At 36.4% G+C, this 288,358-nt stretch overlaps 3 protein-coding genes and 1 non-coding gene across 7 annotated transcripts; all 4 read left to right on the top strand.

Annotated features, from left to right (window-relative positions):
• The first annotated feature begins 1,049 nt into the window (after positions 1-1,049).
• On the top strand, positions 1,050-145,550 carry LOC150102560 (uncharacterized). Of its 4 annotated transcripts, XM_090399234.1 has the most exons (7): positions 1,200-1,431; positions 1,896-2,068; positions 35,053-35,256; positions 68,037-68,115; positions 103,617-103,746; positions 123,672-123,730; positions 144,244-145,550. In XM_090399234.1, exons 3-7 carry the CDS (start codon positions 35,138-35,140, stop codon positions 144,559-144,561), a joined length of 705 nt encoding a protein of 234 aa, XP_090255360.1. In that variant the 5' UTR covers positions 1,200-1,431; positions 1,896-2,068; positions 35,053-35,137; the 3' UTR covers positions 144,562-145,550. The 4 variants fall into 4 exon arrangements, with proteins under 4 accessions (XP_090255363.1, XP_090255360.1, XP_090255362.1 ...); XM_090399237.1 differs by lacking the exons at positions 1,200-1,431; positions 1,896-2,068 and adding an exon at positions 1,050-1,189 and having other exon boundaries at positions 35,162-35,256; XM_090399236.1 differs by lacking the exon at positions 1,896-2,068 and having other exon boundaries at positions 35,162-35,256.
• On the top strand, positions 96,218-96,310 carry TRNAY-GUA (transfer RNA tyrosine (anticodon GUA)). Its single transcript has 2 exons — positions 96,218-96,254; positions 96,275-96,310. It is a non-coding gene; the product is annotated as a tRNA-Tyr (tRNA).
• Positions 145,551-208,212: 62,662 nt separating the features above from the next.
• LOC150102562 (cyclic nucleotide-gated channel alpha-2-like) lies at positions 208,213-227,020 on the top strand. The gene is made up of 6 exons (XM_090398705.1): positions 208,213-208,307; positions 212,312-212,376; positions 212,566-212,644; positions 218,894-219,012; positions 222,849-222,941; positions 227,017-227,020. The coding sequence occupies exons 3-6, from the start codon at positions 212,597-212,599 to the stop codon at positions 227,018-227,020; spliced, it is 264 nt and encodes an 87-aa protein (XP_090254831.1). The 5' UTR covers positions 208,213-208,307; positions 212,312-212,376; positions 212,566-212,596.
• Positions 227,021-229,802: 2,782 nt separating this feature from the next.
• Positions 229,803-248,535, top strand: LOC150102563 (uncharacterized). Its single transcript, XM_090399499.1, has 10 exons — positions 229,803-229,871; positions 233,210-233,318; positions 236,014-236,051; positions 239,002-239,111; positions 240,331-240,400; positions 242,914-242,969; positions 243,609-243,703; positions 245,255-245,313; positions 245,408-245,443; positions 247,928-248,535. Exons 1-10 carry the CDS (start codon positions 229,809-229,811, stop codon positions 248,492-248,494), a joined length of 1,203 nt encoding a protein of 400 aa, XP_090255625.1. The 5' UTR covers positions 229,803-229,808; the 3' UTR covers positions 248,495-248,535.
• Positions 248,536-288,358: the final 39,823 nt, after the last annotated feature.

Raw genomic sequence — 288,358 nt, forward strand, 5'->3', positions numbered from 1 at the left:
CTAACTAATGAATCACATGTCCCTTCACACAGAAACTATGCTGTGTAGACCCAAGCAAACCATATGTTGCACTGGAAACACAGTCTAGTTAAAAACTGTTGTCCGATTTTTTAATTTCATTGAATAAGTGTTTATTTTATTGCATTTGAAATTCTCGATTTCATTATGACAGGTCATAAAGGCTAACTTCAAATAAAATTCTACCATGCATTGAAACATGATATATAATGCCTGTGTGAGTTCGCCTGTCAACTCAAACGCAAACAATCAACAATAAAATTCAACCAAGGTTTGAAACTTTGTGTGAGTTGCGCCCGCCAGTAATGAGAAGTTTTGGCGAAAATAATTAAACTAATAAATATATATTGAATGTTGTCATGATGGTTTCAGATGTTATGGAATTCGGTTGAAAAGAATTAGCATTACACCTCAACAGTTGTCGGTTGCCTTTGTCTTTGGGTTGCGCGGTCTTTTGTTAATACCGCACCAATCAAATGCACGTCTTCAAAGCTGCTGTCTCGTGTAAAACAAAATTTAACTCGCACGTATTGTGACAGTTAAAAAAAAAAAGGTTGAATAATTTATAAGCGAATAAAAGGATATCACTTGTAAATCGTTGATGTGCCAGCAAAATTCTCAGACGTGCCACCTCTGGCACGCATGCCATAGGTTCGCCATCTAGGATGTACGCTAATTATTCGGACAACAAGATCGGCTGATTACTCACTAGCTACTTAAAAACTTTGCGGGTAGCCAAAATGCTTTATCAAACACATCATTTACAATTTTTAAATAAATCTTCTATGGACGATTTTAGGAAAGTCGATCATTCAACTCAGAGTCTGATTATATTTTTTAGGATAAGAGAAAATTCTGTAGATCTCGAGCAGATTCTAAATACAGCTTCTCTCAGATTTCTAAATACATCTACAGCATGACTTGCAATACTGATTATTCTTCCAGTTTTTCCAAAATCCGCAATTTACAAAAGCAGGCATACTATAGACTCTAGGATGATTTAACGTGATCGAGAGGTTATTTTAGTGAACAGAAACGCTAATTTTTACGAAGTAGTGAATGAAGTTTGAATATTATATCATTTGAGAAAACGTGAAATATTTTGAGATGAAGGGATACAATTTTATCCTCTTTCTATTACTTTGGAACTTGTCTTTTACGAGTTAAATAGGTATGCCGAGAGTGCCGTTAATTTCCTGGAGCATTCCTGCAAGACACGCGGTGATGTATTGTGTTAGACCTAGTGCCTCATCAATCCCAAGTATACTTCATATACCTCCTGCTGACTCACCATCACTCCCTTCTCCACTATATATCCTATCTAATTAACTTCCCACGATGTGTCGCATTCATGAAGACAAAGTGCTCTGATAAACTGCTCATTGAATATTTCAACTATATCCTTTGCAGCCGGTACCAATCTACCATTGTTACTACTTAAACCATCTTCCTATATTCATTCTTTCTTCTACTTGCCTCATATCGAAATAAGTCAATATGATTTTTCTTGGTTTGATTAGCTAATTTCTGCTCAAACTGCATTTTGCTGTCTCTACTAAGTTAGTTGTGCATACCTTCCCACCTTGCCCTTTGCTTGCAAAAGATTATTATCAACCTTTATTTAATTATGTATTTAATGAATGAAAACAATGTTGAGCGTGTCTCTCCTTCGTTTTTGCTGTATTATTTTTAGCGCACTATTCTCCATCCTCTATTTTACTATATAGTATTCTGTATGTGTTGTTTATAATTCGCTTTGTGATATTAATATAATACATACTATATTTAAAATCTTTTAAGTATCCAGCAGTTATTTATTGCTGAAATCCAAACCTATGGCCAGTTCAGCATTCTTAAAGTGCGAATTAATTTCTTAGATTGCTTGGCCTATACTTAAAATGAATCAGGGAACGTAGTGTAACCACTGGAACTTTAAAGGAAGTGGCGGGCTTTTTGATGTCATGATATGAACATACGATTGTGTATACTGCACTAATTTGCAAGAAAGGGTGGTTGCCTATTTTTCAGCAGTTTCTCATTTTCTAACGAGGTTAGTGAGGAATCTGATTTTACTGAATTAGCTTATGTATGTATGTATGTGTATGTATATATGTTTCATGCATCGGCCCCCAAGGCGGCAAAATTTAAAATTTAAAAAAAAGAAAAAAATATATATATATATATTATATATATATATGTAAAAAAGTTTTTACCTTGGGTATATATTATGTTAAAGATACCAAGCAATTTTATAAGCTAGGTTCTAAACCTAGCTTACTCTCATCCTGAGATTTTTATTTAATGAGGTCAAAGCACCTTATGGCAACTTGTTTAGGTAAAATATTTTTAAGTTCTATATTACTTCACCCTTGGCCTTTTTTAGGTCTGGCTCCCACTGACAAGACCTCAATAAAGGTCAAAACTGGTGTGGATAGTGACCATTACCCTAATGCATAGCATCATACATTTCCACAAGGAAATGTGCTTTGCATTAGGGGAAAAGTCTAAGGAAAGTGATCAGAGCTTACTCCACCTTTACAACGAGTTGCCTAGTGATGCACTCCATGCAGCCGCGAACTTGACTTACTTGTCTGTTTGCTTACTTTGGAAAAAGGATTAAAAGCCTAGCTTATAAAATTGCTTGGTATCTTTAATATATATATATACACATACACATACACACACACACACACACACACACACACACACCAGGCCTGTTTTATCATTAGGCAAATCTAGGCAATTCCTAGGAGCGCTAAGATTTGTGTACGTGTGCTTGTGTGAGTATGACAAAATATATATATATATATATATATATAGAGACAATGTATAGGGGTGCCTAAATTTTCTTTGCCTAGGGGCATCAGATACTCTCAGACTGGCCCTGATATACACTACCATGAGTTGCCTCAGACTTGCATTACATGGAGGCACAAACTTGACTTACTCATTTGTTTGCTCACTTGGGAAATAGGATTAAAAACCAAGTTTATATATAAAATTACTTGGTATCTTGAATATATATATACGCACGCACACATGCCAAATGCAAACTAACTGTGTTTGTTTGCATTTGGTTTGCAAACAAACGCATTCGATTTCAACATCTCCACACACACACACACACACACACATATATATATTTATTTATTTACTGAATTAGTATATGCATGTGTGTGTGTGTATTATTATTATTATTATGTCACGTCCCCAGGGAGTCCAAAGACTCATCGAGGGAGAGTGTGCCAACAGCATGAAATGATTGTCCCCTTCCAACTACTAACCGCGCTCAAACTTGCTTAACTTTTTGCATGAGCCATTAGTAGCAGAGGCTCTACCAATCGACTAACCTTTGCTAGCAATATATACACACATGCATTCGATTTAAACATCCCCCCATATATATATGCACAGTTAGTTTGCATTAGGGACACCCTCATTACCGATTTACGTATTTCACGTGATAAAGAAGTACTATGTGATATCAGTATCATGTGCAACTATTGTAAATGGGCACATCTATCCTCGGTATGTAATCAGAATTTGCTAGTAATGGGGAAACATGGCAACATAAGCCAATATGACTGTGGACAGATAGTTGGGTGCCCCGGAGGGCAGGTGCCAATTATTTCAGAAACAGCTGCACTTGTTAATTTATGCCATACTACTATATCAAGGGTGTGCCAGGACTGGATTAACCATGAACAGACATCTAGCAGAAGAGCTAACATTTGGTCAGCCACACGTGGCTGATCCTAGAGATGAGCATCGTGTGTCATGACTTATCTTGGCAACAACTTGCACCAGTCACACACCTTGTCATTGGGCTCATACAACTACAGAGCGGTTGGAGGAACATGACAATGAATTCACCACATGGAACAGAACATTTTTTCGATTTAATTTGCTCCTCTATGAGTCTGGGACTCCCTAAAGTATCAAGTAATAATAATGATGATAAAGTTAATATTATAAAATGGAAATTAGAAATATTTTAATTATAAATATTTCCACACTTTTTTGAAATATTCATAACTAGAACAAGAAATAAATTTAGATGTGAGTAACTGGGTGGAAAATTTCTCTTAAAGAGTGTACATTTTTCATATACATCTTCACTTCTGCAAAATTATTATTAACAGACCTCCATGCCTTGGCTCCCAAACCCCCCTGATTGTAATCCAACTGAACATGTGTGGGATATGCTAGAATGGGGGTGTGAGAATTGCTGATCCTCCTCCATGGAGTGAGCATGAACTGATGGAGTTGCTGCAGTGGACATGGGTCGAGTTATGCATGAAGGATTTTTGATGCCTTGTGGAATCTATTTTGAGGCATCTGTGAGCTGTGATTGCACAGAGAGATGGGCCAATGCATTATTAGGTGGATATTTTTAATGCAAAGCTAACCCAATATATGTGGTGTGTGTATATATTGTTCAGGCAATTTCATGGAGTTGGAGGTCATTGTATTATTCCATTAATATAATTGGTGTCGTGTTAAGGGAATGTTCCAGGGAGTTAACAACAGCGTTAACTTCCTTTTTAACATGAGTCTTAGATTGGTCCATGCTCCAGAGGAGTGCAAAGATGGCAAAATTGTCATCATCATGAGCAAATTCTTGTCATGTACTCTCAAGGGGTTTATAGGATATGATAGTATTACATGAAAAACTTCACTAACTTCATCACTAACTTCCTATCTACAATTTTCCTCCAAATCAATCTGTTACCTGTCAAGACTCCAACATTATCAGATTTTATATTTCTGTCTTCTGAGGCACTTTTTACTATATCAATCCACCTATATCTTGGTCTTCCTCTGGGTCTTTTTCTTGCCAACCTGGCAGAAAACACTTGTTTTGCTATATAGGCCAATCTGCTTGTCTGGAGTTGTAGTCAAGGTGTTGATGCTAGTGAGGACAAGGATTCAGAACTGAGTTGACAGCAGTAGAATTCTCTTTAATGGAAAGCATGGATTTCATAAAGGAAGATCGTGTTTTAGCGATTTGCTGACTTATTATAACAAGCTGACAAATACATTGAACAAGGGGGGGGGATGCACATACAGTCTTCTTTTTCTTTCCAAGTCTGGAACACCAATCATATTGGTGTTCCAGAAAACAGCAGCTTGTATCGCCTTGTCATTGACCATCAGGATGTCATTCGTGGAGCACACATCGATTAGATTTGGGCAACATAAAAAATGTTCATCAGTTTGGATGTCTCTGCAGTCACAGCTGTCATCATCTGCATAACCCCATTTCATCAGGTTACTTCTGCATCTGGACACTCCCACTTTAAGATGGTTCACAGTCCTCCAGGTGCTGTAGGGTAGGTGATATCCCTTGGTTAACTCTTCCTTAATTATGGAGGCTTCTTGAAGTTGAACCGATTCCCTCCATAGAACAAGACTTCGCTCCTCAGGTTTATGGATCAGTGGTTTAGTTCTTTGCATAAAACTATGTCTTGATTTGAGTCGAGAAGCCGTGATGATATGGCCATACATTGGATGTCTTTCGTCTGTCATCTGCTTTTTTCTCTCCATCTCACCGGCCACTTGATGCATTATGCCTGCTAAGGGATACAGCTTGTTTACTAGGGTTGGTCTTAAGCATCCAGTTATGATCCTAATGGTATCATTTAAAGCCGCATCCACATGTTTCGCATTTCTAATGCCTCCCACACTGGGGCAGCGTACTCCCCTGCAGCAAAACACAATGCCAAAGCCATCAAGTGAAGTACCTCTGGTTGAGCTCCCCACGTTGTGCCAGTCATTTTTCTTATGATGTTATTTCTTGCATAGATTTTTCCTTTAGTTCCTGGCAGTGTACCTGATACGACAAGGTATGATCCAGCTTAACTCCAAGATATTTGGGATTGCTGCAGTGTTCGAGGTGTTTTCCTCTCCAGATAATGTTTAACTGGCCTTTTGCTTCCCTCTTGCGCAGATGGAAAGTGCAAACCTGAGTTTTGTTTATTATTATTATAACATATATTATATTATTATGTTATTATATTATACGTTAACTACAATATATTATTATAGTAACATTATTATAGAATGTGAGCAAGTTGCTAAAACATGACCTTCCCTTAGTAAATTCATGCTGTTCATTGAGAAAGTAGAGATTTTCTGTCCACTTATTTCTGAATGCGAGTCCTAAGCAACTTTATCAAAATCTTCACCACCACTCCTGAGATGCTGATTGGTTAATAGTTGGATACACTGGTCTCTGCACTGCCCTTTTGCAATGGGATTATCATATATTCTTTCCACTCCTGGAGAATCTTCCCTCTTCTGAGGCTCAAATTATGTATCCTGGTCAAAGAAATAGCCAGTTCAGTTGAACACTCTTTTACCATCTGTGCTAATATTCCATCAGTCCCTGTTGCTGAATTCTTATTCAGTTTGTGGAACATCTCTAACACCTCCTTCTCATACACCTGAGTTTCTTCGTTCACTGAAGAGGTAGCAGCGATTGCAAGGTTGCACACACTGGTTGATCACTTTTAACAAAAGTGAGCACTTGTTTGTTGAACTTCTGCATATGTCACCTGCATTCAGTAAAGTTAGTCTTTCAGTTTCATTCTTTCTTTTACAGCAGTATAATGATAGAATTCTTTTGTGTTCTTTAGCTTGCAGAGAGTGTTTCTTTTCATACTCAGACTTAATTTTCTGTCAACAGTTGTGACTCTTCTGGCCTGCTGCAAATCTCTCTCATCAAGCAAATTTCTTGCTTGATGAGATTTCCCATCCATTTCACTTCTATGCTATTTTATTCTTTGAACTCTAGGTACTCATTCTGATTTTGCATCAATGTATTTTTTAACATGTTCACTGCCACGCTAGTTCAGCATAGTTTGTTCCTGTACGCCAAGCAATTTCACTTCTTCAAGGTCAGTATGAGTAATCTCGTTGCCGGCGGTAATCGACATACAAGTATACTCGTAGTTGGCTTGTGTGGAGCATATACCATTTACGAGTATACACAGTTTTGCTGCTAGCTCCACATGCCAAGCATTTTCACTTCTTCAAGGTCAGTATGGGTAATCTCGTTGCCGGCGGTAGGCGTCATACGAGTATACTCGTAGCTGGCTTGTGGGACTCATATACCAACTACGAGTATACTCGTAGTTGGCAGCGAACGTGTTAAACACTGCCCATGTCAATATCCTTCCATCCAACAACTGATACCATGGTGCAGAATCCAGCATACTCCTCAGTGGGTCATAAACTTTGCTACTTCTCAAGTGAGTACTACATGGTGCCTGTCACCAACCAGAGGCAGAAGAGTCACATCTTTAGCTGAAATCTCCTCTGACATTACAATGAGATCTAACACTATATGACCTCCAGTTCCTTCTGCCACATGCTAATTGATGGAGTTGTCTCATAACAGCTTCATCCATTCAGTTGCATTCTTCTCATCAGATTTTACTGCTATCCAGTCAAAATTTGGATAATTAAAATCCCCAATTATGATTACTCTTTTAGTACCCTTCATCTTTATTTGGCAGTGCATTTCTTCATCAGTAGCAACCGATCCACTTAGTCTATAACAACACCTCACTATGTATTTGATCTTGTTAATCTCCAACTCACATCAGATGCCTTCAAATTCACTGCCAGATGAAAAACTATTACTAGTATTGCAGTCAGAGGTCTCAGCACTAACTGGATTCAACTCATTCAATATCATTAGTAGTATGCCCCCCCCCCCTCTCCTATCCTGTCGTTCCTTTCTAAAAATACTTTATCCTTTACACTCGATAACAGCTGTCTCACTAATTGCCTACAGTCTGAGGTCCCATCCTATTGACCAAAGCAACAAACTCCCCATTTGTTTCTGATACTCCTAGCATTCGTATGCATACATAATAAGCTTCCTACATGTATTTTTGTATACTCTTGTCTGTAGTCTATGTGACACATTTGGACACCTTGCATATATCTCTGTTCTTATCTAGTGTCTTATTTATGCAGGCATCTTTTCACATACTGGATGGATCTGAACCAGACAAACCGAAAATTGAATTCGTTCTCTCCTCATAATCAAAACCATGATAATACCATAATAAATTTAGTTTAATCCTTTATCAAAGTGTGAGCAAACAAAGTTTGTGCCTGAAAGTATCTTCAGGACTGGGGTAAAGTGGTACAACACTGGGCAACTTGTTGCAAAGGTGTAGCAAGCTAACATCACTCCTATCTCAGTATCTCCCATAATGCAAAACACATCTCCTTGCGGATATGGCTAATGTTATGCATTAAGGGAAGGGCCACTACCCAGACTAGTTTCGACCTTTGTTGAGGTCTCTTCAGTGGGAACCAGGCCCAAGTGGAGATACCAGGCAGAAGCATTAGCAAGGTCATCTCTACCTATAGGAGTTGCCAAACGGTGTGCCACCTTTTTAATAAATTACTCTGGATTTAGAGAAAGATATTGAAAGTTTATTTTTCACTTGGTTAGACTATAATAAATTTAGTTTATAATCCTTTAAACTAAATTTATTATAGTCGCAAACTTTGTTTGCTCACACTTGGATAAAGGATTAAACTAAATTTATTATAGTCTAACCAAGTAAAAAAGAAACTTTCAACATGATAATACCCATTCCCCTTATTAGCACGGTTACGAGGGTGTTCTGAAAAGTTCTTGGCCTCAACCATAGATGGCAACACTATCGGCAAGATTTTTTTTTTTTTTTCTAAATTGGCACATCTGTCATAAGCATCCATGCGAAATTGCAACTCATTCTATCAAGTAGTTTGTTTTATATAGCTGTTTGAAGCAAAAGTGCTGTCTGTATCCCTTGAAATGGATAAAATTGAGTATTGTGCAGTTATAAAAATTCTTTGTAAAAGAAGGTTTAAAACCAAACGAAATTCATTCAAAGTTCCTAAAAGTTTATGGGCTGCCGAATTTAAACATGTCCGTACCAGCCTTGAAGATGATCCGCGTGAAGGACATCGAAAAAGTGCAACAACACCAGAAATTACTGATCAAGTGCATGATATGGTATTGGATGACCAGCGAGTGACAGTGCGTGAAATTGCCGAGACTATAGGCATTTCAAAAGAACGTGTAGAATATATTTTTGCATGAAGAATTGAATATTAAAAAACTTTGTGCAAGATGGGTGCTGCGCTTTCTCACAGCAGATCAAAAATGCATTCTCATAAAATTCTCTGAACAGTGCTTGGAGCGTTTAAACAAGAATAAAACTGATTTTGTGCATCGATTTATTACTATGGATGAGACGTGGATTCACCATTACACACCGGATTCCAAATAGCAGTCAACACAATGAACCGAAGCCGGTTGTTCAGTGCCAAAAAAGAACAAAGTTGGTTCCATCAGCAGGAAAGGTTATGGCATCAGTGTTTTGGAATGCTAAAGGCATTTTGTTTATTAATTTTCTTGAAAAGGGTAAAACAATAACCTGGGAATATTATTTCGATCTTTTAACCATACTAGATGAAAAAATTCCTGAGAAAAGACCCGGTTTGCAGAAGAAAAAAAATCATCTTTCATCAGGACAATGCACCTGCCCACAAAGGTGTTTGGCAATGGGAAAAATTAAGGGATCTGCACTATGAATTGTTGGAACATCAACTCTACTTCCCAGATTTGGCTCCCTCTGACTTCTGTCTCTTTTCCAAACTAAAACTCTTCCTTGCTGGTCAGCATTTTTCTTCGAATCAAGAGGTGATTGCAGCTGTAGAGGGATATTTTGCAGATCTTAATGAGAACCACTACAGGGGCAGAATAATGGTGCTGGAGCAGCACTAGAATAAATGTATTAATTTTAAGGGAGATTATGTTAAAAAATAAAAGTAATTTGAAATTACAAATTTGTTTTTTCATTGTTAGAACTTTTCAGACCACCCTCGTACGTAACATTGTTGCTGTTACACAGAGATTCTCACCATTCCTCCCATCATAATTCGAGTGAATGGGAATGGGGATGCCAGTTCAATGTTGCAAAATGTAAAGTTTTAAAATTTGGAAAACAAACATGCGATGTAGAATTTATGAATGTTGGAGATATTGTTGGAGGTGGAGGAAATAAGAGATCTCGGGATGATAGTGGATATGGATCTAAAATTTAGAGCACACATTGCCAAAATTGTGAGGACAACACAGCAAATTATGGAAATGATATGGAGGACAGTAACTTATAGAAGTAAAGAGATTCTTGTTCCATTGTGTAAGACTGATTAGGCGACACATGGACTACTGCACAGATTTGATCACTTGGTTTTCAAAAACGATGAAGAAATGTTGGAAAGGGTCCAGAGGCAACTAACTAAGGTGGCTTCTGATCTCTGGAATGTTGAATATGAGGAAAGGTTGAGAACATGCAATTTCCAGAGTCTAGTAGATAGGAAGAGGGGTGATATGATAGAGACCTACAAGTTAGTAAGGGATTGTTATAGGATCTGTGTTAAAGATTTTACAGAAATTTTCTGTAAAACCTATTACTGTGTTATAGGTTTTACAGAAAACAGTGTGAGATCAGGGGAGAACCAGAGGTCATCCTTGGAAGTCGTATAACGGAGGGCCTGAGCAGGGGAGTGAGATGTATGTTTTTTCTGCATGCAGAGTTGGGAATGATTGGAATGCCTTGCCTGAAAGGGTGGTGTCTGCAGAGAATTTGAGTGTTTTTAAGGCACAGTATAATGAGCTGTGTGTGGGATAGAAGGATCTGATAGATATGTCTTTGACTCCATGGGGTCTTAGGGTAATAATAATAATAATTTAGTTTCCTGACTCTCTCTGTTATGTCTCATACCAATTAATAATTTTTGAAGACTTCTGATATCAAACACATTCAAGCATAGGCCATCCATCTTATACAAATCTAATCTTCCCTCAAACTCGCTCCACACATCCAAAAGTATTTCCTAGTATTTCTTTTAAAGTTTGACATCTCAGGTTTTATTTTTAGTTCTGAATTGTTTTGAAACTGAACTAATTTCTTAGTAAATCTGGTTTTATTTCATATCAGTATGAAATAGGAATGTGATTGTGGTGCAAGAAGCTCATAAGGCTTATTATTGAAGTCTTCGTTCAAAGATATTGGTTCATTAACAAATTAATTATATTCAGTCTCTAAAGTTTAGAATTTATTAGCATTGAGTTCTCTTCAAATAAGTTGTAATATCCTAGAAGAAATCTGAGATCCTGTCAGTTGCATGCTTATCAGTGAAAACAGCTGAGAAAACCTTTTACGTCATATAAGTATTTTAGCATATCCTCCTTATGCATCATCATCATATTAAAATACATATCATCATGCTCAGTTTCAACTTCTTCCAGAAATTTTTGAATCTGGAAGAAGTTCAAGTTGTTTTTAGGTTTTTGAAACATCAATATGTTTCAAGGATCATGATATTTAGAAAACTTGCATGCTGTGTATTGTACATTACCTTATCCCAACACAGAATCCCATGGCTATAATCCCCCCCCCCCCCGCTTAGTTGATAAAGGTGATGTAGATATCCTGATTTAAGGATAATTGTTGTAGTTTAATGTATGTGCATTTTGGGTTGAAAAGGTTACATGTGGTATATCATATTGAGGAAGGTGGATTGCTGGAAATTGGTGAGGCTAGGGACTTAAGAATAATGGTGGACAAAGAATTGAAATATAGAGGACACAATGCAGAAGTTGATAACTTAGCTTGAAAAACACGCTAACAAGTAAAGATAGGTAAATTATTATCCCTCTTTATAAGGCTGTGATCGGTTGCATCTTGACTACTGTGCACAGATTTAGTCACCTTTATTTTTTGGGGATCAGGAAGTGGTAGAGAGGATTTAAAGACAAGTAACTAAGCCGATGATAGGTCTATGGGATGCTCCCTCTGAGGACAGGTTAAAGGTGTGTGGGTTACAGAGTTTGGTTGATAGATAGAAAAAAGGTGACATGATAGAAACTTATAAGATATTAACCATGCTACCGGCCAAGACGTCTGTACAAGACAATGTTATCATGGATGCAAAGTGCACATTAAAATTGTAATACCATTGATATTACATTGAAATATATGATGGATACGAAGCACACGAGGATGTGTATTTGATCCATAATGGCTGGTAAGGTGGTTAAAGGGATTTTATAAAATTGACGCAAAGGAAATTTTTCAATATATGTCTCAAGTCAGAGAACTAGTGGTCCTCCATGGAAGTTGTGTGAGTGTAGCTAATATGGGTGTGCAGACTAGATTTTTTGCATGGATTGCCAGAATTAGTTGCAAGTTCTGTGAGGTCGAATGAATTTAAGGAGAGGTATTATTATTATTATTATTATATGCGCACTTCCATGCAGTCCAAAGACTCATCGCAGGAAGTCCAATCTATCCACGCAATCTATCATACCTTACCTTAAACGCATTAACAGACAAAGCACTCACAACTGACTCTGGCCACTTATTCCACTCATTCACTACTCTCTAAGCAAAAAGTCTAGTCCTCACACCCCTACTAACCACACCTTTATTCAACTTCCAAGGATGACCCCTTGTTCTCGTTTCTATAGCCAAGTGCTGAAACATTTATCCTGTAAAATCCTTTAAGCAACTTAAATGTTTCTGTCATATCCTCTCTTTTTCTCCTATCAACCAACTTCTGCAATCCACACATTTTCAATCTATCTACATAGGGAACATTCCACAGGCCACTTGCGTCTGAATCCTCTCCACCACCTCCTCATCCCCAAGAAAGTCAGGAAACCAGACTTGAACACAGTAATCCAAATGTAGGTGTATCAAGGCCTTATAAAGAGGAATTACAACTTCCTTATCTCTGCCTGTTAATGTGTTCTTCACTAACCAAGTAATCTTTTGGGCTACCTTAGCAATATGCCCTCTAAACTTTAACTCTCTGTCTACCACCGCACCCCTAAATCTCTATTTCATCTCTTTCCTGGAGTGCATTGCCATCAATGTGATACATTGCTTGTAATCTATATATCTCAAAATGTATAACTTTACATTTCTCAACATTAATCTGATACCCATTAACGTTTGCCCATACTGACAGCCTGTTTAAATTGTCCTGCAAGCTCTTGCACATCACCTTGATTAACTATTACTCTTCATTTTGCATCATCAGCAAACAACTGAATATTTCCTTTCAGGTTATTTCCTATATCATTTATGTACAAATTAAACAGCAATGGTCATGACCTTGTGGCACACCACTAGTCACCTGTTTTCGTCTTGATTCTGCCACTCCATATACCACTTTTTCATATTTGTCCAGCAGGCACCCTTTTATCCACTTAACCAGTGTCATATCCATCCCTATTTGTTCTAATTTATGTAACAGTGTTCCATGTGGTATTCTGTCAAATGCTTTTGCAAAATCATTGTGTAACCATTTCCTTTATCCCACTTTCTATTATGGTGGAGACTGGTGAAAATTTTAAGTGGGGGGTCTGCATATATAAAATAAAAAAAAAAATTATTTTTTTCCAAATCAGTAACCAATTTATTAATAAATAAATTTACATATTAAAAAATTGCTTTATTAAATATATTTCACCCTCACCACGAACACACACCAATAATAAAAGTTTCGTATCTCACAGAAATAACACATGCATGTATACAGTTTATCTGTAGCAACACTTAAATGAGCAGTGTCGGATTCACTTGTTATGTGCAGTGACAAGTGCAAATGAATATCGGTGAGTCTAGCTACAATTGGCCGAATGCGATAATTCTGACACTGCATTAGATCGCAGTACATTTGTTTCGTGTAATGATAATTGAAAAAATATAATTCTTTTCATATTTTCAACAGTGACACTCATCATAATTCAGCCTTGTATCTATAATAAATAAATAAATCATTATATGTTATTTTAACAGAATAACATAAGATTTACAAAAAATAGTTCACCCTCACCACGAATATGCACCAATAATAAAAGTTTCCTATTTTAGACTTTATTTTGGACTTTTACAACCATGCCTGAGATACTGATTGGTTTGTAATTTGCTACTCTAGTCTTAGAATCTTCTTTATGCAAAGGAATAATTTTGCCCTCTTTCCACTCCCTTGGAACTCTACCAGAGACTTAAAGAACTCTACATGAGCTGAGACTTAAAGCTGCATTTACACTGAGATTCTGTAATATCCTAAGAACATCCAATTCATCCACCTCTGTTCCCACATTAGTGTCTATCACATAGCTTAAAGCAGTAACCTCACTAGGAAGATATATGCTTGCAAAGTGGTTACTCAGTAACTTCTATCTCCTCGTGTCCATCACTCATCAAGGTTAATCTTCCATAGTCATTCTTCCTCTTACTTGTCACATAACGAAAAAACCGTTTGGGATTTCTTTTGGCCTGCTTGGCTTAATTCTTCTCATAATCTGATTTTGCCTTTCTTGCCTGAATCTTGTACTGTTCATGAGTTTGCTGGTCACTTTCTCTTTATATACCCTCCACAGCATTTTCTTCTTCTGAACACACTTCTTCTTTTACACGCTTCGTGTGTAAAATATTTAGTTTGGGTCTACCACCATGAGTCTCTGGACTCCATGCAGATACTGTATAATAATAATAATATTTCCATATTTATTTTTTCGTGATCACTAAAAATTGTACCAAACAGTCAAAATGCTTTACTTGTTCGTTCTATTGGTTTTCTATTCATAATGCAGCAATGTTTTCCTGCCTTTCATAGTCTTTATCTGTTTGTTGTTGATTTTTTTCATCATGTTAATTACAATAATCATTTAATTTAGTTAAGGAATCCAGCAGACTTGTACTGGATTTATTTAAGAATATGCATAACATCACCTGCATGAAGTACAGAGCTAAGTTGAATATCTTTAGTTTTGATATGAGGTGCAATGTCACTTTCCTTCATAATGCAATTTATTTATATGCAGATGATGAATAACAGTGGAGATAATGTGCACTGTACCCCTGTCTTACATTTAATTTTACATCAAATAATCTTCCTCTATCTCCCTCAGTTCTAATTACTGACCAGCACATCAAATATAGGCAATGTATTGCTCAGTATAATATTCCATTTAAACCCTATAATTGTAGTGTTTTGAATAGCATTTCTTTTGGCATCTTGTTATATTCCTTTTCCAGATCTTGGAAATTTATGTACACAACCTTGTTTTATTCCCACGAATTCTCATTTGTTTATCTTAAAGTGAATATCTGAACCTGATAACCTCTCTCTCTTTGGTCTGAACCCAGCATGTTCTTTTCTAGATTTCTTCTACACAATTTTTCTTATCTCTTTTCAAGTAGGCTTGCATAAATCTTACTGGAATACCCAATAAGTAAATTTTTGTGTAAATCTCATCTTCAGTTTTATTTTCTTTTTTATTAGGGAACTATGAGAGCTGTACTCCAAACATGTAGAATTTTATTTTCTGACCTTACTTCTGTTTAATTCTGTGCCGCTACTGTACAACATTTATACCTCAATATTTGGAATATCATCTACTCCAACTGCCCTTCCACATTTCAGGCTTTGATGGCTTTTTTCACCTGAAGGATTGATACATATGCCTTTTTTTTTTTTTTAGTGTGACATCCACCCACAAAAGGCTTTTAGTAAACCTATAGCAAACCATGGCCCATTTGTTCATTTGTTCCATTGGTGAACTAAGGATTTTTTTTTTCTGTTTTTATTTTATATGTATATATATGTTTTTACTTATTTCTTTATGTAGTCCAGAACCTTGCTTTAGAGATCATAGAACTTTTTCAAGCCATTTCAGGCTTTCAATAAGCAGAGCAATGATCTCAGATTTGGTGATAAAGTTCATTTATCACTCAAGACAATCAGAAACTACAATGAGATGGTGAAATTCAAACCCCTATACCATTGGTTGGAGAGCAGATATGCTAACCGCTTGGCCAACCCTGGCTGTCACCGCTTGTAATTTTAACAGTGTTGGAAGTTTTTTTTTTTCCCACTTGGTTAGATTATAATAAATTTAGTTTAATCCTTTTATCCAAGTGTAAGCAAACAATTATTATTATTATAATTTTAACAATCTTTCAAGGTAATTACTCCAAACATCTAGGATATCCTTATCTTTAGTAACAGTACTCTTCCTTCTATTTCTAAGTTGTTTTTTTTTCAATAGCCTTCAGGGAATTTTGCTTCTTTCCTGATATTTATCATTATTATTATTATTAAACAAGACTTCATGGAGTCAAAGACTCATCTAGGAGGTCCTTTTATCTCACACACATCTCACCATACCGGGTCTTAAACACATTCAAACTCCCTGCAGACACCACACTCTCAGGCAAGGCATTCCAATCATTCGCAACTCTGCACGAAAAAAACCTGCCTCTCACTCCCCTACTCACACCTTCTTTATACAGTTTCCAGGGATGACCTCTGGATCTCCGACTATTCTCTGTAGAACTTCTCCACCATTGATCCTATAACAACCCCTTACCAACTTGTAGGTGTCTATCATATCTCCCCTCTTCCTTCTCTCCACTAGACTCTGCAAATTACATCTTTTCAATCTTTCCTCATACTCGACATTCCAGAGGTCAGAAACTACCTTAGTCAGTCGCCTTTGGACCCTTTCCAACATCTCTTCATCCTTCTGAAAACCAGGTGACCAAATCTGGGCACAATAGTCCATGTGTGGCCTAATCAAAGCCTTATACAATGGAACAAGAATCTCCCTACTTCTACATGTCAGTGTCCTCCTCATCATTCCCAGAAGTCTTTGTGTTGTCTTCACAATTTTGGCGATGTGTCCCCTAAATTTTAGATCCTTATCCACTATCACTCCCAGATCTCTTATTTCCTCTACTTCCAACAATATATTCTCACCAAGCATAAATTCTGCATCCCATCTTTGTTTTCCAAATTTTAAAACCTTACATTTTGCAACATTGAACTCGCATCCCCATTTGCTTGCCCAATCACTCAATTTATTCAAGTCTTCTTGCAAGGCCACAACATCTTCACTACTCTTTATGGTTCGTCCCAACTTTGCATCATCTGCAAACAACTGAATATCACCATCCAAATCTTCGCCAATATCATTAATATACAAGTTAAATAGTAATGCCCCTAAAACAGATCCCTGAGGCACTCCACTAGTGACTTTCCTTTTCCTGGATATTGCACCCCCATACACAACTTGTTGATACCTATCAGATAGCCAGTCTCCAATCCAATGCACTAATCTAATATCCAACCTCATCTGCTCTAGTTTGACTGTCAACTTATCATGAGGTACGCTATCAAAAGCTTTTGCAAAATCCAAGTATATTACTGTGTATCCTTCTCCTCTGTCCAAGGAAGCAGTCACTTTATTGTAATAAGTAAGTAGATTACTAAAACACGACCTCCCTTTAGCAAATCCATGCTGTCCCTCAAAGATTATACCATTGTTGTCAACCCAACTCTGGATCCTAGTTCTCACAAGCTTCTCCAACAACTTAACCACAACACCTGACACACAGATAGGCCTATAGTTTGATGCTTGAGTTCGATCACCTCCTTTATGAAGTGGCACAATCTTGCCCTCCTTCCACTCTTTAGGGACTTGACCAAGTGCAAGACTCGTATTAAAAAAATATGTCAAGGCAGGTGTCGACTCTCTGGCACATTCCTTCAGAATACGCGGTGATATATTATCAAGTCCCACAGCCTTATTTACATCTAGTTTACTCAACTCCCCAAACACCTCTTGCTCACTTACAGTCAGTCTCTCCTCCCCATCATCAACTGCTCTTAATCTCTCCATGAAGTCACAATCACAAGATTGAAAGATCTTTATGAACTGCTCATTAAGTATCTCCACCACACATTCTGCAACAGCTGTCTTTATACCATTTCCTCCAATCAATGTCATCCTTCCATAATCATTCTTTCTTTTGCTGGCTACATATCGAAAGAACTCCCTAGGATTCTTTTTAGCTTCATTAGCTAACTGCTGTTCATACCTCTCTTTAGCTACTCTCACCAACCAAGTCACCCTCCTTGCCTGGTCTTTGTAGACCTCATGAAATTGGTTACTTCCACTTCTCTTATGCTGCCTCCACAATGCCCTTTTTCTCTGTATTGCATGCTTAATCTCTTTATTCATCCATCTCACACCTACCTTATTTAACCTTCTCACCCGTGGTATACATTTAGACATTGCATCCACTAAATATTTTTTGAAAATCCCCCAAGCTGCATTGATCTCTTTTCCAGCTAACTCCTCATTCCATGCTACACCTGCAAGCTGTCTCATGAGCTCTTCATAATCACCCCCCTTGTAGTTCCACATATACCCTTTTTTCACAGGGGTCCTTGCACTGCTGGCAACCACCCAAGTAATCACCTCATGGTCACTTTCACCAATTGGTGGATGATTTGATACCTCATTGATAATTACATCCTCCGATGAGATGACCAAATCCAAGACCCTTAATCCTCTTGTGCCCTATGTTACATACTGTCTGAGGGAGTTATCCCTCAAAAACTCAAGAAACTCATTTTCTTTACTTCCAGTTGCTATCTCATCATTCCAGTCTATATTGCCATAATTAAAATCACCCATAATGATCACCCTTTTCTTATTTGCTTGGCTTATTTGACTATACATTTCACTATCACCACCATCCACATTACCAGGTCTATAACAACATCCCACCAAGTATTTGATTCTATTCACCTCTATCTCACACCATACTGCCTCAAAACCACTGGTCCCATTTCCCTCTTGCATCTCTACCTTATATGGACATAACTCTTTCTCTATCATCAATAGCACTTCCCCTCCCTTTTTACCCCTTCTATCCTCACGAAACACATCATACCTTTCCATCTCTATTCCTGTCAGGATGTCATCCTCATCTAACCATGTCTCACTTATTCCGACAATCTCTGGGTGCACAGACGCAATTAGTGCAACCATTTCATCCGCCTTGTTCCTTATACTTCTAGCATTGGTATACAAACACAACAACGCATTTCTCGATCTACAGCTAGTTCCACTGATACTACTCACTCGATGTGATCTCTCCATGCTGGACTGGGGCCATTTCCCTTTCTGCTTCTTCATTTTAGAACCCTTTGCAATTCCATCTGTTTCCTTTTGATCCCTGATCATCCCATTACTTTCCTGCCTACACATGCTCTCACCTCCTCTTGGAGCATCCACCTTTCTCACGCTGTGTATCCCTGTCCACCCTGAGCCTCCCCGTTTCCCTGCTCCTCTTGCACACCCATTCTCTTATTTTCTATACTCATACCACTCACTTCCCCATTCATTTCCACTCCTTCAATCTCTCCTGTCTTACTCTCCTGCTCTTCCACATCACTCCCCTCTCGATCTGATTCATTCTCTCTATTCACTTCTCCACTTTCCAGCAGCAGTCTCTCCAAGCGACTCACACCATAACCACTCAAATGCAGTCCATCGCTCCCATACAGCTCACTTCGTCCCTCAAACTCATTCCACACATTAACAAACTGTACTCCCATCTCCTCACACATTTCAGCCAGAATATCATTCATAATCCTTGCTCTCTGCCTCATTTCACCACAATCATACCTAGGCAACACACTGACCACCTTTCCTGTCACACTATTCTCCTTTATCTTTCCAAGCAGTCTCCTGACATTCATTTTGACATGTTCTTTGTTCTCTCTCAAATCATTTGTACCAATTAATACAATTAACTCTTTTGCTCGTTCCCGCCTCATATTCAATGCCTCAATCACTCTACTCATTTTACCACCTGGAAAACATACCTTGTGCATTTTATCCTCTAGCACACCTTTAATAATGGAGTCTCCATACAACGCCACTCGCTCATCTTTTGTTAACTCTTTCATGCCATCATGATTTATTTTAATAGTTTTGACCTGAATTCTCTTAATTTCAATCCGCATCCATTTCATTTCTTGCTTCATCCAATCCAGTTCACCTTCCGAATCATCTGTAATCTTACTGAAGTCTTCCCATGTCCTTTGTTTAGCTGCTCTTACACCCAGTTTTGCTTTCTTACACTTTTCTATGTATTCTCTTAGAGCACATGCTGACTCGTTTTCTAGGAAATTTTGATATACTTTCTCTTTACCACAATTGCCTAACTTTTTTTGAGTGCACCGTATAGAGTTTTTGCTTCTGTCCTTGCAGACTGTTTTATGACATGCCAATTTCTGATGAAATGGTGGAATCAATGCTTTTATTCCAGTGTGCCACTAGGTCTACAATATTTGATTCTTCCTTTCAAGCCACTTCATGTTCTTGAATAATATTTGAGTCTACAGTTCCCCTCTTACATATTTTTCTGTTCTAAGTGATATTCAGTTTTATCCTGCTCAGAATTAAATGATGATCACTTCTTGTTTGACATTATTATTATTATTATTATTGTATGGGTTATGGCAAATGATGGAAAAGTTTCGAGAGAAACAACGGGATCTACATCTGGCATTTATTGATCTGGAGAAAGCATACGATAGAGTGCCAAGGCAAGAAGTGTGGAGGTCTCTGAGGGAGAAGAAGGTTCCAGAGAAATATGTCAGGTTGGTGTGGGAGATGTACAGAAATGTGAAGACAAGTGTTCGGACCTGTCTGGGACAGACAGAAAGTTTTCAAGTAACAGTTGGCTTGCATCAAGGGTCAGCATTAAGTCCGTTTCTGTTTAATATTGTGATGGAGGTGGTGACGGAGGAGGCGAGAGAAGATGCACCTTGGACAATGTTGTATGCAAATGACATCTTGCTGTGTGCAGAGTCAAGAGAAGAAGCGGGAACTAAACTGGAGAAGATGGAGAAAAGTACTGGAAGAGAGAGGTATGAGACTGATCAGAAGTAAGACAAAGTATATGTGTTGCACAGTGGGCGGCGGCCAGGAGACAGATCTGGAGCTGAAGGAAATGTCATCAGGAAGGTGAGGGACTTTAGATACTTAGGTTCAACAGTGGAAGAAGATGGAGGAGCTGAGAAGGAAGTGGGATGCAGGATACAAGTGGGTTGGAGGAACTGGAGGGAGATGGCTGGAGTGTTATGCGATAAGAGGGTGCTGATCAATCTGAAAGGCAAAATCTATAGGACAGTAGTGAGGCCAGCTATACGTATGCTATAGAAACTGTGGCCCTGAGGAAAAATAACATCAGCAGGATGGAAGTAGCAGAGATGAGAATGCTTAGGTGGATGTGCGACGTGACCAGAAAGGATCGTCTGAGAAATGATTATGTGAGGGGAACAGTGAAAGTTACGAACTTAGGAGCGAAGATACAGGAGGCAAGGTTGAGATGGTTTGGTCATGTGATGAGGAGGGAGGACGAATATGTGGGAAGAAGGGTCATGCAGATGGATGTGCATGGAAGGAGGAAGCATGGATGGCCAAAGAAGAGATGGAGGGAACTGGTAGAAGAGGACTTGAGGATGAAGAACTTGGATGTGGTGACAGCCCAAGACAGGAGGATGTGGAGGAGACTCATCATCAACAGTGACACCACTTAAGTGGGAGAAGCTGCAGAAGAAGAAGAAGAAGATTATTGTATGGGCACCTTGTAGTCCGATGACTCATTGCAGCAGAACCAAACTATCCACACAATCTATCATACCTCTCGTTGAACTTATATTAACAGACAAAGCACGCACAACTGACTCTGGCAACCCACTCCGCTCATTCACAACTCTCCAAGTAAAAAATCTAGTCCTCACACCTCTACTAACCACACTTTTATTCAACTTCCAAGGATTACCCCTTGTGGCCCCTTGGTGACCACTTGGTCCTTCCAACCAAGTGGTGAAACCTGCATCAATCCTAGAAAACCCTTTAAGCAACTTAAATGTTTCTATTATATCTACTCTTTTTCTTCTATCAACCAACTTCTGCAATCCATACATCCTCATCCTATCTTCATAGAGAACATTCCACAGACCACTCACCATCTTGGTCACTTTCGTCTGAATCTTCTCCACTGCTTCCACATCCCCAAGAAACCCTGGAGATTAGACTTGAGCACAGTAATCCAGATGTGGACGTATCACAGCCTTATAAAGAGGAATAATAACTTCCTTATCTCTTCTTGTTAATGTGTTCTTCAATAGCCAAGTAATCTTATGGGGACTACTTTAGCAGTATGCCCCCTAAACTTTAACTCTCTGTCTATCACCACCTCTAAATCTCTAGCTTCATCTATTTCCTGGAGTACAGCACCATCAATGTGATACGTAACTTATAATCTATTTGTCCCGAAATGCAAGACAGCTATGTTCTCCCAGGACCTTTTGAATTGGCAAACTGCCTAGCAGGTTTTACTGACTGCCCTGCTAATTAATGTTGCGAGTTGACATGGCTAAATAATGAGCAAGAATGGAAAAATAATTTAAGACATTTTTTAATTAGTAGTGATCAGAAATCTAACTGGAGAGTCTCAATACTTGTGAAACCAGCTCAATTTCTTGCATTGCAATCCAGTCTCAAGAGCTTTGAATATTCATTTTGATGCACACCAATCCTTATGTGGAAGAAGACAAAAATTGAGATCTCAAATACAACAGTATCAGTTGCAAAGAAGATCTTTTACGAAAGAGACGTAATTTTGATGTTTGAAAGAAATAAATTGTGAAAATTGAGCAAATTTGAATCGAAAGCAAAAATCGATGTTAAAAATTTATATTTATTTTTCTTAATAATGGTTTTTGTCCGAAAATCGTGAGTCAAGTATTTAATATTTTATTTTGTAAAAGAAAATAGGCCTGCGCATCAAATACAGTTGTGATCTCGAAACTCTCGAGGACTATGACATCAGTCTCAAGTGATGCCAATTCCCATTCCTAGTAATTAATACTTATAAATAGTACAATTGCGACATAACACACATTATGTGTCTCAGGTATTACTGTCAGTGCACAATTCAGTGATTTGTTCTGATTAATTTAATAACAATGATATTTTGTATTTATTAAATTACCCCATAATGAGTAAAAAGTCAAGTCAGAAAACCACATTAAGTTATTTTAACAAAAATGAAACTGATAAGCATAGTAGCAAAGACACCAAACCAATAACAGAATCGTCGATTTCTGCAGAGTCTCTTTCAAATGTAAAACATGCATCTAAACACTGCTTATTGGGTATTAAGAGTGAGTGGTTTAAAAAATTCCATTGGTTAGTTGTGAAAGATAATGGAATGATGTGTTCCACATGTATGAAATATGGAAGTCATGATCAATGTACAATCAATGTGAGGCTTCTGAGATTCTTTGTGATTATTATTCTAGAAATGAAAGTCCTGCAGTTTTAAACTATGAAAGTACTAAACTATAATGGGCAGTTGCATCAAAAATGATTAATGGACAGTCATACAAAAATATAGATCTAAGACAAATACTGTTGAAATTAGCAACAACATCAGAGCTCAAAGAGTTCCAAATTTAGCAAAACTAGCTGCTGTTGGACTGGCCAATCTGTGAGCACAGCTGAATGTGAAAGGGGTTTCTCTTCATTAAAAAAGGATAAAAACCTGTATGAGGAATCGCATTGGACCAGATCCAACAGATTTTAATTACGAAAAAGCTGCTGACAACTGGACTTCAAGAAGAAGAAAAAAATTAATGTATAGAATTTTAAGCTGTGAGCATTACAAGGTTTTCATTACTTAATGAGAAAATATAAAAAATCCTAGTTTTGTTTGTTATAGTTACTATATAAAATATTATCCTTGTTTGAAATAATTTCTAATAAAATTACTATTTTAATTTGTTATGAAAAAGGATCTTTCTTAACCCATTCAAAATTTTTGTATGCCCAGCTAATGCTTCATTCCAACCGGTGGTAAAAATATATGGGGAGAACACTGGACAGTATTTAAATCATCCTGCAAGCTCTCCACATTGCCTTGATTAACTATTACTCTACCTAATTTTGCATCATCATCATCAGCAAACAACTGAATATTTCCTTTCAAGTTATTTCCAGTATCATTTATGTACAAATTAAACAGCAATGGTTCGAGCACCGAATCTTGGGGCACACTTTTAGTCACCTGTTTTTGCCTCGATTCTGCTCCTCCATATACCGCTTTTTGATATCTGTCCAGCAAGCACCCTTTTATCCACTTAACCAGTGTGATATCCATCTCCATTTGTTCTGATTTGTATAACAGAGTTTCATGTGGTATTCTGTCAAATAGCTTTGCAAAAATACCAGCAGAATCACTGTATAGTCTTTTCCTTTATCCAATTCTTGTGTTACTGTATTATAAAAAGCTAGTAAATTACTAAGGCATGACCAACCCTTCACAAAGCCATGTTAGACCCTCATACAGTATCATATTTCTATCTATCCATTCTTGAATTCTGTTTCTGTCCAATTTTTACAGTACTTTTACCACCACACCTGAGATCCTGATTGGTGTATAATTTGCTACTGCAGTCTTAGAACCTCCCTTTTGCTTTTTATTTTGCTTTCTTTCCACTTACCGTATTTGCTGGCTTATAAGATGCACTTTTTTTCTTTGAAAGTAGGTCTGAAAAACAGGTGCGTCTTATATGCCTATACTCAGTTTTTTATTACTTTCATTTCTGGAAATTTTCTCTGTTCTGAGTTACACGATTTCTTTTTGCTTCCTTGCGGTGTGTGAGAGCATTCCAGTTACGTAGAGTTCAGTAGATGCGCATGCTCTGTCATCGACCATCACAACGGTGTTCCTGTACGTTTCAACTTTCCAATTGTTGTTGTGGTTTTTGTGAACAGTGATAAATTTCTTCTGTTAAATTTTCTCAAAATTTCTTGGTAAATTATGACTGAAAAACGTCGGCATTGCTACAATAATGCATACAAGCTACGTGTGATTGCTGTGCTAAAGAACATGGAAACAGGGCTGCAGAGAGGCATTTCGGGCCACCTTCAACTGAGAAAATGATAAGAACTTGGTGGAATCAGGAATAGGATCTAAAAAATCTTTTTTTCTTAAAAAATTTGCATAAAAAAGGGGGGGTGTTTTATAGGCCAGTGCATCTTATACTCAGCAAATATGGTACTTATAATTCTACCAGAGCTGAGACTTAAATTAAAGAACCTAATCAGAGGCATTGCCAGTTCCCTTGTGCATTCTCGCAAAACCAGAACTGATATTCCATCTAATCGCACAGTTGTATTTACATTGAGATTCTGCAATATCCTAAGAACCTTCAATTTATCCACCTCTGTTTCCACATTAGTTTTTTTAAAATAGCAACCTCACTAGGATGATATACCCTTGCAAAGTGGTCACTCAGTAACTTGACTATTTTATCTGCTTCTGTCACCTCATGATCATCACTCATTAAAATTAATCTTCCATAATCATTCTTCCTCTTACTTGTCACATAACAAAAGAACTCTCTGGGATTTCCTTTGGCCTGCTTGGCTAGATTCTTTTCATAATCTGATTTTGCCTTCATTGCCATGCCTCATCTTTTCTTGCCTGAGCCTTGTACTGTTTTTGTACTTGTCACTTTTCTCTTTATTAACCCTCCACAGCATTTTCTTCTTCTGTAGCTCGTGCTTAATGATATTACTCATCCATCTAACTCCTACCTGATTAACCCTCCTTACCTTAGGTATACAATTTAATATTGTTTCTTCTAGATGACCCTTAACTATCTCTCATGCACTACTGACATCCTTATCCTACAGTGCTTTATGCCATGGTACAAATTTAAACTTCTTCCTGGGTTTGTCATAATCATTGCCTTATAGTTTCACATATTTCTTCTTGGCAGAATATTCCTCATGTTGTACAATCTCCCAAGTCAAGACTGAATGATCACTTTCACCAATCAGAGGCAATGTGGTGACATTGGTTATTGATAGCTCTTCTGATCCTCTGACCAGGTCCAATACCCCCCCCTCCCCTCCCTAGTCCTCTCCATTATATGTTGCCTCAAGTAATTATCTCTCAGTAGGTGTATAAATTCCATTTCCTTCTTGGCATGTGATCTTTCTTCCTTCCAGTCTATCTCTCTATAGTTGTCCCCCCCCCCCCCATAATAATCACTTGATCTATACTCATTGTACTAATTTGTCGATGCAAGTCTTCCAGGGAACTCCCTAGCCTATAGCAACAACCAACTGTATATTTTGTCTTACTGGCCTTAATCTCGTACCAGACTGCTTCAAATGAACAACCACCCTCCCACCTATCTCCTATTCTTTTTGGCTGCAATTTGTCTGCAGTCATCAGCAGTGCTCCCCCCATTCCTGTCTTCTCTATCTTCCCTGAAAATGCTAAACCCTTCACATTTTATTCCTATAACTGTGTTGTCTGCTCTTAGTCAAGTCTCATTAATGCATATAACTTATAATGCCAAAAACTCCTCCCTCTTGTTCCTGATACTTCTGGCATTAATATATGGAAACTTCAGCATCCCTTTAGGTCCCCACCCACATTTACTTCATGAATTGACTACCCTATTCGATATTTTTGCTTGAGAGACTAGATTTTGTGATCATTCTCACACTTAACTTGTCTCATGGGGTGCCTTCACACAGACTCACCTGCTTCCACCCTAATTGCTTAAGTTTTCCTGAATTTGCGTTTCAGCATGCTCGTTGAACAAATCTCTCTCTCTCTCTCTAGACACCTAACTCCAAAATCATTTAGATTTAGTCCATCAGCATTGTACAAATTCTTCTTTCCCTCAAATACAGACCACAGATCTGCAAATCCTACATCATTCTTTCTGCACAACCTTTGTATGCTCATTAACTAGCAACGCCCTCTTCCTCAGTTCATCTCTATCATAGCGTGCTTGGTAGGAGTAAGTCTCCTACTACGCACCTTCTCGCTCTTCAGTTTTGCCTCTTCTAACAACTCCTTTACATTGCCCCTCATAGAATACTTCTCACTTCTCAAATCATTTGTGCCAACCTAGACAACAATCAATTCCTTCAACTTACCTTTTTGCATCTGAATTGTGTGACTAATATCGTGAATTTTTGCTCCAGGGAAACATGATTTTGTCACACTATCATGTTTATTAATTACTATTAACTACTGTCCTGATCATTGTGTCTCTGTAAATAATTTTCTCTTTAACTTGTTTTTCTTTTTGTTCACTCGTTCTTTATTACCACTTAATAATCTTGTGTTATGCAACTTATAATTGGAGACTTTAATGCTAAGGTTGGAAATGATAATACTAATAAATAAACTGTTATGGGAAAGTATGCAGAAGGAGAAATAAATGAAAATGGAGAGTTTCTTATAGACGTTTGTATGTTCAATTAGCTTGTAATAGGAGGGAGTCTCTTCCAACATAAAAAAAATACACAAGTGGACATGGATAGCACCAGATAGAAAGACAAAGAATCAACTAGACCATGTACTTATATCAAGGAATTGGAGGAAATCACTCCTGGATGTCAGAGTTAAAAGAGGAGTAGAAGTATATTCAGATCACTTTCTGCTAACAGCTACCATAAAAGTAAAAATATTTAAAAATAAACAAACAGTGCACAATAGGAAGAGGTTTAGAATTGAAAAACTTAAAATCAAAGAGATTAGAAATAAATTTATAACAACTCTACAGGATAAATAGGATAAACTCGAAAAAAGAGAAGGAGATAACATAGAGAGAAAATGGACTAAGATTAAAGACATACTAATGAGCACATCAGAAAAGATATTGGGATTTCGAACTAATACAGACAAGGAATGGATATCAGAAAACACCAAATTAAAAATAAAAGAGAGAGATAGAATAAAAGAGAAACTGTTACAGATTGGTGAAAATGTTGAACAAGAACAAGCAGAAAGATATAGAGCAATTTACAAAGAAATAAAAAGAAATGCAAGAAATGATAAAAGAAAATACATAGAGAATCTAGCACAAGAGGCTGAGGATGCTGCATATATAAATGATACTAGAAAGTTGTATGATATTACAAGGAAATTAAGTGGAAAAAGAAACAAATGAATAGTTCCTATATACAATAAAGAAGGAAAACTATTATTAAATGATAAAGAACAGATAAATAGATGGGTGGAATTCTTCTCAGAGAAATTTCAAGAAATGACTGATGGTGACCAGATCCTAGAATTAAATGAACAAAATGCATCATTAGATATAAATTTGAATGAAATAACAAAAATAGAAATTACAAAAGCAATAACTCAGATCAAAACAGGTAAAGCACCAGAAGCAGACAACATACCAGTCGATATACTAAAAGCAAATCCTAAACTTATAGCAGAGATATTATATCCCTTACTAAATGAGATATGGCAGAAAGAAGAGTGGCCTAAGGAATGGAATAACGGATTACTGGTTAAATTACCCAAAAAAGGGAACCTATCTGAATGCAAAAATTGGAGAGGTATAACATTGCTGAGTGTTATAAGTAAAATACTAGCAAGGATAATACTAGAAAGAATCAAAATAGAAATAGAAAAACAACTAAGACCAGAACAGGCAGGATTTAGAGCCAGTAGTTCATGCACCGACTACATTGCTACTTTACGAATTATCATAGAATGATCATTGGAATGGCAGGCAAGCTTATATTTAAATTTTATCGATTTTGAACAAGCTTTTGACAGTATAAACAGATCTTCCCTATGGAAATTACTTAGAAATTATGGACTCCCAGAAAAAAAAAAAAGAATAATTTAAAAAATGAATGAAAATTTTGAAATTAAAGTAATCCATGGAAATACCCTCTCAGAACCATTTAAAACATAGACAGGAGTATGGCAAGTTTGTATACTCTCCCCTACTATGTTTTTAATTGTTGAAAGTTTATTTTTCACTTGGTTAGAGTATAATAAATTTAGTTTAATCCTTTATCCAAGTGTGAGCAAACAAAGTTTGCGCCTGAAAGTATCTTCAGGACTGGGGTAAGGTGGTACCTACTACCACCTTACCCCAGTCTTGGATAAAGCACGTAACTTGGATAAAGGATGTGATCAAGTGTGAGCAAACTTTGTTTGCTCACACTTGGATAAAGGATTAAACTAAATTTATTATACTCTAACCAAGTGAAAAATAAACTTTCAACATCTTTCTCTAAATCCAGAGTAATTTATTAAAAAAGGGTGGCACACCATTTGGCAACTCCTATAGGTAAAGATGACCTGCTAATGCTTCTGCCTGGTATTTCCACTTGGGCCTGGCTCCCACTGAAGAGACCTCAATAAAGGTCGAAACTAGTCTGGGTTGTGGCCCTTCCCATAACATTAGACATATCCGCAAGGAGATGTGTTTTGCATTATGGGAGATACTGAGATAGGAGTGTTGGCAGCTTGCTCCACCTTTGCAAGGAGTGCCTTGGTGTTGTACCACCTTACCCCAGTCCTGAAGATGCTTTCACGCGCAAACTTTGTTTGCTCACACTTGGATAAAGGATTAAACTAAATTTATTATGTTTTTAATTGTTGTAGACTGATATAGAATGATGAGAAAAGTATCTCATGGAAATACAGGCCTACAATGGTTACTTCAAAACCAACTCCACGATCTAGATTTTGCAGATGATATCTGCTTACTTTCACTTGAAGCACCAACATATAGAACAAAAGACAACAACGCTTGTAGAGACAATTAACAAAGTTGGTTTTAGGATAAATAAAAATAAAACAACGTTGATGAAAATAAATGCAAAACAAAATAAACAAATAACAATAGAAGAAATACAGCTTAAAGAAGTAGAACAATTCATATATCTTGGTTCAATAGTATCAATAAAAGGAGAAACTACTGAAGATATAAATAGAAGGAAACAGCTGACTTATTCAACTTTCAACCAACTTGGAAATATCTGGAAAAACAAGAATTTGTCTATGAAAACTAAAATGAGAATATTTAACTCAAATGTAAAGACAATACTAATGTATGGATCAGAAACTTGGATGTTAAACAAAAATATAGTTAACAGTGCCCAGGTCTTCCTAAACAAGTGTTTAAGAATGATACTGGGAATATATTGGCCAAAACAAATATCAAATGAAGAACTATGGCAGAGAACAAACCAGAAACCTATGTTGCAACAGATATGTGAAAGGAAATTATTATTATTATTATTGTTGTTATTCAGGCCTCCATGGAGTCAAAAGACTCATCGTGGGAGATCCTTCCTAAGAAACACAAAGTCTATCGAGACTTATCAAGGGGAAGTCCCCTTCTCCCCCTGAGAAACACAAAGTCTATCATACCACTCCTTAAACTCATTGACCATTCTTGCTCTCACCACTCCATCAGGCAATGCATTCCATGGTTCAACCACGCCTCCATGCAAAGAAACCACTCCTCACCCTCCTTTTCACATTTCTCTTTCATAACTTCCAGGGACCCTTGTCATGACTCCTTCCTACTGTTCAACCAAGTGAAAGAACTCCCCAGTGTCAACCCTGTAACCACCTCTCAACAGTTTAAAAGTCTCAATCATATCACCCCCTCCTCCTTCTGTCCACCAAACTCTGCAGTCCACATTCGCTCAGCCGATCCTCATAACTAACATGGTACAGTCCTGAAACCATCTTTGTTATCCGCCTTTGTACCCTTTCCACAGTTAATTTATCCCCTTCAAATCCTGGCGACCAAATCTGAGAACAATAGTCTAAGTCTGTGATCAGTGTGGTCCGATCACAGACTTATACAACAGAATGATAACTCTTTTATCTCTGCAAGTCAGTGTCCTTCTCATTATTGCAGCAATCCTGTATTACCTTCACCACCTTTGCAATATGTCTGCTAAATTTCAGGTTTCTATCAATCATCAACCCCAGATCTCTTGTCTCCCCTACTTCCTCCAGTATAACTCCTCCCATAGAGTATGCAGCATCCCATCAATGTTTCCCAAACCTCAAGACCTTACATTTTGCTGCATTAAACTGATACCCCATTCATTTGCCCATCTATCTAGCATATTCAAATCCTCTTGCAGGGCTACCACATCTGCACTATTACTAATAATCCTTCCCAGCTTCGCATCATCTGCAAACAACTGAATATCCCCTTGCAATGTCATTGATATAAAGGTTAAACAATATAGGTCCTAGTACTTAGCCCTGTGGGACCCCACTTGTAACCCTCTGCCTCCTTGAAACTGCTCCACCATACACAACTCTCTGATACCTAGCAGACAGCCAATCCTGAATCCAGTTGACTAATCTGACATCCAGACCCATTTGCTGCAACTTAAATATCAGCTTATCATATGGCACCCTGTCAAATGCTTTTGCTAAGTCTAGGAAAATGGCATTATATGCCTTTCCCTCATCTAATGCTCTTGTAACTTTATTATAAAAGGCTAGCATATTGCTAAAACAAGAGCACCCCCTTCACAAATCCATGTTGACTCTCACGGATAACACCACCCTCATCTGCCCAATGCTGTATACGGTCCCTCACTACTTTCTCCAAGATCTTAACAACTACTGATAACACACAAACTGGCCTATAATTAGACACTTCCAGTCTGCTACTGCCCTTATGCAATGGCACTATCTTACCTTCCTTCCATTCCATGGGCACCTTTCCCCCACCCAGACTTTCATTGAAAAGTCAGGTCAAAGGCACTGTCAGTTCCCTAGCACATTCTCTCAAAACTCGTGATGAAATACCATCCAGTCCCACAGCTTTACTGACATCCAGAGTACTCAGTATTTGAAACACACTCTCCTCCTGCACCTCTAAACCTTGAACCTGCTCTATCCCTCTAGTATTCAAATTGACTCCTCCAGGATGAAATACTCCAATAAAGTGCTCATGGAACAATTGCACTATCCCTCTGCACCAGTCACTCTATTCCCATTTTTATCTCACAATGTCATTCTTCCACAGTCATTTCTCCTCTTACTGGCAGCATAGCTAAAAAAATTCCCTAGGATTTTCTTTGGATCTTAGGGCCAATTTCATCTCATCAGTTTTGACTTCCTTACCATACTAGTCACTCTTCTGGCCTGTGTCTTATATTCTTCATGCATCTTCTCTTCACCTGTCTCCTTATATCTCTTTCATGGCCTCTTTTTCGCATGCAATTCCTGCTTAATATTGTTTGTCATCCACTTTACTCCAAATTGTGTCCTCTTCTTCACTCGTGATATACAACTTACCATTGCTGCTAACAAATATTCTTTCACAATTTCCCACGCACTAATGATATCCCGGCATTCCAATTCCTCCCTCCATGAAATGGAGATGGTTGGGGCATGTGTTGAGGAAATAAGATAAAATAATAGTAAAACAGTCTATAGATTGGAACCCACAGGGTAAAAGAAGACGAGGAAGGCCAAGAGAAACATGGAAAAGAACAGTACTAAAAGAAATAACAAATATTAATAAAAACTGGACCCAAATAAAAGCAGAAGCAAAAAACAGAGTCTGGGCAGTGAAGGAAATAGTGGTGGAAGACCTATGCTCCCAGGTGGAGTGAAGAGGATTAAGTTAAGTTAATAATCTTGTGTTCTGATCCAGCATGAAGATACCCCTATCAACAACAGTATAGTGAGACTTATTTCTTGTGTCTTCTCTCCATATGAATTTGTGCATGTTCTTTATTTTGGAATATAGTGTTAGTGATGACCAGTTTGTGTCCTGAACAGAACATACAGCTGATGCTTGTAATTATTTTTAGCTTTTCTCTCTGTCTCTCTTCTAAATTTTCTGAAACACATTTTTGTATATCTGGTATTCATTTTTCTACTCTGCTTTTTAGATTTCCAACAAGGATCACTTTTTCCTTTATGTTTGTCAGCTGTCTTCTTTAATGATTTGAAAAATTCTGTAATAGAAGCTTCTGTGGGACCATAGTATAGAAAAGTCTTAATTTCCAGTTCCCCATTTTGATGTTTGCTTACATCACTCTGTTGAAATTGCTTGCCATTCATGAGGTTTTATTTTTATGTCGAGTGCTATATCTACTCTTTCATTTCCCTGATTACTGTCTGTTATTTAGAAGAATGTTATCTTTTTTTTTTTTTTTTTTTTTTTTGTCTTCTTTGTTTTGGTAATACTAGTTATCAGCATGGAACTTCTCTGATTCCTCTGCCAGTTCCATCTCTTTTCCATTGATATTTCTTATACTGATGGTGTCTATCTTGAGTTCTGCTCAAGATACCAATGGATTTTATAATTTATTTAGGATGTGAACTACAGGTATAAAATTTTGGTGATTCACATAATCTATATTGTATGTTGTCTTACTTCAGTCAAGAAATTATTTGACTTTCAGGAATGTATGTGTGTGTGTGTTTGTTTTATGAATTATTTATGCATAAGTACCATATATTTCCATCATAAAATTACAGACCATCTTCAGTGGCAAAGAACAGTTGATACAAGGTAGAATGCAAATGGTTTATTTGAAATAGAGTGAGCCATGTTATGTTATATTTCCAGTAACTTTTTGTTCTTACTGAGGAAAAGGTTAATCATAACAGTATTGAAAAAAAAAAAAAAAAAATTAATGATGCGTTATCTAATCAGACTTTCACATATTTTTGATAATGATAGGCAGTCATTCTGATTCAGGTTTGGGTGGTGAAGCAAGGCTTCAGCACTCTCCTTAAATAAATGTTCAAATTTATACTGACAGCGATGTAGTAGGTGTGTTTCGGACCAAAGAATGTTGTGGTCTGTGTCAACTCTATGTTGAGTCAATCCAGATTTATCAGATTTCCTGTGGAAAATATATGATTGATGTCATCTTGTCATCTCTTTTCTATTGAGTGTCCAGTGTGTCCGATGTAGTATGGATGCTGGTCACAAGGAACTTGGTATACACCTGGGAGAGATCGGAGAGCATTTCTCTTTTGAAGAGGGGAAATAAGTTGAGAGTTTATTGATGGGTATAAAAGTAGCTACTGAATCATATTTCTTTAGAATTCTGGAAATCGGTTCTGAAACGCCAGAATTGTATGGGATTGGAACTTGGTGTACTGTTTCCTTGTTGTTTAGATTAGGCTTGTAGGAGTCAAATAGATGTTGTGTAGTCCTTTCTGAGAAGCCATTTAATTTCATATATTGTTTGATATTTGAGAGTTCTTCCTGTAATTGATGAAGAGTCAAACAATTAGTCTTAGCTCGTCGAATTAGATTTTATGATTCTGTCTTTTGAGAAGGATGGTGTGTAGATCATTCAAGAATATAGCATCCAGTGAAAGCAGGCGTTTGATAAACAGATGTGGTTAAATCACCTGGTGGTGAATGGATGAGAAGAACGTGTAGAAAAGATAATTTGTTGTCTTTTTCAATTTCCATAGTGAATTTCATATGATGATGTAAAGTATTAATAGTAGCTAAAAATGTTAGTCGAGTTTCTTTGTGAGGCCACACAGCAAAAATGTTGCCAGTATATCAAAATGAAGGTTGAGGATGTATGGATGAAAAGAGAATGACTTCTAGATGTTCTAAGTAAAAGTAGGCTAGAGCAAGAGAGAGAGAGAGAGGACTTCCCATGGTTGTTCCTTCTGCTAGGTTGTAGAATTTGTACTCTTATTTCCTCCTCTTCAAAAGATAAAAGCTCTCTCCGATGTTTATATCAAGTTCTTTGGGACTGCCGTCTATACTACTTTGAACAAACTGAATGCTAAATAGAAAAGAGATTACAAGAGCATCCATCATATATTTTCCACAGGAAATCTGATAAATGTGGATTGGCTCAACACAAAGTAGACATAGACCACAAAACTCTTTGGTCTGAAACATGCCTACTACATCACTGTTAATCCAAATTAGAATGTTTATTCAAGGAGAGTGATGAAGCTTTGCTGAACTGCCCGAACTTGAATTGGAATGACTGCCTATCGTTATTAAAAATATGGGAAAGTCTGATTAGAATAATGTATCATTATTATTATTTTTTTTAATACTGTGATGATTAACCTTTTCCTCAGTTAGAACATAATGTTATTAGAAATATAACATTACGTGGTGCACTCTATTTCAAATAAATCCATTGTTTGCATTCTACATTGTATCAACTGTTTTTTGCCACTGAAGATGATCTGTAATGTTCAGACTGAAACATATGACCTTATAATAAATTATTACCTTTACCTTGGTTTACAGGTAAATAATTCATAAAACTATGGCACAAGTTTCTCTAAAAGAAAGAAATCTAAACTTTTAATTCTGCTTTCTTTTTACAATAACTATGATTATGTGCTATATTATACAGAATCAAAATGCATATAAATCCACAGAACAGACTCTAATGATGGCAGCACCTAAAAACTTGCTGAAGCTGAAATTAAAGCATCGTGATAAAGAAAGGTACATAAATTAATAACAGAATTATACTAAAGTTGTCTTAAAGTTTTCTAATAACACTAATATTATTTATTAATATAAATATGATGTAATATATATTATAATGCCTAGGTATGATAATGACGACCTGAGCAGAAGAGCAGTAATATTGAATGGCATAATAGCGAGAATGTGTGACAAGAGAGGACTGGTATATGTGGATGCTTGGAGTGCGTTTGAGGAAAGAGAGGAATTGTATGCGAGAGACCACTTACATTTGAATGAGGAAGGACGTAGGCATCAGGAGCAATTGCTGTTCTGAACGAGTCAGTGTGTCCCAGGGAGGATGATAGCAGGGGTAGCCTCTTGTGGGAATGGATACTTGGGAGAAGGGAGACGACATCAGGTAACACTGAGCCCAGTGGAGTCTAGAGGAGATAATGCTGAGTATAAAAACAATGGCATTTAATGGCATTTGTATGCTTTACACTAATGCCAGGAGTATCTGGAATAAGGGAGAGGAATTGGTGGCGCATTTAGCATCAGCATGGCTAAAACTTATTGGGATCACTGAGACGTGGTTGACAGAAGAGGATATAATAACAGGAATAGAAGTCGCTGGGTACAGCATTTTTCGACAGGATTGGAGGGGATTGCGTGGTGGTGGTGGGGTACTGCTTATGATAAGTGACGACCTATGTCCTCTAAGAGTGGAGGCTTTGGAAGGCAGTGAGACAAATGATTTTGAGAGCATATGGTGTGAGGTAAAGGTGGGCAAGATAGGATATTTTGTGGGGTGTTGCTACAGACCCAGGAGCACAGAGGATGTGGACCAGGAGATGTTTAGACAGTTAAGTTTGGCAAGTGCAAGAAGAATGATTGTTATGGGAGATTTTAACTACAGTAGTATAAATTGGAGAGAGGAAGATGCATGTAGCAATAGGGGAATGGAATTTCTAGAATTCTTGAGGGACAAATGTCTTAGGCAACATGTAACAGAGGGAACAAGCGGTTCAAGAGTTTTGGATTTGATTATAGCATCAGAAGAGTTGATAATAACTAAGATGACATATCTCTCTCACCAGTTATCAGTTGGAGAGAGTGACCATATGGTTTTGACTTGGAAATATGAAAAGACATGCAGTAATATCAAAGAGACGGGAACTTATGTGGAATTATAAAGCAGGTGATTATAATAGTCTTAGATGTCAACTTGGGGAAGTTTCATGGAGGGAGGAATTGGAAGGCCGGGATATCATTGGTGCGTGGGAAATTGTGAAAGAATATTTGTTAGCAGCAAGGGTAAGTTGTATACCACGAGTGAAGAAGAGGACATAATTTGGAGTAAAGTGGATGACAAACAATATTAAACAGGAATTTCATGCGAAAAAGAGGCTATGGAAGAGATATAAGGAGACAGGTGAAGAGAAGATGCATAAAGAATATAAGACACAGGCCAGAAGAGTGACTAGTGTGGTAAGGAAAGCGAAACTGGAATATGAGAGGAGATTGGCCCTAAGATCCAAAGAAAATCCTAGGGAATTTTTTAGCTATGTGACCAGTAAGAGGAGAAATGACTGTGGAAGAATGATATTGTGGGATAAAAATGGGAATAGAGTGACTGATGCAGAGGACATAGTGGAATTGTTCAATTAACACTTTATTGGAGTATTTCATCCTAGAGGAGTCAGTTTTAATGCTAGAGGGTTAGCTCAGGTTTGAGGTTTAGAGGTACAGGAGGAGAGTGTGTTTCAGATACTGAGTACTCTGGATGTCAGTAAAGCTGTGGGACTGGATGGTATTTCACCACGAGTTTTGAGAGAATGTGCTAGATAACTGACAGTGCCTTTGACCTGGCTTTTCAATGAAAGTCTGGCTGGGCGAAAGGTGCCCAGGGAATGGAAGGAAGGTAAGATAGTGCCATTGCATAAGGGCAGTAGCAGACTGGAAGTGTCTAATTATAGGCCAGTTTGTGTGTTATCAGTAGGTGTTAAGATCTTGGAGAAAGTAGTGAGGGACCGTATACAGCATTGGGCAAATGAGGGTGGTGTTATCCGTGAGAGTCAACATGGATTTGTGAAAGGGTGCTCTTGTTTTAGCAATATGCGAGCCTTTTATAATAAAATTACAATAACATTAGATGAGGGAAAGGCATATACTGCAATTTTCTTTGACTTAGCGAAGGCATTTGACAGGGTGCCACAAGATAAGCTGATATTTAAGTTGCAGCAAATGGGTCTGGATGTCAGATTGGTCAACTGGATTTAGGATTGGCTGTCTGATAGGTATCAGAGAGTTGTGTATGGTGGAGCAGTTTCAAGGCGGTAGAGGGTTACAAGTGGGGTCCCACAGGGCTAAGTACTAGGACCTATATTGTTTAACCTTTATATCAATGACATTGCAAGAGTATATTCAGTTGTTTGCAGATGATGCGAAGCTGGGAAGGATTATTAGTAATAGTGCAGATGTGGTAGCCCTGCAAGAGGATTTGAATAAGCTAGATAGATGGGCAAATGAATGGGGTGTCAGTTTAATGCAGCAAAATGTAAGGTCTTGAGGTTTGGGAAACATCGATGGGATGCTACATACTCTATGGGAGGAGTTATACTGGAGGAAGTATGGGAGACAAGAGATCTGGGGTTGGTGATTGATAGAAACCTGAAATTTAGGGGAAATATTGCAAAGGTGGTGAAGGTAATAGAGGATTGCTGCAATTATGAGTAGGACACTGACCTGCAGAGATAAAAGGGTTATCATTCCGTTATATAAGTCTCTGATCAGACCACACTTAGACTATTGTTCTCAGATTTGGTCCCCAGGATTTGAAGGGGATAAATTAACTGTGGAAAGGGTACAAAGACAGATGACAAAGATGGTTTCAGGACTGTACAATTTTAGTTATGAGGATCGGCTGAGGAAATGTGGACTGCAGAGTTTGGTGGATAGAAGAAGGAGAGGTGATATGATTGAGACTTTTAAACTGTTGAGAGGTGGTTACATGGTTGACACTGGGGAGTTCTTTCGCTTGGTTTAACTGTGGGAAGGAGTGATGACAAGAGGCCATCCCTGGAAGTTACGAAAGGAAACTGTGAGCAAGAGGGTGAGGAGTGGTTTCTTTGCATGGAGGGTGGCTGAACCGTGGAATGAATTGTCTGATGGAGTGGTGAGAGCGAGAACAGTCAATGAGTTTAAGGAGTGGTATGATAGACTTTGTGTTTCTTAGGGGGGACCTCCCCTCGATGAGTCTTGACAGACTTTATGTTCTTAGGAAGGACCTCCCACGATGAGGCTTTTGACTCCAAGGCCTGAATAATAATAATAATAATAATAATAATAATAATAATGTTTATATTTATATATTTTTTAATTTGTAAATTATTATAATAAATATTAATATTAATTAAAGTTTGATATTGATAATTTGCAAACATATTATTTTATGTTATATTATTTTACTGATTATATAAATTTATAGTATATGGTGAATCTTGTTTTTCTAATTGGTTATTGTCAAATTTTAATAGAGATTTTACATGATAAACTTGTTTTCAGGTTGAAGAAATTGGAATGTTTGGTTAGTTTGCAAGGTAGTTTGTGGTAATCTCTGACTGGGGGAGGGGAGGGGTGCTCCCATCTTCCCCTTTGTGTTAGGCTCAGTGGCCTCTCTTGGCTAGGGCAGTTAATTCAATCAGCATTAGGTGCTATGTCTATAAAATGTGTCTGTGTGTTCTTCTGGCTGGTTGTTTTATGGGATGAAAAACCCATGTTTCTGGGAGGAAAATATCCTGCCACCTCTGGAACTGGCTAACTCATATTCACAGGAAAAGCCCTGATAAAGGATTCTTTGTGTCCTCAACAGGACCCCAAGAATCCTTTGTCCTCTTTTCCAAACCCAGGTCTTTTCAGCCAAAGGGCATCAATACTTAGTGGAAGTACTTCATAGATCAATTTTAGGCCTGTATTTTTTATTTTATATATTTGATGACATGGTTTGTTAAGCAGTCATGTTCACACATAGGACCTACAGCACCATATTATAATATTGCCACATGTTTTTATTGAATATTGTATATTATAAAAATGCTTATAATAATTTACAATTTTTTAAATTAAATTTAAAAAAAAATTAGGCTGCATTGCAAGTTCATCTCTAACCCAGCTTTGAGAGTTTACCATGGAACAGAGGTTGTCATACGTGTAAACAACACAAAATGCAAATTTCTCAAATCAATGACTAATTGTACATACATTATTTAGAATTATCATCTTCTCTATCTACTAACATTTGGAACAGTTTGGACAGACTTGCTTTTGAAAATTCCGAATATACATTTCCACAGTCAGCAAAGAAAGAATGGAGAGCAGAAAGTTTTTTCACTTGGTTATAACTTAAACTTAACAAGAAATTATATTCTTGTTTAATCCTTTAGCCAAATGTAAGCAAATAAAGTTTACACGACAATCATCATGACTAGGCTACTGGTATATAGAAGCTAATTACTTCATATTGATTGCCTTAGTATCCCACTATGCAAGCACACATCCTTTTGGACATGCATAATGCTATGCATTATGGGAAGGGCCACCACCCATACCGGTTTCAACCTTTATTGGGGTTTCATCAGTGGGAGCCAGACCCAGAAGATATACCAAGGTTGAAGTAATGCAGAAGTCAAATATTTTGCATGAAAAGGTGTATCATCTTATTAATAAGGTGAGTGGAGAAGAACCTGATTGCAGAGAACAAACTCAATGAACATTTTCTTCATAACAAAGTAGTCACTAATATATCCTTATGCACAGTATCCAAGTCTGAACTCAACATTTTGTCATGATGTTTTAATTTTGCATTGTCACCAAGTAGTATTCCCAAGAGAAATATCATGGCCAGTGTCAAGAAAGGACTTAAGAGAGCTCCAAGAGATGTAGCAGACTTTATTTGTACAAAAAGAGCTTCCATACCTCAGCTGAATCTTCCAGACAGAAATACTTCCAAAATGGAACAGTTAACTCTACAAAATATTAGGGAAGATGAAAACATTGTACAGTATGGCACAAATAACAGTACTGAATAATGACAACAATTTATGTTATGGACTTATTAACAGAGAAATCTATTTTTACACGATGATATATACATCCACAACTATCTGTAGAATCTTGGTCAAATACGACGATAGATGATGTGCTTGAAATGGACACCTTGTCTTTCAAGACAGGTTTTGTAGTGCATGCGAAGGTTCTCTGTCATCTTTGAAAACAAGGGTTATTTTATCCTACAGTTCATCAAGGTTTGAAGGTAGGTCATAGTGGAATACCCATTCCTTCAACATACCCCAAACAAAGGTATCAAGTGATGTGAGATCAGGAGAATGTTTTGGGAATTCTGTGAACCTCAAAATGAGCATCTTGGGAAAGTGGTCTGATAAATAGGCTCTAGACCACATGATGTGTGACAGGTTACTCCATCCTATCGGAATACTTGTGCACGAAATGGAATGTTTTTTTTATTAGGCCAGAAACTGCACACCATGCAGTGACCTCACTTTGAGGAGTTTCTCTTGGACAAATTCAGGTCTCAAGAAACCAAAAAACCTATAGATATGTCTGTTTACATGACCACTTAGATGGAAATGCACTTCATCTGAGAACCAGACATCATGGAAGAAGGATAGATCTTCATAAACATTGGCCAGCATGCACAGTATTCCCACTATGCAGCATAATCCATTGCTGTTAAACATTAATGACGTACGAAATGGGGGTTAAGTATTTATGGCTGTAGATCCTTGTGTTCACGTGGCTGGTTTGCCTGCTTGTGGGATGAAAAACCCCAGATAAACTGGGGAGGGAAAACCCTGCTGTCAACGCCCAAGACCGGCTAACTTGGCTATGGCTAAGATAGATCTTTAAGCTCCTCACGTCGGTGATGGGAATCGAACCCATGACACTCCTTCCCCAGGCATATGGTTGCGAAGCGCAAAGCCACTAAGCTAACCATGTGGACATGAAATGAATGAAACCACCTGCACCTGAATGACATATGAAAAGGCACTCAGCTCCTTAAGGATCTCTCTGTCATGATCGCTTCCATATCCCAAGTCATAACACTGTTCAGCATTGACTGCTTTTCGGAGACTGTAACACTTGCTCCAGTACACACCTGTGATTCTCATGTGTGTTAACAGTTCTTGGTCTCCCTGAATGCCTTTTGCAGCAGATAAAGGCAATGATGACACTATTTCTTGGGGTATGCTTATGGAAACAGTGAACAAACTGTTCACAAACATGTCATATGCTTGGACCATTTGGTCTTCCAACTTCGTATGAACAAAAATTATGCTCAACAATAAACGTCTTTTCTTCCATCAAAACTATTGCTACAGCTAAATGTAATGGCATAGACTCTACACGTGCTCTTCTGTTAATATGCATGCCGTCGAATGGCATATCTCATAGTACGTGTACTGAAAGGGGTGTCCAAGTTCAGTACTGTTTTTTTTTTTTTTTTTTTTTTTTTTGCACCATACCCTAGTTTTTAAAAACAGATAAGGGCAATACAGTTATCAATCATGAATGCAACAAAACATGAAAAAAGAATTCAAATTCTACTAAATGACATATACCTTTATAATAAAAACAACAACTTAACTTTAACCTGAAAGGATAATGCTCACTTGCCTTTGAATTCTTGTTTTTTATTCTGGTTATTGTCGTTAACTTGTTTATATAGGAGATTCGTGGTCTGCCTCTTGGCTTCTTCCTTCCTGTCCCCTTCATTATTTCTGTAACCAGTCTTCCATGCCTCAGGTGGTGTACAGTTAGGGTTTTTCTTCTCTTATTGATGTGGTTCATTAGTAACCACTCTTCTTGAAACATATTTAGGACCTCTTCGTTAGTCTTTCTTTCTATCCAGCTAATTCTCATCATCCTTCTCCAGCACCAAAGTTCAAATGCTTCCAACTTTTTGGTGTGAAGTCCAAGCCTCACAAATGCAATGCTGTATTCCATATGTATCTTTTCACCAGTCTCTTTTTTAGTTGAAGGCTGAGTCCTTTATTAATAAAAATGTTTATTCTATTGTAGCTTATTTTTGCTTTTATATGTGATTGGCATCTTCTGTGATGGGTATTTAAAGGAAGTTACCTGTTGTATGGGGTTGTTATTGTTTCTTTTCATGGGATTCCCTTTACTTGTGATTAGTAGTTTACATTTCTTGTAATTACTTTTTAGGTTGTACTGTGTGAAAATTTATTCCATCTTTGTCAGGGTGGATTTCAGTTTGTCTTCATTGTCAGCAATAACTGCTATATCATCAGTAAATCATAGTAAGTTAATTCCAATTCCATTTATATTAATTCCTGTTTCTGTTAATTTGTTTATTGCTTCTTCAGTGTAGAGATTAAACAGTATTGGAGAAAGAAAACATCCTTGTCCGTACACCTTTACTACTTATCCTTGCTGTTTCTGTTTTGCCGTTTATTGTTTCTGTTTGGGCTTCTTGATGCTTATAATGAATAAATATGAGATTTATCTCTCCAATCTGCCTTTATTGTTTTTAAGATTTGGAACATTTGGTTCCAGTCAAGACTATCAAAGGCTTTCTCCAGGTCAAGGAAAACTATCACAGTATTTTTATTCTTCTCAAATCCTCATTCTGTAATTGTTCTAAGAGCTAGGTTGCATGCCTTGTCCCTTGTTGTTTCCTGAAGAACTGATCATTGCTGATATATTCTTCAGCCTTATTTGTTAATCTTTTTGTATAACTTTTTAGTAATATTTTTGAAGAGTGTGTGATATCAAGCTTATTATTCGATGATTTTTACACTGGTCTGTATTATTTATTTTAGGAATGGGAATAACAGAGCATTGTATAAAGTCTTTGGGAATGGTTCTGGTTTCATGTATATCTTTTATGAACTTGAAAAAGTATGATTTAGTAATATTTCCTGAATATTTTATTAATTCCAAGGGAATGTTATCAACATCCGGTGCCTGTTAGAAGACAGTTCATTTAGTGTCCATTCAAATTCATCTTGTAATATGGTTGGGACCAATTTCTTCTGCATCAAGTCTTGTTTATCTTCTATGTTGTCTAGATCTTTTCCTTTATAGAGTTCTAATTACTTCTTCAATCTTTCAGAAATTTCTCCCTTATCTATGAATGCTCCCATGTTTATTTTTAATGACTGTGCTTCTTCTTCATTCCTTTGATGGCTCATTCCTTTTAATATATTATATGCTTTATCGATTCTTCCAGTCTTGGTTAAATCTTCTATTTCTTTGCACATCTCACTCTATACCATTCTTCTTTTTCTTCTCTGCATTTTTTAACTCCTGTGCAGTCATTGGATGGTTTGATGGTTTTGTTCTTATAATTGGTCAACTTACCTTCTGTGTTTATCTTTCTGCTTTTTTCCCATTTAATGCTTTCATCAGTCTTCTGTTTATAGATTCTTTTGTTTTTCTCTATTTTCAGGTTATCCATGTTTCATTTGGGCCAATTTTTGTCCTAATTCGTTCTTTGATTCTAACAGCGTTTTGAATTTTAAACTACATTTCAATAAAACGAAATTGTTATCACTGTCTTCATCAGCTCTGGAGGAACTTTTTCATGATTTTACTTGATTTTTATATCTATATTTCCATTACTATGACATATTTCCATGACATCCATTATGTTTTGCTTATACTGTCAGGCTCTTTAAATCATTCTGCAAATGCTCTAATCACCTTGATTGACTACTACCTTACCAAACTTTGCATCATCATCAGCAGCATACAACTGAATATCTCCCTTCAAATTATTTCCTATATCATTTATGTACAAATTACACAGCAGTAGTCCAAGCACAGAACTTTGCAGCACACCATTAGTCATCTGCTTTTTCCTGGATTCTAATGGTATGCTGCAAAGTTCTGTGCTTGGACTACTGCTGTGTAATTTGTACATAAATGATATAGGAAATAATTTGAAGGGAGATATTCAGTTGTATGCTGCTGATGATGATGCAAAGTTCGGTAAGGTAGTAGTCAATCAAGGTGATTAGAGCATTTGCAGAATGATTTAAAGAGCCTGACAGTATAAGCAAAACATAATGGATGTCATGGAAATATGTCATAGTAATGGAAATATAAATATAAAAATCAAGTAAAATCATGAAAAAGTTCCTCCAGAGCTGATGAAGACAGTGATAACAATTTCGTTTTATTGAAATGTAGTTTAAAATTCAAAAAGCTGTTAGAATCAAATTATATGTTGCTTTTTGGTTTCTGTTTATCAGCTGCCCCTATATCACCAATTTGATAACCTTTTCCCATTTGTTCCATGTCCATATCCAAATACCACATGGAGTTTGTGTAACATAGCTCCATGTGGTATCCTGTCAAATGCCTTTTCAAAATCCAGCATCAACATTGTGTAATTGTCCCCTTTATCCAACTCATCTGTCATTCTGTTATAAAAAGTTAGTAAATTTCTAAGGCATGACTGACCATTCATAAAAGTTATGCTGCCCCCTCTTAGAGTATCATATCCTTACCTATTCATTCTTGAATTCTTTGTTTGACCAACTTTTCCCATACTTTTACCACAGACTTAGATCCCCTTTTTTCCCCCTCTTTCTACTCCTTTGGAACTTTGCCAGAGCCGAGATTTAATCAATCTATCAGACTGAACATTTTGTTTTCACAACAAATTCCTACAAACAGTAAATGTTCCTTAGAGTCAGTTATTTATCAGGCCTTTTCTCAGAATATAAAACTTCTCAACTTCCATGGGACTATGCAGTGTTTCCTTATTTAGCATGTATTGTTCCAATCATCTTCACTGTTACACTGTATTTAAATATTCTTAACCTAGGCAAATTAATTACAAGACATACAGATCATCAGTTCATTACCAGAGAAAACACAATTTTCTTTATCACTTTATAAACACTGTATCAAAGTAGACCTCTTCATTACATCCACTTTACAGTTTCAGATTTCACTAATTCCATCACTTGCTTCAATAAAATAATATCACTGGTGTCCTTGAGACAGAAGACAAAACTTTTCAATTAGCATTTCTTCATACGCTGAGACAGATCATCTACTTAATATCTCCTTTTATTTACTGTTCACTTGTTGACAGTTTAAGATTCCCTTTTTTGGAATCCTCTACTAATATATTCCAACTGTCAAGTTTTCCAAAAACTTCCTAAAATAAAATTCTCTGGCCTGCATTTTCAAAATTCTATTCTCTCTTCTTGTTTTCTTCCATTACTTCAGTACTATGAAGATTTGCAAATAATCTGATTTTGTCTTTCTTACAATGCTAGTCATGAGCTTGCTGATCACCTTTCTCCTTATGTTCACAGTGCATGGGGGATAGTCAAGGGGGTATCTGGAGGAAGAAATATTATCCTGTATACCCAAGGTCAGGAGGGTAAATTGAGTAGGATTTAGATGGATGAGTAGCATTATTAAGCATGATCTGCAAAAAAAAAAAAGAAAGAAAATATTGTGGAGAGTATAGAAGGAGAAAGGCGATCAGCAAGCTCATGACCAGCATGGTAAGAAAGACAAAATCAGATTTATTTGAAGAAATTAGCATACTAAAGGAAATCCCAAAGAGTTCTTTTATTATGTGGCAAGTAGGAGAAAGAATTCCCTCATAATTATTACTCATCTTGTTCTCATTGTACTAATCTGTTGACGCGTCTTCTACATTATCTCAGGCCTAGAGCAGTAACCAGTTTTATATTTTGTCTTATGGCCTCGACCTCACACCAAATTGGCTCAATAGAAACACCATCTGCTTGACTGACTCCTGTTCTTGTTGGCTGCAATTCATCAGCAGTACCTCCCCCCCCCCCATCCTGTCTGTTCTGTCTCTCTGAATACTAAATCCATCACATTCTATCCCTGTAATTATGTCATCTGCTGTTAGCCAAGTCTCACTGATGCATATAACTTTTGGTGAGATTGCACTTACCAATGCCAAAAATTCCTTCACTTATTCCTGATACTTTTGGCATTAGTAAATAGAAACAGTAGCATCCCCTCAGTTCCCCCCCCCCTCCCCAACCACCTTTACATCTTGAATTGACTACCCATTCAATGTATTGTTTGCTTGAATGAGTAGATTCTGCATTTTTTGTTTGTTCTCTCTCTCTCTCTCTCTCACACACACACACACACACTTGCCTGCATCTACCCTAATTTCTTTAGTTTTCTTGACTTTGTGCTTCCACACTTTTAGTGGACAAATTTCTCTAGATACATAACCCCAAATCCATTCAGGTGGAGTCTATCAGCCTTACACAAATGTTATATAAATATGATTAAAGAGAAATGGTTAATTGGCCTGAAGACATCAAAAACATCTCATAACAAGATATCCAGTTGTTCCAAGAATTTATGGAGCTCCAAAACTGCACAAGCAAGGCATACCACTGAGACTCATTGTGGATGCTCTTCAACTCCCTTGTTAGCCAGGAGGTCTGTTGCAGGCGGTCTACTCTCACATGTACAGCTCATCATACCTTGACTTAAATGAATTCACTATCTCTGCACCCACTACACTTTCAGGCAATGCATTTCAATCACCCATCACTCTCCACGCAAAAAATCTACTCCTCACCATCCTGCTCATAATCTCCTTCTACAACTTCCAGGGATGGCCTCTTATTCTCCCCCCCCCCCATCTTCAGGCATTCTGTGAAAAATCTCATCCATATTAATCTGGTAATTACTCCTTACCAACTTATGCACCATGTTGACAAAAGTATTTGGACACCTAGTTGTGGTAAAAAAAAAGGGGGGGTTAATAACCGAGTGGGACCACCTTTGGCCTGAATGACAGCATCTACCTTCGAGGCATGCTTTCAATTTCTGATAACGTCACAACAGGAATATTTTTCCATTCTTCATGCAAAGCTGCCCCCATTACCAATGCTGTGATGACCACTGTAGTCTGAAATGAATTCGGTGTTCTAATTCATCCAAAGATATTTGATGGGGTTTAAGACTCATGTTAAAAAGGAAGTTAAAGCTGTTGTAACTTCCTGGAACATTCCCTCAAGACACGTGATGATAAACTAAACATTATATTTCAATCACAAGGATGGAATACTTTAATGACCTGTTCATTTAACACCTCTACTATATCCTTCTCAGTGTTGATCATTCTCTCATTATCACTGACCAACATCATCCTCCCATCATCATTCTACTGGCTACATATCAAAAAAACTCCCTAGGATTTCTTTTAGCCTCATTTGTTAACTGCTGCTCATACTCAATTTTGCTACCCTTACTAAGTGAGTCACCTTCCTTGCTTGCCCTTTGTACTCCTCATGTAACTGATTATTGCCATTCATCTTGTGCTGCCTCCACAATGCCTTTTTCTCCAAGACTGCATGCTTCACTTCTTCAGTCATCCATTTTATGCCTATCTTATTTAATTTCCTGACCTTTGATATACACTCAGCTGCATTGATTTCCTTCCCATTTTATACCTCATTCCATGATATCACTGCAAGCCACCTCCTGAGTTTATCATAATCATCTGCCTTATAGTTCCACATATAACTCTTTCTCATGAAAGTCCTGATATGGCTGGCCACTACCCAAGTGATTACTTAATGGTCACTTTCGCCAACTGGAGAAAGATTCGACACTTCATTTACAATAATATCTTTTGATAGCTAATCAAATTCAAGACCCTCGATCCATTTGCATCCTCTGTTATGTACTGCTTAAGAAAGTTTTTCCTCAAAAACTCAAAAAATTCATTCTCTTGGGTTCCAGACACTGTGTCTTCATTCCAGTCTATATTGCCATAATTGAAACTGTCTATAATGATCACTCTTTTCTTATTAGCGAGACCAATCTTTCTAAAAATTTCTTTCTCACTGCCTTCGGCATTACCAGGTCTATAGCAACACCCTACTGAGCATTTCATCCTCTCCACCTCCATTTCACACCATACTGCTTGGTACATAGTACAACATGGTACACTTCATTGAACATACAAAAGATCTTACAGTAGAGCCAGCTGATTCTCTTGAAAGTCTTGACATCAATTAATTTGTTCACTGATGTGCCCAGAGTAGTAACTATACATTTACTTCAAACTCTGTTTCCACTGGATACCGTGGAACTTTTTAAGCATTGTATCAACAGCATCTTCTTTAAATTTCAAGAAGGATTTTGTGAACAACTGGAAGGGATTCTTCTTTGTCTTTGTTGCTAGCAGACTTCTTCGTGGAGTGGTTTGATAAAAATCCTTAGAGCACTATGGAACATGGCATATGTTATGTTGATGATATCGTCATCATTTGGTCAGGCTCTACTATCCAGCCACAATAATTTTTCTCATTCCTAAACAATTTTCACCCAAGGATCAATTTCACTTTTGAATTAAAAAGAATGAGATCATTACTATTTTTAGACATGTTCGTAGAGGATATTGGAGCAAATCAAATTGAGTTACTCAGTATATAGGAAGCCAGCTCATAACAGACAATACTTGTATGCCATATCTCATCATCTGGCACAAAAAAATCTACCATTATATGAAATTTTAGAGATAGAGGCATATAAAGTCTGCAGCACAATAAAAAAGAGAAACCAAAAGTTTGATTACCTCAATTCCATCCTACCAAAGGATGGCTACAGCAGAATGTTGGTGTGCAAAATCATGTGTTAACCCCTCAGACAACCAGTTGAACATGACAAATTTTCATAGGAGCAGTAATTTTTCCTTACATTCAGTTTGTCACAGACAAAATTTCAAAGTTAACAGAGTATCACTTGCCTTCTACCCCCCCAGTAAGATTTCTAATCATTTTTGGCTTCCAAAACCATGCCATCCACCACTTAAAAAATCTGTTGTTTACAAGATCACCTGTACCACTGGTTTGTGTTACATAGGACAGACAGGTCATCAAGATATGTATGTCCGAACATTTCAAAGACGTGAAGAGGAGAGAAAACACAAATCAGAATTGGCATACACTTTCTACTGAACAGCATTCAAAGGGTCAGCATAAATGATAAAATATCCACAACAGCGCAACAAGAAACAAGGCATGATATTACATCAAGTATGGTCTTCTCTCATAAAGAGAGAAGACCATACTTGATACACACAAAGGCAGTGACATGCATAATGCCACCAACCATCAAGTATTTACAAGCACAAGTACGCTTTCAATTGTTGGTTGTTTTGCAACTTAATTTTTTATTTTATTCACTATATCTCCTGATGATGGGAAATACAGTTTATTCACAAAATTAGTTAAGTGTCTGCATAAACATTTTTTACGAAGTTCTTCTGTGTCGTTTAATACTGACATTACATTTTTGTCGTGTCTGCGTACCGCAGATACCTTCATAATGAGAAAACTTGAGATTCAAAGTAAATAATGGCATTAGCATCTGACTTGATTCTGCATCACATTGTCAATGAAGATTCTGATTATGGTCCCCTTTATTCCCCAGACATTAACTTGAAATTCAGTTTGTTGTATAAGGTAACCAAAAAGTTTCATGTGGTTTTTCACAATAAAAAATTAAACAACTGCAGAAAGTTTCATAAAATGTTTTATTCATTAAAATATGCACCTTCATAATCTACAACTCTTTCCCAACAAGATACAGGTTTTCAAATTCTGCTTTTATAAAACGTTTTGTCTTTAGAAGTAATAAACCTAGCAACCTCCACTTCAATCTCTATTTTAATGCAGAACTGTCTATTTTGCACATGATTGTCTAATGCCAAAAAAAGGTGATAACCACTTGGAGAAATATCAGAAGAATACGGAGAATGCCTGCAGCGAGAACTGACTCCAATCCACCACACACAAAGTATAGTTTTCTGGGGATGAAACACAGTGACTTTGAAGTGTGTGTAGTAGTGGATCATTTGGTGACAACCAATAATAAGTTTGCTTCCTGTTAGAGTACAAGATCCATTTTTCATCACATAGGAGCAAGTAATCCAAAAACCGCTCATTTTTATGATGTGAAAGAAGTGAAGAACAAATTTATATAACTTTTGAAGTTTCTTGTCATCTGATAATCTATGTGGGACTCATTTGCTTAGCTTCCATGATTTTCCCACTTGATGCAAGTTTAAACAAATTGTTTCACCACTCATGTTAAACATTTGTGAACGTTCTTGACATGTTAATGTGGGATTATTTTCAACAGCGGCATGTAATTCTTTATTATGAATAATGGAGGGTCTTCCATTCCTGAACATGGTGCATCTTCAAGTGATTCATCACCAGAAATGGATTTTTTTAAAAATTATTTCTGCGTAGTATGTTCTGCTACTGCATCTTTTCCAAATGCCACATGTATCTTATGGGATGCTTCTGAAGCCTTTGAACTGAGTTTAAATTCATAAAGCAAACAAGCCCAAATTACACCAGATTCAACTGACATTTTAAAAGGGTTCAAAGTAGCAGAAAAAGAGTACACACCAAGTTAGAGTACACCGATTGACTGATATGTATCTGTGCCTTATGATGCAAATAAAAAATTGTGCTCTGCAAACCACTACAAAATAAGACGACACGTCATTGCAGCGAACTCTACCAAAAACCACACAAACTTTTTTGATTATCTGATAGACACCTCTGTATCATAATGTTAAAATATTCAGTACCAAATTAAAGTAATTTCTAGTATTACTAGAATTTTATTATACAGCAGCAGAGAAATTAGTCATTAATTTGACTAATTTCTCATCCGTAGTGTGCTTCTTTGAGAATAAACATAATGAATTCAAACAAAGGGTTATGTGTAGGCTCATGAGTGTATAATGACATCAGAAGGCTTCTATGGCTGTTGTTCCTATTGAAATAATTTCTGATGTCACTGGAAATTAATTACACTTCCTTTACTTACTTTGATTTATTGTATAGTGACATTATGACATAAGGGATGTATTGGTAGAGGTGCATGAGACATGGTCTCTCCTATCCAGCAGAAAGACTCACCGTCTCATTATATATCATGTTTTCACAAATGAGGCAATCACAGCCAAGTCATGGTAGTATGTCAGTTTTATCATGTTAGAGGAAATTTCAATATAATATATGCAGGTCCAGCATCTGTAAGATGGCATTAGTCATAGTACATCTTGGCTATGTGCTATGTGTAGTGCCTTTTAAATATCTTATCTAATAGATAAGACATTTAAATTGCTTTCAGGTCTCCAAAGAAAATGCTGGATTTAAAGGGGCTGAAGACATGGATACAGATATGGTTATGAATAAGGACACAAAATGGAGACATGATGTTCTAATTAGTATTAATGCCTTGAATATTCAAGTTATAGGTCAGATATGAACTGGATGAACTATTAAGTGAAAAGAACACGCAATATCTGAAAGTAAGAGAAAGTTGAGGGGCTCAAAACCTAATGAATGATTATATACAATTTTATAATGGTGTAAGTAGTAGTGAATGTGCAAAAGCTGGAGTAACATTGATGGTACAAAGACCCCTGAAAAAAAAAAAAAGGAAAGAAAGAAAGTAGTTAATTATATCATGGAAATGTCAAAATAATACAATTAGGATTAAATTTCAATGAGAGTATCTAACTGTCATTGGAATATATGCTCTAATGGAAAACAGTGAAGAAAATAATTAAAGCTTTTAGTCCCTCCTGCAAGAAATAATGAACAAAGAAAATAAGTCTGACTATCTAGTGGTGATGAGAGACTTAAATGTTAGTCATCAGTATGAATGGTGAGAAAGCAGTTAATACTGGTCCTTGGTAAATGTGGCGGTCGAGTTTAGCTAGTCTAGAAAACGTGTTTTTAAAGTTAAATATAGTGTGGCTTTTTGTCACAAATTGTGCTGCAATTGTGCATCGGTTAGAAACAAGTGTCCTTCAGTGGTATTATTGTTTAGAACTGTGTTGTATATATTGTGTTTTCACTGCCGTTAGTTTCACTATATCAACGTGTAAAGATAGCGTCCAACAAGAAACGTACGTCAGCGGCGCGCAGGACTTCTACTACTACACGAAAGGCTGGCTCAGCGTTAGATTTTTCGCAATGGATGCGTTGCGGAAACTGCTACATGTATGCACCGAAAAATGTGAAGGATCTGTGGTCGGTCTGGCAAAATGAGAAGAACGAAAATGTCGACGTATGTGAGAAGTGTCGGGATAGGCTGGAGCGTTTAGGAATGGAAGCTGACATCGGGACCGTAGCGGAAGAACTTCGGCGGGAGTTTATGAAAATGAAAAATGACCTTCATCTTCTTCATGAGGAAGTGGAAGTGATCGGTAAGGAGATACTGGAAGTTAAAGCTGAGTTTAATGTGTTAAACAGAGAAATTAGGACTATAGAGATTACTTTAGCTGAAGTAACTAGAACAGGATTACATATGGGTGAGTCTTTGGTGAATGATTTAGTAATAAATAGTATGGGAGTGATTGGGAGTCAACATAATAAAACCACAAGTGGCCTAGAAGAAATGAGATGTAGTGAGAGTGGGGGGGTAAGTAATAGAGAGTTGAGTAATGAAGCTGGGAGAGTCATGCTGAATAGTGTAGAGAATGAGTCCATGAGTGTGGACTTGAATGAAGTTAAGAGTGGTAAAATATATGGTGATTCTATGATTAAGGGTATGGAGAGTGGTATGCATGAGGAGTGCTTGGCTGATGGGACAATAGAAAGAGTGGCTTTAGCAATAAAGAGAGGGCATGAAGCAGACAAGATGATAGTTATGGTGGGTACGAATGACCTGAGAGGTAGTATAAATCGGGTAGGAAAAGATTTAAGAACATTATTAGATATTGTGAAGAGGAAAAGTGTCAATGGGAGAATAGTGTGTGTGTGCTGCCTCGTTTTGACAATTACGAGTTAGGTAGACGAGCAATGATAATGAATGATATGATTGCAAGAATGTGCAGAAAAAGAGGTCTGGAGTTTGTTGATGTTTGGAGTGTGTTTGAAGGAAAAAGGCAGTTGTATGCTAGAGATGGACTGCATCTTAACATGGAAGGACATAAGCGATCGAAGAAGTTATTGTTTTCTGAACAGGTTGAAGTTATTGGGCAGGGAAACTAATATTGAAAAGGTTGAGTGTAAGAGAGAGAAACTTTAGCACTGATTGTGTATCTATTGATCCTTATAGGCAGAATAAATTGCAGAAGAGAGGGGATAAAAATCGGCATAGGACTACGGTAGTTAGTGACTTATATTTCAGTTCTAAAGCTGGTACAAGATCTAGAGGGAATCTGCAATTTTTGTATACCAATGCTAGAAGCATTCGAAATAAGAGAGAAGAATTTTTGGCATTAGTCAGTGAAATCTCACCAAAAGTTGTAGGCATTAGTGAAACTTGGCTGTCAGCAGAAGATGTGGTCACTGGAATTGAATGTGATGGGTACAGTATTTTCAGGGAGGATAGAGAAGATAGAACAGGAGGAGGAGTACTGTTGATGATAGCTGATGTGTTGCAGCCAAAGCAAGTAGTATATCATGATGATACACATGTGAATGAGAGTTCATTTGAGGCAGTCTGGTGTGAAATAGTGACCAATGCAACCAAATATACAGTTGGATGCTGCTATAGGCCAGGGAGTACGGGGGGAGATATTGAATTCATGCATCAGCAACTTAGCGCAATGAGTGAAGGCTTAGTGATTATTATGGGGGATTTTAATTATGGTGATATCAATTGGAAGGAGGAAATATCACGTAGCAAAAAGGAAATGGAGTTCATACATCTTTTACGAGATAATTACTTGAAACAGCACGTAACTGAAGGGACACGTGGTGTGAGAGTGTTGGACCTGGTTATTGGTTCAGAGGTTATATGCATAAGTAAGGTGTCCTCGTTACCTCCAGTTGGTGAAAGCGATCATGTGGTATTGACTTGGGAGGTTGCAAAATCTGTGGATTTTTCTATTAAGAAGGGGTATGTACGGAACTACAGGTTAGGCAATTATAACAAGCTTCGGAGTGAGCTTGCAGCCATCCCATGGCAGAACATATTGCAAGGGAAAGATGTTAGCAGTGCTTGGGATAAAATCAGCAGGTATCTGAGGAAAGCAATATCAGATTGTGTCCCCATGGTCAGGAGGTCAAACAAGGCAGGCATTAGATGGATGAGCAGTAGTATCAAGCTTGAACTGCAAAAAAAGAAAATGTTATGGAGAATTTACAAGGAGAAAGGCGATCAGGACACCCATGAGCAGTACAAGGCTCAAGCTAGGAAGGTTACCAGCATGGTAAGAAAAGCTAAATCAGATTATGAGAAGACCTTAGCCAAAGAGATCAAGGGTAATCCCAAAGAGTTCTTCCGCTATGTGGCAAGTAAGAGGAAGAACGACTTCGGAAGGATAACCTTAGTGGGTGCTGATGGTATTGAGGTGACAAAATCAGATGTAATAGTCGAGTTACTGAGTGATCACTTTTCAAAAGTCTATCACCCAAGTGAGGATATCTCTATACCTATAGCAATACCTAATGTGAGAATTGAAGCTAAAAAATCAGAGGTATTAAATATATTGCAAAACTTAAATGCAAACACTGCGGTAGGCTTAGATGGAATATCAGCTCGGGTGTTGCGTGAATGTGCAAATGAATTGTCAACCCCTCTTACCTGGATATTTAATTCAAGTTTGAACTCTGGTATGGTCCCTAAGGAGTGGAAGTTAGGCAAAGTGGTTCCTTTGCATAAGGGTGGCTCTAAAACTGTGGTATTGAATTACAGACCAATCACCATCTCAGGAGTAGTGGTAAAAGTATTGGAAAAGTTGGTTAAAGACAAAATTCAAGAATGGGTGGATCAGGATATGATACTCTATAGAGGCCAACATGGTTTTGTTAAAGGTAGATCCTGCCTTAGCAATCTATTAACTATTCATAATAGAATAACATCCGAGTTGGACAAAGGAACTGGCTACACAGTGGTACTTCTGGATTTTGCTAAGGCTTTTGACAGGATACCCCATAGAACACTGTTACGCAAATTAGAGCAGATGGGAATGGATATTAAATTGGTGATATGGATAGGAGAATGGCTCAGGGAGAGATACCATAAGGTGGTGTATGGAGGAGCCGAGTCCAGAATGAGGCAGGTGACCAGTGGTGTGCCTCAGGGCTCTGTGCTTGGGCCAATGTTGTTTAATTTGTATATAAATGATATAGGAAACGGCTTAAAGGGAGATATTCAGTTGTTTGCTGATGATGCAAAGTTGTGTAGTGCAATAAAAAATCAAGCTGATGTTGAAAGTTTGCAGGAGGATTTAAATAAGCTGGTAAAATGGGCAAAAGAAAATGGATGTCAGTTCAATGTGGAAAAGTGTAAAATCATGCATTTTGGGATTAAAAGATTACCAGTTATGTACTACATCGATGGAAAGGTACTCCAAGAGATTGATGAGGCTAGGGACTTAGGGGTATTGGTAGATAGGGAGATGAAGTTCAGAGGACACATTGCTAAGGTGTCCAAGATTGCACATAGGATTACTTGGTTGTTGAGGAACACACTGACATCCAGAGATAAAGAGGTTATTATTCCCCTTTATAAAGCATTGATACTTCCACATTTGGATTACTGTGCTCAGGTCTGGTCACCTGGATTCCTTGGAGATGAGGAGGCTGTGGAGAGGGTTCAGAGAAGAGTGACCAAGTTGGTGAGTGATATAAAAAATGCTCCCTACATTGATAGATTGAGAGCTTGTGGATTGCAGAGATTGGTTGATAGGCGAAGAAGAGGGGGATATGATAGAAACATTCAAATTACTAAAAGGTTTTTATAGGATTGATGCAGGGGAAATGTTTCAGCTGTGTGATAGTGATGGAAGAACAAGAGGTCATCTCTGGAAATTAAAGAAGAGTGTGGTTAACAAAGGTGTCAGAACAAGGTTTTTTGCCTGGCGGGTGGTGAATGAGTGGAATTCATTGCCTGACTTAGTTGTGAGCTCTTCGTCTGTAAATGAATTCAAGAAGAGATATGACAGATATTGTTTTGCTAGTTTGGGTCTCCCGCGATGAGTCTACTGACTCCATGGAGATACCCGTAATAATAATAATACAAATGGAAGAAGACTAATCGATTATGTAGTTTTCAGTAATTTTAAAGTTACAAGCACATTCTTCCCACACAAAGATTGTCGCAAATTCACTTGGATGGCAAGTAGACATTGATCAGTAATAGGTTACATAAGCCCTTGATGTACATGGATTTGTGTTATGCAGAAACATAGTATGTTGTTACAGTACTTTGACGTATGACTAGAAACACCACCTGTCAAGTGCACACTTTGAGCATGGTAGATGGCTTTCCTAGTAAACTGTTACATCTGATGTGTCAACACCATTTTGTTTGTTTCTATCTTGAATGCAAATTACTTCTTGTTAGTAAACCTCGTTGTAAACAAAATCTGAAAAATATGACGACGTAATTAGATACATTTTGGAAATCACCAGAACTAAATTAGAATAAAATTTAGTAAAAAACAACTTTATGGAATTGTAGCAGTCATACAAAGTAATTGAGCCAAAGTTTTAATGGAGCTTTAGACCAGAGAAACAAACATGACGTTTCAGAGGAAGAACGGAAGTTGAACCACCAAAATAATCTGAGATTAAGTAGATGATAAACTGTCTGGCTTTAAAGGTCTAGGATCCAGACACAGAACAGTTTGTGAAAGTGTTGGAAGCAACATGCAACAACATTATGATGTTGCATGTAGTAAACTGATTTACATTAAGGGATGGGGGCGAAGAGCTATAGTAGTGCAGATATCATTTAGACAAGTACTTCAATTTGCCATCGGCATCTAAGAGTCTGACAACATATTAAATTGTTAGTGTGTAGATGTGTGCTCTTAATGAAGGTGGAGTACTGCATGTATTAGCTTTCATGCTTCTTGCTTTCTGGAGTACTGCATGTATTAGCTTTCTTGCTAATAATAGTTTACAGCTATTATTATTATCATTATTGTTTGGTAACCTTCTTGGAGTCAACAAACTCATCATGATAGGCCCACAGCCAGCAACATGTCTATCAGAATGAGCTTTGAAGTTATTTACACTACCTGCACTCAGGCAGTGCATTCCACTCAACAACTCTCCACATAAAAAATCTACTCCTCACTCCCTTCTTCACCACATCTCTGTACAACTTCCAGGGATGGCCTCTTGTTCTTAAAATTTTAGCATCCACTCTTTTTATAATTTCTTCTGTATTAATCTGATAGAATCCCTTAACTAAATTGAAGGTCTCTATCATATCCCCTCTTTTCCTCCAACCTCTGTAATCGACATTCTCTCAAACACTCTTCATAACCAACACTCCAGAGTCTTGATATCACTTTGGTTATTCGTCTTTGTACGAATAAATAAAGTGATATCACTTTATCTAAAGTGAACTTTGGTTATTCATCTTTGGACGAATAACTAAAGTGATATCCATTGTTTTCTAGAAAGTGTTTTGTCTCTAGTGTTTTCACATCACAATGAAAACTAGGTGACCAAATGTCAGTACAATAGTTAATGTGATCTGACCAATGCCTTTTATAGATGCACCGCCACATCCTCATCCCTACATATCAATATACTTTTTATCATAGCAGCAATACGATCTGCAGTCTTTGCAACACATGCAGTGTGCCCTTGGGACTTCAGTCCACTGTCCTCCATTACTCCAAGATCCTGAATCTCATCCACTTCCTGAAGTATAGCTCCACGAAGATAGTAAGTAGTCTTATATTTCTGTATCCCAAAGAGTAACATCTTGCATTTATTAACATTACAACTGCAACCCCACTCTTTTATCCAAGCTAAAAGTCTATTCAAATTTTCCTGTAGAGAATTAACATCAGCACTACTCCTAATAATTCTACCTAACTTTGCATCATCTGCAAACATTTGAAGATCCCCAATCAATATATATGAAATCTCATTAACAAACAAGTTAAACAGTAGGGACCCAAGAACACTGTGGCACACCACTGGTCACCTTTGTTTGCTGAGACACAGCTCCATGATACATAACTTCCTGGTATCGTTCAGAGAGTTAATCTCTGATCCATCTAACCAATATACTATTTATTCCTTTCCTTTGCAGCTTGTACACCAACTTATCATGTGGTAATCTATTGAATGCTTTTGTCAAGTCCAAGAATATCACTGTATATGATCCTCCCTTATCCAACACATCCATCACCTTATCATAAAACATAAGCAGACTGCTAAAACATGACCTGCCCTTTGCAAACCTATGCTGACCATTATAGAAAATCTTATGTTCATCAACCCAATCCTGTATTCTGTTTCTAACCAATTTTTCCAACACTTTCACAACTGCAGATGTATAGACCGGTCAATAATTTGAAACTTCTTTTCTTGAACCATGCTTGTGGAGAGGTATTATTTTGCCTTCTTTCCACTTCTTAGGAAACTTACCCACTGCAATAGTCTCATTAAATAACCAGAACAAGGGCATGGCTAACTCTTTTGCACATTCTTTAAAAACATGTGTTGATATATCATCCATATTCACATCCTTATTAACATCTAGCCTGAGCAACACTTCATACACCTCCAATTCTTTCACTTTTAATTCTCCTAATTCTTGCCTCCCTTCTATATGTTGCACAGCATCATTCATACCACTATGATATACACTGATGAAGTGTTTGTTAAATAATTCCACTATATCATTTGGTATGGTTACTCTGCTACCATAACTATCTACCAACATCAACCTGCCATAATTATTTTTCCTCTTGCTTTCTACATGGCAGAAAAATTCCCTTGGATTAGCTTTGACCTGACTGGCCAATCTCCTCTCATATTCTACTTTTTTTTTTTATTTTTTAAATCAGCTTTGTCACTTTTCTGGCTTGCACTCTATATTCTTCATGCATCTGTTCACTGCAGCCTGTCTTGTACTTCCTCCATAACAAATTCTTTTGTAACACTGCTTGCTTGATTTCACCGTTCATCTATCTCACTCCTACTATGTTTATTCGCTTTACTTTTGGTATGCAGTTTTGCATTGCTTGTGTTAGATACTGCCTTATCATTTCCCATGCACTGTCAACATCTTTTCTACACTTTCACCAACCCAATGTATTGATGCTAGTTGATTACGGAGCTTCTAATAATCACCCACCTTATAGTTCCACATATAGACCTTCTTGATAACAACTTTTTCCTGTTCGACTACCTTCAAACCAATACCTCATGATCAGCACCAGCGCCTAGTATTTTTCTCGTGTGTGCGATTAATGTTTGCCGCCTTTCCAAAAAAAGTTTTTTTTTTGAATAAAGTGTGAATAAAACGAACAGGAAATGAAAAACAAATGAAAACTGCTTTACAGTATAATGTTACGTACAGATTAGTCCTGCTTATACAAATTTTTTTTTACACGGAACTCAACAATTAATATAAGTTGATTTATGATACATCAAAAAATAAAGAACTATTTTAGGTATATTTTCGTAAATTTTAATTAAAAATTACAGTGATATAATCGGGCCCAGGATAGAATTTCAGAATTTATTTGTTCATTTCCGGGAAGATCTGAAAGGGCCCGAACAGAAGACGATGTACATTCATAATTATATGTACCATTCGTTGTTCATTTAAACTCTTATCTCATATTTTTTGACATCTTTTGGGTGCCTTTTCTTCTGCTGTGCCTGTGTATATTGCACACTTCGCACATGCCACCAGCTGGGCCTTCTCATGATCACTTTGACCAACAGATGGCAGTGTTGGTATCTCATTCACAACCACATCCTGTGAGGATATCACCAAATCTAACACCGATAAACCTTGTGTTGCTTCCATCACATGCTGCTTTAGCTAGTTATCCTGCAGAAACTCAACAAATTCACTTTCTTTGTTACTATACACTATCTCTTCTTTCCAATCCACATTCCTATATCCTACATTTCAAGTCCTGACAGTATATCATCCAAGTTTCACTTATGCCAATTATCTTTGGGCATGTTGATTCGGTCAGTGCTATAAACTCAGGCCCTTTATTTCTGATACTCCATACATTAGTATACAAGTATAACAGTTCTCTACTCTTTGAGGCCATCCCATGAACACAATCGCTCTTTACTTTCTCTGTTATAGTGCACTTCTCTCTTTGTTCTGATCATCCCCGTTTCCCTGATCCTGACTCTGATTTTCATTTATACTCTTATGATCCCCCACCATTTTGCACTGCATCACCTTGCTCTGTTATAATCAATTCCTCACCTTTAGTATCCATCTCTTCTCGTCCTTCCACAACCTACTTCTCAATCTCTGACTCCTAGTGGTACTAATTTTGTATGGACCCTGTTCACTCTTATTAAACAACAATCACTCCAAATGACCAACATCAAACCCATTCAAATGCATTCCATCAGCTTTGAACCATTCTTACTTCCCTTCAAATTCATTCCACACGTTCACAAATTGAACATATTCCATCTGGCACAATTCAGTCATTTTGTCTTTCAGTATCATTGCTCCCCTTCTCATTTCACTATTTCATATCTGAGCAACAAACTAATCACTCTTCCAATGACACTATTATTCTTCACTTCCTGCAACAACTTCTTCAAATCCCTTTCCACATTCTTTGTTTCACTATTTAAGTCGTTTGTGCCCATTGTACCACCTGTAAAATGTCTTGTGCCCTTCATCTTTTATCACACTTTTAATGATTGAGTTACCATATAAAGCAACCCTATCATCCTTAGATATTTGCTTCTTCTTATTAAATTTCTTGTTATTTACACCAGTTATGATCTTCTTTAATGTTTTTGTATTTAGGTACTCAATAGGATCCATCTATCAGTGGCTTTAAGAGGCACTTAAGCACCCATGGCCTTCCAGGTATCTTTGTATTTCCTAACCATAATATGAGGATAAAACGTTTACCCTATGCCTCTAAGTATTCATGTCTGTAAATTGCGTATATTCTGCTGGCTGGTTTATCTTTTTTGAGGGACAAATAATTTAAGTTTCTGAGAAAAACCCTCTACTTCCATATGAGACCAGCTAGCTCATCTTTAGTGGAAAGAAACCAGATAAAAGTTCCTCACATCATTGACGGGAATTGAACCCACTTCTTTCCAACCAAAGGGCTTCGTCTATACTGACTGAGCTATGGAGGCTCACTCAATAGGATACTGAATAAAATTTAATTTTCTCTAAGTTTTCTTTTCTTAAGAGTAGAACCTTTTAGCTCTGATGTCAAAAATATATAGTTTAAAATGATTGTAAGTCGAATATATCATATTCGACATTATTATTATTATTATGTGACACCTCCAGGGAGTCCAAAGACTCGTCGAGGGAGAGTGTGCCAATAGCATCGAACGATTGAACTCCTTCCAACTACTAACTGCGCTCAAACTTGCTTAACTTTTTGCATGAGCCATTAGTAGCAGAGGCTCTATCAATCGACTAATCTTAATGTTGGAAACATTTCTAAAAAAATTATTGAGCAAATGAAGGACTTCCTGTAATAGTAAATAATGAATTAGCAAAATATTTTAGAAACTACTTCCTGTCACTCTTACCAATTCAGTTTAATTCTTAACATTATTTCTTTATTCTTTCATTATTCATTACCAATTCATTATTGTTAAATATTGTATTTTTTAATTGTTAAGAATAATGAAAGCAAAAATTAAAGAAGTGGATTATTTCAGTCAGTTTCTTAAATGATCTCAGTATTATTATTATTACGCGACACTCCAGGGAGTCCAAAGACTTGTTTCCAAAGTTTCCTCGTTTCTACTCTACAACTCTATCTCTGCCAATCAATCCACCAAACTAACGAACCTCAATTACACCAACCATCTACCGCCCGCCATCATGACTAATATTTTCACAGACAATCACAAACATCCATGCCCATTGCGGGATTTGAACCTGCAGCCTTTTAGCTGGAGCCGAAAGATTATAAAGTGACATTTTCAACAGAGTTAATAAGTTAATAGAAAGTATACAAATCATTGAATCATCTGAAGAAGAATGGGTAAACGATGAGTCTTGATAGACTTGTGTTTCCTAGAAAGGATCTCCTGCGATGAGTCTTTTGACTCCTTGAAGGTCTAAATAATAATAATAATAATAATAATAATAATAATTTGTGAAATATTAAAACAACAGCATTTGAAAGCTTAGTTAAAATGAAGGGATGTCACCATTTGTATGCTGTCTTTTTGTTTTGTCTTCCCAGGAGGATATTTCTGGGATTATAAATGATAAAAGAAATGCTTTCAAGTATCTATCAACCAAATCAGTTGAAGATAAAATTGAATATAATAGAAAGACAGAGAAAGCTGGAATAACTTCATATTTAATTTAGAGAGATTCAGTCCAGTAAGTCATGAAACTTGAACAGTTTGAACCAAGAGAAATGTAAGAATCAGTGTGACTGATAAAACTACATGACCATAGTATTTTCAGGATTTATGGTTACTTACTATGAAAGAGTTACAAATATGAGGTGATATCCAAAAGTTCGGGGATTTTGACTATGAAAAAAAATTACTTACCCTAATTCTTAGTTTTTACCATCTAATTCAAAATAGTCCTCTTGGGCAATCTGAGCAGTTTTTCTATGATTCCATGAATTCTTGGAAGTCCTGAAGTGTGATTGTTGAGCACCTCCTGCAGTTCTGCCTGGATCTCCTCAATAGGTGTCAAAATGGATGCTCCTCAGCCAGAATTTCATCTTGGGGAACAGCAGGGCCATCGCCAGATTAGATCGCACCCTGAAGCAAACAGTTAAATATTGCCCCTGTGATGGATTGTAAGACAAAAATATAAGAAAATCTCCAATTGATATTTTGTTTTTATCACAAGAGAAACATTAATTACATAACGATTACATATAGTTGCTAGACCACCAATCTTTCTTGGGTCATTGCTGTTCTCAAATAATTTTTAATCAGATTAAGCTTTTCCAAGCTTAATCTGATTAAAAAACTTCTTTCCACACTTGCTACGCTAACAATTCCTGTTAGCGAACTGACGGTGCCTACTACAATATGGCTGAATGAGTGCCTTTATTAAGTTGCGCCATGAGGCAGGCTGCTCTATTCTACACCCAGTCGACAGTACTGGGGAACAGGGAAAAGTCTGTGAACTCCATGCAAACAGCAATGCGATGTTCTTTCTGATTGTTGCTCAGTTATCTCAGCATAAATTTTATAGCAATGCATCTCATGTTCAAAACATTTCAACAAAATCCATTGAACGGTCCCATACAACAACTTTATCAACTCACAAACATCATGGATAGTTTGCCTACAATCTGCAAACATAGCCTCAGACATATTTTGTAATGTTTTCTAGTGTTGCTAATCAACAGACATTTGCCCATCCTTGAAGCGTTTGTATCAGAAAAAGTTTTGATTCAGCTCATAGCATTATCATCAAACACTTCCTTAAATATTCATTGCGTTTCTGCATTTTTTTTTTTTTGTGGTTGAAGCAAAGTTTAATGCAGATTATTTGCTCCTTAAAATTTGCCATTTCAGTTGGAGAAAAAAAATCGCCAAACCATTAAAACACGTAACTCAAGAATGTAGCCTCTCAGCTTGTCAGCTGTTGGCATACTAATTTACAGAGGGTACTGCTCACCCCCCTTGTAGCAGGGAAAGTCATACTACAGCACTCTGTTCAAATTCCTCAAAATTTTGGGTAGCACCCTCTTACCACTATTCAAATATAATCTGATAGACCACGTTTCTATACAGGAATTGAACGATATATTAAATAACTTGAAAAACAGTAAATTATCTGGAGAAAATGCTGTTAACATGGAACTGTTCAGTAAGGAACTGTATGTGTAACAGACTCTTAAACCAAGACCAACAGATTTCCTGAATACGAGCCATGTTGCTTTATCTACACAACAACTGTCCTATGAAACCCCCTTTAATAACTTACATGCTTCTATCATGTCTCCTCTTTTTCACCTATTAGCCAGTATTTGAAACCCACAGACTGTCATTATATTCTCACTGGGAGCATTCCACAGACCTTTTCTCCACAAATTCCACAATCTTTGTCACTCGCTTCTGAATCCTCCCTACAACTTCTTCATCCCCTTGGAATTAAGATATTCAGTGGTACAGTACTCCAGATGTGGCCTTATTAAAGCCTTATATAGAGGGACAATTCTCTCTCTCTCTCTCTCTACTTGTTGCTGTGTTCTTCAACAACCACATAATCTGTTTTGATTACCTTTGCAATATTCCTGCCCTCTAAACTTCAACTCACTGTCCAAAATCACCCCCCAGGTCCCAGGCCTCATTAATTTCCTGCAGTTTTGTTTCATCAGTATAGTACATGGCTTTTCATCTCTTCCCAAAGTGAAGAGATGACACTTTGCTACATAAACTGGTAGCCATTTATTTACCTTGGCCCATACTTCTAGTCTATTTGTCTTCCTGCAGGATCTCTATATCACCTTCATTTACCATTGCTCCTCCTAGTTTAGTATCATCAGTATCAGTAAACAACTGAATGTTTCCTGACAAATCATTTCTTGTATCATTGACTTTCTTCTCCACTCTATGAGGTCTTGATTAGGCCACATATGGACTTCTGCACACAGAGTTGGTCACATGGTTTTCAAAAGGATGAAGAGATATTTGAAACGGTCTAGAGGCAACTGACTGAGGTGGTCTCTGGAATGTTGAATATGAAGAAAGATTGATAAAATGCAAATTGCAGTCTGGTGGTATAGGAGGAGAGAAAGATATGATAGAGATATGGTAAGGAATTTTTATCAGATTAATGAAGAATAGGCTTTCATAGAATGGTAGGATAATAAGAGGTCATTCCTGGAAGTTGTATAAGGAATGTATGAGCAAGGGAGTGAGAAGCAGGTTTTTGCATGAAGAGTAACGAATGATTGGAACATTGCCTGAGAGTGTGGGAACTGCAGAGAATGTGAATGTATTTAGGGCATGATGAGCTGTGTATGTATGTGACAGAGGGACTTCCCACGAGGAGTCTTTGACTCCATGGAGGTGTGATAATAATAATGATAATTATTATTATTTTTAAATAATCCAGAAACTTCTCTAGAGATGTGTGTGTGTGTGTGTGTGTAGAGGCTTATACAATCCATTAAACCTCCAACATGATTTCTAAAGATGAACTTTTTCAAGCCACTCAGACCTCCCATAAGCAGAGTGGTGGTCTCACACTGGGAAATGAAATTCATCTCACACCTAAAGGCATTCAAAAGTATCTGCAATGGCAGAATTCAAACTACAACCTGTTGTTTAGGGAACAAGTCCTAACCACTCAGTCAACCAGGCTATCACATTTAATGTATGTTTGGACTATTAAAAGCAGACATTGAAAGATGTCCATAACTTACTTTAAAAGTGTTACAACATCAAACAAAGTACTAAATTATAAAAGAATGTATCCTTTTTAATAAACATCATGATCAAATTCCTGATATGCACTATCAAGGAGTGTATAGGATATTACAATAGTACTACACAAAAAGTTAGATCATTACTAACTTCCTATTAACAATTTTCCTCCAATTTATCTGTTATCTGTTAAGACTCTACTATTATCAGGTCTTGTATTTCTGTCTTCCAAGGCTCATCTCATTGTATCAGTCTATCTAGACCTTGGTCTTCCTCTGGGTCTTTTCCCTGCCATTCTGGCACAAAACACTTTTGATGACCTTTCCTCTCCTATTCTGTTTAAGCTACCAATAATTTCCTTACTGACTTGTAAGGAAATTATGGTTCCACTTGAGATTAGCTGACACAGTTCTGAATGAACATCAAGTTCTTTCCTAATATCCTTATTTTAAATATGATATTGCTATTCATGCCATCTATTCACTTTCTAATCTTTCTCAGAACTCTCATATCCATGATTTCCGGTCTTGGATCTAGTGCTTTATTTTTAACTCAGCTCTTAGATCCATAAGTTAAAATTATTTGAACACTGTTTTCTGTACAGCAAGTGTAGTGTTTTGACTAATTTCTCTGTTATTCTATATAAATTTATTCAGTTGACTTCTATTAGTTTGATATCTCATGCAAGCAAAATTTTATTGAAGATCATGCTAAGTAGGATTGAGGGCAAAGTTGAGGCAGAGATGCCCGAGGAACAAGCAGGTTTTAGGAAAGGTAAGGACACCAGAGATCAGATCCTTTGCCTTAGACAGATCATAGAAAAATATAAAGAATTCAGACTCCCTCTGGTAATGTATTTCTTAGACTACTATAAAGCTTTTGACTGTGTTGAACATGTGAAACTGTGGGAAGTAATGAAAAGAATGGGTTTTCCTCAACACACTGTCAGGTTGATAGCCAACTTGTATAAGGAGCAAGAAGCCACGGTTAGAACAGGTGTTGGATTGACTGACTTGCTTCAAGTTGGAAAAGGAGTTATGCTAGGATGTTTACTTTCTCCTCACATGTTTAGTGTATATGCAGAGGATATCATGCGTGAAGCATTGGATGAGTTCAGGACAGGAATTATGATAGGAGGTAGACTGATCAGTAATCTGAGGTATGCTGATGATACAGTACTCCTTTGTAATGACATGGAAGAACTAGGACTAATTCTTGACAGAGTTAACAAGATCAGTAATAACAGAGGACTTCAACTCAATCCTAGCAAGACAAAGATTATGGTTCTCAAAGGAAATACAAATAGAGAAGCTCTTGAGAAACAAGTGTACCTTAATGGAGAAAGAATTGAGGAAGTCAGCAAGTTTGAGCACCTGGGATCCATTATTAATGTGAAGAATTGCTGTTCAGAAGACGTCAGAAAAAGGTTAGGAATGGCTAAAACAACAGTCAGAGACCTGTCTAAAATCTGGAAGGATGGATTTATCTCCATGGGAACAAAGTTGAGGATTTTGGATGCAGTTGTTTTTCCAACAGCGACTTGGAACCTGAAGAAGTCAGATAAGAAAGGGATATCTGCTTCTGAGATGTAGTGTTACAGAAGGCTGTTGAGGATATCATATACTGAAAGGCGTACAAATGAATGGGTGTTAGAAAAAGATCAGTAGAACTTTAAGGCTCCTTAAGGATATTGACAGAAGAAAGTTAAAATATTTTGGACACACAGAGAGAATGGAACGTGGACTTCTCAGAACAGTAATAGAAGGTAAAGTTCCTGGAAAAAGAGGCAGGGGTAGACCATCAATGAGATGGATGGATGGATGGCATGTGTGGAGTGACCGAACTTCAGAGAGGTGAGGCCGTCAGGAAAGCAAACAACAGGACTGGCGAGGCCTGGTGTGGCACATCACCGAGCATCAGAGTGACCATACGGCATCTGTAGATGCCCAGGAACATAGTAGTAGCAGTTGACGTCCTATTTTAATGATATTGTAATACCATTAAAATAAGTTATGAATAACGTCCGATAGCTAAGCCCGCCAACAAGTTTGAAAGCAATAAATTCCATGACACTATAGATTTAAACAGTTTTCAGAATGAATTAAATTCTGAAATCCTGTTGCACAGACATGAAACACACAGACTTGGGTAATTTGTCCCTAGATAATTACAGTTTACTTTACTTTTGTCAAACAAAGTATAATATTCATTAAGATAATGACCTTCTATACATCACATTTTCTATATGCCATTAGTGTACAGATCAAGGTATATGTCTTTTGTGGTTTAGTTGACGTGTGAAATATCTATATATGGAACTTACTGTCACTATGAATACATGAGTACATGCCTTTTACTTTTTATCTTTCTACAAAAAAAAAATAAATAATAATAAACTTTTTATTATTATTATTACAGGATTCGCCACCAGAACATAAATGAAACAATTGATCAGTTGTGTCGACTTGTACCAGGAGAAAGCAAAAAAGAAACAAAGGTAAGATTTTTTTTTATTTTTCTTGATAATTTTAATTACCTTAATGGGCAAGATAAGTGTTTATTCCAGATGGATGAATATGAATAATAATATTATTATTATTACAGGCAACTCTAATGAGTCCTTAGACTCATTGAGGGAGGTCCTAAACATCATGTCAAGAACTATCCAACATTTGTGCAGTATCTATCACACTTTGCTTTGAATTCATTCACAGTCATGACAACCACAACAGACTCTGGCAACCTATTTCACTCATTCGCTACTCTCCAAGCAAAAAACCTAGTTCTAACACCCTTGCTAACTACACTCTTACTCAGTTTCCATGGATAGCTTCTAGTTCTCCAACCACCACATCTGTTCCTCTGAACAGATGTGGTGGTTGGAGAAAAATTTCCTCTGAATTATTGTCATAAAAAACCCCTCAGTAATTTGTATGTCTCAATCATATAATCCCTTTTCCACCTATCAACCAGTTTCTGTTGATATGTGGACCTACAAATCTTCAACCTGTTTTCATAAGGTTCATTCCATAGACCTGCTACCATCTTGGTCACTCGCCTCTGGATCCTTTCTGCCTCCTCCTCATCACCAAGAAACCCTGGTGCTCAGATCTGTGCACAGTAGTCAAGATGGAGTCTTATCAAGGCTCGATAAAGAGGAACAATAACCTGCTTGTCAAAATATTCTTCAGTAACCAAGTGACTGATGAACTGCTTTAGCCACTTTTGTTATGTGCTCCCTAAACTTTAACTCGCTATTGGCTTCATCAATTTCCTGGAGTACAGTTTTCCCCAATGTGGTATTATACAGCTGGGAATCTTTTCACCCCAAAATGCATAACCTTACACTTTGTCACATTAAACTGACATCCATTCTCTGCCCAGTCTGCCAATCTATCCAAATCAACCTGCAAAATTTTGACATCTGTAGTAGCTATTGCTCTACCCAACTTTGCATCATCAGCAAATAGTTCCTGAACAGTTCCTGTCAGATCCTTCCTATATCGTTAATGAACAAATTAAACAGTAGCGGTTCAAGAACAGAACCCTGCGGTGTGCCACTAGTCACAGGCCTTCTTTTTGAATCTACTCCTGAATAAACTATTTTCTGATATCTCTCCATCAACCACCCTCCTACCCCATGTGCTGCAGTTTATTGATTAGAATTCCATGTGGTATCCTGTCAGAGGCCTTTGCAAAGTCCAGCAGTATCACTGTAAACCCATTACCTTTATCCAACTGAGCTGTCACTGTATTATAAAATGTGAGCAAGTTACATGACCTACCCTTCACCAAACCATGCTGCTCCCCCATACAGTATCCCACATTCCAGCTGTTAGATCCTGAATGAAGGAATCTTGCAAAGAAATCATTCATTCAGAATCTAACATACTAAACTACACAGACAAAGAGAAATACCTGCACATCAGCTGAAATTAAAGTGAAACTTCTTCACATATGTATAAAATTGCATTAATTTTATGTACCATGTATTTAATCTATTGTAATCATATTAAGATCAAATTAGAGAATGTCTTAAAAGAGAAATAATTTAACTTATTTTAAGCCTCACTTAAGCTGTATAGAATGACTGTGAGTTACCAGATAGATATTGAGTAACAATTCATAGAAGGTATAAAACTACACATGTCCAGCGTAATGCCCGCGGCAATAGCTTACGCAGAAGGTACGTCGACGCGAATTCCGTGAATACAAGAGCATAACAGCAAAGGGGAGAGAGCAAGGGATGAACCCAAGGGGAGAAAAGATATAGGTCATGTGCAAAAGAGGACTCCGAAAAAGGGGGCACTCAAACGAAGAATATAAGGGGATGAGTGCCATATCGGCACCCTCTTGTCTTTTCGTTTTCCTGGTTCAGAAGTTAGCCAGTGGTTCAAGTGAGGGGGAATGAAGCGTCAGTGCTATGATGTCGGACAGCGAGTTTTCCTGAGAATGCTGTAGGATTCCACGCAGAGCTGAAGGTGAGATTTCTAGCCCTAGCAGAATCGAGCCCTTGCAGAGAAGTTCCATCGAGAGGAATAGAGATGTTTCCCAAGACGCAAAAATCGAGTCCGTGATCGGCAGTAATTATGATGATAGCGTAGCCCCTATGCTGGCATAAGGACTGCCAATAAACAAAAGGTAGCCAGATGTACACGTGGTGCTGAAAGACGTCGGGAAAAGTTCGGTAAAGTAGAAATACTCTATTTTGTGTTTAGAACTCCTTAGAAGAGAGAAAATTAATTGTGAATGAAAATTATGAACATTATTCTAAAGATCTTTGTGGACAGACCCTAATTAGATAGTTAAACCTTTTTCTTTTGGAACAAGAAGAATTGTTTGGGAGAGATCTTTTGTGTTGTATGTGATTGATTTAACATAACGAGATTAGGATTGTAGATTTATAGTAACTGAATAACATTAGAGTGTTTGTTATACTATCTTATGAATTGCTTGCGGGAAGGAATGTTAGCTTAATACCATATCAATGAATCCCAATCGTCATCTATCCCAATTGTCAGTTACTGTATTTTGCATGCTTTATAACCTTTGATTTAATTTAGAGTATGTTAATCTCTTAACTCGAGCTTCCTTATTTAGCATTGAAACTAAAATTGAATGTACGAATTTCTTTAGTGTATTTTGCTTTGATATTCCAATAAACATGTTTTATTTACCTAAATCTGAGTCTAAACCTGATTCCGATTCCGATTTACCACTTATAAAAATAGAACCTATTTTGGCAGGAAGGAATTAGAATGTGTATATAATTATAGATTTAGGTCACGATTGTGCAAGAATGCCTCAGAGGCTAGTATTGTCTCCCTGAGCAAGGATCTTCTCTGCTATAGGATACTGGCTGGCACAGCATAATATAAATTTGCCAGTACACGAAGTGGAAACAATCCTAGGTGTAAGTATATTAGGCCCAATATCTGAAGAAGTAAATTAGCGATTGAATGATAGAATAGGAAGATATAAATCAGTAAAATATAGAGAAAGCAACGACATAACACAACCTTCATGTTTGAAGAAAAGGGATCAATAACCATTTTTCTTGTTTGAAGATTGAAGTAATGACATATTAAACTAGAAATCAAAAATATATTTTTAGGAATTATAAGATCTTAGTACATCACAAAAAAATTAAAACAACTTTTAAAAAATTGTAAATGTTATAAAAAGTAGCAAATTCTGGATTTCTTTTTGGGTTATCCAAATTTGTTAATAATGTGCAACATGAATAGTTTTGTGGGCATACTTAAAAGGTAAACCAGTTAATTTTTGGAGCTGTGCTAGACTGTAGTTATTTCTGATGCTTGAATGAAGTGAAACTTCAGTTAAGCACTAACCAGTAATGTTTAAATTATACAACCAATTAAAATTGCTTTTAAAAAATTATTTGTGTGTGTGTGTGTGTGTGTGTGTGTGTGTGTGTGTGTGTGTGTGTGTGTGTGTGTGTGTGTGTGTGTGTGTACACTGTGGTCCATAACTTTTAGGACAAAAATTATAAAAAAAACCAAAAACATGAGAATAAGATAAAATATAATTGTTATTTGAAATACAATCCATTGGTGTCTATACAGGCTTTAGCACAGAGTGCTGCTGAAAATTCTGCTTGTTCAGTTGTTTTTAATTCATCAGTTACAGCTTTTTGGATGGTTAGACATCTGCCAGTTGGTGTTCTTTCAGCTTCCTTTTCAACTTGGTGAACAGAAAATAGCCTGGAGCAGATAAATATGCTGAGTAAAGGGCTGATAAAGAGGGGGGGGGGGTCAAAAAGTCATGCAGCTTTGTGAGCACAGCACATGCATTATCATGTAACAGAAAAGAAATGTGGCAGGACAAATGTGTTGGATGCATTTTGGGAAATGATCCATAATTTCTTTATAAAATTCCACATTTGCTGTTTGCCCCTCCAATATGAATTCTTTGTGCATCAAGATCAACATCATTGTGTTGCATGACATTTGGAATCTCAATTTCTTTGGTCTGGGAGATGGCTCACCAACTTATTCAGAACTTAGAACTTTGTCACTTTGTTTTCCAACTCTCATCTTCCTTAATGATTTTGTCAAAGAAATTTTTGTCTGCATCATCGGCCATCACAATAATGTCCTGACAGGATGAGACTCAATCTTCCTTTTGCTCAACTGTCAAGGCATATGGAACGTGCACACAACTTCCTTTTCTTCAATCAGAATGCAAAGAAAAATAACACTCTTAGGGACGTTTGAAGCTTCCACTATCATCTGTGATGTGATTTGGCACTTTCACTGAGTTCACCAACTCAGTGAAAGTGGCAGTGTTTTCCTGAGTTCAAGTTGATGTGAGATGGCCACTTCGCTCATCATCTTCTATCCGTCACGAAATCATGAATACCACCTGAAGACATTAGATTGGTTCAGAGCTCTCATTTCCATACTTGTTTTTTGTACTATTTTTAAAGTTTCTGTAGAAGAAAGACCCACTTTAAAACAAAATTAAATCTTGATTCTCTGTTCACTTTTCATAACCTTGATGCAAAAAAGAAAAAGCACTTTACACTACACATCATAACTTGCATACTACTGAACGCAAACTAATCTCACTCTCTGGGGATGTAGACGTTAGTTGGTATTACTTAGCATGTTCGCAAATAGATCACTCCATTACTGTACATGCAACCAATCAAGTCCTAAAACTTCTAGACCACCCACCCACACACACAAAATGGTTTCCATAAATTAAGGAACAAAGAGAAAAATTGTGATCACTTGGAGAAGGGAACATCTGTAAGTCAGGTACATTATGTGAATAGTTACACTGAATCTGGTTTTCATATACAGGTTAGTGGTGCTATCAGCAGTATATGCAAATGAGCTATAGCATAAAAGTGGGCGTTTTTAAGTGCTTCTCTATTTTGTGTCTAGAGTGAGAACAAAAGAATGGCTGCAAAACATCGTTTAACTGATGAATTCAGTTAGTGAGCCATCAGAAGACTAGAGGCCAGCCAAAGTCAGGCAGAGGTAGCCAGATGGTTGCATGTTAGTCATTCTGTGGTTCACAGACTATAGAACCAATTCCAACAGTCACAAAAAAACATCCTGGAGATACAATGAAGGAAGGCTATGGGCTACAACTGTAATAGGTGACCAGTATTCGATTATCTGCTTGCCCAAACAGGAATGTTATCCTGAATTGGCTATGATCTGACCTCTATTAGGCTATAGAAACATTGGTATCTGCTTCCACTATGCACAAAAGTCTTCATGAAAGTGCTTTGTATAGTCTGCATGCTCCTATCCCCCACACTACAGGAGAAAACATTTGATATGAACCAGGCTCCATATCAACTGGATTCCAGACCAATTGAGATCTGTATTGTTTACATATGAGTTCTGCTTTGCTCTACAAAGTGATACTAAGCATGCTCTCATCTGGAGAGAACCAGGAACACTCATCCCTCTAATATTCATGAAAGGGACACTTATGGTAGAGTAATGTAGTGTGATGGTTTGAGGAGACATCTTGTTGGGTGGATGCACTGATTTGTATGTGCTTCCTAGTGGAAAGATGAATGCTGCAATGTATAGAGAAGAGGTCCTGGATCCTTTGTTCTTCCATATGCAGGTGTGATAGGTGAAACGTTCCTCCTACAAGACAGTGCTTTTTCTCATCAAGCAAATCATGTGGACCAATATCTTTAAGTAATGACTATCATACATATTGACTGGTCAGCCACATTGCTTGACCTTAATCCTATCGAACATGTCTGGGATCCTGTAAGTTACTGCTTCAGTCCCCTCCCCCAAAACTTTGAGGGACTTAGGAGAGCTTTTCAGGAGCAGTGGTTGTTATTACCAACTGAGCTCCTGGATGCAATTTATTTATTTATTTCGTATCTGAACACAAGTAGTGCAGTAGTAAGTGGTACAACATTATTTACAACAAATTAGGATATATTACAAATGAGAACAGTTAAATTTGATAGGCGAATTATTATTATTATTATTATTATTCAGGCCTCAAAGGAGTCAAAAGACTCTTCGAGGGAGGTCCTTCCTAAGACATAAAGTCTGTCAAGACTCATCGAGGGGAGGTCCCCCCCCTGAGAAACACAAAGTCTATCATACCACTCTTTAAACTCACTGACCGTTCTCGCTCCCACCACTCCATCAGGCAATTCATTCCACGGTTCAGCCACCCTCCATGCAAAGAAACCACTCCTCACCCTCTTGCTCACAGTTTCCTTTCATAACTTCCAGGGATGGCCTCTTGTCATCACTCCTTCCCACAGTTAAACCAAGCGAAAGAACTCCCCAGTGTCAACCCTGTAACCACCTCTCAACAGTTTAAAAGTCTCAATCATATCACCTCTCCTTCTTCTATCCACCAAACTCTGCAGTCCACATTTCCTCAGCCGATCCTCATAACTAAAATTGTACAGTCCTGAAACCATCTTTGTCATCTGTCTTTGTACCCTTTCCACAGTTAATTTATCCCCTTCAAATCCTGGGGACCAAATCTGAGAACAATAGTCTAAGTGTGGTCTGATCAGAGACTTATATAACGGAATGATAACCCTTTTATCTCTGCAGGTCAGTGTCCTTCTCATAATAGCAGCAATCCTCTGTGTTACCTTCACCACCTTTGCAATATGTCCCCTAAACTTCAGGTTTCTATCAATCATCAACCCCAGATCTCTTGTCTCCCCTACTTCCTCCAGTATAACTCCTCCCATAGAGTATGCAGCATCCCATCGATGTTTCCCAAACCTCAAGACCTTACATTTTGCTGCATTGTACACGGAATAATAAGTAAAATATGAAGAAAAAGAAACTATACATAAGTTATATACACAGTTATTACCCTGGATGCAATTATAAACTATACGAAACATCATTGTGAGTACTATATTGCTGTGAGGGGTGACTACATTCTTCATTGAAGCACTTTGACATTCTCATTTTGACATCTTGTTTTTGACCATTATCTAAATGTCCCTATCATCATCATTAAATTCCTGTTATGTACCCTCAAGGGATGTATAGGATATTATGGTAGTATTACATGAAAAAGTTTTCCCATTACTAACTGCTGATCAACAATTTTCCTCCAAATCAATCTCCTATCTGTCAAGACAATATTATCAGATCTTATATTTCTGTCTTCTAAGGCACTTTTTAATGTATCAGTTCACCTCTGGTCTTTTTTGGTCTTCTTCTGGGTCATTTTTCTGCCAACTTGGAATACTTGTTTTACTGATCTTTCCTCTCCCATTCTGTTTAAGTGTCCATACCATCTGTCTGAGAGTAGCTCTGCTAACATATTCTGAATGCTAATAATGTCAAGTTCTTTCCGAATATCCTTATTTTTAATGTTACCGGCATTGATGCCATCTATTCATTCCACTAATCTTTCTCAGAACTCGCATATCAGAGGTTGCCAGTCTTTGATCAAGTGTGTTATTTCTAAACCCAGCTCTCAGATCCATAAGTTAAAATGTGGTATGAAAACACTGTCTTGTATACAGCTAATTTTGTGTTTTGACTAATTACTTTCTTATTCCATTTCATCTGACTTCCTACCATACCACCTTTACCAGTTCTATTGTCTATTTCCATATTTAATTTGTTATCTTCACTAAAAATTTTGTCAAAATAGTTTAAATGTTTTACTTGCTTATATATAAGTTCACCATTCAGGATACAGTTGATGTTTTCAATGTTACAGCCTATTTTCATTGTCTTTGTCTTTTTATTTCTGATTTTCATACCAAATTTGTTACAACAGTTATCTATTTTAGTCAGGTAATCTTTTACACTTGTACTGGATTTATTCAGAAGTATGACATCATCTGTGTAAAGAGCTAAGATTAAAATCACCAATTTTGATATGAGATTTAATACTAGTTGCATTCATAATGTGATCCATACAAATAATGAATAACTGCACTGATAATGTGCTCTCTTGTTGCACACCTGATTTAACATCATACCATCTTACTCTACCTCCTTCAATTCTAACTGCTGACTTACAGCTTAAATAGAGACTATGTATTGCTCAATATAATTTCCCTTTTACACCTAGAACTGTAGCATTTTAAAGAGCTTTCCTCTGGGCACCTTGTCATATGCCAGATCTACAAAACTTAAATACAAATTCTTGTTATATTCCCAAGATTTCTGAACTGTATGTTTAAAGTGAAAATCTGATTTTAGCAACTTCTGTTTGGCTTGAATCCAGCTTGTTCTTCACCAAGCTTCCCTTCCCTTCGTAGCCATTTCTCAAGTATATTTGTATAAATCTTACCAGGAACACTCAGTAGGGAAATACCTCTTAATTCTCACATTCAGTTTTATTTCCCTTTTTTTTAAAAGAGGGTATGATAAGAGCTCTACCACAATCATCCAGAATTCGACCCTCTGACCAGGCCTTCTGAATTACAGTGCAGCCACGGTAAAACTTTTATACCTCTATATTTGAGCATTTCTGGTCAAATTTCATCTACCCCAGCTGCCTTTCCACATTTCAGGATTTTGATGGTTTTTCTAATTTAAGTATGGATATGTATTTCTGACTGCATTCGTGTTGGTAGTTTTCTACCACCGTGTTAACACTGCTTGCTTCATTTACCAATCTTTCAAAGTGATTACTCCAGACATCTAGAATATCTTTATCTTCAGTTTTCATGACACCATTATCATCTCTGATTCCTTTTACAATACTCTTTCCTCAGTTCTCAGCTTTTTCAATAGCTTCCAGAATATTTTGCCACCTTCCTGATATTTATTTTCTATATTCTTAACCAAAGTCTTCCCATCACTTTTGTTTAGCTAGTTTTATGCACTGCTTTTCTTTCTTACATTTTTCTCTGTATTCTATAAGAGCACACGGTGACTTGCATGCTAGGAACTTTCAATATGCTTCTTTTCCTTGACTGCCTCTTTAACTTCCTGAGTCCACCACAGAGTTCTCATTTTTCTTTCCTTACAGACAACCTTACTACATGCCTTTTTGGCTGAATCAATCATTGCTTTCCCTCACGATTTGTTACTGATTCTCTAAGGTTTGATTCTTGTTTTCAAACTCTTTCATTTTTTCCTGGATGATGTTTGTGTATTTGAGTGACAGTTCACTTCTGAAAGCTGCTCAACTTTGATTTGTTTTAACACTTTCTTACACACACTTCTTTTCAATATGAGATTCAATTTTATCCTGCTCAATACTAAAATTAACCACTTCCTATTTCAGATCCCTTATACCCTTCTGTCTTGAACCAGGGAAAACATTGGTATTAACTATAACCTAGTCAATGAAACTTTTCTTATTTCTTGCATCTTCTCTCCATGTGTATTCATGCACATTTTTATGTCGGAACATTGTGTTAAAATAACTAGTCTTTGTCCTGAACAGAAATCCAGCAGTCACTTACTGTTATTATTAGCTTTGCTCTTTTCTCCAAATTTTCCCCAAACATTTCTATATGTCTAATAATCATTTTCTACCCTACTGTTTAGATTTCCAACAAGGATTAACTTTTTCATTCTGGCAGCTGCTTTTCTAATGTCTTGAAAAATTCTTCCATTTCTTCTTTTGTGCCTATGTAGGACTATAGGCACAAATTGTCCAGTTCCCTATTCTCATATTTTCCCATATCACTCTATTTGATGTTGCCTGCCATTCAAGAAGATTATCCTTGTATTTAGTGTTGATTAGCTATTCCTTCTTTTCCCTGATTGTTATTGTTTCAATGTAACATTTTGTATTTTGCTTAGAAAGATCTCACCTGTTTTTATCTTCTTTGTTTCAGTCATTCTTATTATGTTGATCTGGTCCAACTCTACTGCTAGTTCCATTTCTTTGCCTGCCATTCAAGAAGATTATCCTCTTATTTAGTTTTGAATACTATAGCTACTCCTTCTTTTCCCTGATTGCTATTGCTTCAATATATAATATTTTGTATTTGTTGTTTAGTACGATCTCACCTGTTTTTTGCCTTCTTTGTTTCAGTCGTGCCTATTATGTTGATCTGGTACTTATTCATTTCTTCTGCCAGTTCCATTTCTTTTCCATTGATGCTTTTTATATTGCTTAAGGGTCAAAGCTGTATAACTCGAAGGAGATCTTCACATAGCCTTTTAAGGATGCAGAGAACCATCCTGTGCTTCTGACCTAATGTCCAGTCCTTGCATTCTCATGGTGAACTCTGAATAATGAATGAACAAGGATGGGCTGGCAATCTGGGATTTAGCTAACCAAACTGTATTCTTATTTGCTTAAACCACAGTGTAAAATTATGGTACTGTAAAAAATCTCACAAATATTTCGCTTGTTATGTTAAATTTTTTACAGTGTTATATATACTGAGTGAAAATTTCATTGGTAAGAAATATGTTTTTGTTATATGATAAGATAATCTAAAAGTATATATGTAATTTCTTTGCATTTTCAGTACATTTGCATACCAGAACTGCCATGTGGCAGTTCTAGTATACATGTGGTTAAAGTGGTAGCATAATAAAGGAGCCTTAGATGTAATGAAATAGTAAACAACATATGCTAAGCAAGTTTACTTTTGCATGGAGTTTCTATGCCAAACATGTGCAATAGCTGTACTAACAACAGTCATGTTGCCACTGGAGTTTCGCTTTGAATCTTAGTAACAGACATGCATGTTAGTTGTTTTTTTTAAAAAAAAACAGCTGTCTCTAGGTAATGAGAATGCTACCCAGCAAAGAGTAGGAGCTGAAAAGGTCTAATAAACTACCAAGTTAGTTATCTTATCTCGGAAAAAGTTTTTATAAGTATCTTTAACTACTCTCCAAGGATAGAGAACTGCAAAATTAATAACTGAAGGGGAGTATAATGTATCAAGCCTTTGTGTATGAATAGCAAGTGATATATGTTCCAAGAAGCAATATGGAATCTGGTCAATTCCAACTGTACTTCTTATTAGAAGTACAGTTGGAACTGCTCAATTAAATGTATTCCTATAAATTAAGGATGCCAAGAAATTATATTCTTGGTTTAATCCTTTATTCAAGTGTAAGCAAACAAAGTTTGTGCATTAAGTAACTTCATGACTGGGCAACTCGTACATAGAGACTAATGACTTCACATCACTTGCCTTAGTATCCTATAATGCAAAGCACATATCCTTAAAAACATATATAATGGCATGCAGACCGGTTTCAACCTTTATCCTGGTCTCATCAGTGGGAGCCAGGCACATGATACCAAGGTTTGAAGTAATGCAGAAGTCATATTTTCATATATGAGTAGCCAAAAGGTATCTCACACCTTATTATTAAAATACTCTGGGTTAGAGATAGATGTTGAAAGTTTTTCCACTTTGTTATACTATAAATTAAAGATGCCAAGAAATTATATTCTTGGTTTAATCCTTTATCCAACTGTAAGCAAAAAACATATGCATATAAAGTAACTTCACAACTTGGCAACTTGTAAGTAGAGGCTAATGACTTCACATTACTTGTCTTAGTATCCCTAAGTAGTACTTAGAAAAGTACTTAATTAAAGAAATTAAGTATTTTTCTATAAGGAATGTTAAATGTACTTAGAGAGGATATAGTGAAGTACTAAGAATTTGTATCAGTTATATATATATATATATATATATATATAACAGATACAAATATACATAAATAACACACACACACACACACACACACACACACACACACACACACACACACACACACACACACACACACACACACACACACACACATATATATATATATATTTATTTATTTATTTACAGTAAATATTTTGTTATTTTTTATAATTGGGCTTCTTTCTTTGAATATACACAACATGTTGAACCTTGAAGTCAATGCACCATCACGGATATGAATCTGAAACATTCTAAACAAGTAAAATAAAATCACATATAAATATATTGTTATATTATACTCCACGATGACTTTAATATATAGGCTAGATATTAGTGGGGAATAACATAGATGGAGCAACCAAGCTCGTGCCAGCTGGGGCATCGCCTGGCACGAACAAGGCCCCCATTGTTTTCATCAGGGAAGAACCAGTATGAACAGTGAAAAGTCAGCTGCTAAAACAAACCCCAGAATACATTCCAACTCAACATCAGCATGTTACTGAATTAAACAATTTATTTAGAGTTTTTGTGGGTGTTTCTTTCACATCTCATACCATACTGCTTTTTGCCAAATTGCATAAAAATTTATATACAGTTTTTGAGTTATCGTGATTTTTCTTTGTTCCTTATAATTGATTTACTGGGCAAATGTCTACATATTCATCATCATCATTCATACCTTCTAGAATTAAGATCTCTATTTTGCTTCGCTTTTCTGTTTTTCAGGCATATATAGTAGATAACATGTTCAACTCTTTCTATAGCAAACTTGTAGAGACCAAAGGAATAGTTTGCTATAAATCCTTTGTGCACATAGAATTTTGGTTGGAGCTTTTCAGGAGTTTGAATTGACACTTTGCTATAGTTAGAGTTGACTTGAAAATTATATTTTCAAGATACTCTCTCTCTCTCTCTCTGTGTGTATTTGTATTTCAGCTTGACAAAATGTATTTGAATAAATCATATTTGGTGAAGAAGAAATGTGTAATTATTATTATTATCTGAGATCTCCAATGAGTCAAGAACTCGTCGAGAGAGGCTATAAATCATCCAAACCAGCTGTCATACCTTCTCTTAAATTCATTCACATTGGATGCACTCACTACCCCTAAAGGCAAAGTATTTCACTCACTCACTCTTAGCTGCGAACAAACTTAACTTCAGGGGAGAATATTCTGGTGTGCGGTGCTCATACGAAATATCAGTATCACGGATATTATACTTTTGCATTTATTCCTGTTAAAGACACCCCTAATTGTTTCCTGGATTTGCATGATTCCTAAAAATAAACACAATATACCAATACTTTATGAAGAGGGCACTTTTCGATGTATCAACTTCACATCACATTCGCATTAATAGCACAAGTGTGAGGTCACAAATACATACACCTTTGAACCCTTTGAAAAGATGTAAAGACGGTGCAGCGGATCAAATTCTTAGCATTCTAGTAGTTTTAAACCATTCAGAAGTTGAGGCTGAGTGAGCTCTGAGACAATAGCACCTAGAAGCTGTGATTGGTTATTGTGTCAACCAATCCAATTGAATGTCATTTGTCATTAGTTGCTGTTTTTGTTTTCTGAGTTTCATCTGTTTTGCATGCATGAAGTGTGAACTGATGTGGTAGGCAAGTTTTTACGAGGGTTGTTTGAAAAGCTTGGTAAATTTCCAATAGACGGCACGTATCATCTTTTTCATGACCCCTGGCAAACTTTTAGCTTATATGCGATGCATAGTTCTCATTTGGCAAACATTTAAAATGACCATGTTCTCATTTTTCATAAAAATGGAGAAAAATGAGTGCAATGATAAAACACTTTTATTTGAAGAAGTGGATTGCTGCACAGATCAAAGTCAAGTTAGATGCAGTTCATGGGGACTCTGCACCATCATTAAAGACTATATATTTTTGGATAAATGAGTTTAAATGTGGTCGTAAATCCATCGAAGATGAAGCGCACTCCAGACACACAACTGAGGTCACTACGAAGGAAATGATTGACAAAATCCATGGTATCGTTATGGAAGACCGCTGAGTGAAAGTGCCTGAGATTGTAAGCATCTCAACTGAACAGGTGTATAATATCCTGCACAAAAAATTGCACCTGAAAAAGCTGTGTGCGTGATTGTTGACTGTCGATCAAAAACACATGCAAAAAGACATTTCAGTGCAGTGTTTGGCGATGTGTAATTGCAGTTTGCAGGATTTTCTGCATCGATTTGTGGCTGTATACGAAACTTGGATCCACCACTACACACCTGAGTACAGCAGTCAAAACAGTGGACAATGCCTCGTGAAAGAGCACTGAAAAAAAGCGAAGACCATTTTGTCAACTGGGAAGGTGATGGCCACTGTTTTATGGAATTCCCAAGGAATTATCATAATAGACTATTTGGAAAAGGGTAAGACAATAACAGGAGTCTATTATGTGTCATTGTTGGACCGTTTAAAAGAATAACTGAAGTAAAAACGGCCAAAATTGGCACATCAAAAAAGTTCTCTTTCATCAAGACAATGCATCGTCCTACACATTGGCCGTCACAGTGGCAAATTGCACGAATTGCGGTTCGAATTGGTTCAACATCCACTGTATTCACTGGATTTGACCCTGTGTGACTTCTTCTTGTTCCCAAACTTAAAAATTTGGCTCAGTGGGAAAAAATTTTCTTCGAACGAGAATGTCATCAAGGCAATCAATGACTATTTTGCACAATTTGAAAAATCCTTCTTTTTAGGTGGGATGAAAAAATTGGAAACTTGCTGGACTAAATGTGTAGACCTTGATGGAGACTATGTTGAGGAATAAAGGTGATTTTTTCTAAAAAAAAATGTGTTTAACTTATTTTTTTAACCAAACTTTTCAAACAACCCTTGTATATATAATACAGTGGTATCTCGCTAATCCGAACTAATAAAAACCGCGTTCGTTCAGATTAGCAAAAAGTTCGGATTAGCGAATTTCCCCCCAAAGAGACAACAATAACTAGCGTTTAAGACAAAAATAATGAGATTCTAATGGTACATCAACTTAATTCTGTAAATAAATAAAGTATCTGATAGAAAAAAAGCTACTATACTGTAATGTAAAACTTAAAAAATAATTCAGTACACAAGTTTATTTTAGTAAAAAATTTAGTTGGTATGTACCTGTATTGTTGAGGATTGAAAATTGCATAGTTCAGTACATAATTGGCTTAATTGGGGTAAAAAAAATATCACTTCCTTGTACACAACACAAAAAAAGTTTTTTATTTCTTTGTATAAAAGTCACTGATTTTCTTTAACTTCTTGGAACTAAACTTTTCAAATGCGTCTTCTCGGAGCTGCATTAGCAATAAAATTTTGTGGAATGGCGTATCATTCTGCTTAGCTCATTCTATACGCATATTAAAACTGTCAACTGCCTCTTGATGTTTTACTTTTTTTTTCATCGAGTTCTTTATCGTCATCATCATCTTCTAATTCATTCTGTAGCATCTGATTTGATTTCAAATTCGCTTTTGGGTTCTACCTGTAATCCACTCCGTAATATCCGTTTGTGAAATTTCAACATCTGGATTTATATTTTTAACCAAATTATGCACGTTTTGAATTTCCTCTTTTTGTGTATCACCGTAGTTATAGTGTATTATAATAATAAAAAATAAATAATAATAGTCAAAATAATACTTATTAAATAAAAATAATAGCACACAAAATAATACGTAATAAATAAAACTTTTTTTTTCTTTCAAAGCACAGTTCGGATTACTGGAGGGTTCGGACTAAGGAGGTTCGGATTAGCGAGATACTACTGTATAGAGAAGTTTTTAATGTATAATTTTCCATAAATTTATAACTTTTTACTCATATTTGCAATGGGAAACAGTGTTGATGATCTGCTGAATGTCCTGTTTTCTGCCAGAACTTTTGTTGATTATATGACTGTACTCAAAGGAAGTAAGCCTCGTCCTCCTCTTTCAAATTTACAGAATATGCATAGAGATGTAAAAACTGAGTATATGAGCACTTCTCTATTTCACAATACAGTACAGTAGAATGGTTAACTGGATGTGAAGTGCAGTCAAGACTTTTTTTGTTGGCCTTGTTTATTATTCTCCAGAGAGAAAGGCATTTGGAATAAGCATGGGTATTCTGACCTTAACCATTTAACAGCAGCAGTGCAAAAACATGAGCACTCCCAATCACATGTTCAATCATTTTTAAATCTCAAGATGTTTGGAAAACTAAGAATTGACACTCTGACATACAAAAATTGAAGTTACCTGTCATAATGAACAGGCAAAGAAAAATAGAGACATTTAAAAAAAAATTAATTGATGCTGTATGCTATTTGGTTAAGCAAGGGGCTTCCTTTGAGGGGTGATGATGAGTCTGAAGATTCAGCTAATTAAGGAAATTATCTAGAATTTTTAAATGTGCTCCGTGAGTATGATCCTTTTTTAGACAATCATTTAAAGAATTCGATGTATTTCAAGGAACTTCTTCCATAGTACAAAACGATATTATTAGCGCATGTCAGGAATTTGTGATGATATCTGATGTGGTTAAAGATGCTATAAAAAAAGAAATTGCTGCTGCTACATTTGTGGCCATTATTCTGGATGAAACATCTGATGTTATGTCAAAATTGCAGCTATCAACTGTTTTCCGTTTTGTCTATAATGGGCAAACACACAAAAGGTTCATTGGATTTACACACATAAGTGATGATAGAACATCTCATGGTCTTTTTAAGGTGCTTAAGGGTCAAAGCTGTATAACTGAGAGGAGACCTCCACATAGCCTTTAAAGGAATGCAGAGAACCGACCAGGGCTTCTGACCTAATGTCCAATCCTCACCTTCTCGTGGTGCACCCTGTTGGGTATCTATTTGGATACTGAACGAACGAGGATGGGCTGGCAATTTGGGATTTAGCCGACCAAATTGTATTCTTATTGGTTAAACCAAATTATAAAATGATGGTACAACATGACAAAATTTCATGCTGGCTGGGGCGTCGCCCGGTAAAACAAGGCCCCCGTTGTTTTCGCCAGGGAACCAGGGCGAACAGCGAAAAGTCAGCTACTGGAACAAATCTGAAAACAAACCCCAACTCAACATCACCATAGTTAAAGATCGGTATTATCAACATAAGAAGCCTGAATGGCAAAGAAATGGAGCAAGCTGAGGAATTAGATAAGTACCAGATCGACATAATAGGGGTGACTGAAACAAAAAAGACAAAAACTGGTGAGATCTTTCTGAGCAATAAATATAAAATGTTATATTCAGGCAATGACAATCAAGGAAAAGAAGGAGTAGCCATAGTATTCATCACAAAATATGAGGCTAATCTTCTTGAATGGCAGCCAGTTTCAAGTAGAGTAATGTGGGCAAATATGAGAATGGGAAACTGGACAGTGAGACTTATTTGTGCCTATGGTCCCACAGAAGGTTCTACTAAGGTAGAAGTGGAGGAATTTTTTGAGGATTTAGAAAAAGCAACTGACACAATGAAAAAGGAAAAGTTGGTCTTTGTGGGGGTTCTAAATAGCAGAGTAGGAAATGATTGTGAGACATACAAAAATATTTTGGGAAAATTTGGAATAAAGAGCAAAGCTAATAATAATGGCAAATATCTGTTGGATTTCTGCTCAGGACATGGACTGGTTATTACTAACACCATGTTCCAACATAAAAATGTGCACAAATTCACTTGGAGAGAAGAGGCAAGGAATAAGAAAAGTCTCATTGACTATGTTATTGTTGATAATGATGTTTTCTCCCTGGTGCAGAACACCAGAGTGTACAGAGGATTGAAATTGGAAGTGATCACTATTTAGTTTTGAGCAGGATAAAATTGAATTTCATATTGAAAAGAATAACATGTAAGAAAGTTTTAAAGCAAATAAAAGTTGAGCAGCTCTCAGATGGGAACTGTAGACTAAAATACACAAAGATTATTGAAGAAAAAATGAAAGAGTTTGAGAACAGGAATCAAACCTTGGAGATTCAGTGGCAAACTCTGAAGAAAACATTCATTGATTCTGCCAGAGAGGCATGTGGTGAGGTTATCTGCAAGGATAAAAAAATCAGAACTCCCTGGTGGACACAGGAAGTTAAAGAGGCAGTGAAGGAAAAGAAGAAAGCATATCAAACGTTCCTGTCAAATAAGTCAGCTTGTGCTCTTAGAGAATACAGAGACAAATGCAAGAATGCTAAACACTGTGTAAAACTAGCTAAACAAAAGTCATGGGAGGAGTTTGGCAAGAATATAGAAAATAAATATCAAGAAGGTGGCAAAATATTCTGGAGGTTGTTGAAGAAGCTTAAGAATGGAGGAAAGAGTGCTGTAAAAGGAGTTAGAGATGATAAAGGTGACATGAAAATGAGAGAAAAAGATATCCTTGAAGTATGGAGTAATTACTTTGAAAAACTGCTAAATGAAACAAGCAGTGATGACAGCACAATGGTAAAAAACACTGACCGGGCATGCAGTCAGGAATACATATCCATACTTGAAGTAGAAAAAGCCATCAAAGGCCTGAAATGTGGAAAGACAGCAGGGGTAGATGATATTCGACCAGAAATGCTGAAGTATGGTGGTATAAGAGTCTTAGAGTGGCTGCACTGCATAGTTCAGAAAGCCTGAACAGAGGGACGAATTCCCGATGATTGGAGTAGAGCTCTCATAGTACCCATATATAAAAAGGGAAATAAAACTGAATGTGAGAATTACAGAGGTATTTCCCTACTGAGTGTTCCTGGGAAGATCTATGCAAGTATACTTGAGAAATGGTCGAGAAGAATTGTGGAAGAAAAGCTTGGTGAAGAACAAGCGGGATTCAGGCCAAATAGAGACTGTCACAATCAGATCTTCATTTTACGACAAATAGTCAAGAAAGCATGGGAATATAACAAAGATCTGTATTTAAGTTTTGTCGAATTGGAAAAGGCATATGACAAGATGCCAAGAGAGAAGCTATTCAATACACTACAGTTATATGCTCAATGGGGCATTATATCAGGCAATACTTAGTCTATATTTGAGTTGTAAGTCAGTAGTTAGAATTGAAGGAAGTACAGGAAGATGGTTTAATGTTAAATCTGGTGTGAGACAAGGATGTACATTATCCCCTCTGTTATTCATTATCTATATGGATCACATTATGAAGGAAAGTGGTATTAAACATGATATCAAAATTGGAGATGTTAATGTCAGCTCTTTGCTTTATGCAGACGATGTTATACTTCTAAATAAATCCACTACAAGTCTGCAAGATTCACTGACTAAATTTAATAACTGTTGTGATAGATATGGTATGAAGGTCAGCAATAAAAAGACAAATACAATGAAAATAGGCAGAATCATTGAAAATGTCAACTGTGTTGTGAGTGGAGAACCTGCGGAACAAGTAAAACATTTCGGCTACTTAGGCACGATTTTTAGTGAAGATGGTAAATTAAATATAGAAATAGACAACAGAATCAGCAAAGCTGGTATGGTAGGAAGTCAACTGAATAAATTCATTTGGAATAAGAGAGATATTAGTCGGAACACTAAATTAGCTGTATACAAGACAGTGTTCAAACCAGTTTTAACTTATGGATCTGAGAGCTGGGTAAGAAGTAAAACACTTGACCAAAGACTAGAGACTGCAGATATGAGAGTCCTGAGAAAGATTATAGGCGTGAACAGAAGGCATCAATGGCAATATCATATTAAAAATTAGGATATTAATAAAGAACTTGACATTGTCAACACCCAGGAATGCGTTAGCAGAGCTAATCTCAGGTGGTATGGTCACTTAAACAGAATGGGCGAGGAAAGATTAGCAAAACAAGTGTTCTCTGCCAGGTTGGCAGCAAAACGACCCAGAGGAAGACCAAGATGTAGGTGGATTGATACGGTACAAAGTGCCTTAGACGATAGAAATATAAGATCTGATAATGTCGGAGTTTTGACAAGTAACAGACTGATTTGGAGGAAAATTGTAGATAGGAAGTTAGTAATGATGTAATTTTTTTCATGTAGTACTGTCATATCCTGTACACCCCTTGAGGGTACATGGCAGGAATTTGATGATGATGATGACGGTCTTTTCAAACATGTTGTAAACAGAGTTCAGGAATTTCATATCAAGGAAAAGTTAGTCAGCCAAATTTATGATGGTGCCCATGTAATGAGTGGCCATATTAATGGCTTGCAGAGGAAAATTATCAAGGCATATCCTTTAGCAGTATTTACACATTGTTGTGCCTACATTTTGAATTTAGTTCTGAAGCAAAGCCTTTTCGAATATCACTATCAGTGCACTGCCGTCATATTTTTCTTAATCATTGAAAAGAATAAATGCTTTGCAAGATTTTGTTGCTAAAAAATGACAGGAACATGGATTTGATGATATTTGGGTTCCTGTATCTAAGGAGAAGCATACAGTTGATGAGTCAAGACCTAAGAGACGAAGAGGACCAAGAGAGATGGAGAAGAGCATGTGCCTTCAATTGTACCAGGGAATAGTCGATTGCATGAAGATACTCTTCACTTTTGAAACTTGAATATTTTCAACTTCTTTGTAGTGAAAGATATGGTCAGTTATGCGAAGACATTTCCTGATGGTATTTTAGAAAACTTAAAAGGATTTCTATGGCCCAGTTTTTGACTACATTCGCTTGAAAAATGAACTGAAAGTACTATTTTCTTCTGATGAATTTGCCAGGAAACCAGTGCATCACCTATTAAAATTCATGCAAGAAAATCAACTTCAGGTTTCATTCAAAAAAATTTATAAGTTAGTAGAACTTGTAATGTCAATTCCGTGCTCTACTGCTACAGTCGAGCGTTCTTTGTCAACTATGAAGAAATACATACATGTTATAGAGAAACACAAACACAGGAAAGGCTGTGCACCATAAGATGTTGAAAAGACATTGATGATGGAACAGAAAGAAAAACCTTCATTTTAATATTTGCTAACACAATTCTTAAAGATAAACAGAAGATTGGATCTTGTGTATAAATAAAGTAAGTAAAACAAGTTATTTCAGCCTTTCTTTGATGCAGTCTGGAAAAATGATAATTTCCCAAGTGATTACTTTTTCCGATTTCTGTGTGAATAATCTTTTCAAGGCCTTATAAAGAGCAAAATGAGTTCCTTATCCTTAGATGTCAAAGTTTGCTTCAACATTGCAATTATCCTTGGAGTTGTATTTGCAACTTTTGTGTATGTGACCTTTGAACTTCTAATTCCTATCCATCATTACACCAAGATCCTTAGCCTCATCAATTTCTGGTAGCATAACCCTGCTAATATAATATGCCGCTGGAAATCTCATCATGCCAAAGTGCATAACTTTATACTTATTAACATTAAACTGCTAGCCATTTTCGTTTGTCCACATTTCCAGCCTATTCAGATTATTTTGTAAGTGCTGGATTAGTAGCATCCCTGATTGCCCTGCCACTATCTGTACATCATCGGCAAACATTTGCACATATCTTATTAGACCCTTCCTAATGTCATTAATGTATAGATTGAACAACACTGGCTCAAGGGCTGAATCCTGAGGTACACCACTAGTCACCTTGAATCTGACAGATTTACACTCACTGTGTACCACTTTTTGATATCTGTCTGTCAACCATTTACTGATCCAAGTCAAGAGTTTATATTCCAATCCCATATATTCCAGTTTATGCAACAGCCTTTCTGTGGTATCCTATCAAATGCCTTAGCAAAATCCAATATTATCATAATGTATCAATTCCCTTTATCCAACTCTAACATTGTTATAAAATATGAGCAAATTGCTAAAACATGACCTTCCTTTAGTAAATTCAGCCTTGCAGAGTATAGCTTGTTTGTCTATCCATTTCTGTATGAGATTTTTTACCAACTTCTCAAAAATCTTCACTACAGAGATACTGATAGGTCGGTAGTTAGCACATCTAGTGTTTTCACCATCCTTGTGCAATGGAACTATCATACATTCCTGTGGTATTATTCCTGAGCTGAGACTCAAGTTATACAAACATGTGAAAAGCCTAACCAATTCGGCTGAACATTTCTTTAGCGAACATACTGATATTCCATCTATCCTTATTGACAAATTCTTATCGAGGTTATATGCAACAGCTCTTCAACCTCATTTTCATGCACCTTTAACTCTTCATCCAATGTAGCAATAGCACTGTTTACATACACCTGGTTGATATATCTTAGCAAAGTAAGCACTCATCAATTGAACAATCTCATTAGCTTCTGACACTAGAGTACCATCTGCATTCAATAAAATTATTCTTCTACATTCATTCTTTCTCTTGCTTGCAGCATAATGATAAAATTCTTTTGGAATCACCTTTAACTTGCATAGCCAAATTCTTTTCATACTCCGATTTAGCTTTCCACACAATACTCATTACTTTTCTGGCCTGAGCTTTATATATTTTGTAACTCCTCTCACTCTTATTCTCATGATATTCTCTCCACATCTTCTTGTGGATCTCTTGCTTAACAAGGCTACATCCATTTCACTCTCAACCTATTTATTATTTGAATACTAGGGATACATTCAAATTCCACCTTATTTAAACACTTTTTCAAAGATTCCCATGCATTGCTGACATTTTTTCTCATTCAGTAACTGATACCATGGGACCTATTTGGCTTTGCTGTAGAACTTTCTCTTTTCTCACCCCAGATATACTCAAAAGGTTCAAATCCAAAGAATATTTTTCCATCCCTTTGCCAGATATATAACCCTCAAACCATTCATATCTGTATCACATTTGCATACCATAGCTAAACTTTCACACAAATTTTTCCCATTCCTCCCATAATGATCTAGTTTCCCTGACTCTCTGCATTAGGTCTCATATCAGTAAGTAATTTTTCCAGGCTCCTGATGCCAAATGAATTCAGGTGCAGGCCATCGCTCTTATACAGGGAAACCTTGCTTAATGCAAATTCAGTATGCGTGATAATCAGTTAGCATGATTGAGTGAAATGATACTATTTCCCACTTTAAGTGAGTGATTAATCAGTTAACTCGATTTTTTCATGTTACGCAAAATTTTACGTTTGTCACCAATCTATAGTGAGTGAAAAACCTAGAAGTCATTAAGAGACATTAAAGTGGTGCCAGACCTGGGATACAGTGAGTCTACAGTTTGGACTATATTAAATAACAGCAAAGAACAAAGAAAGTTGCTACTTGTACTTTAAGCTTGATAAAATAGAAGTCATTTAACGATCGAGATGGAGCATCTTCTATCACTCTGAATTGAGGATTATAACCAAAAAAGAATACCTCTTAGTACAGGGATTATTCAGGCAAAAGCTCTCAATATTTTTACCTCATTGAAAGAGACCAAATTTCAAGAGGAATGTGAAAGCTTTACTGTGAGTTTAGGATGGTTTCACTGTTTTAAAAATTAACTGGACTGCATAACGGGAGAATCTGCTAGTGCTGATAACGATTCTGTGGCCAAGTTTCCTGAAGAACTGCAAAAGATAATTCAGGAGGGTGATTATAACGATCGTCAAATATTCAACATCGATGAAACTGGTCTCTTTTGGAAGCATATGCCAACAAAAACTTTTCTAGCTAAAACTGAATCATCTCAACCAGGATACAAAGTATCTAAAAATCATCTTTTATTTTTATTTTTACCCTTTTATTAGGAGGCACTGTAGGCTTTAAACTCAAGCCTATGTTAGTTTATCGTGCGCAAAATCCAAAATCTAACATTTTTGAAGAAATCAGCACAATTGGAAAAGAACTTGGATTTAACGAACTGGATAATGAAGATGTGAGAAACTTGCTCGATTCCCATTCAGAACAGTTAAGCGAGAATGATCTCCTTCAACTAGAAGAGCAGCATTCATATGAAGAAGATAAGAAGTGCGAACAAGAAGAGATTGTTACGACTTAGAAGCTAACAGCAAAACAACTTGAGCTAGTTTTCAATCACATTGAGCATGCTAAGGAAATTTTGTTTGATACTGATCCTGATATGGAACAAAGCTTTGAAGTCAGCTGAAATCTTGATAAAGCGATTGCCAGCTGTCGCAAATTGCACGACAAGATGAGCACGTTTCAAACATCTTTACTTAACCTTTTTTGGTAAAAAAGTGGCTCAATCAAATGTTTAGACATTGCAATTGATTTTTATTAACTGTGATGATTTTATCCTCTAATATAGCTTATACTGTATTTTTTTTCCCCAAACTTATGCTAATTGATGGATGAATTATAATTATTGCTGTTGTTTATTGTATTTAGCATGCATTGATGGATTAATTAATCACGTTAAGCAAGGTGCCATCAAACACACTCCACACATTTAAAAACTGCATTCCATTTCTTCTACACAGCCTATGCATGGAATCATTTGCTATCATTGTCCCCCCCCCCTTAACTCAGTACTGTCATATCCAGGTAGCAAACCTACAATTTTTACTCTCTCACATTTCTTTCTTGCTTCTTCCAACAGACATTTCATATCCTCTCTCATACTATATTTGTCACCACTTAAATTATTAGTTCCTAGCAGAACTACCATCTCTTTTACTTTTCTTTTCTGTGTGTCATATCTTTAATTTTCACCCGCAGGAAACTAAGAGTAGCGACTCTCTCGGCAAGTGCAAATTTTAAGATTGGATCACCATACCATCTCTTTTTTTTTCTTAGATTTTAATTGACTTACCTTGTTATTTTTAATATTATGATTACCAAGTTCAGTGCTTGCTTTCCTGCTTCTTCTTGTTCTGATCCTTTTTCTTATCCTAAGTTTCATCAAATGTTTTTCCACTTTTTCTAATTCTCTAGTTGATTTTTTAATAATTTCTTTTAAATCTTGAGCGTAGTAAAAACTAATAATATTTCTACAATTATGTTATTAAATGCTGTGGTACAATAAATACTCAAAAAAAAAAAAAAACCACAATAATATACTAAAAATATCTCAATAAATCTAAGAAAACATTAAGTAAATCAACAAAAACCACCAATCTTGCAGGAACTTCCTTCCTAACAGCATGTCTTTTCATCAGATAGCCTCGAACCCCAAAATTACCAATACACTGCATCTGTGTTCAGTGTATGTGTGAATACATACAATCCTATTTAACATTTCTCAATCATTGCTAGCCAGGTTGACTGAGTGCTCTTCACTCAATAAGCCATCAGTTTGAATCTCACTGTCAGCATGGATGTTTGTGAGTTGTCTTTTGGTTGTAGATGGATTTCATTTACCTCATGTGAGACATTATGTGGTTTATTGAATGTCTAAAGTGGCTTGTAAAACTTCTGTGTTTTGTTCGTAGAACAGTTTCCAGATTATTTAACCTTTAGCCCATCCATAGGTTAAATAATCTGGACCACCCATCCTCCAGACTCCACTGGGCCCAGTGGAGTCTGGAGGGGATAATGCTGGGTATAGAAACAATGGCATTTTTATGCTTTATACCAATGAAAGCCAGTAAGTTTACAGGCTTTCATGGTAGGATTCATATGAAGCCTACCTTTTGTGTGTACTTATCTTACTTTCTTGTATAATGAGCTGTGGAGTGTTTATAACTAATGGGGGGGAATGAGAAGTTCTGATAAACACATAGAACAAAAATGATATTTTCTGATGAGACTTTTTTCTCAGAGGATTTCAAATGATGCAGCAGTGTGGTAACAAATGTATAACACTTTGTAGGGAATATGTAGAATAATGTGTAAGTTATGATTTTTCCTCAATTCCTTCATGAAGATTATCAGAACTTTTCAGTCCCCTCCCCCATATGTGTATATCACAGTAAAAATTATCATGCAGATATTTCATCTTACATATCATAAGACATCATCAGTGCAAACAGCAAACAACAGTAAGGAATTTTGAATAAAGAAATAGAGCACGTGCAAGAGGAGAGAATGGGAACAGTAGAAGAGAGGAAATGAGAGAGAGTTGTATGAATGATAGAACAGTTGAGAATAGGATAAGTGGAAGAGAGGGAATGAAGGTCAGATATAAGAATGATAGAAGAGGAAAGAATGGAAACAGCAGGAGAGAGAGAGAATGAAAGGAATGCAAGGGAACACAGGGACTAGAGATAGAGTGATGTCATGAAGGCAGGTAAGTAGGGGAGCACAGAGAGAAACTGTTACAAGAGAGAGAGTGAGGGATGCATGTGAGCAATCGAGGAATACGGTGGTAAGAGGTGTAATGTATGAGCACTCAGTGATCCATGGTGTTCAAGATAGGATGATTGAGGAGTGTTTGCCAAGAGGAACGATAGAAAGTGTAGCTATGACAATTAAGAGAGATGAAAGGGTGAATGAGATGATTGTGATGGTGGGAACAAATGACTTGAGTGGTGGTGTAAATAGGGCAGCGAGAGATATGAGATTCTTGCTTGAGGCTGTACGAAAGAAGACAGAGAGGAAAGATAGTGTGTGTGTTGCCTAGGTATGATAATGTCGAGCTGAGCAGCAGAGCGGTGATATTGAATGGCATAATAGCGAGAATGTGTCAGAAGAGAGGATTCGAATATGTGGATGCTTGGAGTGTGTTTGAGAGCAGAGAGGAATTGTATGCAAGAGACCGCTTGCATTTGAATGAGGAAGGACGTAGGCATCTGGAGAGATTGCTGTTCTTAATGAGTCAGTGTGGACGGTAGCAGGGGTGGCTTCTTGTGGGAATGGGTACTTCGGAGAAGGGGGGACGACATCAGGTAACGCTGGGCCCAGTGGAGTCTGGAGGGGATAATGCTGGGTATAGAAACAGTGGCATTTATATGCTTTATACTAATGCCAGGAGTATCCGGAATAAGGGAGAGGAATTGGTGGCGCAGATCGCATCAACGTGGCCAAAAATTATTGGGATCACTGAGACGTGGTTGACAGAAGAGGATATAATAACAGGAATAGAAGTCGCTGGATACAGCATTTTTCGGCAGGATAGGAGAGGAAAGCATGGTGGTGGGGTACTGCTTATGATAAGTGACGACCTATGTCCTCTAAGAGTGGAGGCTTTGGAAGGCAGTGAGACAAATGATTTTGAGAGCATATGATGTGAGGTAAAGGTGGGCAAGACAGGATATTTAGTGGAGTGTTGCTACAGACCCAGGAGCACAGAGTATGGGGACCAGGAGATGTTTAGACAGTTAAGTTTGGCAAGTGCAAGAAGAATGATTATTATGGGAGATTTTATCTACAGTAGTATAAATTGGAGAGAGGAAGATGCATGTAGCAATAGGGGAATGGAATTTCTAGAATTCTTGAGGGACAAATATCTTAGGCAACATGTAACAGAGGGAACAAGAGGTTCAAGAGTTTTGGATTTGGTTATAGCATCAGAAGAGTTGATAATAACTGAGATGACATCTCTCTCCCACCAGTTATCAGTTGGAGAGAGTGACCATATGGTTTTGACTTTGAAAATGAATAGACATGCGGGAGTATCAAAGAGACAGGAACTTATGTGGAATTATAAAGCAGGTGATTATAATAGTCTTAGACGTCAACTTGGGGAAGTTTCATGGAGGGAGGAATTGGAAGGCCGGGATATCATTAGTGCATGGGAAATTGTGAAAGAATATTTGTTAGTAGCAATGGTAAGTTGTATACCACGAGTGAAGAAGAGGACATAATTTGGAGTAAAGTGGATGACAAATAATAATAAGCAGAAATTGCATGCGTAAAAGAGGCTATGGAAGAGATATAAGGAAACAGGTGAAGAGAAGATGCATGAAGAATATAAGACACAGGCCAGAAAAGTGACTAGTATGGTAAGGAAGGTGAAACTGATAAGATGAGATTGGCCCTAAGATCCAAAGAAAATCCTAGGGAATTTTTTTAGCTATGTGGCCAGTAGGAGGAGAAATGACTGTGGAAGAATGACATTGTGGGATAAAAATGGGAATAGAGTGACTGATGCAGAGGAATAGTGGAATTGTTCAATTAACACTTTATTGGAGTATTTCATCCTAGAGGAGTCAGTTTTAATGCTAGAGGGTTAGCTCAGGTTTGAGGTTTAGAGGTACAGGAGGAGAGTGTGTTTCAGATACTTAGTACTCTGGATGTCAGTAAAGCTTTGGGACTGGATGGTATTTCACCACGAGTTTTGAGAGAATGTGCTAGGGAACTGACAGTGCCTTTGACCTGGCTTTTCAATGAAAGTCTGACTGGGCGAATGGAAGGAAGGTAAGATAGTGCCATTGCATAAGGGCAGTAGCAGACTGGAAGTGTCTAATTATAGGCCAGTTTGTGTGTTATCAGTAGGTGTTAAGATCTTGGAGAAAGTAGTGAGGGACTGTATGCAGCATTGGGCAGATGAGGGTGGTGTTATCCCTGAGAGTCAACATGGATTTGTGAAGGGGGTGCTCTTGTTTTAGCAATATGCTAGCATAATAAAATTACAAGAACATTAGATGAAGGAAAGGCATATACTGCAATTTTCTTAGACTTAGCGAAGGCATTTGACAGGGTGCCACATGATATTTCCGGCGGTAGCTCAGTTGGCAGAGCGGTGGACTGTAGAGGTCATACAAAATATAGCAATCCATAGGTCGGTGGTTCAAATCCGCCTCGCCGGAAGTTTTTAAGACGAGTAGTATGATAGGAGAGAATGAGAAAATAATGGTTGATAGTGTGGAAGGTGTGAGTGACTGTGGAAGTTTAGGAGATGGTTTTGTTTGGGAGAGTGAATTTAGATTAAGAGTGACTGACCTGCAGAGGGAGATAGATGAGTTGAAAGAGGAGGTGGAATGTCTAGTGAATGAGAGCAGAAGTATGAAAGATAAGATTAGGAGAATGGAAGAGATGAATGCAAGGCGAATCAGAGTAGGAGAGAGAGAGAGAATTTAAGGAGTATGAGTGAGAGGTATGGGGGTGCTAGAAGAGGAGAGATTGGAAACAGTAGAAGAGAGGGAGTGAGAGAGAGGTATGGGAATGCTAGCAGACGAGAGGATGGAAACAGTAGGAGAGACGGAATGAGAGAGAGATATGGAAGTGCTAGAAGAGGAGAGAATGGAAACGGTAGGAGAGATGGAATGAGAGAGAGGTATGGGAATGCTAGAAGACGAGCGGATGGAAACAGTAGTAGGAGAGACAGAATGAGAGAGGGATATGGAAGTGCTAGAAGTGGAGAAAATGGAAACAGTAGGAGAGAGGGAATGAGAGAGATGTATGGGAGTGCTAGAAGAGGAGAGAATGGAAACAGTAGAAGAGAGAGGTATGGGAATGAAAGAAGAGGAGAGAGTGGAAACAATAGGAGCGATGGAATGGTAAGAGGTATAATGTATGGTGACTCAATGATCCGTGGTGTTCAGGATAGGATGCGTGAGGAGTGTTTGCCAGGAGGAACAATAGAAAGGGTGGCTATGGCAATTAAGAGAAGTGAAAGGGTGGATGAGATGATTGTGATGGTAGGAACGAATGACTTGAGTGGTAATGTAAGTCGGGCAGCGAGAGATATGAGATTTTTGCTTGAGACTGTACGGAAGAAGACAGAGAGAGGAAAAATAGTGTGCGTGTTGCCTAGGTATGATAATGATGAGCTGAGCAGAAGAGCGGTGATATTGAATGGCATAATAGCGAGAATGTGTGACAAGAGAGGACTGGTATATGTGGATGCTTGGAGTGCGTTTGAGGAAAGAGAGGAGTTGTTTGCAAGAGACCGTTTACATTTGAATGAGGAAGGACGTAGGCATCTGGAGAGATTGCTGTTCTGAACGAGTCAGTGTGTCCCAGGGAGGATGATAGCAGGGGTGGCCTCTTGTGGGAATGGATACTTGGGAGAAGGGAGACAATGTCAGGTAAGACTGAGCCCAGTGGAGTCTAGAAGGGATAATGCTGGGTATAGAAACAATGGCATTTATATGCTGTATACTAATGCCAGGAGTATCCGGAATAAGGGAGAGGAATTGGTGGCGCAGATAGCATCAGCCTGGCCAAAAATTATTGCGATCACTGAGACGTGGTTGACAGAAGGGGATATAAAAACAGGAATAGAAGTCGCTGGGTATAGCATTTTTCGCCAGGATAGGAGGGGAAAGCGTGGTGGTGGGGTGCTGCTTATGATAAGTGATGACCTATGTCCTCTAAGAGTGGAGAATTTGGAAGGTAGTGAGACAAATGATTTTGAGAGCATATGGTGTGAGGTAGAGGTAGGCAAGACAGGATATTTAGTGGGGTGTTGCTACAGACCCAGGAGCACAGAGGATGGGGACCAGGAGATGTTTAGACAGCTAAGTTTGGCAAGTGCAAGAAGAATGATTGTTATGGGAGATTTTAACTTCAGTAGTATAAATTGTGGAGAGGAAGATGCATGTAACAATAGGGGAATGGAATTTCTAGAATTCTTGAGGGACAAATGTCTTAGGCAACATGTAACAGAGGGAACAAGAGGTTCAAAAATTTTGGATTTGGTTATAGCATCAGAAGAGTTGATAATAACTGAGTTGACGTCTCTCCCACCAGTTGGAGAGAGTGACCATATGGTTTTGATTTGGAAAATGAATAGACATGCAGGAGTATCAAAGAGACGGGAACTTATGTGGAATTATAAGGCAGGTGATTATAATAGTCTTAGACGTCAACTTCGGGAAGTTTCATGGAGGGAGGAATTGGAAGGCCGGGATATCACCAGTGCGTGGGAAATTGTGAAAGAATATTTGTTATCAGCAATGGTAAGTTGTATACCACGAGTGAAGAAGAGGGCGCAATTTGGAGTAAAGTGGATAACAAACAATATTAAACAGGAATTGCATGCGAAAAAGAGGCTATGGAAGAGATATAAGGAGACAGGTGAAGAGATGCATGAGGAATATAAGACACAGGCCAGAAGAGTGACTCGTGTGGTAAGGAAAGCGAAACTGGAATATGAGAGGAGATTGGCCCTAAGATCCAAAGAAAATCCTAGGGAATTTTTTAGCTATGTGGCCAGTAGGAGGAGAAATGACTGTGGAAGAATGATATTGTGGGATAAAAATGGGAATAGAGTGACTGATGCAGAGGACATAGTGGAATTGTTCAATGAACACTTTATTGGAGTATTTCATCCTAGAGGAGTCAGTTTTAATGCTAGAGGGATAGGACTGGTACGAGGTCTGGAGGTACAGGAGGAGAGTGTGTTTCAGATACTGAGTACTCTGGATGTCAGTAAAGCTGTGGGACTGGATGGTATTTCGCCACGAGTTTTGAGAGAATGTCTAGGGAATTGACAATACCTTTAACGTGGCTTTTCAATGAAAGTCTGGCTTTGGCAAAGGTGCCCAGGGAATGGAAGGAAGGTAAGATAGTGCCATTGCATAAGGGTGGTAACAGACTGGAAGTATCTAATTATAGGCCAGTTTGTGTGTTATCAGTAGTTGTTAAGATCTTGGAGAAAGTAGTGAGGGACCGTGTACAGCATTGGGCAGATGAGGGTAATGTTATCTGTGAGAATCAACATGGATTTGTGAAAGGACGCTCTTGTTTTAGCAATATGCTAGCCTTTTATAATAAAGTTACAAGAGCATTAGATGAGGGAAAGGCATATACTGCAATTTTCTTAGACTTGGCGAAAGCATTTGACAGGGTGCCACATGATAAGCTGATATTTAAGTTGCAGCACATGGGTCTGGATGTCAGATTGGTCAACTGGATTCAAGATTGGCTGTCTGATAGGTATCAGAGAGTTGTGTATGGTGGAGCAGTTTCCAGGAGGCAGAGGGTTACAAGTGGGGTCCCACAGGGCTCAGTACTAGGACCTATATTGTTTAACCTTTATATCAATGACATAGCCAGTGGATTGCAGGGGGATATTCAGTTGTTTGCGGATGATGCGAAGCTTGGAAGGATTATTAGTAATAGTGCAGATGTGGTAGCCCTGCAAGAGGATTTAAATAAGCTAGATAGATGGGCAAATGAATGGGGGTGTCAGTTTAATGCAGCAAAATGTAAGGTCTTGAGGTTTGGGAAACATCGATGGGATGCTGCATACTCTATGGGAGGAGTTATACTGGAGGAAGTAGGGGAGACAAGAGATCTGGGGTTCATGATTGATAGAAACCTGAAGTTTAGGGGACATATTGCAAAGGTGGTGAAGGTAACACAGAGGATTGCTGCTATTATGAGAAGGACACTGACCTGCAGAGATAAGAGGGTTATCATTCCGTTGTATAAGTCTCTGATCAGACCACACTTGGACTATTGTTCTCAGATTTGGTCCCCAGGATTTGAAGGGGATAAATTAACTGTGGAAAGGATACAAAGACGGATGACAAAGATGGTTTCAGGACTGTACAAGGATAGTTATGAGGATCGGCTGAGAGAATGTGGACTGCAGAGTTTGGTGGATAGAAGAAGGAGAGGTGATATGATTGAGACTTTTAAACTGTTGAGAGGTGGTTACAGGGTTGACACTGGGGAGTTCTTTCGCTTGGTTGATCAGCGGGAAGGAGTGATGACAAGAGGCCATCCCTGGAAGTTACGAAAGGAAACTGTGAGCAAGAGGGTAAGGAGTGGTTTCTTTGTGTGGAGGGTGGTTGAGCCGTGGAATGCATTGCCTGATGGAGTGGTGGGAGCGAGAACGGTCAGTGGGTTTAAGGAGTGGTATGATAAACTTTGTGTTTCTCAGGGGGGGACCTCCCCTCGATGAGTCTTGACAGACTTTATGTCTTAGAAAGGACCTCCCTCGATGAGTCTTTTGACTCCTTGGAGGCCTGAATAATAATAATAATAATAATAATAAGCTGATATTTAAGTTGCAGCAAATGGGTCTGGATGTCAGATTGGTCAACTGGATTCAAGATTGGCTGTCTGCTAGGTATCAGAGAGTTGTGTATGGTGGAGCAGTTTCAAGGAGGCAGAGGGTTACAAGTGGGTTCCACAGGGCTCAGTACTGGGACCTATATTGTTTAACCTTTATATCAATGACATTGTCTGTGGATTGCAAGGGGATATTTGGTTGTTTGCGGATGATGTGAAGCTGGGAAAGGTTATTAGTAATAGTGCAGATGTGGTAGCCCTGCAAGAGGATTTGAATAAGCTAGATAGATGAGCAAATGAATGGGAGGGTGTCAGTTTAATGCAGCAAAATGTAAGGTCTTAAGGTTTGGGACACATCAATGGGACGCTTCATACTCTGTTGGAGGAGTTGCTGCAGGAAGTAGGGGGAGACAAAAGATATGGGGTTGATGATTGATAGAAACCTGAAATTTAGGGGACTTACTGCAAAGGTGGTCAAGGTAACACAGAGGATTGCTGCAATGATGAGAAGGACACTGACCTGCAGAGATAAAATGGTTATCATTCTGTTGTATATGACTCTGATCAGACCACATTTAGACTATTATTCTTAGATCTGGTCCTCAGGATTTGAAGGGGATAAATTAACTGTGGAAAGGGTATAAAGGCGGATAACAAAGATGGTGTCAGGACTGTTCAATGTTATGAGCATCAGCTGAGGGAGTATGGACTGCAGAGGTTGGTGGATAGAAGAAGGAAGGGTGATATGTTTAAGACTTTTAAACTGTTGAGAGGTGGTTACAGGGCTGACACTGGGGAGTTCTTTCGCTTGGTTGAACAGCAGGAAGGAGTCATGACAAGGGGCCATCCCTGGAAGTTATGAAAGAGAAATGTGAGAAAGAGGGTGAGGAGTGGTTTCTTTGCATGGAGGGTGGTTGAACCATGGAATGGATTGCCTGATGGAGTGGTGAGAGCGAGAACGGTCAATGCATTTAAGGAGTGGTATGATAGAATTTGTGTTTCCTAGGAGGGACCTCCCACGATGAAGCTTTTGACTCCATGGAGGCGTGAATAATAATAATAATCATTTTATTGGAATTTCTCTATGTATACAGTCGCATGTTAATGGGTTAAAATCATTGGGTTGAAAATGAATTAAAATAGATTAGTTAACAATAAAATATAAGAGATTTCATTATTTAATACAGGTGAGGATGACAATTTCCCATGCTTTTGGAATAGTAAGACAGTCATTACAATTAAGGTTAGGTTGATGAAGTAATGCTTCAGCACTTTCTTTATATAAACATTCATGTTTATATATGGATGTATGTAGTATCTTGGTATTTTCCCAGTGGATCCTGTGGCTAATGTTTTCAGTTCCATATTGTGGCATGTCATATTTGTGAGATTTAATAAGCTGAATGTGGTCTTGATTGTCCATAATAAGACATTACACAAACACGGTACTTTGTATATACGAGGTAGCATTATTGATGAGAGTTTGTCTTTTGGAGAAGGTAGCAAGTTAGGAATTTGTTTGATGGGTTTATGGGTAGTGATGAGTTTATTATTTTTTCGTAATTTTTGCCACCTGTTCAGAGGTGCCTTTAATATATGATATTGGAGTTCTGTGGGCTTCTTGTTTGGGTTGATGTATAAGAGAAACATTAATTATTTTTTTGAGTTATTTATCTTTGATAGTTTCTTTGATTTTATGTATCTTTGATAGTTTCCAGTTCTTGTTTTAGAGATTCTTCAAAATAATGTATTACATTTTGTAAAATAATATTTGGTTTACAGATCAAGTATTGATAAAATTTATTAACTCTACCAACTAGTTTCACCACACTTTAACTGTTGGCATCTTCAGGGCACTGATATATAGGCTTAAAACAATCTCACAATTATGAGTAACTGTAAAATTGACAAGAATAATTACAAATAAAATAGCATCGAACGTGAGTGAAACACATACTTGAACGGCTATCCAAAAAGACTAGTCAATAAAATCCTTTTGTCTGAACCACCCCAAAGAGAACAAGAAGATATTCAATATATAAAAACTATTGAAATTCCGTATGTAAGTGGCATCTCCAACAAACCTGCCAGCCTCCTCAAACCACACAAAATGAGAGTAACATTCCAACCAATAGAAACTATTCGTAAACTACTAAGATCTCCAAAAGATAACCATCCTTTCTATAAATATGCTGGTGTTTATAATATTCCATGCTCATGTGGCTCAAGTTGCATCGGACAGACTTCAAGAAGCCTCAAAATCAGGCAAAAGGAGCACATTGGCTACGTAAAAAAAAAAACAGACAGGACATTTCTGGCCTATCGTCTCATTTCTCTACAACTAACCATGTCATCGAGTGGAACAAAAGCTGTTCCTCTTACATAGAGGAAAACTACCAATCAAGAATTTTCAAAGAAGCAGCCACAGTCGCTCGTTCTACTGTTAACCTTAACAGAAATCAAGGTTTTATACTCCCAGAAATATGGAAAACCCTAATTAAATCTCTAAAAATACAAGAAATGAACTTCAACACAAACTACAGGAACAGCTAGCTAACCTTGTACACGCGATACGTGTTTCACTGACGTTCGATGCTATTTTATTTGTAATTATTCTTGTTAGTTTTACAGTTACTCATAATTATGAGATTGTTTTAAGCCTATATGTCAGTGCCCTGAAGATGCCAACGGTAAAGTGTGGGAAACTAGTTGGTATAGTTAATAAATTTTTTCAATACTTGATCTGTAAACCAAATATTATTTTACTAATTCATATGATCAAGAAAATAAACCTTCATTATGTATTACATTTTATTACATTTTTACAAATTGGCCATGAGAACACTCAATTTATAGACAGAAAATACTGTGGTGGTTGTTGGTGGTAGGTGGCATTAAAGGTAGTAGTGTATTTGGGAATTAAGTACTAGAGGAGATAGAGAGATGTGTGTTGTGTAGTGTAGTGTAGAGTAGAGTAGAGTAGAGTGGAGTACAGTGCCTTCCTGCAATGAGTCTTTAGACTTCTTGAAGGTGTCACATAATAATCATAATAATAAATAAAAGTTAACATTAGTAGTTTTTAGAAGAAGACTCCACTTTCTGCTTCACTGGAAAAATATGCATTAATGTAGAATTATTATTTTTTTTAAGGTTTGGAAACTTCAGCGTGTAATAAAATACTGCTCATTTCTTGAGTCATTGGTAAATCAACTTTCTGAAAATCATCATGAAATGCCTATAACAACCAATAAGCTCTTGAATAACACATTCCCTGTATGTGGTAAGTTTAATTAAATTTTTGTTAACTATATATAATTATGAGCTAGAGAAGGAATGAGTATACTTTTTTTTTGTGTGTGTGTATGCATTCAGTTATATTTTTCAAAGGAGAGGCAAGGTTTTTGTTTTGTGCACCAGAATAATTGCAACTCAAACCAGTTTTTAACATTCCTGTTATCTGATTTTACAAATGAGAAATGCTTGATCACAATAACCTAAAATAATTATTTTTTTATTATAAAGTTATTCCTCCTAGATGTTTCCTTTTTTTTTTTTTTTTTTATCAATGGTTACATCATTTTAGAAAATTTACTAAAGTAATTGCTCTAGATATCCATACACTTATCACAATATAGATTGTGACAAATCTCTGGATTGCTTCCTATGAGAATAGATTCAAAGGTTTATGGGTGATTTAATTTTTGTAATCCATGGATAGGAGAAAAAGAGAGGAGATGATAGAACATATAAGTTATTAAAAGGGTTTTGTAGGATTGACAGCTAAGACTTTTTTTAATACATGGCAGGAAAGGACAGAATTGTTATTATTATTCAGACCTCCATGGAGTGAAAAGACTCATGGAAGGCTGTGGTCCCTCCTAGGAAACACAAAGTCAATCATACCACTTCTTGAGCTCATTGACTGTTCTCACTCTCACCACTCTATCAGGCAATGCATTCCACAGTTCAACCACCCTCCATGCAAAGAAACCACTCCTCACCCTCTTGCTCACAGCTTCCTTTTGTAACCTCCAGGGATGGCCCCCTGTCATCACTCCTTCCTACTGTTCAGCCAAGCGAAAGAACTCCCCACCTCTCAACAGTTTAAAAGTCTCAATCATATCACCTCTCCTTCTTCTATCTGCCAAACTCTGCAGTTCACATTCCCTTAGCCGATCCTCATAACTAACATTGTACAGTTCTGAAACCATCTTTGTTATCAGCCTCTGTACCCCTTTCCACAGTTAATTTATCCCCTTCAAATCCTGGGGACCAAATTTGAGAACAATAGTCTAAGTGTGGTCTGATCTTGGTCTTATACAATGGAATGATAACTCTTTTATCTCTGCAGGTCAATATCCTTCTCAGTATTGCAGCAATCCTCTGTGTTACCTTCACTACCTTTGCAATATGCCCCTTGAATTTTAGGTTTCTATCAATCATCAACCCCATATCTCTTGTCTCCCCTACTTCCTGCAGTACAACTCCTCCAATAGAATATGAAGCGTCCCATTGATGTGTCCCAAACTTCAAGACCTTACATTTTGCTGCATTAAACCAACACCCCCATTAATTTGCCATCTTTCTAGTTTATTTTCAAATCCTCTTGCAGGACTATCACATCTGCACTATTACTAATAACCTTTCCCAGCTTCACATCATCTGCAAACAACTGAATATCCTACTGCAATCCACTGACAGTGTCATTGATATAAAGGTTAAACAATATAGGTCCCAATACTGAGCCCTGTGGAACCCCACTTGTAACCTTCTGCCTCCTTGAAACTTCCCCACAATACACAACTCTCTGATACCTATTGGACAGCCAATCCTGAATCCAGTTGACCGACATCCAAACCCATGTGCTGTAACTTAAATATCAGCTTATCATGTGGCACCCTGTTAAATGCCGTTGCTAAATCCAAGAAAATGGCAGTGTTGGATTCTGAATGAAGAGAAATTAAAGTTATTTGTATTTCTTTCAGAATCCAACATGATCTTCCATAACATAAGCAAGACCTGTAAATATTGTTTGTCTGTTGTTTAAACTGCATTACTCATATAATTGCTCTGTATTTTGTCAGTTATTAATTAATTATATAATTTTAGGATATGTAATAATAATAATAATGAAAGGACTCTGTAGTAAATTATTTATTTTATTACTTTATTCCTTCAATAATATTATAAGAAATTGTATATATGTAACTTTATGTGAACTGTAATATATGTTTTTTGTTTTTTTTTTGTTATTGTGAATAAAGGCGAAGGTAAATTTAAGTAACTATAATATTTTTTTTTATTAATTTTCAATACCAGTATGTAAAGGTATAATGTTATGCAATATTTCTGTTTTTATTTTATTTTGTTTTGTTTGTTACTATGGAGACGGGCTGGAAATAGCTAGCGTGTGCATGGATTGCGAGATATGGTATTCGACTGCCGAGAAGGAATTGACATAAGAGAGCATGAGAAAGAATTTTGGGTTTGAAAGAAAGTGAAGGTATATAAGCGAAAAGCAAGAGTATACAAGGGATCAGTAGACCAGAAGCATTCACGATAGTGTGGTGAAGAAAGAGGGGGAGGGAAGGCACTCAGGACAGCGTGGAGAAGCAGAGAGCACTCATGGTAGCACAGAGTAAAGTAAGAGGCTGTAGTAATAGGAATTAGGTGCTGTAATTAGATTAAAAAGGAAATAACTTATTAGCAGCACAGAGTAACTGTAATGATAGGAATTAAGTGCTATAATTAGATTACGAAGGATCAGGATGTAAATTGGCAACTCAGAATATTGATATGGAATTCTAAAGTTATGACGAATTCCAGAGCTTTTAAGGAAGATTAGTGAAAAGCTGATTTTATTGCAAAGTAGTAGATGAGGAACAAGTGAATTTTCTAGTGAAAGTGTGTCTACATTTGTGATGCACAGAGATTAATGATTAGGTTAGTTTAAAGAAGATTACTTTTGAAATGTGTAGCTCCAGTGTGATAGTTAACTAAAGTTTTAAGTGTGCCTCAGTGAATAACATGAGCAAAGGATTTATCTGGTAAGAACTGTCCAATTTTATATTACTTCACTGCAGAGATATATGTGTAATTCCACTCTTATTCCCCACGTTAACTATAATGTTTTTTGCTGAAATCAGCCGGAGTATGAAGTATGAAAGTATATACTCATGAAGCAGTTGTTGCCACCATTAATGTATTGAGACTTTACTGACTGTGTGATAATAGTAAAATTTGTTACTAAGAGATTTTGTGATATTGAACTCTATTAAAAGTTATTTTAATATTGTGAAAGCTATAAATTTGATAGCAGAATGCCCATAGACTGAATTTGTAAGATGTTATGATCAATTAAGCTAAGACATTTATATTATCTTGTTCTCAGAATTGAGTTTATATGTATAATATATTACCCAGAATTAAATGTTTTGTTTTGATGATTTTAAAATTGTGTTTGCCTGAATCTCCTTTACTGCACCGTCCATGAAATTATCGGACCTAGCGGGAGCTTCAAATTAAGAGATAAACTCGGTCTACGTAAGAAATATTATTGATATAAAATTAGTTGATGTTTGGTTTCACTACATTTCATTAGACTAATCTAAATATAGAGTGGCGCAGTCTAAAAATATAAATTTCTCTATATTTAAATTAGTAATCAACCAGCAACTTATCCGCCATCTTGTTTCAACTCTGTTGAAACAAGATGTCAGATCAAAAACAAGGAAGTACGATCCAACAACAGTATATGCCTTTCCCTCATCAACTGCTCATCAACATAACTTTATTATAAAAGGCTAGCATATTACTAATACAAGAGTGCCCCCCTTAACAAATCCATGTTGATTCTCACAGATAACATTATCCTCATCTGCCCAGTGCTGTATACGGTCCCTTACTAATTTCTCCAAGATCTTAACAGCTACTGATGACACACAAACTGGCCTATAATTAGACACTTCCAGTCTGCTACCACCCTTATGCAATGGCACTATCTTACCTTCCTTCCATTCCCTTGGCACCTTTCCCATAGCCAGACTTTCATTGAAAAGCCAGGTCAAAGGAGCTGTCAGTTCTTTAGCACATTCTCTCAAAACTCGGTGAAATACCATCCAGTCCCACAGCTTTACTGACATCCAGAGTACTCAGTATTTTGAACACACTCTTCTCCTGCACGTCTAAACCTTAAACCTGCCCTTTCTCTCTAGTATTAAAATTTACTCCTCCAGGATGAAATACTCCAATAAAGTATATACTACTCTGATCAAAATAAGGGGATCATTCTTTGAAATTATATAAGAGTGTGATTAGCAAAGTTATTAGTACTAGTTTTTTTTTTTTCTTTGAGGGTGGTGAATGGGTGGAATTATTGCCAGAGGACATTAGGAGTATTTGCCAGTGAATGAATTAAAAGAAGAATTATGAAGGTATGGTGTAATAGTTAAAAGCCTCATCTTCAAAATTTCCCTTGTATTTATACTGTACAATTTCTTTGACAACAAGTTTGTTTCTGTCTTATATTCTCTCTTCCATCTTCTGTTTCTCATACTTTGAAGGCCATATTTCTTCACTGTCTTATAAAATATTCCACAGTGGTGAGTAACCAGGTATAATCCTGGTCACCACTGAATATTTTCTATTGTCACCTCATCCTCATAGAAACCAAATGATCATATCTGAACTGTATTCCACATGTGGTCTTATCAAAATCTGGTAAAGTAGAAAATAATTCCCTCATTTCTACAAGATAATATTCTCTTTAATGTTGCAGTTTGATGTGATATCTTAACTGCCTTAGCAGTGTTGCTCTAAACTTCAATTCATTATTCGCCATCAACTGAAATCTCTAACTTCATCAGCCACTTGCAGCAAATTCTTATTAATGTAATACTCAGTCTGTCCATAATGCCTTCATTCCAAAATTCATAACTTAGCACTCGGCTATATTAAACTGATATCATTAACATTTGCCTATAGAATCAGTCTAAGTCATTCTGTTAGGATTCTATCTTAGATATGTTCCAGCCCAACTTCACATCATCATTATATAATTAATATTGTCCTCCAGACTATCCCCAGTGTCATTAATATATATTTAAAGAACAGCAGCATAAGTATAGAACTCTGTGATACATTGCTAGTCAACTGTCTTTTCTTAGACTCTTTGACCTCCAAACATCACTTTGTGATACCTCACTCAGCCTCTCTCCTATCCATGTCACTAGTTTATTTTGCCCCATCCTCTTAAGTTTGTCTAATAACCTCTGATATTGAAATCCTGTCAAATACCTTGGAAATCCAGAAGTATCACGGTAAATCTATTCCCATTATCCAGCTCTGCTGTCACTGTTGTAAAATGTGATAGGATTTGCTAAACAAGACTCACCTTTAATTCACCCATGTTGTCCAAAATACCAACGTGCTATCTAACCACATTTGGATGCAGTTTCTGACCAGCCTTTCCAATACCTTAATGACTGCTCCACAAATACAGACGGGTCTGTGTAAATGCTTGCATCAGTTGTAGTGCTTCTTTCTTATGTAATGAAATTATCTTGCTTTCCTTCCACTCATTATAAATCATGTTGTGTGGAGACTCGAACAACAGATTATTGGTATTGCTAATTCTCTTGCATTCTTATTACCTGTACTGATATCCTATTCCAGGGGTGGGCAACCTTTTTAAATGTGCATGCCAAATTCATGACACCTAAAAAAATTTTTGAGGTGCCAACCGATTTTTGCGGAACACATTATTATTTGTTGTCTTTTAAGTATTGGGAGAACCTTTTCAGATAATCAAAAATCACACTAGAGCAGTAAAATCAAAGAATATTGTAAGAGTAATTATTGTAAGTCATGTAAGTTTGAATTAATGTAAAAATTAGTGATGGAATTTTTACTTGAGATTCCTTCTACCCTGTTGATAGTGTGGATATTTTTTATTTGCCTTTAAGTGTAATTCTAGTTGCCATATCCACACAGTTTTTAAGATCAGCAAAAGAGTAAACAATAATTCTGAATATTTTGTTTTTGTTTTTTTTCTAAAGATCAATCAGACAAGTTTTTCCAATATGTTACAGTACACAATCTCATAATCGTTTTACTTGACTAAAGCACCATAAAAGAAAATAAAATTAAACACTTTTTTTATTAATTGTTAATCCCTTACGAGTAATGCATAAAAATTACATCTAATCTAATCACTCCTTTTCAATGTTTTCCAAGTCAACTCTGAGGTCAACAAATTTCTGCCTCCAAATTGAGCTACTTTGAAAATCAATCAACTGCATTTCAAAATCATCCATATTTATCCACAAAAAACATTTGCAAGTTTAATTCTTCCAATTTCATATTGTCTGGAAACTTTTAATGAATTTTGCAGTCTCTTCAAATTCTCTGAACTTAACAAATCTTAGAGAGAACTGTTCAACAGTTGACACAGTGACATTTAAAAATAGCTTTTGAAGACATTGGTTGTCTGTTTTATCATCCTTTTAGAGATCATTAATGTATTTCTTTAGGTTTTGGAAAATATCTAAATCTCTCACTCTCCATCCCTCTTAAAATTCCTAGTTTCATTTCAAATGCCTTTATGTGATGAAACATAACATGAAGAGTCTTACCAGAGCCTGTAGGTTAAGATTCAAGTCATTTAAATGTTTGCAAAAATCTGCAAAAAAAAATCAGTTTACAAATCCACACGATGTCATACATAAAGACAACAAATGTCTTTATAAGGCATTTGTTGATTAGTCAAAAAGTGATTTATCTCATCCAGGCATTCAACAAATCGTTTCAGAACAAGATCTTGATTAAGCCAATGAACATTGTTGTACATTACTAGTCCTTTGTACATGAATCTACCTCATTCAATAGATTCTGAAATTGTCTTTTATTGAAAGCATGTGCTAATTAACAACCTTGGTTACTGTTTGCATCACTTCTTGAAGTTCCTTTAGGTTAAGATGTTATATATGTATTTATTTATTTATATAAATTAAGTGGATATTAAATCCAACATTATTTCAAAGCCGAACGCAGAAACTATTTCGTGCAAAAATTGACCAGAGAGCTTGTGGGAATACACTGTCGCCATATTACGAGTTGCCCTAGCCGAACCTAATAGGAAAAGCACGAACGCTAAAACCTCGTGTATATTGCCTTCTTTTGGTCCATTTTGATAGGTTTCACTAGTCTGACAGCTGTTTCAAACTCATTGGTTTTCATCAGAGACTAGGCAAAAACCTAGTCTGATATCATTAACATTTGAGAGCAAAAACTCTCAGTACTAGAGAACTCGAAGCGTCGAAGAGGTGTATTTGCCATAAGTGAACTCTTGGTCAGTGCATAAAGTATTTACTAAAATAAAGAGCCAAAGGCTTCATTTCGGCAATGCAAAATTATATAAATTAAGTGGGTATTAAATCCAACATCATTTCAAAGCTGAATGCAGAAACTATAAAAGTTTCGTGCGAAAATTGACCAGAGAGCTTGCGGGAATACACCGCCACCATACTACAAATTGCCCTGGCCTAGTCTCTGATGAAAACCAATGAGTTCGAAACAGCTGTCAGACTAGTAAAACCTATAAAAATGGACCAATAAAAGGCAATATATGGGTGCTTTTAGCATTCGTGCTTTTCCTATTAGGTTCGGCTAGGGCAACTCGTAGCATGTCGGTGTTGTATTCCTGCAGGCTCTCTGGTCAATTTCTGCATGCAACTTTTATAGGTTTCTGCATTTGGCTTTGAAATGATGTTGGATTTAATATACACTTGATTTATATAATTTTGCATCGCCAAAATGAAGCCTTTGGCTCTTTATTTTAATAAATACTTTATGCACCTACCAAGAGTTCACTTACAGAAAATACACCCCTCTCTGACACTTCAAGTTCCCTAGTACTGAGAGTTTTTGCTCTCTTAGGTTTCTGCCTAGCCTCTGACGAAAATCAATGAGTTTGAAACAGCTGTCAGACTAGTGAAACCTATCAAAATGGACCAAAAGAAGGCAATATACGGGCGCTTTTAGCATTCGTGCTTTTCCTATTAGGTTCAGCTAGGGCAACTTGTACTATGGCAGCGGTGTATTCTACAAGCTCTCTGGTCATTTTTCGCAAGAAACTTTTATAGTTTCTGCATTCGGTTTTGAAATGATGTTGGATTTAATATCCACTTAATTTATATAATTTTGCATCACTGAAATGAAGCCTTTGGCTCTTTATTTTAGTAAATTCATTCATTTATTTATTTTTTTAAGGTGAGCCTTGGGTTGTGTGCCGGAAAAAAGTTATTGTGTCATGTTTGACACGCATGCCAGGGGTTCCCCACCCCTGTCCTATTCAATCCCTGTTGTGTTTACATCTCTTGCAGTCTAGTTCTACCTTCTTCCACAGAACTAATGGATCTTTCTGGAATCTGTACATTATCTTAATTGATTATTAACTACTCAGCTATTACCTGTAAATTTGACACTTTCTTACCATCTGGAATTAAAATGATCCTTCCATGTCCATTCTTCCTTTTTACTTTTCACACAGCAGGAAAAAAATTCCCTCATTTCACAATCTGATTTTTGCTTTCTCACCATGACTGTCATTCTTTTGGCCTGTTCTTTATACTGCTCATGTACCTGCTTATCACATTTACCCTAATATTGGTTCCATAACATTTTCATTTTATGTAACTGTTGCTTTGAAGTTTCATTTATCCATTTAATTCTCCTGTGATTTATTCACCTAACTATTAGAATGTTAGCAGTTACAGCTTCCTTCAGACACCCCCCCCCCCCCCCCAGACCACTTCCCACACTGCTGGCTCCCCTACTATGCAGTTTCTCATATTGTAACACAGATACAAGTTGTCTTTTCAGTTTATCATATTCACCTCCCTCTCAGTTTAAACAAAAACCTCCATATGATTTGCCACCACTGAAGGTTTGATTACCTTTTGGAAGCATGCCTACCTGAATTACATACAAACAAATTTGTGAGTATATCATATTTAATATTTTTGCACTATGAGCTCTGTCCATCCTGATAGAAAATATGAAGGTAATATTTGAAGGCATTTGTTCTTGTTCTCCATAGTTTTCTGAGTAATGACATGGGATTTGACAAATATAAATTTATTGCAAGTTTTTCCAGTTGGTTATACCATAAATTAAAGATACCGAGAATATAATTCCTTGATTTAATCCTTTAGGATTAAACCAAAAAATACTTCATGAACAAATGTTGAAAGTTTATTTTTCACTTGGTTAGAGTATAATAAATTTAGTTTAATCCTTTATCCAAGTGTGAGCAAACAAAGTTTGCGTGAAAGTATCTTCAGGACTGGGGTACCTTACCCCAGTCCTGAAGATACTTTCTTTCGCAAACTTTGTTTGCTCACACTTGGATAAAGGATTAAACTAAATTTATTATACTTCACGAACAAAGTTTTTTCGTGAAGTATCTTCACGACTTGGGCAACTCATATATAGATGCCAATGACTTCACATCACTCGCCTTAATATCCCATAATGTAAAGCACATATCCTTACGGACATGTATAATGCTATGCATTATGGAAAGGATCACTACCAGACCGGTTTCACTGTATAAGTGAAGAAAAGGCTCCAAAACCTCAGGCAATCCCCCAGATAACTCTAAACTCAGCAAGTGTAAGCGACCCGAAGGATCATTTTAATATCATTTTTAAGACCTTTAAGACTTTCACAAACATCCATGCCCATTGTGGGATTTGAGCATACAATCTGTTATGCAGAGCATGGGAATGGTCCACAGTATATACATAGCATATTTTGTACACTCGTTTTTTGAGAAGCGGTTACAGTAGTTTTGGCAGTCAAAGTATAGATGTAATCTTGTGTAGGAGACTGAGAATAAATTTAATATGATTTGAGAAGTCCTGTCTGTATCTTTTTTAATATATGGAAGGGGGGGGGGAGAGATCATATTCTTATAATTGTATTCTTGCATACTGATCCTGAATCATAGTCATTGTTAATTATGTTCTTTGTGTTTCAGTTCATATTTTCTCTTTTTTAGCATTTCCTAAGATGACATAAACTTAGTGCTTGAGATAATGTCCAATTTTTGGAAAGGTGATGCTATAATGTGGCATACAGTGTCTGTTTTTATCCTCTAAGGCCCCGTATTTGATTTTCACTCTAACTGGAGATTGTTACTAAAATATATGCAACAGATCCACTTCTAATTTAGGAGTAAAGCATGTCTTTGGATATATGCCATTAAGGTACTCTACAAATGCATATTCCTTTCAATTGTACCACTAGTAATGTATCATCAGACGTATCTTGATTTGATGGCTGGACCTTCTAAGGCATTGATCCATTAGGGTAGGAGTGAAAAGTCTCTTGCTAAATCCCATCTTTTTATTCATAAATTATTTTTGAAAATGGAAAATGTTAACATCATGTATGGTGAAATGAAATCTTAAAAGTAAAGTTATAATCTCATATGTGGAGGTGACTGGTAATCAAACACATCCAGATTATTTCTAAATGACTTAAGGAATTGAACAACGTAGATCCGAATATTACGTCCCATAGTGGATGGCATTGATTCCCCCACATACAAATTAGCTAAACATTTGACATTTGGCCAAAGCGCTCGCACACTATACTGGCAACACACCATCACACATAAAAAAACTCGGCCCACTTCAAAAGCCAGCATAGAAAACCTTACACTCCAACATACTGACATAATGGTCAGCTTTGACGTCTCCTCCTTATTCGCAAATGTCCCACTCAAGGAAACTTTAGAGCTAATCCAAGCTAAATTTTCTCCCGATATCTCAGCCCTATTTCAGTTCACAATGAACTCAGGCTATTTCGTTTGGTAGGGAAAATTCTACAAACAAATAGAGGAGACAGCCATGGGTTCACCACTCTCCCCACCCTTGGCCAATTTATTTATGGAGACCTTTGAAGAAAAAGCCTTAGCCTCTGCCCCACAAAAACCAACCATATGGCTTCGCTACGTTGATGATGTGTTCGCTATTTGGCCACATGGCTCTGCAACACTCCTCTCCTTCTTAACGCACTTAAACAACCAACACTCCAGAATCAAGTTCACCCTGGAAAAAGAGGAAAACAACAGCCTCCCTTTCCTAGACACACTAGTCACCCGCAAGTCTGATGGAACCTTGGTTTTCTCAGTTTATAGAAAACCCACCCATACAGGCAGATACATTCACCAACAATCCCACCACCCCCCTCACAACAATATGGAGTGGTGAAAACACTATACAACAGGGCTAAACTAATCTGTTCTAATGATATGGCCCTAAACACTGAACTAAATCACATCCTCAACACTTTCTCAGCCAATGGCTCCCCCCCCCCCAAAAAAAAATCCAAAAAATATTCAAACCTACAAACCACAGCCCCCCCCCCCTCCACAACAAAGATTACTCTAAATCCATCACCATTCCCTACATCTGAGGCACCTTGGAAAAAATTATTCACCCAAAATTTTAAAAAACATGACCTCACCTCCTGTTACAGGCCTTACAGAAAATTGGCATCCCCTATCCGCTCTACCAAAGACAAACCACTTCCCGTAGACCTACCTGGTGTATACCAGGTCCCTTGCAGTTGTAAACTGTCTTACTTTGGCCAAACAGGCAGGACAGCGAATATCAGAATTTCTGAACACAAGTACTACATCTGGTTTCACAAGTACAGTCATTCTGGTCTTGTAGACCATGCTCTGTATACACGCCACAGAATACGGTGGAAGAAAGCTACAGTAATGCACTGTAGCAAATACAAATTCGAAAGACTATTTATGGAATCAGCCTCATCCCTAAGAAACTCTCCAAACCTCAACAAATTTGGTTGTATGCAACTGCCCCAAATTTGGGAGGTATACATCAGCAGACCTTCAGCCCAACGGCCAAGAACACTACTTAGCCTGCTAGAGGGCAACATCAGGACTTCTAGGAGAACAATAGCTTCATCTCTTCATTCTCAGTTATTGTGTTGTAGTGCCTGCGTGCACATGCCTTTTTGTAAGCTCCTTTTAAAAATGGCAACATGACGTTGCCAAAATATCGGAAATATTTATTAAAGTGTAATTTAATTTATATTCGGATCTACGTTGTTCAATTCCTTAAGTGATTTAGAAATGCATAACCAACGTATAAGCCTGTCTATGAGAATCAACATCTAGATTAGTGATGAGATCCACATCTTCCAAACTCATATCTTTGGTTTTCTAATGAATCACAAATTATTTATATTCAGTCATCTCTTGCTATAGCAAACACCATTATAACAGACTACTTGAAAATCCCATCAAAAGACCCATAGGCACAATGCTTATTCTAAAGTATTTCACTCTAGCATATTTATAAGATTGCAGGAATAGTTTGTTGTTATAAATTTGGGGGTGGGGGAAACTGCTGCTAATGGGCTTTAGTAGACGCAAGAAATTCATTGATTAGAATATTTATCTACAGTGCCGCGCCATGGGTAAGAGGCGCCTTTTGTTCAAAATTATATTTCAATGCCTTCATAAAATATAATTTGTAAAGTGAAATTAAATTAATTTCAAGAAATTTTTATTTAGTATATAAATACAAGATATATGCACGTGTACATAAATATACATATCAAAAAAAAAAATTTTTTTTTTTTTCAATTATCACAAAAAAAATCACAATACAATTCAAACCTGCTTTGATGCACCACTCATGAAGCTGTATGTCAAAGCAAAGTGGCTAATCGGTTGTTGAGTTTAATTTTTTATTGCCTTACTGTTTATTTTAAGTCATGCAATCTATGTAGTAAAGTTTCACTTCATGAATAAGAGCATTGTATAAAAATTTACTATAATTACAGGAGGGGCACCATTACTTATAATGGTGCCCCTCCTGATCAGGGGCCTATCAGACCATGCACTCCAAACATACCATAAAATTGACTGGAAAGGCACCAAGTCCCTACATCACACCAAAACCTGGTTTGAGAGAAAATTCAAAGAAGCCTGTGAAATGCTAAAACACTATCCAAACCTGAAAAAAAAAAATGGTGGATTAATCATTCAAAGAATGTGAAGGACACATCTGCAACCCTTATAGCAACCAGAACAAGCCCAGAAGAAAATCTCAACAAGAGAGGACTTTAGAAATGTTTAATGTAGTCCTGTTTTTAATTAATTTATTTTAATTTTATTTTAATTTTTTATTTATTTTTTTATATTTATGTTTTTTAAATTTAATTTTTTTAATCCATTTATATTTTTTTAAAATTTAATATTATTAATTTAGTTTTTCCACAAGAGGTTAGGTTAAGTAAAAGATTAATAAGCAATTAGATTCATTTTACCTCTGTAAAGTGCAGTGACATGTAGCTTGTATCTTATACATATGTATTTTTCTGGTGATGACTGATGATGACCTCATGACCTGATTTCCTGATGATGTTGAAACGTCGAATGTTATTTTCCTAATACTAAGTAAAGCGATTATTTTAAGACGTGTGTTGTGTCTCCATAATTTCTTAACTATGAAAGTTGTAGAAAGTTGTTTTGCTTGGTTGTAAAATAAATTATACTGAACAAGAAATTATATTCTTATTTTAATTCTTTACCCAAGCATAAGCAAAGTTTGCATGTTAGGTATATTCACAACTAAGTTACTTCTTAGTTGTGAATGGGGGGGGGGGGATGTTATTGGTGACAGCCAATGAACTGCAACCAAAGAGAGTAGAAGTTCCTCTCTATCGAGTCTTGATAAGACCCCATCTAGACTACTGTGCTCAGATTTGGTCACCTAGGTTTCTTCTTGATGGGGAGGAGGTGGAGAGGATCCAGAGGCGAGTGACCAAGATGATAGCAGGTCTGTGGAATGAACCGTATGAGAACAGGTTGAGGATTTGTGGGTTGCAAAAATTGGTTGATAGGCGGAGGAGGGGAGATATGATTGAGACATTCAAATTACTGAAGGGTTTCTATAAAATTAATTCAGAAGATATTTTTGAGAACAGGGCTGGTTGTGGGAGGACTAGGGGACATCCATGGAAACTGGGCAAAAGTGTGGTTAGTAAAGGTGTTAGAGCTGGGTTCTTTACTTTTAGAGTAGTGAATGAGTGGAATGCGCTCCCTGAGTCTGTAGTGGATGCTGTGACAGTGAATGAGTTCAAGGCGAGGTATGATAGATACTGTACGAATGTCAAATAGTTGTGATGAATATGATTTGGGGCCTCCCTCGATGAGTCTAATGACTCCCTGGAGTTGCCCGTAATAATAGTAAGTTCAACTACAGGCGAGTGAAAATATATTTGAGGCTATCTGGTGTGTGATTGAGGTCAACAGAACAGAATATACAATTGGATGCTGCTATAGACCAGGGAATGGAAAAGATAATGGAGATAGTATGCATCAGCAAATAGACTCAGTGAGTCTATTATGGGAAGGGTCACTACCCAGACTAGTTTCAACCTTTATTGAGGTCTGGTCTCATCAGTGGGAGGCAGACCCAGAAGTGATGCCAAGGTTGAAGTAATGCAGAAGTCATATTTCCATATACAAGTAGCCAAAAGTTTCTCACACTTTATTACTAAAATACTCTGGATTAGAGATAGATGTTGCAAGATTTTCCACTTGGTTATACTATAAATTAAAGATACCAAGAAATTATATTCTTGATTTAATCCTTTATCCAAGTGTAAGGATTAAACCAAGAATATAATTTCTTGGCATCTTTAATTTATGACATTTTTACTTCTGGCCAAGCTCTATACACTCTGACAGATGTTATCAGATTTGGACAAATTGCATGACATTTTTAAATTTTTACAAAGAATTAATTTATTCAAACACATTCGATTTGAAATTTATTTATATGTGTATACCGCATTGTAGATACTAAACCTTGTACATAGATTTTATTTATTCATTATCTTCTTATAACTGTTTATTAACACCATGTAGAGAACTATTTATTCGCACTTGGTGTGCGAAGACTGGAAAAAGTGTTGCTGAATGAAGTGAAAATGGATGTGCAGAACCAGGGAAACTAGAACAACCAAGGATGGGGGGGGGGGATATGCAGACATCAGTGAGACAGTTGAGTGTAAAAATGTATATAATGTACCTGAGCCAGCACTAAGGACAAAAAATGGAAATGGGACATTTAGAATAACGCATCAAGATAGGGGTGGGACAAAGGGATCACTGCATTTCATGTATACTAATGCCAGGAGTATTAGGAATAAGAAGGAAGAATTTTTGGCCTTGATTGGCTCTTCCTGGCCACAGGTTATTGGCATTAGTGAAACATGGCTGACGAAAGATGATATAGTTAGTGGGATAGAATGTGTAGGTTATAGTGTGTTCAGGAGGGACAGAGAGAATAAAATGGGGAGAGGGGTGTTATTGATGATAGCTGATGAACTGCAGCCAAGGAGAATTGAAGTTGTATTGCAGGATAGTGAAAGGAGCTCATTTGAGGCTATTTGGTGTGAGATTGAGACTGGCAGAATAAAATATACAGTTGGGTGCTGCTATAGACCAGGTGATGGAATAGATGGTGGAGATAGTATGCATAAACAAATTGATGAAATGAGTGGAAGGAGGGTAATTATTATGGGGGATTTCAACTATGGTAACATTGATTGGAAGGAGGAGAGGACACATGTAAGGAAGGAAATGGATTTTATTCAATTATTAAGGGATAACTATCTGCGACAGCATGTAATGGAAAATACTAGGGGTCAGAGAGTGTTTGACCTAGTAATTGCATCTGAGAATTTGGCTGTAAAGAATATGACCACATTGCCACCAGTTGGTGAGAGTGATCATAGGGTCTTGACTTGGGAGATGGCTAAAGGTGTGGAATTTACAATTAAGACAGGGCACATGTGGAATTATCGGGCTGGTAAGTATGACGAGCTTAGGGGTTTGATTAGTTCAGTGCCATGGCATGTAAAACTGCAAGGGCTAGATGTTGATAGTGCATCGGAGGCAGTTAAGAAGTGTTTGCATGAGGCAGTGGCTGACTGTATACCTAGAGTCCAAATAATAAATCAAGTAAGGGTTAAATGGATGAATAACACCATTAAGCTTGAACTGCAAAAAAAAGAAACAACTATGGAGGGAATTTAAGGAGAAAGCTGACTGGCATGGCACATGAACAGTATAAAGCGCAGGCCAGAAGGGTAATAACGAGTGTGGTAAGAAAAGCAAAAACAGATTATGAAATAACATTAGCCATGCAGGCTAAAGAGAATCCCAAACAGTTTTTTCGATATGTTGCAAGTAAAAGAAAAAATGTAAATGGCAAAATGATTTTAAAGAATGCCGATGGTAGGGAGGTAACCGAATCAGTTGATATAGTTGAATTACTGAGCGAGCACTTTGCAAGAATATATCATCCAGGTGGTGACATTGCAGGAATGAATGAACCAATAGATTATACCTAAATTGTGGTGAATGAAGTTGAGGTGAGTAGTCTATTACAAAACCTCGATGTCAATACATCTGTGGGATTGGATGGTATACCAGCTCGTGTCATACTTGAAGCAGCTAAAGAATTGTCAGTGCCCTTGACCATTTTGTTTAATTTGAGTCTCGCGTCTGGGTTAGTCCCGAGGGGTGGAAAGAAGGGAAAATAGTTCCACTGCATAAAGGAGATTCCAAGACTGCTGTTGTAAATTACCGACCGATTAGTATATCAGGAATCGTTGTCAAGGTCTTGGAGAAATTAGTCAATAGAAAAATACAGGATTGGATAGATGAAAATGGGATACTGTATGGGGGACAACATGGTTTTGTGAAGTGTAGATCATGCCTCAGTAACTTGCTCACGTTTTATAACACAGTGACAGCTGAACTGGATGAGAATAATGGGTTTACAGTGATTCTACTGGACCTTGCTAAGGCCTTTGACAGGATACCACATGGAATTCTAATCAGTAAACTGCAGCATATGGGAATGGATATAGGTTTGGTGAGATGGATAGGAGGGTGGTTGATGGAGAGATACCAGAGAGTGGTTTATTCAGGAGAAGAGTCCAAAAGACGGCGTGTGCCACAGGGTTCTGTTCTTGGACCAGTACTTTTCAATTTGTTCATTAATGATATAAGAAAGGATCTGAGAGGAAGTGTTCACTTGTTTGCTGATGATGCAAAGTTGGGTAGAGCAATAGTGAGTGCATAGGATTTAAAAATTTTGCAAGATGATTTGGATAGTTTGGAGGACTGGGCTAAGGAAAATGGATGTCGATTTAATGTGGCAAAGTGTAAGGTTATGCATTTTGGGGTGAAAAGATTAGCAGCAGTATATCACGTTGGTGGAACCGCACTCCAGGAGATTGATGAGGCCAGGGATTTGGGAGTGTTGGTGGATAGAGAGTTGAAGTTTAGGGGGCACATCACAAAAGTGGCTAAATCATCTCATCAAATCACTTGGTTGCTGAAAAATACTTTAACAAGCAGAGACAAACAAGTTATTGTTCCTCTGTATCGAGCCTTGATAAGACCCCATCTAGAAACCCTGGCGCCCATATCTGGGTGCCAGGGTTTCTTCTTGATGGGGAGGAGGTGGAGAGGATCCAGAGACGAGTGACCAAGATGATAGCAGGTCTATGGGTTGAAGATTTGTGGGTTGCAAAAATTGGTTGATAGGCAGAAAAGGGGTGATATGATTGAGACATTCAAATTACTGAAGGGTTTCTATAAGATTAATTCAGAAGATATTTTTGAGAATAGGACTGGTGGTGGGAGGACTAGGGGCCATACATGGAAGCTGGGCAAGAATGTGGTTAGCAAGGGTGTTAGAGCTAGGTTTTTTTACTTGAGAGTGGTGAATGAGTGGAATAAGCTGCCAGAGTCTGTTGTGGGTGCTATCACTGTGAATGAGTTCAAGGCAAGGTATGATAGATACTGTGTGAATGTCGAATAGTTGTTCTTGATATGGTGTTAGGGCCTCCCTTGATGAGTCTGTCGACTCCTTGTAGTTGCCCAAAATAATAATAATATCAGGAATTGCAATGTTGGAGAGAGGGTAAGAGAATGTAAATTGCAGAGTTTGGTGGATAGCCATAGGACAAGTGACATGATAGTGATGTTTAAAGTTAATGATGGATTTTATCAGATTAATATAGAGAGGAATTATGAAAAGAGTGCAGAATGGGAGTGGAAAAATGAGAGATTTTACACGACTTCCAGGGATGGAAGTCGTGTAAAGGTATAATGAATCTGTAATGATCAGGATGTGAAGAATGGATTTTTTATATGGAGAGTTGTAGGTGAGTAGAACACATTACAAGAATTGATAACTTATTTTAACGTATTACAATATGAAACCAATTAAATTATAAGAAAGATGTTTATTAACTGGCTATATTTTGCTGGATTTCAAACCGGCATCTTCAGCGCACGCTACGTGTAACAATTAACACATATGAGTAAGTGAAACAATTCAAATTAAATTATAAGAAAGATGTTTATTAACTGGCTTATATTTTGCTGGATTTCAAATTATGTTCTAATTATGCAGCTCTTTCCACCAAACTTAAATATCCTCGCCATACTTTCCTGGCCAATTGCTAAAGCTCCTACAAAATATACAAAATACTACATAGTCCTTTTACTTTCCCCTCCTCAAACACACAAGTACAAAACACCACAATTCGTATTCTGTATGTCTCAGTCACATCTGAAAAGATGGCCAAACTACTAATAAAATATAATCTTTGCACCACATTCAAACCACATGTTAAATTAGCAACTGATCTGCTCTTCTAAGGATAAACTCTGTCCCCTGGCATATCCTTGAGTGTGTCAAATTCCGTGTGACTGTGACTTGGCCTACTATGGACAGACTGGAAGATTTGTTAACATCTGCCTTGGAGAACATAAAAAATAGATTCACAACCATTGTTATGGCAGACCATGCTTTGGACACCCCTTTACAGAGGATTAGATGGAAGAAAAAAAAAATGTGCCTTATAGATGTAGTTACAGGTTAGAAAGATTAGTTTTAGAGTCGGCCATGGCTATGAAGCCTTCTCCTAACCTGATCAAGTACAGTTCCATTAATTTACCATTCATTTTTGAAGACTATCTCAAGATCAACTCCTACATAGCTGTAATACTTCTTTTGTACAACATTAGAGTAGGCCAAATTAGGGCTTGAGATCTTTTTTGACTCGTTTTACTTACTCATTGTTGCGTGTTAACTGTAATGTGTACTATGCTCTAAAGATTCTGGTTTGAAATGTAGCAGAATATAAGCCAGTCAATAAATATCTTTTTTTATAATTTAGTTGGTTTGGTGTTGTAATACCATTAAAATAAGTTATAAAGTTGGTTTGGTGTTGTAATACCATTAAAATAAGTTATAAATAATGTTCATCACCTAAGCTTGTCTATTAGATTTATATTACCAGAATGCATTATGAGGAAAGATTGAGAGATGTATAATCTAATGCATTTTAAGAAGAGCCACTACCCAGACCAGTTTCGACCTTCATTTAGGTCTCATCAGTGGGATCCAGACCCAGAAGTGATATACCAAGGTTAAAGTAGTGCAGAAGCTATATTTCTATATACAAGTAGTCAAAAGGTGTCACACCTTATTACTAAAATACTCTAGCCCAGTGGTGAAGTGACTTTACTTGCAAACTTTGTTTGCTTACTCTTGGATAAAGGATGAAACCAAGAATATAACTTTTTGGCATCTTTAATTTATAGTATGACCAAGTGAAATAACTTTCAACATCTCTAATCCAGAGTATTTTAGTAATAAGGTGTGAGACCTTTTGGCTACTTGTATATGGAAATATGACTTCTGCATTACTTCAACCTTAGCATAACTTCTGGGTCTGGCTTCCACTAATGAGACCTCAATAAAGGTAAAAATTGGTCTGGGTAGTGGCCCTTCCCATGATGCATAGCATTAATATGCCCATAAAGATGTATGCATTGCATTATGGGATAATAAGGCAGTTGATGTGAAGTCATTAGCTTCTATATATATAAGTAACTTCTTGGCATCTTTAATTTATGCTACTTTTAAATTTTAATAACAAATGCAGTCCCAGTACACTATTGTTTTATTAATATGTTTAATTTAACCGCTTTTTTGCATTTAACATGTCTGTTAAATTAATTACTTTATTTAATGATGTTGTTAATGGAATATTATTTTTTATGACTAGAATATGATTTAAATGAAAATAAGGAAACAGATTGCAGTTCGTGGAAGATGATTAATGAGGTAAATATTTATTGTGATTTAGTTTTAATATTCAAGAACTGATAATTTTTTTCAAGTATCTTTTTAAAAGTATATCTAAATCTTACACTGTATCTAGTTCAGATAAATTTGCATGATATCCTGGATGATTAGTGATCCAGATCAGATTTGGAAAATATTTTTTTATTGTCTATAAATTTGCATGCCTGACAGCCATTATAAATGTTAAAGCTGTCTGAAAATGGCTCTGACCAGCAGTGGGCAAACAGAGAAGCAGGTCGCTGATGCAAGGTGAAATTAAAAAACAATAAGATTTCAATATTATGAGGAGATTTTTTATGTATTTATAAGATATCCACTTTTAAGTTAATGTGACTGAGTTTGGTTATTAATTTGTATGGCTGTATTGGACAAGTTTTTTTGTTTGCTATATCTTGGGTTTAACTTTGCTCCCTGTATCCATCATGGCAAATGCCAAAGCTCAGTTCGCTAACATGTGGTTCACTAACATGCCCATCCACCCACCTTTTAAAGACTGCATTACATATAACACAGTGGAGGATTCTGTAGCATGCTACCATGCAGCATATACTTGTCCTGTAAATAAAAATGTGCAATCTGAGAAAAAGGAATGTGTGCTTGTGTATGAAATGCAGGCATTGCAAAGTGCTGGTGATTATGGGTGTTCTGTTTCTGACTTGAGTAGCAGTAAAAGTAGTGAATTAGAAATGGTTGAGTGCCATCATTTAGATAAGAGTAATGTGTTTAAGGATGAGATGAATAAGAAAGATGTTAATGAATATGACCTTGACCTTAGAGACTGTGGCAGAGGGAGATGCTTTTTCAGATGACCTTGATTGTATGAGTGAATTTCGGGTAAAAACAGGATGTGTGGGGGAAAAGAAATAGATATGTTGAAAAACAAAATGGAAGGCACAAAGACTGAATTAAGGAATGTATCTGTAGAGATTATGAGAGGTTAACTGGTGCAAGGAGAGCAACTGTGGATATGACAGAAAGACATCACAACAAGAGAGAATGAGAGAGAGATAGGGAAAGAATAGTGATGTCGATGAGAAAATAATTAATGGATTGAGGAGTGTGATTTATGGAAATTTGATAATAGGGGATATGCAGAGTAGTGTGTTAGAGGAGTGCTTGCCTGGACATTGAAACAGAGTAGATGGATGAGGTTAAATAGTGATAGTTGGTACAAATGACCTGAATATATTGTGTATTGGGTAGCAAGAGATTTGAGTTTCGTGTTAAGAATCACACAGCAGAAGGATGTTAAAGGAAAGATAGGGATTTTATTGCCTTGGTATGATAATGCAACATTTGGATTCTTCAAAACATTGCAGTGCTAATGAATGAGATGATACTGAGGATATGTAAGAAGAGAAGATGTCTGAAATATATGGGTGCTTGGAATGCATTTGATGATAAAAGGCAGCTATATCTCAGAAATGGATTATTGTTGAACATGGAAGTACTCAGACTTTACAAGAGTGCAATAAGAAACTCACCTGCAATAAGTTTCTTATTGCACTCTCGAAATTAGTTTCTAGGTTGGAATGTGGCAGGAATGGTGTAACAATGAGATGATGTGTATCATATATTGCAGAACTGAGTGAAAGCTGTGGAGAGTAATAGTAGTTATAGGATATACTGGCGGTGCACTGGTTTTCCTATTTATAACCCCTGCCCATGGAGTACCTGTTTGTGGTGGAGGGGACTTCCCAGTGATGGAACTGGCCTTTTTCTTCCATGCTTCTTCTTCTATGCTTTTCTTCCTGTATTCTTCGCTCTACTTCTCCTGAGTCTTTTTTTTTTTTGCTATCCTTTCTTTGAAACTACCAGATCCAATGCCATGCCACCATGTTTGCCATGTGGCGTGACTGGTGGACATCCAGAAAAGGGGATAGTGGTAGTCTTGTACAACTTTGGCCTCTGCTGTGGCAAGACAGCCAGTCCTGGATGGCCTGACCAGGATCAGTCAGCTAGTGGGCTTGCCTGCAAGGGTCATCGGTGTTGCAGTAAGTGTCTCACTTCATGGTCTGAATTCAGGACCCAAGGCTTGCTGTGGGTTTGGTGTAGTTTCCAAAGTAGCCCTGGCATTCGACTCCTGAGTGCAGTCATTGCTTGCCAGTCAGTGGGTATCCATGTGTGGCTTTGTGGTGGATGGAGAGCTCTGGCACCAAACAAAAAAAGAAAAAACCTTGAGCATGAATTCTTCATTCTCAAGCATTTTAGGGGTCTTAATAAGGTCCCAACCAAGTAATGATACTGTAGATACATCATTTGATAATAGAAATAAAAAACATATGTGATACAAATATTTCTGATCATTCATCAACAGGTGAAAAGTCAGTAGAGAAAATGTCACTCTTCTGTATTCAAAAGCATTTAGGAGGATGGTGGGATCTCCCAAAACTGTTAAGAAACTATGTTCTGATGATATTCTTATGGAAACATCTTGTCAGCAACATTCTGAAAAACTGATGAGAGCAACATCAATGGGTAGAATACCAATCACAATAACACCTTATAAAACACTCGATTCTTGTTTCTCGTGGAAAGGCTTAGACGTTGGTTATGCATTTTCACTATATAATTTAAGGAAATTACAATGTACTAGGATATACATTAAAATTAAATTTTAATATATTTCTATATTTCGGCAATGTCACGTTGCCATTTTCAAGAACTTAAATACAAGATACGTGCACGCAGGCACAACAAACAGTAAGTGAGGAAGAAGTAGGAAGCTCATTATTTCTCCTAAAGTCCTTATGGTGCCCTCTAGCGGGCAATGTTGGTATTCTTGGGCGATTGGGCTGAAGGTCTTCTGATGTAAGTTTCCCAAATTTGAGGAAGTCTCGTGCAGCCAAATTTGTTGAGCTTTGGATCGTTTCTTAGGGCTGAAGCTGATTCCATGAAAAGCCTTTCATATTTGTATTTGCTACGGTGTAGCAAATACAAATACAAAATAGGTCTAGGGGGAAGACCAACCTTCCCCCCTAGACCTACCTGGTGTATACCAGGTCCCTTGCAGTTGTAAGCTGTCCTACTTTGGCCAAACAGGCAGGACAGCAAATATCAGAATTTCAGAACACAAGGACTACATCCGGTTTCACCAATATAGCCACTCGGGTCTTGCTGACCATGCTCTGGATACCTGCCATAGAATACGGTCGAAGAAAGCCAGGATAATACACCGTAGCAAATATAAATATGAAAGGCTTTTCATGGAATCAGCTTCAGCCCTAAGAAACGATCCAAACCTCAACAAATTTGGCTGCATGAGACTTCCTCAAATTTGGGAAACCTACATCAGAAGACCTCCAGCCCAATCGCCCAAGAATATCAACATTGCCCGCTAGAGGGCACCATAAGGACTTTAGGAGAAATAATGAGCTTCCTACTTCTTCCTCACTTACTGTTTGTTGTGCCTGCGTGCACGTGTCTTGTACTTAAGTTCTTGAAAATGGCAACGTGACGTTGCCGAAATATAGAAATATATTAAAATGTAATTTTAATGTATATCCTAGTACATTGTAATTTCCTTAAATTATATAGTGAAAACTCAATTCTTGTAGAGGAGTGATATCAGAATGGGATCTCCTTGATGCTCCTGATGAGGGAATATGTTCAGACTTAAAGATCAGGGAGTGATAGGTATCACATCCTGATACATAGAGATGGTCATCTAACCAGGAATATCATCTTTACTTTTGATACACCTAAGCATCCAGCATCTGTAAAAGCAGGGTACCTCAACTCTCCACTTAGACTATACATCACTAAGATGCTTTAAATGTCAGAAATATGGGCATGCCCAAACTGTCTTTCATGGCTCTACTACCTGTGCCCATTGTAGTAGTAAAGAGTATGATGATTAAATCTTGCTCTGCAGAGAAAGATAAATATGTCAACATCCAGGGAGATCATCCAGCTTATTCCTGTGCATGTCAGAAGTAGAAAGATGAAAAAGAAATACTAAAGATTAAAACAAAACAAAACAAAATGTATCATATCATATAGCAGCTAAGAAAATGTCAACAGCATCTCAAACTCGTACATCTATTCCACCATATGATAATTTCACTATACCTGAACTTTATAATTGTGAGTGCTACTCTGTTGAGCTCATCAATCATATGACCTATGGTCTCACTCAGAAATGACTCCAAAAATGGTTCCATTTAATGTGAACTTACTTGTCAAAAAAAATTATGGCAGGATATCACTTAAAGATAAACCACCAGATACTTCTACAGAAAAAATTGATACTTTGGTATATATTTGAAAGTAAATTAAACACACCCACTGATCCTGACACAGAATTTTCCATAGAAAGAGATAGACACTGGCCATCCATACCTCCCAAAATCATTTGATAAATATAAACCTGACAAACGTAAGCACTCAACCTGCTGGAATTCAGATAAATTTACAAAGCCAAAACAATAGGAAAATTTTTACAATGCTACTGTCATGGGTCTTGTCATAATATTAAGATTTTGCTGCCAAAACATCCAGGAAACATATTTAAAACCCAATATGCAAGGACAGAACGAGGTGGTCTTGCTCATGATGGAGTTGCTATCCTAGTAGGCAGTCATACTCCTTTCCATCATGTTCAGCTTAATACTCTTCTGGAAGCAGTAGTGATTTGCCTGTCCATGAGATTATTACAGTATGTTCAGTTTATTTACCACTGGGTACTGAGTTAAATGAAATTGATCTTGATAACCTTATATTGCAGTTACCTGAACCAATACTTCTTATAGGTGACTTTAATGGCCACAACACTCTGTAGGGTAGTGCCAACACAGATGGACAAGGTCATATTATTGAACAAATCCTTGACAATAATGACCTCTCCCCTTTTGAATAATAGACTCAATACTTTCTTCCATATGCCTATCTGCTCATATTCTGCATTCGATCTTACAGTTTGCTTCTCTGCCATTTTTCCACTGCTCACATGGGATGTCAAAGAGAAAACATATACAGAAATTATCATCTTTCCATTCTTTGCACAATGTCTTCACATGAACCACCATGTTCTCCTACAGATGCCCATATGGAAAATGGACCAGCTGACTGGAATACTTTTTCTCCATCTTGCAAAAATTAATTCTCATACAATCTGTCAAACACTTATCAATGAAGCACTAAAGTATGTAACAGATTGTATTGTTCAGGCAGGAACAGCTTCATTTCCAAAAACATCATCTCAGTTTCCACTCTCTCCAAAGCCTTGGTGGAACCCAGAGTGTCAGGCAGCTAAAAAAGATTGCTACAGAGCATGGGTAATGTTTCATAGATGCCCCACAACTTAACATCTAACTTAATAGCCTTTAAGTGTGCTCAGACCACAGCACATTTCATGAGACGTCAGAGTCAAACACGATCATAGATCCAATTTACCTCATCGATTAATCAAATGACCAGTGCAAAAATTGTATGGGATAAAATCCAGAAAATGAAAGGTAGATGCACTGTTTGTCTACTTTAGACCATAATGGATGTGTTATTGCTGATCCCAAAGCTATTGCAGACACTTAGGGAAAACATTTAGCCCAAATCTCAACAACAGCTTCATATCCTCCTGAAATTTTAATATTGAAAGAGCAACAATAAGAGAAACAGCAACTAATTTTTTCTACCAATGGGTTTGAGCCATACAATCAGCCATTTGTTATGAAGGAACTAAAAAGAGCTCTTTTATTGTCTCACTTTAGTGCACTAGGTTCTGATGACATGAATTATGAAATGACAAAGCATCTTCTGTGGATCTTCTTCTCTTAATATACAACAGAATACTTACAGAAGAAGAGTTTCCGAATTCTTGGTATGAGTCAGTTTTCATTGCTATTCCCAAAATCAGGAAAGGATTCAACAACCAAACAATTATTGACCTATTGCTCTAACCAGCTATCTTTGTAAGATATTAGAGAAAATGGTTAATTCCAGATTTTTCTGGTATTAGGAAAGCAATGATCTTCTCTCCAATACATGGCTTTTGTGGATATCATTCAACTTTGGACCATTTAGTCTGTTTAGAAATTTGTATAAGCGATGCATTCCTGAAACAAGAATATCTGGTTTCAGTGCCCTTTGACTTGGAAAAAGCTTATGACACAACTTGGAGATATGGCATATTAAAAGATCTGTATAACCTAGGTCTCTGAGGACACTTTCCTGTATTTATTAAAAAAAATTCTGTCTGTCTGAGTTTTCCAAGTCAGAGTATGAAGTCCCTGGCCTCATCAGTTTCCTGCTGGTCCATTCCTCAATATAGTACACATCTTGTCATCTCTTCCCAAAGTGCATCTCCTTACACTTGGCCACATTAAACTGGCAGCCATTTACCTTTGCCCATGCTGCTAGTTCAGGGGTTCCCAACCCTATGCCCACAGGCACCATTGGCACCCTTCGACCAATTTGTGTGTGCCCACCGCAGTTCAACCATGTGCCGTATAGTTTGAAATAATCACGCAACAATTCATGGCATGCTATATGACGCATGCATTAATGACACATGACGAGTATTAAACGCATACAATGTAAAGTAGATGCGCATTCGAAGTTGTTCATTCCAGTTTAAGAACTGGAATATCATCATATTCTCCTAATTATGAAGCACTAGCCAATGAAATGCAATGCCAAAGATCACACTAACTTACATATATATATTTAAATTTTTATATAATGTAAACTTTTAAGTAATAAAACATTTGATTATAATGTAAACTTTGTATGTATTCATTTAACAAAAGAATTCAAAAAATTTGCTTGAAAAAATAGATGGTGCCCGTCGCCCTATCGGTATTTTAGAATGTGCTCTAGGAAACAAAAAGGTTGGCAACCCCTGTGCTAGTCTATTTAAGTTATCCTGCCAATCTTTACATCACCTTCATTTAGCATCAGTCTTCCCAGTCTTGCATCATCAGCAAACAATTGAATATTTCCTGTCAGATCATTTCCTATATTATTGATATACAAATTAAACAACAGAGGACTAAGTACTGAGCCCTGTGGTATACCACTGTATAGATAATTGGGAAAGCTATGATATGGAGCAGATAATCATAATATACACACACTTCAAATCAGCTGGACATATTTGGCTATCATAACTGCCAAGAGAACATTATTTGTCAAAGAGTACTGTCCTCTATTAAGTGTGGTGGTGGTAGTAGCATTGTTAATATTATTATTAAGAGCTGGAGGTCTTAATAATAATAATTATTATTATTAAGACCTCCAGGGAATCAGAGACTCATCGAGGGAGGCCACATACTACACACCAGCTCGCATACTTATTCTTGAATTCATTCACACTGCTTGCACTCACAACATCCAATGGCAATCCATTCCAATCACGCACCACCATCTAAGAGAAAAATCTAGCCCTCACCCCCTTCTTATCGGCCTTCATTCTCAGCTTCCAAGGATGCCCTCTCGTCCTTTCCCCACCCTCCATCAATTGAAAAATTTCATCAACTGAAATCCTGTATGACCCTTCCAGAAGTTTGTAAGTTTCAGTCGTATCTCCATTCTTTCTCCTGTTTGCTAGTGTCTGCAGTCTGCAAATTCTCAATCTGTCTTCATAATCAGTATTCCACAATCCTGATATCATTTTTAACACTCTCCTTTGTACTCTCTCCAGTATATCAGAAATACCATGGAAACCAGGAGACCAGACCTGCTCAGAGTAGTCCAAGTGAGGTCTTATCAAGTCCTTGTAAAGAGGAAAAATAATGTCCTTATCTTTACATGTGAACATTCATTTCAGCATTGTAATTATCTTTCGAGTTGTATTTGCAATCTTTGCCACATAACCCCTGAACTTCAACTTCCTATCTCTAATAACACTCCAAGATCCCTGACCTCATCAGTTTCTTGTAGTCTAATCCCACCAATATAATACGACATTGGATATCTAATCATGCCGAAATGAATGGCTTTACATTTACTGACACTGAACTGACACCCATTATCCCATGCCCACAATTTCAGCCTATTCAAATAATTCTGCAAATACTGCATATCAGTACCATTCCTGATTACCCTACCTATCTTTGCATCATCAGCAAATAGCTGTATGTTGCTTGTCAAATCATTCCCAATATCATTAATGTACAGATTGAATAACAGTGAATCAAGCACTGATCCTTGTGGTATGCCACTAGTTACCTTAAATCTTGCAGACTCACATCCCCCATATACCACTTTTTGATATCTGTAGGTCAGCCACCCTCTTATCCATGCTAATATTCTATAATCCAAACTCATTTTCTCCAATTTATGCAGCAGTCTGCCATGCTGTATCCTGTCAAAAGCCTTAGCAAAATCCAAAAGTATCATGGTGTATCCATTCCCCTTGTCTAGTTCAATGGTAACATTGTTATAGAATGTGAGCAAGTTACTAAAACATGACCTTCCCTTAGTAATCCCATGTTGTTCATTGCAAAGTAGAGATTCACTGTCAACCCATTTCTGAATGCGAGTCCTAACCAATTTTCTAAAATCTTCACCACCACTCCTGAGGTACTAATTGGTCGATAGTTGGATACATCAATCTTTGCAATGGAATTGCAAAAACCACCCTTGTGCAATGGAATTACCATACACTCCTTCCATTCCTGTTCTGAGACTCCTATTAAACAGCCTGGTCAAAGGAATGGTCAGTTCAGCTGAACACTCTTTTAGCACACATGCTGATATCCATCAGTCCCTATTGCTGAATTCTTATTCAATTTGTGCAACAGCTCTAATGCCTCGTCCTCATACACTAGCATTTCTTCATCTAGTGAAGAGGTAACAGTGAGCTCAATGATGCGTACATCAGGTTGATAGCTTTTAACAGAATGGGTACTCATTAACTGAACAACCTCTTCTACATCAGTAACCCTCACACCATCAGGATTTAGAAGAGTTATTATTTCATATTCATTCTTTCTTTTACTTGCAGCATATCGATAGAATTCTTGTGGGTTGTCTTTAGCACACAGAGCCAGTTTCTTTTCATACTCAGACTTTGCTTTTCATACAACAGTTGTGATTATTCTAGCCTGCTGCTTATAATGTTCATAATGAATGTCATCCTTATGCACACGGTATTCCTTCCACATCGTCCTTTTCTTACGAATCTCTTGCTTAATAATATTACACATCCATTTGACTCCTACTCTGTTTATTCTTTGAACTCTCGGGACACATTCTGATATCGCATCTTTCAAGCGTTGTTTAAATGCTTCCCATGCACTGTCGATATTCTTTCCATCCAGCAACAGATCTCATTCCACTGAACTCAGTATACTTCTCAGTTGGTCATAATTTCCTGCTTTGTAGCTCAGCATGTAACCTTTAACCACTGAATGAAAAATTATGGTATGAGGCCACTTCTTGTAATATGGTGATACACCATTTTACTACTTGTATATGCAACATATAAGACTTCTACACTGATTTAACCTCAGTATCTTCCTGAAACTAGCTCCCACTGATAAGACCTAAATAAAGGATGGAAACAAGTCTGGGTGGTGACCCGTCCTATAATGAACAGTATGCTGTTCATGTCAGAACTGAAGTGCTCTGTGCACTGTGGAATAATAAGGCAATTGATGTGAATTCAACAGCTTCTATATATAAGTGGCCTAGTTGTGAAGAAACTTCACAAGCAAACTTTGTTTGCTTATGTTTGGATAAAGGATTAAATCAAGTACATAATTTCTTGTCTAGTATAATTTACTTTGGGAAGAGTTGAAGTATTGGTTGAAATTAAAATCTAGCATCCAGTACTGTTGCGAATTCTGGCAAAAGAATGGGCCAAATCACTTGTACATTTAGTGAAAATTTCTATTCGGGATATTAGATTAGGATTAGCTGTAATCTTAGCCACAGATAGGTCAGCAGTCAAGCGAGGTTTATGAAATGCTCAGGTGGACACACAATTTTTGCAAGTTGTCCAACAATGGCCTATATAACATTTTTTTTTTTTTTTACCCAAATATCTAACAGTAGTGAGCTATTGTGTAATAGAGATTGATTTCCAGTTACCAGTGAAAATAAAATGGATGAAATATTTTAAGGTTATATGTAAGAGTCCAGACAGTTTTCCTCCAAATTACTCTGTCTGTCGGGACTCTTATATGTTGGTCTACTAAAGCACTTCTAACTGCATCAATCCACCTATACTTGGTTGGCCTCTGCATCTCTTTCCTGCCATTCTGGCATTAAATGCCTGTTTTGTTAACATTTCCTCTCCCATTCTGTTTTTAAGTGATCATACCACTGAGATTAGTTCTGCTCACACATTCCTGAATGCTAACAATTTCATTGCCTTCCTAATATCCTTGTTACCAATGTTGGATATGCAACCTGTCATTTTTGCCATCAAAGACTGGAGACCACAGATATGAGAGGCCTGAGATCAAGTTTTATTTCTATCCCAGTCCTCAGATCCATAAGTTAAAACTGATTTGAACATTACCTTGTGTATAGGTAGTTTTAGTGTTTTAGCTAATTTCTCTCTTATTCCATATAAATTTCTTCATTCGCTTCCTTACCACACCGACTTTGCTTCTTCTGTTGTATATTTCCATATTGGAGTTATTATGCACTTATTTTCCTCCTGATATTATAAAATAATTTTATTTCACCACAAATGCAGGGTATTTTTTCTGCCAAAATAAGCTATACAAACAAGTTGAGAGAAATGCAGTGGGTTTGTCTATAATCTCTGCCTAGCTAACTACTATATGGAACATTTAGAACAGCATATGTTTACCACCTTCTCCCCAAAACTTCTTTATGACTTGGATATGTTGACAACATATTAACAGCTTAGAACATTATCCCTCAGTAATTATATAAATTATTTCCCCTTCATCTTGTATGCTTTCTCCTCTCCAGTCTATATTCTCATTGTTAAAATCACCCATAATGATAGCCCTTCTCCCTTTGTATTCATACAGATTTCTTTAAAAGTAATTGCTGTCATCATCATCATCAGATGCTTATTGTCTGTAGCAGCACCCAAATGTACATTTGCCGTATTAACTTCTGTCTCACTTAGCCTTGAATCCATTGCCTGTATTACTCACCACTACCACCACCACCATCAACTCTGGTTGGATCCAATTCTGCTGCACTCATTAGCAATATTCTCCTATCCTTTCTGAATACACTGAATCCATCACATTATATTCTTCTAAGGATATCCAGTACTGTTTGGTGAGGTCTCACTAATGCCAATCATTTTTAGTTGCACTATATCTCTCAGTGCTAAGAACGCTTGCTTTTATGTCTGATGCATCTAGCATTAGTGTTGATACATGATAAAATAGACAGTGTACCATGATATGATACACAGTTCTATTTTATTCACTGAAGAAATTTAGTGTCTACTAATTATATAGAAACATTAGAGCAATTTCAATTATTTATTATTTAAAGAAAAAAGTATGATGGGTTTGTCTGGTTGTTTTTAAGAGATTATTTGTAAGTTCATAATTGCACTATGGCTATTTATTTTTTAAGATTTAAATTTTCCAGATTTATATTATCTTATCTTTCCCTTAATGTGGTAGAACAAATGGCTTGTCACAGTCAGGCAACTTAATATAGACCTGATTAATGCCATAACAGTGTGGTTAATCCTTTCTGCATAGTAGTCTATCAATTGCATGTGTTCTCTATCCCATTTGTCTGTTTTGCTGGGGGTAGGGTATGAGTTTCCAGTAAAAGAAATCCTGCTATCTCTGTTTAAGACAAACTGATTTTCAGTTGAAAAGACCTTATAACAGCTCACCATATCTATATGGAATTCAAACCCAGTACTTTCCTTCTAGAGAGCATAATCACAGTGCCCCTGATTTGTTGAGTATAGCATTGCCTCTGTCTCTCTCTCTCCTCTCCATTTAATAGGTCATGGGTTCAAATATCACTGTGAGTATGGATGTTTGTGAATGTCTGTAGGTAGTAGATATTCTTACCTTTAGCTGTAGGCGGGCTAAAGGTAAGACAGTCTTACCTTCAGTCCACCTACAGCTAATGTGTAGTAGGTTTTCATCTTTTCATGGTTGGGATTCACATTTAAAGAAATATTAAAAGTAATTTAGACTGAACCCATACTAGCATTAATATTATGTGAAAAGAGATAGTAAATGCTCTTTGATATAACTAACTAAATAAACATTGAAACAAACTTTGTACACATCATTCAAGTATCTTTCACGTAATAATATGAAGGATAATTGAGTGATAATTTAATTGATTTGAAGTGATACTTTTAGATGAGTTTTGTGATATCGCAGTGAGAATGGTTTTACCATAGTTTCTTTTCTGCAAGAGAAATGCAAAATCTTAACTATGACAGGAGGAACTCTACTAGGCCTTTTTACAGGTAAGGGTAAGCTATCTAGTATGATTTGGATGACAGTGTTTTTCTCCTTGGAAACTCTCTTTCTCTCATTCTCTTCTGCAAACAAGCAAATCATTCCCAAATACATGAAACTGAAAGATACAGCAGACTGTAAGGAAAAGATTAATCATACTGTTATCTCTAGTAAACTCAGTTGTTGAAAGTCAATGTATTTGGTGGCAACAGTTCAGTAGACCTAATACATAATTTTTTATTATGACAAGTTCTGAAAGAATGGTAAATCAAATTCCAATCTAATATCTGGGTCACATGTTGAGCAAGCCTGATTAATAATAAATAGATCAGCATAAAGAAATATTGTAGGATAAAACAGGGTTACTTTTTGCATCTCCTACCTGCTTTTGATTGGCATGCATACCTTAAGAGGATTGCCAGTTCTCATATTATGTTTGATAGTATTAATCAGAATGATATAATCGCATAACCACAAGAAAGATATTTATTTACCCAAATATTTTGGTCTGGAAATAGCAGATCATCTTCAGTGGTATTACAAGAACAGTTTAAAAAATACAAGCTAGAATACTAACAATAGATCGTTAAAATTAGAACGCGCCGCGTGATGTTATATCATTAAGTATGAAACAGAATATTTTGAAGTAGAAACATGATTGAATTTGCAATTTAAAAAAATTAATTAATTAATGAGTAATCTTGATTAGACTTTCTCAGATTTTTGATATAGATATACAGCCATTATGATTCAGGTTGGGGCGATGGAGCAAGGCCTCCACGCTTTCCTTGAACAAACGTTCGAACCTATAACGGGATCTATGTAAGAGGCGAGTCCTGGACCAAAAGATGCTGTGGTCAGTTTCAATCCCGTGTTGAGCCAATCCAGACTTTTCAGGTTTGTTGTGAAGAATGGATGATTGATGTTCTTGGATTCTTTTTTCAAGAGAACGTCCAGTCTGTCCAAAATAAGAGAGCTCACAGTTGCATGGAATTTGATAAACTCCAGGAAGAGATAAAGTTGAGCGTTTGTCTTTAGGAGAAGGAAAATGGGAAGACAATTTGTTAATAGGTGAATACGTAGTTGTTACATCATATTTCTTTAAAATTCTTGCGATAAGTTCTGAAATACCGGAGATATAAGGAATAGGCACTCGACATATTGAAACTTTGTTGTTTTGTAGAGGATTATAAGAATTGAGAAGACGTTAAGGATTGGCTCAACACGGGATTGAAACTGACCACAGCATCTTTTGGTCCAGGACTCGCCTCTTACATAGATCCTGTTATAGGTTCGAACGTTTGTTCAAGGAAAGCGTGGAGGCCTTGCTCCATCGCCCCAACCTGAATCGTAATGACTGTATATCTATATCAAAAATCTGGGAAAGTCTAATCAAGATTACTCATTAATTAATTAATTTTTTTTTTATTGCAAATTCAATCATGTTTCTACTTCAAAATATTCCGTTTCATACTTAGTGATATAACATCACGCAGCATGTTCTAATTTTAACGATCTATTGTTAGTATTCTAGCTTGTATTTTTTAAACTGTTCTTGTAATACCACTGAAGATGGTCTGCTATTTCCAGACCAAAATATTTGGTTAAATAAATATCTTTCTTGTGGTTACATGATTATATCATTCAGTCTTATGTCACAAGTATCCTTCAAACAACAAAGTATTAATCAGTATACCACAGGAATAAAATAAGATGTTCATTAAATAACTGATATTTTGCTGGACTTCAAACCAGCATCCCATTTTCAAAGCACAAAAAATTTGTTTCATTGCTCAGGCACTATTAAGGAGCTATTATGGATAGACAGGAAACTCTGTTAATATCTATCTTAGAGAACATAACAGAACATACCTGATGATGCAAAACTGGGAAGAGCAATAGTTAATGAAGGTGATGTAGATAACTTGCAGGATGACTTAAATATGCTGGCAGTATAGGCAAAGTTAAATGGCTGCTTGGTTTAACATAGCCAGGTGTAATGTTGATGCATGTTGGATCACATGCTGTATACCATATTGATGGAATTGAACTGCAAGAAGTTGATGAGGCAGAGGACTTAGGGTGGTCGTGGACAGAGAACTGAAGTTTAGAGGGCATTGAAAAACACACTGACGAGCAGGGATAAGGAAGTTATTTTTCCACTTTATAAGGCATTAATAAGGCCACATCTGGACTACTGCACACAGATCTAGTCACCTGGATTCCTTGGTGATGAAGAGGCTCCAGAGGTAAATGATAAAGATTGTTTCAGGTCTGTGGAGTGTTTCGTATGAGGAAAGATTGAAGGTCTGTGGGCCTCCAAACTAGCTGATAGGCATAAGAGAGGAGATATGATAGAAGCATATAAGTTACTAAAGGGGTTTTATAGGATTGATACTGATGACTTTTTTCTGTATAGTGCAGGAAGAGAGAGAGAACAAGAGGTCACTCCTGGAAACTGTGTAAGAGTGTCATTAACAGGGGTGTTAGGACTAGATTTTTTTCTTGGAGGGTGTGGAATGTGTTGCCATAGGTGGTTATGAGTGCTTCGTTTGCAAATGAGTTTAAGAAGTATGATAGGTGTGAATAATGGTAAGTGTGTCAATGTAGTGTCTCCTGCAGTGAGTCTCCATGGTGACACCCATTATAATAATAATACATTTACTAACATTAGTATGGCAAGTCAGGGTTAACAGACCATGCTTTGGAACACCTTCACACATGATTTTAAAAAACTACAATGCTACTTAAGTCATTACAAGTCAGACTATTTTTGAGTCAGTAACAGCAATGAAACACTTTCCCCTAACTTCAGTGAGTATGGCTACCAAAAATTTGGGTAATAGCTTAAGCCATTTCAACAACCACAGCTTTTTGTCCAGCATTAGAGAATGCCAAATTAGGACTTCAGCTCCATTGTCTATTAAAATTCGAAAATTGTTCCTAACACTTAGTGCCTACTTATTGTGACACATTTTTTGTAGTCTAAAATGTTGTTTTGAAAACCAGAAAAATAGCAAGTACTTAATGAGTATCTTATTTATTTTTTTCTTCTGGTAGTGTTTAATACCATGAAACATAATGTGAATAACTGCCAACACTTAATCCTGTCTATATACGAGAGTGGGCAGAAAAGTTTTCGGACTCGATCATAGATGGCAACACTATTGGCAAGATTTTTTTTGTCTAAGTTGTTACATCTATCATAAGCATCCATGTGAAATTGCAAGTCATTCTATCAAGTAGTTTGTTTTATAGCTGGCTGAAGCAAAAGTGTTGTCTGTATCCCTTGAAATGGATAAAATTGAGTATTGTGCAGTTATAAAATTCTTTGTAAAAGAAGGTTTAATGCCAAAAGAAATTCATTTGAAGTTCTTTTGGCATTAAAAGAAGTTTATGGTTTATGGGCATTCTTCTCCTTCGTTTTCGACAATTAAGAAGGGCTGCCGAGTTTAAACGTGGCCATACCAGCCTTGAAGATGATCCACGTGAAGGATGTTCAAAAAGTGTAGCAACGCCAGAAATGATTGATTAAGTGCACAATATGGTATTGGATGACCGGTGAGTCAAAGTGCTTGAAATTCAAAAGAACATGTAGGATATATTTTGCATGAAGAATTGCAAATGAAAAAGCTTTGCGCAAGATGGGTGCTGCGCTTGCTCACAGCAAATCAAAAACACACACTCATGAAAATCTCTGAACAGTGCTTGGAGCATTTTAACAAGAATAAAACTGATTTTCTGCATCAATTTATTACTATGGATGAGACTTGGATTCACCATTACACACCAGAATCCAAACAGCAGTCAAAACAGTGGACAGAAGCTGGTTGTTCAGCACCAAAGAAGACAAAGTTAGTTCCATCAGCAGGAAAGGTCATGACATTGGTGTTTTGGGATGCTAAAGGCATTTTGTTTATTAATTATCTTGAAAAGCATAAAACATTAACCAGGGAATATTATTCCAATCTTTTAACCAGGCTAGATGAAAAAATTCATGAGAAAAGACCCAGTTTGCAGAAGAAAAAAAATCATCTTTCATCAGGACAATGCACCTGCCCACAAAGGTGTTTTGGAAATAGGAAAATTAAGGGCTATCAATTAATTATTCTTCATGCCTCACTCGCTCAATTTCAACAGCAGAAGCTTGATTCCATCAAACGATTTGATAATTATCTGTGAAAATTATAGTACAAGCATCTCTACCACAAGGGATCTGCACTATGAATTGTTGGAACATCTATCTTATTCCTCAGATTTGGCTCCCTCTGACTTCTATCTCTTCCCAAAACTAAAACTCTTCCTCAATGGTCAGTGTTTTTCTTCAAATCAAAAGGTGATTGCAGCTGTAGAGGGGTATTTTGGAGATCTTACTGAGACCAATACAGGGATGGGATAATGGCGCTGGAGCATCACTGGAATAAATGTATTAGTCTGAAGGGAGATTATTATTATTTGACACCTCCAAGGAGTCCAAAGACTCATCGAGGGAGAGTGTGTCAACAGCATCGAACGATTGGACCCCTTCCAATTACTAACTGCTCTCAAACTTGCTTAACTTTTTTTGTGAGCCATTAGTAGCAGAGGCTCTACCAATCGACCAACCTTTCGTTTTTTCATTATTAGGCCGAGAACTTTTCAGACCACCCTCATAATTGCAATGACTTTGATTCTATTAATATTTTAATACTAGTTTCCAATTAGCAGTTTTATTCTAAATCTCTCTTTTGTAGTATTACTTATTTTAAAAGCTCTTAGTTGTTGATTGTCTAAAACACTCCTAATCGCTTCAATTCCATGGTATGGTCTAACTCTGGGTGTTTTACCTGCCATTTTTGTATCATCATACACTTGGTTTGCTAATCTTTCATTGTCCATTCTATTTAAGACTGTGCACTCAGGTTATCTCTATGTACATGCACATTTTTTGAATGTTAATATTATCAATAATAATATTGGTCAACTATATCAGAAAACTCAATATAGTAAATACTTAAGGACTGTAGAAATAGTTTGCTGTAGTGCTTTTCCTTTAGAATAGCATTTTTGGGTATTGGGCTTTGGTTGACTTTTTTTTTGATAATTTGTTACAATGCTGATATATGAGCATTCCTAGCTAGCTTACATAGTAGCTTATCTGTTCTTTAAGCCTATTAGGATCTTTAATTAGGATAATATATATAGTCTGGGTGAAGATAAATCTTAATAGATTGCAGTATGGTGACTGCTCTTCTAACAAAGACAGGTGGGGAAAAAGAACCTGTTCTTTTGTAAGTAATGGAACCTGAAAATTTTGTAATTCTTGTAGATAAATTTATACGTCGGTTACACATGACTAAATTTTTCAGATAGTTGAACATTGTCAAGACACATTTTTAACTGTGCACATCCTACTTTTTTGTTTCTGGAGTGTCCTCCTTTTTATCTAATGTGGGGATTTTCAGTATAATTCCAATCTCCAGCTGCTATGATGTAGTGGACACCACATTAATATGGCTGCAGTTCCTGGAAAAATTTTCTTGTAACTGTTCCATTGGATGGAGTATACACATTTATAAATCTTATTACACATCCATGATGTTGTCAAATTTGCTTTTCTACATCCCTTTGGATATTACAGAATGACCTAAGGAGGGAGTGGGTGTGCAAGAATAAAAATACCTACTCCAGCCCTGTTAAACTTTCCAAAGCCCCAATAAGAAAGAAGCGAGTGTCTGCCCATTAAGTTTTTATATCTGCAGAACTGTATGTTTCTTGGAGAAACCAAAACCCCTGATATCATGGTGTAGTATAAATTTCCATGCAGGTTCTTGTTCAACTGGCCTGTGGACTCCTTGTGTATTTAGTGAGATAATACAAAAGGGAGATGATATGGTTATTGAAATGTAACAGTAAGTCTTTAACTTCTAGATTTTGAATGAAATTAATGAGGTCTTTAATCTATGAAAGAGCAGTTGTGTGGCCTGCTTTTTTATTTATTTATTTATTTTTTTTTTTTTTACAGTTTCTTGCCATTATTTCAGTTTCATAGCTGCTGTTCTTGATTTGGAAACTAGTTTTCTTTTTTGTGTAGATGGTAATCATAACAAGAAAACTCTGCATCGGTGAACTTTATTATTTTTATCTTAATTATATTCCTCTCTTTCCTTTATCAGCATGAGATGGTTCTTCATAGGCCATGAACTCCTCTTAGCCTGAGGAGTCTTCATGGTGGATTTCCTCTTCTGAGGAAAGGGTATATGTAACTACAAAGCTGGTGATTATGAAGAGCGTAGCATGTTAAGTTTTTATATTTTTATATCTGCAGAACTGTATGTTTCTTGGAGAAACCAAAACCCCTGATATCATGGTGTAGTATAAATTTCCATGCAGGTTCTTGTTCAACTGGCCTATGGACTCTTTGTGTATTCTTGCAGGTGTAGCATGGATAAGGAGTTAGCCGGAAAGGAGATCAGTGCAGCTTGGGGGATATTCAAGAACTGTCTAGTAGAAGCAATGTTTAAATGTATTCCAAGGGTCAGAAGGTTAAATAAGATAGGTATGAAATGGATGAATGAAGAGATTACACATGTGTTACAGAAGAAAAATGCATTATGGAGACAGCATAAAAGAAATGGTAATCATTTCCATGAGGATTACAAAGTACAGGCAAAGAGGGTGACTTGGTTGCTAAGGGGTAACAAAAGTGAAGGAGCAGCAGTTAGCTAATGAAGCCAAACAGGATCCTAGGGAGTTCTTTCGATATGTAGCCAGAAAAAAAAAAAAATAATGATTATGAAAGGATGACACTGATTGGGGAAAATGGTATAAGCACAACTGCTGTAGAAAATACAGTGGAGATACTTAATGAGCAGTTCATAAAGGTCTTTCATTCTGTGAATGTGATGTCATGGAGAGTGTGAGAACAGTTGATGATGATGAGAAGAGACTGACTGTAAGTGAGCAAGAGGTATATGGAGAATTGAGCAAACTTGGTTAATAAGGCTGTGAGACTTAATAATATATCACCAAGTATTTTTTTTAATATAAGTCTTGCACTGGGTAGAATTCCAAAGGAGTGGAAGGAGGGCAAGATTGTTCCACTTCATTTCTTCATTTCATTTCTATGCTACTGCACAGAGTAAAGAACTAAGATTAATCTCTCATATTGGACTACCACATTGATATCAACAACAAAACCATCTTCCTGTACATCATTCAATTCCAACTATTGGGAATTGAAGGATCAACTAACCAACTATCGGTATGAAACTTTAATCCCTCTGTACAAGGTTCCATTTATTCAGTAATTTGGCATTTTGAACAATTTTTCATTAACACTTGAAATCAACAAAACTTAATGAAATGATTTGAAAACAGTGTTCCTTTAAAAACTAATTTTTGCATCTGTTGATGGCTTGAGTCTAGTCTTTATTTAACTGAATGTGAAAAACAAAAGAACAGTATTGTAAGAGTTTTCTCTTTCAATTCCTTAATATTGTTCAGGAGATTTAGGTAACAAGCAATATCATTTTCAGCATACTGGATTACAAGTCATGTGAGATATTATTCACTTGTTCTAAGTCTTGAACTTTGGAAAGCTAACTTCCAGTAAAAATGATTTACTGTAAGCAATGCTAGAAAAAATTGACATTTAATAAATTGTAGAACTTGAATTGGTAATGCATTTTAATTGGCAAGGTGGCACATTTTCAACATGTGCGCACATTAAAATTGTTACTCTGGATTGCCTCTCTTCACCATTATAATAGTTTTGAATGTGTATATTTCTAATGCTGAGATAAATGCAAAAGTCTCAGGCATAAATTTAGAGTGATAATGATACAAATTATGCAGTAACTAGCCACTCATTAGTAACCTAGTATTCAACTTGTACTACAAACTGGTTATCTCTGCAATTGATCACAATAATATTATGCTAGCAGCTTCCATTTTCTATATCATCAATGTGGTCATTCACAGGTGATTTGTTTGTAGCAAAAGATGGATGCTAATGAGTGGTGCAGTACTTCATGATTTATTGTATTCTATATGCATTTCAAATTCAGATATTTTTTAACAGGTGCGTGATTATTTTGTGTTAGCTTATATCTTTTAATTCTTGAAATATTTTGATTACAGAATATTAGAGATGGAATGAATAGCATGCAAGTGACACAGTCATCCTCATCTATTTTGGATTCAGTAGCAACTGGTGGGAACCATTTCATAACAGCTTCATTGTCTCTGCCACCTTTGATATCAGTTATTTTGCCATCATCTGCTGATACTACCAAACTTGGCATTCAGAATTCAAGTAAACTTGATGAAACATCTATAAATTATACTGAAATCCATAGGTCACATTCTTATCAAGCTGCTACAGAGGTTTTCCAAGTTGTACCTGAAAATAAAGTTTCATATCAATGTGCTTTTAAGACATTTTGTTCAGAATATTAGTCAACATTTTATCAATAGTTTAATCTGTTACTGGAAATGTGAGATTTTAACCTCTCTTAAATATGACAGTTGAATTATCAGTATACAAATAGGAAATCAGAAGCAGTGTTCTTATGACATTATAGTTTGTGATGCATTGTTATTATATTATTTTCAGCATATGTGATTTTATGCTAATTTAATCCTGAATATCATTTGAGATATTTGCCAATAAGATTATGTACACCATATTTTTATAAGCTTTATGTATGTTAATGGTGACAGCCACTGCAGTAAGCTGTGTTGTAAATATCTATTGATTTTTCTCATAATTTATTAATCTGTGGCATCTTAGTCCCCTTAAAAAAAAGCAGCAGTCAATAAGAAATGAAAGATGAGATTCATTCACTTGGAGTGCATTGTGTTCTAATGTTAAATCCAACCTTTGGATTACTTACAAAGGAAAAGACAAAATTATGAAATAGGTGTAAAAGAATTATTTTGGTGTATTCTTACATCATGGAAAAATATGCTTTTGTTTTGTTTTTATTTTTATAAAGCTTTGTTATCTGATTATCTTATAAATGTGTCATGCTCAGCAAAAAATGGATTTTCTGGATATTATTAAGTAATCAGATGAAAACAAAATACACACAGCAGTGTGTATTATATTTGTAGTCTTATTTATTTTTTCAAGGTGAAAACTGATTAGAATGAATTCTGTCTACTTATACTCACTTGATGCTTTCAGTGTAATGAAAATAATTTATTTTAACTTTATTTTCAAATATATCAGTTCTGTGTCACTGCAGTATCCAAGTTCGATATTGTGGTGCAGGAATTTATTAAAAATGGCATAATTTTTGTTAGAAATGTAATTATATGAGATTTTTAAAGTATCATGTGGGTTATTAATAACTAATATTTATATTAAAATGAATATTGAAAACTAATATTATTGATCAAATCTGTATTATTTATGATCTTAAGCTGCTTCAATAAACCTGTTGAATAACGACAAAGACTTTTTTTAATTATCTCCATTTAAATGTGTTTTTAAATGAGCATTCGAGTTGACTCACTATAGCAACATTGTGGGGATCATTGGAGTAGTTTGTTATAATGAATTGCCTTTAAAATGGCATTGTACCCATATGGGGATTTAGGCAGGTCTTCTTAGTAGTTTGCCATAGTGGTGGGTTTGCTGTTTCTATGTTTAAACAGTTGTTAGCAATCTAAATTTGGACTGCATAAACTCTACCTTGAGAGGAGAGAGACAGGTATTGTAGAGCAATGATAGTACTGATAAAAGTATATCATAAGTTATGTTTTTAAACTAGAACTTCATAAATACAATTCAAAATTTAAATTTGTATTGCACTTTTTTTTCCTCATTACTAATAAAGGAAGAAGTAATATTTTTTGATTAAAAATATGATGAGAAAGAAGTTACTGCTGATCACATGAAGTTTCTCAGCTGTTGCAGAAGCTTATATTTTTTTTTTCCTCATTCACAGAGAAAGTGAATTACATTTTAATAAAGTTAGCACTTCCACCAAGAGAACTAGATGGGTAATTAATTAAATCACTAAAGTTTGATAAAATTGTTCCAAACTGTGAGGTATGCCTCTCCATTGCTGAGAAAGTCGACTGGGGCCCTTCCTTGACATGAAGTAATATCCAAATTAGGTGCCAGATTGAGTACATTGCTCAGTGTGAGACCACGATCCTGCTTGACCTGAGGTTCCACAAAAAAAAATTCCATGTGTGGTCTCAAGGTTATCTAACTTTTAATGCACCCAGTTTTAATTGCATTATTTGTGTTACAGTACAGTGCAGTGTATGTGACTTGCATCATTCCTGACATGTATTCATGAATAAAGTATTTATTGATAGATGTTAAAAATTTTTCCACTTGGTTATGCTAAAGAAACTTTCAGCGTATATCCAGAGTTTTTTAGTAATAAGGTATGATACCTTTTGACTACTTACATATGGAAATATGACTTCTGCATTATTTCAACCTTGGTATCACTTCTGGGTCTGCTACCACTGATGAGAACTCAGTCAATCAAAACTGGTCTGGGTAGTGACCCTTCCCATAATGCATTATACATGTCCATAAAGATATGTGCTTTGCATTATGGGATACTAAGGCAAGTGATGCGAAGTCATTAGCCTTTATGTACGAGTTGCCCAGTTGTGAAGTTACTTTAAACACAAACTTTGTTTGCTTACATACCCTTGGATAAAGAATTAAACCAGTTTCTTGCCATCTTTAATTTATAATAAATTACTTACTTTATAATTTTCTTTTTCAAGACAGTACATAAACAGGAATCTCAAACTATAATTATATAGATATCATAAATTGAAGCTCTAAACACTTTATATAACCTTTTTTATTACAAAATAAAAATTAGTAGAAATAAGACCTATTTCATAAATTTTAAGATCTTACATACTTAGATAGCTAACATTTATACCATTAAGATTAATAAATGTATTGCTTATTTAAGTATAGTTATTGACATTATCATTCTGGTGTTAAACATTAACCTCGGCGCTAAAAGTGTGAGTTTTCAAGTTAAGCATACTGCAGTATGAAGAAGACCCTGATGAATAGCACACCAGATTCATCACTCTAAATATTTATATATTTTTAAATTATATGAATTATAATTATTATTTAACCTCCATGGAGTCAGAGACTCATCGTGGGAGGTACACACCATTGCACACAATGCTCATCCAACCGTGCCTCAAACTGATGCAATGTGTTTACACCCACAACACACTCAGGTAATGTATTCCACTCTCCATGCAAAGAACCTACTCCTCACTCTTCTGCTCACACGCTCCTTATACAGTTTCTAGCAATGACTTCTTGTCCTAACCCCCCCTCCCATTTTATGAAAAATCTCTTCCATGTCGATGCAATAACAACCACTGACTAGCTTATATGTCTCAGTCATATTCCTCCCCCCCCCCTTCCTCCTATTCACGAGGCTCCGCAACTTACACTCTCTCAATCTGTTCTTATACTCCACATTCCAAAAACCACTGACCACCTTTGTGAATCTTCTCTGGACCCTTTTCTCTGGAACATATCCTCGTCACCATGAGGCCTGATCAAGGCCTTACACAATGATATCATAACATCTCTCTTTCTGCATGTCAGGGTCCTCCGCATCATTGCCATTATCTGATGTGACGTTTTCACAACTTGTACAATGTGTTCCCTGAATTTCAGGTCCATCATTACTCCTAGATCTCTGATCTCCTCTACTTCTGTTAAAGTTTCCCCCAGCAAGTGTATACTTTGCATCCCATCACTGCTTACCAAATCTCAAAACCTTACACTTTGCAACATTGAACTGATAGTTCTACCTGCCCATTCATGGAATCTATTCAAATCCTCTTGTAAGGCCATAAAATCCACTTGATTCTGCATTACTCTCCCCAGTTTTGTCATCTGCAAACAGCTGCATATCACTAGTTAAACCCATCCCAATATCATTAATATACAAACTGAACAACAATGGCCCCAAAACTGATCTCCCATATACAACTTTCTGATGCCTATCTGACAGCTAGTTACTGATCCAACTCAGAAGTCTGTTATCCAATCCCATCTGTTCCAGTTTATTTAACAGCTTGTCATGTGGCAGTCTATCAAAGGTTTTTGCATAATCCAAGTACACCACTGTATATGCATCTCACCTTTCTTTAGTGAAACATGATCTTTCCTTAACAAACCCATGCTGATAACCACAGAGAATACTGCTGTTATCAACCCATTTCTGTATCCTATTTCTCACCAATCTCTCCAGTGCATTCATCACAACTCCAGATATACAGACTGGCCTATAATTTGAAGCTACAGCCTTATCTTTATGCAGTTTAACAATTTTACCTTCCTTCAACTCCCTTGAAACCTGTGCTGTTGTAAGACTTTTATTAAACAGGCATGCCAATTCCCTTAAGATGTGTGGTGATCAAATCTTATCGCCTTATTGACATCAATCTTATTTATTTCCTCAAATACCTCCTGCTCACTCACAATTAAGTCATCCCCTCCTATGTCCTCTACACTTAAGTTCCTCATGATTCCACACTGATCAGGATGAAACTGAATACCTCAACAATGTCTTCTGCAGTAGTTACCATTCTACCACTTTCATCTTTCCATGATCATTCTTCCTTCTACTTGCCACATATCTAAAAAAACTCAGGAGTTTTTCTTTGCCTGATTTGCCAATTTCTGCTCATACTCTACTTTTGTTTTCCTTAATGAGTCACTCTCCTGGCTTGTTCTTTAGACTCTTCATGTGACTAATTATTACTATTATTCATCTTGTACTTCCTTCAAAGTACTTTTTTTTTCCAGATTTCATGCTTAAGCTCCACATTTATCCATTTTACACCTACCTTATTCAGCATAATATAATAAATTTAGTTTAATCCTTTATCCAAGTGTGAGCAAACAAAGTTTGCGCATGAAAATATCTTCAGGACTGAGGTAAGGTAATACAACACCGGGCAACTCGCAGCAAAGGTAGATCAGGCTCTCATCACTCCTTCTCTCAGCATCTCCCATAATGCAAAGCACATCTCCTTGCGGACATATATACTGCTATGCATTAAGAGAAGGGCCACTACCCATACTGTTTCGAACTTTATTGAGGTCTCGTCAGTGGGAGCCAGGCCCCGAAATGGAGATACCAAGGCAGAAGCAATGGAGGTCATCTTTACCTATAGGAGTTGCCAAAAGGTGTGCCACCTTATTATTAAATTACTCTGGATTTAGATAAAGATGTTGAAAGATTATTTTTCACTTGGTTAGACTATAATAAATTTAGTTTAATTCTTTATCCAAGTGTGAGCAAACAAAGTTTGCAGCTGAAAATATATTCAGGACTGGGGTAATTCAACATCTTTCTCTAAAGCCATGTCTCCCTGTCCACTCAAGCTCCCCCTGTTTCGTTGTTCCTCTTGCATTCCCATTCTCTCTTCATCTCTCACACTACTACTGTTTTCACTGCCAAGCACTTCTGTCTCTTCAGTACCACTCTCCTGATTTTTCCCTTCATCTCTTTCTTCTGATCTCTTGCATGCATCACACCCTGTACTTTCATCCATCACGCCTGTATAATTTCATTGTTCTCTCAAACACATGCCATACATCCACAAACTTCACTCCTCCTCACATAGCTCTGTTAGCATACCATTCATGATTTTGGTTCCCCATCGCAACTCATCATCATCATACCTCAGTAACACGCTGACAGCCTTTCATACTACACTGTTATATTTCACTCTTCTCAATAGCCTCCTGATATTTGTCCTCACATCATGTCTACTTAGATCATTCATCCCTACAATCACAACTAACTCTCTTGCTCATTTCTTCCTCATGTCCAATGCCTTAATTATCCTGCTCATTCTCCTACCTGAATATCAGACCTTATGCTCTCTCTCAGTAACTACCCCTCTAATTATGGAATCTCCATATACTGCTGTCCTGGAATCATTCATCACCTCTTTTACTCTTTTTTCATCCATTCTGTTCTCTTGTACACTTTCGTTAATTTCCAGTAGACGTCTAACATCACTCCACATATTTCTCATTTCATTTTTCATTTCCAGTAACTGTTTCATTAAATCTTGCATTCCGACAATATCACACTCTATCACTCCTGCAATCTCGCTACCTTTCATTCTGCCACACCTTTCTTCATTCATACTTTCTTTTGTTCCCTTATCACTAACGTTTGATTAGTAGCTATATTATTCTAACACATGAAGCATTTATTAAATTTAGATCAATAAAGCACTTACTGCAGCAGTTATTTGTGAAAATGATTCAGTATGCACAATGAGGTTTCAATGAAAATGTTTTTAAAACCAAGAAAGGAATGTCATAAGACAAAAATTTTAGAAAACACTGATCTGGGTAGTGCTTAGGACACACAAAATTTAGACATCAGATTTTGCAAACAATAAAATAGAATTTTGACTTCTATTTGCAGTTTTAATTGTAATGCAGATTGAGAATTGTACAAACTGTGAGGCCATATAATAAATTTAGTTTAATCCTTTATCCAAGTGTGAGCAAACAAAGTTTGCGCCTGAAAGTATCTTCAGGACTGGGGTAAGGTGGTGCAACACCAGGGCGACTCCTTGCAAAGGTGGAGCAAGTTACCAACACTCCTATCTCAGTATCTCCCATAATGCAAAACACATCGATTGCATATATGTCTAATGTTATGCATTAAGGGAAGGGCCACTACACAGACTAGTTTCGACCTTTATTGAGGTCTCTTCAATGGGAGCCAGGACCAAGTGGAGATACCAGCCAGAAGCATTAGCAAGGTCATCTCTACCTATAGGAGTTGCCAAATGGTGTGCTACCTTTTCAATAAATTACTCTGGATTTAGAGAAAGATGTTGAAAGTTTATTTTTCACTTGGTTAGACTATAATAAATTTAGTTTATAATCCTTTAAACTAAATTTATTATAGTCGCAAACTTTGTTTGCTTACACTTGGATAAAGGATTAAACTAAATTTATTATAGTCTAACCAAGTAAAAAAGAAACTTTCAACATGATAATACCCATTCCCCTTATTAGCACGGTTACGAGGGTGGTCTGAAAAGTTCTCGGCCTCGACCATAGATGACAACACTATCGGCAAGATTTTTTTTTTTTCTAAATTGGTACATCTGTCATAAGCATCCATGCGAAATTGCAACTCATTCTATCAAGTAGTTTGTTTTATATAGCTGTTTGAAGCAAAAGTGTTGTCTGTATCCCTTGAAATGGATAAAATTGAGTATTGTGCAGTTATAAAAATTCTTTGTAAAAGAAGGTTTAAAGCCAAACGAAATTCATTCAAAGTTCCTAAAAGTTTATGGGCTGCCGAATTTAAACATGTCTGTACCAGCGTTGAAATGATCCGTGTGAAGGACATCAGAAAAGTGCAACAGCACCAGAAATTACTGATCAAGTGCATGATATGGTATTGGATGATCAGCGAGTGAAAGTGCGTGAAATTGCCGAGACTATAGGCATTTCAAAAGAACGTGTAGGATATATTTTTGCACGAAGAACTGAATATTAAAAAACTTTGTGCAAGATGGGTGCTGCGCTTTCTCACAGCAGATCAAAAATGCATTCTCATAAAATTCTCTGAACAGTGCTTGGAGCGTTTTAACAAGAATAAAACTGATTTTGTGCGTCGATTTATTACTATGGATGAGACGTGGATTCACCATTACACACCAGATTCCAAATAGCAGTCAAAACAATGAACAGAAGCTGGTTGTTCAGTGCCAAAAAAGAACAAAGTTGGTTCCATCAGCAGGAAAGGTTATGGCATCAGTGTTTTGGGATGCTAAAGGCATTTTGTTTATTAATTTTCTTGAAAAGGGTAAAACAATAACCTGGGAATATTATTTCGATCTTTTAACCATACTAGATGAAAAAATTCCTGAGAAAAGACCCGGTTTGCAGAAGCAAAAAAAAATCATCTTTCATCAGGACAATGCACCTGCCCACAAAGGTTTTTGGCAATGGGAAAATTAAGGGATCTGCACTATGAATTGTTGGAACATCAACTCTACTTCCTAGATTTGGCTCCCTCTGACTTCTCTCTCTTCTCAAACTAAAACTCTTCCTTGCTGGTCAGCATTTTTCTTCAAATCAAGAGGTGATTGCAGCTGTAGAGGGATATTTGCAGATCTTAATGAGAACCACTACAGGGGCGGGATAATGGTGCTGGAGCATCACTAGAATAAATGTATTAATTTTAAGGGAGATTATGTTGAAAAATAAAAGTAATTTGAAATTACAAATTTGTTTTTTCATTGTTAGAACTTTTCAGACCACCCTCGTACGTAACACTGTTGCTGTTACACAGAGATTCTCACCATTCCTCCCATCATAATTCGAGTGAATGGGAATGGGGATGCTAGTTCAATGTTGCAAAATGTAAAGTTTTAAAATTTGGAAAACAAACATGCGATGTAGAATTTATGAATGTTGGAGATATTGTTGGAGGTGGAGGGAAATAAGAGATCTTGGGATAATAGTGGATATGGATCTAAAATTTAGAGCACACATTGCCAGAATTGTGAGGACAACACAGCAAATTATGGAAATGATATGGAGGACAGTGACTTATAGAAGTAAAGAGATTCTTGTTCCATTGTGTAAGACTGATTAGGCGACACATGGACTACTGCACAGATTTGATCACCTGGTTTTCAAAAACCATGAAGAACTGTTGGAAAGGGTCCAGAGGCAACTAACTAAGGTGGCTTCTGATCTCTGGAATGTTGAATATGAGGAAATGTTGAGAACATGCAATTTCCAGAGTCTAGTAGATAGGAAGAGGGGTGATATGATAGAGACCTACAAGTTAGTAAGATAAGATTACGCAGAAGATTTTTCAGGCTAGTACTGGATGGTTTAAGCATTTTAAAAAAAGATTTGCTTTGCATAATGTATGTTTCACAGGAGAAGCAGGAAGTGCAGATGAAGATGAAGCCCAAAAATTTGTTGATAGTTTCGACTCTTTAATCAAAGAAGAAGGTTATCTACCAGAACAAAATATTTAACGTAGATGAAACTGGCTTGTAATGGAAACACATGCCTAATCGTACGTACATACACCAAGAAGCAAAATGGATGCCAGGATTCAAAGCTTTTAAGGATCAGTTGACTTTGTTGCTTGGTGGGAATGCCATGGGTTTTACGCTGAAGCCTTTTCTCATTTATCATTCAGAAAACCCTCGTGCATTTAAGCACATCAACAAGCACACACTACCCATTTACTACTGTTCAAACCCTAAAACTTGGATGACTCAAGCACTGTTCGAAGACTGGTTCATGAACTGCTTTATTTCCCAGGCTAGTGAATATTATGCAGAGAGAAGTATCCCTTTCAAGATTTTATTGATTATGGACAATGCCCCTGGCCGCCCTCCTCATCTGAACGACCATCAACATGCTGTTAGAGTGGTTTTTATGCCACCTAACACAACCGCTTTCATTCAACCCATGGATCAGGGTGCTATTTCAGCATTCAAGGCTCACTACCTCAGAATGCCATTCACACAAACCATCGAAGATTCTGATGCTGATTTATCTTTGCGAGACTTTTGGAAGCAGTACAACATTCTTCAGTGTATCAAGAATATTTCGACCGCATGGGAATGTGTAACAAAGAATTGTATGTCGACAATTTGGAAAAAGTGTCTAAAATCTTATGCGAATACATTTGAAGGATTTGAAAAAGAAGAGGAACTGGAAGTGATTACAGAAAAAATAGTTAAACTTGCAGAAAATCTTACATTAGAATGTGAAATAGAAGATCTACAGGAGTTGCTAGATTGTGAAATAAAAGAACTTTCGGATGAAGAGTTGATTGAATTGGAAGCACAGAGTGTCAGAAGAGAAAGAAAAAGAGGAGCCAGAAAAGAAATTCACTGCAAAGAGTTTATCAGATTCTTTTTCGCAACAGAACAAAGCTCTTGCCAGTTTTGAAGCAATGGACCCTAATGTTGAATGATTCACAAAGGTTGAACGCATCATTCGAGATGCTGTGCGTTGTTATTGTGAGATATATGAAGAAAAAAGAAACAAACTGTTCAAACAAAGCTCAGCATGTTCCTCATCAAGAGAACATCTCCTACCTCAACCGAAGAACATGACCCTGATGATCCACAATCCAGCACAAGCAAAGATTAAAAATTGATTTTGTAAATTTCATTTCTTTAATTTTTACATTAATTTTAGATTGTATTTTTGTGTTTACAGTACAGTATGTACAGTTATTTTTCACATTATGTACAATATACATAATTATAAATTTAAAAGATTATAAAAATAAATTATAAAGATGATAAAAAGATTAGAAAGGTTAAAGAATGCTGTTAATAAATATATGGCCGACATATGACCAGATCGACTTACAGCCAGAACGGAAGTCGGTCGTAAGTCGACGACCAAGTGTATGTGTGTGTATATATATACCATCATCATCAAATTCCTGCCATGTACCCTCAAGGGGTGTACAGGATATAACAGTACTACACGAAAAAATTACATCATTACTAACTTCCTATCTACAATTTTCCTCCAAATCAGTCTGTTACTTGTCAAGACTCCAACATTATCAGATCTTATATTTCTATCATCTAAGGCACTTTGTACTGTATCAATCCACCTATATCTTTGTCTTCCTCTGGGTCGTTTTCCTGCCAACCTGGCAGAGAACACTTGTTTTGCTAATCTTTCCTCTCCCATTCTATTTAAGTGACCATACCACCTGAGATTAGCTTTGCTAACGCATTCCTGGATGCTGACAACGTCAAGTTCTTTCCTAATATCCTCATTTTTAATATGATATTGCCATTGATGCCATCTGTTCACGCCTCTAATCTTTCTCAGGACTCTCATATCTGCAGTCTCTAGTCTTTGGTCAAGTGTTTTACTTCTGACCCAGCTCTCAGATCCATAAGTTAAAACTGGTTTGAACACTGTCTTGTATACAGCTAATTTAGTGTTCCGACTAATTTCTCTCTTATTCCATATGAATTTATTCAGTTGACTTCCCACCATACCAGCTTTGCTGATTCTGTTGTCTATTTCTATATTTAATTTACCATCTTCAGTAAAAATCGTGCCTAAGTAGCTGAAATGTTTTACTTGTTCCACAGGTTCTCCATTCACAACACAGTTGACATTTTCAATGATTCTGCCTATTTTCATTGTCTTTGTCTTTTTATTGCTGACCTTCATACCATATCTATTACAACAGCAATTGAATTTAGTCAGAGAATCTTGCAGACTTGTAGCGGATTTATTTAGAAGTATAACATCATCCACATAAAGCAAAGAGCTGACATTAACATCTCCAATTTTGATATCATGTTTAATACCACTTTCCTTCATAATGTGATCCATATAGATAATGAATAACAGAGGTGATAATGTACATCCTTGTCTCACACCGGATTTAACATTAAACCATCTTCCTGTACTTCCTTCAATTCTAACTGCTGACTTACAACTCAAATAAAGACGAAGTATTGCTTGATATAATGCCCCATTGACACCATATAAATGCAGGGTATTGAATAACTTCTCTCTTGGCATCTTGTCATATGCCTTTTCCAAATCGACAAAACTTAAATACAGATCTTTGTTATATTCCCATGCTTTCTCGACTATTTGTCGTAAAGTGAAGATCTGATCCTGACAGCCTCTATTTGGCCTGAATCCAGCTTGTTCTTCACCAAGCTTTTCTTCCACAATTCTTCTCAACCGTTTCTCAAGTATACTTGCATAGATCTTGCCAGGAACACTCAGTAGGGAAATACCTCTGTAATTCTCACATGCAGTTTTATTTCCCTTTTTATATATGGGTACTATGAGAGCTCTACTCCACTCATCGGGAATTCGTCCCTCTGTCCAGGCTTTCTGAACTATGCAGTGCAGCCACTGTAAGACTTTTATACCACCATACTTCAGCATTTCTGGTCGAATATCATCTACTCCTGCTGCCTTTCCACATTTCAAGCCTTTTTCTACTTCAAGTATGGATATGTATTCCTGACTGCATGCCTGGTCAGTGCTTTTTATCACTGTGCTGTCATCACTGCTTGTTTCGTTTTGCAGTTTTTCAAAGTAATTACTCCATACTTCAAGGATATCTTTTTCTCCTGTTTTCATGTCACCTTTATCATCTCTAACTCCTTTTACAGCACTCTTTCCTCCATTCTTAAGCTTCTTCAACAACCTCCAGAATATTTTGCCACCTTCTTGATATTTATTTTCTATATTCTTGCCAAAGTCCTCCCATGACTTTTGTTTAGCTAGTTTTACACACTTCTTAGCTTTCTTACATTTGTCTCTGTATTCTGTAAGAGTAAAAGCTGACTTATTTGCCAGGAACTTTTGATATGCTTTCTTCTTTTCCTTCACTGCCTCTTTTACTTCCTGTGTCCACCAGGGAGTTCTGATTTTTTTATCCTTGCACACAACCTCACCACATGCCTCTCTGGCAGAATCAATCAATGTTTTCTTCAGAGTTTGCCACTGAATCTCCAAGGTTTGATTTATATATATATATATATTTTTTTTTTTTTTCCCCATCTTCAGTCCATTAATTGCCAAAGTTCACTGTTGGTTGTTGGTCACTTTTATCTGGTTATTATCATTTCATTTTCTGAAATTTTGCTGTTTTTTATTTTTACATGAAGAAAATGAAGAGCGGATCATGTGATGATATTGCATGCGGCTTAACGCTGTAACTTGAAGATCATCAAATAATACAGTTCTGCTGCTTTAGTGTACCATTCCTCTTAATGTTATTTCGTGTATTATTTACATGGATAAGAACTACTATTCTCTGATTAAAAGAGTGAAATGAAGAAAAAACACGTTCATATGTACAGGAAAGAAAGGAAAGGAAAAAAATAACATATTTGCAAGGATAAAATAAAACATTCTTGCTTTGGTGAGTAATGTACATTTTCCCTCCATGGGTTGTTTATAAGCTTTCACTTAGCATTAAACCCCTCTCAGTGAAGAACTGTACCCAGTTTTTCTTATATATATATATATATATATATATATATATATATAACCGTCCAGCATACAGAAAAGTTTTAAACCATGTTATGAGTAGATAGGTTAAGAGCTGGACATATGGTATACTTTTTTAAAGCAACTTCAGCTAGTAATCGCACCATTAAATTAATGGAATGGTCCAAGAATTTTAGTGGGGATCTCATTTTGTCATGTTAATTGCACACAAATGAAATAGTACTGTTGATGGAAAGCCAGTTAGCTGTTCTGAAAAGATAATGTTTTCTGACTATGATACCATAATCAAGTGGCTATTGAGAAATGATCAGAATTTTATTTTTATTTCATCATCAGTGCATTAAAAGATATCAGTCATGTGACCATAAATGTTGTGTATGAACTATGAGCATCTTGCCAATTTCATTTTTGAAGTCTCAATCCAAAAATGATACTATATGCCAAGCTTCTGACTATGGGTCTTGAGGAATTTCAGAAGACATTTTTGATGGTTCCATACATAACATGAGAAATCTATGGCACATTAAGCTAAGTATATCAAGGAGCTAAGGATTAGATAATGAAATTCACACTAGAGAGAGAGAGAGAGAGTGCATTTTTTTTTTTCCTTCCCCATAATACTTAAGGCCCCTCCAGTTTGGCTATAAAGGCAATGGATGTGTGCTACTATCTTACCTTTAATTTGGTACACTAGTATACCAGATGATTAGTAATGATAAATCATGGATTAGCTTCATCTAAACTTGGGTTTTGATTAAGCTAATTTAACCATTTAATGCTTTAAACTGTATCGAGTATATTTAGGTCAGGGAATTCTAAGAGTTACTTGGAGATATAAACAGCAGAGTAGGAAGCAAATCTCACCAAGCATATAGAAATGTTTTTGGAAAATTCTGAGAGAAGGGCAAGGCTAATAATAATAGTGAGATGCACTGGATTTCTGATTAGGATATTAACTAGTTATTACAAATACCATGCTCTAACATAAAGAAATAAGAAAAAGCCTTGTTGATTGTTATTGTTGATACTGATATCAACGAAATGTTAGATACATTTGTTATTCTAAGACACTTCTGACTGAATCAATCTACTTAGACCTTGGTCTTCTTCCAGCCATCAAACGTTTTTTGATGACATTTCCTCTCCCATTCTATTTAAGTGACGGTAAGAGAACATCAGGAAATTGATGGTTACTTACCAGATAGATCAACAGTTATAATTTTTTACTCAAAATATCCATAAATTTTCACTGTGAAAGCATACATTAAGTGTAATTAATCTTTCATTTTGAAATCTGTATCTAGTACTTAATTTGAGTACTGACTGTATACCATATCTCAATATTTAAATGAATCTACCCATTGATTCCAGCAAAAATTTGCATTCACATAAGTCATATCTGGTTGCTAGTGCTAATATCATAGTTATAACTCCTAAAACAAGTTAACTGCATTCTGTCAACTTAGATCCACAATGAAAACTGTAAATGATTACATAATAATAGAGAATGTTTCATAGATTACATACAATTTGCATAATATTTTCTTCCTGATTTTTCAGACCTCCCATTTGTCATAAGTCATAACTTTCCCTTCACACATCATATTGGTAATTCTGTGAACCCCAAGTTTCACAAAAAGCAAATAACATGTTAAACAGTTTGAAAAGTAATATATTTAGCAGTGTAATCATAAAGATATATTATTAAATTATGATAATTTTAATATATGCTAATAAGATATTAGCAATAAGTAATAATGGTAATTATTACAATTAGTAATTGTAATAATGTGAAACAGTATAATAAATTAATCTGTCCATAGAATATGTAAATAGCCATCTAATGAATATAATATACTGAAAACATTAGGCTGATTATATAGTCACAGTTCATCAAAGCCACAGCAGTTTATGTGAGCTGAATTTAGAAAAATGTATTTGACCTTGAATTTTTTTGTTTCCATTTTTATTAATTTTTTTTTTTTGTGTATATATATTCATATTCATTTTTTATATAATCTTGAAAGCCTGTTCTAGAGAACCAAACATGGAACTTCTTCAAACCACTTCAGGCCAACACTAAGTGGGAAGGATGTGGTCTTACACCAGGTGATAAAATTCATCTCCTACTTGACAATCACAGATATTCATGTCCATGGTGGAAGTTGAAGCTGCAGCCTGTTGGTTAGAGAATGCTAATCTCAACCAACTGTGTCTTCTGTCACAGATTAAAAACTCTTCTCAAAAATTACGTAATAAATGTGCAATCTGTTCTCTCTCTGAACCAGAAGTTTCATAAAAGTGAATAATAATATTTAGTATGCTGGGTACATATTATAATATTATTATTACCACCAAGACCTTATGGAGTCAAAGACTCATCTGGGAGGTCCTTTTACTGTGTTTTAAACACATTCAAACTCTTTGCAGACTCCACATTCTCAGGCAAGGCATTCCAATCATTCACAACTCTGCACGAAAAAACCTGCCTCTTAATCCCCTACTGACACCCTCTTTATACAGTTTCCAGGGATGACCTCTGGTTCTCCCCTGATCTCCCACTACTCTCTGTAAAACTTCTCCAGCATTGATCCTATAACAACCCCTTACCAACTTGTAGGTCTCTATCATATCTCCCCCTCTTCTTCCTGTCCACCAGACTCTGCAAATTACATCTTCTCAATCCTTCCTCGTACTCGACATTCCAGAGGTCAGAAACTACCTTAGTCAGTCTCCTTTGGACCCTTTCCAACATCTCTTCATCTTTCTGAAAACCCGGTGACCAAATCTGGGCACAATAGTCTATGTATGGTCTAATCAAAGCCTTATACAACAGAACAAGAATCTTCCTACTTCTTCATGTCAGTGTCCTCCGCATCATTCCCAGATGCCTTTGTGTTGTCTTCAAATTTTGGCAATGTGTCCCCTAAATTTTAGATTCTTATCCACTATCACCCCCAGATCTCTTATTTCCTCTACCTCCAACAATATATTCTCACCAAGCATAAATTCTGCATCCCATCTTTTTTTTCTAAATTTTAAAACCTTACATTTTGCAACATTGAATTCACATCCCCATTTCTGTGCCCAATCACTCAATCTATTCAAGTCTTCCTGTAAGGCCACAATATCTTCACTACACTTAATGGTTCATCCCAACTTTGCATCATCTGCAAACAACTGAATATCTCCATCGAAATCTTCACCTATATCATTAATATACAAGTTAAACAGTAATGGACCTAAAACAGACCCCTGAGGCACTCCACTAGTGACTTTCCTTTTCCTGGATATCGCTCCCCCATACACAACTTGTTGATACCTATCAGATAGCCAGTCTCCAATCCAATGCACCAATCTAATATCCAACCCCATCTGCCCTAGTTTGACTGTCAACCTATCATGAGGTACTCTGTCAAAAGCCTTTGCGAAATCCAAGTATGTTACTGTGTATCCTTTTCCTCTGTCCAAGGAAGCAGTCACTTTATTGTAATAAGTAAGTAGATTACTAAAACATGACCTCCCTTTAGCGAATCCATGCTGTCCATCAAAGATAATACCATTGTTATCAACCCAACTCTGGATCCTAGTTCTCACAAGCTTCTCCAACAACTTAACCACAACACCTGACACACAGATAGGCCTATAGTTTGATGCTTGAGTTCGATCACCTCCTTTATGAAGTGGCACAATCTTGCCTTCCTTCCACTCCTTACGAACTTGACCGAGTGCAAGACTCATATTAAAAAAATATGTCATGGCAGGTGTCAACTCCCTGGTGCATTCTTTCAGAATACGTGGTGATATATTATCAAGTCCCACAGCCTTATTAACATCTGGTTTACTCAACTCCCCTTACACCTCTTGCTCACCAACAGTCAGTCTCTCCTCCCCATCATCAACTGCTCTTAATCTCTCCATGAAGTCACAATCACAAGATTGAAAGATCTTTATGAACTGCTCATTAAGTATCTCCACCACACATTCTGCATCAGCTGTCTTTATACCATTTTCTCCAATCAATGTCATCCTTCCATAATTATTCTTTCTTTTGCTGGCTACATATCGAAAGAGTTCCTTAGGATTCTTTTTGGCTTCATTAGCCAACTGCTGTTAGCTACCCTCACCAACCAAGTCACCCTCCTTGTTTGGTCTTTGTAGACCTCATGGAATTAGCTATTTCCAGTTCTCTTATGCTGCCTCCACAATGCCCTTTTTCTCTGTATCGCATGCTTAATCTCTTTATTCATCCATCTCACACCCACCTTATTTAACCTTCTCACCCTTGGAATACATTTAGACATTGCATCTACTAAACAGTTTTTGAAAATCCCCCAAGCTGCATTGATCTCTTTTCCAGCTAACTCCTAATTCCACGCTACACCCGCAAGCTGTCTCCTGAGCTCTTCATAATTCCCCCCCCGTAGTTCCACATATACCCTTTTCTCACAGGTCCTTGCACTGCTGGCAACCACCCAGTTAATTATCTCATGGTCACTCTCACGAATTGGTGGATGATTTGACACCTCATTTATAATTACGTCCTCTGCTGAGATGACCAAATCCAAGACCCTCAATCCTCGTGTGCCCTCTGTTAAATACTGTCTGAGGTAGTTATCCCTCAAGAAACTTATTTTCTTTACTTTCAGTTGCTATCTCATAATTCCAGTCTATATTGCCATAATTAAAATCACCCTTTTCTTATTTACTTGGCTAATTTGATTGTACATTTCATTATCACCACCGTCCACATTACCTGGTCTATAACATCCCACCAAGTGTTTGATTCCATTCACCTCTATCTTACACCATACTGCCTCAAAACCACTGGTACTATTTCCCTCTTGCATCTACTTTATATGGACATAACTCTTTCTCTATCATCAATAGCACTCCCCCCTCCCTTTTTACTCCTTCTGTCCTCACGAAACACATCATACCCTTCCATCTCTATTCCTGTAGGGATGTCATCCTCTTCCAACCATATCTCACTTATTCTGACAATCTTTGGATGAACAGATGCAATTAGTGCAACCATTTCATCTACCTTGTTTCTTATACGTCTAGCATTTGTATACAAACGCAACAGCTTATTTCTGGATCTACTGCTAGTTCCACTGATACCACTTGCTCGATGTGATCTCTCCATGCTCAACTGGGGCCATTTTAAAACTCTTTTCAATTCCAACTGTTTCTTCTTGATCCCTGGTCATCCCATTCCTTTTCTGCCTACACATGCTCACCTCCTCTTAGAGCATCCACCTTTCTCATGCTGTGTACCCCTGTCCACCCTGAGCCTCTCCGTTTCCCTGCTCCTCTTGCACACCCATTCTCTCATTTTCTATACTCGTACCACTCACGTCCCCATTCATAACCACCTCTTCAATCTCTCTTGTCTTACTCTCCCACTCTTCCACATCACTTCCCACTCGATCTGATTCATTCTCTCTATTCACTTCTCTACCTTCCAGCAGCAGTCTCTCCAAGCGAATATTATAAAATACTTATTTAATAATTTTATTAGTAATCATTATTATTAAAATAATATATGCTAACAATATGACAGTTTGTTTTATATAATAATATAAATTATGAAAGTAATATATATAATTATTAAAATTTTTCCACTAAATCCCGTTGTAATGGAAATCAGTGTGTGTGTGTTGTGGGGGGAAGGGAGTCTCCATCCTTCCAGCTTAATCTGAGCCCATGGTTGTTAATTTTAAAGGCATTAAGATGAGAATAACAGCAGACAGCCACTGCCTTTTCATAATCCTAAATTCTAAAACTCATTATTATCACTCATATCTGAAATAGTATATTTTTTCTGAGATGAAAAGTGATTCATTAATTCTACTTTTATTTCAGCCAGTTCCTGAGTTTCTAGAGAAAACCTACTGTGCTGAAGATCAATCAACTCATGAACTGTCTGAAAAAAGGCCTAGAATCAAATCTATAATTTTTTTTTCCCCTAGTGATCTAGCATTAGGGTACAGGAGAAATATTGCCACAAGCAACCACTAAAATTAGTAATTAATATTTTTAATTTATTATACCTTATGGATCTGTCCACAGATTGTTTAAGTTGTCATTCAGTAAATACAGTATACCAGAAAGGTAACACCAGCATCATCTCACAGTTCAATAAAACTATTCTCATCCTGATGATGCCATTCTATATCTTCATTTTGTTTATGACAACAGTTATCGTTTCATGTCTTGTAACAATACTTATTAGCTTATTTTGAGGGGTGGGGGATGAAAGTATTAAAGCAATACAGGTAAAGTGAAATGTGTCTTACGTGTACAATTTCAAAGATTGTTTATTTCTCTTGGTTTTACTGTAAATAATCTGCTTTGTATTTATTTGTTAAACTAATGCTACAATTTGTATTTGGTGATTGTTTAAAACGAATGATATCAGCTTACTAATATCAAATAAAAGATTTAAGCTGTCAATCAGAAAAGGTTTCACTGTTGGCAAGAGTTGAATTAAATTCTAATCAATGAAGAGTAAAGTAACACTTATGTTATATTGTATATTTGTAAGCTGATTCATTTATAACATAGACCATCACTCCTGTTGGTTCCTCCATGATTTCATGGCATTTGCTTTTGGCTTGGAAAGATTTAGATTTTCAAATCTCCATCTAGGATACAAGGAATGTTCCTAAAAGACTTTTCAAATAAAAGTGAGCTAGCCAGTCTCATATACAAGTGGCAGGATTGTTCCTTCAAGAAACTCAGATTTTCCATAATACAAAACAGGCATACCAACCAGAATTGATTGTCAACCATGTAGTTGACAATCAATAATACACTGGCCTCAAAGTCTTAACTGCTCTTTGAATATAATTCCAACAGCCAACTTGACTCACTCCCACTTCTCATCCAGAAAATTTCATTTGGTTTAGTTTGATTAGAATTACAGCTGAAGCAATTAAGACTATAAGGCCAATGACCATTAATTGCATGTGTTGTCTGGCAGATTTGTCTGTCTTGTGGGATGAAAACCTGAGTTTTCATCCCACAAAACGGACAATTTCCTCCCATGAAGAGGGGGGGGGGAGAATCCTTCCGCCTTTGTGTGAAACCGGTTAACTCACCTTCAGTTAAGTCTTTTACACATCATAGACTGGCTTCAGACCTGGAAACCAAAGGACAAATGTTGTGTACTTTTCTTTTCTTACATTCATCATTATATTAAAAAAAAATGTGAGAATTTTTTTTATAATAAGAGGAAAAGTTTTCTGTTTAAAAAGTATAGTATGTTAGAGTAGGTTTAGGATAGCATTATATCTTGGAGAAACAAACAGCGCACACACATCAAATAGCACGTGGGGCAATTTTTTTATCCTGATTGAACATTTCAGTGCTTCAGCCATATTATCCACACACACACACACACACACACACACACATATATATATATATGTAGAAAGTTTTTTACCTTGAGTATATACTATGTTAAAGATACCAAGCAATTTTATAAGCTAGGTTTTAATCCTTTTTCCCAAGTAAGCAAACAGACACGTAAGTCAAGTTTGCACTTGAACTTAGTTCAAGTCTGAGGCAACTCGTTGTAAAGGTGGAGTAAGATCCGATCACTTTCCTTAGTATTTTCCCCTAATGCAAAGCACATCCCCCTGTGGAGATGTATGGATCCTATGCATTAAAGGCAAGGGCCACTACCCAGACCAGTTTCGACCCTTATTGAGGTCTCATCAGTGGGAGCCAGACCTAAAAAATGCCGAGGTTGAAGTAATGCAGAGCTTATAAATTTTACCTAAACAAGTTGCCAAAAGGTGCTTTGACCTTATTCAATTACCTCCTATATATATGAGTCAGGTACGTGGGACCATTTTACAAATGATTACCTATCCATAAACTGTTGCTGGCTACACTTGTCTGGCCCACTCTTGACATTCCAGTTCATCTCAGAGTTGTTCCTGAGCTGATACTGGAAGCCTACACCAGCCATTCTGGCAGTTTCAGATGATTTTTTGCCTTGGTGTCACAATAGCATCTGCAGTGTCACATGATGTGTTGTTGAGTGGTAGGATGAACCAATAGATATGCAGCATTTCTGAATAATGTAATGCTTCCTACATAGTGGCAATTTGAATTCTCCTTGAAGTCCACACTGAATTGTTTCAAAATCAGACGGTTGAGATTTAGATACTAACTTTCTGGGTACCTCCAGTTCCTTGGTGTTAGTTTCCTGAAGCTTCATGCGCATTTTTGTCAGCTGATAATGTTGCCCGTAGTTGATTTTGAATGATGCAATTGTTATGTCAATGTTTCTATATGATTTATACTTAATTAGTTATTTACTTAAATCTATCCTTTCTTACCTAAAACCTTATTCAATCAAAATCCTACCAGCTGCTCTATTGTTAAATATTTATCTTTTGTGATTTATTCTCTTACTTTTATCTTATTCTTATATCTAGGATTGTTTCCTCTTCGGATACTGGCAAATTTATGTTTTGCTGCACCAGCCAGTATCTTATAGCAAAAAAGATCCTTGCTCAGGGAGACAATACTAGAGTCTGAAGATTACTTACACAATATCTTACTTAAACTGCCGTATAGATTCAGATTATTGCAGCCGTGACCTAAATCTATTATTATATTCACTCTCTAAATCCTTCCCGCCAAAATAGGTTCTATTTTTATAAGTGGTAAGTTGGAATCGTAATCAGGCATGACTCAGGTTCAGGTAAATATGACATGTTTATTGGAATATCTAAAACACAATACAAAATTCATACACTCAATTATGCTCAATACTAAATAAAACTCTAATTAAGAGGTTAACACTTTCTAAATTAATTAAATCTTATAAATCATGCTAAGCACAGTAACTGCATGGGATAGATAGCAAATGATATGAAGTTAAGCTAAATACCTTTCAGTAGTATTACTCGCAAGAGAAAACTAACAAATATTCTAATGTTACCGAGATACTAATTTCTACTATTCTTATCGCATCAAGTTAATCCTATCACATACAAAATTACAAAAGATCTCTTCCAAACAATTCTTCTTACTCAAAGGAGGTTAACTTTCTAAATAGAGACTGTCCACAGAGTTCTTTAGAATACAGTTCTAAATTTCACATTCGTAAACAATCTTTCCTCTTCTAATGAACTTTCACACAAAATTAGAGTAATTGCACCTTACCGAGCTTTTTCCACGTTGTTCTGCGCCACGTGTATGTCTGGATACTTCTCATCTATTGACTGTCCATACGCCAACATAGGGGTTATGCTATCTTCATTCCTTCTGCCGAAAATGGACTCAAATCTTTGCATTTCAGGTACAATTCGATGGGAATTTTCAGCGAGGGCTCGATTCTGCTAGGACTAGAATTTTTACCTTCAGTTTTGCATAGAATCCTACTTCATTTTAAGAGCGCTCGCAGTCTGACATCTTATCACAGACTTCACCCCCCCCTTACGCGAAACTGCCCACTAACTTCTGAACCACCCAAACCAGGAAAACGTTACAACCAGAGAGAGTGTGTTCCGATACAGGCTCAACCCCTTATATTCTTCTATAGAGTGCCCTCTTTTCTCAGTCCCCTTTTTGCGCACGGCCCTTATCTTTTCACCCCTTTGGGTTCATCCTTCACTTTTACGACGCTGTTATACTTGGATTCACAGAATACATGGCAACGTAATTTTCCAAGTAAGCCATAGCCGCTAGCATTACGCTGTACACGTGTAGCTTTATGCCTTCCAGGAATTATTACTTAGCAACCTTTTAGATGACTCACAGTAAATTTTACATAGCTTAAGTGAGGCTTAAATTTAAATCAGATTATCTCTCTTTTCAGACATACTTAAAAATGAAATCCTAATATAATCACATCAGCTTAAATATAAGGCACTTGAAATAAAGAATACAAATTTTACATAAAGTGAAGAAGTTTCACTTTTAATTACAGCTGATGTGCAGGTATTTCTCTTTGTCAGCAAGTTTTATATGTTAGATTCCAAATGAATGATTTCTTTCCAAGATTCCTTCATTTAGGATCTAACACAATGCAGTCTTTTATCAATATGATGGGTTTGTGGAGTGAACAGGAGGTATATGAAGAAATGAGTAAACTTGATGATAGATCAATCACCACATGTTTTGAGGGGTTACTATGGGGGGGGGGGGTTAATAGTGATGTATTTGTTTACCATTAGTCTTGTGTCAAGTTCCAAAGGAGGAAAGAGAACAAAATCATTCTGTTTAATAAGGGAGATGATAAGACAGGCTTTGAATTGTAGGCCAATCTCTTTGTCTAGACTTGTGTTTAAAGTGTTAGAGAGGTTAGCGAGAAACCAAGATTTGGAATTGGGTTGACAATAGTAGTATTCTCTTTGATGGAAAGCATCGGTCTGCTAAACGTATGTTTTATTAATATACTTATAACAATGTGACAAATGCATTGAACAGTGGAGACGCATGTACAGTTTTATATTTAGTTTTTGTAAAAGCTTTGATAGATTGCCACATGACAAGTTGATAATTAAACTGGAATGAATATAGTTGCATAATAGATTAGTGTGCATTGTGTTGGAGATTAGCTATGTGATAAGTATCATTAGGTGTGTGGTGGAGCAATATCCTAGAAGCAGAAAGTCACTAGTGCCCCAGTGGTCTTTTTTTTTAGACCATTCATATTTACCTTATATATTAATATAAGTTAAATAGGAAACCTTTTTTTTTCACTATTCATGTGGCCTTAATCAGGCCACACATGGATAGTGAAAAAAGTTTAAAATAGGGATTTGCAGTTGTTTCGTATGTGGCTTTTACAACAAGATTGAGAGTGTGCAAGTGAGTGGGGATGCCATTTTCAGTGATGCAGTGTAATGTTTTAAAATTCAGGAGGCAGATGAGATGTAAAGTATGCATTTGGGGGGAATGTCTTATAGAAGGTGGAGGAAATGATGGATCTGGAGGTGGTCGTGAATAATGGCCTAAAATTTTGGCGGGACTGCTAAAATGTTAGGGCAGTACAATGGATTATGGCAATGTTGCAGAGACAAGGAGATTACACTTTCCTTTTAGTATGGCCTTAATCAGGCCACATGGATTATTGTACACAAATTTAGTCACCTAGTTTTCAAAAGGATTGAGGATATTGGAAAGGATCCAGAGACAACTGACTAAAGTGGTTTCTAGCTCCAAAGTGTTATGCAAAAAATTGAGGAAATGAAAATTGCAGTCAGGATAAGTGAAGGAGGGGAGGAATATGATTAACACGTAAGTTGGTAAAGAGTTATTACTAGGAAGAGGTTTTTCACAAAATGGGCAGAGGAAAGGAGAAAACACGAGGTCATCCCTGGAAGCTTTATTTTTTTCCCCATAGAGAGCAGTGATTGGAATGCATTACCTGGGTATGTTGCAAGTACAAAGATGATGAATGCAAAGAAAGTTATGTATATAACAGTGGACAAGGTGTCTTTTTGACTCCATGGGGGTCTGTTGATAAAAATGATATGGCATCCTATAATAAGACCTCTTTTGAGTCCATATGTTTTTTTACACGTGCCACTGACAGTATACTAGGGATATATATCTGTTTGCTTTATATAACAGTATAGGCCTTATGCATTGACAGGAATATATATTTGATATATATATATATATATATATATATATATATATATATATTTGATATATATTCACTTATACATTGGGAAGAGAGTGTGAAGACAGTACTTATTTCAACAGCTTCACAAAAATTCAGTCCCCCTCCCCCAAAGAGCATTATATAATTTTTGGATGATTCCTTATAATTTTTTCTGGTGGTGGTGGTGTTTAGTCCCTATCAACCTATTTGGTTGGTAGGGTAGCAGTATGCTACTTAACCAGGAATGATTATGAAACAAGATGGTTTCCCATTGCCTTCCTTGCCCAGTAAGTATTTTATGACTGTAGACATGTGTTCACAAAGCCAGTTTGCCTGTTTTGAGAGATGAAAAAAAACCTGAATTTCCACCTCTGTATGAGACCAGCTAACTCACCTTTAGTCAGTAAGACTTGATAAAGGTTCCTCACGTCACGAACGGGAATCGAACCCAATTCTTTCTGACCAAAGGGCTTCGTCTATACCGATTGATCTATGGGGCTCCATAATTTTTCTATAAAATAAAAAAATTTGAACCATAAAAAAATCCCCATCACTAATTCAAATGGAGAACTATCACAGATAATTTTATACTTATATGAATACAAAAATCATAGAAATATGATGGAAATTTGAAAAATGGCAGGAAGTGAGAAAAACAAGCCCCTAATATATGTGGGTGTGTGTAAATAAACTGGGACTTCTTGATCTTTGTTTGCAGTTATAGGAATAGTATTACAACCTCAGCTAGATTATGTGTATCATCTAATTTCTCAGAAAAGCTGCAATTTCCTAGAATTTTGTAATAAACAGGCTTATTATTACTTTTTTAAGCATGTTGAGATTTTCCTTCACACCATTTGTAATTCAAATAAAGTGAAACTTAATCCTTAACTACTCATCTGTTAGATTATTGTGACTTTTATGAGCTTCTTAATGGCTAGTTGAACTCAATCCTTCTTAGTACCTTTGCATGATTTCCGGCAATTTTGTTTTTAGTCATTTGGAGTATCTCAACAGGTTATGTCATCATCAGAATCAGTGTCCAATGAATAAGTGGTCTGTGATTATGAAAATTTTATGATATTTTAAAATATTTATCATCCTTGAGTAATAGCATCTGTTGAGTAATTTATTGAAATCTCACTGACTCAAAAGATTATATTGTTATATACATGAAAGTAAGCTTTAAAAAACATAGGTACAGTAATCATCTGATGCCTTAGTCTAAACCACAAGTGACAGCCGTTTTTTTTTTTTTTTGTACTGTTATATTCTAGAACCCATGCGATTAGCCTAGCGGCTATGAGCTTCGCAACTATATGCCTGGGGAAGGAGTGTTCTAGGTTCAATTCCCGTCGATGACATGAGGAGCTTAAAGATCTTCCTCAGCCATAGCCACGTTAGCTGGTCTTAGGCATGGAGAGCAGGGCTCCCCCTCCCCCAGTTCATCTGGGGTTTTCATCCCCCCAAGCAGGCAAACCGGCTCTGTGAACACACACAGGGTACAGTCATGAATATCGCCCCAAGAGGGTGCAGCAGAGGAGTGGACAACATTCCAGAACACAATTTCTCTTCATTAGGAATTTATAGAAATAAATAAAAAATAACGAAATCTCACTAGTATCTTGGACCTAAACGTGCAGGGCTTGCCTGTGGCGAGTAGATTTTGCCAGCTGGCAAGTAGTGCCATACTGGACAAAATTGAATATTTTATAAAAATAATTTTTAAACAAAATCTCTTTGGCTTTGAAAAACACAGATGCAGAACTGCCGATTACCACTGAACTGACTTCACTTATAGTTAGCAGGATCTACCATTAATTTGGGAAGGGTGATCTTGGGAAAATTTCGAAATTTTTACATATGGCTTTGAAATAATATTGGATCTTTAATTTAATATTCTCTATTTCTATATAACCTGCATCTCTGAAGTGAAGCGCGTATGATTCTTTCTTTTAATAATTACTGTTTACGCACCAGACCGAGAGTACACTTAAGAAAAATACAACTCTGACATTGGATTTCTTTGGTACCGAAGAGAGTTTTTGCTCTCTTAAGATTCCGAGGATGCGTATATCGAAATGTCCCAATTATTGCATTCCAGTAGATGTTTGCCTATAGTATGGCTTCTAATAACGCGACCTTTATCGGGTCCTGCGGTGGATGCTTTTCCGTGGGATATGAGCGGTTCTGCTCGGTGGTAGAGTGTGTCACAGTGGAACCACCACTAAGTAATGAGTTAAATGATCCTGCGGATCACTCATTCAAGTTAGAGTGATCTGAGTGGATTGCACGGTTTTTGGAGAAGATATTTTACTTTTACAGCGTCCACTGAAATAATCTCGATCACTGCAATCCATTAGATAGTTGCCTATGGTACGGCTTCTACTGACGTGACCTCTATCGGGGTTCTTCCGTGGGAGATGAGCGTTCGGTGATAGGATAAACTTGTCTGGGTGAACCATTGAGGTTAGAGGGATCACCTAGTTTTTAAAGAAGAGCGAACTGACCAGTTTAAAACTGCTGTCAGGTCAGTTGAAACCTTTAGCAAATGCACTAATAAAAGTCGAATATATGGACGCTTGGGCAGCGTTCGACTTTTAAGTAGTGCAAGCTAAGGTCACTTCAATGACGAAGATTGTATTCTCATAAGCCCTCTGGTCAAAATTTCGAAGTTTTTACATACATACGTACATTCGGCTTTGAAATGATGTTGGATCTTTAATATCCACTATTTCTATATAGCGTACCTATCAGTGGCGCACCCATGATTTAATCTTGGAGGGGGCCCGAGTACTCAAGATTTAATTTTTTTTTTGTGGTGGGGTGGGGGGAGTTCAGGCACTCATGATTTAATTTTAGTTGAGTAGACGATTTGAGAATACGCACTGCATACGACCTATGACTGAGCATCTGCAGTGATCGCCAATACATTATACTCCGTTCGCCTTGCGTTCATTGTGAACGCAAGGCGAACGGAGACCGTGATTACCGAGAGTCAGAGGGTATTCCCACCTTATGTGACCGCTAATTCATAAGTAGTATAGAAATAGAAGACACGACACAACATAAATAAAATAAAGAATTTTAATTAGGAAAAGATTTTTAAAATTGTTTCTAGTCTTTTTTTCCTTTTTCTTTTGGTGGGGGAGGGGAGGGATGCCAGAGCCCCGTCCCTGGGTGCGCCAATGGTACCTATATTTATTAAACCAACAACCCAACAATTATGCTCTTCCCAGAGTATTTAACTTAGCTATATATATCGCTTTATAGCTAGACTTGAATACTAAAATAAATAATCCCAAATTCATATCGCTTCTACAAAACTAGTTTTAATGTCTCTCTTTATATCTCAATTTATAAGAGCAAACTGGGGAGAGGAGAGGAATGTAATCTTCACGCTTCCACATTACTAGATGGTGAATTATCTGAAAGTAAACGTAAACAGAGCATATAAATACAAAATTTCTTAATTTCATTTAAATTGAGGTTAGTCCTCCAGACCGCGATGATATTATTATTACGTGATACCTCCAAAGACATGTGGGAGGGCACATGACTCACCGCCTCCCTCACATAATTCTCCAACTGCACACAATGCTATCTACTGCCCACCACTGCTCATAGTTTTTTTTCTCTTTTTTTTCTGCAAATTGCATGCGTTTTCTTGGCCGATTTGTCTGTATAACATTGAAAACAAAAAAGTTTAATAGTTGTTAACGAAGCAAAATATCATGAAAAGAACAACATTTTTGGTGGGTGGGGAGCAGAAAACCGTTCCTACTTATGTTCGCCAACCTTCTAATCGCTAACATAAATTTTGCTTTTTTTGTATCAATCCCACCCATTAAGGAGTTATAAAATTTGCATTGCATTTAGCACTATGATGAGCTGGGGGTTAAATAATTTGGAATCCCTGCCGTAGAGATCAGACAACGAACGTTTTTAATCTCCCGAAGTTTTTTTTTTTTAATTTATTTTTTATCCTGATATTTTTCTGGATTTAGTAAAACATGAGTTACTGTCTTGTTTTGGAATTTGACAAGAACCAACAGCTCGAAACAAGTGCTAGAAAGCAAAGCGTTTAATCAACAGTAAATATCTGCATGAGAAGACACACTCGTATCTTTTAGCGAGTATACACTGTGGATAGTGTGTACCCACTCTCCATAATACAGGTAGCGGTTCGAATTCCTCAATAGGCATAGATGATTTTGATTTCCAATGTAAGATCATAACTTACTTAATTGAGGCTTAAAATGTGCTGTTTGGTCTCTAGAGCACAATTTACGAATTTTATGGGGAGGGGAATATGTATATTCTCCTCCCCAACATAACACCAGGGCCGCCCCGTGCAGTAGCATATTTTGCCGCCTCTTCTCCCTTATTTCTCGTATAGTTTATGCCAACTTTGCCGCTCCAAAAAAACTTGCCCCCCCCCCCCTCGAGCAAATGCACGTCTTGCACTATCATTAGAGCCGGCCCTGCATAACACCTTAATCCACTTACGGTATTAACGTAAGTACCTAAATGCTTCCAATCTTCTGTAGATGGGGATTAAAAAAAAAAAAAAAACCGTGTTAAAACCTAAGTTTCGATGCGAAAACATTGTTTGCTTATCAAATAAAAAGGTATTTATTGTCTCTTTTCATAACTTTTGGATGCTTTAAATATTTAATTGGGAGGAGAGCTGAACACATGTAACTTGCCCATTCTCTCGCTCTCTGTTATATCATTTGTTTCTTGAACTGTACTAATTTGGTCTGGAACCTTTCCAACATAAAGACGAATTGGCATATCGCGCCCAGGGCAGCCAAAATGAGGGCGATGTGTCTCTTGTGGATATGGTAAGTCCATAGTAAAATGTAATTCTGAGTATGTTAAAAAAATTAACACGAATAAATCCAATTGAAAAATTTTTGCACTTGGATGAATTGGTTAAACACGGTACTGAATCTGATATAAGAAAGTTCTTTTAACGGAACTGGCGTCCTTTATTCTTAATATGTTTTAAAGTATGCATCAATATATATACCTGTAATGTTGCGGTTCATTTAAATTAATATGACTCCTTTGTATCACTTCGGAACGTAAGGCAGCCTTGAACGTTGTCATCGGGAAGTGTAGTAAGCGTTCCGGTGAACTTTACAGGTACAGTAATAATGAAGATGAAGACTCGGAAAGTAGCCGGAAGCCGTTTTCCCTACTGCCTATTTGTAATAGGTGTGTACCATTGCTTCGCTCGAGACACTCGTACCTACTTGGATAGGTAGTTGCCGCCAAGACTATTCGTCTCTGGAGACTGTGACTAGGTACTCTTGGGTAATAAGCAGACGCAAATGCAGATGCACATTCACTCACTCGTAGCTCGCTATTCCAAGCCTGTCAGAGATGTGTAGCAGGTTAAAACATCCACCAGGAATCCATTCTCGATGCAACCAATCATAAAGAGACAGAGACGACTAGTAAGATATGAAAATGTTGACGCGGATGAAATTCTTCCTCCTGCGGAGCATCGCAATCACGTGTGCTCTTCCCTTTGTTTCAGTGCCTGCCATTCCTCCCCCATGGCATCGGAAACAGTGCAAGAAAAAAGTCTGCGAAACAGACGCTACAGGTGAGTAATAGTTCAGGGATGCGCGAAGCGGAATTTGATGCTGCGACTTCGGCTCATCATGATACAGTAACGTTTATTTATTTAATTCTTATTAGAATCTGTTGAGTCCGAATAGTTAAGCGCCTACCTATTTCTTTTCCATTAATCAACGCTAATCATTGTTTCTTGTTTCCATTTGCGAATTTCACACGTAATTGATTTAATTATTAACTAAATATGTAAGAAATTCAGCTAAATCAATTCGTTGGCTGATATGCTTGTTTCAAAGATTAAGACACTAATGTCTAAGTACGTGCCGTAGAAACTGAACACTTCGTTTATTCCCTCACTCTTTAAACACGTGTAAAACCTTACTCCCAACGTAGCATTTCGAAAAGCAACTGAAACGTCATCTGAAAGCACTCATGCTGATTTACCTTTAATCATGACAATGATAATAACATGCATCTACTTAGCGTTTCCTGAAGTTCACACGTTCTTCATAATAAGATAACCTGAACAAAAAAAATCGGCGTTATTCTTAGCTTACTCACTTTGGCCTTAGTTGCTTCGGTCGTAATCCCAAATAACATCTTCCATGTTTATGCTACTTGATTATGAACATTGAAGAAATTTTGAAATTAGACGCGTGTATGAATGTTTTGTTGAGTATACATAAAACTTTTGTTATTCGTTACAATCAATGTTAACGTGGAAAACAATTAGGGGAAAGGCGGAGTACCGTGTTTCACTAGATCAGTGGTTCTTAACCGGTGTTCCCCGGAACACTGGTGTTCCGCGGAAGGTGAATAGGTGTTCCCCGAGAAGTTCAGGAATTTTTCATTTTAAAATTAATTTGTTAGCACAAATGAATTTAATGATGGTTTAATTGATGTTTAATTAATAATTAATTATCAGTTATTGATTAATAATAAATAATCAGCTAAATTACCAATTAATTATTAATTTATACATTACAAAATAACCAAGGTGTTCCGTGAAAATTTCAGGATTTGTGAAGTGTTCCGTAGTCGAAAAAAGTTTGAGAAACACTGCACTAGATGATAAAGAAAATCCTTGCACCATCACTTAAATTTGTGATGGAAAATAAAAATTATATGCGCTATAAAAAAAGTGACTGTTCCTGTAATGTATATCGAAGCAAATTAAAATAAAGTTGCATCCTTTCACATGTACCCAATTAAAAAGATAAATTATATATCTTTTTAGGTCTTACGACCCATTTCGCTTTTTTCACCATAAACTGTAACCTAATCCGAATTTCTTTTCTTGCAATAAAGATTATTAAAAGTATATTAAAAGAGTGTACATGTTCTATTATTACATTTATAATTTGCAAATTATCAATTTATCGGTTACACAAATTTCAAGTAACAGTGAAATTTGTGTTTGCAAGAATTATTGCTACAACGTCTGTTAAGATTTCACGAATGTGAGGTAAAAAGAACAAAGGAAATAATGAAGATTTAAAATTAAAAAAAAAAACACTGGAAATAAAGTTATTATACAGTTTATTAAAAATGCAATGTATTTGTTGTATTATTTTTGTTTATATAACTGTGCTTGAGTTCGTTCCATAAATTTCAGGAGTTTTAAAAATCGCATGAAGATGCAGTTTAATCGTTAAAAGTCCACCGTTATCTTTCTCTTAAAACTTTACCAATCAAAATCACATCAGACTGTGTTTGTTTCGGGGCAGAAAGGCTGCATGATCTCACCTCTGAGTTAGGGTCTCTCATTCTTCTCAATAATTCTCATGCCATAATGGAAATATTAAAAAAAAAAAAATAGTGCACAGAATTGTTTATATATATTTCATACAGATTATTGTTTCACATATCCTCCTGTGAAGCAAACAATGTTTAATAGTGTTCCTCCAGTATAGTACTCTACTATACTACTGGAGCAGTAATACTTCGCAAAATTTCCTCTTAAATATATTCATGACATAATCTATATTTTATGTCAGTAATATATATTTATTTTACCTATATAATATATATTATTATTTTCATAATAACATATATTTTATTATGAAAACATGGCACGTCGTTCCTCGAAAGTAGTCATTAACGAAATAATGTTTCCTCCTTAAAAATATATTCATCAACAATTAATACTTATATCTTAAGACTTTATATTATTATTATTAACCGAGCATTTGCTGGCTCAGTTGGCCTTCAGGTTAGCGTATCCGCTCTCCTTCTGCGGGTTCGAATCCCGCTGTGGGCATAGGTGTTTTTGATTGTCTATGAGGAAATGAATTCCATTGCCTGGTGTGAGCCCGCCTTACAGCTTACAGGGGGTCTGAAGTGGCTTAAAAAAAAGTTCTTCCATGTTTGGTTTCTAGAGTAGGATTTTCGCATTATGTTAAAAATACAAAAACTATAAAATTAATTTTAAAAAAATAGAAAAATCCTTAGCCCATCCACGGTACTAAGCGTATTATAAAGAAACGTAGTAATCGAAGGAACGCCACGCGAGGCCCATAATAACCACTGTTCAGACAACATTTATCATACCTCTTCTTAAAATCATTCACTAACAAAGCACTGACTCCTCCGACAATCCATTCCTTGTTTATCACCCTCACGCAAAAATTGTACAAGCACAATTTTGCTCAACTTTCAGTGATAATCCTCGTACTTTCCCTCTTCTGTTATGTATTGAAAAATTTCATCCCCATCAATTCTGCAGAACCTCTTTAACAACATAGGTTTATAGGTTATTCCCTATTTTCTGTCTGTTAACAATATTTGTAATGCACAGCCCTTCATTTAATCTTCATACATGACTTTCCATAGGCCAGAAACCAGTTTGGTCACCAGCCTCTGAATTCCTTTCACCATCACTTTACACTTTCCTCTTGAACTGGCAGCCATTATCCATTTTTCAAAATGTCACTTTACTATTGCCCTCATAAGGGAAAAAAAAAATTGTTATACCCAAATCATCTCCAATATTATCAATGTATAAATTAAACAGCAGATCAAGTATAGAGTTTTGTGCACACCGCCGTCCCATGTCTTATGTTTGATTGACCTTGATTACCATATAATAATCTGATGTTCGTCCGACATTCCTTTTCATATTCATATCACCGGCTTCATTTCATCCCAATTTGCTACAGTATATGTAACAGTTGCATACGGTAACTTGTCAAATGCCTTCAAAAGTTCTGTAGTATCATGATGTAGCCGTTTCCTTTAGCCCACTCACACTCTCTCTCTCTCTTTATTATAGAAAGTGAGTAAATTATTAAGTTAAGAACGCCTTTATAAAACCATGCTGTTCCCCATAGAGCATCACAGACATATTTGCCCATTTCCGAATTCTGACCTTCGCCGACATTTCCAAATCTTAACTACCACTCGTGAGATATTAGCATGTCTATAATTTGCTGTCTCATTTGGAATACGCTGTAATTATCTTACCCTCCCACTATCTCACTTTCTCTTGTGAAGATGTCAATGTTCAGAATTAAACAGCCTGATCAAACATAGTGTCGATTCTCTTAAATATTTTCTCAACACACAGGCTTGATATCTCATTTGAAATCAACATTCTTTTGGTCACTAGTTTCAAATTAAGGAAAGGAAAACTTGAGCCTTCAGCATTATTCACAATCTGGATGGTAATTTAAATTCTTTCCAGTTCAGATATGACCAAAAAGCCGTACAACGGCATGCTATTGATTCCTTCAGCGACAAAATGATGCTAAAGGTGGAAGTAATGCTTATATGTGAATTCACGTTTTCTTGCTTCGAGAATCATTTCGCTTAAAACTGACTCGTTAATCTCTCTCTCTCTCTCTCTCTCTCTCTCTTTTCTTTCTTTTTTTCCTTCATTTTAAATTTATTTCACTTTCGCTTTATTAAAAATCACAAAAAAGGAACTGAACTGAAGGAAGCTTTACTGTTATTTTAATTCTCTAATATTCTCTGCTATGCCCAAGCGTTTCCAAGAAGTTGGCCACTAGCACACATTATTATGCCATAAACGTTTATTTTTCACTTCAGTGTAGTTACGCAGTAAACATAACATTAGAAATGTGAATGAAGTAAAAATACAGTAATGGTATAAAAGAAAAGTTTCTTGGGAATATAACATGATTACTTGGAAGAGAAGATAATGAGAAGAATTTATGAGAAATTCTCATAAATTCTCAACTGCAGAATTCTCATAGATTCGGCAGTTGTCATTATTAATACAGCGGCACTATATTACACTGTACGGCACTATATTGCAAATGGATAAACTGCCAAGTCAGACACGCCAAAAGTTTCTGGGACGGTTTCGCCGCCTTTGTTTTATAACTCGCGTTCAGGTCCGCAGTAGCATCCTCAAATGATGCCACACTTTTTTTTATTTAAAATTTTTATGGAACTTCTGGATTCTCGTCCGATCTATTACAAAGTGGAGCAGCGCTTCAAACTCTCACTCTTTCTCTCTCTCTCTCTTTCTCTCTGTCCTATGTGTCACTTCATTTTTTTTTTAAAATACGTAAATATTATGAAATTTTCCCTGTAAAATTTACGGATAAAATTATAGTTTTGTAAATTCAATAATTAAATGTAATAAAATGCATGCCAATATAGTGTGAAATCAGTTACATTCAACAGTTTTTGATCGTTTCGAAATTATTTTTAAAATATATTTTTTGGTATGAACATTTCAATTTTTTTAAAGAAAATTCTTTGGCTTGGCGATGTGACATCATTCTAGATATGCAGGATATTTCTAAAATGTTTGGCTAAACTCATGGTACTTTTTCTACCGCCGATTCTTACACAAAAGACGATATAAACATAAGACCGAAAACGCTCTCCTACAGAGATAAAGCACGTGTGAAACTGCACGTCGTGATACACTGAGAAGTAACAGGTTGTATTCGAGACAGTACTGTGTATAGGAGATGACAGAGGAGGCATTTATTTACGGCTATATCACAGCAAATTTCGAAATAGGACTCCAAGAGCAGCAATATATACCTCACAGCGTCAGCTGGACGATTACCGTACATATTCAAGAATTCTCGAGTATTCCGCATTGTTGTACCACCATTTGCAATCTTTTACAGAGAGCCTATTCATTAGCCACCGGTGTAGCATAAACATCAGTCTTCAGCTTTCCCCATACAAAGAACTGCATATCGGAAGATCGTGGGAGTCATTCAACTGGCCCACCTGTACCGGGATAGGCATGATCGAGATGTTTTCCCTAAGAATTCGACGAAAATGCGCTGGTGCTCAATCATTCATGATGGAGTACCAGCTCCATCATGTTGTAGGTAAAACCTTACAAAAGCCACTGAGTCAGTAAAGCTGACTAGAGGAAGAAAATCCGATGATAACAGCGGTTTCTTATCTGCCCGCTGAGCGTCAGTGGCAAGAATAATAGACCGATGACGTGGTATCCAATGGTGCCGATCCAAACTTTCAAATGGAATCTTTGCTGGTACCGGGACTTCCTGATTTCCTGCGGAATGACCCAAGCCTAGTAATGCATGCGTGAATTAAGATTCATCCGTAAAAACTCAGCGAGAACTCAGCTCGGTAGGTAAAACTTTACAAAACTCACTGAGTGAGCCAAGCTGACTTGAGGAGGAAAATCCGATTATGACAGCGCTTGTGCCAATTGTACCAAGTAAAGATTGATCCTGATGGCAGATACGCCATACAATGGAATATGACGCGACCACCTCCGTAACTATATTACCAACAACGCGTTATATCTCTGTAAGAAAGCATTTCCGCCCTATGTTTATATGACCATTTTGTCATCAGCGGTAGAACAAGTGCCCAGAGTTTGGTGAAAATTTTAAAAACACCTCGTATATCATCTACTGAAAAATGTGACATCTCCTTAATTGCTCAACGAAGAGGCAAAAATCAGATCATTTAAAGTTAGACTACTCTTGGACCAAACAAAAGAGGAAAGACGAATCGCCCATAATGCATCCTCTGAATGAAAGTGCGAACTTCGTGTTCGGGTTCATGTATGTTCGAACTTGCGATGAGCAGAGGAGAACCAGAGGCGTCTTGAAATGTAATAGGTGATAAAATCATAAACTTAACAAATAAAACCAATCTGGAAGAAAGTTGCTGATCGAAAGAAGTCGTAAAACCTTAAATGTGTTAGATCGTTATAATACTCAGTGCAACTAGGGCTACTATCTAAATTCTTCTCCAAAGAGATTTTCAGAAAAAAAAAATATTACGAACCAAAAAAAATGTTGATTTTTAATTGTCTTGAACAAATATACATTAACAACTTTCTTCGGTCCATTGTTGGACGAATAACATCTTTTTACTTCATCATCTCATCTTACCTGGTCTACTTGGTTTCCGATAACTAATTTTTGGTGTCCATTTTGTTGTTCTCTTTGTCCATCTGTTGTTAGACATTCTCATCCCATATCCTGCCTAGCGCCATCTGTTGCCTTTTATTACTAAGGTAATGCCCATTACCTTTGTTTGCTTTTTTATCCAAGGATTTTTCTTTTTATCTAACCGGGTTATTCCCCAAATGGATCTTTCAATGTATCGTTGTTCTTTTCGGTCTCTCTACCTATCTTCGAGTCACATTCCGGATTTCACTAACATAGGTCATTGTTGGGGGGTACACACTGGTTGTAGCTCTTCTTCTTTCTTTTTTTTTTTTTAAGCAGTTTGATAAATTGATGTTAAATATACATCTATAATAGTTCAAAACTTTCCACAAAATAATATACATTTCTTAAGACAAAATTTTAATCTTACCGTACAATTTGCTAATATTATGATTAACGAGTTCCACTATTTTGACAGTGAAAAATTAAATTTGAATAGTATTAGTATTGTGGACACTTGTCAGATGCTACTAGTTTTGATTCTGCGCCTGGAAAAGAGAATCATGCTGCACTTACTCATCCTGCCTTGTGCACGACGAACAACATCAACATCTACCATGGGACAATGTCAACATAAAAGTAAATAGCATCGTTGCTATGTTTCGTCTTGTGCGTGAACTTTTTTTCATCTGAAGATGAGTTAGTAGGTTTCTTACACAGGCAGAAGGGTTTTTTCTCCTGGAAAATCGAGTTTTCATTCTGTAAAACAGCCAGCTAGACACACACACACACACACACACACACACACACACACACACACACACACACACACACACACACACACACACACACACACACACACACACACACACACACACACACACACACACACACACACACACACACACACACACACACACACACACACACACACACACACACGAATTTACAGATGTAATTCACTGGCTTCAATTGTTTCGAACGTAATTCCAAACAACCACACTTGCCTTTCTTCCTTGTAACGTAACGGTCATGGGATAGTATGTCAGTTGAAGCTGGGGGAGGAACACCATGAGGAGAAGAGATAGGTTCCTCCCACATTCTAGATCAGTTGACTGAACTGTAGGGATCAAGGCTGGTAGAATTATTTTAACAAGTAACAGAGAGAGAGAGAGAAGACAAACAACCTGGGACTGGGTCCCACAGGAGTGAGAAGAAAAAGCCCACTAGTATCCTCATATATTACATAAACTATTCTACGCTTTCTTTCGTTAACATATTTCTCTAGGGATTACGAGGATTAAGTATGCCTGACATTTTTAATCTTCTTAACGCCGTGACAGACCATCGAGCTTAGCACATTAAAGAAAAGGCTATAGCCGTCGTGCAAGACATCAAAGAAATCATTTGCTTTTTTCTCACTTCGCTTAACAGCTTTATAGTGCTTGTCTTTAGAAAATATCATATTATTATTATTATTATTAGCGAAAAGGAAGTCGTTCCCAAAAACGAAAGCTAATGGTTTTTGAATGCCCAGTAATTGACCGAAATATGTTTCTTGTTTGGACTACTATTATTTTAATAATAATATAAATCTAATAACAATAATAACAACAACAATAATAGTGCTAGCCAGCTGTTTTTAATTAACGTAAGAGAAGCGAATGCATGCACATTCAAATATGTAATCACAATATATCTTAATATAAGATCATTTTTCTTTATACTTATATTAAAAACAAATTAATGTTTAAATTTGACAGCAGCAAGTCTTTGCTATGCACAAGTAATGCTCTCTGTAATTATTGCTGATCACTACTTATTCGATTAGCCTCGATGTATTACTTATATACATAAATTTGTTACATAACTCGTAGTTTGCAGATTAAAATTCACAAGATGCTACTAGAGAGAAGGTGGTCGCTAGTTAGCGTTACATACAAGCAGTTCTGTGAACAAATGATTTTTAACTATCAGCATTGATGTGATACGAAAATGAAATACTGTTTACTGCGACTTCAGGCTTCATCATGTCGATGTGGGAAGCTCTGAATAAATATAAGAAAAATCCCAATAGAACGAATTAAAAAAGGGTCTCATGATGACGGCAGCGAAATCGAATATAAACTAGCCAGAGCATAAACTTAAATTCCCAGATATGACACTAAGGATCTTATAAACTTTCTGTCGGCTGATGGAAAGAAATTCGTTTTTCAAATTAGATTTTTATGAATCAGTACTTATGAAAAATATCCTACTTACCAGCGTTCGTTGCATATTCCTATTCCCTTTGGAGCTAGAAATAGAAGGTCATATATTTTAATATACTATCTGAAATGTCACCATTTAGAAAAGTTTGTAAGCAGCAAGAAATTAGGATAACACATTTTCACCTCTACGAATTTTTGTACAAATCTTATAGATTTTTCGAAATTTTTTTTTACTTTTTTACGATTTTTACTTTACTGATTTTCGAAAATCAGTAAGCAAAAAAAAAAAAAAAAAAAAAGAAAAAAAAAGTAATATAGACTGAATGGCCACAGAAAGATTACTTAACCCATATCGCAGTCATTTACATTTTTCAGCTCAGCTGCAGGAGGCGAACCATTCCGTAGTTCTACAGTATCCGAAGATGACAAACCAAGGCGTTTGAGTTTGACAAGAATAAAACGCTTTACGAGTCAGAGTTCCTCATACTTCAAAGTAAGTATAAATACTGATACCTAGTATTTTCTAAAATGGGTTCAAAATTGATTCATTCTGCAAGCAAAACGTGTTTTAATTTAAAACAACAACAACAAGAAAAGGATCGATGTGTAACTTGATGTAGAATGGTATAAAAGTCAAAAAATAAATATTTCTTTATTTAATTAAATTTCAGTATTTTATGGCTTACTGCCATAACATATTCCAGTCTACAGAATTCATAATAGCCACACAATGCTCACTATAAACTATCCATTTTTTTAAAATTTCAATATAAAAAATAAACAAAATGATTAATTAAACATGACTCAGGTTCAAATGTAAGGAATATTTTAAAGCACAGAGCATTTCTGATGATCCAAAAAGAGTAGTAAATAACATAAATAAAAGTAATGTGAAAAAGACAGTTAAATGACCAAATTAAATAAAAATGTGTTATAGGTTTTGTGATATCTAGTAGAATAAAATAATAAGCATGCTTAGAGAATATTCGATTTATATCTTTTTATTATATAAGAAGTTGATTATATATGACTAGGTAGGTAACTATATATATAGTTACCTAGTCATATTATACTTAACTTCTTGCCAAGGTGGAATTTACTGAACACGCCACTATGCGATGCGCCAGATTCTTTTTTACTGGAAATTAATACGAGCCATAAAATAAACATAAATAATTTATTGTTGTAATCTGCTGGTGAAACGATCCGGGAAGTTTGCTTAACAGATCATAATAAACTTTTAAGTTGTATGATTTTTGTAGCGATGTCGAGCTGCATATTTCTAAGCATTAACCAAACATAGAGCTTCCATTTTGATATTTGTGTGCAGTTACCAATATTTATTCTTCGGCTGCAAAGTAGAGTTGTTCATTAGAAAATTATTGACTCATTATTTTCTAGGAATCATTTAATTTGGAAATAACGAATAATATTGAAATCAAATCTCATAAAAAACTTTTAAAAAAGATAATTTTTCGTATATTTTGAGGTATAAAGTAAGATTTTAGACGTTCAATTCAATAAAGCAAAAGTCACATCTCTTACCAATTTCAACACTGTCAGTCACTGTAATCGGTTAACAACTCTTTTGTCATAAATAAATAGTAATACTAATAAAAATAACCGTAGATCACCGAGAGAGGGAATAATCCATGTGTCATCTGTCGTTAAGTTACCTAGAAAAGTCTACATCATTTACTCAGAGGATAAAAATCACAAATATGATAAATAAAGGAACTTCTGTTGAAATTAGAATTATCATTAAAATGTATATTCGTAAGTAGTTAATCAGATTTATGTTGATTGTTCGATGTTTTATTAATGGTCCAAATACACATCACAAACTCACGATAACAAATACAGCTAGCTGGTTTGTTTAAAAATAATTCAATGACCAAACATATATTGAACTCCAAATTATTCCGAATCTTATTACTTCAAGAGAACCGCAAGATTTTTATTCGGATTTTTTTTTTTTTAAATCTGCAAAACAGCTAGACCTACATTCACTAAATATGCAACTTAAAGACACAATATTCTCTCTCTCTCTCTCTCTCACTCTAGTTATCGTGAAACTAAATAATGAAATAAAAATGTGTTATTATGTTAACAAGGGGAAAAAAATGTTAAACTAATAATCAACATCTGCTGGACACAAAAATGAATGCTCGGAAAGCGGGTTTGCGGCACGTACTCTGCACTGTTTACTTCGATTTGGATAAATCGAATCGAGTTGGTTTGACGTCTTTGACAAGAAGACTATGCAAGCATATGCAGATAGTGCCAAAAATCAGTTGGCAACGTTAGTAGAACATTTTATAGAAGAGAAGACCGAATCAGATCTAATTAGCCACTTAATGATTAATTTCCTTCGAAAGGGAAACAAAAAGGAAAAAATATCAATGCCATTTTACTAATTCTAAATCTACTCGTACAAGTCTTCTCCCTCTCTGGTGTGTGCGCGTGTCTGTTAAATCCTCTTGCCATTTGTTCATAATTAACTTCCCATTCCCATGTGCATACATTTCTAGCACCTATAGTCCACTAAAACCAGCAAAGACGTCTGCAAAGACGAGATGCATAACAACGTCGTTGTTATGCATCTCGGCAACACGGAGATCCCGAAATCAATGAGTCAAACTGCGGAGTGTAAACACTCATTCGAGCAGAAAAGAAAGTGTTTCTCGGGCATTGGAATGTCGAAGACTATTTTTATCCTAGCATTCAGCCGATATTACTTAGTTCTTCACTATAATTAGAGACCGCACTTTTGGCCATTATTAACGATGGGATGCTCGTTAAGAACGTTGTTTAAACGTAATAACTTTCTTCGTATTAATGAATTGTTACATGAGAATTGTTTGATGTCTTCAGGAAGAAGAAGAAGAAGAAAACACCTTTACTTGTGTGCTTGATCCTGACAGTGGAATTATATTTTGCTGGACGGTAAGCATCGTTTTTTTTTTAAGTATTCAGATTACATTTTTCGAAATTATATCAAAGATATTTTATTTTATTTTTTAATGCTCTGAAAGGTTAATAACATACTTGACCTCGCTTTCATAGATTAAAGGCAGTGCTGTAACACTCTACGGCTATGTACTCTTGATATATTGCACGAGCATCTTTTTGCTGGAAAGTAAAGAAGAGATAAGTGCGGGGAAACCATAACTAATTAGGATAATGGTCGACAACCCTTTAAACGTTAGAACCGCTAAAATATCGTTTTCATCACAGACTCTTAGTTTGTGATTTGAGATTTACTCACGCCAAATTAAACAGATTGAGTTAAAACGCGTGAATGGTTCCGGTTTTTTTTATTATTTTTTTTTAAAGTTTACATAGTCAATTTTTATTTAAAAAAAAATATAATAATCTAACGACTCCTCGGTTTTAAAACGAATACAAAAAAACTGCATATTACAAAATAATAAGGAGAGAAAAAAACATACAGAAAATTTCAGTTATGCAATCTTCTTCAATATTGCATAACTCCATAATCTATATAATTAGAGTTATCTTGTTGATGTTCTTTTTAATAAATTACAGTCTAATGCATGAATAGGTTCGTTTTAATAAAATGAAGTGCTGTGAGATATAATCTTATTATCTTCATGACGCTAACGTTTATTTAAAGAGTCTCGTTAAGTGTGAGTCAACAGCGGACTATGCAAGCAGAGATCTTGAACCGGGACGAATGATCTCCTCATATCATTATCGACTCTTCTTTTGTTTGTTTTAGTCTCAAAGCGTATAAATGCATTTACAGCATTTTCTATCCATCTTTCTCATCCGGTGACTCTGTTATAAGCTAATTTACATAGAGCCCGCCTCGTGTAGAGTTCGTATTTGTCTACTCGCCTGTAACTTACTGGAGTTCTATGTTAGTCCCCGAACACCTACAATAAACAATGAAACAGTCTTGGGTACCGATAACACAAGCAGATTTGAGACGTAAAAGTGATATAAGAAAGCTAGAGTAGTCCCCGACGTCCATTACCAGAGAAGGGCAATTTGTATGCGGAACACAATGGACGTACTGCACCAGGACAACCGCAAATAAGAGTGTGCTAATTCTGAGTAAATAAATAAATAAATAAAGCTAATAAAATCAAAGTTGGCAAAGCTAATGTACTATCTTAAAATATTATCATCAACAACCGCTCAAATAGAAACCATCACTTTAGGCGGATCGACGCTCCCTATGTTTTTCTTTACTTTCTTACATTATTCTTTCTTTATTAACACTGTTCCAGCTTAAGTTTCTGTGTATTTATATTTTTTCTCTCTCTCTAAATCTTCTTTTATCTGGTCTCTCTATCTTTTCCATGGTCTTCCTCTTGCCCCCCCCCCCTATTTTCATTTCATATTCTTCTATGGCATTCTTTCTAAATTCGTTTCAATTATACATCCAACCCACTTCAATGAGAATTCACAGGCATTTTTTCAATGCTTTCTAGTCCAAAAATGTTTGCAATGTTCACATGCTTATCTCATCTTTCCTTCTTTTTTGCCAAAAGTGTACTCAAAACTTTCATATCTATTGCTTCATATCCATTCAACTGACGTTTCTATGCCTCTACTGCATGAAACAAAATGAGCAAAAAATTAACTTCTGTAAAAAGCTTACCCTTAAGTGGGACTTCAATGTTCCAAAGTACACATACCAGCATCTGATTCAGAAACTTTTATTTAATACTGTTGGACCTCCTTTATCGACTGCCAATGCCGATCCTCTTCAATTCTCTGTGCAGAGTTCGGTGAGATATGGGTTGGGAACAGCCTTCATTAAATGCTTCGGTCAAATGATGCACTCAGGAAGGTCTGTTTGTCCGTACAGGTCTTCTCAGACAACGGCGATCTCGTTCCTGACAGACTGTCTTAGGACCACAGTTATCCTTCTTAAACAAGCAATGTGTGGTTATTCTTCCACTGGTTAAGCTACAGTGATATTCCCCCCCCCTTTTGAGAAACCCAGTCAGCTCTGCTGTTTTCAAAATCGTGGCTCCAGCTAGACGGGCAACCACCATTTAAGCCCTTTATTGAACTCCGCAAGATATTTTGTTTTTCCCATCGTGATTAACACTGTTGATGATTACTGAAGAGCAGTATTCGTAATTAGTTGCTTAGAACACGTGGTGTCGCGCGTGACGAAGTGTTTTACATATACCCTGCGTAAGTGACGTTTATAAAGATTTCTAATTCAGTGGCCGGTATGTGTAGATTTCTTATACTGTTTAAAAAAAAAAAAAAAAAAAAAAAAAAACTTCATCAAGATCTCTTCGATATCTCCTGAGCTATCTTAAAATAAATATCAGAATTAACTAACAGTTCGAATTGTGCATATTATACGAGGTTCTTGAATTCTCTCCAGAGTTTTCTGTACCCGTATGAAGTCTCGCATTGTCATGCAGGCACAGTAGTCCTCTTGTCAGTACGCCAGGTCGTCTTCAGTGAATTGTATCTCGAAGCTTCAACAAAATTTCGCAGTACGATGTGGCATTCACACTTTCACCACACTTCTGAATATGGTCATCAGCATTCCCTGGGAATCTCAAAAGACGTTACGCATACGCTTTTGACTAAGTTTATAACCTGCTTGCTTGCCAGTAAAGCAGGATTTTCCATTGCAGTGAAGCCTCCTTTGAGGCTTCAGTGCAATGTTCACCACTGCCTCCTTCGGATTGGTAGGGGTGAACCCACTATTCATCCCCTGTAACAATCCTGTTTAATCCTTCATCTGCATAGCGGAAGAGATGTTGCAAGGCCAGATCCATTCGGTTCATTTTGTGCCAAGGACTTAGTTCTCTGGACACCCACTGTGCGCACACGTTCTGAAAATGTAAATGATCATGCATTATGCTGTAGGCTAGAACATGAATAACCTACTGCAATCGATACGCTGGCTATCTTAATCTGCCTGTCATCTTAGACAGGTGTATAAAACAAACTACTCTATCAAGTAGTTTGTTTTATACACCTGTCTGAAGCAAAAGTGTTGTCTGTATCCCTTGAAATGGATAAAATTGAGTATCGTGCGGTTATAAAATTCTTTGTAAAAGAAGGTTTAACCCCAAAAGAAATTCATTTGAAGTACATAAAAGTTTCTGGGCACTCTTCTCCTTCTTCGTTTTCGACAATTAAGAAATGGGCTGCCGAATTTAACCGTGGCCGTACGAGCCTTGAAGATGATCCACGTGAAGGACGTCCAAAAAGTGTAACAACACCAGAAGTCATTGATCAAGTGCACGATATGGTATTGGATGACCGGCGAGTCAAAGTGCGTGAAATTGCTGAGACTATAGGCATTTCAAAAGAACGTGTAGGATATATTATTAATTATATGAAGAGACAAAGGCTTCAATTCGGCGACATATAACTTATTTAAGTTAAGGGATATTACATCCCATATTGTTTCATAGCCGAATAAGAAACTCAAGGAGTTTCATGCCGAATATAGTAAATATATAAAGTTCGGCGAGTCCACGCGTAAGCAAATATCTGGATAGTGTTACAACTGACCCTTTAGGGAGTGCAACACTGAGGCAACTCATGGTAAGGGTGGAGCAAGCTCCGATCACTATTCTTGATATTTCCTCATAATGTGAAACCCAGCTCCTAGGAGCTGTATTACTGTTCTACATTATGAGTGAGAGAAGGTCACTACCCAGACCGGTTTCAACCTTTATTGAGGTTTCATCAGTGAGTAGGTAGAATTGGAGTTCATGTCTTTCATCATCGGCCTTTAGAGTATAAAGATTGCTGAGGATCAGCAGGTAGTAATAGGGGAAGTTAAAGAAAGGTAGAGTAGGACAGTAGGAGGTAAAAAGAGGCCTCAGTCAACCTGTTTAGCTGTATAACCCAGAGATTGTGGCTAAAAGGTCTGTAAAACATAATCTCCTTACACCTGTTCTAAAAAAAAAAAACTTAAAATTTATACTTCACTTTACCCGAAAAAACATAACTTTAGATTACATTAATCCAGGTGTCTGGAGACGTCATCTCGTAACCCCTAAAAAAAAAAAGAAAGAAAAATGTTTGTTAAAATTTGGAACTTAGATTATTCTTAAACTATGCCTTACAACTGAAAAAAAAAACTGCGATAGGTGGGATCCGTACTGAGGTGAACTTTATCAACCAGAGAACCGAGAGTTGAGGGAAGAACCCGGCCCGAGTGATGCAGCCCACAAGGAGCTGCACCGCCTCGACGTAAGCCTTCGCAGCCCGGGTTCTCAGGTCTACCCCCTCCTTTGTGGACTAATAATCATAAACCTGTTGGGGCAAGGGAAATTTTTTTTTACCCCCTCCTGCGTGAACTAACTCAACTTTCCTAGCTGTCGTAATCTTTGGAAGTATTTACGTCCAACCCACTCAGTGTCTTATTTGATCTCTGATTCTGTTAACTTTCTCAAAGTTCTGCAGAAGTACTTACTCTCGACCTCTGTCATGCCCAGATGACCCGTTACCTGGTTGGGCACGGCCGTGGCTATGTCCTCGATATAGATATCCTTCCATTTCATACTTATAATTCCTTTCCGAAGGAGGAACGTTGGCCCATCTTCTCTGTACATTGTTAAGAATACACTGTCTGCGGATTCGATGGGTCCTCTCCATTTCTATATTATTGCAATCCCATTATTAAACATATTTTCACCCATAACTAGTTTAATTTCTTCCACAGAAAATTCTTCAGCCTCTTCCTGTATTGTTGTTTTGGTCTCCATTTCATCAGCTTCTGATTCTTCCGATGAGGTTGTTTTACCTGGTTTTGATTTTTTAATGTTCCCTTCTTCAGGGCTTCGTGACCGCTTTTGTGTACCTTCTTCTTTAGTAGTTTCCATTTCTTCCTCCGTTTCGCATTCTTCCTCTGCTTCGTTTTCCTTCTCTGTATCTAAAGTGGTAGTTTCTTGTTAGTTGCGTTCCTTTATTTCTTCCACTGCGGTTTCTGTGGTGGTGGCTTGATCCTGTTTCTTCTTCCTCTGTTCTTTCTTTGCTGGTCGTTTCTGCATTCTTAGTTACGGGCGCTTCCTTCTTATTGCGTTTTTGATTCCCTGTTGCTATTGTGTTATGTGCAGCCTGCAGGGTTGGGAAGTCTTCCCGTTCTGTGTCATTAATATTTACTGCTGGTGTTACTGTGGCTGGCGTGATAGCACCTCCCATCCTTTCTGCCTGGTTTCTGGATGGGCAGGTGTCTACTTTGTGATCTATGGTGCCGCATTTAAGGCAAGGTGCCTCACACTGAGGTAGGGCATGTCCTGCCGCCATGCAGTTCCTGCATTTGTTCTTCGGGCAGTCTTTACCTAGATGTTCCAGAGAACCGCACTTATAACACTGTTTCTTAACTCCAGGGTAGTTAACTACTACCCCGGCAGAACCTAGAAAGACAAAATTGGGGACTTCGGCCTTCATTTCCATACGAAAGTTACCTCGCCTCGCCAGTCTTCCAGTCGGGGAAGTCTGTATCGTTAGCGATTTTTACGGCGCGTACGACTCCCCATTTCGAAAACATTTTGTTGATTATTTCGGTTCCCCCCCCCCCTCCAGATATTCTACAGGGAACCTCTCTATTCTTATTGTCTTGAAAACACTCCCTACTAGAATGTCAAGGGGAAAAAAATTTCCCTTGACATTCTAGTCCTTTACTTAACTTGTTCCTGGTTTCCACATTCTTTACTAATACCTGGAACCTGCCTGCCCCATAAGGGGTAAAGCCCACTATATTCTCTGCCCCTACTGCTTCGCTAAGAGCTTTCGGCAACATCCTCTTCGGTGTATCGGCGTCCGCTTCGATGCCAAGGGTCCTGATTCGCGGTGAAAAAGAAATCATTTAGAGAAAAAAAAAAAAAACTACGTCCCAGAAAGGAAGGACCTTTCAGAACCAGGGCCAAGCGTTCCCTGTTTGCCGACATCTCCTGCTAGACTAGCTAGAGGCAGAAGACTGCAAAACAGGCACAAGGCAAAATTAGACAACAGTAGAAGAAAAAAAACAGATTGCAAACGATCTTACAACTAGGATCAGGGACTGGATTCTGGAACATGGAGCTCTCTCTCAGGGTCGCTGGAAATAGGGACTTCTGGAAATCAGTGAGTAGGTAGACCTAGAAATACCAAGTTTGACAATTGACATTTATGTCTTTAGGGGTGAAGCAAAATGCTTTTCATATTCCCCACTATCTGTTGTGGTTACAGTGAGGGTAAAATTTACGAGCAGTTTGCTCGCCCTGAATGGGCATGGATATTATGCATTGTTATAGGAGGCTAATATAGCTTTTGGTCTTCTATATTTGAATATGTCCTTGGCTCGTATGCTGCAGCTTGTTGAACTAAATCGTTGGGATGTGTGGACGTCTTTAGGAAAAACTTGGATACTAAGGATTGTAGAAAAGAGAGAATATAGGGAATATTTGTGTCTCTGTGGAGTTGATTATTTCTAACATACCACGGGGCGTTCAAAATCATTCTCAAGCACTTGTTCTGCACTCGCTGTATTTTGATAATGTTAGCATTAGAGGTGTGGCTCCAGGCCGGAGAGGCATAGGTGATTATAGGACGAATCGTCGTCTGGTATAGTTGCAATTTGATTCTGTTGCTGAGTTTGCTATTTCTATTAATTAGCGGATAGATCTGAGTTATGACTTTAGATGCTTTTGCGCACGAAGATTTGATATGTTGGTTGAAAGATAGCTTTTTGTCGAGAATCACACCCAGGTAATTTGTTTCTGTCTGCCAGGGAATTTTAGTATTGAATAGTAACACATCTCCTGTAGGAGACATTGGCCTTTTTTTGAGAAAAGAACGGCTGAGCTTTTCAGGGGGTTGACTTTCAATCTCCACTTGGATAACCAACCCTCCAGCTTTAGAAGGTTTTCTTGAAGCGTCCTGGTAATGAAATGGGATCTGAGAGATCTGGTTAGTATTGCCGTATCGTCCGCATATAGGGCCAAAATGGAAGTCATCGGATTGTGTGGAATGTCTGACATGTATACAGAAAACAGCAATGGAGCCAGTAGAGATCCCTGCGGCACTCCAGCAAAGATATGGCGCTGGGACGATGTAGAACCGTTGATTTTAACTTGCATTGATCTATTCTGAAGATATGAATGGATTAGATGAACCATTTTTAGTGAGGTACCGGCTGAGATAAGTTTGTGCAGGAGTCCAAAATGCCAGATTTTGTCAAATGCTTTGGATAGGTCTAGGAAAACAGCTCCTGTGCACTGCCGCCAGCTGTAACTGGTGATGATGTATTCGACAATTCTATGGATTTGCTGGGTAGTACTATGGTGTTGCCGAAAACCAAATTGTTCTTTAGGGAGGATGTTTAGGTCATTTACTGAGGTTTGGAGTCGTGAGAGGATGACCTTCTCTGCAACCTTACCCAGATTGGAGATGAGACTGATTGGACGATAATTCTGAGATAAGTGTGGATCTTTGCCTGGCTTATGTATAGGAATCACATCAGCCAGTTTCCAGGTGGAAGGAAAATAGTGAAGTCTTAAGATTGCATTTATTATACTGGTCAGGTACACTATAGCTTTTCGAGGCAGCAGCTTAATCACCCTGTTTGAGATGCTGTCTGGTCCAGGAGCTTTATTGTTCTTAAGTTTTTTAATAATATCATATAATTCAACAGGTGATGCGGGTGCATGCCTGACCTGTCTGTGGATTTTGTACAGATGATTGAAATCTAAGTTGTTATAAGAAGGTTTGCATTGATCCTCAAGATTTTTTAGTATAGCTTCTGCCTTATCTGCATCTGTGTGGACTAGGCCCTGTTTTGAGATTATGGGGGGAAGAGATCTGCTTTTATTTTTGATGTTTTTCAGTAGTCGCCAGATAGATAATCAATAGGTGAGATAGAGGCTAAATTGTTACCGCAAACTTGGTTTCTATGCGTTTTAAGTGCATCTCTTACTGCTCCATTCAATCTATTAAGCACTGTCTTGTCCTGAGGAGCGCGAGTGTTATGAAATCTCTTCCTAGCTCTGCTCTTCTCTCTGATCAGGTCCATAATGTCCTCAAGGAAACGATCAGGCTTGGGAACAGGTTTCTGGAAGGTTGCAACCGTTATAGCGGACTTAATCTATTGGATGAAGCTAGTCACTGCAGATTCCACATCTTCTGGTGTGCATATGTGAGGTACGGGTCCAAATTGATTCCTAAGTGTTTTAGACAATCTCTCTCACGATATGCCTGAATGAGAGGGAGGAGACAGGCATTTTTATTCTTTAAATTGCAGTAGAATTGGGTTGTGATCCGACGACAGCTCGTTTAATACCAAGTTTGTAGCAAACAGAACTTACATATACCCTACTATGAGAATTGCCAAGAAGGTATCCTAATAAATTATTAATTATATGAAAAGCCAAAGACTTCAATTCGGCGACATATAACTTATTTAAGTTAAGGGGTATTACATCCCATATTGTTTCATAGCCGAATAAGAAACTCGAAGAGTTTCATGCCGAATATAGTAAATATATAAAGTTCGGCGAGTCCAAGCGTAAGCAAATACCTGAGTGACCTTCTCTCACTCATAATGTAGAACAGTAATACAGCTCCTAGGAGCTGGGTTTCACATTATGGGGAAATATCAAGAATAGTGATCGGAGCCTGCTCCACCCTTACCATGAGTTGCCTCAGTGTTGCGCTCCCTAAAGGGTCAGTTGTAACACTATCCAGGTATTTGCTTACGCTTGGACTCGCCGAACTTTATATATTTACTATATTCGGCATGAAACTCTTTGAGTTTCTTATTCGGCTATGAAACAATATGGGATGTAATACCCCTTAACTTAAATAAGTTATATGTCGCCGAATTGAAGCCATTGGCTCTTCCTATAATTAATAATTTATTAGGACACCTTCTTGGTAATTCTCACAGTAGGGTATATGTAAATTCTGTTTGCTACAAACTTTGTATTTCTAGGTCTACCTGCTCACTGATGGTACCTCAATAAAGGTTGAAACCGGTCTGGGTAGTTGCTCCGATGAAACCCAGCTCCTAGGAGCTGGGTTTTACATTATGGGGAAATATCAAGAATAGTGATCGGAGCTTGCTCCATCCTTACCATGAGTTGCCTCAGTGTTGCACTCCCTAAAGGGTCAATTGTAACACTATCCAGGTATTTGCTTACGCTTGGACTCGCCGAACTTTGGTTAAAAGATCGGAATAATATGCCCCTATTATTGTTTTACACTTTTCAAGATAATAAACAAAATGCCTTTGCCTCCCAAAACACCGATGCCATGACCTTATGGACAGAGTGCCCACTTCCATCCATTGTTTTGACTGCTGTTTGGATTCTGGGGTGTAATGGTGAATCCAAGTCTCATCCATAGTAATAAATCGACCCACAAAATCAGTTTTATTCTTATTAAAACGTTCCAAGCACTGTCCTAGATTTTCATGCGAGTCCGTTTTTGATCTGCTGTGAGCAAGCGCAGCACCCATCTTGCGCAAAGCTTTTTCATATGCAATTCTTCATGCAAAATATATCCTAAACTTATTTAAGTTAAGGGATATTACATCCCATATTGTTTCATAGCCGAATAAGAAACTCAGAGTTTCATGCCGAATATAGTAAATATATAAAGTTCGAGTCCAAGCGTAAGCAAATATCTGGATAGTGTTACAACTGACCCTTTAGGGAGTGCAACACGGAGGCAACTCATGGTAAGGGTGGAGCAAGCTCCGATCACTATTCTTGATATTTACTATATTCGGCTATGAAACAATATGGGATGTAATATCCCTTAACTTAAATAAGTGTAGGATATATTTTGCATGAAGAATTGCATATGAAAAAGCTTTGCGCAAGATGGGTGCTGCGCTTGCTCACAGCAGATCAAAAACGGACTCGCATGAAAATCTAGGACAGTGCTTGGAACGTTTTAATAAGAATAAAACTGATTTTGTGGGTCGATTTATTACTATGGATGAGACTTGGATTCACCATTACACCCCAGAATCCAAACAGCAGTCAAAACAATGGATGGAAGTGGGCACTCTGTCCATAAGGTCATGGCATCGGTGTTTTGGGAGGCAAAGGCATTTTGTTTATTATCTTGAAAAGTGTAAAACAATAATAGGGGCATATTATTCCGATCTTTTAACCAGACTAGACAAAACAATTCGTGAGAAAATACTCGGTTTATAGAAGAAAAAAATGATCTTTCATCAGGACAATGCACTTGCCCACAAACATGTTTTGGCAATGGGAAAATTAAGGGATCTGCACTATGAATTGTTGGAACATCTATCTTATTCCCCAGATTTGGCTCCCTCTGACTTCTATCTCTTTCCAAAACTAAAACTCTTCCTTGCTGGTCAGCGTTTTTCTTCGAATCAAGAGGTGATTGCAGCTGTAGAGGAGTATTTTGCAGATCTTACTGAGAACTACTACGGGGACGAGATAATGGCGCTGGAGCATCGCTGGAATAAATATAATAGTCTTAAGGGAGATTATGTTGCAAAATAATTTTGAAATTATAAATTCGCCCTTTTATCGTTAGGCCGAGAACTTTTCAGACCACCCTCGTGTTGTTAATAGCAAATTGCTGCCACTGTTGACCAAGTGAACAACCCCCCCCCCTCCTCCAGTTCGGGATATACAGATTCGAATTCCCCTGAGATATGGATGTTTTAGAAAAATATTTAGATAGATTTTTTTTCGCTTGGGTGAGAGCATGTATTTTTGCTAGCGATAAATAATATCCCGGTTAATAAATTAATATGAAGTTCTGTACTCATAATTGTGAATAGTATTTAAGCTATATTATAATAATTATTATCATTATTATAATACACTCATAATTTGTACAGCTGTTATCTGCGAAAGACTATGATGACTCATATTGTTTGAATTGAGTCCAGCAGACAAACGAACGAATACTTCGCACTAAGAAGAAAATCTGAGTATACTTGTTCCGTAGAAGACGGAACTAAGACAAAAAATATGAAACACTTCCATAATTTCAGTTAAGTGTAAATAGATACATGAAAATAGCTTTCAAGGAAGGCAACTTAAATCTTAAATAACAGTTTCTGTTACAGATTTATATAATTTAAGTGATTAGATAAATCAGATAAATCTATCCAGAAGAGCTTACTAGCTTGTCTTATTGGTAAATTGATAAAGTTGCTTTGTGCAGATTGCTTTGCTTTACCTGATTACTTAAAATGATGTAAATATCATCTGAATAATTTAGCACGCGTGCGCGCACACACTGTACAAAACAGTCGCATCATCGTTCCATTTCTAATGAATTTAATTTTCTTTCTGTCCACTAGGCTGTTGTGTTCTTGGCTACTGTCTTTAACTTTTGGATTATCATTCTACGCATTGCCTTCCCAGAGGTACGACACCAGGTAAGTGAGACAACGTGCCTAAGAAAGCAACCTTGATATTAGCATTTCTAATTCACTATGAGAATTAACTGGAAATTATGACGCATGTAGACAGATATTACAGTAAATATGGAAGGAAATATTACAATGAATACACTAATTCTGGCGCATGCTGGATATCTACAGTCTAAATATTTTGTGGCTGCTTCAAAGGAAGTCTTCCACGAATTATCATAGCCTGGCTGGAATAAATTCTTCTGCCTTTTATATTGCACATGCTAAAAGATAAACAGAAATTAACTTTTGGCTGACTTTCAAATTTCCTGTTTGACTAGCACAATGAGTTGCTCTTCTATTGACAAGCACTACTATGGGTCATTGTTATCCCAATAGCCGCATGAAATTATCTGGTGATAAAACCACGATTATGGTATTTTATCATCAGTAAAAATACAACCGAAAATTCTTCGCCAACTTTTTTGTATTTGATTTAGTGGTGCTATGCTACGAACTACGAACACTTCAGAATATACGTGTAAAAGATGAATCCTTAAGAAAGATTTTAAGGAAGCTGTTGTGCTATCAAACATAGTTTCTGCTATCGGTGTTGCAGTATTTTTTGTCCTGAAAATGTGACTTTTAGTAACATTTATCGGCAGATTATCTTTCTATATAAGAGGAAATGCTTGTCATGCTAGGTACTGAAATGACAGCTGAAATTTGCATTATTGTCTAATGGGGGGGGACCACTGCCCCGCTTGTTCGAGGCTTGAAAAATTCCATATTTGGTCTATAGAGCAGGGTTTCCAAAATATGTATAAAAATAAATAAGCAATATTAAAAAAGTACGCTCATACTACTAATGTATTACAGATTTATAACCCTTCGTATGTGAAAGTCACATGAAAAATGAAAAGTAGCTTTTTAAAAGGATGTTAGACATGAGATGACAGAGGAATTATTATGCCTGCGGGATACAGTGTCAGTGCAGAATCACATCGCCATACGTTGATTTGTGAGCGTGCTACCATCCAAAAGAAACTTGACATCTGTTACAGGCTAAGGCCTCTTACTTTATGACAGTCCCCGAGTTTTTGAGTAGCTGGTCAAAGTAACAAATGACCAAGTAACGAGTTTGGAAGTTATGTTGGAAAATACTTTAACAATTCTTCTTTATTATTATTTTTTTAATTCTGACAAGTTCCTAATAATCTTCTTCAGCTTCGTTCTCACTCAAGTAGGGTAGGATTGCTGAAGCGAATAAACCTCCTCCGCTCAGTTCTGTCCAATGCCATTTTCTCCTCTAGTCCGAGGTCATGGAGATACCCCTCTCAAGCTGTCCAGCTATCGTTGTTTAGGTCTCCCCTCACTTCTTTTGCCTGGTGGTTTCATCTCTAGCACTCTCCTTCCTACATAACTTTTGCCGCAAAACATGACTAAACCACCTCAACCTTACTTCTTTAATCTTTCCGGATACTTGGGTTACCCTCATTGTTCCCCTGATCAGTGAGTTTTGATCTTGCACAATCTTGTTACACCAGTTGCAAGGTTCAGAATTCTCATTTCAGCTACGTCCATTCTCTTCTCCTATCTCTTGGTCATCTGTCAGGTGTTACTGCTATATACTCGTACATTAGTGCATTCTTACTACCATTTTATAAATCTTTCCTTTTAACTTGCTAGACACTTTTGTATCACACAAGATACCCGAAACCTTTGTCCAGTTTATTCACCCTGATTGGATCTCCTATTAAGTTCTGAGTCCAGGTGTCCATCACTTTGGTCACATAATCCTAGGCATCTGAACCTAGACACTTGTGGCATGCCTGTGCCCTGTTATACTTTTTGCTGCTTCACTATTGATCCAGAATGATTTTAAGTTTACACTCCTAATTATAATTTAACGAAATTGGTTAACAAATCTTAATATTCTGATATCTTATTTAGATATCAGAATATATATCACATTCAGGTCAAGTGCTTAGCACGAATATGAGGGGAGAACTATGACTGAAGTTCCGGAAATTAACAAATTCAATTACGTATTTATTTAGATTAACTGTTGGTCAGTTTTGTATGTTTTCATCTGGTAGTCCTTTTCCAATTATCGGATTGGAAACTGGTGGCAGGATCTACAATACCCTGTCGAGGATGTGAGGAATCTTTTCTAACCCCCCCACCCCAGGAACCTGGACATACATTTCAACAGACTTAACTAAGAGCACATGCAATTAAAAGGTATAACACGTTAATATCTTCGCCACTTAATCGAATCCACAATACCGTGGGGTACGTTTAAGGTGTACAATACTCATATTCAGCTTATAAAAACAACCAAATGAATCTTGTGATAGCAATGAAAATGTGCATTATAGTTTTATGAATAATGTGTGAAGAAGGCAGAAGTTGCTAAGAAAGTAGTTAGACAAGTCAGATGATTTTGGAACTGCTTATATATTTGTAGTAACTGTCTACAGTGTATCTAACACGTTTACAACAGGCAGACTTGATAATCAGTGGCGTTGCAAAACTCTGCAGAAAACGCAAGTAATAGAAAATGAACAGCTGCCTATTAGGTATCAGTCCACGATGTTCATTTCCAGATATATATTACGATGCAAAAATTATACGAAAACTTAGTTCTTACTTGTATTGCTGCATCAAACCACGTGCAATGGCATAAGGCAAGCGATGCATGGTAAAATGACCGTAGTTGTTACAGCAATAGATATATAAAGTGGTTTATGGTTAAGAAATTTCCACTGAGGCGTTATCTATGGCCAGCATCATGAAGTGAAAAAAAAAACGCAAGGGTAAAAAACTCAAGAAATAGATAATATAAACTAATGGAAAAGAATAGGAGAATGTTTGAAAGTGTTATGCACTCTTCCTGTGGTGCTCCAATGGATTTCTCAAACTAGAAGTTCAGAAAAGGTGTATAATGCATCAATAAACTCAACGTTTTTTCAGACTTAAAAAAGCATCAATGCGATTTTCGCTTTAGACAATGGAATGCATATTTGATACATAGAGAGTCGTACTAACTCTTGAAGCAATTCATCATATTTAGTTACCATTATACTTTTTTACAGTTTTACTTAATATTTCAAACTCATTTAGTAATTTCGCATTCTTATATTAGTATTTAAATTAACTTGAATGCAGGTCATTTTGAAAGTGTTATCTGATACTTTTAGGACATCCTGGGATATCTGGATTATTTTGATACTGTATGCGACATCATATATTTGTGCGACATCGGCGTTCAAATGCGAACAGGCTTTTTGTTGGATGGAATCCCAGTAAGTTATTCTCTCAACATTCTTTGAATATAAAGGGTGTCCCAAAATTCACGCAAGATTTAAATTTAGCGCCATTTGTGCGGTAAAGTGTTGCCAACGAGAAAAAAAAAGACAGCGTGACAGCTGACAGTTCAGGGTTATTAAAAATGGAGCGCTACACGAAAGAACAACGCATTTTCATTGTTGAGCAATATTTTAAAAATAATGAAGGTTTGGCAGCTACAGTTAGCAATTTTCGTACAAAATATGGTCGGAATAGTGATTTAACTTCACCAACTGCGAAAAGATTAATTAAAAAATTCAAGGAAACTGGATCAATTAGTGATCTTATACACTCTGGCCGTCCTTCAACAAGTCGTTCAACAGAAAACATCGAAGCAGTTCGTGAGAGTGTTGCTGAGAGTCCAGGAACATCGATTCGGCACCGTGGTCTTGAATTGGGCATTTCGAGAAGCTCTCTACAGCGTATTCTCATGAAATATTTGCATCTTTATGCTTTCAAAGTTCAATTGACTCAAGAACTGAAGCCTACTGACCACACACAGCGAAGAGAGTTCGTTGAATGGATTATGAAACAACAACAAGTGGATGCTTATTTTTCGAACAAAATCATCTTCAGCGATGAGGCTCATTTTCATCTTGATGGCTTCGTTAATCGACAAAATTGTCGCATTTGGGGTTCAGAAAATCCACGAGTGATTGTTGAGAAACAAATGCATCCACAACGTGTCACTGTTTGGTGCGGATTTTGGGCTGGAGGCATCATCGGTCCATTCTTCTTCGAAAATGCGGCTGGTAAGGCAATAACAGTTAATGGTGCTCGCTATCGCGACATGATAATCCAGTTTTTTTGTGCTAAATTGCAAGATATGGATGTGGACGACATGTGGTTTCAACAAGACGGTGCCACATGCCATACAGCCCGAGAAACAATTCAATTACTGCATGAGTCATTTCCTGGTCGTGTAATTTCCCGTTTTGGTGATCAGAATTGGCCGCCCAGATCATGTGCCTTAACGCCGTTGGGTTTTTTGAAGTCTAAGGTTTATGCAAATAAGCCCACGCCTTGAAGGAGGAAATTGAGCGCTGTATCAACGAAATTCAGCCACATTTATGTAAAACGGTCATGGAAAATTTCGACAAAAGAGTGCGTATGTGCCAGCAAAGCCGTGGAGGCCATTTACCCGATATGCTATTCCACGCATAACCCTATACTATATACTTTATGAGTCAATGAGAAATTACAATTTTTAATTTAAAACCTGCGTTTTCTATCAAAATTACTTCTTGCGTGAATTTTGGGACACCCTGTATATGTACACATTCGAAAATATTCTTAATAATCTCAAATATATCAAGTTAAGAGTTATGTACATATAAACACATGTACATGAACTAAATTAAAAACAAGAGTTCACAACTACTAAGAAAATTAGTTGGAAATACCTATCTCTAAGAGAAACTTATATACAACATAATAAGTTTATTAGACTAATTAGCTTTTGAATGATATCCTAGCTAATAATTTGTTTGCCACCAACTAATTAGCTAAATAGCGCTGAGTGTAATTAACTTATTTAGCTGAACCAAAGCATTACAGACACTTCCGTGCTAAAAGGAATCCGTCAATATACTGTATAAGATTGTCTCCTGGAGAGTATCTGCATTCAGGTGATAATGAATAAAGGTCGTGATCTCAGTGACTTCGAAAGGGGATGATAATGAGAGCCAGACATTATGGCAAGAGTATCTCAGACACTGTGGTGCCCACGTGCAGTAATGTCTCGGGTATCTAGAGAAGAGTGATAAACAGAAAGCATCAAGTCAACGTAGAACATGGGACTAGAAACCGATGATGAATGTAAGGAGCATACGAAGAATCGACAGATCGTAAAATGATCAAATGATTGTGCGAATGGCTATATTTGAACTCTCCATGACATTGGATCCTGTCAGGTTGGGACATGTAACAGTATATGACCATTGAGGTTATCGCTCCGATAAAAACGTAAATTAGCTACGTTTAAGATCGACAATAACGTAGAGTGAGTAAAGAAACATCGGCAGGAGACACTAGAAGACTTTTGAAAGATCGTGTAGAGCAACGAATCTAGGTTCTTGTTATTTCAGGCAGAAGGATGAACGAGGGTATGTGTATGGTGACCACATGAAACCATTGATCAATGATTTTGTTATTAGCTTGGTCACAACATCACAAGGTGGTTAAGTAATGATTTAAAAAATGTTTTTATAGCACTCCTTAGGTGGAAGATAAATTTCATAGTTATGTGTGAGACCACTATCCCTCTTACTGGGGGCCTGAATTAGCCTGAAAACGTTTCATTTTTGTTTCCCAAAGAGAAGGGTTTTCCGGAACGAGTAAAAATAAATAAATATATAAAAAATAAACACAATTTTAAAGTAATAATAATTATAAATCCCTAGCCCACCCATGGTACTAATGTACTGTAGGTTTACAACCTGTCTTGGGTGGGAGTTGCATAGAAAAAAAAAGAGTAAGGACTGAAAACATTGTTGCCAACCAAGTGTAGGCAACGACAAAGACATTCATGATGACCATTTATTCAGCATGCAATGAACCTTTTCAACAAGAAATCCTCATGTTACAGAACACATATGCCGTTTAAGAATGGTTATAAGAGCATGACAGTCAGTTTTCCCGAACGGATTTCTCGAATCCCTGCCCTCCTCTCAGGTCTGCAGATCAATCCTATTGAGCATATCTGCAGTGCAGCAGAACGAGTTCGTGACAGGCCGCTACCATGAAGTCTGCTGAAACTGCAGGAATTCATTATACCTGCCTGGGATAGGTAGCATACCCGTGAAGTGTTTCTGAAATGCTGAGTCACTGATGTGAAGTCGATGACTCAGGTTATTCATGCTGGTCTGAAGGCTCAGTGGCCCAACATGTTATCAGGATGGAATCGCCAATAAACTGACCACTCGGCTTTCCAAACGATAATCTAATAATTACAGCATATTAAATCTGATTCCTAATACAAAAGATTGAGCCTAACAATCATTTCATGGCTAACATTTCATGTTAGCCTAGTGGCTGTGCGTTTTGCAACCATATGCCTGGGAAGGGGTGTCCTAGGTTCGACTCTCGTCGGTGATGTGAGGAGCTAAAGGATCTTCCTCAGCCATTGCCAAATTAGCCGGGCTTGAGCGTGGACAGTAGGGTTTTTTCTCCAGTTTATCCTGGGATTTTTCATCCCGCAAAGCAGGCAAACCGGCCTTGAGAACTCAACACTACAATACATAGGATACACTGGGGCGTAGGTCTGACCATCTTCTCCTGTGAACGATTTGAGGTCCGATTATCAGTAAACTCTCGAAATCGCAAAGTAAAAGAGGGTAAAAAGAAGAAGAGATATTAATTAGAAAGCGGAGATACTATCCACTTGGCCAACCAGACCGTCAAGTACACTGCAAGTGATAACGACAGGGTTGGAAGAAAATGATATGATAAAACTTGACTGGCCTGCGCAGATCGGAACCACACAGAACATCTTTGGGATAAATGTTGAAAGTTGAGTGCAGGCCAAGAACAGTCATTCAACAGCAGGATAAATTTTTTCCATACGGAGTGGTTGCCGTGTTGAAGAATGGTCCAAAATACCTGACTCATATTATTACAAACCTGTGGTCCTGATCAGTTTTCTTTGAACTATAAGTGCTGACTCAATATTTATTTTACTCTAGTGTATTTACAGTCACAAATGCATACTTCTAAAAGGTTAGCATTATCGTCCTTATTTAGAGTAAAATTTAATCTGGAGAAAGAGAGAGAAAAACTTTTTCTTTGATAAAGACTTTTTGATTTTGTGTCTTTCTCTTTCTGTAGGTGTTCGATCCTCAGATGTTAAGGCAATATTATATCAGTCAACCTGAGTTTTACAGAGATGTAGCAGCCATATTGCCTACAGAAACATTTGCTAAGATACTGCCAGGTAATTTTTTTTAAATAAAATTTTACAGTAAAATATACAAGACATAGGATACACCAGGGAGTAGGGCTGACCACAAGAACGCAGTATGGGTTTACAATAGCAATATTTAACTGTTTAGAGAGTTAAATAATTATCTCCTTAAAATTTATTCAGAACGAATTGACACTGGTTGTGTCGATACATATATTAACATAATCTAGAGATTTTAAAACCTCAGAAAAATGGTGTATAAAAATCCCAGCAGTTTATGCTGATTCAAATTATTTATTTTAAAAACGACCGTTTTAGTCTGCATGGCAAACGACATCACACACAGTTCATATGTGAATGGATTTGACTTTTTTTTATAAGTTTCTAGTTCACGCGAGGTTAGTTCAATTAAACTTAGAGAGAGAAGAAGGAGAAGATAAAAGAAGAAGGAGAACATACGCTACCAATTAGGTCAAAACAGGCAAATGGATCAGTGAGGGCGTTTTAATAGACATAACATATAGTGGATACAAGACTGACAGCCTAATCCCATCAAAATTAGGCTAAGATTAACAAATTCCTCAACCTCTTGGTTAAAAAAAAAGGGGGGGGAGGGGATGTGGAGAGAAGATACTACGAGGAACTTATCGGAAAAAAAAACAGAAAAAAAAACAGGTTGCCTTTTGAAAATAGACGCATCGTGAATTTCCTTGGCTAGACACATTACGTCACTTTGGAAGCATGTGTGAGCATGAAAAGTCGAGAGCAGAAATATAACTGTGTGTGGCTATCACCACCTGCATGTATCTTAGATATCTGCATGAAGCAGAACATTATGCTCTTTCACTAATTAGAGTTCCAATGCCTCATGGAAATTGCCTCATGGAAATCACATGCCTAACTGCCATTTGCACTGTTGTTGAGTATTTCAGTTTCTCATGGTCGATGGTATCTGTTTATTGAAAATAATGTTTGGTAACTAGTTTCGGTTTTGCATCTTTCATGACAGTCAGCATCAGTGCTTATTTTGGGACGATACGCAACTATTCGACGTACCAGCACCTTTATATTAACAAAGATGTCTTGACATACGGTTACCAGATAAATTTGTAATTTTTTTACATGTTTATCTAGTAGACCAAACCAATAGCAACAGTACCTATTGTTTTACAAAATAATCACTGGTCAGCATGCACATGAATTTATGGAGGAGACTATACCTGGTTGTGTCTCCTGTCTTCTGTACTACAAAAAATATAGAAATTGAAGTAGGAGCCATCAGTTGTGGAATCGTTTAGATTTCTAGTTCTATGAATTAAAAGCCAAATCTCGAAGCACTAATTTAGATTCCGAAATGGCCTGCATAATCATTAGCCTTTAAAAAAAAATGTACTCTTTTATGTTCTGGTCAGAGGGCCAGTAACATAAAAGAGTACGTGTGTGTTAAACCGTTTCTCGTTAAGATGTTTTCGTATTCATTAAATTCTTTACCATGACTCAGAGATTATCACAAGGTGAATGCAACATCGCATTCGGTTCATCGAATGCATAACTCTATTTTTTGTTGATGAACACTTCGGGGTAAACATCTGCAGATTTTAGTGTAAAATGTGTTAATTCGGTATTCTCTGTAATTATATGTACTGATCAATGGTTAAACTTTTTTTTTTAAAATGAGATACCCATACGTACCACAGAAGCAATTAAGGCCATTCTGCGTAATTGAAAATTTTCACATTTTTCAATTTATTTTTATTTTATTTTATTATTTTTTTTATTTTATTATTTTTTTGGGGGGAGGGGGATTATGGTTCCTAACAAAGTTCTTCCAGATGATTTCCTTTATCTATTTTATTTGTTGATTTAGAGATTACTGAATAATTTCCAATCATCTTTTATTTATTCATTGGTGTACTTTTTAATTCGCAGATGCAAGACTGTTTCCCAAGAATTTCTTGAGAGATACAGGAGCAGGTAAGAATATTTTATAAACTGTATTTTAATCACACATATTAGACTGTCTTAAACAATTGTTTCATGTTTTCATACTTTTTTTAGCCCGACTCACTCGCCTGATCAAGCTACATGTCATATACAAGTTCTTCAACCTTGCTGACAGGTAAGCGTTGGTTAATGATAATGGACTTAAATTAGGAGTACATGATTCGTCTTCTTCTTCCTCTTCTTCTTCTTATTATTAGCAATCTCTTCTTCTTATTATTATTATTAGCAATCTCTTCTAACGGGAACTGCTAGCTTGTCTGATGAGTTTTATTAATATCCATTTCACAGACAGCATTTGAATCCAGATATTTTTAAGAACAATTGGTGACTTTTAGCAAACAAGCCACGCACAGTCATAATTTATTATTTTCATGCGAAGTCATCTGTTTTATGACGCAAAGCTTCAAACAAATGGAATTATTTTATTATAGAGGGACAGCTGTACACAGAGCCTGTTTCCCAGTTTTCCCTCAACAGACAGCACAGATTTTTCAGCTTAAAGAAAAACTTTAAGTTGAAATATACGGACAACCGAGTACTTTGATCATTTTTATTAATAAGAACAACAATAAAATATTGTATAGACATATTACTCTATCACATTACGATGATTGTGGTATGCAATTTCTTGTTGAAAAATAAGACGACAATATGATGAAACAAATTATATAGAAATAGTGGATATTAAAGAACATTATTTCAAAGCCGAATATATGTATAAATTTTGAAAGTTTCGTTTCGAAAATTTGATCAGATAGCTTATGAGAATATACTCATATACGAGGGGGGGGGCTGAAAAGTTCTCATAAACACCGTAGAACAAATTGTAATAATTTGCTCTTTTTCCTTAGTGCAATGCCTTAGCTTGCGCTGCTCACAAGGCCCGAGTCCGTATATTCGGCTTTTATTAGTGCATTTGGTAAAAGTTCCAAAAACCAAAATGAAATATAGTACAGCGTAAACTGGAACTCGTTAGACCAGGAGATATTTTTCCAGTCGTCAAGCATACAGTGTTGGTGATCACGTGCCCACTAAAGTTGCATCTTCCTGTTCTTAACTGACAGCACTGGGACCCGGGACGGTCCTCCATTCGTGAAGTCGTGCAACGAACAGCGCATTCTGAGATGATGTTCTGGCCACCACTGATGTACTGAGCTGTGGCATGATATGATTGGTTGCGGCTCTCCTATCAGGGTTTCACGATCCTTGCCACTCTTCTCTGATTTCGTGCATCAAGGAGCAGTTTCCGTCCACAGGATTGCCGTTGAGTTGAATTTGTCTGGTTATTATACCCACCTACTACACCCTAAACATTGTTGTGCGTGAAAAGCCTAGAAGAGTAGACGTTTGTGAGATACACCAGCACGTCTGACACCAACAATCATACCATGCTTAAAGTCACTTAACTCACGCCGTTTACCCGCTCTGATGCATCAAACAAACAAAAAACCGTACGACGCCTGTCTACCTCATTTATATAGTAGCAGCCATGGACTCAACGTCTTCGGGAACGGCCTATTTTCATAAATGGGGAGGATTCCAATAAAGTGACCATTCAGTGTGTATACATATATACATGAAATATAATACAGAATTTAAGTTAATTTAGTGATGTGACTTCTTAGCGTATATTGTGAATCTCCTTTGTTTATTTGCAGTCGAACTAGCAATCCAAATGTCATTAGAGCATTCAGACTATCCTTGTGTCTGGCGATCGTCATCCACTGGATCGGGTGCCTTTACTATCTCATTTCTGAGGTAATGTTTAGGTAGATTTACTTTTCTGTCAACTTTCAAATATAAAAGAATAATAAGAACAATAGTATTCTTATTGGAATCCTATTTGTTTATTATAACATATGATTTTTGGATTTAATTTTTCAATTAATGGATGTCTATTAAGGCATAATAAATCCTTATTGCAGAATTGTTATAAATAAAAAACTCATACTAAATTAACTATTATATGAAGTTATGTGCAAGATTTTAATATATATATATATATATATATATATATATATATATATATTGCCCTTTGGCAAATCAAGTCTAAGAAAACTTCTGCATTTCAAAAAATCATTGTGAATATTAATTTTCTTAGTTGATTCCATTATCCAAAAATACTCTCATAACCCAAAACATCATGACCGCCCGGCATGTTTCTGGACAACCAAACTGACAGTTGGCCCGAAACAGGCCGATGGTGGACAATATCCTCGTATGGAATTGGCCTCGTTGACATCACCGGGTTCTTGCATCCGCATTGAACATGCCTTGACCACTAATTGTTATCTGACGATTATTTCGGGCCCGATGTTGTCTTAAATCATGACAACGGATTTCAATTCTTCAATCAGGACAACGCCCCGTGTCACAAAGCTCGAATCATGGTTCGAAGAGCATAATCAAGCATCCTGGCTCAGTTATTCACCTGTTCTCTATCCACCAAAGTCATTAACTTACTTCACTCTTGTAATCGTTTATTTTCCCTCCGCGTAGCAGATTAAACTATACATTTGAGTGGGAGAGCCCTTGGTTTGAATCCTGTCAGGGAAACATTTATAAATGTTACCTCGTGTTTAACTGATATCAAATTAGTCGAGATTATACGGAAGCAGTAGGATGTTTACTCTCTGAGCTAACAAATCAGCCCGTGAACACACACAGTTAATACACATAATATACTCGCCTCGTGGCCATAGCTACAAGAATCAAAACACAACATCATCTGATTTTCGCATACATTCATAATTCATTCTGCAAGAGAGAGAAAAAGATTTTTGTTAGAAGGGCCAAAAAGGAAGAGTTTATGACAAGAGTCGTTTGTAATGTGAACGAACGAGTAAAAGTAAACTGAATCACACGTATTCATTTAAATTTCGCATAAAATGTTTAAAGAAAACGTTAAAATTTAAGTCCAATTCCAGATCTGAGTGAAAAACATTAAAAGATCCACATATGGCTCTAAATGTTAAACTTGCAACGCCTGTAGAATTTAATTAATAAAGATGTTTAAAATGTAAATACAATAATATAGAAAAAAAAACGGCCTCCGAGTTTAGTCTAACCCTAAAAGCAATATACAAATCACTTTAGGAATTCGCATCTTTCGATTGTAGTAATGCATAAGTGCAGTTGTACTAAAGGGTAAACCTCCCAAGTTTTTTACGTGCTGTTGCATAAAATTTATGAAACTGAAATCAGCTTTGACAAATATCAAATTACGATATATCCTAAAAATAAAATTGAGTAAACAAATAAAAAAAACGCATAATAAAGCTGATCAAAGATATTTCCACAGATAACAAATGTGTAATAAGATGCAATAATGAAGCAAAAGAAATTTAAATAAAGAAAGCGATTAGTTAAGTCCACTACTGTTCAATATTTCTAACGGATGAAATAATTACAGAACTAAAAGAAAAAAGTTAAGCGGAACAAAAATTGATAATAATAATATAGTAAATCTGATCTTCTGTGCAGGTAACGTAGGAATTGCAGCAGACACCGAAGATATTTACAAAGAGGAGGATTTTATTTCTAACAGATTTGTCCCCCAAAAATATAATATGGTAATATCAATAGAAATCAACTAAAATCCTCATGATTAACATGATTAATAGGAAACCAAAGAGGTCTAAGTAAGTTATAAATAAAGAGAATAAAAATAAACCATGTGAAGAATTTTTGATGCTAGAAATTCAGGTGATGTTAGAAGAAATAAGTGAAAATGGAATGAAAGAACAATCACTTTGACTCCGTTTTCAAAAGGCGAACAAGATTTCTAGACATTTAAACAGAATAATATGAACAATAAGAATTTAAATCACGTAACTATGACAAGTAGATGTAAAAGTATAAGATCAGTATTCACTTTGTGCATCTGAAACAAGAGCCGAAAACAGTTAAGAAAAATTCTTCGCACTTGGAAAAATTATGAGATAAACAAAATTTGATAAGATTAGACATGAAGAGATATACAAAAAGGGGTGGGTGGGAGAGGACGAGCGTCACAGCCAGTAAATGAATGAACAGCAAACAGGAAGAAAGAATGGCAAAGGCATGTTAACAGAATGCAAACGAGTAAGTGTAATGAGTTTACGGCTACGACTCCAAAACAAAACAAACGTTGTTCACAATGGAAGGAGCTATCGTTACTATGGCCAAGAGAGGAAGCCGCATCCTGTTAAATAACAAGACAATGCTTTCTTCTTAATGCGCCACATTGTCAGATATGTATTGTCTCGTGCATCAGAAATTTCTTTCTCAAGTCAGACCTTGAATCAGACCGTTTATATCCACGAAAGGTTTTAAGTGTAACCATACATGGTAGAACCGTGGGTCATGTTAAGGATTAGATGATTCGGAATCACTGCTCTAGTGACCAGACATAGTACCTTTTTAAGACATTTTAGGCATCCAATAAACAGGGTGTTGGTCTCACGCTACTCAGTAAAATTCACTTACGACCTAAAGACATTAAGAAAAAAAACATATGTCATGTATACCACCGTGGGATTCGAAACCTAGAGCTACTGATTGGAGAGAGAGAGAGAGTGACTCCCCTCGACAAACCAGGTGGTCAAAATGTGAAAACACTTTTAATGAGCAAGGTTCATCCAACTGGAAATGCTCAAACGTCATTGGGATCCTATTCAGAAATTTGACTACCTGTTGACGAGAAAGGAAAGCCGGCATTCTTTCCAAAAAAAAAAAAAAAAAAACTGAATCTTCTCACATGTTTTGACCCCTATTTTAATATCGTTTTTCTTAATGCGTAATTCGACTATATCGTGCAAATGCGTGCCCGCATGGTTTCTGGAGCTGACCTTCGACGTTTGTTTTGATGAATTACTGACGATGAGACAAGTATATTATCATATTGGTTGGCCGAGTGGTTAGCGTACCTGCTCTCCAACAAACTCCAGCTGGTTCAAATCCCGCCTTGCGCATGGATGTCTGTGATTGTCATCAGGTGGGGGGGATGAATTTCATCTCCCGGCGTGAGAACATCACCCTGCTTACTGGAGGCCTGAAGTGGCTTGAAAAAAAGTTCAATGTTTGTTCACTAGAGCAGGGTTACTAACTATGTAAAAAATAAAAATTAAAAATATGCGTATAGAATTAATAAAAATAGAAAAAATCCTTTGTCTGCCAATGATAAGAATGTACCAGAGGTTCACAAAAACTTTTGTTGGGCGTGAACCACATAAAAAATACATATTGTCTATTAATTGCGCGTTCTCCGACTCTTTTTGGGGAATGATAATAATTTATGGTTTTAATGACGCAGAGACAGCAAAGGTCATACGGCTCCATACGAAAGGTTATAGCAGTACAAAAGGTAAGACAATTACAAACATCCAGGCCCGCAGCGAGATTCGAACCCGCGACTTGTTGGTTGGACTGAGGGTACGCTAACCACTTGGCCAACCAGGCTGGCTTGCGGGATGAAAAACTCAAGTTTCTGGGAAGAAAATCAGATAACTCACCTTCAGAGAAGTCTTTATAAAGGTTCCGGAATTCGATTAGGTCATTCCTAAATTAATGTCGTTTCGTTCTCACGACGACGCTACGGAAGAGCTGTACTCGATGTAACAATGGTCCGTAGTGAGTATGAAATTTATGAACTTATTACAGGTTCTTATTAATTTTTGAAATGTTATAAAATAAGCGACGCTAATAACATAATTAGTACTTATATACAGCGTTATGTCAATTTTGTGGTATACATTATGACACAGTTCATTTTCCTCCTTTAGTATGAAGGACTGGGCATAAACAACTGGGTGTATACCAATGATCCCAAGAAACAGGCCTTTTCCAGGTGAGTAAGTCGAAATGAAATAAATAATAACTTATCTTATCGTTTTAGATATTTTTTTTTACTGAAAACAATAATAACAACAAACTCATTAATGAATACCCTTAAAAAGCCATTTACAAAAATGAACTTTAAAACTTTTTAAAATGTGAACAAGCAATACAGCAAAATACTGTGTTCCATTTTTTTTAGGAAGTACATTGTGTGTCTGTACTGGTCAGGTATGACGCTCACTACTGTAGGAGACTGCAATCCCCCCGAGACGGATCTTGTAAGTATTTATAGAGTATTTTTGAGTCTGTTGCCGCGGTATGACAGAGTGGAGTTGAAAAGGAGGGCCATAATAGCGAATGACTTGGTTCATAGGTTATACAGGAGGAGGAGTGGTGTGGTGTGGAGTTTGTGAATGTGTGGAGCGAGTTTGACGGGCGAAAGGACTTATACAAGAAAGATGGTTTTGCATCTGAATGGATTTGGTGTTCGGAGACTGAAAAAAATGTTGTTGAATGAAGTGAAAGTGGATGTGCAGAATCAGGGAAACTAGAGCTTTTAGGGAGGAGGAGCTGTTGAGTGGATATGCAGACAACAGTGAGGCAGTTGGGTGTAAGAATGTATATAATGTGCCTGAGTTAGTACCAATGGTAATAAACTAGAATGGGACAGTTAGTATAAGGCGTCAGGATAGGGGCTGGCATAGGGGGATTTTGTTCTTTATTGCCAGGAGCATTAAGAACAAGCAAGAGGAATTTTTGGCCTTAGTTGGCTTATCCCAGGCCAAAAGTTACTGGCATTAGGGAGACATGGCTAACAGAGGATGATATAGTTAGGGGGATAGAACGTGAAAGGTATAGTGTGTTCAGGAGGGATAGAGAGAAAAGAATGGGGGGAGTGTTATTGATGATAACCAATGAACTGCAGCCAAAGAGAATAGAAGTTCGACTGCAGGACAGTGAAAATACCACATTTGAGGACATCTGGTATGAGATTGAGGTCAGCAGAACAAAATATACAGTTGGGTGCTGCTGTAGACCAGGGGATGGAATAGATGATGTAGATAGTAAGCATCGGCAAATAGACTCAATGAGTGGAGGACAGGTAATTATTAAGGGGGATTTCAACTACGGGAACATAGATTGGAAGGAAGAGGAGAGGAGAGGACACATCGGAGGAAGGAAATGGATTTTGTGTAGTTACTTGGGGATAATTACCTCAGACAGCATGTAATGGAATATATAGGGATTCGAGAGTGCCCGATCTAGTAACTGAATCAGAGAATTTGTCTATAATGAATATGACCACGCTGCCAGCAACTAGCATGATCTACCCTTGGATCAGTGCCGTGGCATGTAAAACTGCAAGGGCTGGATATTGATAGTGCATGGGAAATGGTAAAGGAGTGTTTGAGGGAGGTAATGGTTGACTGCATACCTAGCGTCAAGAGAGTAAATCAAGTGAGGGGTAAATGGATGAAATGGAAACACAATTAAGCTTGAGCTGCAAAAAAATAAACAATTGTGGAGGAAATTTAAGGAGAAAGGTGACCTGCAGGCACAGGCCAGAAGGGTAACTACTGTGATAAGAAAAGCAAAAGCAGATCATGAAAGGAAGCTATCAACGCAGGTGAAAGAGAATCCTAAACAGTTCTTTCGATATGCTGCAAGTAAAAGAAAAACTGTATACGGCAGAATGATTTTAAGCAATGCCGATGGTATGGTAGGGACGTAACTGAATCAGTCGAAATAGTGGAATTACTGAGCGAGCACTTTGCAAGAGTATATCATCCAGACGGTGATATTGCAGGAATGAGGGAACCGATGGCTTAAACGGGAACTGAGGTGAATGAAATGGAGGTGAATAGCATATTACAGAAACTTAATGTGAATTCATCTTTGGGATTGAATGGTATACCAGAGTCTTAGGCGAAGCGGCAAAGGAATTGTCAGTGCCCTTGATCATATTGTTTATTCTAAGTCTCAGCTCTGGGTTAATCCCAAGGGGGTGGAAAGAGGAGATAATAGTTCCATTGCATAAAGGAGGTTACAAGACTGATGTAGCAAATTACCGACCGATCAGCATATCAGGAGTCAGTGTCAAAGTATTGAAGAAGTTGGTCAAGAGCAAAACAAAGGAAAGGATAGATGGAAAAGGGATAATGTATTGTGGGGAAGCATGGTTTTGTGAAGGATAGATCATGCCACAGTAACTTGCTCACATTGTATAATAGTAACGGCTGAATTGGATAAGAGTAATAGGTTTAGAGTTATACTGCTGGACTTTGCAAAGACCTTTTGACAAGACACCATATGGAATTATAATCAGTAGACTGCAACACATGGGGATGGATATAGGTTTGGTGAGATGGATAGGAGGATGGTTAATGGAAAGATATCAGAGAGTAGTTTATTCCGGAGCAGAGTCCAAAAGAAGGCCTGTAACTTGCATTGTGCCACAGGGTTCTGTTCTTAGATCACTGCTATTTAATTTTTTCATTAATGATATGGGAAAGGACCTGAGAGGAACTATTTAGTTATTTTCCGATGATGCAAAGTTGGGTAGAGCAATAGTGAATGCAAATGATGTCAAAATTTTGCAGGATGATTTGGATAAATTGGCAGACTGATTATTAGCAGTATACCACATTGGTGAAACCGTACTCCACGAAATTCACGAAGCCAGAGACTTGAGAGTGTTAGTGGATATGGAGTTAAAGTTTAGGGGGGGGCACATAGCAAAAGTGGCTAAAGCAGCTCATCAGATCACTTGCTTACTGAAGAATACTTTGACGATCAGAGATATGCAGGTTACTGTTCCTCTTTATCGAGCCTTGATAAGACCCCCCATCTTGACTACTGTGCACAGATCTGGGCGCCAGGGTTTCTTGGTGATGGGGAGGAGGTATAGAGAGGATCAAGAGGCGAGCGACCAAGACGATAGCTGGTCTATGGAATAAACCTGAACAGGTTGAAGATTGTAGGGTACAGAAACTGTTTATAGACGGAAAAGGGATGATATGTTTGAGACATTCAAATTACTGAAGGGTTTTTACAAGATTAATTCAGAGAAAATTTTTCAGAACAGGTGTGGTGGTGGTGGGAGAACTATGGGATCATCTATGGAAATTGAGCAAGAGTGCAGTTAGCAAGGGTGTTAGAACTAGGTTTATTGCTTAGAGAGTGGTGAATGAGTGGAATAAGCTGCCAGAGTCTGTTGTGTTTGCCATGACTGTGAATGAGTTCAAAGAAAAGTATGATAAACACTGTGCAAATGCTGAATATTTCTTTACATGATGTTTAGGGCCTCCCTCGATGAGTCTAAGGACTCCTTGGAGTTGCCCTTAATAATAATAATAATAATAATAATAATAATAATAATAATAATAATAATAATAATAATAATACAATCAAGTCGTATAAAAATAATAATTCTTTCTTATTAGTTTTCCATAGAGAAATCATGAATATCCTTGTAGGATCTTCCATGGTCACGTACTGATATTGTATTGTTGATCCAGGTTCCAATGCTGATATGGAAAAAAGTGAGAGATGCAATAAACGGCAATCTTTGCGAATGATATCCGCGCAGAGTACTTATGGCTAAGTATACAGTCGTGATATCACAACTAGGTCCGCTCTTCCAGCTTCACACTGGTAGACCTGTTGATAACCCAGAATTAAATGGAGTTAGTCTGATAAAAAACACTGTTAAGTTATCAGTGAATATTCTTTTATTTCTAGATGGGGCGCCATTCACCTTGCTTCACATCGCTAAACCTAAAACTGAATTTCCGTTGCAAAGAAGGTCTGGCTTTCCCTCTTTAATTTTCTCTACCATTTTGCCTTCAAAGAGGTTTGGAAAATTGGATGAATATCATGGAGATTTACAATATTTCTTCCTATTCGGCAGCAGAGATTTAAAATGAATCCGAAAACCGTCTACTGAGTAGTGCACTGGACGGACGTGACACTAGAAAGATTAGAAGTCTAACAGCAAAAATGTCCGAATTCCTGAATGCAAATAACACCCCTTCCCCAATATATCAATCCAACTAATAAATAAGATATTTCCATTTTCAAATTTAATGTTGTTAGTAGCGATCATGTTGAAGCGTTTTGGAAGAAAAACTATCAAGATTTGAATAAATATTTTAATTATTAAATTCATTGTATGCACATCAATGTTTCCTTAGTTAGCTCAAGCTATCATTATCTAGCAACTTAAAAGACGTTCTCTCAACAAAGGCACAACCTGATATGAGCTAAAGAACAAAGAAAATACATGCTTGATGCTAGTTGTGGGAATTGTGTTCTTCTGAAGTTAGTGCTTTCGATCAGATACGAAGATAAGACAAAGTTCATTAGTTCTGTTGCAATCCACAGGATAATATAGGACTAAAACAACTATCATGTACAATTTTCGTGATTTGAAATTAAATTTGTGTAATAGCTTCGCTTTCTTCCATTTGATGAAGTGATTATTTTTTCAGGTCATACTGTGCTAATCCACTTTTCTGGATTGTCCATACTATTTTATTGCTGTGTTCTTTCCTTTCTAACTTTAGCAGTCCGCCCTATCTGTCCAAAACACACTGGGTTTCACACTGACAGAAATAGTGTGAAACCCGGAAAAAAGAAGAAAGGGGAGAGAGAGAAAGAGAAGTTCTGGCGTTCTTTAATTAATCAGTCATAGGTGGAGAGAAACTTTTCCAGTGGTTTGTAGAATATTCCAATACTGTAAGTTTTAGATTACATAATTTATATGTTGCGCCTTTAATTTGATTTAAAATAAAATAAATCTCTACATCTTTTTATTCCTTAAAAGTACACAACACACTTTTATTGACCAAAAGTAGTCGCCAGTTCTAATTTTGGAAATCGTTCGCAACCTGTCTCCAATTTCATCAGCTTGGGAAGATTAGGGGGGGGATCTCTAGTCTACGCGTACAGACAAAGCGACACAATGATATACAAACAACTACCGCTGCCTCATATTCATAGATAGCATTCTACAAACCTGCTACAAGATCGACAGCTGAAATTTAAAAAAATTAAAAAAAAGAAGAAGAAGAAGAAAGACGAGTTTTGAAGTGGGTTACTAGACTCCATCTTGCCGATCTAGCGTCATTTATAAATTTTATAAATTAAAAAATAATAATTACTTAGGCTATCTTCTGAACTTTACAAGATTAGAACAGTCTATAAACCACTGGATAAAGTTTCTTTCATCTAGAATAGCTTAAAAACCTCCAGAATTCCCAGGTTCCCTTTTCTCTCTCTCCTTTGCAAATGCTTTTCTTTTAGCTCCTTCATTGAGGATCTTTTTAGTTTACATCAACGTTTCAAAATATTATACTCCGTCATGCCTTGGATTACTCACCAGAAAAAATCAATACAGAAATCAGTACATCAATCTTGCTCTTGATATAAGGAAATTATGCTAAAAGGCGATTGATCCAATAACAAACTGGGCCGATTCTATTTTTGAAAGCTACTTCTCGGTGTAGTAGTAAGGTGATCACTGTAATTCATCCGGATAGACTCTTCTAATAATCTTGGAAGTGAGGGAATGAAAAACAGCTGATCCTTCTCTTATTTCGCTTCTACATTCTTCATATTCGATTGGATCGAGACCGGTGGATTGTTCCGGGTATATCTAGATTACCAGGATTTTGATTAATTATTGGATGATATATGCGTCTACCACAGATTTCCAAAATCTCTTCCGACAGAGGCATGCAGTTGACATGTTATTTATGAAGTAATTGACATTGTTACATTACCAAAGTATACGACGGTTCTCATCATTTTATCTTTTGGGCTTAATTTTATTGCAACAGGTTTTCTTTTATTCACCCCCGCCCCCGTTGACTGGCAATGAAAATCTCACCTTACGTATCGCATTTACGGACAGACTTCCTCAAATCACTTTTTTTAGTGGTGTCCTCAGAAAAGAAAGCTCTAAGCTCCATCGATGAAGCACCTCTGGCCTTTAGCGTGACTGTGTGATAAGCAAATACGTTAGGGCACATTGGGGGATGTGCTATTTATATGAGATTGTCAATTCTTCTTTTGCATGCATATGTAGATAATGTTTATTTAACCTACTTAGTACTCAGAATATTCATGGAACAGATGTGAAGTAGACACGGCAAGAATTGGAACATTCCAAGCAATTTCTCTCAATCCCCCCCCCCTCTCTCTCTCTCCTTGAATATATTTTAATACTTTACTCGCTATATTAAAATTTTAAAAAATGCCAACCAATTTGGTATGCAAGAACTTGGAATCATAAAATTTTATTCTAGTCGTCGATTTCAATTAGGGGTCATAATGAATTCCTTTTTTTAGTAATATTTTGAAATATTTCAGAAACATCAGAGACAACGACAATTCAGCTGTCGAAACAAATACTGTAATGAATGCCAGATTTTAAGATAATATTTCAAATATCCCGTTTCAGATAAGAACAAAAATGAAATAAAAGTAATTCTAATATCTTAATATCGGTGGTTGTTCTCTTGAAGGAATACGTTTTCACTGGGCTTACATTCCTCATCGGAGTCTTTATGTTCGCCACCGTTGTCGGCAACGTTGGAAACATCATTTCAAACATGCATGCAACTAGGCAAGAATTTCAAGCAAGGTCAGTATTTTTAGACGTATTTACAAATCATCAATCATTTGTTTTCTCGTAATACCTTAGAGCAGCGATTTTCAACCTGTGTGCCGCAATATTTTGATATAAAGGAATGAAAATTGATGTAAAAGAAGTTTTTTTTGCGCATTTTACTACAAAGTATATGAGGAGTCATAATGTTTATATTGCATCGAACAGACCTGTTAAGAGTGAATAAAATTTACGATTATGTTGGTATAGACAACATAATCATAAAGCAACAGTGTTCAAATATTTGAATTGTAAAACTTCCATATACTTTTATATCCACTGCAGCCGTGGGTTGGATATGAGACAATCATGTTTTTCAATGTCTCATCGTTATATGCTTTTGAAGAGTAATTATTTATGTGTCCCCATCGTCTAACCAACGACATGCATATAAGTTTTTACTTTAGTATGAGTGAAAAGAAAAGGAGAGAGAGAGAGAAAGTTGAATTTTGATCTCTTTTGTAATTGACGACTTGGTGAAAGTTATTTTTTTTCCGTATTACTGTATTTCAGTAATCAGTCTAAAAGCATTGCTTTTTAAAATGTTGCAACAGTAATTATAAATATATTATAACTATGTGATAAAAAGCTGTCTCCCAAGCCTGAATTTCCAATTTACATCCTATTAACGGCGTTTTTTTTTTTTTATTATTTATTTAAATTACGACAGAACATAACGGTGAAGGCAGCTTGTGCTGAATGCACAAGCATTAGGAGATAGCTCGTGTGTTCATCAGAAAAGATTTTACCTCTTCTTTTTTTTTTAGGACTTTTGGATCATTTCTTCACTGTCACAAAATCAGACCCCACTTCCATATCACTTCGCATCTTCCTTCGTATTAGGCCCAATGGCTTATTACGGCCAGAATCTAAATATTGCTTACGAAAGGGCGTAATCTTCTCTGCGGGATGAAAACCTCCTATCATTTCAAAAATTAATAATCAAAAATCACACACGCACATATACATATCGCTTTGACTTTAAAATTTTCAGATCAATTTTTGTTTGTACAACCAATAATGCGTACAGTAATATCCACGTTATCATATTTCGAAATCATACGATTAAAACAATAACTAGAATTTGTTAATGGTACTCTTGTTCAACCTATGGTATATCAGTACCACGAGAGGTGGAGGGAAGTTGATAGGAGAAAGTTGTTAATGTGTCAATGTTAGATTTCAAACCTGCAGACCGTACGCTTTAGAAAACACGCAAGAGAAAAGAAAGATAAAAAAAAACAGCAAACAATTTTGTTCTGTGTACTGAAATGAACTGCGAAGTATTTTATCAGCCTCTTCTTATTCTTTCCAGCATGCAATACGAGTGGTTTTCGAATTACTTCAACCATTGTGGAGATATCCAACAACATTTCTTATTTTTCGAGGCTTTACACAGAACGGCCTCTAGATAGTATACTTGATCCCATTATCACTGTGGTAATGATTGATATAAAGGATTAAAAATTTATCTAAAGGAAGTTTTTTTTTTTTTTTGCGCAGTATGATTATTCCTTGCTCTTACGCACTCTTTTTGTCAAAAGGACATTTGTGCATATTCGTTCTGTCATATTATATTATGCCAGAGTTTTTTTTAAACTAGAATCTGTAATTAGCAGTGTTTAATAGCGTAAATGATTTTTAAAATATCTTGCGCTGCTGCGCTTCTAGTCTGAAACATTCCAAATAATCCAAGATGAAACTGAGACTTCGTGATGCGATATTATTCTATACATACTTTCACTGTCCTCTGCAACCTGAGACATATTTACTACACCCCCCCCCTTCCCCATTCTTCCTCCTACTGATATAATTTAAGGATAATTTCTAGGCTAGTTATGTTTATATTGGAACTCAGGATTCATAAAAAAAGACAATATTTTTTTCATCTAAATCTATTAAGACAGACTTTTAAAAGAAAAGGATTTAGCATCTCTTGATCTTCAGTTATTGAAGTACTACGAGTTAAAGTTAACTACTACTCTCCCTTCTTCTTCCCACCCCATCCAAACGTAGCATCATGACTTTTCATATTCATCAAGTTATATACTAAAAAGATCAAAAGTCAAATTCCCTCTTTCCTTTTCGTGCATGTTCAAATATGCATGAAAACCAGCTCCTGCACTATCGTAACCTTTGGATTTGAATTGATGGACAAAACTTTCCCAATAAACCTGCCCACCACGCTTTTTACAAGCAATCTAAGCAGAACAGTGAATTTCTGAATTTATAATCTGCAAGCTTTCATTATCTATTTGCGTGTATTTTTAACTGTACTTTTATGTTGAGAAAGAGCAGAATTTAGAATATCTGTATTTTTGTCATGTTCGGCGGAAACCTGACATGTTCCTCTATTAATGTTTAACAACTGTCTGATATTTTTTAAATTAATGTTTTCGAAGTACAAAGAAATAAAACCCTGCTAGAGAAATGTATAACTATCTAGAATTTTAAGCGTACATTGTTGCCAGGTTTTGTTAATACCTATTAAGAAACGCAAAATTTCTACATATGAATATTCTTCCAGCCAAAACATTTTGAGCAGTTTTTGACCTATTAACATTTCAGAAGCTGTGAATGCATTATAAACTCTTATTTATTTAATCATGAACCAGCAAAGTCTATATATATTCTTTATATGAAGTATTTTTATTTTTTTATTTATTTTTCAAAAGTATGTCGCTTCAGCTATTGTAAGTGAAATAAAAAAAAAAGGATGCAAAACGTCAATGTAGATTATTAAATATAATCCAAAGTCCATGAGATTCACATTTCTTTTTCAAGAAACGCAGTTTTTGAGTAGTTTGTTTTTCATTGAAAACTTAAATATCCCCATAAATTTTAGTAAATATCTAATTAGAAAATTACATTAAAATCGTTTAGCCATAGTCAATTTTATGTGTGCTTGTTACTTACTACACTCGGGTATTAATTACCACACACACCGAGAATGCAGTATTTAATTTCTAATGGCAAGCTGACTCATTCAACCGCCTATTACAGTAACCGGTTATGCAAAATAAATGGTCAATAGTAATAATAATAATAATAATGCTCAATTTTCAACCTCAGAGGCTTTTCTGTGGTAGAAAAGCTCAACGAAAACTTAAGGTTTCGTTTTTATTGTTTTAAAGCAGGTTACATTCGGGAGGCTCCGTATCTCAGTTGGTTTCGAAACCAACTGAGATACGATACGAGCCCTTTGGGTGAAAAGACCTGCGTTCGAATCCCATCTATTAGGCGAAGAACCGTCATGGGGGCCTTTCAATTAAAGGTAAGTTAGCCAGTCTGTCGCATACCGAGTTGTGTGTGTGTGTGGGGGGGGGGGGGGTCGTCACTCAAAACAGGCAAACTTTCCCTCAGGCATGAAGTGCTCGCCCTTAGGGGATGCAGCGGGGAAGTGGCAAGCCGACTGCATTAATTGACTATAACTCCTAATTAAGGGACCCGCCTCGGAAGGATGAGAAAGGGAGCAGTTATGTTCATAGCTACAACATGATTGTTTTTTCATACGACCATTAACAGAATTCATCAATAACTTAAGTAATGTCCTGATAATTGGGAAGGGGTTTCAAGTTTTGTGTCAGCAAAAAATCTTTAAACAAAAAGCAAAACAGTTTTATTTACGCTTATGCCTTCTTACTTATTATTATTATTTTTTTTTTACTTTTATGCTTATTCCTGTTAAACTGTTTCTCCACTCAAAACAGTATTACGTCATTTATAGATGAGTCAAAGCCACGTTTTGTAGAAACCAAAATTTTCATTATTTTCTGAAATTAGTAATCTAATTTTCATTATTTTTCTGAAAGAATGGACCAGATCAAGTTGTACTTAACACATCGAAAGGTACCTTCCTCCCTTCAGATCAAAGTGACCAAGTGGGCAGAGTATTCTTGGTCCAGGTAAGAAATCAATTTTTGATAATTTAGATCACTTTTCTAAGAAAAATTAATAATTAAGTTGATGTTTCAGCCATAGCGCAATTACTTTCTTAATATTATCTAAATATTAAATTTAAAAATAATTAATAACTTATTATTAATGTAAGTTAAATTTTAATTTTAACATTTATAAGAAGTTATTTGAATTTTTATAAATATATTTATGTTAAAAGAATCACTTTTTAACATTATTTAATTTATGCCTGCATGATTTAAGTTAGTCGATATTTAATTTAAATATTAAATTTAAATAAAAATAAATTCAAATATTTTAAATAGTTTAAATTAATATTTAATTTATTATTAATAATTAATTAATTATTATTATAAATTGGTTAATTAATAATAAAATTAGTAAACATTTAAATATTAGTTTTATCTCCAGAAACTTGAAACAATATTTTCCAGCACTGACTGAGCTCTGTTTCCATGGAGAAAACAAATCTTGCATTATTTTTTCTTTTTTGATAGGACTTGTTTAGAATATGTTTCTTGGATTTGATTTCATTACTTCACTTTACCAACAATTTGAGTTCAGTACTTCACTAATTTCATTTATTCGCAGAAATTTTCTCTGTATAAACATGAGGTACAGAAGATCTGTCATGATATATTGGGAATATGGACTACGAAATATTAAGAGTGAAACAAAAAAAAAAAAAAATCATAGGTGTATATGAGAATCCAACCAAAATATAATTATTTCTTCTTGCAAAGCGAGTTAATAATCTTTTACTTCAATGCATTCCTTTCCAAGTCCACTGCAAAAGCAACCCTAATTTTCCTTCAATATAACATCCGCAGTTATATTTTTCATGTCCATAAATAATATTACTTTTCGTTGGGCGGTTTCTTCGTCACTGACGAATAATATCATTATACTTATTTAGACTTTGACATTTTTAATGTGAATCCTACCAACGAAAGGCCGTTAGTATACATTAGTATTATTACTGGGCGGGCTAAGTGTTAGATAAATTCGGAAACCCGGTTCTAGAGACTAAACAATTTTCAAGCCACTTCAAGCCTTCGGCAAGGAGGACGGTGGTCTCACACTAGAAGATGAAATTCATCTGTTATTACCTAAGGACATTCGCAAAACATCCATGCCCATGGTGGTATTCGACCACACAGCTGTTGGAGATTGGACAAGCTATTCCCAAACCATGCCGGAATGATATTAAACATAACATTAAAAAGTAATTCTTTTAACATATGTGTTTACAAAAATTCAAATAAATTCTTATAAATATACAGTTCAGTATTCAAGTTTGAATTATGCACTGTTTAAAAGAAAACTTAACTATCGTCTTTCATAATGTGAATGTCTCAGTATGGCATGGTTTGATTGGTGTTACGGCAGAAGCACTAAGGCTGTTAGATCAGTATATTACGTCTGTGAAACTGCGTATTTTCTTCTGTGCAGTTTGTTTTGTGGTGTTCATTTTCGCGAGGAAAAGTCTGTCGTCTCCACATGAGACCGGCTAACTCATCTTCAGTTGAAAAGCCCTTATAAAAATTCTTCACGTCCTAGACTCAATTCGAACCGAGGTCATTTCAAACATATTATGAAAGATGACAAATAAAGTTACATATGCATAATGCATCTCTGCTTCATATACAAAGTTTATAAGATATAATATCCACAGTTCTCATTTCTGTTCTCATAACATGCTTTAGTCTTACTCTTTTCATTTCTTACTTTTAGTTCCAGCTCGCTGCCAAAATGACCGCATTGCTACACAGGAGCGCCAGTCAACATACTGAAAATTTACCCCCCTCCCCCAAGGTCTGTCGTGTTTATTAGATGGGGGAGAGTGAAGGGGAAGGGACGCATAACACAAAAGAGCTGAAAGAATTTCTGATGAGTGAACACAAGACCATGCGGAAGCAATGTTTTTCCTGAATTTCCTCCTAGGAGTGGTGAAATTATGCAGCGAAATGCACTTCGTATGAAATGTGAGGTATTTCAATTTCACAGCAAAAACAGAAAATAGGAAAATATCACAGGAAATGTAGAAACCAGAAACTGAATCATCAATGTATGGATATTCTTTCTTTTTATATTACAGAGGATCACTAAACACCGTTCTCTTATCCACACTTCATTCTTCAAGACGGATAATAAGTTAATGAAAAAACAGATGAATGCTCATCCTTTTCCACTTCTCGCAATACTCGGTATTTCAAAACGTGAATGATGCCTTGTTACTAAGTTTGGCAAACGCAAAAACATATAACATGTGCGTGTACCAAAATACAGACAATTTTCAGTATTTTGAACATCACAAATGAAAAATAATAACTGAACCACTTTCTAGGAAATATTCGAAACGCAAAATTTAATTACACGTAATTGTAGACTACCAGCTTCATAGTTCAAAAGTCATATTCTCTTAACGTTCATATTATCAATGCAGTTGTGATGCCTGAAGGCATCTCAACTGCACCGAGAACTCAGGTGGCATTTTTAAATTTATTTTTTACAATTAAAGTGGTCACTCTTCAAATCTATTTTTAAAATATTTTTCTAATAATTAAAAACCATGTTAATTATTAAAAAAAAAAATATTTTTAATTTCTAAAACATGAAAAATAAAATAGAATATCTAGAGATATCCCTTTCAGGTCACATATCTTATCTTACATACTAGCAACCTCCAAGTATGAGATCATTTTGGAATGATCTCAAGGCTGACTAAAAGATCGGAATATATTTGACGAATGCTATAACAATCTCGATATACGTAATGTCCTCCTACATTTCAAATTCCTCTATTTCATCATTTCATAATTTTTTGACTGGCCTGCCATTTGGTAAATAACAAGTTACTGGGACTGTTGTTATATCATATAAATACCGTTTAGCATATCATTAACCAGGTTTGCTGGACGTTTATTCTTCCACGGGTGAAATTAAGAGAACGCAAACAACAGTTATCAGCATGTTTAAATCTGTAAACCCCTCCTCCTTGCACACATGCACGCTTTAAAAGTCAGTTGACACATAAATGTTCTATAAATTATAACACAGGCGAACAGATACTAAGAATTGCCATGCAATTACAAATATATATTTCAGCAGGCTTCTTTTAAGAGCATGCAAATAATATTAATAATAATAATAATAATTAGTCTTATTTTTCTTCCTCCTTTCACAAATATAGGTAATGTGGCCTCTTTCGGTCTCATCCCAGCATTTCATTTGTCAGTTTTTGTTTCTTTGACCCTTTGGTTTGCACTTCATCTTCTTCCTGGATATTCAATCATATGCCATTCGTTCTAGATGCTCTTTCCCTTTGGTTCTGTGTTTTTCTACTGTTTCCATTATTGGTGTTTGGTTTAGTTCTTTCACTAGTTTTCATTTCTCTTTTCACCTAGTTTTGTATAACCTGCTGTTTTCATACATTTCGTTTCTTCTGCAACGATTCTTTTCTTATCTCCTCTTATTTCCCATACTTTACTGCCATATGATAATGTTGGTTTTGATAAAAATATATACATTCTTAGTCAAATTTTCTTGATAATTATTGCTTACCTTGAGAAATGTCTTGTAAATGTTTTGGTTATTATTCCATTTACTTTGGAGAATTTGTTAATTTTGTTAGAAATATCTAAATCTTCACTGTTATTTAATTTATAACCCAGAGAATTAAAATTGTTGAATTTTTCTATTATTTTATTGTCTATTACTATTTTTGCTCGGATGGCCTTTTTCCTTTGAATGCCATAGTTTAGTTTATTCTCGAGATATTGACATATTATATTGTTTTATTATTAAATTCAATTTGTATACGGCTTTTTGTAGATTGTCTTCAGTTGTTCCAAATATCACTTGGTTATTTGCAAAGAGTTAGGACCTAAGATAAAATTATTTGATTGTTTCACTCATATATACTCCAAATAATACTGGAAATAAGGGACATGCTTGTCAGAGTCCTCCTGTTACTTCAAATGTTTTGGTTCTGTTCTCCTCATTTTATGCTTATTACTGTTTTCTCATATAAACTGTACAGTGATTTTAATAAATTTACAGGTAAGCAGCTTTTAGTATATCAAAGAATTTATATCTGCCTATCTTGTCAAAAGCTTTTTTAAGATCTATGAATGCTAGATGCCTCTCTAAGTGGAATTCTCTTCTTTTCTCATTTAGTAGTTTGAGGATGAACATAGGATCATCTATGCAGGATCCTCCTTTTCTAAATCCATTCTGTTCTTCATTTATAATATTTTCTACTGTAGCATAGGATTGATTCTGTTCTTCAGTATTTTGACATATAACCTATCTTTAACAAACTTATTCTATGTGGCATGACTTTAATCGCCCGATGCAACACGACACTTTTGCTTATTGGAGGCTTAAAGTGAGTGCTACCATGTTTTATCCCCAGAACAAGGTCTCCGGTTTCTGTATTCACCTTTCCCTTCTTACATGCAGTGCGGATTATTAACGACAGTACACAGGATTAGCTAGATAGCTAGCTATCAGTTATTAAATAACTATCTTTTCGCTTTTATCCCAATTCTCTGAAAAACAAACTAACTGGTGAAAGTATGACGGCATTAAAATAATGCCGTCATACTACTGGCTATCAGGTTAGTCAAGAGAATCAAATATTTGTCACCAGTTAGTGACAAATATTTTGTGTATCAGTGAATCATCGGTAATTAATGCATCACGAGGCTTCCCGATTAGCTAGCGAATAATCCTACTGCCGCTTACTATGCAGATCGTATCTAGATGCAGTCTGATTATGGCTGTGTTGGGAATATTATAGAAAATACTATTGAAAAATTTCCCTCAAAATTAAAAAGTATTAAAAATAATAAAATATAACTAAAATTATTTTAAAAAATAATAATAACCACAAAAATCTGTAGAGGCACTTCGGGTAATATGGAATACCATCTTGTGTGTAAAACGGTATTCCGTATTACCATTGTAACACTGTCCGAAGATGTCCCCTGTATACGCGACCAAGGCAAATCGTCTCTCACTATATCAAGAACAATCCACTGCATGGTTCCCCTGATCTTCTGCCGGAAAAACAAGAATGCTTAATCGCTTGGAATGTTTTCTGGTTCGGATGGTATTCTTTCTAACTATGCTCAAAATTTGCACTCTAGAAATAAGCCCGCTCCCCCCCCCCCATTCTATATCGTTTGCAGGTTATCATACTTGTACGGCATTTACCAAACACATGGAAGCGAAACTATATTCAGCCTTTCATAAAATAGCGACGTTAAGATAGCTAGCTGTCAGTTATTAAACAACTATCTTTTCGCCTTTATCTCAGTTTTCTGAAAAACAAACTAACTGGTGAAAGTTAAAATAATGTCGTCATGATATCAGGTTAGTCAAATATTTGTCACCAGTTAGTCAAATATCAATATGAATTCCGCCACTATCATTCCACAATAGATCTTATAGTCAACCTTAAGCAGCTTTTGGAACAAACTAGAAAAAAATTGGAAAAAATTGATATGATGGCTTTGGTATTTCCAAAGCTTTAAGATCGGGTTTAAGAGGCTTAAATTCCAAGATACTGTAATGGTGTTCACTACGTGTCATGATGGTTTCCACTCGTCAGATTTCCCATCCAATACCGGAGTTATTAGTGCTCGGGGCGCTATATATTTCTCCTATACATCAATGACATTCTGGCACTAACAACTCCAACTCATAGTTTTGCTGATGGCAACACAATCCACCCCTCTTCATCTTCATTTCACAAACTCTATAGTATTCAATTGATGCAAGCTTCAAGATTTTCATAACCTGTGTCTTAAACACTGATTTTCCTTGTCATTCTTCAATGAGACAAGGATAATCTGGTGAACTTCAGTCCTTCCTTATTTCTCTCCAGAACGATCTTGCTTTACTCTTCCTCACTTTTGATAATACTCAGATTTCCGGCCAAAATCATATTTCTTCTTGGGGTGACTTATTTAGCCTTTCATGGAACAAAACAAACATCACATCCACAGATAGAACGTCATAACGTTCTATCCTATCCGAAAGAGGTACTTAACGACAAAACAATTCGTTTCGGATATCGGTTTTTGATGGGAGCTTAAAATCAATGTAAACACAGCTTACATTGATGTAAGCTGTGTTTACATTGATGTAAACACAGCTTACATCAATGTCTTACGTAACACATTGATGTAAACACAGCTTACATCAATGTCTTACGTAACACATTGATGTAAGCTGTGTTACGCACTTGGATGTGCACAGTATTCCAAGTGCGTAACACAGCTTCTAAGCAAAGCGTGGAAGCTGTGTTACGCATCACACATTTTAATGATTATGCTAGTCATAATCGTTACACCATTGTGCGATTTTGTTTCCTAAATAAAACTGCATTTCATATCCACTACGGATTGTTTTCTTAACTTAGTCCTGCGTAGTCTTAGAGTCGTCATAGTTCGGAAGAACTGCAAAATTTATATTCCAACTTCCGATTTCAGAATGGGGAATAAAATTTTGCAATGGATCAGCTAATTAAAATAATTTTTGTGGATTATATCTTTTTAAATATCTATATATTTAGTACTGTAATGCAGAAAACAAAAATATAACTGCTGAGTAGACAATGCTTAAACTGGAGTGGTTTAAGTACCTGTTCCCGCGCCTGAGTACCCCACTCGATGTTAAAAATAATATTTAACGTTTAGCCATGAATCTTTAATGTTTAAACCAGCTACTCAATAGAGGAATATTAAACGTATCTCATTTTATGACATTCTCTAAGTTCTGTTCTTATACCTGATGTTTGATTGTCCTTTAGAACTCAAGCTGTCGATGAATCACGATTACTTGGCATGCTACCGGAACGTTTGCGTGCTGAAATTGCTATCCACGTTCACCTGGATATTCTTCGCAAGGTAAGTGGTGGTAAATAGAATTCTTTTGTGTAGGTTCAGTGAGTAAATTCAGTAAAATTCTATTTGCAATCAATAATTGAAATTTTAAATGGCGGTTTCTGTTCGCCACAAATATACAAAAAATACACCGAAATAGAAATTGATTATCGCTCAAGGCTCCTAACTGATACCAAACATTAGATTTTTAACTATTAACCAAATTTTTCATATAAATTAAATGCCCGCAGCACTAATTCATCACTTTATCGAAAAAAAAACAGGTATTACATCATTTATTTACGACACAGATACTGAACGAATTATTTAAAACTGGAAACAATAAAATAACCAATTATTAAAGCATAAAAAGAATCAAAATTATGTGTGAAATGAAAGTTTGAATATGTACTGTGCAAAAACTTTCCTGTCACATTTTCTGATTTTACTGTTTCTACCCTTTTAAATAAGTAAATATGTGATTTAACATATTCTTAAGAAACAAACATGCTTTATGTTGTATTGCTGTTCTTCTGGATTTACGACCAGAGTATTACGTGTGTGTTCTTCTGGCCTGTTTTGTGAGATGAAAACCCCGAGTTTCCCGGAGGAAAAAACATTCCACCTTCTTATGAGTCTAACTCACCTTCAACTAAAAAGTTAATTGAAAAGTTCTTATAAAGAACCCCTCTCTCTCTCTCTCTCTCTCTCTCTCTCTCTCTCAGTTCTTTCCAACCAAACGGCATCGTCAATACTGACTGTGCTTACGGAAGCTCCACATGCTTATGTAATTTAGAGAAAAAAGGGAGGTTCACTTTAAACATAGCTGGATCTAAAATAAATCTTTTAGAACAAATCTAAAGTTCCATTCTGATTATTGAACTCAGAACCGAACTTTATTTTGTATAGCCTCTCCTTATAAAGAAGCCTAGTTGTAAGCAATTCAATCCTAGAAGCATATTTTATCTAGTTGATAGGAATCTACTAAATATACTTATTTAAGTTAAGGGATTTTACATCCCATATTGTTTCATAGCCGAATAAGAAACTCAAAGAGTTTCATGCCGAATATAGTAAATATATAAAGTTCGGCGAGTCCAAGCGTAAGCAAATACCTGGATAGCGTTACAACTGACCCTTTAGGGAGTGCAACACTGAGGCAACTCATGGTAAGGGTGGGGCAAGCTCCGATCACTATTCTTGATATTTCCCCATAATGTGAAACCCAGCTCCTGGGAGCTGTTCTACATTATGAGTGAGAGAAGGTCACTACCCATACCGGTTTCGACCTTTGAGGTCTCATCAGTGAGTAGGTAGACCTAGAAATACCAAGTTTGTAGCATACAGAACTTACATATACCCTACTATGAGAATTGCAAAGAAGGCGTCCTAATAAATTATTAATTATATGAAGAGCCAAAGGTTTCAATTCGGCGACATATAAAGTTAGATTATGTCGCCTAATTGAAGCCATTGGCTCTTCATATAACTACTAAATAATATATATATATATATAAAAGAAAACGGAACAGCAAGAGTGTTCCGCTTGCTCCCTGTTTGAAGAATATGCAACTTTCTTTTAGCGAACTTCTGAAAATCGGTGAATAGATGGTTTCCATCCTTCGTAAGTTTATTTATGATCAATGCAATCTCCCCACATACGTTTACACATTGAAGTATCAAAGCTACCGGTTCATTGCTGTATAAGGTAATAATGACACAGCAATTCCAGCGCATAGTTTATTTAGTGAGAATAAAAGAAACCTGTAATTCAACAAAGAAAAGTCGTATACAAAGCTTATATAAAGAACGCCTCCCAAGCCTAAATACTATCCCCTTTTATGCTTGGATATGTTCTGCAGCAATAGTAAGGTGCGAATTTCACACACGTTAGGGGTATGTGAAATAATATATGTATTCTTTGCATTTCATACACGCTCGCATTCATTTTCACAGAACTTGTTCATTTAGCTACGAGTCCATAGAATGTATAGACAGAGAAACTTAATCCGGGAACCCTTCTCTCGAAAGAAACATGGCATTTTCTCAGGCTACTCCAGGCGGTAGCACGGTAGTGATTGTTTTACATTGAGGATGAAATCCATCTACCCTCAAGACTTACAAACTACACGGAAGCGAGACTCGAATGTACAACTTGTGGGATGCAAAACAGACTATTTGCCCACCGACTGCTCAACTGTAATCTAGTTAACGGCAATGATTTAGCATGCTGCTAGCGAGATTAAATGGATGCAGACAACAAACTGGATATCTATAGCAGCGTTTCTTAAAAGTATGGTCCACGGACCCATGGGATCCTCGAGACCCTTTGGGGGGGGGGGGATCCGCGAGGTCAAAACTATTTAATAATAATAATTATAATAATAACAAGACGTTACAGTATTTGCCTTTTCACTTTCAATATGTCAATCTGAGTGTACAGTGGAATGTTCTTCATATACTCCAAACAAAACATCTCAAAAGATGGAATGCAGAAACAGATAAGAATCCCGCTGTCTTTTATTAAGCCAGACAGTGAAGAGATTTGCAAAAATGCAAAACAATGCCGGTCTTCTCACTATTTTTTTTTTGCTGAGAAAATATAATTTTTTTAATAAAAAAAAATATGTTATTTATGTTAACATGTAATGAGCTTATTATTGTTATTTTTAAGTGCATTAATAAATAAATATTTTTTTAAAATCTCACTTTTAAATTCTAATGCGGTAAATATCGATAGATATTAACCCACATAAACAAAAACTCTTTTGGGGTTCTCAATAACTATTAAGAGTGTAAAGTCCTGAGACCATAAAAGTTTGAGAACCGCTGATCTATAGTGTTGCCTTTAGTATCCATAAAGTCTGTATAGTGACGCTTTACAGACGTTATCGACTTCGGTTTAAGAAAGTCAATCTGATTTCAATACAATGGCCTGCTGTGACTAATTCTTTTCTGAGTCATGCAACAAACTTTCAAAATATAACTGAGAGAATCCCACTGGATACCTTGAGATTATTTTTCTTCTCGCCGCATTGGGAGATTTTATGCATTTATGGTAATTAATTATGCATTGTTAACCGCAAAACTAACTCTTAAACAGTACCGATAATTACAATCACAAGTTTCTTCTTATAATTGAAGATATCATTATTAGGAATTATTAGGAATAAAGATTGTAATTATCAGAGCACAACTATTTTAAGGAACCAAAAAAAAAAAAAAAATGAAGCGCTAACATAATAATAATAATAATAATAATAAAAGCACATCGTGTCTGTCAGTACAAGTAAATCTGGTTCTTGAAAGTTTAGAGATCTCCATATGGCATTTTTAATCTTTTTTTTTTTTTCTCATTCCAGGTAAGGATCTTCGAGCAATGTGAACACAACTTTTTGAGCGAACTGGTTCTGAAATTACGTTCCCAGATATATTCTCCTGGAGATTATATTTGTAAGGCTGGAGAAACAGGTGAGTTCTGTTTAGTGGAATTATTTCTTTTAAGGAATTCTCACTGAAGGAAGGGAAAGGGTAATGTACGGCTGCGCAGATCGTAAAGGCCCAACATAAATCTCAAAATTGATATTCATTAGAGACGCTGGTGAATTATACATTTCATTATAAATATTAAAATTATAGAGTAAAGAATACGTTGAAACCAGAGATTACTTTATATTTCATAGAGTGCTTTGCTATTGGTAATACAAATTTGAAGAACATTAAAAAAAAAAAAACATTGTTGCCGAAAGCCTGTAAGCAACTTAAGTGCTTACGTTCAGGTGTCCCGATACGTTTGGAAATATAATGCAGTTAGAATCTAGAAGAGTTCCGTTTCGACAGTGTGTCGTTTTCGGAGCTCGTGGGGGAAGTCAGAGACTTCCCCGCACGAGCTCCGAAAACGACACACTGTTGGAACGGCTCACGCCTCGTTGATCCTATCGCATCATATCCTCCCTCCCAAAAAATTCTCTGCCCATCCTAATAAAAAAAAAAAAAACTGGTTTTTAAAAGTTCGCATACCTCCTGCCTCACCAATAATTCTCCCACATCTCTCTATCCCCACATTTTCGATCCCCTTCCTTTCAGTCATACTTCAACAGCAGATGAATGTATATCGCCATACGCCGGATGCCACTGAATAAGGAGACAACCACAACATCCTACAAAGGTATGTCCGAATTATCCTTCCTATATATTTTTCATATATCTGTCTATAAAACATCAGCAATGCCCTAAAAATTAAGTAAAAAGCCAATGACATTATAAAAAAAGGTACTCCTAAACGAAAGTAGGCTAAATGGGCATAAAAATAATAGATTTTTGGATGTTGTCGTTCAAGGTGATAGAGAAATGTGTCTCTTCGTAAGCCACGTAGCCAAATGAGAATGCATCAACAATGTATCTTAACCAGATAGCAGGTTAAGAATAGCATGCTTTCAAAATGTTCCATGTAGAAACTATTCCTGCTCTCTGTTTGTATATTTTGTTCTTCGAAATGCAGTGACCATCATGATATTAGTATGAAAATTATTTTTAATTACTGATAAGAAGTTAGCGGAATACTGTGAATACAGAAGTGATGTCAAAAACTGACCAATATCAGTACTTAAGGTGAGTACTTCAGTACTACTTAAGATTAAATTTCTGATCAAAATGGGTAATATTTTTTTTTATAGAAGAGGTATGGGCGTAAGGAGAGGTAAGGAGATTAAAGATTTTGGTTAATCTGCAGAAGGAAGAACTTGGCAATATTTACTGTAGGTTGGAGAGAGTTATTAAATATACGGATTTTTGATAATCCGTTTATCCGGGGGGGGGGGAAGGCTTGGAAACCAAAAGGGTTAGTATTTTTATTAATTCACTAGGCAAGGAAGTTGCCTTTGAGTAACATTTTTGATATTTTTTTCTTCTGGAAGTGAGTAGAGTCGTAATCTGAAAGTCTGCAAGCAGTTTAATTTCTAAGCAACGCGTTCATTTTTTCCTTGTTTTTCAGTAGTACTGAAAAGCGACATTGCCCTCATTCGCTCTCGTAAGGACTTTTTTTTTTTTTTTTAAGTAAACTATAAAGAGCGAAGAATGATTTGTTAGAGATATTTTTTTTTTTTTTTTGAAGGGGTGCTCACACGTAAATGTTAGCTATAACTTATTGTTGGCAATATGAAAACCAGTTGTTCACTAGACGCTGCATTTTTTATTTGATTTGGTGTTTAAGGTAGGAACTTCAAGAAGGGCTACTGTGAAATTGTTGCCTAGGCTAACTGATATCCTTACACAAGCTTCGTAATCTAAAAGAAATCCAACAACTTCCTGCACTGTATAGTTTACATACAGATACAAAAAATCATTTAGATCCCTGGTTTAATCATAAGAAATAGATTCATTATTACTGTTAAGGTCAGTACGGGCCTAGTAAACCATGTCATGGCACCTTGCACAGATTTAAATGGGGGGGGGGAACTACTACTCGTCACTACAAGTACAAACATGAGACTTTTTTTAATCATCAGTAGCATATCTTAAAAACCAATTCGACATGGTTTTCTGTTGAAAAATCTCAAGATATGGGAAATTGTTATTCTTAGACCTTCCGCCCAGCAATCAAAGTTATTTCCCAATGCCCATAGAGTGTACCTTTAATCACTTCCACTTTTTAGTGTGTGTGTGTGTGTGTGTGTGTTACTTGTGAGCACACTATCATTCTTATATTGCATCTTCAATAATGTCTCGATACAAATAACAGAGGCGAAATATTGTCATTAATGCATTATTTAATCCATTCCTGGTGCTGTCTTCATTCTACTCACCTCTCTTAAATTTTGTCTTATCCCCTGCTCCATGCATGTGCAACCATGTGCAGTTTGACTACTATAGTTTCTTCCTCTATATTAATATAAATTTGCATATATTTTCAGAATAATCATACTTTTTTAAATTAAGATCAAGGAGCAATCACCAACCTTATGTCAATGTGAACAAAAAATTCGTTCGAATAGATTAAATATCGTGCAAGTATTTAACCAATCATCATTACATATGGGAGATGAATTTTACTACTACACTAGCGAGACATATTTTAACAATTTTTTAAATTAATATTTCAGTTTTTGTTACTATAATGTGTCCTGCAGTCATTAATGTGTTATTTCTTTATTTCATTCTCATCAAGGTAGGGAAATGTATATCATCAACCACGGGAAAGTGGAGGTAAGTTGTCTTCTGCTTATACATGCTGTTAAATGCCAACCGCACTTCCCAACGAAAACCCTACAATAAAAATCTGATTTTCATTGAATTCTGCTTATAATACAACGTAAAATATAACATTCTACATGAAATTATAGTAATGCTCAATGAATATTAACTATAATTGTTCAGTGTTTAACATTTAGGTACGCAAAGGAATAAAACAATTCAATCCTAAAATAAGTACCTTGATGGTTATATATATCCCCCCCCCCAATAACACTTTCCTTTTTCGTATGTTTGAAAACAGTGCATACATTTATTATTTATGTATTTATTTTCGAATATTTATATTTATGTTAATATATCAGAAACAAACATGTTTCTGATCATTAAAATAAATATAAATATATAAAATTAATCACTTTAATTTCCATAATAGATGAGAAATTATGAAATACAGAGGGCATGGAAATGCCAATAAATTTCATGAAACGGTATTTCTTTTAGGACATTGCTGTATTTGATTATAAACACAAAGGACTGCATTTTTATTTTGTAGTCTATGCAGTCTTACCATTAGTTTCACCAAAAGTAACAGACGAGAAACTCGGAGACACAAATAAAAAGGAAAAAGCAACCGCCATTGTTCACTGGCGGTTTGCTGACGGTTTATCGTTGCCAGTGCAGAAGAATAGCGGAGTGACTCAGAATTTAGAATATCTCGAATTTAGCTAATAACGTAATAAATAACGATTACACCATACACTTCAGGAAAGTAACACAGAAGGCAGAATTTGACCAACAGCTGAACAGTAATTGAAGTTTCAACATTTTCATAGTAGGAATATCCTTTGGTGCGACCTGTAGCATTATCTTTTACTAAAGCGAAAGCTATAAATGGAACTAAACAGTTCCTATTATCAGCTCCAGGATGGATGATTTAATGAAGCACTGTTGAAATCAAGAAGAAGCAGTTAATGGTCACAACCGAAGAATACGCTACATATGAATCGCTAAATTAAATTAGATTAAAAATTACTTATAAATGATAATTTACCGTCAATATCAATATGGCGATCGAGTTCAAAGCAAGCTTCTTCGGGTAAGCTTTCGAAATAGCTACAGGAATTATTTTACAAGAATATCAAAGTTATTTAAAACTGCAATAGTACTTTTCTGGGTTTGTGTAGCGAGTATGACTTGTGTTTATATACAGTATATTTCCGGAATGAAAAAGAAAAAAAAAAAAAGAAAGAAAGATGGATGGGATCAAGTTCGTCGCTGTTTTAGAACTGTTCTTTTTGCCGAACTTCTGCGAAAAAATTATGCCCAAATTTTCATTTTGAATTAATTTTAAGATATCTATAATATTTAGTTTTTCTGCTGTCATTTCGAACTTTAAATAGCTATTGTTGCATACCCATCACAATCACTTGTCAATATATTAATTTGTTCGAAGTCCAGACGATTATCAGGATTAACATGTTCTCTGCCTTGAAACAAATATTTGGCCCGATTAAGGATAAGAAGTTAGGGCGGTGTCATCTCCATAACACATGGGTTAGTATTTCAAAACCTTATTTTACCTTTTTTCACTAAAAACGGATTCTCTGTTTCAGATATTTGCCATTCATCTCTGTGAACACATCAAACACCGTCTAAATATGCAGCTGGCCGCCAATAATAATTGCACCCAATGTACCCCGTTATTTTATTACGGACCTCGCAATGAATGGTGACAAGATAAATTTTTGGCCACACGCCAAATGAAAATATTCACGATTTAGCTGTTACTCCTAGTGAAACCAACTGTAATACTAAGTAAATCTCATTCTTTCTGGTGCGTTACTTATTTTATGTGGTCAGCTTCGAAAAAGAAAACTTATTAACCTGTACCATTGCATGACATGATGATACTATTTCATACATTATAAAAGGGCTTTTCACCCAAAGGTGAAATAGCAGGTCTGTGAGAGGGTTTTTCCTCTCTTAAACTATGTTCCAGAGAACAAATACGCAGTTTACAGACATCACACTTGCCTAGACTTAGTTTCTTAGGTGCATTTAATGTGCACCTAAGAAACTTAGTTTCTTTAATGTGCATTTAATCATTAATAATACTGTCTTTTTTTCTTTTCTTTTTTTTTAAAATCCTAAATTGCTTTTACGATTCCAAAAGTAGAAAATCGGTCTCATGCATGAATGTTGGTCTTTCTGTCAAGTGTTTTGCTGAATATAAATTCATCAGTTTCTTTCGAGCATCACTCAATTTTTGAAGTTGCATTGAATGCAATAGAGAGGATGCCGTGGCCCTTAATTGAAAAGATCCCGTTTGAAATCCTGTAAAGAACGCGAAGATTTTTCTGGGTATTTTCCACTGATGACTAAGTTATACGATTTTTTTTCAACTGGATGTGAGAAGTTTTAATTCTTGTAAATTCAGAGAGTTTCTCGGAGTAACCAGATTAGCTATACTGAGACCACTCATAACTCGTACGTCTGAGAACAGACATAAAACCACTGATGCTTTATGACAGTAGTTTTCTCGCAAGTAATTCTTAACTCAATTTCCCCTTCGTCGTGTCAATATTATTTAAAAAATGCAGGACTTCATGCATTTTCTATTATGGATTCAGAATTGATGATCTCGAAACATCTTAATAAATAACCAAACGAACTGTATTTGCTGTTTCCTTTGATTTCTTTGCCAGAAAGAGATCAGAAGAATCTTGATTTCTCCTTTCTCCTCTTGTATATTGAAATTTTGTTTCTTGTCTGACAATTCCTGATCTCTGCCATTCAGTTTTACTCGTATTTATATTACTTTGACTCTTTTTACGCGCATTTTTGTTATTTCGCCTGAAAATGCTTTTCCAAATAGGTGTTTGTTTGAAATGTATATTTTTATAAAGCATTAAAAGATGACATGTTTATGAACTCATATATTGTTTTCTTCATTTGTTCCCAGGTAATGGTAGTAAATCCTGTAAATGGAGAAGAAACAGTAGTAGCGGTATTATCAAAAGGCAATTATTTTGGTGAAATTAGTTTGTTAAAGTTGGATGGCGTTCAGAACAGGTAAGTCTAGAAAAATAAATACTATTCTATGCCATCAAAAAGTGTACATGTGTATGTATGCACTCGCGCGCGTACGTTTCATTTTCTTTTTATTAAAGGGCTTTAAAATTTTCATCTGCAGTTAACATGTTTAAAGTTTTCAAAGATATATACTGTGTATATCAATGTTATCATCTTATTCCGCTGTTCTGCACTATAAATGTTTAGTTACATACGTACTCATGAACGGCAAAGTCGACATCCTTCTATATACTTTACATACAAAATTTCAGAGAAATTACGTTCTTTTCCTCATACACAAAAGTATTAAAACGAAAGGAGGTCTGCATATGAAACACAAATCATCTAATAGCGAATCAACGACTTCCTAGTGCGAGTATGGGACAAGTTTTTAACAACAACAAAAGCGTGTAATTTCACAATAAATTTTAGCAAGAGTAAATGCGAGAAACGTTGAATAATATTTAACGAAAGGAGAAGAAAGTAAACGAGTATTGTGTACTCTGCGTAAAATATAAAGATAGTACAATATACGAGAATTTTCAAAATATGACGCCAGATAATCAAGTATTTCTCTTCAACAACCAAGCTGAAAATCACATTGCTTGCCAGAGTTATAAGCAGAATAGAGAGACACTTGTATATATATATAAATCAGGTGTAGAATAGACGAAGGGATGTAATTTAAGTAAAGAGCAGTAGTATGCGAAAAGCTGGCAAGATGATTTACTGCAGGGATGCCGAACAACGAAATCCTGCTATCCGAAGTCTTTGAAGCTTGGTTAGATGGACCACAGGAGAATTTTGAAAACTGATAAGTGTGTATGCATCCGTAGTTTAAACTTTTCCTGGGTTTCGAGGTGGGATGGCATTCCCATCTACGCCAACACAAGCGCTGACTTTGTGTAATTATGAAAGATATTTTCATTCTTGGAACTTTTTGTAAGGCCTAATGTTGTACAAATTAAATGTGGGTTATAAACTCCGTTTATATTTTTTAAAAATGTTTTATGATTTGATCTCTTTGTAACCTCAAGAAATCTATTTTATTCATTTATTTGAACATGTTATAAATGAAAAAAAATTGTTTATTTAATAAATGAACTTCTGTTTTGTAGTAAATGAAGATAAACGTTTAGATTTGATTTTATCCAGTTTCTATGATAATAATACCAGAGTGATTTTAACAAATTGAAGCAATCATCTTTGTGAATTTCAGAAGGACGGCAAATGTGAGATCGGTAGGTTACTCTGAGCTTCTCTGTCTGTCCAGGAAAGATTTAATGGGCGTAAGTATTGTCATGACGTTCTGCCAAGCAAAATGAATATTATATTAATTTTTTTCTATTTTTATTATTATATTATAAAATTATGCTATAATAATTCTCCTCAGTCTCTCTTTAATTTAAATGTTAATCCTGATTGTATGAACTAATTGTTCTATAATGCATACTCACAGTTTTTAATGTATTTTTAATTAAACAAATTAATCTACCTTCCACCTACAACATTTACATATTTCGGTCTCGAAGTTATTCCACAACACTTAGTGAAGACAATTTCATAAATTTGGTGTAAAAAATCCTAACTGTAAAAATAACGAGCTCTTTATATTACACCTGTCTTCTTCATTGTCTTTGTATTACACCCCTAATAGGTACAAGTTGAGCCTGGACCTACCTAAATTATCCTAGAAAATAATGAAGCGCGTATCTCAAGACTAATTTGTCTGTAATGTTCCAGTTTTTAAATTTGGTTAAAACTATCTTTAAACTTATGGGTAGATGCTAGAATTTGTTGATCTGCAAAGTAATGGTTGTCCTATTCATCGGCCTGGGATCTAGGAAGCTGAAAACTCTTATCCCTTAAAATTTTTAGCGCGACATCCCTCTCTATACTTGCCAAACTGCACCTATGGAAGCGAGCATTACTGAAATATACAAATTCTATGAAAGGGTGATAGTTTTCCATGAAAGTGATAAAATTTCAGCATGAAATGCTAAATAGAAATGGAAATAGAAAACAAAAAATAAATAAATATCCAAAATACCCTTTTAGAAGACTGAACCAGATAATTTACTTCTTTATTGTACTCGATAAATACAAGCGCAGAAGCAATCTTCTATTAGCATTATAAATTCTGGACTGACAAGAGTAAAACCTCTTGATCACGCTTACTAATCTAGCTAGTACAATGGCGAAGTTATCCAACTCATGTAATAAGTACAACCGACTCTATTTTCATCAGTATGGAATAATTAATTTGGAAGCGCACGAAAGCAAATATGTCGTCATGCCAAATGAGAGGAAAATTTTAATTCCATCACATAAACAGAACATACGAGATCATAATATTTACAGCTTGATTAGGAAATGCAAAAATTCAAATGAAATAATTAGTAAAACGGATTAACATAAACCTAATTTAGCATTTTAAATATCAACCACAAATACGAAAGGATGCAAAACCTGTTGCATATCATGTGCGGAAAAGGAGAAGAAAGAATGAACTGTTGGTATGTTTTTATTTATTTTATTTTATTTATTTTTAAGCGCGGTTGTCGTGTTTAGGAAAACGGCGAGGAAGACTATCCAAAGGAATATATGCAGACGGGACGAAAGAAAAGGAGAAGATAGTTGGGTATGTTTGAAATTTGACAGTAAAGATGTTGACCATCCTTTGCAATGATTGGACTATAGGCCATAACAGCGGTTTGATAAGTAAGCGTTTGTGCCACACTCGCTCAAATGTCCTGAAAATGTTTAAGAGCGACCACATGACTTTCACCGACTTTTTTTCATTTCCTTCTCCAAAGATGGATGATGTAAATCAGATCCGCTGTGGGCCAAGTGTGCAGGAATCCATACTGGAGATTACTGATTAATTGGTAGTACTGATTAATTTCCCCGTAGCGAAAAAGTCATTCGACTTTATGGTTTTTTTTTTTCTTTTCGAGAATCGAGGTGAGGAGAAAGGAACAATAGCTTGATGACTGGTTTTTATTTCCTTTATTTGGAATGAATTGCATAGGATTGTTTCCATGCTACTGGAGATGGATACTGGATAGATGTCGGACTCACCAGAATTATTCAAGGAAACTATTCCTCTTTTTTCCAGAAATATACGACATATAGGGAAATTATGGCATTTAATAGTGTTCACGAAATATGCAACAGCTCATGAACCACAACGATCATAGAAACCAGACTCGGTTGCTTTTCCTGGAGTTTTTATTTATTTATTTTTGATGTGGTTCCCACCCATGAAAGGTTAATTTCTAAACCTAATAGTACATTCGTACTGTGCGCGGGCTAAGGATATTTTTCGATTTGTATTGAATTTATATTTTTGTATATTTTTTACATAGTCCTGAAAGCCTGTTCTAGAGACCGAACATGAAACTTATTCAAGCCATTTCAAGCCTCCAATAAGTGGGATGGTCGTGGTCTCACACCGAGAGATGAAATTCATCTAAATCTTCCACCTAAAGACAATCACAAACATCCATCCCCACGACGGGATTCGAACCCACGACCTGTCGGTTGGAGAGCGGATACGATAACCACTCGGTCAACAAGAGTGGCAAGTTCAAGAATAGTTCTCTTTTTCCAGAAGAAAATTGTCTGTGTTCCTTTAAGCACATTTTAAAGAAATACAATCAGAATACAGTTTAAAGGAACGGAATACCTCTTAATGGAATATAACATTTTACATATCTTGAAATATAAATCAAAATTCTTCTGAACAACAAACTTAAAGCCCATAATTGATTAACTAATGCTGATTTCCACTGTCTTGCAGGTTCTCGTTGAATATCCAGAGGCGAAAGCTTTGTTGGAATATCAAGCCAAAGAAAGGTATGTATGTCGGAAATCGTAAGATTATTTTTGACCTTGGAAATTTGGTTTTCACTTTTTTATATATATATTATATATATACACATATAATTTTTTTTTATCAGAGACCAACGTTAGTGGGATCTTATCCTAGAGTATTATAACATGAAAATATTTATAAACACTTTATAATCAAGAATATGTTTCACGTTCGTGGCCTATATACATTCCACACCACCAAATCCATCCCCATAAGAGCATGCTAAAATACTTGCTGTAGGAGAGTGGTTGTTCCTCCATCAATCTTGAAGGATACATTTTCAATTGATGGACGCCAAAAAAAATTCCATTGAACAGGAAGAATCAATATATTAACATTGGTTTACAGGCCACGGAGTTAGTTTTAAATTCCCTGTATCTTTCAATACAACCAAACTAATTATAAATGATATATTGACTTTTTTGCAATTACAATAATTAGCGTGCTTATGATTACAATAACAAAAAATGAAATAATTCAATAATTTAATTATTTTGATATACACGCTATTTGATGAGAAAGCGTGGGATTATCAATAAAAATGAACTTGAGTAGTATCCCAATAGTTTGAGGAATCATAGAAAGTGGTTTCTCTAAATTAATCTTTATCTTCATTTTAGGATGCGAACGAACATCACAGCTAAACAGACGTCCAATGTCGACTCATTCCTTGAGACATCTGAACAAAGCACAGGACCCAAAGAAAATTTACAGCGTGAGTATATTCAGTCTTCATATGATTATTTCCTTATTAAGTGAAAGCAGTTTCTGTTGTAAAAGATATAAGTTTTCATTACAAAATCTCTTGGAGATTCTACATCTCTCTCTGACGAAATTAAAGAACAATGCAACCCTTAGGAAGAGAGAAAAACCTACATTTTTGAAGCCAACTTTGTCGTTATAGTTCTATAACAAGCACGTGTAGTTGAATTTGCCTTTAGTTTAGGAATAAGACAAAGACTTTCAATTTTCACGAATTTAAAATCAAGTTTGATTAAAAGAACACTTCAGTTTTACACAAAATTCGAAGAATCATTACTCAGACATTGCAATAAAGGTTAAAAAATAATGTGCAGGTTTTCTATCTTTTCTGTAATTGCAATCCAACAGAAAAGAAGTAATATGCGGGAGTTGCAAAATGAATTGATACGATGATAAAATGAAGTCAGGTTAATAGATGTTGTTTCAATCGGCGACTACAGGTTTACAAGCTTTACTGGGTGGAAGTCATAAAAATATTATTTTTATCATATTCAGTTCTGAAAAATATTTTATGCATTTTTATTGTTTAAATCGCAAATAAGACAAATTGCAAATGTGTGGTGAAAGAAATATGCTGGAAAAAAAAAATTCTAAAACATCAACTTCGATTAACAGGAAAATGCTTGTGATCTTTGTTCCTTGAGTCATGCAACAGCCGTGAGTTTATTTGCATAGCAGTAATAGCGTTAAAGGAGAGAAAATAACTATTACATAAGTAAATAAAAATGGCTGCGCACAAATGTAAATAACGATTACCTTCAAACGTTGCCTTATTTGTCTATACGACTTTATTCCTATCAACAATTTTGCTAGTCTTTTGGTTTAAATCATATTAGAAGTCGAAAAAAGTCATTTACAATGTGCATCGAAGCGAAAACAATTTCCTTTCAGAACAGTTCAGGTCAGATAAACTGTTAATCAGGATTAACAGTTTATCACCATTTCGTTGTGTCACATTAGCGAACAGATTCTATAAAGAAATGTATAGAATCAGCGATTTTCATTTCCCTGATACTATTTCAGAATGGGGACGCGATTTTGCAACGGCCTGGTTGGCCGAGTGATCAGTGTATTCGCTCTCCAGCCAAGAGGCTGAGGATTCGAATCACGCCAGGGGAAAGGGCGTTTGTAATTGTTCTACTAATTCTTTGTGGAAAGGGCATCTACGCCCCTAGCACTTCTTCTAGCAGAAGGCTCCCCTCCCAAAGCAGCCCATTGAAGTACGGGAGTAACTATTCGGCGTCAAAATGACTTTATATGTTAACAACTAACTAACTAACGAGTTTTTGCACAGACGGTTCTTCGGTAATCTTCACAGAACGTCGCAGATGAAAATAAAAACTGCTAACGAAAAATCAGCGACTGCAAAAGATAATTTTCTTGCAAGAGGGAATTCTATTTTATGACGTTCTGTGTCTTGATTACTAGTTTTTATTTTTATTTTTAAAGACTACTTCAGGTAAACAAAGGAGATAACAGGTACTTAATTATTTTTTACTTACAGGTGAAGATATCAGCGAAATTAGGGCTTTAATTGAAGATCTTCGTATCAGGCAGACAACTGTAAGTATACCTATCAATATGCATGTATGCATTTTTCCCCCCCACCATTTCACAATTAGAAGAAAAACTGTTAATGAACTTTATTGTTCTTTAGGGACCAGAGAGCCAAATAAAGGGATTAACCACTAAGGTATGTGCAACATTTATCAATCTGTGTTTAAGCATCTTAGTAGACCAAATTATTACTGAGACACATTAACATTCTTCAAGGAAATTTGGGATCGAACATATTATAAACAACTAGGGCAACAGTTTGCAACTCATTAATAATCGTATTAATATATCGCCGTGATGCTTTAGTATGTCTACATAGTTGCAACTTAACATTTTTTCCCTAAACAAGGCGTCTAAAAAGTTGATCATTTGATCAGCTGGACGTTCATTGTTCTAGAAAGAAAAGTATGTTGAAAAACTGGAAGATAAAGGATGCCCATACCAGTTAGGAAAACAGTACTAAAGTTCATCTTTAAAATATCCTTTAGACATTATGGAATTAGTACCTTTTGAGCATTATGACTGTGAAATATTGATATAATTAGTAAGTGCGAAATCAGAAGAGGGAGAAGTATTCAAAAGACCACAGCATCATTCTGTGCTTTAAAGAGCTGAAAATTATCTTCTTCTTCTTATTATTATTATAACCGAGAGCAGAGAAGCGCCTCCATAGCTCAGTTGATATTGACGGCGACCTTTTACTGGAAAGACTTCTCAAGTGAAGGTGCTACCGCTCTCATATGGAGGTGGAAGGATTTTCTTCTTGGGAAACTCGACTTTTTCATTCTGCAAAAGATAAACAGCCCAGAGGGATACACGCATATTGACAGACATAGAAGAAAATGCAGGCAGGATTAATTGTCCTATGACAAGTAGTAATCAGGTTTCTAAGAAGCTAAAAGTACTTGTCCGTTACAGGGCACGCTTAACTCAAAAGGGAAGATGAGATAAGAGTTAGTTTTCAAAGCATAAAATACCAAGATGGCCTCCATCTCTCCCCAAAGCCTTAGATTAAGGTGAAACGTTTTTATTTTTTGTCATTAGGTCTGAGTTATTTTAAGCACTTCGATTATATACCAGCATCAAATTGGAGGGAAAAAAGAGAGAGGCTTTATGAAAACATTTTCAGCTGTAAATAACATTTGATGATAATCACTGGCTGGTGTAACGAAATACATATTTCGTTTATTGTGGCAATATAAACAGCCAGGAACTAATGTGTTCAATTTGTGGTATCCTGATATTAAATTAGTTTAGTTAAATAGTATCAGCGAAATTCCTCTAGTTAAATCCATTTGATTTGGCTCATTTTCTTTACGAAAAGTCTTATTTTCTAAATTCACGTTTCGTATTATTACTCGTATTACGTACTTTTTTTTTTTTGTCACATCATTTTGTATCGTACTGTTGTTTATTAGAGAGGAACAGAAATACAGCACAAAGACGAAACCAGTAAGATTAAATTAAACGATGTTGTTTGTCCTTTTAATGTAGAGTGTTTCGGCTGAGAGGCAGTATAAACTATTCTTAAGGGATAACTCTACTAACCCATTTATTATTTTTTGGTTATTAACCACAACTTATTTGCTCATTTTTAAAAAATTCAAAATGCCACTTTTTAACGAGTATTTTTTATATTTTTTGGTACAATTTAAATAAGTGGAAAATTATATTTTTCTCGATTGAATTGCTAAATCTTAATCTTCATTGCTTCGAAATCATGTGAGTTATCCGAGTTATTTTGAGCTTCAGACGAAGCAACTCGACTGTTTCGGTCAATGTTCAGGTTGGTTAATCGCACGTGTTCATCTGTCCAGTTTTGTTTTCTCTATTTTGCAGCATGTAAAACCAAAATCGACAAAGAACACGAGCTCGAAATCTTTGCTGGAGCCAACTTATTATAAGATTTCCAAAAAAGGCAGTAAAAGAAATCTTATTATGTCTTTCAAGTCTCACAATTTAATTTTAACACTTCTTGAATGTTACCTTCTAGAAATATCTTTCACAATCCCTATGGAGATCTTAGTTTTCGAGTTGAATTCTTTAATTTTTTTTTTTCGCCATAATATATTAGCCCTGAAAGTAAGCCCTTTTTTGTAGACTGAAGAATTAATACTCAAATAATTTTAATAGGGTTTCTGCAATGGAAAAAGTAGGACTATTATATGTTCATTTCCAAATTTTGTGGGCTAACAGATAACCCGAATTTAAACATCAAAGAACATCAGGGTAAGATTTTCTATGGTTTCCTTAAAAATATTATTTTATAGTTCGCAAACCGTTCAGGTTGAGATCTCAACAAGGCACTTCAGATCTCAACTTGAACGGTTCAGACTGTTCAGCTATCTCAAGTCTAAAACTTGTTACCAATTTCTACAATATCAGTTTTTAAGCTTCAGATGATTGATTTTGATTGAGATATCGTATTTTTTCCATAATAATCAGTTATTAAATCTCAAATTCTAATTTCTTAATTTTCACTATTTTCAAAATATGAAGTTTATTTATTTATTTATTTATTTGTTATTTAGATATAGCGTCATTCAATCAGAATTCATTTTTACAATGGTTTAAAAACGCATAAAAAGACATGCACTAAAAGTATTTGTGTGTATTTCAGTGTAAGCACCTGAGCTATCAAATTGAGCAAAGAAACTTGGATCTCCGAAAAGCAAAGCGTAGGATAGAAGATTTGGAAAAGACTTTGTTGACTCTCAGCGATAAGGGACTAGCAAGGCTTCATATTCTTGAACAGAGCTTCGACTTAGAAGAAAAGATGAACCACAATATTCAAGAAAACAATTTCTTACCGGAGATGGAAAATGGCGAAGAACCTGTTATTAATAATTGTTCACCAGGTGGAGACGACCGCCAGCAGACCTCTCGTACAAATAATTCTCTTGATTTGCAACTAGACACTCTTCAAGAAGAAAGAGAACCGAGACTGCGGGATGAGTATGGAGATGACGACTTGGTCATGTCCGAGACCAAACTCATTGAATCCCTAACTGACACTCGCGTCACTCCAGACGACGCCGTTTTCTCTTCTCTGTTACTACCAAGTCATAGGTCGCAGCTGAGTTCCACAGCAAGTTACGCATCTGAGTTGTCCAATTCAACATACAGCAGCCGTCACAGTAAAAGCGGGGAATTCAGCGAGAGTGATGACAATGGCTGGAAACACTGATCCAATGACCAGCCATTTGTGAGATAAGGTTCACAATGCATTTCGACATTTGTTTCCCATCTATATTTAAGAAACGTAGTTGATAAAAATAATGACTGGTGGATGGTATCAAATGATTCTCCGTCTTACTGTAGGATGAAATAATGTGCTATACGGTTTCAGAATCCGACAATCAACTCTTAGATTGTTTACAAAGACTCGAAACTGAATTGATCAGAACGCATATTTGACTTTTTTTTTTTTTTTAAGCTGGGAAGAGGTCATTTCAACTTCCGGAAGAATTCAGTGTTGGTACGAAGCAAGTTATTCGTGTCGCTTTCCATTGCCAACTGAAACGTGTAGACATCACCTTAAATATGTTATCTTTCTTTTTCTTTTTCATTTATAATGTACAAATGGTGATTTCTATTTGTTACCTTCTACACATAATAAATAAATATTGAAATAACCTCTCATATTTTCTCCCTCAATTTGATAATTTTTAATGCGCAATAAGTATGATAACACCGGCTCTGAGCGAGTCACAGAATTATCCTCACTGGCATGAAGCCTTCCGATTCATCCAAAATTCCTGGCCACTTTCCAAGCCACGAGTTAACAATATGTCCTGTAGTTTTTGTCGACAAAAAAAAAAAAAAAAGACACAACAGAAGAACATTAAACAACTTAAACACTAAATAGTTTTCTGATCCCGATGGCATCTCTCCAATTGTACTTGAACCTTGTGCTTTAGAAACTATCTGTCTTATATCGTCTCTACAATCTTTTGTACTTAGCCAGCACTTATCCCACTACGTGGAAGAGAAGCAAACATATATCCAACCTATTCCGAAAATAAAATAAAAAGGAAAGTCCGCAGTTAAACTATCGTCACATCACACAATTTACCTCATTGTACTTTAATCAAACGGAGAAATTTACCACCACTCAATTCTTTCACTAGATACCCATCAGTTAATCAATGACCACCAGTATGGATTCACCCTAGGTGCGACATCTAGAGTGATGTCACCCACCACTAAACATGCGGTATAACAGAAAGATCTGGAGAAACACGTGCTGTTGCTCATGGCATTTCCAGAGCACCTGATTGTGTCTGGCATCGAGACTTACTAAAAACAGATTGCAATTCTCTGGTCTATCTGCTACTGTCTGTTACTGGATGGTCAGCTTTCTCACCGATCGTTCACTCGGTATCATGGTGGATAACTTCCTCTCTTCAAGCTTCTCTATCAGAGCAGTAGCTCCTCAGGGCTCTATATTATGTCACGCAGTTTCTTGCTCTTATACATATATGATCTGCTCTCAATCACCATTAATTCTATCCACAGCTTTGCTGATAACAGAGTACACTCTATTCATCCCGCTTTTTCGACAAGAAAAAAATGAAGTACTCAGACATCCCAATAGTCAAGATCTACAACGAGTACCTTAAACAATGATCTCCGAACCGTCCTTCAGTGAGACGGATAAACATCCACTTTTGTACTACCAACCTTGTTTGCCTTTTTTTTTTAATTTTTTAAAATTTTTTTAATCTCAGCTCACCCTCAACTTCAGTTAATACACAGATCACCAGGCAGGATTATATCTCTCCCCTTGGACGGACATTTACTTCTAGTCTCTCCTGTTATGAATACATCGCACAAACTTCTCCAGCAGCAAAATAACTTGATATTTTTTTCGACTGAAGATTCTATTTTTCATTCATATACCTACTAATTGTGTACAAATGCTGAATATTCACATGACTGGGGTAGTGTACCCAAAACTTCCCTAAAAATTCTTGTAAGAGCGATCCAGATGATCGATGATCCCCCCCCCCACTGACTAACTTTAACCACTTTTCTCCAGGTACTTCCATGGACACTGCACAGACTTCTATCATTCCACAACTTTTTTGAACCTGTTAAAACAAGAACAGCAAGCATCCCCAAATAACTGTTCAATCCAATTACAAACAAACCGAACTTGTCTCTCCCCTTTCTTTTATTCCATCTACCCCAGTCCCGTGAAACAGAGCCTACCTCAAGCTTGTTCCAGAGGAATGACCTTCTGAAGTGCACCACAACTACGGCCTCCAACTCTTCAAGAAACTCCTCCCTCCCTCCCTACCTGCATTTCATACAAGGCACTGTTTTTAATGGACACACACACACACACACACACACACACACACACACACACACACACACACACACACACACACACACACACACACACACACACACACACAGTGAGAGAAGTCAGCCTATCAATGCTTTGTATGGAATGCAGATGAGGAGGGTCTGTTTAGTAGACAATATACGAAACTATTTTAATATTATAAATAAAATTAGTATCTGAATTACTTGGTTAATTAGCACATATTTATGGCTCGTAGTCTGATTGGATGTAGTTAACACAGAGTGAGTCAATAAAAATTAATATTCCTCAGCTAATAAAAAAAAGTGGTAAATAAAGTTAAAATTTAAAATTATCAGCAAAAAATGACTACAATTTAATAATTTAAGAATCAATTGGCGTCCTTTTAAAAGGTTTGGAAATATAAAATAAAATGACTAAATTTGACATAACAAAAATAAATATTTTCTGTAAGATAACAACCAATTAGATTAACGTAATGATATTAAAAAATCAAAAATTAATCATATTAATATGGTTAATTTAAGATAAGCAAAAATGACACGGAAATTTCTAAAATAAGCCATTGAGAAATATGACTTTATTGGTTTTGATAAAAATCCCTACTGTTAGTTGGTCTGAATATATCTTTATCTATAAAAAGGGATGGAGGAATCGACCGTGAGATGCGGTGATCAATACCCTTGGAGGGTAATGGATGGTAATGAAGAAATTATTAGCGCCTCCGTAGCGCAATTGGAAGAACGACGGTACATTGCGCCCTTCGATTGGAATATGCCTAAGTTCGATTCTCGTCGCGACGGTGGAAATCTTTACTGGACGATTTCAATTGAAGGTGAGTTAGCCGATTTCATACGGAGGTAGCAGGGTTTTTTCTCCCGGAAACTCGGGTTTTTCATCCCGCATACAGACAAATCGGCCCTTCAGAACACACGCAATTTACAGACAAAAAATACTAGTTGTGGTGGTGGTGGAGGTAGATGGCGTTGATGGAGATGATTCGTAGTAGAGGTTCGGTGTAGTGGTTGAGACAGTTGTAGGTGTCCTCCCGCGATGAGTCTTCGGATTCCTTGGAGGTTGTCAGGAATAATAATAATAATAATAAAAGGACTATCCTAATTACACTTTGCAATTTTTCCCTTCTTTAATATGAAGGTTAATTTACCAGCAAGGCGATGAAAGGCTATAATTATTAAACGAAACGGCGAAGCTGGTCTGTCTTCCTTAAGCCCAAGGACGGGAGACTATTATTGATGTACGTACATATAAATACCATTTAACTGCTTACATAAAGCCTTAGTGGAACATAAAATGGAAGTAGATTTTATATCTCTATTTTGTGTGTTCCTGAATGTTATATAGCGGTTTAGTAGTTTCCTTTCTTGGTTTTTTTTTTTTTCATTTTCTCTTAATTTTTTTATTAAAAAAAGTGCAACAGCGAACGATCTCGTTCATGTAGGAGTTAAGGATAGAAAGAAGTTCAATTAATTATTAGGATAAACCTAAAATCTTAACCTAATACTTAACTTGTTATAAGCTTATAATAACAAAAAAATTAGAATACAAAAGTAATGCTTATCAGCCGCAGCGATGAAATACATAAATTTATCTTTGCCTACACGTTATGCAAAGAAACCTTCCGATAATTGATTTCTCATATACTACCGGCCACGGCTTTTGGCCACGGCTCTGTACCAATTCAGACCCCCCCCCCCCCCTCACACGTTTTAGAAATAATGGGAAGACATCATCGGAACCCTCCTTGAATAGGGATGGAGTGGAATCAGGAACAGTGGCTTTCTTATGCGACATTAGCGCCTCGTGGCAAAGGTGGGTCAAGATAGTACGTAACATGACAAAACTACATCAGTGAAGTCCTCAATCAGTAGAATTAGAGAAAACGGCACTAGCACGTAATCAGAGATGAGAGTGCATAGAATGATTCAGTTCTTAACTCTAAAAGTTCAAATTATGTTATTATATAGTTAAAAGCATAAAACTGAAAGCATAAGCAATCAACAAGGCAAAAAACAAACAAAAAAATTAGGTTCGCTGGCTACATAAATCCCAACAAATTCTATCAATAAGCCAAATAGACAACTATTAGTTACCCTTTAAAGAGAATCTTCTACCTTAAAATCACACCACATTCGCAGCACAATCGGAAGTAAAGATAACCAACATTTGATTGAGTTCGATTATAAGAGATCAAATGTGAGTGAACCACTCCCATACAGGGATGAGAGGGTTCCCTGTAAGGGAACCCTCTCATCCCTGTGGCGTGAGCACACACACACACACGCCTCGTGGCCTTCGTATTTTTCGTGCAATCAAACTTGAAATCAAAGTATTATACGGTCTTATTTTTCTTAGACGGTCTTATCTTTGTAATAAAGAACACTACGTTTCTCCTTAACATATCGATATAAATTCCTGATAACTACACTGCTGGCAAGGCAACTAATATTAAGTGGAAGTCTTCCAAATATCAGGCATAGAGCATGAAAATATACTGAAAGTATGCAATGAAGCTGGAACATGTAATGCTGTGCAGATGCTAAAAATATTATATCTTAATTTTGTAATTAAAGACACTACCACTGCCTTAACAAAACGACCAGTTTGAATCAATAATCAAATTGCCTTTTCAGTTCTTTCTCTTTTTTAATGCATTTAATTACTTTATACACGATAACAGAAACAATGAATCTTTTGTTGCCTTTAGAACACTGAAATCGAAAATTACTAGAGAAAGTGAATTCTCCTAGAATCTCCTAGAAGATGCTTGTATTAATTTAGGTCATTTCTAGAAATTTTGAGTATAATTTATTTCCCCGTGCTTACATGCTGTTTTATTTAAAAATAAATAAATAAATATCATTGTTTGTTATCACTGTCAGTGATACACAAACCTAAAATTCAAATGCAACAAATTAAAACAACGTTCTATAAATACAGTGACCATATTTTTTTGGAGAAAATAAAGGACAAATCAGAAATTGTTTCATAATAAAAAAAATCAGGTTGCGTTTATTTCTTTCACTAAAACTAAAAAGCTTTATAACATTTATTATAAAATATAAGCATGTACATAGCATTTTTTAAACAATCATATTATTACTTAAAAAATTTAATTTTGATACTTTTCACAAGAATAAACTTTTTTTTTTAATAAATCAGGTTTGTGTTTTAAAATTCATAAAACTGTATACAACTCATGTCAAAATTCCATTTGGTATAAATGCATGCTTTCAGTGTTTCGATTTTTAATTGTTTTTTTTTTTTTCCACCGGTCCACATATTGTTCACTAATGAAAATACTCGTTCAGTGGGGGCATTAGATCCAGGAAGACATACGCAAAATTCAACGATTTTTAAAATGTTTTTAAAAGATACGTGTTTATCTGTGAAATATTTAAAATTTTCAACCTATCTACATTGGCAGAACTCGTCATTTTGTCACCGTTTTTCAATCTTTTCATTGGTGACATAACTTTAAATGTACACACGCACATCAACGCACAACAGCCATATATGCCGGTGAAATGACAGTTTCATGTTTCTATGGGCCGTGTGCTGCGCACCAATATTCAGTTTACTATTTCAATTCACAAAATAAAGGACAAAATGGCCATTTTAGGAAAAATAAATAAATCTAAAGGACAAAGCAGTGAGTGAAATAAAGGACTGTCCTCTTAAATAAAGGACATATGGTCACCGTGGCTATAAACAACAATGATTATCTTCTCATGTGCAGTCACGAAGATGCCAGGTTGCAAACCATTGCAATATTAGGATTCTTAAAATAAATAAAGTAAATAAATATTTAATACACAGTTGCTAATAACAATCTCCTAGCATGGATCCGTCATTGATGTTTAGGATGGGACGATGTAAAGGAACCTCAGCACTTTGAAGAGTCGCTTGAATTTGCAGATGCTTCCATGCAGCAACTTCAACTTCGGAACATTTCAAAATATCCTGTGACTGCTTTTGTTAGTCCCATTCGAAGATGTAAAGCCGTGTGACGTTTTAATCGATTAAATATAAGATTGATTATTCTGAAATACATTTTAAAACGGAGCGGTTCATTTGTCCAAAATAGGCTAAGTTGTAGTTACACGAAATTTGACAGATGCCACGCAGCAACAGTGAAGGACTTTCATCTTTAAGAAAAATTAAAGGTATGCTGATCTGGTTCATATAAATGCAAACCTATATACGTTTATCATGACAGAAATTATATTTTCAAGCAATTGTAAACTTGTCGTCGCACAAAGTACTTCTTAAATGGCGTAATAAAACTCAACTGAAGAGTATCACAATTCTTAGCGAATAATCAGACAAAGCACCACAATTACCTTTTGATAAAATCCTTTCTAACATTCAGGATTACTTATTCCTGCATGATTTGCACAAAACTTCTCCAGTCCCCTCTCCCCTCCACGGCAACTCTCTTTCCCTGATCTTGATAACCACTATTTCAATGATCAATAGTGTGTTCGATAGATTTTTTTTTTTAATTAAAAGTTTCCCATTATTAATAAGCAATAGAAATATTTTAACTGATTTCCTAAATTATTCCTAAAACTAATAATTACATTTTAGAAACAAAATCTGCCTTTTTAAGTATTATCTTTTGCTTTAGAAAAGTTTTTTTTTTCATAAGTGACTTCTCTTTCTCTAAACTTTAAAATTACCTGTTTCAAAACTGTTTCGATCGAAGGCCTTCAAAATTCACGATTGCAATCAAGCGAACTTTATGGCCTACAATAATTTAATTTCAAGTAAATTAATGCTTAAATTTTCTCTATCTATTAACTGAACAAATTTTCATTCAGAATAAAATTTAAAAAAGTTAAATTTACAGAAACTGAACAATTCCACATTTTTAACTAAATGTGTTTTTATATATTTTATTATAAATTGGAGCGATTTTCTGTGATTAGATGATATTATTTAAACTGCAAGACAAAAATAATTTCAAATTTTGGGTGGGGGGATAAAACAATTTAGTGGTCGCTGCTCTGATAAACAAGTTTCTTCCCCTTTATCTTCTGATTTACTATACACATTTGGATACGAGATGGCGCCACATACTTCGTAACCTCAATGGCTGCCGTTCTTCGAATGGTTTATTTTACGGAACTGACACTTATCGACGGGTTGGAACAGGAGGAGGGTCTTATGTTTATTGTGTCGATGCCCTTGCTCAAGTTAAACACTAACATAGCAATTAATTCATAAATGCTTATTAATTACGAATATTTTATTGAACACATGTACGCTTATTAACAGCTAACTTTAAAGAAATGTTACGGTATTTTTAGATTTTTAAATTGAATATTCTGAATATCCGCTATGAATATGTTCATTTTTATGGGTAGCAGCATGTAAAGAATTGTTAACTTTAATGACAGTCCCGCCAATAGTGTAATTACGATCTGTCTTCTTCTCCATTTATAACAAACTTTCGATGGACACCTTTGGAAGTTTGTTATGAAATGTAGATAAAATTTATCTACTCTTGTATGATGCTTTATCAAACTGCTGAATAAAAGGTAAGTTAGTTGCTATGAAAACAACGACGTATATCATTTTTAATCTCCATTTGATCAACAAAATATTTGCCACTAAGGTATTCTATAACAAATGGAAATCGCTTGAACAAGGTCGGGGCTGTAAGGGCATGGCATGATACAGTGAAGTTCTCACGCCAAATCATTAATGGCCTTTTGGATTGCACGACACCTTGCGTTGTCGTGCAACAACAGGTTAGCCGGTCTCATGCAGAGGTGCAAGCCAGGTTTTTTCCTGCCGGAAACTCGAAGTGTTCATTATGCAAGACAGACAAACCAGCTAGAATACACGCACTTAACAGACGCAGTAGTAGGGTAGGCGCTTTAAACAAGATCAAGATCAAGATAACATAAGGAATCGTGGCGTGATTGGTTGTTGAGATGATGACGTCATTGTATGTGTGTGTGTGTGACGTCCTGAGTTTGGAATTTTTCTCGGGAACATCTGTGTGTGTGTGACGTCAAGTTGTTTGTTTTGCTCGCGTATGGAATTATGGGTGATAGTTGGAGATAAGGATTCGTGTCGTGATTGGTGGGGCACTTTGAACAAGATCAAGTTCCCCGATGAGATAAGGAATCGCGTTGTGGATGTGTGTTGTTATCAGATGTAGAGAAGTGACGTCATTTGTTAGTTGTAAATAAGTGACTTTATTGTTTTGAATGGAAAAGGAAGATATATTAGGGGATAAGGATTCCTGTTGTGATTGGTGGGACACTTTAAACCAAACAGCGGTAGGGTGAATGGGGGAAGCGACGACACTGTCATGGATGTGTGTTGTTATGAGTTGTAGATAAGTAGATGGTTTGTGTATGGCATTATGGGTGATTGTTAGTGATAAGACAGAGTTTGGAATGTTTGGAATTTCGCTGGGGCCCCTCTTTTGTCAGGGACATCACGTGGTGTGTTTGGTTCACGTTGAGCATTGTGGGTGTATTTAGAGATAAGGAATCGTGACGTTATGTGTTTAGAAATTTCTGGGGAACATATGTCTCTGCAACAGAACGTGATGTTTTGGTTTGCGTATGGAATTGTGGCCGATGTTTTTGAGATATCTTCTAATTTTCCAAGGGTGACAACACACATACGTTTTTCTTGTCAATAGATTAGTATGGGTACTTTTAGTTTAGAGGCGAGATGGCAGCAGTTTTTAGGCATTTCTGAATAATTTAATTATATGCTGGTGGCCCCTCAAACACACTTTTTTTTCCTCATATTCATAACTCATCCGAATATTTTGATTTGTCTACATTTAAGATCTTAAATTTCATTACTTTTCTAATTAACATTATCTTTTTTACAAAATGTATGGCTAATGGTGTTTTTAGTTTACAGTCAAGAGAAAAACCAAACGGCATTTAAAAAATAAATTAAAATAAACGGACACTTAAACGGATTACAACATCTTTGTATGTAGTCTAGTAATTCTAATGATAATTTAAATTACTTACAGACTTTCCCGAATGGCTCTTCTAAATGCGAATATTCCAAAATAGTTGAATTTTATATACACAGCAGAACACACACACTCACATATGAGTTGAAAGAACAATATTTCTGTAAATAACCAGAAAATCTAGTTGACTACATCCGATTTCTATCCGTTTGGTTCTGTTCGTTAATTCCTTTGCACGGTTCTCATGCTATGTTCTTCCCAAGCTATCTGCCCCCAATGACATCATAGTGTTGACCTTACTAGCGACTTCCTATTTTTGGAATTCTGGAAGATTTGTTATTAAGACTCGTAATTTTTTTTTCTCTGTTTTACTTTAAAAATCAGTTAATTACATTTTTCTAGCCAGAATAACTGAGCAATAAATAAAAGATTAGTCATTAATTTCTGGTCTTAGTTTTCGATCCTCTTTCAGTTCCCACGGTGACTAAGTGATTTTAGCATTCACGTGAGCTGAACTATGGTTTTTACAGTAGAGGCAACAATTTTCCATTAACTCAACATGTCTTTTCCTGACTAAGATCTGCCAGCGATCGGTAATTTAGCATCTCTCAATGCGGATTTTTTTTTTCAAATGATTGGTTGTTTTTTCTATTTTACTTTTAAAATTCGGTTAACTACATATTATAATCAGAATAACCGAGTAAAATAAATAAATACAATGTGTGTGTGAGAATTTATCTTCCCCAACTGTAGATATTTCATGTGTTATCTTAACCTGCCTGATTTCCTGTCGCAATATTATTGTCATACGTGTAACAACCTCTGATTAGGTTTGGAATTCTCCGTTAGCGTTTTCTTATTGCCACCACAAATAAATAAATAAATAGTTATTTCTTATTATTTCAAATGAATATTAGCTCTGTAATATAGTTTGTTAATTTCTATTACACTACAACGCACAAACTTTTTTATTTTCTTTTTTTTTAACCAATACATATAATTCTAATCAATAAATAAATTGTGTGAATTTCTTCACTGTAGATTTTTCAAATGTGTTATATTAATTGTGTCATTACCGTTCGCTATGCTGGCTGGTTGTATTTCCTCAATTTTACTTTTAAATTCAGTTCCCTACATATTCTAACAGAATAACTGAGCAAAATTAATAAATAAATAAATTGTATGTGGATTTCTTTTCCCAACACTGTAGATATGTCTCCTATCAGGTCGCAATTTGTTATACCTAGGTGAGAAATCATGTGTTTAGGTTGGAACTCTTCGTTCTCGAGGGAAATTTTTACTGTAGTAAATTAATGCTTACATTTTATTTTTTTAAAAACCAATACATATAATTCTAATCAGAATAACTGAGCAAAAAAAAATAAATAACTGATTGCCCTTCTCTGACTATATTTTACCTTCGATTACTTGTGGTCTTAATCTATTTCTGTAAGTGAAATTTATTTTATTTATTTATTTTTCTTTAGCATCAGCCAATTAAGTAACGGATATTGAGACAAACAAAGTTTTGAACTCCCGTTAGCGGTTTCTTTTAGAATCCAAAGACACAATTACATTATTAGCTATCACATCTGTCTTTTTTTTTTTCTAAACCAAACTTTTTTTTAAGAGTTTGGGAAACGTGATGAATTTAACTATCTACTGTCTCTCTGTAAAATAACCAAATTCTAACTTTTTTTTCTAGTCTGGTGGAGGTATCTGCAGATATAGTAACAAATTGTCACTTTTCAGGTGAAATCTTCTCCATTAAAATTCTAGCTATTAATTTAATACCCGATTCCTTTTGCTTGCAAGAGTTGACACAGTTTCTTGAAATATTTGAGTGCTTGCATGAACAAATAAAACTTTTAATTCACTGAGTGGATTTTCAAAAAAAAAAAAAAAGAAAGAAAGAAAGAAAGAAAGAAAAGTCTCTGGTTAGTGTGTGGCAAGAAATTTCACAAGAAAAAAAATAATAATTAAAGTAAGACCATATATTATATATATATATATATATATATATATATATATGGTCTTACTTAAAATTGCATAACACATCAACAACACCCTTTGTTCATTTTCATTTACACATTTATTTGAGTGAAATATTATTTACAATCATATTTACTGAATCTAACATACAGAAAATAAATAAAGTGAAAAATACAATCCTAATTTTTGGTCCTTAATCTGCTTATTGTTAATTTTGCGTAGCTGTTCAAAGGTTCTTCCCATGGTTGCGGAATTGCCATCATGTGGTTTTCGACAATGTGACTCTCATCTGAAAGTTTCTTCATTTGTGATTATTGGGAATTTGTTACTGTAGTAAAATTAAGGGTCACATTTTTATTTTTTTTGAAACAATACATATATTTTTGAGCATTATTAAAAGCACAGAAACGTTCTATGTTTCCAAAAGCATTTAAAAGTGCACATTATGTTTTCACATTTTTGGCATCCAATTTCATTTAAATCAAGAACAGGTCTCCCTATTAACCTTGTTAATGTTTTAGATTTTTCTCTTCCTTTGGCGAGCAATATTTGATATTTGCATGTTGATTCTATCATCCAATTTCTTAGTTTGTCCAGACATAGCGAACCAATTTCCCACTTCAGCTGATGGTTATATTTTATTAACCAAGAATTTTGTTTTTTAACTTTTTCAGGTAATTCATTCCAACTACAAGTTGATTTTGTCAATGCAGATCTTAAAATAATTCCATAAGAAATGCAAATTTCTTTAGGAAATAAATTTGAAGTCTTATTCAAAAGAAATTGACAATCAATTATACCAATGAATACTGAAAATTCGTATTTTTCACCCGCTGTCGATTTTTCATCTTCATTTTCCTTTATTCTTCTTACATTACTTCATATGGCACCACAAATAAATAGTTAATTATTATTTCACTGATTATTAGCTCTGATCTTATATATTATGTTAACTTTCTGTTAACAATTCTAAACAATTAGAACTTTTCACAAAGCAACTTTCAAAGAATTTTGTGGTTCACCTATTATTTTTACATTAATGGACACAAAACCCCCACAAACACAACACAATACCATAAACACAAGCAGTGTTTATGGTATTGTGTTAAGTCCAAAGTCATTCAGGTTGATTGTTTTTCTTTATAGTACAGTTTACCTTACCCAACACTATCCTGACCGTTCCTTCAGAAATGAACATTTTGCACAGATGACTCAACGACATGTTTTCTCATGCTGTGGATATAGTGTTGGTGTGTTTTTTATCTTACTTTGGGTGGAGAAAGGTAATATTTGTATTTATGTTATCTGGAGAGTACAAACATTTTTTCTATACCAAACTTTAAGAGTTTAAGTCACATTTTGGGGTTAAATTATCTGCTGTCTCTCTGCAAAACAAATTCTAACAGTTCGGATTTTCGATTATGTGAACGAAAAGTTTTCAGATAACTCAAACAATGTCAATAGATAGCATTAAACAATTTCTAAAATAATCAATTACATAGATATCAGTTTTCACCACTTTCTTCCCTCGTTCCTGGCATTAATTTCACAGTCGTGATTTTTTACAATAACAATGGCCAACAAAAAAAAAAATTTTTATTCTGCTGATTATGATCCGACACTTGTTTTTTACTAATTTGGGTGTGCTGATTTCAAATATCAAACCCATTTTTCTCTATCACATCAGGTTTTTCCTCTATGGCATTTTCTTTTTGCTAATTTCTAAGTTTTTGATAGTTTTAAGGAGAAAGTACTATTTAGAGGATCCAAAAAATCAATTTCTTAATATTATTTTCTGAAAGTATGTACTTTTAAAAATATGTTCCTAACTTTTTATCAAGAAATTCGAAAAATTCCCGAAGTTATAGCCTATTATTCAAAGCGGTGCGCAGATCAGAATCGGAGCGCTCACCGCTCTCACTTGTTAGTAAACGAATAAATGTATAAGAACCTGCAATGGCACGTATTGGCGCTTTGAATGCTAGAGAGGCCGAATAACCGACCTAATACGTTTAGGTGATGAAAAGTAGGCGATGACAACTGCGTAAAACAAATGAATGCTATATGCATCATAGTGGACAAAGAACGATCGAAATCAGTCAATCGTTAATCGATCGTGAAAGTATGATGAGCGCTTATAACGTTTCAATAAAGTCTCTGGTTTTTTGTCTTGTTAATTGCATGTTAGTCGGCAGTGAAGAAAATACATCATGTCTACTACTCGAAATTGTGTCAATAGTGTAGATTCCTTCTGCTACATTTGTGGCAGCTTTACTGTTCCCAGTCAAAGGAAAAATATCACTGATTTCGTTAAGAAAGTGTACTTTGCATACTTTGACGTAAAAATTGCAGAACAGGACAAGTCATGGGCTCCAAATAAAGTGTCTAAGTGGTGTGTAGAAAATTTACGACAGTGGAGCAAGGGAAAACGCCAAAAATTAGCTTTTGGCATTCTAATGATTTGGCGTGAACCGAAAAATCATGTAGATGATTGCTATTTTTGTTTAGTTCAGACTTCTGGTTATAATAAGAAGAATAAGAAAAAAATTGTGTATCCAAATCTCGACTCAGCAATTGAGCCAGTTGCTTATTCCAATGAAATAGCCATGCCAATTTATAAAGGACTTCCTTTACTTGAGAACGAGCATGATCGGGATATGCCAAATGTTCTTGAGGAACAAGACCCGGATGTTGATTTAGACAATGAAAATTTCATTTCTAGTTCTGGATCGCATCGTTTTACTCAAGCGGAATTGAATGACTTAGTGAGAGATTTGGGCCTATCAAAGGAATCATCAAAATTGTTAGCTTCAAGATTAAATGGAAAAAACTTACTGGAGCAAGATACGAAGATAACTTTTTATCATAGCAGGGAAAGTAATCTTGTACAATATTTTAAACACAAGTGTGGGTTTGTTTACTGTAACAATGTGTCAGGTTTACTAACACTGAAATGCGTGTTGTACAATATCATCCAAATGAGTGGCGTTTATTTATCGACACTTCAAGCAGAAGTCTCAAGTGTGTCTTACTACACAATGGGAATGTATATGGCTCAATTACTATTGGCTATTCAGTCCACTTAAAGGAAACATATGAGGACATTAAAAAGGTTCTGAAGTTATTAAAATACACACACCATAACTGGATCATCTGTGTGGATCTTAAAATGGTGAACTTTTTACTTGACTTTCAAAGAGGATATACAAAGTTTCCATGTTTTCTATGCTTCTGGGATAGTCGAGCTAGAAACCAACACTGGAGTCAGAAACATTGGCCTCTTAGAATATCCTTAAATGTTGGAGAACAGAATGTTATAAATCAACCTTTAATCGACAGAGAAAAAATCACTTTTCCACCTCTACACATCAAACTAGGTCTTATGAAGCAGTATGTTAAAGCTTTAATTTACAAGGTGACTGTTTCCAATACATATGTGAAAAATTTCCATGACTTAGTTATGAAAAAATTAAAGCCAGTGTATTTGATGGACCGCAAATTAGAACTTTAATGAGAGACCCAAATTTCATCAACTCTATGAACAAAATTGAGAAAGACGCCTGGAATTCATTTATGATGGTTGTGAATAATTTTCTTGGAAACAAAAAAGCGTGCAATTACAAAGATCTAGTGAAAACAATGCTTGAAAATTTCCGGCACCTAGGTTGCAACATGAGCATAAAGCTTCATTTCCTATACAGTCATCTTGATAGATTTCCCGAGAATTTAGGTGCTGTAAGCGATGAACAAGGCGAAAGATTTCATCAAGACTTAAAAACTATGGAAGATCGGTACCAAGGAAAATGGGATTCTCACATGATGGCCGACTACTGTTGGAGTATTCAAAGGGATTGCTAAAACACAACACACAGCAGAAATTGCTACAAACAAAAATTTATTCCCTGAAACTCGTGTAAGTAAAATTGTTATTTTTTTATAAATATTCTTGTCATTTTTAATGAATATTGTTAAGTAGTTATGTATCTAATTATCAGCTTCTCTTGCATTCAAAGTGCCAGTACGTGCCATTGCAGGTTCTTATGCATTTATTCGTTTACTAACAAGCGAGAGCAGTGAGCATTCTGATTCTGATCTGCGCACTGCTTTCAATAATAGGCTATATCTTCGAGAATTTTTCGAATTTCTTGATAAAAAGTTAGGAACAGATTTTTAAAAGTACATACTTTCAGAAAATAATATTAAAAAATCGATTTTTTTGATCCTCTAAATAGTACTGCCTTCTTAAAACTATCAAAAACTTACAAATTAGCAAAAAGGAAATGCCATAGAGGAAAAACCTGACATGATAGAGAAAAATGGGTTTGATATTTGAAATCAGCGCACTCAAATTAGTAAAAAACAAGTCTCATATAAAATTCAGCAAAAATTGTGTTGGACTGTGTAATTAAACAGAATTGCATTAAGGTATAAAGTTATGGATTTAAATATCAAGTTCTAATCAGAATAACTTAGTAAAAATTTGACTGTGGAAAACACAACAACACACATCTTTGTTCGTTTAAGTTTACAAATGCATATTTTATTTTGCTGAAATACTATTTACAAGTATATTCACAGAAAAAAATTCAAAATAATGTAATTATCCAAAAATATTTCACAATATTTAGTTTACCCTCTTAACATTTTCCAAAGAGTTCAATAAAGAAAATTTTCGTTACTCACTGTTTCTTGGTTACATTACATCAAAATAGCTGGTCATGCAAGACTTTTTAGATCAGATAACCTTGATAAGCATAGCTCCATACATTTGATATTGTGTCAGTCTGGAAATGACACCATGCCTCCCTAAACTTTCTGTGTATTCATTTGTCACCAAATATACACAAACAGTTTTTGTAAAATGTTCGTAAATGTCCCAAAATAAAGAATCATCTTTATTGAATGATAAAATCTTGAAAGTCTAATTTTACCATTGATGAATTTAAATGATTAGCAATAATTTTCCCCATGATAAGAATAGCTGGTAATTCAGTTTCCAAAAATAGTAAATCATTATCAATGTCGTACATTTTTGGTGAAAATCTCTCAGCTTCTTCACAATTAATAGAGAAAACTTTACTTCCATCAGCTATCGTATCATCAAGTATTAGTTCCCCATCTTGGCATTTCAGAATATAACACTCACCGAGGTCCATTTTGTAGTCAACTCTTCTTTGCAGGTAGCCAAGGATATCAGACCACTTCCTGCATAACTTTTTCCAAGTGGTCCTGTATAAATACATCACAATGTACGTGATGCTATTTTCCTGAAGAAAGAAATTTCAATGACTTTTGTTCTCATCCATTATTTTACTTTACTTTACTGGACACAAAACACCACAACACAATACGATAGCTGCATTGTATGAACAAATTGCCATAACTGCAAAGACACTTGACTCGTTTGTTTTTCTTTATAGTACTGTTTACCTTACCCTTAACCTTGACTGTTCCTTCCAAAATGAAACTTTCATGGAGATGATTCTCAGACATGTTTCTACATGCTGTTGGATATGATGTTGATGTGAGATTATCTTACTTCATGAAATCATTGGGAAAACCTTATCTCTGTGGCTTGAAGGGTATTCTATATTATTTGTCCATATTATGTTAAGTATTTTATCCTCAAACAGCGGTTTTGATGTTAGACCATGTGACTAGATCTCTCACTCATATGTCCGAAATTGTTGGGATGGGAAAAAAATAGCATTAGGTGGTGGAAGTGAAAGGGTAGTCAAGAGGGTGACACGGAGTTATCCCTACAATGCTCCCCCTGAACCCATGCGCTAACCCCCATCCCCCTCTTCTCCCCCCCTCTCCTACAGAAGATGTCTGCTCAGCCTAGTGGAGATGAGCGAGCTCATCATTTACGGATATCTTTTAGTGATGTCACCTCCAACCAATACTGATAACTTTGGAGGAAAAAAAACGCGTTTTTTTTTGTCACCCTGGGAAAATTGCGAGATATCTTATCTCAAAAACATTGCCCACAATTCCATATGCAAACCAAAACATCACGTGATGTCACAGAGACATATGTTCCCCAGAAATTTCCAAACACATAACGTCACGATTCCTTATCTCTAAACATCACCCACAATGCTTACATGAACCAAACACACCACATGATATCCCTGACAAAAGAGGGGCCCCAGCGAAATTCCAAACTCTGTTTTATCACTAACAATCACCCATAATGCCATACGCAAACCATTTACTTATCTACAACTCATAACAACACACATCCATGACAGTGTCGTCGCTTCCCCCATTCACCGTACCCCTGTTTGGTTTAAAGTGTCCCACCAATCACAACACGAATCCTTATCCCCTAATATATCTTCCTTTTCCATTCAAAACAATAACGTCACTTATTTACAACTAACAAATGACGTCACTTCTCTACATCTGATAACAACACACATCCACGATGCGATTCCTTATCTTATCTTGATCTTGTTCAAAGTGCCCCGCCAATCACGACACGAATCCTTATCTCCAACCATCACCCATAATTCCATACGCGAACAAAACAAACAACATGACGTCACACACACAGATGTTCCCCAGAAAAACTCCAAAATCATGACGTCACACACACAATGACATCATCATCTGAACAACCAATCACGTCACGATTCCTTATCTTATCTTGATCTTGTTCAAAGCGCCTACCCTACTACTAGACACAATATACTGGCCTCATAAGATAGTTACACAGTCTTAGTTATTTCAGCCGTAACCCTAACAAACCATACAGTAAGATTCTGCATTCACTATCCCCTCCCCCCCCCCGTCCAGTGTTTGAGAGAAATGGGGGAGGAAAGATAAGGTGGAGAAAAAGAAGAAGAAATTGGAAGACGAGGCATGACTCTGTTCCAGAAAACATAACTCTTCATATTGACTGCATGGAAAGGAATTAGCTTGTTGAAGATGAACCAGGATGATTCCTACAGCACGTTTGGACTCGGTTTGAAAACAGTGGATCTATCCAAGTTTCGTAGCCGTAATGGTCGTGTTCAGCATATCATCTCCATCTAGCTCATAGCGAAGGAAGTGCTCCAATGAAAGTCCTACGTGGTGAGTTTTGTGTTCAGGAAATTTGTCGCGCGAAATTCAAAGTAATCCTAATTACTCTATAGAACAAATTACGGAATATTCAACAGCATCCATTATATCATCGATCGTTCATTAGATATCGGCTCTCATCATTGATTCGACGTTGTGATTCGACTTGAATCACAACGGCATCGGTCTTACTTTCAGTTGTATGAAAGAATGAAGATCTTTCATTCAGCTGGAATAATGAAAATCTTTCATTCTTCCAATATATATATATGTGTGTGTGTGTGTGTGTAGAAAGTTTTTTTACTTGGGTATAATATACGTTAAAGATACCAAGCTATTTTAAATATAAACCTGGTTTTAATCCATTTCCCAAGTAAGCAAACAGACAAGAAAGTCAAGTTTGCACCTGCAAGTATGGGTGACCCGCACGTAGTGCAAGTCTTAGGCAACTCCTGGTAAAGGTGGAATAAGCTCTGATCACTATTCTTAATATTTACCTTTAATGCAAAGCACATCTCCTTGAGGAGATGTCAATCGTGCCATATACTGGAAGCTCATTTTTGGCCAGTGTCCTTTTGACTACAGAAAACACACGACAGCACGCTACTCTTTGGCTGTATACCTCTATAGCAATACACATGCTATCTTTCATCACGGTAGACTAACCGTTAGCTGGCCTGAAATCCGTAGTACGAATTCCAAAAATCTGGAATTCGTACTACGCGGAATGTGTTATCATATGCTACTAAGGACTAATCATCTTTATTTATTTACGACTTAGTTCCCTCGTACTTACTCTCTATCCTACAAACCTAAAGAAGGCAGTCGCCGTCGTCTTCTGTCTATCTACCTACTGAATAAAAGTGTGTTCTTAATCATAGTGAAGCATTTTAGGCGCCTACGGTTAAGTCCTTTTTTAAAAACTACGAATTCATTTCAAGAAAATGTTGTGTTTGGAGGAAAAAATCCTATATGAAAAATTTATTTAATTTTGTCCTCGTTATTAATGATAATGGATTTAAATAGAAAACAGGAAAGAAATGCCAATAATTGAACGTTATTCTAACCTCGACACATATTTAGCGAAACAATAGCTACAAATTTAGTCAAATGCCATGAGCAATATCCTTAATCCAAAGAAAAGATATCGAAGAGAAAACCAATGAAACATTATAATATACAATTGAAGAGAAAATAAAACTCCAGTGGTAAAGATAAAGATCAGCAAAAGACGTCAGTGATGGTGAATTCGTTAAATGAAGAGAGTGAATGTCAATCGAAAGTCGTATGTACTTGTTGCAGACAGAGGTGTCCTTAATTACAACGTGAATTCGATAGCGGGAAAAGCCAGGAAGAGAAATATTCCATGTGTAGAAATTTGCTGCTGTTCATGACGAGATCATTGAGTAATGTGAGTTTCATATATACAGATGGCTCACCAACTAGTGATTGGCTTCTTCTTCTTCTTCTATCCTCGATCTAATATCTGGTGGGTAGCAATGCTACTTTACTAGGGAATAATAATTAAGAAAAATGTGGTTTCCCGTTACCTCTCTTGTCCAACAATAAGTATGACTGTAGATATGTGTTTAAGGAGCCTGTTTGTGGTAACAAAACCCTTCCAAAATTATGAATATGTTTTTTTCTGACTATACTATTTGAGATATTCACTTGTTTCGATTTGTTTTCAATTGCTGCTGCAGTCTTATGCAAAGGGTTTTTGATGCTCTTTAGAACTATAAATCTAGTGGGTTTGCATCACCTTCTTCCAACGCTTGCAAAATGCCGATAGGTTCACAAGTTTGCCATTTATTAATGTGATTCATTCAGGTTCATTGCCATTTTTCTCTGTAGAAATCATTGTCAGTGAAGGACTGAATAACTTCTTCGTTTTTTAAGGCTCTATTAATTGTAGATCAAGATGCTTGCATGTTATCATGATCTCACACAATCCACCAGATTCTACATTCTAACCTCGACAATATTAATCTCGAGTTTATAAAGAATGATAATATAGGTGTTAGGAACGTTAATGCTGGGACTTATCAATCCTTATAATACACGGAGGTATCGTTAATCTCTGTCATGCTTATGACGTCATTGATTGGCCGATGAAATTTATCTTTGGTTCATTTAAATTAATCTCTGGCGATTTTATCGCGTGCGTGTGTGTGTGTGTGTGTGTGTGTGTGTGTGTGTGTGTGTGTGTGTGTGTGTGTGTGTGTGTGTGTGTGTGTGTGTGTGTGTGTGTGTGTGTGTGTGTGTGTGTGTGTGCTTTTTTCTTAAAATAAATAACTTGGATAGTCACTTAACAAAATACTTTGCTGATCTTATGAATCACAGTAATATCAAAACACATAGATAAGTCAAATAATATTTAATGTTGTTTTCGATTGCTTAACTCGTAAACTAATTTACGCTGATTGCAATGTATAGGAATTAAACACTTATAATAGCTGTAAAAGGATTAATAATAATTTAACATGAGCAGAAGAACGACTATGGTATTTTAGTCCATTTGCCATTTGTTACATAAGCAACAGTTATTATTTTTTTTTTTTTAATGATTTCTTTCTCATTTCCATAAGACAGTCTCTCCTGAAACAAACCGCAGGGTACCAATTGTAAAACGTTTCTGATATCATTTGTGCTCACTAAATCTCAATTTCTCGTCCTACAAACTCATATCCATAATTAATTAGCATTACACAACTATGCGAAATCCGAGCGTAACCATTCAGACAAATGGAGTGAACCAGTTAGTCTGGTTCATCTCTGTTGAGGTTCGACAGTGAACTAAAACAAAGTATGAAAATTGCTAGAAATTAATAATAATAATAATAATAATAATAATAATAATAATAATAATAATAATAACGTTGTTTACGGCGAACCTCATTATCACAACAACTGAAGATAATAAGCCTGATTTTTGTGGTGTATGCACTTTAGGTAATGAGAAATATGCACTTATTGTCAATTGTTGTGATAAAAATTCCGTTCTGACCGAACAGAATGTTTAATAAGCTTATGGACGAACAAAACGCATTTTCAGAAATGCGTTTTGCATTTCTTAAAATGCATTTTAGAAACAGCCTTAAAAAAGCAGAGCCTGCATTTGCTCAATCGGTTTCGACGATGCCCTTTCGTTGGAAAGACCTAGTTACGAAGAATCTTATGAGGACCTAGCAGCTGAAGATGAGTTAGCCATTGGTAGTAGGATTTTCCTCCCAGAAACTCGGATTTTTCATCCAGCAAATAATCATGAAGAACGCGTGCAATTAATGGATAGGAAGGTGGCTTCGTAACCTTAGTTCCATCGTCTTTAATTCCAAAGAGAAACAGCTCTCACAGAGCAAAAAATGTTTTCCCTCCGTGGAATCGCAGCTAGCAGTTGGTAATCTTCAAGTATTGCAACATTTCCGCGTAACATTTAACCAGTAGAAAACAGCGCGATGACATCATCCTGAGTACATGTGTCTAGTCAGGCCTTTATTGTGGGCTGTTTTTCTGAATGGCTACATCTTTTCTTCATTTCCTGCATTCTTTAAGTGAAATCAGTGTTCGGTTATACAAATCGTAGTTTGATATTTTCTCCATACTGGCTGGTTTTAATAGTAAAGTCAGCACCATAACAAATGACACACAGTAGAGTTATTTATCTGCCTACTGCGCTTCTATACCGGCCCCACTTCTCTTAGCTGTCAGTTCGTGCATAGAATGCATATACATCTCCGAGTGTCTCAACCAAGCGTGCCAATTTACGACTGATATGAATTCATGAATCGATACCATTAGTCCACTGGTGCAATTAACAGAAACTCATTAAATAAATTTGAAAAAGGAGAAACACGGACTCATACTGTCATATACAATAGCATTAAGAAGTGCCTTCTAGCTCAGTCGGTATCGACAATGCCCTGCGAAATTCATTTAACTTTTCAAATGAATGTGAGTTACATACAGCGGAGGAAACATTTTTTACTTCCTGAAACTAAAGCTTTTCGCCCTGCTAACACATGCAATCCAGTCAGAGGAACACACGCAATGAACAGATATGACAGACAATGGATAGGATTAACGCTTCTATCGTAAGCATTAAGTGGATTATTAAAAAAACTTAACTATCTATCCGTGACAGGCCATTTGGCCTAACGCAAAGCGAAGTTGGGATGCGAAATAGTATTAAGAGCGGCTGTCATAATAATACCTAAAACAATCAAAAAATAGTAACAGCTACTTTTAAAATGGCTGCTAATTCTGTGACTTTTTTTGATGCACTGGTCTTTAATCCATTGATAATTACAACTTTTATATAAAAATATTACAGCATTGTTATAATATATTACAACATAATATTGCAATGTCAACGATTGTTTTGTATTAATATTTGGCTTACAAAAAAAAAAAGTCTCAGTAACAAGCTAAAAAGTAACAGGTGAGTTACTTTTGGCTAACCCTCACCGTTTGACTAATCAAGCTAACCGAAGTTACTTTTGAACCGGACTGAAGGTGTCTCAGAGTAACACTGAGCCCTCCATCACTGCGGTTATCTAAACTTTCAAAAAGCGGAGAAGGTGGCTGGAGAAGCTCTCCATGAAACTCCTCGTCACACCGGAAGTAAGTCACATCAATCTCTTCTACTGCGATCTACGTTACCGATCTCTTCCATCTCGCGTCCGTATTCCTATCGCTGAAGGGACGTCGTAATATCCTCTGTCCGTGGCTGGGTGACAGGGTCGTGAAACATACTGCCGAGGAGCTGATAGAGAGGAGATGAGTTGGTTGCTCTTGGACCAGGCACTTTGAGTCGAGCTATTCTGTCGGCGTCTCGGTAACCCGCAGCCTTTCAAAGGCCACCATTATCACCTTTTCAGCAGAAGCGCCTTTTTTCACGGGTCATTGTCGCACTGTGAGATTCAGGTGTGTTGGCAGTGTCGACTCATTTATTACACGTGAATACGGCGACATAAAAGGTCTTTCAGTCTGGCCAAAGTGTTTCTCGCGTACAAATACGCGTGTCGCTATGATCAATGGTTTCAATCTACAGACTAGACCATTAGGCCATTGACAAGGATTTTAGCCATTAACTTGCCCGCTATCGTGACTGTTTATCGGCAAATTATAATGGCTCTTCTCGCAGAAATGTCTGCAGGACGACATGACACGCGGGCCGCACGCACTGCAGGAAATCATTTCCTGTAGTCGGTTAGATAGCGAAGCACGAGGAGACGCCCTCGAAAGTAGAGACCCCCGTTTTTAGCTGAAAGACATTTCACAGCGTTCACACAACTGGCGGCTCGCGTGATACGGAGGCAGTACGGTTAAAAAGGCAAACAGTGCGGCTTCCGCAAGTAAAACTTTCCCGACTCATATTAGGAGCAGCCATTACCCGACATACGGCAACTGCCTATTAACTAAGAGTGGCATGAGTTCGGCAATCATCACTCCCTTTCAGTTAGAGGGCTGCTTCTGTTAGAGAGCATGTTGTGAATAAATGTTGCTTTATGGATAGAGCGGTGTGGACATATTTTTTCGACCCCCGCCCGTTCGCTCTTCAGTCTTGCAGTGAACTACGATTATCAAATCGCACGATGTCCGGATAGCGAGATGGTTTCTAAGTGACACTTTACTACCCTATCCCCTCGTGATGGCTAAGACAACTCGTGAGTCACGATAAAATATCACCTTACAATTCTTCTGGAATATTCAAAATTGTTCTGTTTCGTTTTTTCTTGAAGCTTCCAAAGCAGACATGTCTTGTTTTCAGAAATGGCCCACATATTTTATATTCCCGGCTGATTAATTAGAAAAGAATGATTAAATCGCATTTTTAAGAATTATTTAATTTGCTTTGAGTTCTTCATCTCATAAATGTGTTGCTGTTAATTAATATGGCTGGTGCTTGTCTTCATGAGCTAGGGTTTTTCAAACTGTATTCTGCAGATCCCATGGGTTCGGGTAGAAGTCTGTTTACAGTATGTCCTTTTATTTCACAAATGGAGTTGGAATGGAAATAGGTTTACATCCTACTCTATGTTCACATAGTTATATTCCTGAATCTGTCCAGCTGTTCGTTTCTCTTCATCAATCTTCAAATTATATTCTCATCTTCATCTACAGCGTTGTAGGTATGCATATATTCCCAAGGGCAAATGCAGATTGTGTCTAAACGAGAACACCAAAATAGCCGCTGACAAACGATCTATCGAAACACACCAAGGCTCAATTCTTAGCAACTGTAAAATTAATTAATGCAGATTCCCCTTTCTGCTTGAGATGAACTGCTGTTACAATAAATAACAAAACAGTCTGAAGAGCAGCAGGAAAATAATAAAAGCAAAACAAAATATAACTGGAAATTGCTTCAACAACAGTTGAAGCAATTTCCAGTTATATTTTAATTTAATTCTATAACAAGCTACTGCACGCATTTTGAGATTCCATTGTAAGCATGCGCCCTAACTGTATGTTATTCCTAGTATTGTTTTTGAATTACTGTACTGAGAATGCCCCAAGATACTTGGGATGAAATATTTACGTATTAAAACTTATCACTGTGATTAGTACGTGTGTTTTTTAGTGACTTTTCCAGTTAACTGTGTGCAAATATTGAGAATTTACGTGTAACTGAGAAAACACAAGCATGAGAGAATGGCTTTATTAACTTTAGTTTTTGGATCAGCAAGAAAGGCGAAGTAAATGCTGTTGAATAATCACAAAAAATAATAAAAGCATCTTGTAACCAAACATTCTTACTTGAAGGATCTGGTGTTCAGTGTAATTTTTAAAAAAAATGAAAACTCTATAAAATAAAATAAAGAAATCATGAGAAATTTTCCCGGTACTAAGAGCAAAACAGTTACATATTTCATTAGTTAGCAAATATACTATTTTTAATATATCATTTCCTTGATGTGTTTATAAAACCTTATCCTCAATCACTGAAATTGTGAAATATTCATGATTCAGAATGAATCACTGCAGCCATTAACAAGTTCATGACACTGCAGAGGATGTGATAAGCATGTGTTCAAAATACACGCGCACACACACGCACACACATAACCGTCTACGAAAAACATATATATATGTATATATATATATATACCTGTGACAAGACAAAAAGACTAAGAGGATGATACCTAATTGTGAAACGGGCGAAACGTACATGCAACATAGGACTGTCAGAGTGACCTTAAATCTACCAATGATGTTTGTAGTAAAATTTGGGCGTCAGTAAATTAAATGAATAGTGAAACAGCGAAGTCAGCAATTGCAACTTTTGTAGAAGCCCTGTAAATAAAAATCCAAAGTAAGAGAGAACGTTTTAGAAATAATTTTAGCGTGTGTGTTCGCCTAACACGTCTCATGTAATTCTTAAAGTGTGAGAAGAGAGGGAAGTTAGGTAATAAGGCCTAGTAAGTGCAACATCTGAAACTAATCAAATATATTAATTAGTGTATACGCATCACTTTTTTGGAGAAAAATACCCACGCTTTTTGAATAGAGTCGATGATATATGACATTTCGATTTGCTGTTAATGGCTTTAGGCGAGTACTGAGTTATATGCTATTGTAAGCGTCTAATAAATTATTTAAAATGATCCATGTGGCATATTTTGGACTGTACTATAACCACTGAAATACAGCCCAAAATATGCCACATGGATACATGAAAGGTTCATTTGCAAAAACAGTGATAAGTGATTTTGCTGTAGTCGTATCGAACAGCGACTCTCCCAAAAGACTGAGAGTTTACAACTTTATTCATAACATGAACGGGAGACTAATTTAGGGACTTTTTTCATTTTATTTTACGTTTTTGGATCCCGCCCACGAAGATTGTAGTCTTCAATACATTAGTACTGATTCCGTGTGGGGGAGGGGGAAATATGTGTTTCATTATCTGACACCCTAACAATGTTAGAAAATAAGCCCATTCTTAGGTCAATATATTTTTAAGCTAGTTTCGTAACGTACAAACTTAACTTTATTCAGATTTTAACCAAAAGTTTATAGAGACAGATAAATCTTCAAATTTTGCAGGCTAAGCAGCCCCACTCAAGTAGGGCGGGGTGAGCGGTAATGCAAGTTCAAGATCATTGTTATTTGTAGACTTATGACTACACTGATGGAATTGTAAAAACAAGTACTGTAAAGCATCAAAAGCATACCCTCATATACACTTATTGGAAAGAAGTCAACGGACACTCCCATGGGCAAGGTCCATCGTGGCCGGTATAAATTGGAGGAATAGATGCTCACAAGCCGAGGATCACAACATGGATTTCCATGGTAGGACTGCAGTATGCAAGCCCCACATTACACGAACCAACATGCAGCGTCGTCTTCAGTGGTGCAAAGAGCGTGCACAGTGCGATATGGAAGCTTGGAAAACTATGTTATGGAGCGATTAGGGGATAATGAGAGCTACCTTCTAACCTCCCCTTGAAGGATTTAATAAGTCCTTTCTTCTGAGACGGCTGGGTTTACCGTTTCTGACAGACATATCAGTAAATGAGGTATTAGAAATATAATGCTTGCGGCATTTAGTCACAGTATATGATAAGAAAGAAATGATCAAAATAAATAAGAAGGATTTATTATGCGAACTGTCGTAAGAAAAGTCAGGATTCCAAAAACTTTCGGGGATTCTAACATGATTTGTTGGCTGTGCTGATACTGAAAAGTAAGGAACATAAAACTTCTTCAAACCTCTTCTTCAAATGTATTTCTTCTCTCATTTCTCTTACCTGAATGCGTAACCCCAACTAGGAAATTCAGACGTGGCAGTGTGATGGTATGGACCTGTTTTTCTGGTTTGGCCTTGGATCTCTGTTTGTGGTGCTACAAACAATGAACTCCGAGAGGAATCTGAACATTCTGGACAATGCTTCCTACTTTGTGGCGTTTTTACGGAACTGAACCATTGTCTCTTTCTGCAAGACAATGTACCGTGTCATAGGGTTGCTGCTGTAACTGCATCGTTTGTGTACATGAATGTCGCCACACTTGATTGGCCTTCACAGAGCCCTGATCTCACCTTATTGAACATCCGTATGATGAACTGGGAGTCGGGTGAGGTCAAGGGACATCCATCCCACAACAGTCCAGGAACTCGTTGCATGTCTACGGGAAAAATGGTCCAAAATTCCTATTGATTGCTATCGTACGCCTGTGGAAAGTATGTCCTGTAGGATTGCTGTATTCTTTGCAGAGAAAGGAAGTCCTACATCTTATTAAGGTGGGCATCATGGCTGTTTGTACTTCACGCTATAGTGTCCGTTGACTTCTTTCCAAGCAGTGTATATTGGTTGATTGATTTCGATTTACGACCGAAGCAACTAAGGTTATGGGGCCAATGTATTTAAGTCGGTAAGATGCATGTATTCTTATGGTTTGCCTATTATGCAGGATGAGAAACCCGAGTTTCCGGGTCATATATATTGCAGTCATCATTGTTACTATCTGCAATGAAACTTAGGCGAATCATAAGAACTAAAATATGCTCAAGATCGGTAGTCAAAACTATAAATTTTTACAAAAGTAAATCCACTCAGTTCCTTACTATTTACTGTAATGAGAGAAGTCATGGCTCGGATCTATGAGTTAAGGGAGGTAATAATCATTTTTGACCCTGATGTCCATTTCAATCAGTATCAAATTATATTATTTTATTATGGGCATGAATGGCTAAATGATTCATTGTAAGATATAAATGCATTTTAGCCTCAAAGTTAAAAAAACAAAAAGGACATAATTTAAATAAAACTGAAATTTTGCTTCCTGAAAGGGAGTGTCTTTGTGAAATACTGATTGTAAATAATTTTTAAGTCATTAGAAGAAAATTAATTTATAGATATTTCAACGGATTTTACATTAAAAATGTTTCAAGGAAGAAGAAAAAATTAGGAATTCCTGGATTCAGCTTTGGAAAAAAAAAAAAAAAAAATTTTATCAGTTTTTGAAATATCTTTTGCAACGGCTTATCTCTCAAAGGTATGGTATTGTTGCAACAACGTATCCTTGCGAGATAACCTTTTCTCCGTATGCAGCAATATGAACCTCGAAATACAAAATGAAACATCATTTACAGTTGCAGTGACATCATTTGTTTCAACGGCTTACAACCTAAGAAAAGGCAGCGACAATTAAAGTCGCCAGATTTTTTTTTAAACGATTTTCTTTCTCGAACACAGTTTAAATTTCCTGATTTTTATTTGTATAATAAGTTTTACATTTTCTTTCCCTTATAAACTGAGTTGTTTTTTTTTATTATTATTATAAATTTCAGATTTTTAATGGCATTCCTACCGCCGAAAGGCTGTAAACCTACAATGCGTTAGAACCGTTAATGAATTAAGGGTTATATAATCTGGGACCATATTTTGAAGACTATACATGGAACAATTTTCAAACCGCTTCTTGCTTGGAATAGATCTGAAGGCGAAGATCTGAAATCGGACAATAAAATTCATGTACGACTTAATTAGCAACATCACTGCTTACAGAAGAATTAGAACCCACGACCTATCAGCTGGAGGACAGATACGTCATCAACTTAGCCAAAGCATGATTCCAAAAGGTACAAATTATAATATTAATCAATGCAAACAAACATAATAAAATAATTTAGAAGGAAAGTTAATTATAACAAAAATAAAAAATTACAGTCAGTATAAATTGACAACTACTGCGCGCATGTCTGGCCTCTTGGTGTATCAAGGAGAGTGTCAAAAATGATAACAGGATTATGGAATACTGATTATGAAGACAGATTGAAAAATTGTAGGCTGCACACAATAGCAAATAGGAGAAAGAGGAGTGGTATGAGCGAGACTTACAAACTTCTGAAAGGGTCATATAGGATTTCAGTTGATGAAATTTTTCATTTTATGGAGGATGGAGAAAGGACAAGAGGGCATCCTTGGAAGCTGAGAATGAATGAATGAATGCCTCTAAGAAGGGGGGACTAGATTTTTCTCTCACAGAGTAGTTCGTGAATGGAATGTGAATGTTGTGTGTGCAAGTAGCGTGAATGAATTCAAGAATAAGTATGACAGTTGGTGCGTATAGTATGGTCTCCCTCGATGAGTTCCTGATTCCCTGGAGGTCTCTCTTAATAATAACTGCACTACACCTGAATAATAACGTCTCTGTCGAGTATTATAAAAGCCAAATAAATGCCAGCCTGGCTGCCGCGTGGCTAACGTACCCGCTCTCCAATCAACAGGCTGTGGATTCGAATTCCGCCATTGGCATGGATGCATGTGAGTGACTTGGTAGTAGAATTTCATCGCTCAGTTATGAGCGCCGTCTCGCTTGTTGGAGGCCTCGAAAAATGGCTCGAAAAGTTCCATGTTTGGTCTCTACAGCAAGGTTTCCGAATTATTTAAACATCAAAATAAAAACACAAAAAATAAATAAAATAAAAATAATAAAAATCCTTATCCTAGCTACAGTACTAATATACTGTAAGTTTACCACCCTTTGGGGATGGGAGTTATATAAAAATTATCCATGAACAAAGTGTTCTTGTGTATTTGTTATGTTTTCAAATTTCGTTAGCGGTTTTATAAATTTCTTACTCCTCATAAAAATTTAAATAAGTTAACTTTAATATAAAATGTATATAAAAACGTAATTTTATTCGAGTGTTTTTCCTTTCTTTAATATGCCAACAGCACTATGGTTCTCCGTGAAGATACTGGAAGCCGTTAACATTAAAGTGTAGTATCTCTTATAGCAAGCTAAAGTGGTTTCAGATATGGAATACGCAGAGAAGTCCAACTGGGGTTTACCTTATTTGCGCTTTAGTAAATCCATCGTAAGAAAAAACATTCATTATTAAGATATGTTTACATTCTGCCCAAGGATCAGCACACCAAAATGACGATTTATAATAGTAATTTCAGCCACTTTCGTCGTTGTACTGTATTTTGTTACCAGCATATTAATGAACGATAAGTAGAAAAAGATAATTCAAAGGAAATCGAATTACTCTTGTGAAAATCGAACCTATTTCAGAAAATTCCCACGAAGTAATGTATATAATATTTATGGTCTTAAAAAAAGGTAAACATTTTTTAATATACCATTTCCTTGATGTATTTCTAAAACCCTATCCTCAATCACTGAAATTGTGAAATATTCCTGATGCAAAATGAATCAACAAGCCAAGCGAACCATCTCAGATTGTCATGAATAGTGATTTAAGGTGATAGTCCTATAATTTTTTTTTAAACTCAACTCTTTTAGAACGCATATTTCTATGCAAGGTAATCACAAAACTGTGTCTTACCCATTTCCAAAACCATTTTTTTAGTTTGGCCTCTTTTAAGACCTAATGGTGAAATTTGTTTTGGAAATGCTGTCATCGTTTCGGGATGCATTTTGTGGTGTGGGCTAGTTCCTTGATGTATCGATGAATGGCAATTTAGACAGGGCACTATCAGCCTTGATGTGGATCCAAACGTCCATCAAAGTGAGATCGTCATACACTGAAACATTCTTTCGATAAATGGTATTAATATACGAAATAAAACTAAGTCCAATCAACGGGGAAAACCTCGGGCAAATAGCTCTTTTCGAAGGGTAGTAATTTTTTTTCTTAAGAAACCAAAGAACGTTTATATGCATAAAATTTATTTTAGTTTGAAAGAAATATCATACATGAAAATTTGGTTTTTATGAAGAACGTTGTCCTGCGATGAAAAATGCAAAGAATCAAAGAAGAGAAGAGCCATTCTCTTGAGTTGCATGCATTTTTTTTTGTTAACAGTTAGTGAATAATTTATATAATATCCATCGAACGGAACGGTGATCAGCTATTCGTGATATTAACAATAATAATGGCTATGGATTCCTCTGTTAAGAAGTAATCTGAAATATCGTAAATAGTAACCAATAATTTAACACAACTTATACAAATATAGAATTACCATTCTTCTTCTATAGGACTTCGACCAAAATTCAGATTAATGACAGGTTAATTGTGGATTTTCTTTAGCACAATTTTAGTCTCGTCAATAAAGCTTTTCCTTGCAGCTAATCACGATGTTCACTTACCACGTTAAAAAAAAGGGAAGATATAATGAATATTGTGTTAAAACAGGCGACAAAATGCTAAATTATGTCGCTATCCAGCGGCTAAGGTGGTGTTAAGAAATGAAAAATGATGAAAGAAGACTTGGAAATTATGCACCTTGAATGGTTTAACTATTTAATATTTTAAATTAATACATTTAAATGATAAATTACTAATCAAAGCGAATCGTGTTTCCAGAGAATATCACCACAAATGAAAAATTAGGTTCTTGGTGCAATTGATCCGTACGAACTCAGCTAATTAACAGTCACTGTTGAAACAAATTAGATGTTACTGTCCCATTTCCTGAGCAATTAATTCGATCTTCCTCTAATATACACGTAAAAATGTGTATATTAGAGGAAGATTATCAGCCTCTTAGGGGATAATGAGAGCTACCTTCTACCCCGCCCCCTCCTTGAAAGATTTAATAAATCTTTTCTTCTGAGACGGCTGGGTTTACCGTTTCTGACAGACACATAAGTAAATGAGGTATTAGAAATCTAATGCTTGTGGCATTAGCCACAGTAGATGATAAGAAAAGATCAAAATAAAATAAATAAGCATGATTTATTATACCAACTGTCATAAGAAAAGTCACGATTCCAAAAACTTTCGGGGATTCTGACATGATTGGTTGGCTGTGATGATACTGAAAAGTAAGGAATATAAAACTTCTTCAAACCCAAATGTATTTATTTTCTTATTTCTCACTGTACTTTATTATTTCTTCTTTCTTATTGTGATTTCATTAAGAAACATAAATTATCAGCCACATAGGTCACGTAATTAATATTGATTGCTAGGAACTTCAGACTTGTTAGTTAAGTACGAGTACACACATTTCCAGTATTACTTATTGTGAGAAGTATTCATCGTGACGTAATATTAGACATGAATTGAACTTCGTCTGTTTAATGTTTGAAGTACAAGATAATAAGAGATTGAAATCAGATTTAGAAGCTAGTACTGGGGATTAACAAGAAATAAAAAAGTAAGGGGTGGAAATGACGAAAGAATTTCCAATTTAAAATGAGAAAAGATTATGTTATTTAAAGGTCTATTAAAACACAAACATTTAAAATTTCTGTTACAAAATCCCCAGTGCCATCAATTAGGAAAAAAAAAAAAAAAAAAGAACAATCATCCAAATATATCTACTTATATATGAATAAAAAAAAAAGTGCTAACTGAAGACAACAAAGCGAAAAAAAAATCCTATAAACAATGGTCTTGTTCAAGAGCCTTCCCTATTGAGCAGAATACTTATTATAGTATTCTGCTCAATAAGAACGCAAAATGAATGAATCCGAATTAAGAGGACCACATTAAAATTACTGCACCAAGCTGCTGAGACACTATATTTCTTACTACTATAGTTTGCGCGTACACATAAATACCTCAACATTGTTTTCATAGGCAATTTTCTCTTCTGTTAGATACCAGTACTCTTGGCAAAGAGATCCTGGTTAAGTAAAATAGTTAAGCTGTCACTGCTGCAGAACAAACATCACCCCCCCCCCAAAAAAAAAAACAGCTGCTCCGGTTTTGAGAGCCCATCCCATCCTCCCCAGAAATAGGTTGACAGGGAATCTCTACTATGTAATGAACAGAACGTGTTTACCAAGGGTAGGTCATGTTTGAGCAACTGGCTCACATTCTATAATAATGTTAGCATTGATTTAGATAAGGGGAATGGATACACCATGATACTTTGGGATTTTACTTTTGACAGAATACTGCATGGAAGACTGTTGCAGAAATTGGAGAATATGAGATTGGATTATAAAATATTGGCGTGGATAATAGGATGTCTGACGGACAAGTATCAAAAAGTGGTATATGAGGAATGTGAGTCTGCAAGATTTAAAGTAACCAGTGGTGTATCACAAAGATCAGTCTTTGGTCAATTGTTATTCGATCTGTTCATTAATGCCATTTGGTAGGATTTGATACGACATATAGCTATTTGCTGATGATGCAAAGATAATCAGTAATGCGGTTGATATGTAGTACTTGCAAGAATGATTTGAATAGGGTGGAATTGGGCATGGGCAAACGGCTTTCAGTTCAATGTTAGTAATTGTAAAGGCATGCACTCCGGTGAGATTAGATATTCAATGCCATATCGTGTTGGTGGGATTATGCTAGAAGAAACTGATAAGGTTAGGAATCATGGAGTTTTAGTAGATGGGAAGTTGAAGCTTAAGGGTAATATAGCAAAGACTGCAATACAACTCATAGGATAACTGCAATGCTGAAACGAACTTTGACATGTAAAGCTAAGGATGTCATTTTGCCTCTTGATAAGACCTTACTTGGGCTATTGTGTGCAGGTCTGATCTGCTTCTGTTGTGATTCTGATACAGTGGAGAGAGTGCAAAGGAGAGTGTTAAAAATGATATCAGGAATGTGGAATACCAATTATGAAGAGAGATTGAGAATTTGTAGACTGCAGACACTAGCAAACAGGAGAAAGAGGGGTGATATGATAAGACATAAACTTCTGAAAGGATCATAGAGGACATCAGTAGATGGAATTTTTCATTTTATGGAGGGTGGAGGCGAGAGCATTTCTGGAAGTTGAGAATGAATGCCGTCAAGAAGTGTGTGAGAGCTAGGTTTTTCTCTCATATAGTGTACGTGATTGGAATGGATTGCCATTGGCTGTTTGTGTGCAATTTTTTGAATGAATTCGAGAACAAATTTGATAGCTGGTAGCATGTGGCTTCCCTCGATGGGTACCAGACTCTCTAGAGGTCTCTCTTAATAATAATAATCTTTCCAGCAGTTGTTTCCTGGAAGCTATATGTTTCATTCTATCTTACTTTTGAAAAAGTCCTCTTACATTAAATTTAAAGTCAGTGGCAAATGGCAAATTGCATATACTTCTTGCCTATAAAACTACGTATGTTCCTACTGAGGATACCTTCTCTGTTTGCTACCTTTCGCCAATTATTTCTCCCCCCCCCCCAACTATGTGGGGAAATAGCGAGCAGTAGCCTTGGGGAATAGACTCCTTTGTGTCCCCCCCCCTCTCTCTGCGCCTTCGCTGCATCTGTTTGAGCATTACCTTTCGATCAACACTTATGGTAATTTCGAATCCCGTTAGCACGCAAAGAATCTTTATAAAAGTTTTTTTTTTTTTCCTCTGAAGTTGAATTAGGTGGCCTCATACGGCGACGAAAGAGTTTTTGATCTCGCAAAGCATGCAAACCGGCCAGAAGAACTCACACAGTTAAAAAAACATAATACACTAGCCTCGTAGACTTCTCTGAGGCTACTGTATTAGCGTCATAGCCTTAGTTTCTTCGGCTGTAATTCGAAACCCACAACCTTGCGATCCTCAACGTTTGTATGAGATAAACGGATTTAAAAATGCATGTATATGACATTTAGAAATTTCCGTACCAATAAATGTAAAAAGAATGTAATATCATGTTTTCTCCGAAATGCGAAAGCGCCTAAAATCTCTCTCTTTCTCTCTCTTTTCCGATATGTAAGCAATAATATGCATATTTTAACAACCTTTCTGGCTACATGGATTTTAATATACATACTTAGTTTCGTTCATATCGAAGTATTTTTAGTGGCAAAACGATTCGAAACGATCAGGAAAAAAAATGTTCCGGTGACACTAAAAATGTCTTCAGTACCGTAAGCCAAAAACGGTTTACCTCTTGCGATTACGAATGACGACAGCATAAGAATGCAATTATGATCACGCCTTAGGAGCAACCTGTTGTAGTCTGTGACAAGATAGGAATAAATTTCACTGATTAGCCGTTTTTTTTAATTTAATTTATTTATTTTAGATGATATTCAATTATAATCACGAATATTTTAGCTCGGCAAAATTGACTGTAGCAAACAAGAGTACACACAAACAAATACAAGTTAGGATTAGTTGCGTGGATTTTTTCATCCACCTTGAAATGCTCTCAGCTTCAGTGATTGTGAAAATTTTGAGAAACAAACAAAAAAAAAAGCATTAGTAGATTTTTACTTTTTTTTTTTTTGATATAACAAACAGGAACAATATTTTGCTCTTTGTAACTTCGACAGTGATTGAAAGTTCAAAAGTTTACAGGTTACGCAACACGAGTTGCTTTTAGCAGTGCAATACTTATCGTGGGGTTTTCTTTTCAAAGAAGCCGTATATTTGCCATATACCAAAGATTGTAAACGTTTGACCTTGCGGTCAGCCCTTTAAATCTTTGGCATACCTAATCACATTATTTAAAAGACGCGAACATCAAAAGGTCCCCATATTCACTTTTTTGTGCTGCATTTCTCTGATCCTCGATTCCAAAGTTTTTACTTCATGTTTGACGCTGCAAGTAAAAAAAAAGATGGATAACAGAAAGGATTTCAAACGTAATATATTATGTCTTTCATTCGGGGATGAGTTTTTGTCCTAGCAGAAATAATTTGCATAAAGCAGCAAGCAAGTTATTCATACAGTTTTTATTTAAAAATAATCGATTTAGGAGAACAAATTTAAGTGCTTATTAATTCATATATTAACACAGTAAGTCCTCGCACTTTTTAGTGTGTCTGTTATCAGAATAATACTTACTCTGAATGTGAAAAACAGTGTGATATTAAGTTGTTTATTAACCTCATACAGAACGGATACCTGGTGTATTTTATCGAAGAAATTTAACTGTGGCAAATAGAAGAGTCATAACCATGATTTTTGCTGAAACGTTTGAAAAGATAATCGGGTTTCCGATGTAATTGGAAATGGGGATAAGAACAAGTTCCAAACATCGTTTCTCTCTGCTACTCTTATTTTTCAGAAAAGTGCCAAACAATTTCCTTGTCCTTATCGGGCCTCATCATACACGCTGCTTGTCTAGCATCGTATTTGAGCTATGATGGCGACACCTCATCACTTCCATTCGTCGCTCCTTATCTTGTCTTCGTTTTGCGGTTTTTCTTCCAAGGACCCTGACAGATGCCATTCTTCATCCGCTGAGGCGATTGGGTTCTCACTACAAGTAATTACGAGTTTCAGCCAGCAGAGGTGAAGTATAGCCTCGTCCTCACCGTTAGACTTCTTCCATAGCGAATGGTTCCACAATCCGGTTTTTCTCGTCATATGCATCGAAGCAGCCGCCAAATCGCTCCTCGCGCAATTCGTGGGTTTCTGCTTTCACGTGACCTGCTTGCATAGAGTCATTACTGGAAGGGGCCGGTGGAGTAGGGTGGTGCGGTGTCATAAACAATAGACGTTTCCCTAAACCTCGCCATATTGAGCTAATCACTGTGGTGCCTCGGCGTGCGTTTACAGACTCCATTTACGGCAGAAGAATGACGATCCTAATGGGGCCGAGTTCGGCAGCGCCGAGCATTTGTCATCATGATCACTATATTGTGTTGGTCGGCCGTCGGCGTCCGGCTCAAGTGATTAAACCGCCGCCTATGACTGATACCTCGTGACGCTAGCGTAATCACGAGATCTCCCGCGATCTGCTTTAACATTGTTACGCTACTTGTAACCGGAAGTTGTCGCTAAATCCCGGTCGCGGAGGGCTCATGCGGTCGATGCCGGCACGCACTCTTCAAACAAGCAAACGAAATGAACATCCCTTTCGTGGGTAAACGCTGACCGACGCCTCGAGAGTAGAAGTGAATAAGTTGTGATCGAAGTGGCAAGGGAAGAAAAAAAAGGAAGAAAGAAGCAGACTTCCTTGAGTGACATATGACTGCACGTCCTGCTGGGAAATCCTCATAAACACGGAGCTGTCCGATATTAGATTGTTAATTATTGTCAACAGGCCATCTCGTTTCCTGCATCCCCGGATAACCCGCGCCGTTATGGAAGGTTTAACGCGATGTCTTCTCGCTGACGGCGGCTGTTTTACATAAGGACCGCGTCTACCGGGCCACAAATGGAGCGTTGCTGACAGGCGGACAAAAGCGAGCAGGGTAATGTGGGGTGACGATGGCGATTTTTCAGTTCGCAAAAGGCTCAAATCCACTCGACACAAGAGGATGGAGACGGCTCGAGCGATACAGGGAATAACTAGCGCTCGCGCGCCACATACACACATACACCCTTATCGGCTTTCTCTTAAACCCTATATGTCTTAGCTGTGTCTCGTTACTTACCAGGAAGCTAAGAAAAGGAAATTCTGAAGAGTATTCTTCAATCTCGCCGCCTTTAATCAGCTTCTTCATCATCCTTCCACTACTCACATTCGATTTGAAGAAGAGAGCAGTATCCAATAAATCCCAGAGTATCACAACTCATTGCGACACCTTATTCTTTGTTATACGAAGAGAAAAGAATACAAATATGAACAATAAAGTTATTTAAGAAAACCATGATTGGTCTCCAAATATGAATTTGTATACTTGGTCTCAGTGATATATCGACATTGATGAAGTCTTTTTTGAATTTTGGAAGCACTGTAAAATGAGCGAGAAATATAAACCATGAGACCATATTCGTTATATGATCTGCTTCTTGCGTATCAGGGCAAACATATGTAGATCAGATGAAAATAATCAAAAGAGTGGAATTTGGGAAAAGTGTGATAGTGCTTGAAAATACGAAACTTTCTGTTAAGAAAGGAAAGTGTGGTTTTGCAGAGCGAGACGGAAATTGACATCGTTGAGAGTGGAACTAAGACTACGTTTATTTGAAGTAAATCTGGACGGCGTTTGCCTTCGTCTGCATGTAATCCGTCAATTTCTTTTGCTCGATTTTTCATCGTTGTTTTAGGATGAACAGAGTTGAAGGATTCTTCACTAAAACCTTGCGCATGGAGAATTTCGCTCAGCTGTCTGCAAATTATCCACAAATAGTATCCACAGTACCCATCCCGGCACATACCACATTTAGTAGTATGCGCCTCTCTCCCTAATTCTGGCAGAATAGTGTTCGTAAGATTATTCACTAGTTGGTCTGGAAGCCTGCCTAAGCAAACGGTAATCTTAGATTCAGTCATGAGACCAGTCCGCCCTAACGAACGGTCTGCGGAATAACGCTTTAAAGCTGTCCCCTGGAAAGAATGGAATGTTGGATCTCTCCATGATATCCATCGTAATTCTGAAAACATTACTCGCATTGCATACTGGAAGAAGTAGGGATAAAAATAAATCGGGTCTTTGTACTTGAAAGTTCAAACATGACTCCTGGCTATTTGAAGCTTTCAGTAAGCAAAACAGTGGTATTGTACCAGGCGATGAATTCGACTACTACCTAGAGGTGCCTTGTACTCAAAGGTTTGGCCTTTAGTTTAAAAGGGATGTAGTGGCACACCTCGATTCCTGTCTACGTTAGCTCATTCCTAAACAGTTTCCTCCAATTCGGTTTTATTTATTTTATTTTATTTATTATCTAGCGGTTATATCCACAGTTACTAATGGGACTGGCCTACCAACGTGAAGAACGTGGTTGTGCAGGCCGACTGGATTCGGCCTACTCCACATTGTGGTGGCCAGAAAATCAGTGTATTACGCTTCTAAGGTTTCTCACTAGATACTGCAATCATGCAATCTATCTTGGTTATCCTGAGAAGAATGTCTTCAACTCTGGTTTAGTCCTAACCCCACTTTCCTTTAAAAACTGTTAAAGCTGCAGCAGCGATTCACCACCCTTCACAGTACAGCTCTAAACTTGCAGAACATTTTTTAAATTTTATCGCAATTCCTTTTAGAACAGTCTTTCCTCTTATGCCTTTTCTGAATCGACAAGTCTTCACATCCAATCCTAATAATTTTCTTCTTTCTCTTCGACGTTTTGCTCATCGAACATATTATTGTTACTATAGGCTGAATAGCTTTATATGCATGGGATTACTATTTAAAAAGCAGACAAAATCTTGATCACAGCCTCCTAATCTGAAATTTAAAATCAGCCTGCTTACATCTGTCTAGTGCAGTATTAACGCGCGAACGCACGAATTATAGAAGATTTATTGTGCATCAGATCACTTCCACTGCTCACATGGCGACAATCGACTGTTGAATGACTGTGAATGATTATTGTGTGGTGGTCAAACGGAATAACGAACCCAAATTCAACAGCTAAACTGTTGGATCTCGGGTTCGTCTGTACTTTCATTACAGCATTTTTCATAAAATGCAAGTCGCAATCAACGGTATTTTTGCTAAGACCTGTGCTAATATAAATGATTCATAGAGTAATAAGCGGAATTACACCGTAGAACGAAAATAAATAAATAAATAAATAATGTTTTCGAAAAACTAGATAATGAAGATTTGAATCTACATTGCTCTAACCACAGAACAAAAGATTAATTATGCAATAGAAATGTAAATTTTTTTATTCTACATTTCGATTAAGAAATCCGAAACTAAAACTACATAGACATCTCGAATCGTATTACTTGCCTGTCGGTTGTCCCGTCTCCTAATAACTGTCCAATCCGTATAGAGGTCGTGAAAATTTTGTATGAATACCAGCAAACTAGTGGATGGATACATGCATTATAAAAATATCAAAAAAAGGCAAAAGGAAGCGAAATACATGTCAGTTCATTTTTTTAGACATTTTCTGTTTAGAAATCGAGAAAATGACTATTTTGTGTGACACTCATACTCCTACTGATTGCACTTTTTC

Source organism: Typopeltis vanoorti, chromosome 10 (assembly GCF_054136105.1).
Source record: "Typopeltis vanoorti isolate ZY-2024b chromosome 10, IOZ_Tvanoo_1.0, whole genome shotgun sequence".
In the NCBI taxonomy this organism is placed as follows: Eukaryota; Metazoa; Arthropoda; class Arachnida; order Uropygi; family Thelyphonidae; genus Typopeltis; species Typopeltis vanoorti.

Coding starts and splice junctions, on each gene's coding strand:
- LOC150102560 (XM_090399234.1), top strand. CDS start 35,138: ATGATTATGTGCTATATTATACAGAATCAAAATGCATATAAATCCACA. Junction 35,257..68,036: donor AAGCATCGTGATAAAGAAAG/GTACATAAATTA, acceptor TTATTATTACAG/GATTCGCCACCAGAACATAA. Junction 123,731..144,243: donor CGTGGAAGATGATTAATGAG/GTAAATATTTAT, acceptor TTTTGATTACAG/AATATTAGAGATGGAATGAA.
- LOC150102562 (XM_090398705.1), top strand. CDS start 212,597: ATGACGCTCACTACTGTAGGAGACTGCAATCCCCCCGAGACGGATCTT. Junction 212,645..218,893: donor ATCCCCCCGAGACGGATCTT/GTAAGTATTTAT, acceptor GTTCTCTTGAAG/GAATACGTTTTCACTGGGCT. Junction 219,013..222,848: donor AGGCAAGAATTTCAAGCAAG/GTCAGTATTTTT, acceptor TTTTTCTGAAAG/AATGGACCAGATCAAGTTGT.
- LOC150102563 (XM_090399499.1), top strand. CDS start 229,809: ATGCTACCGGAACGTTTGCGTGCTGAAATTGCTATCCACGTTCACCTG. Junction 229,872..233,209: donor ACCTGGATATTCTTCGCAAG/GTAAGTGGTGGT, acceptor TTCTCATTCCAG/GTAAGGATCTTCGAGCAATG. Junction 242,970..243,608: donor GAATATCAAGCCAAAGAAAG/GTATGTATGTCG, acceptor TCTTCATTTTAG/GATGCGAACGAACATCACAG.